General features: G+C 40.2%; 15 protein-coding genes and 1 long non-coding RNA gene across 30 annotated transcripts; 12 read left to right on the top strand and 4 right to left on the bottom strand.

Moving 5' to 3' along the window:
- Positions 1-9429: 9429 nt before the first annotated feature.
- slc39a3 (solute carrier family 39 member 3) lies at positions 9430-13901 on the bottom strand. The gene is made up of 4 exons (XM_065270595.2): positions 13627-13901; positions 13159-13367; positions 12953-13086; positions 9430-11011 (listed from the first exon to the last, which is right to left on the bottom strand). Exons 2-4 carry the CDS (start codon positions 13337-13339, stop codon positions 10304-10306), a joined length of 1023 nt encoding a protein of 340 aa, XP_065126667.1. The 5' UTR covers positions 13340-13367; positions 13627-13901; the 3' UTR covers positions 9430-10303.
- A 1639-nt stretch (positions 13902-15540) lies between these two features.
- creb3l4 (cAMP responsive element binding protein 3-like 4) lies at positions 15541-22155 on the top strand. Its single transcript, XM_065270594.2, has 10 exons — positions 15541-15700; positions 17022-17132; positions 17229-17454; positions 17588-17703; positions 17804-17893; positions 17977-18083; positions 19420-19488; positions 20725-20809; positions 20895-20985; positions 21122-22155. The coding sequence occupies exons 1-10, from the start codon at positions 15653-15655 to the stop codon at positions 21436-21438; spliced, it is 1260 nt and encodes a 419-aa protein (XP_065126666.1). The 5' UTR covers positions 15541-15652; the 3' UTR covers positions 21439-22155.
- Positions 22156-26895: 4740 nt separating this feature from the next.
- On the top strand, positions 26896-33066 carry clk2b (CDC-like kinase 2b). Of its 4 annotated transcripts, none has more exons than XM_065270557.2 (11): positions 26905-27110; positions 28236-28326; positions 28685-28751; positions 28854-28991; positions 29190-29356; positions 29484-29578; positions 30364-30493; positions 30859-30941; positions 31108-31187; positions 31272-31362; positions 31687-33066. In XM_065270557.2, exons 1-11 carry the CDS (start codon positions 27042-27044, stop codon positions 31840-31842), a joined length of 1167 nt encoding a protein of 388 aa, XP_065126629.1. In that variant the 5' UTR covers positions 26905-27041; the 3' UTR covers positions 31843-33066. The 4 variants fall into 4 exon arrangements, with proteins under 4 accessions (XP_065126631.1, XP_065126632.1, XP_065126629.1 ...); XM_065270558.1 differs by having other exon boundaries at positions 26909-27110; positions 28854-28970; XM_065270559.2 differs by lacking the exon at positions 29484-29578 and having other exon boundaries at positions 26896-27110; positions 29190-29316.
- A 2789-nt stretch (positions 33067-35855) lies between these two features.
- LOC135752179 (complexin-3-like) lies at positions 35856-39283 on the top strand. 2 transcript variants are annotated; one of them, XM_065270583.2, is made up of 5 exons: positions 35856-36358; positions 36480-36530; positions 36666-36895; positions 37302-37389; positions 37611-39283. In XM_065270583.2, the coding sequence occupies exons 3-5, from the start codon at positions 36693-36695 to the stop codon at positions 37827-37829; spliced, it is 510 nt and encodes a 169-aa protein (XP_065126655.1). In that variant the 5' UTR covers positions 35856-36358; positions 36480-36530; positions 36666-36692; the 3' UTR covers positions 37830-39283. The 2 variants fall into 2 exon arrangements, with proteins under 2 accessions (XP_065126655.1, XP_065126654.1); XM_065270582.2 differs by having other exon boundaries at positions 35856-36366.
- Positions 39284-39336: 53 nt separating this feature from the next.
- On the top strand, positions 39337-45804 carry cyp11c1 (cytochrome P450, family 11, subfamily C, polypeptide 1). Its single transcript, XM_065270581.2, has 9 exons — positions 39337-39774; positions 40075-40230; positions 40389-40603; positions 43082-43279; positions 43353-43528; positions 43631-43797; positions 44463-44541; positions 44870-45103; positions 45582-45804. Exons 1-9 carry the CDS (start codon positions 39533-39535, stop codon positions 45708-45710), a joined length of 1596 nt encoding a protein of 531 aa, XP_065126653.1. The 5' UTR covers positions 39337-39532; the 3' UTR covers positions 45711-45804.
- Positions 45805-47764: 1960 nt separating this feature from the next.
- Positions 47765-54015, top strand: pklr (pyruvate kinase L/R). 2 transcript variants are annotated; one of them, XM_065270603.2, is made up of 11 exons: positions 47765-47922; positions 50954-51118; positions 51275-51366; positions 51504-51635; positions 51753-51939; positions 52013-52286; positions 52392-52542; positions 52628-52780; positions 52860-53026; positions 53277-53458; positions 53538-54015. In XM_065270603.2, the coding sequence occupies exons 2-11, from the start codon at positions 50980-50982 to the stop codon at positions 53642-53644; spliced, it is 1584 nt and encodes a 527-aa protein (XP_065126675.1). In that variant the 5' UTR covers positions 47765-47922; positions 50954-50979; the 3' UTR covers positions 53645-54015. The 2 variants fall into 2 exon arrangements, with proteins under 2 accessions (XP_065126675.1, XP_065126674.1); XM_065270602.2 differs by lacking the exon at positions 47765-47922 and adding an exon at positions 48934-49084.
- Positions 54016-55052: 1037 nt separating this feature from the next.
- Positions 55053-74019, top strand: LOC135752196 (uncharacterized). Its single transcript, XM_065270600.2, has 9 exons — positions 55053-57682; positions 60962-61280; positions 61358-61468; positions 61562-61723; positions 65420-65638; positions 65853-65999; positions 66412-66652; positions 66868-67032; positions 68574-74019. Exons 1-9 carry the CDS (start codon positions 57063-57065, stop codon positions 71168-71170), a joined length of 4581 nt encoding a protein of 1526 aa, XP_065126672.1. The 5' UTR covers positions 55053-57062; the 3' UTR covers positions 71171-74019.
- A 323-nt stretch (positions 74020-74342) lies between these two features.
- On the top strand, positions 74343-98684 carry zbtb7b (zinc finger and BTB domain containing 7B). 2 transcript variants are annotated; one of them, XM_065270538.2, is made up of 4 exons: positions 74343-74812; positions 80078-80134; positions 95060-96012; positions 96243-98684. In XM_065270538.2, the coding sequence occupies exons 3-4, from the start codon at positions 95066-95068 to the stop codon at positions 96766-96768; spliced, it is 1473 nt and encodes a 490-aa protein (XP_065126610.1). In that variant the 5' UTR covers positions 74343-74812; positions 80078-80134; positions 95060-95065; the 3' UTR covers positions 96769-98684. The 2 variants fall into 2 exon arrangements, with proteins under 2 accessions (XP_065126610.1, XP_065126609.1); XM_065270537.2 differs by lacking the exons at positions 74343-74812; positions 80078-80134 and adding an exon at positions 91431-91636.
- Positions 98685-99020: 336 nt separating this feature from the next.
- Positions 99021-105031, top strand: khdc4 (KH domain containing 4, pre-mRNA splicing factor). 2 transcript variants are annotated; one of them, XM_065270589.1, is made up of 14 exons: positions 99021-99180; positions 99382-99559; positions 99641-99757; positions 99838-99917; positions 100744-100796; positions 100924-101084; positions 101423-101634; positions 101717-101777; positions 101855-101912; positions 102125-102327; positions 102418-102561; positions 103218-103327; positions 103410-103504; positions 104517-105031. In XM_065270589.1, exons 1-14 carry the CDS (start codon positions 99164-99166, stop codon positions 104738-104740), a joined length of 1713 nt encoding a protein of 570 aa, XP_065126661.1. In that variant the 5' UTR covers positions 99021-99163; the 3' UTR covers positions 104741-105031. The 2 variants fall into 2 exon arrangements, with proteins under 2 accessions (XP_065126661.1, XP_065126660.1); XM_065270588.1 differs by having other exon boundaries at positions 102122-102327.
- Positions 105032-105697: 666 nt separating this feature from the next.
- malsu1 (mitochondrial assembly of ribosomal large subunit 1) lies at positions 105698-107784 on the top strand. The gene is made up of 4 exons (XM_065270590.1): positions 105698-106170; positions 106272-106447; positions 107385-107466; positions 107554-107784. Exons 1-4 carry the CDS (start codon positions 105945-105947, stop codon positions 107712-107714), a joined length of 645 nt encoding a protein of 214 aa, XP_065126662.1. The 5' UTR covers positions 105698-105944; the 3' UTR covers positions 107715-107784.
- Positions 107785-107893: 109 nt separating this feature from the next.
- On the bottom strand, positions 107894-114716 carry spag1b (sperm associated antigen 1b). The gene is made up of 14 exons (XM_065270587.1): positions 114578-114716; positions 113796-113955; positions 113478-113582; positions 113336-113400; positions 113131-113243; positions 112677-112782; positions 112465-112595; positions 112210-112316; positions 111786-112131; positions 109953-110076; positions 109730-109856; positions 109487-109639; positions 109075-109380; positions 107894-108145 (listed from the first exon to the last, which is right to left on the bottom strand). Exons 1-14 carry the CDS (start codon positions 114712-114714, stop codon positions 108017-108019), a joined length of 2109 nt encoding a protein of 702 aa, XP_065126659.1. The 5' UTR covers positions 114715-114716; the 3' UTR covers positions 107894-108016.
- Positions 109560-113097, top strand: LOC135752186 (uncharacterized). The gene is made up of 3 exons (XR_010533123.1): positions 109560-109633; positions 112487-112578; positions 112752-113097. It is a non-coding gene; the product is annotated as an uncharacterized lncRNA (long non-coding RNA).
- A 3556-nt stretch (positions 114717-118272) lies between the features above and the next one.
- Positions 118273-122524, top strand: fbxo43 (F-box protein 43). Of its 2 annotated transcripts, none has more exons than XM_065270566.1 (5): positions 118273-118352; positions 118959-120261; positions 120348-120450; positions 121824-121958; positions 122157-122524. In XM_065270566.1, exons 2-5 carry the CDS (start codon positions 119012-119014, stop codon positions 122403-122405), a joined length of 1737 nt encoding a protein of 578 aa, XP_065126638.1. In that variant the 5' UTR covers positions 118273-118352; positions 118959-119011; the 3' UTR covers positions 122406-122524. The 2 variants fall into 2 exon arrangements, with proteins under 2 accessions (XP_065126638.1, XP_065126637.1); XM_065270565.1 differs by having other exon boundaries at positions 121824-121988.
- A 248-nt stretch (positions 122525-122772) lies between these two features.
- Positions 122773-134550, top strand: LOC135752157 (regulator of G-protein signaling 22). Of its 2 annotated transcripts, none has more exons than XM_065270549.2 (25): positions 122773-122884; positions 122971-122999; positions 123097-123159; positions 124342-124521; positions 124617-124702; positions 125044-125113; positions 125190-125247; positions 125343-125586; positions 125807-125968; positions 126076-126238; positions 126324-126422; positions 126646-126747; positions 126822-127016; positions 127110-127205; positions 127630-127787; positions 127878-128040; positions 128173-128325; positions 128509-128574; positions 128861-129019; positions 130024-130203; positions 130309-130464; positions 131775-131837; positions 132612-132696; positions 134280-134327; positions 134416-134550. In XM_065270549.2, the coding sequence occupies exons 1-25, from the start codon at positions 122866-122868 to the stop codon at positions 134526-134528; spliced, it is 2910 nt and encodes a 969-aa protein (XP_065126621.1). In that variant the 5' UTR covers positions 122773-122865; the 3' UTR covers positions 134529-134550. The 2 variants fall into 2 exon arrangements, with proteins under 2 accessions (XP_065126621.1, XP_065126620.1); XM_065270548.2 differs by having other exon boundaries at positions 128858-129019.
- Positions 134520-218843, bottom strand: LOC135752156 (intermembrane lipid transfer protein VPS13B-like). 4 transcript variants are annotated; one of them, XM_065270545.2, is made up of 61 exons: positions 218307-218835; positions 217451-217594; positions 212626-212743; positions 211238-211405; positions 210474-210655; positions 210228-210390; positions 209682-209935; positions 209472-209567; positions 209271-209393; positions 209049-209186; positions 207647-207734; positions 206647-206838; positions 204111-204277; positions 203830-204024; positions 202148-202272; positions 199159-199343; positions 197720-197854; positions 196687-196863; positions 182800-182912; positions 182606-182732; positions 182114-182241; positions 176049-176283; positions 175346-175557; positions 174264-174479; positions 173134-173296; positions 171047-171161; positions 170850-170907; positions 165767-166175; positions 165552-165660; positions 164030-164233; positions 162804-162930; positions 162400-162543; positions 156745-157399; positions 156428-156565; positions 154063-154404; positions 151460-151665; positions 150703-150907; positions 150423-150607; positions 149767-149960; positions 149506-149687; positions 148691-149043; positions 148343-148504; positions 145189-145344; positions 143981-144238; positions 143678-143761; positions 143265-143440; positions 142926-143096; positions 141877-142084; positions 141042-141230; positions 140809-140955; positions 140467-140729; positions 138554-138681; positions 138093-138334; positions 137824-137939; positions 136959-137743; positions 136708-136884; positions 136214-136384; positions 135949-136125; positions 135762-135864; positions 135383-135632; positions 134520-135035 (listed from the first exon to the last, which is right to left on the bottom strand). In XM_065270545.2, exons 1-61 carry the CDS (start codon positions 218451-218453, stop codon positions 134787-134789), a joined length of 11829 nt encoding a protein of 3942 aa, XP_065126617.1. In that variant the 5' UTR covers positions 218454-218835; the 3' UTR covers positions 134520-134786. The 4 variants fall into 4 exon arrangements, with proteins under 4 accessions (XP_065126617.1, XP_065126616.1, XP_065126618.1 ...); XM_065270544.2 differs by lacking the exon at positions 170850-170907 and adding an exon at positions 170251-170380; XM_065270546.2 differs by lacking the exons at positions 134520-135035; positions 135383-135632; positions 135762-135864; ... (29 more) ...; positions 165552-165660; positions 170850-170907 and having other exon boundaries at positions 165957-166175; positions 218307-218843.
- Positions 218844-220436: 1593 nt separating this feature from the next.
- osr2 (odd-skipped related transciption factor 2) lies at positions 220437-225890 on the bottom strand. Of its 3 annotated transcripts, none has more exons than XM_065270539.2 (4): positions 225741-225890; positions 221631-222248; positions 221348-221447; positions 220437-221094 (listed from the first exon to the last, which is right to left on the bottom strand). In XM_065270539.2, exons 1-4 carry the CDS (start codon positions 225884-225886, stop codon positions 220912-220914), a joined length of 1047 nt encoding a protein of 348 aa, XP_065126611.2. In that variant the 5' UTR covers positions 225887-225890; the 3' UTR covers positions 220437-220911. The 3 variants fall into 3 exon arrangements, with proteins under 3 accessions (XP_065126611.2, XP_073667814.1, XP_065126612.1); XM_073811713.1 differs by having other exon boundaries at positions 220437-221012; XM_065270540.2 differs by lacking the exon at positions 225741-225890 and adding an exon at positions 223030-223339.
- Positions 225891-246005: the final 20115 nt, after the last annotated feature.

Raw genomic sequence — 246005 nt, 5'->3', positions numbered from 1 at the left:
TGAACATAATGACCAAGAACTTTAGATAAATGAGGGGTGATTTTTTTTTTACAGTGGCTTGGAAATCGTCTATTTTTGTTTTGCTCCCGCATAACAATGTAAACTGTTTTTATAATAGCCTATTGAACATAGATGCCGTCAGCTCTCGTTCAGATTTTTATTGAGCACGAGGTGACAAAATCGCTGGACAAAGATAAACTTATCAGGGAATTCTCAGCACCCAAACACAGAAAGGTGGATTTCTAATAAGGTTTAGGTGAAATCTACGCTCGCCGCCAGGTGAGCTGTCTACGGTGCTGAAAAAACGCGGAGCCCATCCTTATTTATAAGTTCGGTTCAGTGTCAGTCAGACACTTGTCTTGTTTGCTTTTGTTAAATAATTCAAGTTGAGGGGATGTTTGAGATGTTTTTTTTTTTAAAGTCAGCCCAGACAGCTGAAAATATACTGCGCAAATCAATTAAGCAGAGAATTTAGCGTCCATGAAAGGGCGAGGCAACTATAATTGTATAGTTGTAATTAAATAAGGTTGGATCATTTCTTTTGAGCTGTCTAAGCTAAAAGTGCACGTAATAAAATAATATACCATTGATGCAAACCAACAGGAATCCTTGCTTTTTGCTCTATTATGCTTATGTTTTATGTGGGTAGGGCCTCCTATTAGTTATTGAAACGGGCCACCAGATGCTTAAGGCCGGCTCTGCATTTACTTCCATAGTAGAAAAAAAGAAAACCATAGAAGTGAGGATGGGGTTCATGAAAGGCTTGATTACAAACATTCCTCAAAATATCTTCATTTGTGTTGATCAGAACAAAGACATTTATACAGGTTTGTTACGGCTTCCAATAAGCTGTAACGTTGGGGAATGTAGAAGGCTTTTGACGCGTGATTAAAAGGTCCATGCAGTCAGGAATAAGATTAAAGACAGCTCTTTATTGCTTCATCCAAAACATTCTTCATGAACAGCAATGTATAATCCATATCTTCAAAAACGCCATATCATCAAAGACAAACAAAGTCACTTATCTCCCCGCACGCTACCAGTTGTCACGGTAAAAAACCGTATGCTTCCTCCCCAACTACACACCTGTCAGTCATTAGACTTGTGCTTAATTATATGTCACCAAGTGCCACCTAGTGGACATCAACAAAATGGCTCCTACACACCGGCCCCTTAATTAATTATGGAAGCATAACATAATAATTACAAACTCACATAAAGGAGACATTTTAATTATGAATTACTTTCAAATTCATGACCTTTTACAAAAACAGTATATGGCTACACACCATTCAAATCAGTCATTAGAATCTAAAAGAAGACACAGTTTTCTTATAGGCCTTTCTAGAACACTGCTCTTGGTTTTAATCTTAACTGTACGCACAAGTCCCTTTTCGTCTGGAAAAGTTTCCAGTACTCTGCCAAGTGGCCATGAACCACGTGGGGCAGCTTGGTCCAGTAAAAGTACAATGTCCCCAGGCTTAAGACTTGGTCTTTCCTTTGTCCACTTTTGACGCCCTTGTAGAAGAGGTAGATACTCACGCAGCCATCTTTTCCAAAAAAGATCAGCTATATATTGTACCTGCTTCCATCTTCTTTTTACGTACATGTCTGCCTTTTCAAACAGACCAGGTGGTAAAGCAGGCTTGCCTTTCATGAGTAGAAGATGGTTCGGAGTTAAAGCTTCAAGATCGTTGGGGTCGTCAGATAACTTTGTAATAGGACGGTCATTTAAAATAGATTCCACTTCACACAGAATAGTATGGAAGGATTCATCATCCAAAGTCTGCTGGCGAAGTACAGAACATAGAATATTCCTGACCATACGAATAATGCGCTCCCATGCGCCTCCAAAATGGGAACCTGATGGTGGATTAAAATTCCACTGAACTCCTGCTTGAAGTAATTCCCTTTCAATTCGGTGAATATTCCATGCAGAGATAGCTTCCTTTAGTTCTCTGTTGGCACCAATAAAATTAGTCCCATTGTCTGATCTGATGTGTACAACTTGACCTCTTCGAGAAATGAATCTCCTTAAAGCATTTATACATCCATCAGTGTCTAGTGAATAAGCCACCTCGAGGTGCACTGCTCTACTTGCCATACATGTAAAGATGACTCCGTAGCGTTTTACATTAGTACGACCTCTTTTGACTTCGATGGGGCCAAAATAATCTACTCCAACATTTGTGAATGGTGGATGATCAGGAGTTATTCGTTCAAGGGGAAGATCAGCCATCTTTTGCTCACTTGCCATTCCTCTGAAACGCTTGCAGACTACACATTTAGAAATTACCTTTCTAGCAGCCGCATTAGCATTTGTAATCCAGTAGTTTTGTCTCAGTTTAGACAGCATATGATTTCTCCCACAATGACCTAGTTGTTCATGAATATGACGAAGTAGAAGACGTGAAATGTGCTGATCTTTGTGTAGTATGATGGGATGTTTAGTTTGAACAGGCATAGCTGCCTTACGGAGTCTCCCTCCAACTCGTAGGATGTCATTATCCAGGACAGGGTCTAACCTATATAGACTGCTCCCTTTTCTGACTCCACTTGATCCACATTTTAATGCTTCAATCTCTTCTTGGAATTTTTGTTGTTGACTAAAACAAACAATAGCCATTTCAGCTTCTAAGAGATTTTCCAATGACAATGACTGTTTATCCAGAGTTGTTTTGAACATGTTCATTTGTGCATCCATGGAGGATTTAGAAGTGCCAAGTGCAGTGCCATTTGTAGTCAATAACTCCTTCCTTTTGAGACATAACTTCCTTAATAGCTTCTTCAACTTAAGAATCCAAGCAATTGCAACTTTAAGTCTCTTCCAATCTGAAAAATAAGAGATGAACTGGCTAGTGGCATTTTGTTTGTCCTGCAGGATGACAGCATTTACCTTAATATCTTGTTTGACTTCTGGATCATCTGATGGAATTATGCTTTCCTCTATTGGAGACATCTGATAGTCGTCTGTTCTCCAAAGGAAACTGGGACCCTCAATCCATCTTTTGCTGTGTATAAAGGTGTTGATCTGCATTCCACGGGAAGCATCATCTGCAGGATTTTCCTTTGTGGAAACATATCTCCATTGCTGAAGCAGTGTTCTCTCTCTTACATATGACACTCTATTAGCAACAAAAGTCTTAAAACGTTTATCCTCATTCTTGATGTACTTGAGCACAGTCATGCTATCGGTCCAAAAGACAGAGTTGTCTAACTGAATTTTTAACTCCTTCTTCAACATTTCATCTACCTTAACAGCAAGCACAGCAGCTGTTAATTCCAGACGGGGAATGGTCACTTGCTTGAGGGGTGCTACCCTGGCTTTACCAAGAAGAAATGACACATGCACTTTATCTCTGTTCTTCATTTTGAGGTAAGTAACTGTGCCATATCCCTTCTCACAGGCATCTGAAAAATGATGTAAGCAGGCATCAGTTATCTCTCCAAAATCTGGAGGCTTGAAACATCGATTTACTTGAAAGTGTGCCATCTTGTTCAATTCAGAAATCCAATGGGTCCACTGACTCTGAAGTCCCGGAGGTATTTGTTCATCCCAACTCAACCTCTGCCTACACATCTCCTGTAGAAGTAGTTTGGCAGGCAATGTTAAAGGAGCGATAAATCCCATAGGATCATATACTGAGCTCACAACTGACAAGATTCCCCTTCTTGTACATTGTTGGGATTTCAACTGCATCCTGAATTGAAATGTATCATTTTCTGCATCCCACTGAAGACCCAAAGTTCTTTCCACTGGTAATTTGTCTCGGTCAAGATCCAAGCACCGAATGTCTTTGCTTCGGTGTTCTTCTGGAATAGATTGCAACACTTTACGATCATTACTGATCCATTTAGTCAGGCAGAAACCACCCTTCTGACATAAGGCAATAAGATCCTTTATCAAAACAATAGCTTCACCCTCAGAAGAGATGCTCTTTAAACAATCATCCACATAGAAACAATCAAAGACTGTTTCAACTACTTGAGATGGAAAAAATGATTGATTATCTTCAGCAGTTCGCCTTAATGCAAAACAAGCACAGCTTGGAGAAGACACAGCTCCAAATGGATGAACTATCATCCTGCAAGTAGTGAGTTCTTGATTCAGGTTTCCGTCAGACCACCACAGAAATCGAAGGAAATCTACATCCTCTTCTGCCACCCTGACCTGGTGAAACATAGCTTGAATGTCAGCCATCAAGGCTATGGGCTCCTGTCTAAATCGTAGCAAAACTCCTAGAAGTGAATTTGTAAAGTTGGGACCTTGCAATAGTTGATTGTTCAATGATGTTCCTTTGAATGTTGCCCCACAATCAAATACCACTCTTAGGGTTCCTTTCTTTGAATGGAATACTCCATGGTGAGGAACATACCAGACTTTTCCATCATCACGCTTCAACTGGTCTGGTGGCACCATTTCTGCATAACCTTTCTCCAGAACATCAGCAATGAACTTTGTGTATTCTTCATGAAGTTTTTCATTCCTTTCCAACTTCCTCTTCAAACCACTACAGCGCTGTTTGGCAACACACAAATTGTCAGGTAACTTGACATCATTACGAAATGGTAGCTTCAAACTATAGTGACCATGCTGTAATTTGACAGAGTCCTTCATTATTTTCATAAACTGTAGATCTTCTCTAGACATCTCATTCTTATCCACAAGATTTTCACTGAAGTCCTGGTTATACTGATTGTGAAGCAAGTGCTCAAGCTTTCCGATTGAAATCCTGTTGACTGTAACAGAAGGTGAACCAATTTCATCCCCACAGTCATTACTCCTTTCAGAAAGTCCACTGACTACCCATCCTACTAGGGTTCTAAAAGCATATGGTCCATTACCATGGCTATTAATTATTTCCCAAGGTTCCATTACTTGAGATGCATTAGCTCCAATCAGTAAATCAACATCAGCTTCAATGTGTGGAATTTTCACTCTGTCCAGATATGGCCAATTGGATAACTCCTTTTGAGTAACAATATTGTCAGAATTGACAGGCATGTCCCTTTGTGTGTATACTTCAGGAAGGGCAAAGAAATTATTACTGCCTATACCACTTATCTCCAAGTTTGTCACAGCATTACAAGACACAGATTGCTCTTGACCCATAGTGCGCAGAAAAATTTTAACCTTTTTTCCTCTGATGTTCAGGTCATTCATCAGCTTCTCAGAACAGAATGTGGCTGAACTCCCTGGGTCCAAGAATGCATACGTTTGAATCAATTTGTCGCCTTTGACTGATTTCACTTGAACTGGAACGATTGGCATTAAGCATTTATCGTTACCGGCCCCTGTTTGTCCACAAGTTTGAGCAGAAACTTGGTTGCTTCTCCTTTCAGCATCTTCTTTAGATGGATTTACAGCTGGTGCATTTTGATGTATGTGTAAAACTGTAGGATGCATTTGCTCACACACTTCACAAACAAGGCGGTTTTTACATTCTTTACTTACGTGTCCTATCATCAAACAACCAAAACAAATGCCTTTTGCTTTCAAGAATTCAATCCTTTCTCGTTGTGACTTCTTCTTTAAAGCATAACACCTTTCAAGGACATGATTTCCCAGACAGAACAAGCAAGTTCTCTTAGCATTCGTCTTAGGTACAAATTGATTTCCCTGTTGCTGTACATTTTTTGTTGGAATTTGAGCAACAACATTTGCAGCAAAGCTGTTTCCCCTTGGTGTCTTAGTAGCAGGTGTCTTCACTACAGACTGATGTTTATCCTGAATGCATCCAAATATAGGATCAGACACCATTTTTACCTGACGTTCAGTAAACTCTACAATATCAGAGAATTTGGCCCTGCAGTTCTTCAATTCCATTATTTCACATGCTCTTTCTCTCCATCGTTCTCTCAATTTGAAAGGTAGTTTCATAACCACAGTTCTCATGTTGCTTGGCATGTTTAGCTCTTGCATATATGAGACATCATCAATAATGTTGCAACATGCACGTAGAAATAATGAATATGCATTTAAACCTTGTGCATCTTCCGTTCTGATTGATGGCCATCCCAATGCTTTCTCCATATAAGCAGTAGCTACCTTATATTCATCACCAAATTGCTCCTTCAGAAGACGTTTCGCTAAAGAGTAACCTGTTTCCGGTGCTAAATGTTGGCAACTACGAACCAGTTCTTTTGGTTGTCCTGTGGTGAACTGTTCAAGAAAATATAAACAATCTCTTTCGTTGGAAGTCTTCTCTTCCACTCCATGTTCAAATGCTCTTATAAAAGAAACATAATGAAGAGGATTACCATCAAAAATTGGGATTTCTCTCTTAGGAAGAGTATTAGGTTGAACTTGGTGTACCAAATATTCAGTCAACTCTTCCTGTTTCTTCAGAATTTCATACAGAGGTTGATTTTGTAATATCAAATGACTTGTGGCTTGAGCTGTTACCATGTTGCTGCTTGATGGTTGTGCAAAATGATGAATGTCATGGTGTTGAAAGACATTGTGTTGTTGCTGAGTATTGGTTCCTTGCTGTTGCTGCATTAATGTTGACTGAGATGGTGGTAATGTAACACTGCAGATAACTCCAGCTGTATTTGTTGGTATTTGACTTACTGGCACATATTCAGTAGCTTGTGGGTTTAGCACCTTTGGTCGTGTTGAATCAATAATTCCACATTCAGTTGCATTCCTTGAAGTTTGATCCTTTGCTCTCCATCTCCCTTTTGAGTGTGAGCTAGCAGAATGTGAACATTTGCTATGACCATCAACTGTACTCAGAACAGCAATTTTTGCATTTGAGGCAGCAATCTCAGCATCTAATTCCAGTTGTTCAATTCTTTTCCTTAGATCCTCCTGTTGTGCTTCAATAGCATGTTTGGCTCTTAAAGCAGCAGCACGTGCCACAAGTGCAGCTCTTTCTGCTTCTGCCTGTACCCTGGCTGATACAGTAGAAGAGCTGCTTTTTGAACTGCGCTTACTACAAGCAGTGACAACCTTTGACACATTTGATACACTGTCTTCTGGAACAACATCATCATCATTGTTTACATCTATAACCCCTTCAGATGGTTCTTTCTGACACAATACAGGTTTAGACAACCATACATTCACATATTCAATAAATTCATTGATTGCAATCATTTTTGCTTTAAACCATACCTCATGTTTCTCACTTTCATCATCAGGTAACAAAATCAACAAAGACTCATGTGCTTCACGTGCCTGTAAACATACCTCATTAAAGCTTTCAAAAACATTTCGTACTTCAGACTCATATTCTTTGTCATCATGCATTAACCTTTTCATTGTCTCTATTATTCTGTGTGCTTTGTTCAATTTAGCCTTTCTCAGACTTTGCAATGAATCAAGCCTTTCAGCCAAAGCCTTTGGAGTTAACTTAATTGTCCTTTTTTGCATTTCAGGCTCGTTTTCATTAGAACACTTGTTTGTTAAAGCAGATTCCACTGCGTTCGAACACTGTTCATCCATCGTTACAAAGTACACAAAATGTTCATAACAAGAAATATGAAAAGTCAATTTGCTACCAATGCATTGGAATTACGCATATATTTTGTGTGCAGACCATGTACATTGTCATTATGTTGCAACAATTTAGGTACCTTTTAATCCAACGCAAATCGACTGTCCCTCTGTTGTAGCGATCTACCCGATGACTTGAATCCAAAGGGAACAGCCAACTTTATCCACAATGTTGCACACAATCACGTATCCACGAACAGCTGACTTGTTTGCAATAAATCCGTAGCATTGAAAATGTTCCAGGCTCCGTTTCAATAAAGTGGCGTCTTCGTGATCACAAATCATGAAAAGCAGGTTTTTTACTTAATGTTACGGCTTCCAATAAGCTGTAACGTTGGGGAATGTAGAAGGCTTTTGACGCGTGATTAAAAGGTCCATGCAGTCAGGAATAAGATTAAAGACAGCTCTTTATTGCTTCATCCAAAACATTCTTCATGAACAGCAATGTATAATCCATATCTTCAAAAACGCCATATCATCAAAGACAAACAAAGTCACTTATCTCCCCGCACGCTACCAGTTGTCACGGTAAAAAACCGTATGCTTCCTCCCCAACTACACACCTGTCAGTCATTAGACTTGTGCTTAATTATATGTCACCAAGTGCCACCTAGTGGACATCAACAAAATGGCTCCTACACAGGTTTATAACAACATAAGGGAGTGTAAATAATGACAGAATTTAAGGGTGAACTATTCCTTTAAGAACATCTTGGTGTATTTAAATCTGTGCTATTTTGAGACACCATGAATATGAACTAAAATGTGCTAAGAATTACCACTTGTAGTAAACTGTGTTAACTAAATATTTTTTTTTTAATCCAGAGATAGTATGTTAAAAGCACTTTTAGTTATATTCATTGCGTCTCAAAACAACACATATAAGTACACTTAAATGTTCTTAATCTTAAGAACATCTTAAAAAGTACTAAAGAAGAATTTTTAGTATATTAAGTACAAATTTAATGTGTGATAATAAAGCACTTTAAGTACATTATGGAAGTGTACTAGAGTACTTTATCAGGCACACACAGTAACGTACCACACATTTATTGACATGACAATGCTAAAACAATGTGACTTTTATACAGATGAGCAGTGTGTATCTATAAACAAAAAGAACAGGAACACAATACAATGAAACTTTTGATTGTATCTTTTTTATATGTGTGTTATAAACTGTATTGCTCTGTTAATGATGAACACAGTGATTTACCTATGGCTGGTAAGGACAGAACAGACAGTTCAGACTGCAGCAAAAATGTTAAAAATTCCCAAAAGTTCTCAAACTTTCTGATATATGAGCAACAGTAAACAATGAATTGAAATGATGACATTAGTAAAGGATTGCAAAGAAAATTTTTCATATTAAAATGACAATTAAACCAACTGTGCAGGAACTACATTATAAAGCCTTATGCATGAAATATTTGATACGCTTGAATATAAGAATGCACGTAAAGGAAATGCACGGATCAAGTCATCAAATAATTTAATTTGCCGAACATTCGGTGCATCCCTACTTGAGTCCATATATATGCAGATATGCTGATATTCAGGCTGTTCTCTTGTGAATGAATAATTCCAGAAGGGCAAAAAAGAAGGAAAACAGATTACAGGACAGTTCTAATGTGACAAACCTGTTCACTGTAAAGCATCATAGACCAACTACAGACCTCCCCTTACATGTCAGAACTCTAACAGTACAATAATTATAATTAGGAATGCACCGATCTGGATTTTTTAGCCGATACAAACTACTGATTTCTTGTCGTCAATGCCCGATACTGATTCTTCAAGCTGATATGTGCGCTCTTTGATGATTGTTACTGTTAACCTTTTTTCCATGTTGCCTTTGTTATATTATTTGCAGAAATCAGGTATATTATAGTTTTAATAAAGAATCAAATAAAAAATCACAACAAATATTTATTCCACAAAAAGCAATTTAATATGCCTATAAAAAGGCTTATGTGTTTAAAAAAATAAAACACTGCACAGTCTTCAGGGTATGAATTAAATATACATGCATTATTATAAAGTAAAACAGTTCTTCAGTCAAAAGCAGATAATGATTTTCTCTTTAATATTATTAATAAATGAATTAGGTTACTGTATCTTTAAGACATTAGAAAGATCCTTGCTTTGTACTCGTGATGAATGACAGGCTGTGCCTGTGCATTGAGTGTACGCACCACAGACAAGAGCAGCTATAAGGTAAATTGAAAGTTTAAACTGTCAAAACACATGCAAATAATAAACTTTAGGCATGAAGATGTAATGTCCGCTATTTGATTGGTATGTGAAGAGGTGTCGCGCGGTAAGGACTGCAGCGCCCTCCTAGAAAATATACAGTTCTCTTTAAAGGCAGAGAGAGAAATCCAAATGTGCACACGAGCAACAGGTTGAAAAAATGCTCACGCTGCCTGTCTCAAATTACGGCTACATTCAGGAGCTCTATGATGATAAAAGTAAATAGAAAGATCGGTTCATGAGATCGACAAATTTAACCGATTGAGTAATTTAATGCGATGATCATCCGATACCAATCTTCTAATGATGCGTTAACCGTTTGAGGACTGTGTTTCCATACCCAGAGAGTACGTCCCATATGTGGGATTTTAGATTGTACAGTGATGTCCCCCTACTGCCAGAGTCAAATCGACAAAGAGGGGAACGCGCTGAATAAATGACTGTCATTCATTAATAGAAATAGCTATTCAAAGCACAATACAGGAACAACCTCACGGTTCAGTTGGTTAGTGTTGGTCTTTAAGCCCCAGCTACTATAACAAATAAGCCTTATGTTTTCAAGAACAAAACACCGGTAATGACTGCAAAGCCTGTAAGGAGAAATGCTACTTTATGGATACGATGCTTTGGAGAACCCAGATCCTGCCAAACCAATCCCATGACTGTGATATTGATGAAGATCCCCAACGTCAGACCCTCTACTGCATAGCGGACGAGCTGGAGCTTAGGACTCGGCTTCATCTCAGTCAGGACGACGGTAAGCCCGATCCCAGCTGGACACATGACGGAGAAGAGAAACAGACAGGCGGTCACCACTGTACGACGGAGATCGTAACGAGTCAGTTGGAAACCTAGGCTGACGGCAACGATTCCCTCGTGGAGAGCCAAAGCCAAGAGGATCTCCAGATGAGGCTCCCTGCCCAGCTGCTCTGCTACGGTCAGCCCCTTAAAGACGGCGTGCGGACACAGACTGAACAACAGAAGAAAGATTCGCAGACCTGTGTGTGATCTCGCATCCTCTGGAAAACGGAATCCGTCCATCCCTGATGGTCGTCTCCTGCAGGAGACCTTGCCTGGAGGTTGGTAGAGATGTTTAGGAGCATCTGGTTCCCAACGCTGAAGACCAGAGTCGAGCAGAGCTTCCTTCTCATAAGACAGATCGCACGGTTGGTCTCTGAAAGCCAGCAAAATTTGTTCGACCACAAAGGCGACCAGGAACCCCATGGCCAGAATGAACTCAGGTAAGGGGAAATGAAGCTGTTTAGACAAAAACATTAACTATAGATAAATAATGAGCTCAAACCAAAACAGTGGAATCATCATTAACCTGAAGCCTTTGTGCAAAACAGTAAAGCATTTTAGAAAGTTAGCCATGTTTCCATTACCATGATTTTATGTGCATTTTGAAGTATCGCATCAAAAACAAGTGATAAAAATCCCTTCATTCACAAAAAAAGTTGAGGTGGGTAAACGTTGTGGTGGTCTTTGACTAGTGTGATAAAGAGTAAATGCAAATAATAAGAGATGGAAATGCATTTGCAGAAACATTCTGACGTAGCGAACATTAAACCCACATGACTTAAATACCACAGTCTTTGCTTGAACAACTTGTTGGAAACGCATCTTATTCGCATTTGTTTGTTTTTCCATTCGCTTCACATTTGAATGAAACCCAGCTAATTAAGCTTTTGCTAATATAGATTTTTTTACATAAATATAATTACACTATAATTGCAAATAAATACCATCATTTACACTCTAATGAATATTACATGGTCATCTATCTGTTATGTGTGATAAGCAGGATGATATTACATTAAGCACAAGTGATTTACAGGTTAAAGGCGCTCTAAGAAAATCTGTGTGACGTCACTTCTTGTTGACGTTCGAAATGTTGTCAAACAAAACGGAGCGTAGCCAACTCCTCCTCCTCTCTTCTGTGCTTTCTGAATGAGTCATGAACGTGACCAATCCCCACTCCCACATCCTTCTTGTCGTTTATTGGCTGGAACACGTTTGTTATGTTTCCTGGTGGTAGGTTGGACCACTTTGTTTTTGTTGCAGTTTGCGGAGCCAGGGCTGTCTACAGAGACCGCGTTTTTTACAGTGTGTTCAGGGGACATGCAGCTAGCAGAAACTGAGGAGATGTTTACTGTATGAAACATAAAATGTTTTATGGCCTAAAACGCATGAACTCGCTTAGAGCACTTGTAAGTCAATGCAAAGACACGATAATCAGGAGCTTGCTCCAGTAGCGACGTGATTACGATGTAGCGAGCTGAGGCAGAAATACAAAACAACAATGGAGGACAAAATCATTGTCGCTGTATGTGGACACCTGGAGCTGTGCAACACTTCGTAAACAGGAATAAAAAGAACCTTGCTTGAAAGAAAGTGACTCAGGAGGTTGGACAATCTGGTAAGTTGTAAATAAATGCTCTTTACTCAATTTGAGCAATATACAAGCTAGCTAAAGCCAGCAAAGTGAGCATATTCACGTCTGAATTTCACAAATGAAGCGAGTTAACTCAAAATGTTCAAGCGTTCCAACTATGCACCGATGGCGCGATTTTTCCATGTCTGGTGTGAACGCACATTGAGAGGCCGATGACACCAAACGCTTTTATGGCAGTTGCAGGGGCCTGTTTTAAATGATTTTCTGTGGGCAGTGAGCATTTTGTGGGCTGTTTATGTTCGCTGAACACCTTGCGTTTCTGCCGCCTGCTGCAGAGCACTTTTTAAAGGAGCAACCAAGGCGGAAAAGCACACAACATCATTTGCGTTTTTCCTTTGTCCAATCGAATGAGGGGAAAGGCGAGCTTTCCGTTGTGGTGACAGAAGTTTACAGTTGTTTGGATCAACCGGACTGCAGTCACTCGCTCACCGTCTTCTGTGTGTTTGTTCACCTCTCACCCTCCATCAAGGTCAGCGCAAGCCTCCTCTTTTAAAGTTTCTGCTAATATGACCGTTAAAAGCAAAAGAGCGCTCACGCTTCTATATTTGATTGACAGGACAGCTGCCTCTGTGGTTGCCTACCAATATAAAAATCTGTGCCACAAAAAGGCACTCCTTGCGTTCTCAAGCGTTTGGTGTGAATGGCCCCTAAGGATGTTTTCTGTTCAGTAATGCAAAAAACTGACTATAATTATAACCTGTAATATTCCAGTATAACAACAAAACAAACTTGTTCAGACTCACCGTTACCCCAAAATGACTGAATGTCTGGGTCATGTCGTCCAGGTAGCCGGGAAGCCTCTCCAACAGTGCAGACGCCAGAAAAACCCCACAGGCAAAGCTGGACATCAGACTCAAGACTCTGTGCCGACGAGAACCTTTAACACAGAAACACACGGATGAGAATCCCATACAGCCTCGCTGCTGAAGAAATCCTAACCATACTGTACCTGGATCTGAGGTGAAGCGCAGTGCTCGTCTCATGACCCAGAGCGGACTGAACCCACATAATAGACTCACACAGAACAACACTGTAAGAGCAGACAGCCTGATATAGGGCTCAGGTACAAAAGCACGAGAGACCTGCACACCTCCATCCAAACCTGCGGAGATCTGATCTGAGTCCATCATCAGACTCACACTGATGTCTCCATCACACCTGAGAGACACATGAAAATATCATCACCTACATACACTTAAATGGTCATTCAATCCATTCATCCATCTACTATTCACCCATCTATCCTCAATGTTGTTTATTATGTGTGTGGTCGTGAGCCTCGTGACAGTCGTCTATAAAATAACAAACTCTTTCACAAAACTTCTAAAATAACATACAAACAAAACATAACATACTTCGGGAGATAATGTGAGACTTAAAACAGTGGTCAGTCAACATTATTACTTTAGGTACTTACCAATGAACAGTTAAGTTTAGTTCGTTGTCCTCTGGACTCGTCTAATACAGACTGCTTCAAAGAGCTTTTCAAAGAAAACTCAACGAGACTAAATCATCAATGCACACAACTGACGGCGAATATCAGTAAAAATCTGTATTTACATGACATAAATATTTTTTATTTACATTCGGACTTTAGTCGACGCTTTTCGTTGAGGTTTGTTCCAGTAACTTATTGGGCTCGAGTTCAATTCCTGTTTTCGGGAAGCGGTGACTCACTGCTCTGAATCTGATTCATTTCGGCGAGTGATTCAGTTGTCCGAGTGTTTAGATTTAGGACGTTACTCAATCAAAAGGCTGGAGCCTACAGAGGTCGCATTTCTAGGCTGCATACGTCATCAAGCCTGGTTTATTATTTTAAGTTAACTGTGAATTACATTCGCAATTCATAAGCATATTACACAATTTACGATTAACTAAATATAATAGTAAACTTTATCATTGTTAATGTACTGAAATAAGGCAGCCTTGATGACGTATGCAGCCTAGAAAGAAATGCGACATCTGCTGGCTGCAGCCTTCTGATTGAGAAACGACCAAACTGTGATAAGTTGAATTCAACCGATTCATCAAAAGATTCGACTCGCTGTTGAATCAGAGAATTTGTCCAAACTATCCAGACATAACAGTTTGAAATATAGCTGCACTGTGAAAATTCCTTGTTGCGTTTAAATGTGTAACTTTAATTAATTGCAATTCATTTCTATTTTCTTGACAGTTAGGAGTTGAATAAAGTTAAAATAACTAAAGTTAAGCTAAGCTTCATTTTTATAATTTATAGCAACTCATCACTAAGAAAGTACTTTCAAATTGGTTAAACTTGTATTAAAGTGCAACATAGAATTATTTTACTGTGTGCTAACCAGTCAGGCTAACATTACAGCGCATCCCCGCACGGTGGCGCTCATAAACGGCTTCACAGTCTAGAATAGATCGATGAGAACTTGAATATACCAAGTTTTATAAACGTGTTTGATATATAATAGTTTATATTTCACGTTAAGGGTGCGCTAAAGAGGCTTATTAAAATTTATATAATATAGAAAATTTAATTTTGTTACTGTATACGTTACGTCGCAAGCGTGTGCCTTGCTTTTAGCATTACCGTGCACAAAATGGTACTTTTGGAAACTTTATTGCTGCAGATTAAGCTCTTTGTGGTTGATAACTACAGAACATAAACCGCGAATGTTATTTTCGTGATCCAGAGAAAGGTGTGATTTTGTAGGCCCAAATCACACCTTATAGGATTTTTGTAAACAACCCTGAAATTTTAAGCCAGACGTCACTGAATTGTCCATTTTCGTCAGCAACAAAAAAAGTAACAAATAGCACGTGACCCCTACATGCAGTTTCAGCAGTACTAGATAATAATTTACACCTAAATATAGATTCTGGATAAAATAACAGCTGTAAAAAATTAATATACAGTGAAAATAAAAAAAAAACATAATAATAACGCAAATCATTACTTTTATTCATGGTACACGATTTAAAGAGATAGTTCACCCCAAAAAAATCTGTCATCATTTTCCGATTCTCATGTTGTTACAAACCTGTGTAAATGTATTTGTTCTAATGAACACGAAGACAGATATTTTGAGGAATGTTTGTAACCAAACTATTCATGAGCACAGTTCACTTCCATAGTATTCTTTTATTGTACAATGGAAGTGAATGGGGCTGATGATTGGTTTGTTTACAAACATTTCTCAAAATATCTTCCTTCGTGTACATCAGAACAAATACATTTATACAGGTTCGTAACAACATAAAAGTGAGTAAATGATGACAGATTTTTAATTTTGGGGTGAACTATCCCTTTAAGGAGAGTCGGAGTGCTATTGGCCAGTGTCGTTTATAAGCTCCGCCCAAACGCCAAACGCGGATGTGAATCAATAAATCCAGAAGATCCGGGTCTGATGAGGAAAATCCGTGATCTTATTTAAATATCACAGTTTAAAGCAAACACGCGTGAGTTAAGGATGCGAGACGCCGATATCGTGTCCGGGAACATCGCATCTACCGAGAGAGTAAGTTAAGTAAAATTCTGTAGGAAAACAACACGAGCAGCTCGTGTCAGACAGACAGATACATTCGTCTTTAATGTCATTTAATGATTATATGTCTGCACTCGGTTTCTTCTGCATGTTGGTGTTGTGTGCTTTCTGTAATCCTTTATCTGTGGTGAAAGACTTCAACGGATGCAAATTCTGTTATTACATTAGTTTAGTTGTCATTGTGCCAAAATCCCTACATTTATTATTTTAGAAATCAGAACAAGGATATAGATTTGGTTTAACAGTGTAAGAATTTTAAATCAGACACCCTGCCATGGATTCCTCAGTGTTTCCTTTCAGTATTTATATCTGTGGTTTACTCTGAGGAAGTTTCTGATTTCGTTAAATTTGCATTTTATTGTATTCATTCATTTGGCACAAATTTGACTAAAAGTGAAAGATTGTCAAGTATGTTAACCTATACTCAAAATGTGACCTCTTCATTTAAAGGTGCTGTAATGTGTTCGTTGATATGATGAAACATGCTTAGTTCATATACCTGTTTCTCCAAAAATACTATAGCCAGTCATTCTGGTTTTTATTCTTTGTCTGTTTTTGTTTTGGTCCATCTTATCCCACCCACTGACAATTTACCCAGTAGATTATCTCTTGACAGCCCGGTTGCTAGTTTGCAACATCCACAGTATATTGCACTCATATGAAAGCAAGCAAATAATCTGGGTCAGAGAGGTGACACCCTTCCCAAAAACCCTACAGTAGGGTAGGCATTCATCTAAAAGACCTCTTGATAAGAAGTATATACTGTTTTATTACACCAAGATTGAGAAAGCCAGATTGAGTTGTTAAAAAACAAACAAGCTGATTTTAAATGGCAACGATAAAATCATTGGAAACATATAAATTATTAGCTAGTTAATTGTCAATTGCACTCGTGTAAGTGTCTGGCAAACCTGGTAGACTGGTAACAAGTACAACAAATAGCTGTCAGTATGACATACAGCATCTTTAACTCATCCAGCGAGTAGTCGACTCTTAAACCATTGGGCCACGACCGCCTTCTGAAAACAATAACACAGTGACAGCCCATCAGAGGAGATGAATACACCTTAATATGTATATAATACACACGTGTGTGTGTGTGTGTGTGTGTGTGTGTATAAGTATATATATAATAATTATATATAATAATAAATAAATAAGTGTGTGTGTGTGTATATATATATATATATATATATATATATATATATATATTTATATATTTATATATTTATATATTTATGTGTGGGTGTTAAGATTTGTGTCAATGCAATCTTATATTTTGTTGACATTGTAGGATGGAGGAGAGATCTTAGAAGGATCTCATGTGTTTGTGGATGATTCATGCTCAGGTTTGCTGTATTCTGGGTTGGAGAATCGCACTGTGTGGAACACTGAACAACACTGCGTGAGTCCTCCTGTGTTCGTATAACTAATGATTCACTGAACTGTTGTATAGCACATCTTTATTTGATCCTAAATGTCACTCTTTAATGCCTTACAGAGTCTGAATGACAGCGAATCTGAGGAGGTTTTGAATGCCATAAATCCAAATGATGTTTACCCATCAGCACCTGTGCAGGAGTCTTTATCAGAGAGCAACATCAGTCTGTCTGAAGATCTGTGTTCCCATGAAGATGCGTCTGCAGTTTATCAGGTGGTTTATGACATCAGCAGTCTGGGTGCCGTTATCACCGAGCCGCGCATGGACGTGATCTCCATAGAGCTGGGTGAGTATAGTGATCTCTGTGAGTCTTAAAGGAGCCATGTGACCGTTCTCCAGTCAGGAGATGTTTGGAGCTGTCATGACTTAATGAAATTATGTTGAGCAAGTGTAATAATCTTGTCTGATTGGTTCTTCAGACGAGTGGAGCTCTCAGATGTTGTTGTCAGATTCGTGCGTGGTCAATGAGCTGGTGTCACCTGTCAAAACAGAGGATGATGACGCACAACAAACCCACAACTCGTACAGCTCTTTGGTAGTGTTTTTCAGATGACAGATCAGTATGTTTGTGTATGTTGTACGAGCTTGAGAATGTTCTCCTGAAGACGTGCTGTTGATTCAGATCTTCTCTTCAGGTTTATCCTGAACTTCAGCTGACAGACGAGGAACAGACGCTTCTGAATCAGGAGGGAATCTCACTGCCCAATAATCTGCCGCTAACTAAGGTCACGTGTGCATATATAAATAAATATGTGTGTGTGTGTGTGCATGAATAAAGCACTGACCAAATACTGTTCAAATCTCACAGGCCGAAGAGAGAATTCTGAAGAAAGTAAGAAGAAAAATTCGTAACAAACTGTCTGCTCAGGACAGTCGGAGGAGGAGGAAAGAGTATATAGACGGTCTGGAGAGCAGGTGAGATGGCGTCTTATAGCAGTTATTATTAATACCTCTTATATTTTGTGTCATTAAACGTAGAGGTCTCCTTGGGTCCAAAGAAAGGTACCCGACCCGAAATGACCCGAATCACTTTTTACTCAACCCGACATGCATACATTTTTTTGACACGGCCCTAGACAAACCTGAGAAAATTAGACCTGAGTCCAACCCCCACCACGTGGCAATCTTTATGGACCTGAATGTAAACGGCACCGACATGTGCAGTCTGCAGCCCGCACGCACCAAAAATAAATCCTGGTGGCCTCACATCCAATTTGGCCTGACGCTTAATTTATTTTCATTTATACTACGTGTCCGTTGAATGCTTGAATCTGATTGGCTGATGAATGTTCTGAGGTGTGCAATTATTTTCTGGGAAGCGCATGGCGAACATAGTTCCAGGCAGCTCTCTTGACCGCATTAAGAGGAAGCCTCATTCACATAATCTCTCTCTCTCTCTGTGTGTCTCTGTCGCTCTCGCTCTCTTTCTAATAACTGCATTATAATGCTATCAATGACTCAAGCCTCCATTGCCAGCTTTAACGTTTTAGAACAAGCAAAAGAGCCGTTTGATGAGATGCAGAAGAAATAGTCCTACTTACAATAATGATTTAAGTACAAAAACTGGAGGAATCCCTTTAAATATATTATGTGATCAATGTCTTGAGGTGTGGTAACAAAATAATTGACTCCGGGCCGTTGAATTATTGAAATATAATGCACACAAAAGGAGACATGGCCACTCAATTATTCCTTACTTGATTTGATGACAACACCAAGGTAACGGCTAAAATGTGCATCCAAAATTGATTGACAGGTCTGCCTCAATGAAAATTAACCTATCGCCAGCCACACAATGCCACAAAAGCTCTTGGTTAACAGAGGAGGGTTGGAAAAGGACTTGATGCACACACATAAGGTAGTTTGAGTCGTCTCACGTCCGTTCTATGAAAAACACATTCATTATAAATGACCTGAGACCCGATGCTGTTATTATACCTGACCCGTGTCCGAGGCACACGTGAAACTTTTAGACCCGAACCCGCTCTGGTCGAACCTTGTGTTTTCAGATCCAAGTGGACCTGTGAAGACCTCTAATTAAACGTGTGTGTGTGTGTGTGTGTGTGTGTGTTTTCATCTGATATACACGTGTGTGTGTGTGTGTGTGTGTGTGTGTGTGTGTGTGTGTGTGTGTGTGTGTGTGTGTGTGTGTGTGTGTGTGTGTGTGTGTGTGTGTGTGTGTGTGTGTGTGTGTGTGTGTGTGTGTGTGTGTGTGTGTCATCTGGTAAACACGTGTGTGTTTGTGTGTTAGGGTGGCTGCGTGTTCAGTTCAAAACACTGAGTTACAGAGAACCGTAGAGCAGCTGGAGAAACACAACATGTAAGTCAGATAGACGTTGCTTTCAATAAGGAGACAATGTTTTACATTTGGATTTTGTTGAGATTAAAGCTGGGGACACACCTAATGATTTTACACAGATTATGAAAGTAAGTTGATCATAACACCTGATCATGACAAGTCTTCGTTTACAATAAAAGATAAAAATCATTTATGCAAGCAACAGTCTTTAACACTACCAGAATACTAGAACTACTACAACTGACAATAGCATTCAAAGCTTCTACGGTCATGTTTTATTAAAAATATGGGTTAATTTCAGCATACATATGATATTTTTTATGATATAATTGTGTTAAAGCTACACACCGCACATGAAAATGCGTGCCTCAATTTACTTTCCTCAATTTGCATCCAGCAAGTGAGAGAAAAAAGTTTTTCAAGTCTAAATGCAAACAAATATGGATTGAAGCAGAATATTTTGTTAGATAAAAGCAAAACGTAAAGTTTGGAAAATATTACATCTTTATTCAATACATTTCGCTCTGGCGTTATTGGAAATGTTTGGACCACACGAATCAGAAACAATCTTATGCAGCCTTCAATGAAATCCAGAATAAAAAAAACTAGTTGTTATGTTAGGACAGCTAATAAACATCATGACACAAAAATGAAATTTCAATCAATATCAAATGTATTAGTTTATCAACCTGCTACTGTAGCTAATTACAGATACAACTTCGAGGTTGATCAGTATTCTGTTAATTCTTTTATAAAATAAAATAAAATAAATTTGATGTTACCATAGGCAACAGTTGCGCATCTTCAATGGTGGGAAAAGCGCTGAGGAGATCCAACACCTGTAATGTGTATGGTCAATTTGACCACTATGGCCATTCAAGGTAGAAATACTCTGTTATATTTGTTTTTCATCAAAATAATAAATGTTGGAATAAAATTCACATACATTAAGAAAAGTCAGAATTTATATGATTTATATAGGATTTATATGAGCTTTATTTCAACAAAGTTAAGACATTGCAAGTTTTAAAAAGGGTCAAAATGACTGCATTGGTAGTTCTGTTAAGTGTGTTGAGTCCAATGTTAAAATGTTTCAGCAAGTTGTTAGGTGTGTCTCCAGCATATCTTTCAGCTTCTGATGTTTGTAAATAACATTAAAGCAGTACTTGTAATATCATAGTTTATCTGTACTCTTGATTGATGTTATTGATCTTCTCTCAGTGTACTGTAATAACAGTGACGTGTTTTTGATGGCAGGTCTCTGGTCGCTCAGCTGAATAAACTCCAGGCTTTGATTAAGCGAACGGCCACAAAAGCTGCGCAGACGAGCACGTGCATCATGGTCAGATCAGATCTCATTAACATCAGACACATATTTTCTTTTCAGCATTAACTTAAGTGTGTGTGTGTGTGTGTTCTCTTCACAGATCATCATCTTTTCTTTGGGTCTGATCATATTCCCAAGCTATAGTCCGTTCAGATGGCGATCGGCAGAGGACAGCTACACTCCATCCGCCGGTGAGACTGAGTCAAATTACAATGACTGTAAATTTAATAATGAACTCGACGTGAACGTTTTCTTCTGTAACAAGGAAATGAAGTCAGTAACTGGAGTCTGTGTGTTTTAATGCTGTTATTGTTTCTCTTTCTGCAGTGATGTCCAGAAATATCCTGAATGATGTCGCTTCTCTCCCACTGGCGGAGGACGTGGGGGGAGATGAGCCGATGATTTCCGACCCGCTCTCATTGGACGGAGATCATAGACAATCAGACACGATGGACAATCTGATATCAAAAACTCTGCAGGTGACAGAAGATGGATCAGTACCACAGGGGTCAATGCCAGAGAATGAGACCGCTGTGATTAAAGAAAACAAAGAAAAGGTTCCTGCCGTCAGTTTCATTGCTCCCGTAAGTGCAGGAAATGCAGCGTCAGACGCAGGCAAACCTCCGCACGCAGATGAAATGTGAAGAATCCTTCAGGTAAAGGGCAGTTTGCTGTTTAATGCCGCCACACAACCTGTTTACCCGGCGAGAGTCCTGACTCTGGGTGTGGCCGCTTCTTTTGTACTGACGCAGGTTTGAAAGAAAGCCAACATGTAAATAAAAGGCCGTCAGTCAGGTGGACGTTTTTTTTTTATTATTATTCTTACTGATGTTGAAATTCTGAAGACAGTTAAAGGTGTGTTTCCCATAAACTACTGCCTACTGTTACCGTGTTTATTTAGTTGTCTTTGTTTTCATCATTGCATCATGATAATGTGATCTGTTTATTATCATTATGTGCTTCAGTTCAGCTGATGGGTGCACAGGCAATCCTTCATGTAAATAATTGAGTGAATGGGACGGGTTATAACACTTTATAATGGAGGAGAAGATGCAAAGATTTGGTAAAGGAGAAATGACTTACCAATGCACACACACACACACAGAGACAGACACACACAAACACAGACACACACACACACATAGTGTTTCGTGCTGTGAGAATCTGTAAAAGTTTTTAAATGACACTTCAGCTGTTGTTTCTCCTGATGACATTATTTTGTGTGTTGTCTGGCCTACAGTTCATGCTAATAAGAATAAATATCAATGTTTTATTTAATTTCAATTAAAGCTTTTTATTGTACAGTTTTGATTTAAGATTGTCTAAGGATGAAGTCAATAATAAAAAGTCTTTGATGAATATTTTCATTTGAATATTAATATTAATTGTAGTTTGATGATTGAGGTAGATATCAGAGATGGATATAACTTTATCTAACGTTCTTGATTGTGATGTCTGCTCCATGAGTTCATTTTCCTGTACTATAACTCTGGGGTTATCAAACTGCGAGTCGGTTCACACAGTTGGATCAGGTGGGTTGCACAAAGTCACTTGGTTGTTGTAGTGAATGACACAAAAACAGTTTTGTCCTATTAATGACACAAAAAAATTTGTAATTCATACAATGACAATTGATATGAAGATGTAATCTGTTTTAGTTGTTGGGTAAATACAATAAAACCACACTGGCAACTACACAATATAACCCTAAGTCATACTACTATACAATGCCACATTAAGACTAATTAATATCTTGCACAATGTGTGGTTTCCCGGACAGGGATTAGATTAAACCAGGACTAGGCCTTAGTTTAATTAATAAATATAACTAGCAGACAGATAGTAGATTTCCATTTTTGAATTAATGTGACAACATGAATGTGTTTTGGTCAGTAATGTTAAACAGTTAGCAGAGACTTTTAACGTGTTTGTCTGTGCAGAAATTGCATTTTAATCTACAGTAACTCAACAGTAAATTATTCTTCATAACTGAACTTCTTTAATTAATTGTTTATGTGTTTATAAATGATTATCAAGAAACTATCTTTTTTTTGGTATAATTCTTAGTTTGCTTTTGTTAAAAAAAATGAAATTATTTTATGTGTTTTTTTTTTTTTTTAATGACGAAACCACTGTAAACTTAAGGTGGAAATTTCATTAAACCTGAGATGTAGGCTATATGTGTGACGGATTTTACATGCTTACTTACATTGTTAAATATTACACCACAGGCCTGTTGACTGCTTTATTCTGATTGGTTGAGAAATGTTCCACAGGTATGCAATATTTTTTAATAACCGCACACCTGACCTGTCAAAACGTCTTCAAATAATCATCAGAGCAATGTCTGTGGTAACTGTGGTACGTAAGGAATAATTGACGACGGGCTGTTGAATTATAAGAAAATAATGCACACCCAAGGTGGTAATGCGGAGTTACGCGTGTGTTGTGCATTATTATTTTCTAATAATTCAAAGGATCGAAGTACCACAGTTACCACAGACATATTGCTCTGGTGGTTATTTGAAGACATTTGACAGGTGTTTGCCGTTTACAGAAAATAATCAACACTAATGGAACATTTCTCAGCCAATCAGAATCAAGCATTCAACAGACCTGCGGTATAATGCTGCGTTCTAGGCAGGCTTTTGAACACGTAAATTACGACTTCAAAACCACGACTTACGACTCTGAACTGGGAGTATGCGTTCCAGGCAGCCTGTAACCCGTGTTTTTACAACCTTCTACCTGTGAAAGTGCACTGGAACGGCAGTCAAACCCGTGACTTCCCACCCGTGAACTCGTACTAGATCGATGTACTCGTGAGTCGTGGTTTTGAAGTCGTGATTTACGAGTTACAGGTTGCATAAAACGCAGCATAAAAGTGGAATAATTGATAATTGGTCTATTAAATTATTTGAATTTTTTTTATTCAACCGCCCGACGTCAATTACTCATTACGTAGCTAATAATCATTTTGGTCATTTTAATGATTGGCTACTTTTAAGGATCATTTTTTCATTTTATTTGTGGCCTCGTGCACGCGCTTTGATGCGTCACAACGGGAGAAATGACGAGTGCGCTACGCGCTCCGCGGCGGAAGCACTGCAGTGCACGCGCATTTCTCAGCGGTGGGCACGCGGGGGTTCATCAGTAAACTCATCTTCAGCGTCAATGCTAAAGCGGTAAATATGCGAATATTTCTGACACTTCTGTTATAACACCTGAGAAAAATCAACCCCAGGAAATTAACAAAACACCGACGTGACACAACCATGTTTTGTTTGATAGCTGGACATTCAGGATTTGCGAAAAAATACCTCAAACAAATTATATCACTTGAATAGTTTGAAATATAATGAAGTTATTAGAGGAAAATAAAAAAGTGACACCATAGGATTTTATGACGCCCTGGGTTCATTGAAGTATTGACATCACTAGAGATAACAGCCTTCTTCTGTATCAAGTTTTGTCATGCACCATGGGTTTTTAATTTCCACCATTGGACTTCATTAACACCATCAAACCTTTTCTGATCCAATAAATCAATGATAAAGTGTCAGAGAATCACTGTACACTGTTGAGGTAATGATTCTCATCTCATCAGGGCTGCAAAACTCCAGGAATATTCAAGGCTGGAAACTTGCCATGGGAATAATCTGGGAATTTGAAAAAAAATGCTGCCTAGGAATTTGATGATGTAGTAACAAACCCTGCATCATAATTTTGCTTAAAACAACAAGATTTAATGCAGTTTTACTTCAATTTCTCCCCTGCACATTTTTCAGTCACATCTGAAGAAAATCTCCATCTTTATTCATGTAAATTACATTAATTTGTTTAAAACTTCCTTGTGCTGTGTGTTCATATTAGAATGATTTCTGAAGGGTTTTTGATCAAATAATGATGTGTAAGTATCAGGATCCTTCAAAATCTGTATTACCTTGCATGCCTGTCTGCTTTTAAAGGGGCCATGGCAAAAGACTTTTTTAAGATGTCAAATAAATCTTTGGTGTCCCCAGAGCACATATGTGAAGTTTTAGCTCAAAATACCATATAAATAATTTATTATAGCATGTTAAAATTGCCACTTTATAGGTGTGTTAAAAAATGTGCTGTTTTGGGTGTGTCCTTTAAAATGCAAAATGAGCTGAAGAAATTCAAACACTGATCACAATGATGGTGGTTTGTTGCAATTAAAACTCAATTGTGCTTTTCTCTGCACTAAATGGCAGTGGTGTGGTCGGATAGTGCAGATTAAGGGGTGGTATTACAGTTTTTCTGAATTGCTAAAACACATTTTTTGAAACCATCACACATTTTCTCAAAACCTTAAACACAAATCCCAATTTTAAACAAAACTCACAGAACCCCTGACTCTTCTAGCAAAATCAAACAATTGCTTCAAAACCATTTCACTTGTACTCAAAATCAAACTAAGCTTTCAAATCATACACACATAAGTCTATAATATAAAACACTACAAGCATCCATTAGACACTACCTTAAAAAATGGAAAACACAACATCCAGGAGATCTGCTTACAGAAAAATACATGTTTATTGTACATAACAACACACTTGACAAATACTGTTAAAAATCTCTATTACTGTAATCACACAAGTTTAGTTCAGTGAATAGTCAATACTTTACTGTAAGTACTGCAAGTAATATTAACTTTTCAATATTACTGTAAGCAGCACTTGTATTTTGTAAAAAGTCAGCAATCCAACTGCAAATTTTGCCAATTGCATTGTCTCTGGTGTCCTTTTCTTCCTCATACTCTTCATCTGCCTCTCAGACTGTTTCCAATTCACACAATTGGTAAAAAATACCATTAGATAAAAGTGTGTAGAATTTTGAGTTGTTGTGTTTACTCGATGATAACAGTGTTTTAGTTGTGTTCAACTCTTGCCTGCCTGTGTTTAGCATTTATAAAACAAGTGCATTGCAGTGTGAAATGTGTGTTTTAGTGAGAAGTTTGTGTTTAGAATTTTGCAAAAAGAGTGCATGATTTGACAAATGGGTTAAGGCCACTATAAATTTGGTTCAGAGATTGGGGTTTAGTGTTTTAGCAATTCAGAAAAACTGTATTATAATAAGAGCTCCTTATGACATCATAAGGAGAGCCAAATTTCAACGACCTATTTTTTCATGTGCTTGTAGAGAATGGTTTATCAAAACTAAGTTACTGGGTTGATGTTTTTAAAATTTTCTAGGTTGATAGAAGCACTGGGGACCCAATCATAGCACTTAAACATGGAAAAAGTCAGATTTTCATGCCATGGCCCCTTTAATTTATGTTGGTATATGCTATAGTTTATATAAATGTCCCTAAATTTCAAAATATTTCCATTGTGTTTCCAATTTGAAATATTTTTACAATTCCCCGGATTAAGTTCCAATGGAAAGTTTCCACCCCTTTGCAACCCTACTTTTACACACTGACTTTTACTCGACATGTGTAAGCTCATATAAGTAACTGAAGACATCTTAATGTTTTGTCAGAAAGAGTTGACATTAGTTCATCATCACATGCAGATTGATTGCTGAATATCACTTTCATTCATTCATCCACACACTCACAGATTCTCCTGAACTTCTTCTTAGCTGTTACTGCTGTCTGCTGGTTATTATTTGACTTTACAGTTCTGTCACAAACACTCACCATTTACTCTGGGTTAAGGACATACGTGTGTGTGTGTGTGTGTGTGTGTGTGTGTGTGTGTGTGTGTGTGTGTGTGTGTGTGTGTGTGTGTGTGTGTGTGTGTGTGTGTGTGTGTGTGTGTGTGTGTTTGTTTGTTTGTTTTTAGGGTAATGACCTGTGTGTGTGTGTGTGTGTGTGTGTGTGTGTGTGTGTGTGTGTGTGTGTGTTTGTTTGTTTGTTTGTTTGTTTGTTTTTAGGGTAATGACGTGTGTGTGTGTGTGTGTGTGTGTGTTTGTTTGTTTGTTTGTTTTTAGGGTAATGACGTGTGTGTGTGTGTGTGTGTGTGTGTGTGTGTGTGTGTGTGTGTGTGTGTGTGTGTGTGTGTGTGTGTGTGTGTGTGTGTGTGTGTGTGTAATGAAATCTCCGTCTTGGCTCTTCAGACTTTTTGATGGGTGTCTCATTGGTGTTTCAGGACGTTCCCAAGGGGCTCGTGAGGAGGGTTTATAATTAGCTTGCGTCTAATCTCTCTCCCTCTCTCTTTCACACTCACTCACTCACACTTTCTCTCTCTGCTGTTAATGTGAGTGTTTTACTGTAGTAATGATGGGTAAAACTGAGTTACACTCTGTATTTAAGAACATCCTGGATTGTTTCTGCCTCTGTCTGTCTGTAAGTACTTCACTCTGTCTGTCTGTCTGTCTGTCTGTCTGTCTGTCTGTCTGTCTGTCTGTCTCTCTGTCTGTAAGTACTTCACTCTGTCTGTCTGTCTGTCTGTCTGTCTGTCTGTCTGTCTGTCTGTCTGTCTGTCTGTCTGTCTGTCTGTCTGTCTGTCTGTCTGTACTTGTTTTCAGTAATCATTCTGTAACTGTAATAAAGAAACATTAACTTAATGAGATCAAATAAAATAAAAAGCTTTTGAGGGATTTACAGAAGCTTTAGTGAAGAACAGACTAGGTGAGAGCTGGAGATGTTAGTACTAGGACAATTCATTAGTACAGGATAATTCAAAGGACCAGAGTCAATTATTCCGCTTATACCACGGTTACCACAAAGATTGCTCTGGTGTCTATTTTTAAGACATTTGACAAGTTTGGTGTGCGGTTATCAAAAAATAATGCATACCCATGGAACATTTATCAACCAATCAGAATAAAGCATTCAACAGACACGTGAAATAAATTTATTTACTAAATGTCCTAAAGACAGCTACAGAGTCAACAGTTTGTGTCATAACCGTCAAATCATTCCACAGTTGTTTCTATGCATTGCTCCATAATAGACGGATGGTTAGATGAAGAATGATGTATGGATGAATGTGTTGATATCTATCTATTATAGGCAGATATAGAAACAATAGACAGAATTTGATTTGAATTATTTGTTTAAACTAAATTTTCTAATAGGTGTTACAACAAACCCTCTGTTTGTTACAATGAAGCCCACCTATGGGGTAAGGCTTGCACTCCTGTCACTTTCTGTGTAATTGTATGATAACGGTAGGACCCACAAACAAACTTTAAGTGTTCATTTGTAGCAGAGATGTGTGTAATGATTGTGTAAAAATAATGATTCATCTAACTTAAATATTTTTTGAATGATAGAGACAAAGTCAAAAGTGTTAGTTTGTGTATCGCTCTCCCCTACAGTTTGTGAAGTGTAAAGTAGAATAATTACAAAGAGAGGGAATTTACTCAACTCTTGGTCACTGAGTTTTAGATGTTTCCAGAATGTGTACTTTTATGATAAGTGGGGATTTGTCTAATTCTCTCTCTCTCTGTGTGTTTGCCTGGTTAGAGATGTAACGGTCGTGTGAGGTCGTGGACTGTTAAAGACGATGAGGAGAGTCATCTGATCTATCGGCCGGGTGATGTGCTGCTGGACAGATGTGTGTGTCTCTCTACAGTACATACTGTACTACACAATATGCATACTACACAATATGCATACTACACAATATGCATACTACACAATATACATACTACACACTGTACATACTACACACTGTACATACTACACACTGTACATACTACACAATATACATACTACACAATATACATACTACGCAATAAACATACTACACAATATACATACAATGTACATACTACACAATGTACATACTACACACCATACATACTACACACTATACATACTACACACTATACTGTACTACACACTATGCGTAAAACACTTCTTCACCCTGCAGAGATTCAGCATGCTTTCTCTATTTGTGTTTTTGTGTTCAGATGAGATTTTGGAAACACTTGGAGAGGGAACGTTTGGGAAAGTGGTGGAGTGTATAGACCATCAGAGGTTAATCTAACACACAGACACATGCTTTTATTTGTATTCGTATGTTTATTTGTGATGGTCTCACTCAGGTGTTTGTTTGTGTTCTTATGCCGCGTGTTTTAGGGGAGGATCTCACATCGCTCTGAAGATCATTAAGAATGTGGAGAAATACAGAGAAGCTGCTCGTCTGGAGATCAATGTTCTGGAGAACATCAAACAGAAAGATCCCGATCATAAGACATATGTGTCAGTGTTAGTGAAGTATGTTTTTATATTATTATGACTAGTGCGCTTCAGATTTACGTCCTGACACATTGACATGTCTGTTATGTCTTATTTTCCATTGAAATACATAAGTGATCCTGTAGTTTTTTTTCTAGAATATATTCATGAGTCCTATAGTCATCACAGCATGCTCAAGATCATTGTTGTATGTTTGTGTGTCTGTTTGTCTGTCAGTTTGTGTGTGCAGATGTTCGACTGGTTCGACTATCACGGCCACACGTGCATCAGTTTTGAGTTGCTGGCCGTCAGCACGTTTGACTTCATGAAGCAGAATCATTACGAGCCGTACACCATCAGTCAGGTCAGACACATGGCCTATCAGATCTGCCTCGCCGTCAACTGTGAGCACACGTGTGTCTTTACTGCAGCGTCGCATGATTTCATCAATACTGTGTCTGTCTTCCCCCTGTGCTGTGATCACCTGTGGCGTGATGTCGTGATTATCTTTTGGTTGTTTTGGTTTTTTAGTTCTTCACAACAACCAGCTGACGCACACGGACCTCAAACCTGAGAACATCTTGTTTGTGGATCCTGAATACACGGTCACATATAACTTAAAGAAGGTCAGATGATTGCAGTTTATTGGTCAGCTGCCTACCTGGTCATTGCTGTTGAACAAATAGTTTAGACTTTCTTTCAGAAAAACACATTTGGAGTTATATTAAATCATATCCTGACTCTTCCCAGCTGTCTAATGCCATTAAATACTGGCTGTTGTTTGAATGTAAACATATCTGGATCAAAAATGGCAGCATGCCGGCTTCACTGTGGTTTGTTGGTTGTCGTGTCTCTTGTGATTAGTCGTCATATGTGTCGTGATGACACGCGCAGTCAGTCACAAGAACCAGTGAGCATCTTACAAACCAACATGATGCCGGTGTGCCGCCATTTTACATCTAGGTGCATTTATGTTGAAACGTGATGTATTGATACCTAAATACAGGAATTCTTTCCTCTCATTTCGCTTCATAAGACATCTTTAATAATAAATCACAAGAGTCAAAATATCTTTTCTGGGGATGGATGGACTTTGATTATTTTTATATATTATTTAATATAACGTGTCCTGCCAAAGAAAGGAAGTCATCTACACCTATAGGATGGCATTTTGGCCTAATTTTCACTTTTGGGTAAACTATTTTTATATCAATAAGCATTTAGACGTTTTGCCAACTACTTCAAACGCATCTGTAATGTTGCAGTCATGTTGTCACATCCATGTGTTTGTGAGCAGTGTAGTCAATCCGTCTGAAGTGTTTGACTTAACATAATATTGTGCTCATAGTTACCCACAACAATATTAGCGCATGAGAAACTAGTTTGTGTGTCGGGTGTGTATATGTTTCAGAAGAGAGATGAGCGATGTGTCAGGAACACTGATGTGAGGGTGGTGGACTTTGGCAGTGCCACGTTTGACCACGAGCATCACAGCACTGTTGTTTCCACCCGACATTACAGAGCACCAGAGGTCATTCTGGGTAAGAGAAGATCTCTGTGGTTGTATACAGGTTTAGTTCATATCTATACTACACAAATATAATATACTCAATGTGTGCATACTGGAAATCTGGCTGCATATTGAAGAAAAATGAAGTGTGTAACTTGGCTAAAAATGCGATATGTGATATTATAATGCTTTAATTTTGTAATATCAAAATATTTCCTTTCTTAAAAAATTTCCAAAAATGTATAAGCAACTATTCACATTTATTTTGGGAAAAACTAAGCTCTGTGTGTGTGTGTGTGTGTGTGTGTGTGTGTGTGTGTGTGTGTGTGTGTGTGTGTGTGTGTGTGTGTGTCTGTGTGTCTGTGTGTCTGTGTGTCTGTCTGTGTGTGTGTGTAGAGCTGGGCTGGAGTCAGCCGTGTGATGTCTGGAGTATCGGCTGTATTCTGTTTGAATACTACAGTGGATATCCACTCTTTCAGGTGTGTCTCTTATACAGATCTATATGTTCTGTACTCCTGTCACTGTCATGATGATGATGATGATGATGATGATGATGATGATGATGAAGATGATGTGACTGTGTCTCTTGCAGGACAACTGTTAGCTGCATAACGTCTGTAGATAATGATTCATGTGTTTGTTTAGACTCATGATAACAGAGAGCATCTGGCAATGATGGAGAGAGTACACGGACCAATTCCTTCTAGAATGATTCAGAAAACAAGGTCAGTAAACACTCTGAAGATTGATTGATTGATTGATTGATTGATTGATGTCAGTGTAAGTTTAATATTGACCTTTGACCTCAGGAAGCAGAAATACTTTAATAGAGGTCGATTACACTGGAGTGATGATACATCAGCTGCACGTTATGTGAGAGAAAACTGCAGACCCCTCAGAGTGAGTACACACACACACACACACACACACACACACACACACACACACACACACACACACACACACACACACACACACACACACACACACACACACACACACACACACACACACACACACGAAACAGCAGAGCAAAGAGTCTGTCTCACTTCTGTGTCTTTCTTTCTGTCTCTGTGTGTGTGTGTGTGTGTGTGTGTGTGTGTGTGTGTGTGTGTGTGTGTGTGTGTGTGTGTGTGTGTGTGTGTGTGTGTGTGTGTGTGTGTGTGTGTGTGTGTGTGTGTGTGTGTGTGTGTGTGTGTGTGTGTGTGTGTGTGCGTTTGTCAGAGGTGTGTGTTGTGTGATTCAGAAGATCATCATCAGTTCTTTGATTTATTGGAGGGTTTATTTGAATATGAACCGGAGCGTCGTCTGTCTCTCTCTGCTGCACTCCATCATAAGTTCTTCAGACCCTTCAGCAGTTACAGATACATGAGCTGTTGACCTCTGAACTCAAGCATCTGAACTGAACCTCATAAATGTCTGACAATCAGTCAAAGATGGAGGTGAAGTAATGAAGATTGGATTCTCTGATGATTGTTGAATTCAACTGGCTTTTTTTATTTTGACCAACAGCTTCACAGCGTCACGTGGTGCAGTTTTAGCAAAGTTGTGAAAATGTTTAGCACACTTAGGGTCAGATTAACTAACAGCTTGCGTCAGTGTAAAGCATCATTTTGTCGTTAAATAACAACTGTCAGGATTTACTAAAGTGGATTATTAGCGCTGTAAAGGTGTGATGTAGTTATTTTTGCGACTGATCTTATTGCTTATGCATTTCTACAAGTTTCCCTTTCAGACGCAAAATTTATGGGAGGAGATTATTTACACAACACAATTTATAATGTTTGCGCGTGTCATATTACTGTATTTGCGCCATTATTTAATGCCGTCTTAAATCATTTTGTGCTTGAAATGTCTGCAATTGTTGCTGATAGCAGAGGCCAGCGTTGATGCCAGTGTTTATAGGTCAAACCGATATCTGATAATGGGAAAATGCTTAAATATCAGGGAAAATATCTGGAAACAGATATACTGGTCGATCTCTAGTATGAGTTTATTTGTAATGCGAGAGGAATATATTATTCAAAAATTATGCTTGCCAAGTGATGTTATTTTTTATTTGCTAGAGGAAATAAAAGAGGAGAAGTCACACAATAACAGGTGTTTCAAAACTTCTCCTAAACCTTCATCTTTTTGTCCTCCAGTTCTTTTCAGTGTCTCTAGTCTTGGCTTTGTTGGCTGTGATGTCTGTGGTGCTGAGCTCAAGCTCATCAGGTGTTAGTAGATCACCTGCACCTCATCAGCTTAGCTTATTTGTAACCCTGAACTAATTTGCGCTGCTCTTAGTAGATTGTCTTGGTCATAATGAAAATCAGCTGTTGCACCTGCGTTATTTAGTTTGCACTTTTTTACTAAATAACCGGCAGATATTACCACTTGCATCAGTGCTTTTTTGGAATAGCGCTCTTGTGCTAATTTGCGTTTAGTAAATCTGGCCCTAGGTGTTTTAACCCAGCAGAACTCTGTTTATTTTATTTTGTTTATTTGTATATTTTGGTTGTTTCTACAATTTTAAATATGGCACATGTTTATGAGTTTTGTTTGAAATGAATATAGTTGTAACTACTGTAAATGTTTTGTAAAATAAAATATGCTTTATATCACGTACTGAAAAATGAATATCTGTGTGTGTGTGTAACAGGAGTACTTTGTAAGGTTACTGTTTATAACTCTGCACAATAACACTCCACACAAATTGTAGACCTACAACACTCACCTCCAGGTTAGTGCCATCAGATTGTGTGTGTGTGTGTGAGGGGGGGTGATCATTTGATTAGGTAAAACTTATCTTTGAGGGTTATAACAGCATATATATTAAAGTTTTACCTGTGACAGTAATTTCTTTGTTTAAAACAGCTTGATTTTATCTCCACACCCTTGCCTCGGTATACATGGATCTATGAATATGCAAATTAGTCCTGCCTCCACTTATTTGCACCACCTCACAAATAGATATATATGTAAATAGATGCTACAGCAGTTTCAGACACATAACTGCTAAGTTCGCTGCAGATACTCACCAGACAAAGAAATACAAAAATGTGTTGCCAAAACTTACAACACAAACAAATATAGAAACAAAAGTGTTGCAGGGGGGTCACAAAAAGTCATGCATTAGTGTGAAATTTATTAAAAAAAACTGAAGAAAAACTAATTAAATTAATTTTAAACTCTGTGTATGTTTTGATCATCGTTCTGAATCTGATCTTTAACAAAATACCTTTAAAAAAATGAATTTATTTTCAGCTTTTTGCTCAAAGTTTTCTATTTATATATTATAATTTGTACATATATTTGTATTTTTGTATATTTATAGAAGAACATTTTCCTGGAAAGCATTTTATGAAACTTTTGTGAAAATCACAAAAAATGCTGGCTGGCAACTTAAAAAAAGGCTGAGTATACAATATATCAAATGAAAGAACAGACCCCAAAAAACTGTTTCCTCCTACATTCATTTGGTCTCTTTTTATCACCTATCAAATATGGCTTTTTTCTCTTTTTAAGCAAAAACCTGAAATATTTGCGTTTTTGTGAAGGAATTTTGATAGAGATCAAATTCAGAGCGATCCTCAAAACATACAAAGAGTTTGAACTGTTTGCCATAAGGGAATACTTCCAGGTTTTATAGGTTGGGTAAGAGTTCAGATTGAAAAACTCGTCATCGGCAAGGAAGCGTTTTCTCTTAATTGAAGAGTTAACTTCCAATAAGGGGTAAAGAGTTAAAGACTGTCTAACCCTTTCTGGAATGCAATGCTCGGTTAACTGAAATAAATCAGTCTTGATGAAGAATGCAGCATGCAAATGCGACCTCCGGAGGATGCAGCCTTCCATTTGAAAAATGGCTGTTTTCAGTTCTCTTATCATTCATCCGTGGAGTTTGCTTAAGGGTGCAGTGTGTAATTTTTAGAAGGATCTCTTGACAGAAATGCTAAATAATATACAAAACTATATTATCAGGGGTGTATAAAGACCTTTTTATAATGACCCGTTATGTTTTTATTACCTTAGAATGAGACGTTTTTATCTACATACACAGAGGGTCCCCTTACGTGGAATGCTATTTTGTGCCACCATGTTTCTACAGACGCCCTTAATGGACAAACTTTTTTTACTAAGTTGTCTCCTTCAATTACATGTTTTTCCAATGGCGGCTACCGTAGCTTCTCTATGCGTTTCAAAATAAGGGGTGAGCAGTGGACTGAGCCGTTGGTTGCAATTCGCAACCTCACCACTGGATGCTGCTAAAATTTACACACTGCACCTTTAAAGCTAAAACGTTTTATCTATACGTAAACTCCACAGAAGAATGATAAGTAAACTGAGGTTGTTTCTCAATCGGAAGGCTGCAGCCTCCAGATGTCGCATTTGTAGGCTGCATATGTGACCCGTCACGGAAACCAGTGACGCAAGTCGGCAGCACAAGTTTCGAGAAAATGAGAAACAACGTTTTTTTTCAAAATTTGTGATTTTCGTTTCATTGCAGAATCTGTTAGTTGAGATCACGAATAAGCCTCTCCATGTTTGAGATAGCAGTTTTTGTATATTTAAAAGCGTACATTTTGCGGTTGAAATTGGCTTGTTTTTCCGGAGATTCTAGCGTGCAGCGGGGGGCGTCATTGTCTTTGTGTATATTTACATACTGTATAAGCTTGTGTTTTCGCCTCCGCCCCCACAGGGAACAGCATGACTCCTGAATAAGTATAGTTCGCCCAAAACTGAAAATAATGTAATTAATGACTTATGTCGTTCTAAACTCGGAAGACCTCCGTTCATCTTCGGAAAACAGTTTAAGATGTTTTAACGTTAGATTTATTCCAAGCGCTTTCTGTCCCCTTCATTAAAAATCTATGTACGGTATCCATGTCCAGAAAGGTAATAAAAACATCATCAAAGTAGTCCATGTGACATCAGTGGGTCAGTAAGATTGTGGTGAAGCATCGAAAATACAGTTTGGTCCAAAAATAGCAAGAATTAAGACTTCATTCAGCATTGTCTTATTTTCCGGCTCGAGCGTGAAGTCACGTGACTGTAGTGACGCGGCTGCCCTGTTCCTCAGACATGTTTGCCAAGTTTTTTTTTTTCAAACTTATAGCGTGCGTCTCCCCAGACTGTAAAGCTCGGGTGCACAAAACAAAATAAAAATAAAAGAAGCTTAAAAAATAAAAGAAGGTTTGGCCTTTAGTTTAATCCCATTAAAGTCTTTGAGCTGGTTTGTGAATTGAGGGAAAATAATTCTCTAATTTGTGTATAATGATGCTCTCTCTCTCTCTCTCTCTCTCTCTCTCTCTCTCTCTCTCTCTCTCTCTCTCTCTCTCTCTCTCTCTCTCTTTGTCTGTCTGTCTGTCTGTCTGTTACTGTCTGTGTCTTCACATGTGGTCAGTGATCTTCTCTCAATCCTTTAAGCTGCTCAGATGTTCACACACAGTTAGTATGTAGACACACAGCAGACTGAGACACTGCTGGCTGGCTGTGTTGTGTAGATTTGTGTGTTTAATTAATTGTGTCCTCTCCTGTCAGTTGATGAAGGACACATCAGGGTCACTGATAACAGTTCCTCTTCTCTCTCTCTGTTCTCTCATTCATTCATTCAACTCTTCTTCATTATGGAAACTGAACTGTCACGCTCACATCACACACAATAGTAGACAATTGTGTGTGTGTCAGGTTGCACGTGCATCTGCTCCTGTGAACACTAATCAGATTCCCTGTCATTAAAGTCTTGAGTGTAATAATCTGGATCCTCACAAACGTGACAAACCTGAGATCTGCACAGATAAACCAGAGGACGACAGAGTCAAAGGATCTGATGTAGATTCAGAGGAAAACTGGAAGATTAGAGGAACATTACTGGACAGGAACACAAGGATCCACCTGTCTTTCTCTCGGAATGCAGGTAGACAGGTGTGTGTCTGTGTGTGTTTTACCATAGCGGCTGTATTGATTAGCGACAACAACTAACTGTTTAAAAATGAATCCTTAGTTGTGTGTGTGTGTGTGTGTCCTTGCCCTTGTAGATTTTAAGCTGTGAGTCACTCAATCTTTCTGCTCTGTATCTGTAAAATCAGGTCAGTGTTTCTCCTAGAGTACATACACACACACACACACACACACACACACACACACACACACACACACACACACACACACACACACACACACACACATCCTCAAGCTAACATAAGAATGATGTGTTCACACAGGTTTCACACTGACACACATCCGATCTTATGATGGAGTCTGGACTGAAGAAATCTCTGCTGGCTCCCATTAAAACTCTCACATACTGTGTAACCGGAGAAAAGACACAACCCAACTGGACCAAGCAGAAGTCCAAACCAGGGTCAAAGGTCAGGAGCGCCACACATCGTCTAGCTGGAACAAAGGACGCACATCTGCTGAGATCTTATCAGGCCGAACTGGAGAGAGAGAGGTGAGATTTTCATGTCATCATGTTGAAATGTTTTTCTCTTCCTGATGTTTATCTGTCAAAATGTCACAAATCAAGAAAGCAATGCAATAAAAGTAAATGAAAGATGACATTTTTGAGGGCATTGCTCAAACGACTCTGACTTTGTTAATTGACGTTGTCTCATCTCCACCATAATGTGATTAATCTGAAAACTGTTAATGCAGAACATTTTTAATCCAATACTTAAATGTGTTGTTTTAGCTTTGACCGGTGGCTCTCTCATATAATAATCTTACTGCATTTCTTCAACAAAATATTTCTTATTAAAGACCAAGGACACAAAGCAACATTTGAGCTGTCTGTTAGGTTTAAAACAATAAGAAAAGTGTTGTGTTTGGGATGTTAAAGTTTCCTATGACATCTTCAGAAAGCTGCGGGACGCAGTCAATGCTCAGAAGAATGCAGAGCGAGCTGCGATGAGGACACACTTCAGGAGAAAATATCATCTGAGCGAGGTCACACACATCACTTTATCTCTCTGATGATTGCTCAAATCTCTCTTTCTGCTTTCTCTTAAGTTTATACAATGTTACAAACACTTTTTGGCACAAGTGTTAATGTCACATAAACTAAATTTGGGAACCTCAAAGAAACTTGAATATTTTTGGTTGAGTCAGTTTGAATGAAGAGTGTTTGGATGTGATGATGATGATAAATCATTTGTGTTTCTCTTCAGAATGTCAAGGACAGCGAGCACTTGAGATCTGTCAGAGGTAAAGCGTCTCTCCCACGAGATCTGGCCAAGATGATTTATCCTGAAACTCCTGCTAAAGACGGCGACTTTGGTCTGCTCAGCACATTTCAAAGTCTCGGTTTCAGCCGGGGGATTTTCACCGGCAACAAACAAACCCAAACACCTGTGACAGTAAACACAGAGTCGTGTAAACTCATGTGAACTCATGAGGAGGGACTAAATGACTCCATCACTCTTTCTTATTGTTTTAGAAATGCACAAATGTTACACAATGACACTTAAATATGCAATGTTTTACACCAACACTTATTATAATTAACACTGATATCAGGAACCTTTCTTCACAGATCATCTTATGTGTCTGTCTGTCTGTCTCAGTCTCTCACTTAAAGTTTAATGACCATTATTGGTGTGACTGTTTAGTATCACATCATTGCCAAAGCCTGTCTCTCTCTCTCTGACTCTTTATATGTCTGTCTGTCTCTCTCTCTCCCTGACTCTTTATATGTCTGTTTGTGTCTCTCAATCTCTGTATGTCTGTCTCTCTCACTCTTTATATGTCTGTCTGTCTTGCTCACTCTATATACCTGTCTAAGGCCCTGTTTACACCTGGTATTAAGATGCGATTAGATTTTTTGTCAATCGGATCACAAGTAGACGAGAGATACACATGTCCATTCACACCTGGTGTTTTAATCCATTTCTTTTGTCCACTTTAAATCGCTTCTGTCCTGATTATTTTGAAGGGATGGTCTGTGGGCGAATCATTAAAACACGAGCGGGAGAAATGACGGGTTTATATTGACGTGTCAGAGTCCAAGTTGTATATTTATTTATAAATCTAGTTATAGTAAATATTTATATAAGTAGATATTTCAGAACAATTGATGAAATAAGCTTGTGCTTATAAAAAAAATCAAAGAGCACATTTGAGAACATCAGCGTCTACACCACAAAAGCAATCCAGCATTTTTGACTACCTCTGAATGTGGATGAAAGCAGACAAGCTCAAAACATTTCCAACCCCATTTACACCTGTGTCGTCCAATCCCATCTTAATCCCAGGTGTATATATGCAACGTGATCTCACAAAGTTCAGTGGGATAGTCACAGAATTTTTGGCTAATTTTTCTGTGGCATTCTCACGGATTGGTTACTCAACTGCTTTTTACTATTTTTAAACCATTTTCGCTTCGGTTTAGGGTTAGATTTGGTGTTTTCTTTATTATGTCACTTAAACTATTGGTTTATACTGTTTTTTTCTGATTTATTCTTTTATATTTTCTAAACTTTAAACAATTGTCGCCTGGCATTGGGGTTAGAGTTGGGTTTGGGCAAGGATGTCATTTTATGTAAATCTAACCCTAAACCGAAGTGACAATGGTAAGAAAATAGGACAAAACAGTTGAGGAACCAATCCGTGAGAATGCCACGGAAAAATTTGCAAAAAATTCTGTGACTATCCCACGGAAATTCGTGAGATCAGGCTATATATGGCCTGACTATCCGTCTGTCGCTCTTAGTATGTCTCTGTCTGTCTGTCTGTCTGTCTGTCTGTCTGTCTGTCTGTCTCTCACTCCATTTATCTCCCTTGCTCTCTTTTCAAATGTAATGAGAGATTTTGTAGATGTGATATTAAAGTCAGCCAGTGAACATTTGGTGTCTTTGAGCTTGTGTGTGTGTGTGTGTGTGTGTGTGTGTGTGTGTGTGTGTGTTTGGACTCTGTCGACCCTGTGATTTCTCGAAAGAAGTGATGTGGTGTTTTTCTCTTGAACTTTGACCTGATGTGACAGTAACTCATTGGTTTGGTGATGTGTGAGAGGAGGACGTGATACAGGAATGGGGGCTGATGCTCTGAAGGAAAACTCATATGGTTGCATTAAAGAGACTCGATCGAGTCAGACATGCTTGTCTCATCTGTGCTCGCCGCTGCATCTTCTGCCATCGCTCGATCTCTGTGTAAACGTCCAGCAGTGATGCAGAAGAGGAGTATCAGCGCTGCTGGAGGACTGCGACGCTTTCAGGACATCCCTCACACCGGCAGTAACGGCTGGATCAATCTGCTGCGATTCTGGAAAGAAGGAAGATTCAGTCAGCTCCACAAACACATGGACAACACTTTCAAACAACTCGGACCCATTTACAGGTACATACGCTCACATAAAGTCTCAGTCCACTAGTTTTCTTATTTTTATAACCAAAGTTTAAGAATGATTGTAAACTTTGAAGGTTTTAAATGCATCAGATTTTGATCATAAGTCATGCAACACTGTTAAAAAAGTCATAGCAGAATGATGTGTTTCTCTAAACCTGAGACAGAATGAAATGTTTTATAATCTCTATGTTAATCTCTAACTATAGGTGCATGAGTGCTAGCAACACCAGGTTCATGGGTTTAACTCCTTCATGAATGAATGAAATGTATCATGACTGTTTGTGTTTTTAGAGAATATTTGGGCTCTCAGAGCACTGTGAACATCATGTTGCCGATGGACATCGGTGAGTTGTTTCGTTCGGAGGGTTTACACCCGCGTCGCATGACTCTACAGCCCTGGGCGACACACAGAGAGACACGCAAACACAGCAAAGGCGTCTTCCTCAAGTCAGTTACTGTAATATACACTCATGACAAATAAACCTCTTCAATTATTTCAGCTTTACATCTGTTATTTTGCATTTTATTGTTTTGGTCAAGAGTTTAGCTTGTGGATGTTTTTTGTTGCTGTGATTTATCTTTGAATGTAATGTGTGTTTGTGTAGGAACGGTACAGAGTGGCGTGCTGACAGATTGCTGTTGAACAAAGAAGTGATGGTCAGTTCAGCCGTGCGGCGCTTTCTGCCTCTTCTGGATGATGTAGCGCAGGATTTCTGTCGTTCGCTGAGACAGCGGGTGGAGATGGAAGGTGTGGGTGAGACGGGTCAGCGCAGTATGACCCTTGACCCCAGCCCTGATCTCTTTCGCTTCGCTCTGGAAGGTCAGAGGTCATTCTGAGTTCTTTAAAACTTTTCATAATAGCATCAATATGTAAAGGTGTTTAAGCAATTTTGTAAAGATTAACCGTGCTTAACAAATATATTAATGCCTTCAGGGGTTAAATACAGCCAATGGAAACACATCCATCTCTATTGTTTCCATCAACTGTAATGGAAACACAACTTGTGTTGCCCCTTAGAGTAAAGCAGCTTCTGTTATTTTTCACAAATCCAGTGGCTTGTAATATATTCATAAAAAATTGAACAAATAAATAACTAAGCTATTGCCCCAACCCCTGATACTGTCATATATCAGTGACCTCACAGGCTGATGATCTCACTATGCGCCTATACACTAACACAAACTAATGTTATTTGAGAGTTCCACTGTTTGTGTTGTTATTAAACATGATGCACAATGTTCTGTACATGTATGTGCTTTCTCAGATATCTGCCCAAATGAAAGAGGCGGAGAGGCGTTTCAGTTTTATCAATGAAAGCCTAAAGATCGCACTGAACACCATGTGTTCACTACTAGAAATCAGGACCGTTGAAAAAACATTGTGCTCAGTAAGCGGTCTTATGTGGCTATTCAAACACATTCAACACCAGGGGTCTCCAACCTTTTTGAGCAAGGGCTACCAAATGGATAAAACAATCTGGAGGCATTCCTTTTTGAAGAACTTTTATTTTACTTGTTGATATGTTTTATCATTGTTTATACCACAGGTCTGTTGAATGCTTTTTTGATTGATTGAGAAATGTTCCACAGGTATGCATTATTTTTCGATAAATGCACACCTGACCTGTCAAATGTCTTAATCTTGGAGAACCCAAGAACCCTTCTCTTAGCATTAATTAACATTGGCCAAATTTGACCCGTTGGTTCTCCATGGTTAAAATAACCACCAGAGCAATGAATAATTGACTCCACCCTGCTGAAAAAAACAGCATCAAACCAGCATGGACCAGCATGGGAATCATGCTGGTCTATGCTGGTTTAGCTGGTGGTCCTAGCATACCAGCACCAAAACACAACATATGCTGGTATGACCAGCATGGGATGCTGGTGCTAATGCTGGTTTAGCTGGTGCTAATGCTGGTTTGGTGCTGGTTTAGCTGGTGCTAATGCTGGTTTAGCTGGTGCTAATGCTGGTTCTGATGCTGGTTTGATGCTGGTTTAGCTGGTGTTCACTAGCAAACTAGCACCAAAACACAACATTTGCTGGTCTTGCTGGTATGCTGTTTTTTTCATTTTCCCTTTAAATTATTAGAAAATATTGCACACCCTGCGGTGGAATGGCATGACACGAAACGGAGTGACGCATTATCACCGTGGGTGTGCATTATTTAATAGAAATAATATTATTATTATAATTCAACGGCCCATCCTCAATTATTCCTTCCATAAAAGAAGCCAAGCTAATATAAAAATATGTCATAAATAAATATTGTCAGGTGTTTGAGAGATCTGTATACATGGATATCAGCTGACGTCACTCACTTGTCTACCGCCATTTTAAGGACTTGAAGTGGTCGCAAAAGAACTAGAAGCTATGCCTTCAATATGCTGTGAGCATCAAAATCGCTATTTTAACAACACTAAGAAGGCTCAACACAACATGATATTTTGCTCGAAGTATCGCCTATGTCTCTACGCGTGAACTCGAGCATTGAGAACATTGTTTGTGAACAGAGAGTTTACTAAAAAGAAGGTTTTGAACAACTGACTTTGGATGATTTGGCGTCCGCTCGCCGCCTTCTTCCCAGTCAAGATGTATCGATCTCCAATTGCGACGTAAGGAGGGAGAATTGTAAAGATTGATATCTCCTAAAGCATAGTTCCATAAAAATGCACGGATAAGTTGTTGTTTTGCCGCAAGTGAAAAACAATATTGACCTTCAGGTTGAAAAAGGAGCCTCATATGATATTCATTCATTCCCCTTCGGAAATCGATTATTTACGTCTGGCAGAGATGACAAGCGGACACCATAACAGCCAAAGTCAGTTGTACAAAACCTTTATTTTTAGTAAACTCTGTGTACACAAACAATGTTCTCAATGCTCGCGTTCATGTGTAGAGATCCAGGTGATACTTCGAGCAAAGTTTCATGTTGTGTCACGCCTTCTTATGTTGTAAAATAGTGGTAGTTCGGTTGCAGCGGACAGCGGCTGGAAGAACGCATCAGGGATCGAGAAGGCATCACACCCTAACCAAGATATATTTTTTTAAAGTAGCGTTTATTTTCATGACAGTCGAGATGCGACATGTTGTCTTTCGTAGCCCTTTACTGTATCCGTAAGAATCATAGACAGTAAAAGATAAGAAAATCCGTAAATCGTAGCAAGGTAGCCAATGCTTGTCAATAGCCTACTGGTACTCGGTAGGTCCTAAAGATGGCGGCATGATGTAAAAGGTCACGTGACTGAAATCCATCTATAGATGGTGTTATATGATGTCACGTGTGTTTCTCCTCAGCGAGCTGTCATGTTCTGTATGGTGAACGGATCGGTCTGTTCTCCTCGACACCATCACAAGAGTCTGAACGCTTTATTTGGGCTGTTGAGCGCATGTTGGCAACGACCCCTCCGCTCCTCTATCTGCCCCGCCGTCTGCTCCGGCACGCGCCTCTGTGGACTCAACACGCCACTGCATGGGACAACATCTTCAGTCACGGTCAGTGTGTGTGTGTGTGCGCATCAACCTGATCTGAGTTCAGATGGTGAATGTAAATGTTGTGTTTCTTCAGCGGAGACTCGCATTCAGAGGGGCTATCAGCGGCTGCAGACACGTGTCTCAGGGACAGCAGGAGGATCAGAGGGGAAGTTTTTGGGTGTGCTGGGGCAGTTAATAGAAGCAGGGCAGTTATCACTGGAGCTGATTAGAGCTAACATCACAGAACTCATGGCCGGTGGTGTTGATACGGTATGAGCTCTTATCTATTATTGCACTTAACTAACCTTCCTGTTTATCCTGTTAGTAGGTGAATGTTGAAATAATCCAAATAAGTCTCTGTCTCTCTCTCAGACCGCCGTCCCGCTGCAGTTCGCTCTCTTTGAGTTGGCGCGTAACCCTGATGTGCAGGAGCAGGTACGCGCCCAGGTGATGTCATCATGGGAACGAGCAGCAGGAGATCCTCAGAAGGCCCTGCAGGGAGCGCCGCTTCTGAAGGGAACGGTGAAGGAGACCCTGAGGTGAGGACCAGAGCCTAAAGTATGACATCTTCAAATGCATACAGGCTTTAAAACAGCATTGAGAACTGTGTCCGTGTTCCACATCTTCTCCTGTCATACTGGGTGAGGAGGACAGACCGCAGTTCAAGTTCAAATTATTCATTTTAAAGAGGACATATTATGAAAACCAGACTTTATTCATGTTTAAATGCTATAATTGGGTCTCCAGTGCTTTTATCTAACTAAAAAATGTGCAAAAGATCAACCCAGTAACTTAGTTCCATTCTTAAACCATTCTCTGCAAGCATGTGAAAAATTAGCTCATTGAAATTTGGCTCCCCTGTGATGTCAGAAGGGGATCTTATTATAATAATACCACCCCTTAATCTGCACTATCCAACCACGGCACTACCATTTATTTCAGAGATCAGCTCATTAGCATTTTAAAGGATACACACAAAACGGCACATTTTTGCTCACATCTACAAAGTGTCAATTTTAAGATCTTATAATAAATTATCTGTGGAGTATTTTGAGCTAAAACCTCACATACATACTCTGAGAACAACAAAGATTTATTTGACATCTTACAATGTCCCCTTTAAGTGTGTTGAGTCATTCATTTGTTCGTACTGTAAATAATGAGGTCAACAGGATTAAATATTGAGTGTGTTTGACATTTCCAGACTCTATCCTGTGGGCATCACAATCCAGAGATATCCTGTTAAAGACATCGTCCTCCAGAACTATCACATACCAGCAGGGGTAAGAGATCCACACGTGCTGTCAGCTCATTACAGTTTAACACCGGTCACAGTCAACAGGTTTGTGGAAAATTGGAGCAAAGAGAGTTGCAGAAATGTTTACAAGGATAACCCAGCGTGTGAAACTCCATCTTATCTATGTCAGTGGTTCTTAATCCTGATCCTGGAGTCCCACTGCTCTCTCTTATTTAACACAAATGATTCAAATCATCAGCTCGATAGCAGAGATCTCATTGAATTGAAGTGAATCTGTCAGATAAGAGAGATAAAATGTGCAGAGCAATCGGGTCCCAGGATTTATAACCACTGGTTTATGTTTAACCATTTAGGAGTTAGTTCAGGTGTGTTTATATCCTCTGGGACGGAGTCATGAAGTCTTTCAGAATCCTCAGCGCTTCGACCCCAGCCGCTGGAGAGGAGCTGACAGAGGGCGCGACAGTGAGAATGTGACCATGGAGACGGGTTCTGGTGGGGGGTTTCGCTCGCTGGCGTTTGGGTTTGGGTCGAGACAGTGTGTGGGCCGCAGAATAGCAGAAAATGAAATGCAGCTGCTGTTGCTACACGTAAGTGAATCAGTGACACATTAAATCAGTGAATCAGTGAATCAGTGAAACATTAAATCAGTGAGTCAGTGAATCAGTGACACAGTTGATCGGTGACACGTGAGTCAGTGAATCAGTGATACATTGAGTCAGTGAACCATTAAATCAATGAGTCAGTGAATCAGTGACATAGTGAACCAGTGAGTTAGTGAATCATTGACAAATTAAATCAATGAATCACTGAGTCAGTGACACATTAAATCAATGAGTCAGTGAATCAGTGACACAGTTGATCGGTGACACGTGAGTCAGTGAATCAGTGACACATTGAGTCAGTGAAATGAGTGACACAGTAAACCAGTGACACATTAATCAACAAGTCAGTGAATCAGTGAGTCAGTGACACATTAAATCAACAAGTCAGTGAATCATTGACACATTAAATCAGTGAGTCAGTGAATCATTGACACAGTTGATCAGTGTCTGTGTGTGTTTTTAGATCCTGAGGAATTTCCGACTGACTGTTTCTTCTAGAGAAGATTTGAACACTAAATACACCCTAATACTGATGCCAGAATCTCCACCCAGAATCACCTTCAGTACTCTATGTGATCATGTGCCTGTATAGAGCTGAGAGCTGCAGGTGTTTTACTGTGATCTAATGACCTCACAGACATCATCATCATCATCATCATCATCATCTACTGTACAGTTGTATTATATCAACCGGTTGTAACACATTCATGTCAGATTTACAGTTATTCAATAAAACTTTTATATTTTGTGTCTGAATTCTTGTTTTACATGCACATACTTGCATTTAACAGCAAAGTCTAATGCTCTCTAAAGGTCCCATAAGGTCCCTGTTCATCTCATGTTAATCTTGAGTAGTTTTAGAGTAGTAATAAATCCTTTATATCTCTGAAGAGTCTTTAGTTTTATCAGATTTTTAAAAGAAAGTTTGCTCTAAAGATTCTTTCCCGGAAAAAGCCGAGCCCCTGGTTGTGTACCGTGGGCGGAGTAAGTCACGAACAAGCAAAATACAAAACATTATCCCACACTATCTCTGGATAACTTATGATTCACTTCATGTTTGTGTTGTTTACATTATATGCACAAACACGCCGACTGCCAACAAAACAACTGCCTGCGACCCATGACCCGGTTGGGACCGCCCTATTTGATTTTTTGATACTTTGCATTTGTTTAGCATGAGGAATTAAACTCTTAAACTGTGTTTATAAGTCAGATTGTATGAAATAGCTTTAAGTCCCCCCCATTTATTATGAAGGTTGTATATGATTCACAGGTGGGTTTAGTTAATTGTGACTAAGGAAAACATTTAGGGGCAGTTTCCCGGACAGGGATTAGACTAGTCCTAGAATAAATGTAAATAAATGTAAGAGCTGTCCAAACTAAAAACAACTTGCACTGACATATCTTAAAATACATCAGTGCCCTTTTTTTAGTAAGGCATATTTGTTAAAGCTAGTCATATTTCCTAATTGTCTAAACTGACTCAATTTAATTTCGAGGAGACTGCGCTAGTTTGGTTTCAATCCTACTTGTCCAATACAAGACAATCTGTGAGTGTTAAGCCACCTTTCCCCTGCACACGACATACGGAAACGACAGTCGGAGTTTGCCCCCTAGTGGCAATCGTAATGACGTTTCAATTTAATCGTATATGTGAGAGAAGCTCATTCCAGCTCAAGAGGCTTCATTCTAATATGTTTACCATGGTGGCATAAATCAATGAATGCAAATGAATGAAACAATAAACAGTTAGGCATATATTACAAAGATTGCCAATATTTTTTGGAGAAAACGTATTAAGACACGATTAAAATAAACATACACAAATTAAATTAATAATGTATTACTTATCAGGAATCAAAGGTTTTTTTAAGGATTCAAGTGTTACTAATAAAGTTAAACAAAAAGGACTGATCATTTTCACCTCACACACAGTTTATGATTGGTATACAATGAAATACATCACTTCCGGTCGGCATATCGCATATGCGCTTTAGTCACACAAGTTCAAATTTTTTAACGGATCCAACGCTCAAAACGGATCCGATATTTACGCATCCGCAGATGGTCGGCACCTCACGCAGCCTCTTTGCGACTCTCCATAGGAAATGAATGACATCCAGCTTATCGCCTGTCGTTTGTCGTGTGCAGTGGAAAGGCAGCTTTAGTGGCACTAAGTCGTCCTACCTTGAATGTTCAGCAGGGGTCCCACAAGGCTCTATTTTGGGACCAATATTGTTCTCCGTCTAAATAAATGATTTGCCAAATGTTTATCAGAAAGTCCATTTTCAAATGTATGCTGATGATGCGGTCACTTTTACACCTGCTAAAAGCACACAGGAAGCGTCATCTATCCTTACATCAGAACTGAAGAATATACAGCATTGGCTGTCTAAATCCTGCCTATTATTGAATAAAAAGAAAACTGGTGTTATGATTTTTCACTTTTCTGTTTGGATCTTTCCAGCGATCATCTCATCTACAGCAGAAATTAAAGATCTCTCACACTTCTGTCTTACACAATTATCTAAAAACCCACAATGTTTAGCTGTTAATGGTAATACTTTGTGCTTGATATATTTAAGTGACAGTTTGTGTGGGTTGTGTGTATGCGCTGTGTGTATATATTGGGTGTGTCTGTGTGTTGAGTGTGTCTGTGTGTTGTGTGCGTGTGTTGAGTGTTGAGTGTGTATGTGTTTGTGTGTAGGTGTGATGTCAGCAGTTCTTCAGGTTGTGCTGGAGAACATCATTGTATCTTCAGGTGTCTAAAGTCGCAGATTTCTTCAAGAACAGGACATCTTTAGGTAAGAGGTCTGACTGTGTGTGTTTGTGTGTTTAATCTTGGCTTATTTATGCCATGTTGTTTATTTTGATGGTCTTATGATGACAGTGACTGACGGTGTGTTTATCTGTCTGAAGTTCAGAGTTATTTTTCTTGAACTAACGCTTTTATTTTATTATTCAGTGGTTATTATTTTGTGTATTTTGCACATTGTGTATTCAGAGAAAGAGTTTGTTTTGTATTTAATATTTTTAATATATATTTTCTTATTGTCTATTTTATGAGTGACTCTTTATGCACAAAGGTCTGTTTGCTGTTTGTCCTTTAGCTACTGATTTACTTCCTGAGATAATCACTGTGAGCATAGGTGTGTGTGTGTGCATGCGTGTGTGTGTGTGTGTGTGTGTGTGTGTGTGTGTGTGTGTGTGTGTGTGTGTGTGTGTGTGTGTGCGCGTGTGCGTGCGCACGGTGTGTGTGTGTGTGTGTGTGCGTGCGTGCGCGTGCGTGTGCGCGCGTGTGTGTGTGTGTGTGTGTGTACCTGGTAATTATTACGTTGTGGGGACCAATTGTCCCCACAAAGATAGGAATACCAGTGGTGACCTTGTGCGGACAATTTGATGTCCCCATGAGGAAACGAGCTTATAAATCAAACAAAAAGGGGGTCTGTGATGGTCCGGGTTAGGGACTAGGGTTGGTCGGGGGAATAAATTAAAATAAATAAAAAATTAAAATTAAATTAAAACTATCTGCTAATAATAATAGTTGTCCTCTCTCACATCTGCTAAATGAATAAACGTAAAGCAAACGTAAATAAATCATCTCAAAGGTAATAATAATAAACTTTATTTTCTGTAGCGCCTTTAAATGTAAGTCTAAAAGATTGATGTGTCCGTCATAGCAGGTCATGAATACATGTGGGTTTCCTGGATATCTTTAGTAAGGACAAAGTCTGGATGGCTGTTTTTAGCAGCAGATTTCATATGCAAACAAAAACTAAAGAAAAAGGTCAAATCTGAATGTTACAAATGTCAGGTCAGTAAATCTGTGTGAGAGAGACAGAGAGACAGAGAGAGAGATAGAAAGAGCTGTGCTGTGCTGTAGAGTCAGAAGTTTAAGGTGTGGATTAAAGCAAGCAGTTGTTGTTCTTCTCCGATCAGAAACTGGATCAAATCTCAGGATGGGCGGTGAGTATGAACACAGATAAGAGCTGAAAAATCACTGCACATCTTTGTGTTAATGTGTAGACATTAGATTTTGTATAGAAATATAAATGAGTCATTCTGTAGTCAGCTAATAAAACATTGTTGATAAGACCACAACATATGAAATGTCATCTATGAATGCGGTATTTAGTGAGTCTCCGAAATCTGATTATTGGCTGTACTTTACTCTTTATACAGTGAGGAAAATAAGTATTTGAACACCTGTCTATCAGCTAGAGTTCTGACCCTCAAAGACCTGTTAGTCTGTCTTTAAAATGTCCACCTCCACTCCATTTATTATCCTAAATTAGATGCACCTGTTTGAGGTCATTAGCTGCATAAAGACACCTGTCCACCCCATACAATCAGTAAGAATCCAACTACTAACATGGCCAAGACCAAAGAGCTGTCCAAAGACACTAGAGACAAAATTGTACACCTCCACAAGGCTGGAAAGGGCTATGGGGAAATTGCCAAACACCTTGGAGAAAAAGGTCCACTGTTGGAGCAATCATTAGAAAATGGAACACCACATTGGTGGTGGTTGAGGAGATTCCCCCATTCATATGTAAAGCGCTTTGAGCACTGGAAAAGCGCTATATAAATGTAACTAATTATTATTATTATTATTATTAATTATTATGACTGTCAATCTCCCTCGGACTGGGGCTCCATGCAAGATCTCACCTCGTGGGGTCTCAATGATCTTAAGAAAGGTGAGAAATCAGCCCAGAACTACATGGGAGGAGCTGGTCAATGACCTGAAAAGAGCTGGGACCACTGTTTCCAAGGTTACTCATGGTAATACACTAAGACATCATGGTTTGAAATCATGCATGGCACGGAAGGTTCCCCTGCTTAAACCAGCACATGTACAGGGCCGTCTTAAGTTTGCCAATTACCATTTGGAAGATCCAGAGGATTCATGGGAGAAAGTCATGTGGTCAGATGAGACCAAAATAGAACTTTTTGGTCATGATTTCACTAAACGTGTTTGGAGGAAGAAGAATGATGAGTACCATGTCAGATATCTTTAATACTTTCTAGGTTACATGTGTACAAACTTTGGGGAATAATAACACACAAAAAGTGCTTATTGAACTGTCACCAATGGCATTTCATGTCCCATAGACGGCTAAAGTCTACTAACCCATCTACCCATGTCAAAATAAAATCATGATGCTACATCTTTTTCTCATGTTTCACCTTCTGTAATTCGGCTCCAAATGTTGAGTGTAAATTGTTGGGTCATTCTGACCCTCTTGACAAAAAAATACTGTGTAAAATAATAATAGACAAAATCATACATTTCAGTCAGGGCAATCTTCCCAAATTGGGTGGATTTGATGTGGAAAGACTCAAGTTGCTCTTACAAAACTAAAATGTAAAGGATTAAGCGTACGAGACTTCAGCAACTGAAGAAAACCTCAATCCTGTTTAAAGGTGTTTTAGGATTAGGTGAGAACGAAAGTGATGAGATTCTTAGGGGTGGTTTCCTAGACAGGGATTAGTTTAAACCAGGACTAGGCCTTAGTTTAATTATGAAATATAACTAGTTTTAACAAACATCCTTACTTACTTGTGTGCATTTTGAGGTAAAACAAAGGGTACTGATGTATTTTAAGGTATGACAGTGCAAGTTGTTTTCAGTTTGGACAGCTCTTTTAGTCTAGGACTAGTCTAATCCCTGTCTGGAAAACCACCCCTAAGTGTGTTTAGGGTTTGTTCGTCATTCTTATCAACCCATAGTTATTTTTGATTAGAGAGGTGGGTTATGGTTATAGTTTTTGATTCAGGAACACACTGACCAGAGGCAGAGATAAATAACATCTGTCTGTCTGTCTGTCTCAGCTCGTATCAGACGCTACTCTGATGTGATGGCTCTATCAGACTCATTTATACAGAAGCAGCTTTTGGACGCATCAATGGCCGACACCTTCCTGGAGCATTTGTGTCTACTGGACATCGATCAGGAACCAATCACAGCTCGCAACACCAGCATCATCTGCACCATCGGTCAGTTAAAGGGAGGGATTATGGGTAGATGTGAACCATAGCCTAGGATCAGTGTCTTTCCTATTGAATCTCTTCAAACTTTCTTTCTTCATTTGTGTTCTTGTGCACGTCTCACTCTCAGCACCTGTCTGTCTCTCCACGTGATGTCATTTTCAGGCCCCGCCTCCAGATCAGTCACAAAACTGCAGGAGATGGTCAGGGCTGGAATGAACATCGCCCGGCTGAACTTCTCTCATGGTTCTCATGAGGTGAGTATTGTGTGTGTGTTCATGTTTCTTATGTAGCTACTGTTTGTGTTCAAATGCATTTAATTTAAAGATGCTTTGCTATAAAATACTAGAGACATAAATTTGAATTGTACACATACTGTATCTATCTCTCTCAGTATCATGGAGAGACGATCCGTAACATCCGTGAGGCTGTGGAGACGTTGACCTCTGACCCACTGTACTACAGGCCAGTGGCCATCGCCCTGGACACTAAAGGTCCAGAGATTCGCACAGGACTCGTTCAAGGGGTACAAGTTTTATGTTTATATGTTTATACATTTGACAGACAATTTTATCCAACCGAGCATTACAAGCTATACATTTGATTTGTTTAATGGCCGTGTGTGTGCGTGTCGGTCTGACAGCGTGCAGATGCTGAGGTCACACTGGAGCGGGGGGCTTCAGTCCGGATTGTAACGGAAGATTGTGAGCGCGATAAGACGGACGGATCGGTTATATGGATGGATTACAGCAGCCTGCCCCAGGTGTTGAAGCGAGGAAGCAGAATATATATTGATGATGGTCTGCTCGCTCTTAAAGTCCTGGAGATAGGTAAAATAAACACACGCTCACATGTGAAAGAGCATTCATTGTTTACGTCAACTCTAAACCTATTCTCTTTAAGGGGACACATGGGTAGAGACTCGTGTTGAGAACGGAGGAATTCTGGGTAGTCGTAAGGGTGTCAATCTGCCAGGGTCTGAGCTGGTGAACCTGCCTGCCGTCAGCGAGCGAGATCGTTCCGATCTGCTGTTCGGTGTGGAACAGGGCGTCGATATCGTCTTCGCCTCCTTCATTCGTTCGGCAGAGGACGTGCGGGCCGTGAGGCAGGCGCTGGGACTCAAAGGCAAAAATATTCAAGTCATCAGCAAAGTGGAGAGTAGACAGGGTGTACAGAAGTAAGACGTCAACAAACACACACACACACACACACACACACACACACACACCCATCATCTCACAGACAGTCTTAACATGCACTAATGTCTGCCGTTCCTCCGAAGCTTCGATGAGATTTTGAAGGAAAGTGATGGCATTATGGTCGCCCGAGGTGACCTTGGCATTGAGATTCCTGCAGAGAAAGTCTTCATTGCGCAGAAGATGATGATCGGACGCTGTAACTCAGCAGGAAAACCGGTCATCTGTGCTACACAGGTGATTTCATCTGGTCCATGCTGGTGGATGTTTTCGGTTGTGAGAGCTATTAAAAATGTTAAACTAATCTCGGTCCGTCTGTCAGATGTTGGAGAGTATGATACATCACCCGCGTCCCACCCGTGCAGAAAGCAGCGACGTTGCTAATGCTGTGTTGGATGGAGCAGATTGTGTCATGCTGTCTGGAGAAACAGCTAAAGGACTCTTCCCTGTCAAAGCCGTTGCCATGATGCACTCGGTGTGTTTATCCGTCTAAACATCCACGTGTTAGCGTTTCTGTGCGTCACATTTACTCTCTCTCTCTCTCTGTCTGTCAGATCTGTCGTGAGGCGGAGGCTGCCATCTTTCACCAGCAGCTGTTTGAAGAACTGCGGCGTTTGACTCCTCTGAGCTCCGACCCTACAGAAGTGACGGCCATCGGAGCCGTAGAGTCCTCATTTAAATGCTGCGCTGGAGCCATCATTGTCATTACCACATCTGGCAGGTGCGCACACACACAAACCCATTCACTAAATAAAGATGAAGCAAATAAATCTGAGAAAAATATAAAACATATCAGATCGTTGTTTACAGAAGTGATTGTGAGTGAGAAGAGGTTAAAGTATATCTGAGAGAAGCAAAGCTCTTCAATATGAAGATCATTTTTCAACAAAGAGAAACATTTTGTGTGTTTCTGATGAGAGTTTATTAATATTTATATTTCACTGCTGTTCATATTTTCTTCTTTCTGACAGATCAGCTCATTTATTATCTCGATATCGTCCTCGCTGCCCCATCATCGCCGTCACTCGCAATGCTCAGGTTGCCCGCCAGTCACAGCTACTCCGTGGTGTTTTCCCCGCCGTTTTCTCAGCTCCGCCCACTGATGTCTGGGCTGATGACGTAGACAACCGAGTGACGTTTGCTATGGACATCGGTGAATTTAAGTTTGTTGTATTTGTGTGTTTCTTTATATCTGCATGGCTTCTAATGTTTCTGTGTCTTTGTCTTGGCAGGTAAAGCTCGGGCCTTCTTTAAACCCGGTGATTTGGTCATAGTGGTGACCGGATGGAGTCCTGGGTCAGGGCACACCAACATCATGAGGGCGGTTAGAGTGCCCTGAATCGCTGCCTCTGATTGGTCAAAGTGTCTTACTGACAGTCCCAGTGGTTGTCCATCCTGGTCCTGGAGCCCCCTGCACATTTTTCTCTTATCTGACGGCGATCTTCTCTGCTAATGATTTAAATCAGTTGTGTTAAATAAGACGGACATACAAGAGCAGTGGGGCTCCAGGACCAGGACTGAGAAACACTGACATAGACGACTTAATTGATTTGTGAGTGATCTGTTAATGAATCCACAGCTAAGTTTAGCTTCAGGAACACTGTGAGTATCTCTGAGACGTACGTGAGAACACTTACATGTTGATTCTGTGTCGGTATTGACTTCAGTCCATCACATCTGATCCTTTCAATAAAATGAAATCTGTCACAATGTGCTGTCTGTTATTTTACATTGATGATGAACTGATTTATATTACCAGACATTATTTCACCCATCTGTTCTGACACACACGTCTCACCAATAACAGCGTGTGCCGCCACAATCCTAAAATACAATAACATCCCTACAGGTCTCAGTGTAAAGAGAAGCCTGTAAATCCTGCATGAATAGTTATATAATTAAATCTGTGATAATAACAGTAGGTCAGATACCCTTTGATGTCTGTCTGGTTTTCTAATCTTTCTTTTATTATAGATTCTAATTGGTTTTGTCTGTTCTGTGTCAACTTAAATGAGCCGAATATCAGAGAAACAAACACCAGCAGTCATAGACAAACATCTCTCTGTCTGCTGCTTTCTTGTCTGTGTTTGATTATGGAGATGTATTTTATCAATTTGCTTCATCTTCACTTCTTTCCTCTCTGGATGCCGTTTATCATGATGTGCTGTAAGCCTTTAACTCATCATGGCCGCACGCTGTATAATAATGGTTGGCTGGCCTTCATCAATGAGAAGAAAAATGCATTGGTATTTAATCCTTTATAAATCTATTTTAGGGTTGTTGCCTTCATATCTTTTAAAGTTTTTAACCCAATGGAAACATGTTGGGTATTCTCTTCAATCTCATGACTCTTTTACTCTCTCTGTTCCATCTGCCAGAACCAATGGGAAAAAAGCCTTCTCGTATGGTATGTAACTCAATCTAAATGGAACTTTCTGCAGTCAAGAATTACAAAATTGTGTGTCCTTTTAAGTGCCTTTGGTGTGTTGAACCTGTTGTGTTGTCTATTTGAGTTTTAAACTTTGTTACGCTGCTTATATTGGCCAGGATTTTTTAACTCTGTGGGGTCTTCCTGGTTAAATAAATTACAAAAAAATACAGTTTACTAAAACCGTATGTCATTATAAAAACAAAAGCTTTTTTGACCTGGTATTAAAGCATAATGTAGTTTGAAATGAGGGGGGGATTGGGAGACTGAGTCGGAGGAGAGGATTTCAAGCTGGCTAAAATTTTGGAAATGGTGAAATAGAAAAGGATTTAATAGCATTTAAAATGTAGTTATTTTATAATGCATCATCAGACTTGTCACATAACACTTCACAGTCACAGTGGCACTTTAAGATTTTTCCTTAGATTTTCACACTATACAAAATTGTTCTTAAATTGTTAAAACTTTCACTGGCACTGCACCAGCATACTTACACACATTCATACACCCCATCCAGAACCTTACGTTCAGCAAATGAATGCCGCCTTGTGTTCCTTTCACAAAAGGGCACTAAATCACGTTCCTGATCATTTTCCTTCAATTCTCCCTGCTGCTGGAATGATCTTTTCCTAATGCAATCCAGTCCGCCACATCTCTTGCAACATTTAAAAACCCATCTTGCAGAAATACTTGACATATTGACCGCATTTCTATCTCTATTCTCTTTTTGGTTGGTAAACTTGTATGTTGTTATAAGCATCTTTTGTACTATGGCCTTCCTATGACACATCACTTTATTCATTCTAAATTCTCCTGGGTTGATTTTAACCCAATGCTGGGTAATATTATTGGGTTAATAAATAAACCTGCGTTCTGTCCAATATTTACCCAACATTGAGTTAAAAATAGCAGAATTTAAAGTGTTGTTTCCTCTTTGTAAGTCACTTTGAATAAAATGCCTAATTGTAAAAGTTTGTGTGATTTAAATACTCTAGAAAACATACTGAGGAGGAAAAAAAATCATGTCATGTTATTTAAAACCCATCTAAGAAAGTCAAAGTCATCTAAACCCCCCAACTATAGCCCCCAGCCACTGAATTAATGCCATTTCCAGCCCTGAACATAACGTAGGCTATAGGTACACTTAAAGAAAAATATATCATTTATATTTGTTTGTTATTTTACAGATGGTCTCTCTGGCTATTGTTCGTGTTTTCTATCAGAAGTGCTTTTATTCAGCTGGTTTATGTTTTTTCTTTCTTCTTAAGTGTATTTCTATACTCGTGCTCGCACACAAAATTGATGATTTATTTCTCTCCTCCCATCTGCGTGTCGTTATGATGACGCGCCTTGATACCTGAGCAGCAGTCAGAACTGTGGAGCCGCGGACGCGCACGGATGCTGCTGCCATGACAACAGACTTTCACGTGCTCAGACACTGATTTAATATTTATTTAATATCTCTTTCGTCCTTTCCGTCACGAGAGGTCCAAGGATCCGAGTCTGTGAGCTCAACAGGTCGAGTCTGATGATGAACGCGATGTAAACTGTGGTGATGGGATGGATGGGATGGTGTTCGTGAAGGCACGAGGAATAAAGCGCATGTGACCCGAAGACGGACGCGCGTCCTGAGTTCCGGCTCATTTCTCCGGCAATTTTGGGTCTGTTTCTCCTGTTGCGCATCTTCATGTGTGTCTGATTATGATGACGCGCCCTCAAGCGTCTGATCATTGACCGATGTGCACGCGTGTGTTTGTCCTTGTCATTGATGATGAACGTCCTGTAAGTGCCGCGTCTCTCCTTCACATACCGTCTTATATAACAGCATATGTCGGACTGAGAGAGCGTGGCGTCACCGTGACAACCGGATGCGGGAATCCCTGGATCAAGAAATCTGTGACGGCTCGTCGGCGGTGTCGGTTTCGGTGATGAAGGCGCGGTTCGGAGAGGCTGGGCCTCAAGGGCGCGCGTGAGGCAAAATCATGCGAAATGATGGACGGGCGCGTCAAGGGCGAAGGGAGCGTCATCAACGCGCGTTTATTCGGCGGCTCAAGGGCGTTTAAACATGATGAGGACGCGTCGGAGGACAGCGCGGCGTGGAGAGGCGTCCTCTGGAGGAAGCGTAAAGAACTATCCGTCGTTTTACCGACTTTAAGGTCAAACGAACGTCAACTCGTTCTTCTTTTTCTTTACAGGCCGTAATGAACGATCTCACACAGATCAGACCTGCTGCGTTTATCTGACAGAAGTTTAACAGTCATCAGAGAAAGAGTGCGGGCGGGCGGGCGCGCGCTGCTTTCCGATCTGACACCCGCCTGTCATTATCGGTATGGACGGGGCTGCAAATGTCACTGCGGGTACCGCCGGTTCTGCCGCCGGGGACTCTCGAACCGTCCGCAACGGCGACTCCAAAAGGCGCAGTAAAAGCAGCCTGCCGTCTCCCGGCTACCGACTCTCACAGGCGTCCCTGGAGGGCGATCGGGGTGAGTCGCTGCCAGGGCGACGCCGCCCGTCTATCATGAGCTCGACGCGCGACGGCGGGCCCTACCGCCCGTCAACGGCGGCGGGAACCCCGACCACCCCGCTGCCCCTCCCTCTCACGGGCTCGGCCCCGCCCACCGTTCAGCGTTCCGTGGGTTTCGCCGCCTACCGGGCCGCTCTGGCGTCCACCTCCTCCACGGGCACCGGGATGGTCGTGGTGGCCGCCGGACCCGAGACCACCACCACCACGGCGGCCGGGACCCCAGAGGCCTGTCCGGGCCTGGACGGAGAAGATTACAGCTACTCGAACCAGTCCACCTTCATCCAGCGCCAGTTTGGGGCGATGCTGCAGCCGGGCGTCAACAAGTTCTCACTGCGCATGTTCGGCAGTCACAAGGCCGTGGCGCTGGAGCAGGAGAGGCTAAAATCAGCTGGAACCTGGATCATACACCCATACAGCGACTTCAGGTAGAAAGAGAGAGAGAGAATGCTATTCTTTTTTTATTTCTATAACTTATTTTTTCACTTCCCACTTTTTTACTTTATTTTCACTGTTTGTTGGCAGCTCAACTGCAAATGCTTTGGCACTACAGATGTACAGTTTTTGTCATGCCAATAAAGCACATTTAAATTGACAAATTTTGTAAGTCTTGGAATAGTTTTTTTTTTTTTTAAGTTTACTAGTTTGTCTTTCATAGTATTTGGTTGACAGGTAAGTGGGCGGGGCGTCATTACCACACTACAAATTAAGAGCTCAAATGCAATAGCCACTAAACGCCCCCTCCAAAAAAATGAGATAATAATATTGTCTGAATGCTCTCCGCACATATTATATGTTTATCAAATACCTTCACTTCAAATCCACTTAATCCTGGCCTAGCACCACTTTTTTTATCAGAATCCACTAAATGCCACTTCACATTCAAACTTGAGTCCCCTTGTGAGTACTTGGACCTGAATACAAACTGTTGCAGTCACCTGGACCACAGCGCCACCTAACGTGTGCTTGAGTTTCTTCATTTTTACACTTTGACTTTCATTATTTCCAATGTTTCTAGTTACATCTTAGTGATTTTGCAACTGTTAAAGGAATAGTCTACTCATTTTCAATATTAAAATATGTTATTACCTTAACTAAGAACTGTTGAATCATCCCTCTATCATCTGTGTGTGTGCACGTAAGCGCTGGAGCGCGCTGCGACGCTACGATAGCATTTAGCTTAGCCCCATTCATTCAATGGTACCATTTAGAGATAAAGTTAGAAGTGACCAAACACATCAACGTTTTTCCTATTTAAGACGAGTAGTTATACGAGCAAGTTTGGTGGTACAAAATAAAACGTAGCGCTTTTCTAAGCGGATTTAAAAGAGGAACTATATTTTATGGTGTAATAGCACTTTTGGGAGTACTTCGACTCGCCTGAAAAGTCCGCTCCCCTTCTTACTCTCATAATGGGAGAGGGAGGGTGTTACTGCGCCAAGTCGAAGTACTCCCAAAAGTGCTATTACGCCATAAAATATAGTTCCTCTTTTAAATCCGCTTAGAAAAGCGCTATGTTTTATTTTGTACCACCAAACTTGCTCGTATAACTACTCGTCTTAAATAGGAAAAACGTTGATGTGTTTGGTCACTTCTAACTTTATCTCTAAATGGTACCATTGAATGAATGGGGCTAAGCTAAATGCTATCGTAGCGTCGCAGCGCGCTCCAGCGCTTACGTGCACACACACAGATGATAGAGGGATGATTCAACAGTTCTTAGTTAAGGTAATAACATATTTTAATATTGAAAATGAGTAGACTATTCCTTTAACTACAATGAAGTGGAAGTGGAAGTGATTTTCCCATGCAACTAAAGACAGTCAAATTTGTTAAATAAATGACAATGAAATGACAAAAGTGATATATGTAAAAAATAAAGCATTTCAGTTACTAACTTGATGCCTTTTCATTGGCATTAAAGTGAAATTACTAAACTAAACAGCCTGATAAGAAATGCATGTCAGACACACTTAGAGGGTTTTGCATCTGAAGTCTTCAAATGTAATTGGATATTTTCCACTGTAGTTTGTGTGACACGCATTTACCCACGTAAGCAATATACTGATGTTTAAACTCATAGATGTGTACAGACAGACACAGATTTAAATAAACTCACTGAAGTGAATAGATTTCATATTTTCACTACCTAGCATAGAACCTGTTATACTTTTACTGGCTTGGACCTGAACCGTTCAGTGAGCTGATTGGTTGCTGCTCTTGTGTAAATTAATTGAAATGCTGGGTTGTTTAAGTCGATGGTTTGGTCAGATATGGACATTTTGTAGGTTAATTTAATTTGATGTGATGAATTTCTTGTCTTAGAGTGAAGTGAAGTTTTATAGCATCCTAGTATGAACGTGAGCACCATTCGTCTGTATGCTGTCAGAAATGAATATAAATTAAATATTCATAATGTGCTGAATTATTCATTCAGTTTATTCATAATACATTATTCAATCTGTTAAGCATTTAATTATTTTAAACTGGAGCTATGAATAAAGAAATGAGAGAGAGAGGATTGGGGAAAGGGTGGGCTAGGAACTCTTCCCTACCCTTTAATGGCAGAAAAACTTTGAGAAAGTTACACACAGTTCATTTTTGTTTTACAATTATAGAGGGGTATAAGAGTTTGCAAAAGTATTTCACTGTCAGTGTGTCCCACAGATTCTGTCTCACACGTGTAAGTGTTTGCATTGGAACAGTCAAAAGATGAAACCAAAAATTAGGAATGAGCCAAAAGATTGTTAAAAATGAAGTCTAATTCAATATCTGTTATTCCTCAGAAATAATTGTTCTTGATGTTCGTTGTGTGCTGATACACTTGTTGCTATTTTTTATTAGAGTATTGAATCAGTAAGAGGGTTGCAAAGGGGCCAAAGGAAAATATTCCACATTGGAAACTTAACAGGGATTTATGGGAAATTTTTGGGAAATTTATATAAACTTTATCATATACAAACATAAATACAAATTTTAAACATAAGCAGACATGCCTGCAAAATAATTCAAATATTTGAAGAATCCTGATACTTATGCTCATGAAGCCGTGGCTTTATTTGATCAAAACCGCTTCAGAACTAATAAATGAATTGATGAGCATAAAAACATGAATAATGTGTCCAAACTTTTGAGTGATATAGTATGTCTGTATGATAACAGAAAACTGGCTTGCAGAATGTAGAAGAAATGATCTGTGCATGTTATGGATGAATGCAAGTACATGCAGGGGGTGTGGCCTCAGTGCCCTTCAGTAAGCAGTGTGCATGTGATGAAGAAGGGTAGGAATTCACTAAAATTGCATTAAATCTTCTTGTTTTAAACAAAATGATGCTGCAAGTTTTTTTAACTACATTTAAGTTCCCTGTTAATTGCCATGGAAAGTTTCCAGCCTTGAAAATTCCAGAAATTTTGCAACCCTAGTCAGTAGCTGATGTAGAGCGGTGCAGATGAGTTCATTATGTGGATGATGTTGCCTATGTAGACAGCAGACATCAAGGAAGCTCACTATGGTTGAGTCGGTGTGTTCGTGCTCAGCTGGATTGTCGTGTTATCGCTCCATGCAGCTCTGCATCTCTCATATGGAAATGATCAATGCTATTGATCTCCTAACCACAGACAGAGATAATCAGACTGTTACAGAGAGACATGAGGAGATGATTCAGTGAGCAATCTTAATGTCTGTCTGTCTGTCTGTTTGTCTGCAGGTTTTATTGGGACCTCCTCATGCTTCTGCTTATGGTGGGAAACCTCATCATTCTTCCTGTGGGCATCACGTTCTTCAAGGATGAGAACACGCCTCCGTGGATCATTTTTAACGTGGTGTCAGATACTCTCTTTCTTGTGGATTTGGTGCTAAACTTTCGGACCGGTATCGTGAAGGAGGACAGCACCGAGATCCTACTGGACCCCAAAGCCATCCGTCAGCGTTACCTGAAGAGCTGGTTTCTCGTGGACTTTGTGTCTTCGATCCCAGTGGATTACATCTTCCTGATGGTGGACCTGGAAGCTCGGCTGGACTCCGAGGTAGAACGACAGTCTGAGTTTCAGGCGATCGGGTGAGTTTGTGTGAATTGGATTTGATCCTTTACTCTTTCCCGCAGGTTTATCGGACCGCCCGAGCGCTGCGGATTGTTCGATTCACAAAGATTCTGAGCTTGCTGCGATTACTGCGCCTGTCTCGACTCATACGATACATCCACCAGTGGGAAGAGGTGAGACAGACAGACAGACAGACAGACGATTAAATGACTCTGGATGGGCATGTGTCTGATGCTCAGATTGCGATGGGTTTGTCTTCCTCACAGATCTTCCACATGACCTATGACTTGGCCAGTGCGATGGTGAGGATCGTCAATCTGATTGGCATGATGCTTCTGCTGTGTCACTGGGACGGCTGTCTGCAGTTTCTGGTGCCCATGCTGCAGGACTTCCCATCTGACTGCTGGGTCTCTAAAAACAGTATGGTGGTGAGTGAGTTGCTGCTCCGCCCTCTCATCTGTCATTGGTCAGAAAAACAAAGTCACAGTCATTCCAGTGGTCTTATCAGAGGTTGGCATGACCAGCTGTGTGAGTATTGCTTAGTGTGTGTGTACCTGGTAATTATCACGTTGTGGGGACCAATTGTCCCCACAAAGATAGGAATACCAGTATTTTTGTGACCTTGTGGGGACATTTTGATGTCCCCATGAGGAAACAAGCTTATAAATCAAACAGAATGATGTTTCTTGAAAATGTGAAGTAGGAAAAGGGTTTCTGTGATGGTTGGGGTTAGGGAATGGGGTAGGTAAGGGGAATAGGATATACAGTTTGTACGGTATAAAATGCATTACGTCTATGGAATGTCCCCACAAAACATGGAAACCAGAATGTGTGTGTGTGTGTGTGTGTGTGTGTGTGTGTGTGTGTGTGTGTGTGTGTGTGTACCTGGTAATTATCACGTTGTGGGGACCAATTGTCCAGTAGCAGTTTTAACATAAAGTGGCATGGCATCTTACGCACAGAAGCCACTGGCACGTGCCACTATGTTTTGTGGCACTTCCGGGTTCCATTGGCTCGTACCAGTGGCTCGTCGAGTGGCACTTCCGCTGTCCAGTGGCTCATACCACTCCGTTTGGTTGCTCGTACACTGACACATGTCAGTAAAACTTAGGTCTGTTGGATTGAGGCATGTGGCACTGATAGTCACTGATCGATCATTACAGATTCGAGCGTAACTTACGCGTGCTGCTGCTATGTTCATTTAATTGTGACACAATGATTTTGTGTGTCCTTTTTGACTCTGATGTTTCAGGTAACCGAATGCGTAAATTGAGTCGAGAGCTAAATATATCATCTTGACGCTCGTTCATAAAGGAATTGTATGATCACAATATTTAAAATGGAAATGCATAATATTTTGAGTGTTTTCATTTAATAAAGCACAGTATTTGTCTGAGCCATGGTCGTGTGAACATTGTGCCTTTTCTTAATATTTAATCAGTTTTTGTAAATCTTTTTTTTTTTAAGTAGTATGCCTAATTTAGGTGAGTCTACTAGATACCCTTTAAATGAAAGACGAGATCGAAGAAAAAAACTGACCCCTTCTTAAAGCACACTGTAGGAAAAACTGTGTTTGATTTAATCATTTGTAAAGTGTTTTGCTAAGTGTTTTGTAAATCTGTTTTGCTTTGAAATAATCCAACAATTTATTTAAAATAATTACTATCTCATAAATGTTGTGAAATAATAATTTGTTCAAACCCTTATTTCTTATAGACAACAATCTATATAGACTGTATAAAATGTAATTTTGAAGGGCACGTGACGTATCTGCACTGTCAACACCGTGTAAATATCAAGTTGTAAAAAAATTAAATAAATATCAAGTTGTAAAATATGTAATAGGACATTGTTTTTAAACATAAACATGGTTAGACTGACACCTACTGTTTTGGTGTGCATGTGTGTAAATGCGGTACTTGCAGAAAAAAATATTATAATATTCTGCGAGATTCTTATAAATGACACTTTTTATTAAATACAACACATTGGCACTGGTTACAAATAAAAACATGCCACTCACAGACTACATTTTCACAAATAATGCAATTAGAAAATTTATATTAAAAACTAACAGTATTATGCAATATAGCTCAGGCATGTTGTGCTTTATTAAATATATAAAATATTTGCCTTCCCATTTTAAATATTTACATTTTTAATACTTAAATTGTGAATTATGATCATACAATTGTTGAACGATCATCAAGATGTCCTATTTAGCTCTCGATGCATTTCACGCATTCGGTTACCTGAAACACCAGACAGTCAAAAAGGACACACAAAATCATTGTGTCACAATTAAATGAACATAGCAGCAGCACGCGTAAGTTACTCTCGGATCTGTAATGATCGATCGGTGACTTCAGTGCCACATGCCTCAATCCAACAGACCTAAGTTTTACTGACATGTGTCAGTAGACAACCCACAAACGGAATGGTATGAGCCACTGGACATCGGAAGTGCCACTCGACGAGCCACCACTAAACAGTGACATGAGCCACTGGACAGCGGAAGTGCCACTCGACGAGCCACTGGTACGAGCCAATTGAAACCGGAAGTGCCACAAAACGTAGTGGCACGTGCCACTGGCTTCTGTGCGTAAGATGCCATGCCACTTAATGTTAAAACCCCTTCTCCAATTGTCCCCACAAAGATAGGAATACCAGTGTTTTTGTGACCTTGTGGGGACATTTTGATGTCCCCATGAGGAAACAAGCTAATAAATCAAACAAAATGATGTTTCTTAAAAATCTTAGTTATCAGAAAGGTTTCTGTGATGGTTGGGGTTAGGGAATGGGGCAGGTAAGGGGAATAGAATATACAGTTTGTATGGTATAAAATGCATTACGTCTATGGAATGTCTCCACAAAACATGGAAACCAGAATGTGTGTGTGTGTGTGTGTGTGGTTCTCAAACTCATGTTTTAATGTTGCCTCCATATTCTGATAAGACAAGCAGAAGCATGCAGTAACATCACACACATTTTGTCCCCATACTGTAGGGATTACCAGGACCACACACACACACACACACACACACACACACACACACACACACACACACATCTCTTTCTCTCTCTCTCTCTCTCTCTCTCTCTCTCTCTCTCTAATACACACACAGCTGACAGGTTTCTACCTCTGTTGTCGTGGTGATGGTTGCTGGGCAGCTGATGCTATGAGTTCTCAGTAGAGCAGTGGATCTGAGATGAGTTTAGTCTTAAGAAGATGATAAACAAAAGCTGTGTCCCAATTTGAAGGCTGGGACCTTTAAAGGACTCGACCTCAGAAGATAAGCACTCTGTCTGTGAAAGTGGCAGCCTCCGAAGTCCACATAGAGAACTGAAATGAGACGGTCTAACCTGTCAGCGGGACACAGCAGAGACGTTTCTGACTTATTAAAATAAATATTGAACCAGAAATGTTTTTATTTTATTTTAGAAAATATCACACGTTGATGTAGATTAAACTAACCAACAGTATATCAAATTAATCAACCTAAGAAATATACACAACATACACAGAATAATATTACAGTTTTTCTGAATTGCTAAAACACTAAACCCCGTTCTCTGACAGTCACCAGCATACCAGCACCAAAACACAACATATGATGGTCTTGCTGGTATGCTGTTTTTTTCAGCAGGGTTATCTTATTGTTTCTATAAGTTTGCTCAATGATGATATTGTTTCATAATCATGTTTTTATGTTTAAATATTTGTGCATGTTATTCCTGTACAGCAGTGCACATTAGGAAAAGAGCTATGGGAATGAAATTGAAGTTTAGATACTTGAGCTTTATCTGAACAGCATTGTTTGAAAGCAACTTTAGTGTCAGGCTGAAATCTCAAGTGAACACAGTGCCAGAGAAAATCTCCATGACGTGTTTGGAAGATTTCTCAGGAGGAACCAAGAGAGATCCATCACATCTGGTCATCAAACAAGCAGTCCCAACAACAATAAAGACATCAGTAAATTATCTTAAAGAATATCAGATCAGACAGCAAGCAAAAAACAGAAAAAGCAGCTGCACCCAATGAATAAATGGTTAGAGAGGACAGCAGCACGCGGCAGAAGCAGATGGGTTTGAATCTCTGTGTGTTTGTGTGTTTTTTGTCTCAGAATGACACGTGGGGCGTGCAGTACTCCTACGCTCTGTTCAAGGCCATGAGTCACATGCTCTGCATCGGCTACGGCGCTCAGGCCCCTGAGGGCATGACGGATGTTTGGTTAACCATGCTGAGCATGATCGTGGGTGCCACCTGCTATGCCATGTTTATCGGGCACGCGACGGCCCTCATCCAGTCGCTGGACTCTTCTCGGCGACAGTATCAAGAGAAGGTGAAACAGCCACAGAGAAACCCATCTGTCTGATCACATCCTCCTATGTTCAGCATTTTTACACATTTACTAAAACTATTTGGTTTTGCTGTGACTTCATTTTACAGTGTACTGAATATTCTTCTTTATAAATGCAATGGTTTCAGGATGTTTATATTTCTGTGAATGATGATGAATAACAGGACTAAGAGTATGTGTTTCTCTTGTGTTGTAGTATAAGCAGGTGGAGCAGTACATGTCATTTCATAAACTACCAGCAGATGTCAGACAGAAGATCCATGAGTATTATGAACATCGATACCAGGGCAAGATGTTTGATGAGGAGAACATTCTGGGAGAGTTGAGCGAGCCGTTAAAAGAGGTCTGTATACAATATACACTCAGAACTGCCTTAGATTTATTTTTATTTTTTCAAGTTAAATGACAAAGTAGTTTTAGGGTGACTACAATTTTATGAGTGAATACAAAGACAAATTAAAGATCTCATTAAAAATTAGGGTTATTACATAAAATTTCTGACATTTTCCTACAATACATGTAAAAACATTAGCATTTTATTATTGAGAAATGCATTTAAACTAGTTCTCTCTGCAGTATTCAAGATCATAAAACACTGCATTTTTGTTATTTTGGCCATGTTTTTCCTATTTCAGTTTTCAGTAAATAAATGCAAATTAAAACATTTTTATTAGGGACTTGGCAGAATGAATCAAAAAAGATGACTTTACTCAAACACATACCTAATTAATGTTGGTATTGTGTGTCTTGAACAGGAAATCGTGAGCTTCAACTGCCGCAGTCTGGTGGCTAACATGCCACTTTTTGCTAACGCCGATCCGAACTTCGTAACGGCAGTTCTCACAAAACTGAAATTCGAAGTGTTCCAGCCCAACGACTTCATCATTCGCGAGGGAACCGTCGGCCGCAAAATGTATTTCATCCAGCACGGTCGGGTCAGCGTGCTGACGCGCGGCAACAGAGAGACCAAACTCAGTGATGGCTCATATTTTGGAGGTGAGTTTCAGTGCGCGAGGTCCTGCAGAGTTTATCTCAAACACAAATATAATCGTGGTTTGCTTAAAAAAAAAACAGACAGTGTTTGTTTTGGGATCACAGCTGGACCTCAACTCTTCAGGAGCACTTTGACACAACTGAACCGCATTATTGGATGTAAATGGCTCATATTTCTATCTTTGCTTTCTGTTGTGATGTCTCTGTCTGTCTTACAGAGATCTGTCTGTTGACTCGTGGCAGAAGGACAGCAAGCGTCCGAGCAGACACGTACTGTCGTCTTTACTCTTTGAGTGTGGACAGTTTCAATGAGGTTTTGGAGGAGCATCCCATGATGAGACGGGCTTTCGAGACCGTGGCAGCTGACAGACTTGATCGGATTGGTAGTAACTTTATACTCGTAATCCCTCTAACTGTTTATGTTGAGCAAAAGATAATTGTACTAGGCAGAGCCCGTTTATAACTTTAGTCTATATAACTTTATTCAGAGTTTTCCGGAGTCGAACATGATCATTCACACACACATTGTAGCTTAAATTGATTTCAATTCATTTATAATGAATATAGCCCCTACAAATACATAGACTATAGGAATTGTTTTAATTTAATTTTGATTGTTTAGGTATCTGGAGCTTTTTTATATCTAACTTATACAAATCTTAGAATAGAACAGATTTTACACCGGATGAAAACTGATCGCTTGGTTTTTAATTCATGGAATTTGAAGTTTTTCATGATTTTACATGTATATATCATTCTGTCAAATAAAGAAGAGCTGAGATGCAAAAGCCGCTTAACCCCACGCCTTGGCACGTATCATACAGCCGCGCAAAAAATTAAGAGACCGTTTCAATGGACCCTTTCAGTTTTTCTAGATGTACTATTTATGTGTTTAAGTAAAAAGATCATTTTTGTATCATTCTGTCAACTACCGACAACATTTCTGCCATAAAAGTAATGTTTTAATATGCATTTATTTACATGGTCAAAATAGCAACTGCAGAGAAGACAAGTTCAAATTCATTTCTCAACAGCAAAATTAAAAAAAGTTTAGGTTTTTTAGCCACATCTTTCATGAGTCTTGTCATGCTCTCAGTCTTTAACATTTGTTGTTGGGTGACTTTATGTTTGCTTTTGTTGAAATTGAACAGACAGTACATCTAGAAATGATGATTAAAGTCAAACTGGAGTGTCCGCAGCTGTATGTTTATTAATTACTCTCGTTTCAGATCTGCTTAATCTCGGCCTCAGGTCATTTAGCAATACAGCTTTGTTGCTACGTCACGACACAAGTGTTTTGCCCAGGCTAAGGAGGTTTATCGAATGTTAAAGGATATTGACCAAATGTTTGAGCATTTTACCTTTGTTCAGAGAGGACATTGTTTAAATACCAATAAAATTACAAAAGTGACAACAAGGTCTTTCAATTACTGACGATTTCATTGCAATGAAAGTGAAATTATTGAACCTAAACATAAAAGCCAGATGCACTTAGAGGGCTTTTGCATTAAATAGGTTATGGCAAATCTCATATTACACGTCTCTGGTCTAAATCTAGCGCTATAAAATAATGGTAAAACATACAGTGCAGAAGGCCTTCACAATATTTTTTAACTGTTATCAAAATTTTGTTTATAAAGAGAGGAAAAAATAATGAATATTAACTTGAGTATGTTATGAACATGGAAATAGATACTAATAAACTATTTATTTTGAGTCTAACATATGTGTCAAAATACCACAGTAAAAATGTGATCGAATTAATAAGGTGCAGTTTCAAGTTTGCACAGTGTCTTTTTTTTTGCTCATCAGTGTGCTCATCAAGTATTTCAGTTGTTTATTTGAAATTGTCCTTGCAGTGCAATGGGCCTTTTTGGGACAGTTTTTCTTACATTTTCCCCCTTCTTTCCTTTTGGTCTCACAGGTAAGAAGAACTCTATTTTGTTGCGCAAGACCTCTCAGGGAGGATCTGTGGCAGGTAGCAGTTTGGGACGGGGCGGAGGCAGCCGCGGCGGGGGAGCAGGCGGTGCCGGCTTGGGTTCCTGTGACAGCATGTTGGTTCAACAGATAGTTAAGCATGACAGCATGCCCGCCATGCAGGACCTTTCTGTTGGCAACCGTGGCAGCAGCGGAGGCACAGTCTCACCTCGCCCTCATCCGGTGATCTGGGCGCCTCTGGTCCATGCACCTCTCCAGACCGCGGCTGCCACAACCAACGTGGCCATTGCCTTGATGCATCAGCAGCAGCAACAGCAGCAGTTACAGCAGCAGCTACAGCAGCAACATGCCCTAGGAGCCCCCATTTTCCTTCCCTCCACTCTTCCTATTTCGCCCTCTCCCTTGCCCTGCCCTCTTTCACCTCCCCGTCCACCCATGCTGCACCCTAGGCAGTCATTTAGCTCCCTAATAGGATTAATGGGTGGACTGCCCTCCAGAGGAGTTCCATCTTCTGTAACTCCCACGCCCTCCGCGATGGGGCCGACTGCTATGGGAGTGGCTACTGCAGCAGTTGGAGGTGTTGTTGGTGTCACAAAAACTCCACCTACACCTGCATCTGCAGTTTCTGCCCCCCTGCAAGCAGGCAAAACTCTTCATCACAATTCCCGCTTTCACATAGAACCCACAAAAGGGAGTCAGACATCACCTCTCAATAAAGCTGTGCCTCCCTCTTCAGCCGTTGCAGCGGTGTCCAGTGAAGGACGAAATCTGGGTTCTAGTCAGCAGGGGGCTAAAGAGGCATTACTGCGTCATGTTGGAGGAGGCAGCACCCAGGGTCTCCCAATGATAGGTCGGCTTACTCAGGAGGCCAGATTGCTCTCTGCCTCCCAACCAACCCTGCCTCATCGTGGATGGGCGGCTGTACAGCCTCACCCGCCGCTTCATCGTAAAGCCTCTGGAGGAAACTTGCTGCCAGCACCCTTCCTTATGTCCTCAGGACTTGCTAGAGGAGGAAGTGCAGGTGTTCTGAGCTCAAATGTTCCACACCCCGGTGTAGCACAAACACCCATTCACACACCTCTGATGTTGCCCTCTCAGCTGGTACATGCACCTCCACTCCCAGCAGTTTTAGGGTCCACTCTATCACCTCTTGCCCCCTTCACCTCCTCAAAACAGCCCCCTCTTTGTTCCACCAACCCCCCTTCAGCCTTTACATCCTCTGCTCTAGGTGTCTCTCAAATCCCGCGCCCCAAACCTGGCTCTGCGATATTGACTCCTCCCTCAACATCTCCTCCTCCCTCACTCTGCCCTCTTTCTACCTCTCAGTTGATCTCCAGTTCTCCAGCTTCTTCCTCTGGCCCCTCTTTGACACAGCACTCGCGCACCAAACTCTCTCAGACACCTCCACCTCCTTCACCGTTGTCTTGCACCACCAACTCAACACCCACTGTAACTCCTTCTCAAACTCCCATTCAAACCCCTACCCATACCAGGACCCCAACCCCAATTCAAACTCCGATTCAAACTCCCACCCAAACTAGAATACCAACCTCTGTTCAAGACCTGATTAAGACATCTTCCCAAACTCAAGCATCAACTGTCACCCAGTCTAAAACAACAGCTGTCATTCAAACCCAGTCCCAAGCTAGATGTCCAACTTCTGTCCAGATCCTTACAGCTACACAAACTCAAATTCAGTCTAATTCTTCAGTTCAGAGTCCAGTTTATGTCCAACCCCAAGCATCCATGCAAACTACCACTAAAACTCTAAGCTCAACTTTGAGCCAGAGTACTGCATTCCAGACCGCAGCTGCTGTCCCGGTTCTTGGGCCTCCTTCAGCACATTCACCAGGATCCAGTCAAAGCCAGACTTCCACTCCCATCAATAGCCCCGCTCAGAGCAGATCTTCAACTCCTGTTATAACTCCTTCCCAGACACCTGTACAAACTCCTACCACTCAAACCTTAAATACATCTCAAGTTTCAGTTCCTAACCAAACCCATGCCCTTAAACAAACTCAATCTGTAATAGCCCCTGATACTGCATCTTCTACTGTGTCACAGACTCTTGCAATCAGTCCTTCCCTTGCTGTTCAACCTTCAACTGCATCACATTTTTCTGCACTCAGTCCATCTCCTGCATCTTCTACTGCATCAAATTCCCCTGCACTCAGTCCATCCCCTGCCACTGCACCTTATACTGCATCACGTTCTCCTGCACTTAGTCCATCTCCTGCATCTTCAACTGCATCACGTTCTCCTGCCCTCAGTCCATCTCCTGCATCTTCAACTGCATCACGTTCTCCTGCCCTCAGTCCATCTCCTGCATCTTCAACTGCATCACGTTCTCCTGCCCTCAGTCCATCTCCTGCATCTTCTACTGCATCACATTGTCCTGCACTCAGTCCATCCCCTACCACTTCATTCAATCCTACTGTAAATTCGTCTCCCATTTCCACCTCTACTGGCCTCCAGACCTCCTCCACTATCACTTCACCAAAAGAAGAAAGTAAAATCTTGGATGTGCCTCAGAAACAGAGAGACTCTGAGACAAAAAGACAGAACTCTTCTGCTAACATATGATGAGTAGGTGGACACTGAGGCAAATATCTGGTCCGGGCCTCATGTTGTTCAATGGCAGCGTTTAGGAGCTGAATTACATGCAAGAACATATCAGTTATATCAATGCAGACTCTGAAGGTTTCATGAGCATGCTGTGCTGGTCTGATCTTGGGAAAAACGTGTTTTCTCCCACGTATCAAGATCCAATGAAACAGCTGCAAGTCTTCAATTCAGTAGTTGAGTCTGATTTAGTGTGTCTTATTTGTTGTCCACTATCCAATAGCTGATGTAGCTACATGAAGGAGTAAATTAAATGAAACAAAAAAACAGTTTGTGATCCTGAAAACATTTTACCAAACACTAGAGGTAGTTGGTCTAATGAGTGTTGGATGCCCTTTTAGACCTTAATACTGTTCATCTGATAGATGAAAGATTTTAATTTTTGATAGTATAGATACTATTTCTGTCATTTGCCAAAAAATGTTGCTGATAATCTTAAAGCGAATGTAGTTACAGAAGACTGAGCTGTATCTCTGCCACTACTGTCTATTGTTATTGTGAGGAAGTACAATCAGCAGTAGTTTTTTTAATAGAGCACATCTACCACTTTATCTAACATCAGGAGTTTAGCCTTAAATCAGCTTTAAATGGCCATTATGAATTCATCTCCAGATTTTTACTGGGATCAACATGGCACTGAAACCTTGAAAAAACAAACATCATTTTCTGGTCAGTAAAGAGGTCCACTGCCTGTAGAATGAGCTATTAGATAACGCGTTTCACATTGTTGCCCTCATTCATGTGTGTAGAAATCTTTATGAAGACCACCAGCTGGGGAGTTTTCAAACATATTAGCTGTGTCCCAATTCAAGGGCTGCAACCTTATAAGCATGCAACCTTAAAAGGTGAGCACTCAGTCTTTCAAGGTGGAAGCCTCAGAAGTTCGCGAAGAGAACTAAAATGAGACTGTCTAACCTTTGGATGACCCATAACTGGCGTCACCTGCTGCACGCGCCTGTCAGCAGGACACAGCTGAGACGTTTCTGACTTAATAAAATAAATATGAAATCCAAAAAATATAAATTTATTTTAGAAATATGACACGTTGATGTATATTAAACTATTCAACAGTATACCAAATTAATCAACCTTATAAATATACACAACATAAAAAGAATAATATTAACACAAAACATAACTTATAATACTAAAACAGTGACAAGAAAAAATGTTTTCTGATAAATACACTTTTATTTAATAAAGGTTTTAATTGTTTATTTTAGAATATCCACCCATTATATGCAGACGCGCAATGACTCTTGGGATATCCTCGGCTGTTAAGGATGCATTCGTTCTATCCTTAACAGTGCGGAGAAATGAGGACGCATTTTGAGGCTTCATTCTAAGCATCCTTTGAATTGGGACGGCCTTACTAGCCTCAAGTTGCGCTGCTGTGACGCAATTGGTCTTAAAATACGTCATTAGAAGGTTGCAGCCTTTGAATTGGGACACAGCCATTCTGTCATTAGAGACTGAATGTCACAAGAGTAGAATCACAGTAGAAAAAAGTTTTTCAAAAGCAAATCATTTCTTTTAAAATACATTTATAATGTAATGTGTTCAAGTGTTCTCAGGCGGCACCATATTGAAAAGATGTTTCGATGAAGTTAACGTAGATTTCACTGCCTATAAACCTCTGGTGCACTGTATAGTAAGTTCTGTGGAAAATATATTTCTGCAAAACAAAACCAATTCATTATGCTCTCTTTTGTGCACTTCCATTTATTAAAATATTAACAAGCGATCACCTGTCAGTATAAATTTAAATCAAATTTGAAAATGATGTAATATCACTGTAATGGCAAACCTTTAAGCATTTTAGCTGTTTAGGTCACTTTTCTTTAAGACTTGATTGTGGAAATATAAAAAAACCTGCACAGTAAAAAAACAATGAAGGAATGTTTGATCGATGCCATCACTTCATTCATTTTCTTTTCAATCATTATGCAGCATAAGACAATTTTTAAAGAAGATGCACAGACTCTTTAACTTTAAATGTGATTGGGTAAAGAAAGTGCACAGTTTGATTTTAGATGAATGTTATTGCAGCCGCTTATGTTTTCTTATGCAATAAAATAAAAACAAACTTTAATCGATGGCCAATGTGACATGCTCTGCAGCAGCATTTCATATCATACAATTCAGTGTCTAGAAGTGTAACACTTGATATCAAACGTTATTGTTTAATGTTCAATGAAATGTCAGATTTGCCATTATATAACTTCTAATTTGTGACTTAATGAAAGAAGACTTATTAAAAGCTCTCATATATATTTTATCTTTTGATAAAACATGAAGCAATTTATTAGTAGTTTTTTTTTGTCTCAGGTGTTTGATGTTAGTTTTGGACTATATGACTATTAAGTTAATATGCTAATTAACTACTGTAAGTGACATTGTGTTTGTTTTAATCGTGTGTTACAGTAAATTTGCTCCTTCTTACCTGCACAGCGGTGCTTTAGCTTCAGCTAGACAGATTCTGTCAATATCACTGCCTCTGTATGTCTGTCAGTACCCCATAATACTGTACACACATCTGATGTCTTAAGCTTTCTCTCAGTGCTGTTGTACTGTAGTTGCTCAAACACACACACAGTCAGTATGAATCTCTATCTTGTTGTGCTCAGTGCTGTTCTTAAGTGTTTTGTGCCGATAGTGAGATTTTCTCCTCTAATACCATGTTGCCTAGATTGCACATTTAAGGACCAAATGTTAATTTTTATTTGTCGTCACAGCTTTTGAGAAAAATAAATAATAAAAATACCTGCTAAAATATATAAGATAAACAATGATGAACGATTGAAAATGTTTTTTGCCAAATCACAATAAAGTGAATTCAGAATCAATTTTCTGTGTAAGAATCTATTAACACAAACACGCACACTCACTCTCACACACACAAAATAAACAGTGTGTAAACAGACACAACCACTTTTAACATTCATTTATATTTAAATCCTGACAGTCTCCAGTCAGTCTTCCATTGACTTTATATTTCTAAAAGTCCAAATAAGAGACACTGAGTGACATCTACAGGACAGATCTCAGATCAGATATCTCTCTCTCTCGCTCTCTCCTCCACTGACATTATTTGACATGCAAATTTAGAGTTTGTCACTCGAGTCATTTTCAGAAGCAGAAGTGGAAACGCGTGAAAAAGGAAGAGACAAGTTAAATATGACTGACTGACTCGAGTTATGTGTGAATGATGCCCACTCTGATCACCTCAAACACCTGCTGCTGCGCAGCGACTGACGCCCGTTCCGCCCTCTCGCGCCGCGTCCGACCCCCCATCCCCCCACCCCTGCGCCCTCCGTCGCCCGCAGAGCCAATCACCCGCGGCTGCTGGAAGTAGGACAAACCGCTTCCTGGTTGCGGGTTTAAGGAGGAGCGGCAGGAGTTCGTCAGGAGCGGGTCAGAACCGGCGCACAAGCGGATCGAACCAGTGACAGCACTAACCCGACAAAGATCAGGCGCTACCGGAGACCGAACCGCGGAGCCGGTGCGCGCGAGGTCGACGCGCGTCACATTCAGGAAGTAGGAGAGCACCGGCCGTCAGGTGGGACGCGACGCGGCGGGGAAACTCAGGTGACACCGGCTCAGGTAAAGCCCTTCTGGTTCGTACGCCTCGAAATGTATCAAATGTTCTTCCTTAATCGTAGTTTAAGTGTATTTCTTTCTATATTTCACCCTTATTTGCTTTATTGATTCTTATCCCCTCAGCCGGGGTCACGAGAGGACTAATACGTCATGGGTACTCGGTAACTCCCGTGTGACGTGTGCAAGATATGTTTTTTCGTTACTGTCAAACTCTGTCGTTCTTTAATAACGATTATCGGTGGTTTGATTTCATTCGTTCAGTGTTTATTGTCGCGCAGAGGGGTTTTTTACCTCACAGGTGAGGCGACACTATAAATAGCTCGTGACACCCAAAACCCGCTGCTGTCAGTCAGGTTCTGATCCGAGCTCAGGTGAGAGTTCGGTTCTGACAATAGTTTGTTTTCTTTGCATGTTTAGCTGCAGTTGTGAGGCGGATTTATCTCCTCACACAGTCTCGCGCGTGTGGACGGACCGGCTGAACTCGTCGATCCGGATCCGCTAATCATCACGAGCATGAAATAACCCATTGAACTCCGAAGCGCTTTAAGAGACTTTAACTCTTTATAAACGCCTCATTGTGGTTGTTTGCAATAGTTTAACGTTATGCGAATAATCGCTTGTGTAGATTTATTACTTTCTTACCTGTCAGTCCGCCGCCCCCCTCCGGACGTTGTCATAGTAACTTCATTACTTCAGTCACTTGTAGCTATGACGCGCTTCCTCCGGACTGAGGGTCGTTCAGATACTCTGATATATTGATGAATGTAAGTAGGTATGATGACAAAATTTTCAAAAACCCCAAAGCTCAAAATTGATCACGTGACTAGACAGAGCAGACTTTCCAAAGATACCTGGATTGTAAAAATCCGTTGAGGGGGGAGAAACTTATGAAATTTTTAATATTAGAAATCAAAGGAAAAAGTTATATTTCTATTGAAGGTGTGTGACCGAAAATTTGCTTATTCACATGTTTTTGCTTGTAACTTTCCCATTTTATCAGATATTTGCATGAAATTTGAACAGAATGTAGAATTTTGTTAGTTCTTTCAAATGAAATCATGAACATTTACTGTTTTAGTTAATGGGCATCAGACCCATGGTAACCATGGTTTTTAGAACGATGCCTGCAGTTCTGATGTTCTGACAGGAAGTTCACTGTAGTCTATTACTAGAAATGTGACTACCAAATTTCTGTGATTTATTTAAATACCTTCTTCTCCACAGATTTAGATTATCATGTTTCAGTACCAAGATAAAAGATATATATTTTGGTCCACCTACCTTTCATTAGTGTCCAGAGTTTAGTGGAGGCGCACCAACACACATTTTCAAACAGTTGCTATGAACTAAAAACACCTCTGGATTGAAAGCTCAAAATATAAAACGCTACCGGTGTTTATTCTTCACATATTAATTGCCATTTTTAGTAAAAACATAACATACTACAACCATGCGGCGAGAAGTGGATATTGCTTGACACACATTGTAACAGGGCCATGTTAGTGAAAAAAAATTTGCCTCAAAATTTCGATGTGCGTGCATGCGATGTCAGCATTGCTAATGTAAGGTACTTCTTATATAACTGATAATTAATTAATTTCAAGAACTCATGTTACTAGTGAAGAACCACACCTTAAATATCTTCTGTAGTATGCTAATCATGTGGTATAATAATGGAGCTCCAATGCTGATTGGATGGATAATTCAATTTTATTTATATAGGATTTTTTACAACTGTTTTATTTTTCCAAAGCAGCTTTATATTAATAAAAACAAAAGAAAACAGAAAAGTATAGGACAACAAAGTAGCAAAGTACAGCGGTTTAAACCAAAGAGACTAAACCAAACTAGTGAGCGGAGTAATAATGTAATGTATATGTAATGTAATGTAGTTAAGTTAAGCTAATGCCGCGTTTCTCAAAGAGTGGGGAACATTACATTAAATATGAACATTACAAGTGGGGCATGAATAACGGGTGAAAAAACACATTTCAATGTAAGCCTAACTAAGCCAGACTGTGAAGAAAATTTCACGCTGAATCATAGCCAGTTTCAGCAGTAACAACATAAACAAACGCCTTTCATGGATCAAACGTAACTTCAATAACAGAAGTCCTAATAGAGTAGTTTATTTCTGATAACAAGCAAAAGAAACAACAAGTAGATTACCTTAGTTCATTAGCTAAAGCGTATCAAAAACTACACTGAGCTAACGTTACTGTGTAAAATGTGTACTATATAATGTATGCAATATTAACTACATGCCAAACCTCCCATCAAATAGCGCTGATCCATGATCGCCGTCTGCCCTCGTCTTTAGGAAACCAAAACATTTGCTATTTTTGACAAAGTATTTGATCCAGAGTTCAGTTTAGCAACAAGTCAGACCATTAAACAAACAGAGACCGGAGGTTAAGTTCCGCTCAGACGCTTAATCGCGTCACCGCATGTGCGTCCAATAAAAACGTCTATACAAGAATGAATTTGCGTCATATTTATAATTGAAACGGAACAAAAACTGTAATTTGGAAAGGCAGTATAGGCAGTAGCCGGTATAAAAGTTAACAGTGGGCACGTTTATGACACAGAATGAAAAGAAAACTGGAAATTCTGCACCAGCAGAGAAAACCAAGACAGAGAGTGGACCTAATCAACCAAAAAGACATCCGAAAAGAAAGTACAATGGCTTTTATCAGAGACAAAACGGCTGCATTATTATTATTAACAAAGTCTTATTTCATGCAAAGTGATAATATAGTTGCACATGTATTTTCTCTATTGAAAGTGTTTGATGCTGTTATGTTTTAAAATATGATGTGAATAAGTACATTTCAACAGTTAAATTTAAAGCCTAATTCATTACTATTTTGTTTGGGGCGATTGGGGACAGGTGGGGCTGGGAACTCTTCTCTACTTCCAAAGTGGGGAATGGCAGAAAAAGTTTGAGAAACACTGAGCTAATATCAGCTGACTCCCAAGGGGTTGGAAAAAAACTCCTAGGAGAAAAACCCTGTGGAAATTTCCTGGGGAGAAAAAACCCTAAAACAGAGCTAGACATTGCTGATCCTATAGAAGATATACTATATATTAAATACTATATTCTAAAAATTTATGTGAATGAAAAGTAGGGATGCACCGATACCGATACTGGTATCGGGCTCGATACCACATTTTCTAAAGTACTCGTACTCGTTAAAAGTCCCCCGATACCTGGCATCGATACCGCGGTCTGAGAAATGTCTATGTTTGAGCGGCGTGTAAGGGGTTAATGGCTCTTGTGTTGTCTAAAGAGGCAGAGTTTACAACAAACTGGAAAACTAGTCATTTGTTTTTTTGTTAAGTTATATGACTAAAGCTGTTACCTGTAAATTTAAATCATGTTTTTTTATTAAGTACTCGGTATCGGTATCGGCAAGTACTGAAATGCAAGTACTCGTACTCGTACTCGTATTCCAAAAAAGTGGTATCGGTGCATCCCTAATGAAAAGTTTTAATTATTTTTACATGAAAAGTTTAAAAAAGCAGGTGGTTGTCGCTGGGTGATCAGTTAAAAAATTATATACTTTAAGATTTGGTAAGAATTAAAAATTTTGAAATAAAGCTTTAATGGTGATTTGACAAATGATTGGAAGCTGTGATGCTGATCAGTGATTATGGTGCATTATCGCTGTAAATTAATGATGTCTAACATGATATATTACAGGCACAACATGTTAGATTTTTGCATAAAAATACTCAAAACTATAAAAACAGTGTTATATATATATTTATATATTTCCATGTAGTTTCGTATGCCAAATGTTTTTTCCACAATTTTTGAATCCATAAAATTCTCAATTTTAACCTGTTTTCAACCCTGTGGGTTGCTTGGTAATGTTGTCATGTCCACATTATCTTCGGTTTCTGCTTTTGCTGCCATAGAAGCTATAGATTTGACTGTGTCACTGCGCAGATCGATCGGCGTATGACAATCACAATATTGATTTGAAAGCAGTACTCTTGCAATAGTTACAATAGTCATAACCCTATCAGTCCGGGCAGTGCCGCATGCAGAAGGACTATCATCTAGCACTTGTTGCATCTGTCTAGTCACACTGTGGCCTTACATTATAATGTAACCGTTATGAAACTTTATCATTACTTCATCCATGAACATATTTTGTAAGTCCTGTCAGATTGATTCCTATTGCAACTCCCTCCCTGCTCTCTTTTGCATCATCATCACGTAATTGTTATGAATTACTGAAAAGGGGACCTTAAATTATTAAAAAGGGACCTTATGGGGACCATCTACAAACTATGCCAGTCTTAAGTTGCTACTGTTTACTTTATAAAAGCTTTTAAGATTAAAATGTACAAAAGTATTTATTTTGAGTCAAAATGTAATTTAAATAAAATTGCATTTCAGGATAAAAACATAAGTGGAATGAACATGATTCAAGCTGAACTGCGTCTGAACTGAATCAGTAAAAGAGTATTCAGGTTGAAAAAACAGAGGGCAAATTGTTGTAAGCATATATGCTTAATAACTTCTTTATAATTATAATGGGGTCTTTGAAAAAATTTCTCCTCTGTAAGGGGTGTTTCACCCCAAATAGTTTGAGGAACCCCTTATTTAAATGTAAAAATAATCATTTTAACTTTAATCATGTTTAAATTCATTTTTAGTGCGTTGCTTTGTTGTTGAAAGTTTACTTTGGAGAGGTTATGGGGCCTGTAGCTGTAGGAAGGGTTTCATGTAGGTGTACTCTATTATCTCAGAAGTTTTGATGTCTTGTACTCTTGTGGGTGGAGAGATGAAAAGCCTGTGTTGATGATGGATCACTGTTCGGCATGTTTTGCTTCTCAATCTGGTATTGTTATGGACCCCAAGTGCTTGGGTTAAAGGAAAATGTTCAAAAGTTCAATGTAAATAAAGTGTGTGGTTTTCTTCTGTGTATTTCTGGTGGTTCTGAAGCATCTTTGAGACGTGTCATCTATGTGTTTTTAAGATCACTGGACTCTTAACCGGCGTATATCTCATATTAATAAATGTGAATACGGAGAGTACGGAGTCTTCCCGAGAAACTACGCGCTATGCGCCGTGTTTTTGGAGTACAGCGAGATTTTGTGTTTTTTTTTATGTCACATCTCTGTTTCATATTTCAGTCTCAGTGCGTGACACGCAGGCGTCTGTATCGACAAGAAGCTGATGAATCTGATGATTGACGAGAAAATCGTGTGTCATTATTGAACGCTTAGATGTTTCTTTCTGTTTTTGGCCTTCAGAACTGATCGCGAGGAACAGACGTGTAAAGTGGACATCTGTACGTTTATGGACTGGAGGTAAGATGATTTCTTTTATCTGTGGGTGTGAGAATAGTTTGGCAGAGGTCATATGACAGAACTGTGACTGCTCACATATGGATTTCCCTCTTTCTCTAAAAGACCCTCAGATGAAACACTCCCACACAAACACACACACACACACACACACACACACACTAACTGTTCCTGTAAATGCTTATTTCAGGGCAGTGTGGACCCATGTCAGAATTTCCCCGTATCGCACTTACGGTTTTCGCTTTCATGCAGTCACAAGAGAGAGCGAGGTGGGGTTAGACAGACAGAAAAGGGGGAAGAGAGAGAGAGAAATGGAGTGAGAGGCGTCTGTGTGGTCATATATGCATTTAGTTTGTGTGTCACTATAGTGAACGTGTTGCTCTTCAACTCTTTTAGGAAGTAGAATCATTAGCATTTCCTTTTTTTGAGTTTTACACAGACATGCACACTCACACAGACACACACACAGAGACACACACACCCCTACACACACACACACGCACACACACAGACATAGACACACAGTGACATCCTACAGCATTTATGTAGTAGACTAGTTATGTAAAACAAGTATATAAACAAATATTTGCATTTAAATATCTTCTGTACTGTTCATTGCATTATGTCGTATAATAATGGTGGAGCCCTGATGCTGATTAGAGAGAGAGAGAGAGAGAGAGAGAGAGAGAGAGAGAGAGAGAGAGAGAGAGAGAGAGCGAGAGAGAGGGGAAACAGGAAATAGATGACGATCAGTTAGTTTTGCAACATCATCTTTATACACAGACACACGCAGACAGACAGACAGACAGACAGACAGACACACACACACACACACACACACACACACACACACACACACACACACACACAAGCTCTTGACTGCTTTTAAATGCTCCTTACTGGAGTGAAACACAGACACATCATCCCAACATCACACAACTCCCCTGACTTCCCATACAGAAACTTGATGGTCGACATGAAACTGCTGACCAAACACACACACACACGCACCCACACATACAACACACACACAACAAAAGACAACACACACACAAATGTAGCCATTTCACACACATTTGTTTAAGTTTTCAATTTATTCATAACAGTAAAATGTTTCCAGGGTTGTTTTGTTACATTGTCATTTGTCGATTCTCTGGTTAGATGACAGTCAGAGGTTCACAAGAAACACACAACTGAATAAAGACAAATCATGTATGCCGTGGAAATCTCTTAGTATAAAATATGCATGTAAATGTGGTGTTTATTTTCTTAAATGTTTGTCGAGTGTTAAATAATTGTTGGACTGTGAAAAAAGATGAAAGTTGTGTTTTTCACACATTTTGTTACAGTTTGAAGTTTTCTTTACTTTCGTATGTATTAATACTTTTTCTGCAACAAATAGCAAGAAAATATAAAGTGCAGAAATGCTGAAATCAGTCAGTCAGTCATTTATTTCATGCTGCAGGTGAAGTGAATGAAGTCTCAGTGCACACTTTAAAAAAAAAACACCACAATTTTTTCAATATTTTACTATGTTCTTACCTCAACTTAGATGAATTCATACATCCCTACCTTTTTTCAATGCATGCACTTCATCTTTCCACAGCGCGTTGTGAATATGTTAGCATTTAGCCTAGCCCCATTCATTCCTTAGGATCCAAACAGGGATGAATTTAGAAGCCACCAAACACTTCCATGTTTTCCCTATTTAACCCTCAAACGCTCCTTGTTTTCTATTTACACTTCTGGCCCTTGGGGTCTATATGACCCCAAAATTGAAAGCATAATTGTAAGAAAAATATACATTTTCTATAGAGGGTTTGCACCGACGTCACGTTCTGGGCGGTAACCCGGATGCGCGGCCATTGTGGAGGCACTCGGTGTAAAGAACTGAACGGAGTACAATGGAATATTATGCGCTTTGGATACTTTAAGTGAATGTAGACATGTCTAAAAAACAGAAAACGCATCCAAGATGCAAAGGCATATAGGGAAGGACTTGGACCACAAGAAAAGGCACGATATTTCGAGAAATTACAATTTATAGGCGGTGCAGATCCCTACGAGCTCCCTCTTCTAGGATCCGTGACGACCCGGCGATTCTTCCTTCAGTTGCATATCCCGATATAAGTTAGTGAACTACCTAGTTTTCATGCAGAGCCCATATGTCAATGTCAGCTTTATTTATATAGCAAATTTAAAATAGCCAGTGTCCTACCAAAGTTCTTGACTGTAAAATAAGCACAGTAAAAAATAAAAGCAATAATTGTTTTTACCATTTACTATTAAACATATTATTATCATTACAATAGAAAATTTGTTATGAGCAATTAAGCACACTGGCATTAAGGCATTGCAGCGCAAATTTTATTTGTGTTTAAGTACATTTTGTGCATACACTAAAGTACATATTAAATACTCTTTAAATAAAGCACAACAAGTAGAAGCATAATTGTTTTATACTTTATGTACTTCAATCATATTTCTAATACAATACTACTCTTTTTCCTGAGCTTTACCAACCACAAGCGCCGCTCCTCTGATTATTTCTTGCATTCCTTTCACTGGTTTTTAATAACTTTTGGAAGTCGATAATAATCCAAATGTTTTTCTCAATATGTACTGTTGGTACCATCTCAAACACGGCAATAATTAACCATTTTCCTTGACGACGTTCGGCATATACATCAGTGTCTGCTCTGTTGTAATGCGGAGTGCCTCCAATATGGCGTCTTCCGCTCTGATGACGCGCCGTGAAAACCCTCTATAATACAAATAATATATATATTTTTTGTTTACTTCTCATCTATACAATAAGGATGTGTTTTGAGAGATTTGAAGTACCTTTGTACCTGTTAACCACTAAATTCCTCAACTACACCATTGGCTTGCCTGAATAATATCAAATTTCAAATATCAAAAATAACCCTAACCCTAAAATATCAAATTTTTGTGAGACGGAGAAAGAAAGAGCGTGTGTGTGTGTGTGTGTGTGTGTGTGTGTGTGTGTGTGTGTGTGTGTGTGTGTGTGTGTGTGTGTGTACCTGGTAATTATCACGTTGTGGGGACCAATTGTCCCCACAAAGATAGGAATACCAGTGTTTTTGTGACCTTGTGGGGACATTTTGATGTCCCCATGAGGAAACAAGCTTATAAATCAAACAAGATGATGTTTATTGAAAATCTAAGGTACAAGAAAGGTTTTTGTGATGGTTGGGGTTAGGGAATGGGGCAGGTAAGGGGAATAGAATATACAGTTTGTACAGAATAAAATGCATTACGTCTATGGAATGTCCCCACAAAACATGGAAACCAGAATGTGTGTGTGTGTGTGTGTGTGTGTGTGTGTGTGTGTGTGTGTGTGTGTGTGTGTGTGTGTTTGTGTGAGCATGTGTTTTTTGCATTGCATTTGTACCAGAAGTAACAGGCCTTCATTTCTGTGTCAAAATGTTCAGATTTATGCTGGATTTATTGATATTTATTTTTTGACAAATGGAAAAAATAAAAAAGGGGCATTTCCCATTCACTTTTAATTGGGGTCATATTAATATGTAAAAAATGTATACATACCTTTAGAACAACCAAATCAAGCCCAGTTTTTTTGTGTATGTAAAGATAGATTATTTAGGAAAAGTCACAAAGTTTTATATCTCTGAGTCTGAGATGAAGGGAACCTTTTTTTAACCAATGAAATGTCGTTTGGGGTCACCCCAAGGACCGTTTGAGGGTTAAAGACTGTTACATGAGTAGTCACACGAGTAAGTATGGTGGCACAAAAAAAGAACAAAAAAAAAGCAATTTTTTTAAGCAGATAAAAATGAAAACTATATTGTATGGCGGAAGAGCACTTAGTTTGCAGCGTGCAATAACATCATTACTCCTGTGAACTCCCCCTCTTGCTCAAATTTTCCTAAATATTACTGCACCCGAGGTCGAAGTGCTGCAAACTAACTGCTCTTCTGCCATACAATATAGTTCTAATTTTTTATGTTTTATTTTGTGCCACCATACTTACTCGTGTAACTCCTCATGTAAGAGTCTTTAAATATGGAAAACATGGAAGTGTTTGCTGGCTTCTAATTTCATCCCTGTTTGGTTCCTAAGTAATGAGTGGGACTAGGCTAAATGCTAACACATTCACGACGCGCTGTACAAAGATTAATTTCCCACATTAAAAAAGATAGGTATGTGTTCATTCATCTAAGCTGAGGTAAGAACATAGTAAAATATTGAAAAATTTTGTGTTTTCCTTGAAATAAAAAGGAAACTTTAGTCTGCATATATATGCATATTTAATGTGTGTGCATAGTTAATTAATCTAATTGCATAGTCACATATTGTTAGTAACAGAAATAAGCAGGGCTGAGAAGAGTTTGTGGTTCAAGCGGGATGAATGTTTGCATGTTGAACATCAGTCAAAAACAGTTTGTTGCAGATCCGCAGCAGTGTTGTGATGTGCAGGACGTCCTCTTTGCTGTAAAGCTTTTCAATGTAGTGTTTGAGGCACATCTCACATAGGCAGAACCTTCTGAAGAACCTTGATGCACTTTCGGTTGTCTGTCTGTAGCCCCATCATAAGACAATACTGAAATATGTATCGAAAGTTCTTTTTAAAGCAATCTAGAGGTTCTCCAAACGTCTTGTTTAACATCTACAAGCATCAACCCCACACTATAAAATAAATAGAAAACATTACACATTTTTTGGCCTGAGCGTGGCATCATATATTTTTTACAGTAATTGCGTTTGACGTTTATATAAATGGCAACCAGAGGTTGGAATCTAACATAATGCCACAGTCAAGAATGAAGTAAAATAGAAAAACAAAACTGCACCAAACAGCATATGATCACATTAGATAATAAAATACACTGCCATCCAAAGTTCGGGGTGGAGGTCTGAGCACCTATAATCATCTCTCTTTTTACATTTTAAAATAATAGTCAATCAAAATAATAATACAATCATGATGTTTTTAAACTCTCTTATTTGAGCATCCTCAGTGAAGTCACACTTTGCCTAAAATGTGGTGTTATTTATGTTCCTATAGCTCAAATGATGGAGCATTGCGTTAGCAGTGTTTGATTTAAAAAAGTCATACAAATACTGATGAAAACCTTCAATACAGTTTAAGTTCCTTTGGATTAAAAGTGTCTGCATTCCAAATCCATCAGTTTCTTGACGTTTTACCTTGAGATGATTAATTTTGGTTGCCTTTTTTTCATTATTAAATTCAAGTCATGCTTTAAAAAAAAATGTATCAATAAAATGTATTTGGACATTGTTGTTTTTTTGTCAATATTTTTTATAATTTTATATAATAGTTTTATGATCATGAAGTGACACTAAACTGGTAGTGTGTTGCATATTTGAGATACTCTTGATGTCAAACGATTGAAGTAATTCATTTGCAGAAATAAACAGACCTTAAAAAAATAATTTTTCCACAAGCAGTAGTGTTTGTTGAGCAGACAGATGTTGTTGTTGGACTTTTAAGAGGTTTTGCGTATCATTCTGCTGAATAGACAAAGAGACTTAAACGCACACACACACGCACATATATACACACTTCCTGTGTCGTTATCTTTCTTTCTCCCACTCTCACCCCATTTCTGCTTCTGTTTACACCCCCTCCCTCTCTTCTTTCATTCTCTATGTCTCTCTTCCTCTGGTTTGGCCTGTATGACACATCACACCTCCTCGTCACTCAATCCGTAACCCTGATTTGATGCTTTTATTTGAGTTGTTCGATATGATCTTCCTCTTGTTTCCCCTCGGTCTCTCTGGAGCGGCACACACACATACTCACAGCCTTTCTTGTGTGTTTTCGAAGAATTCATCTGTATTTAGACGGATAAAAGCCACCTGTTTTCTTTTTTTAGTTTGTGGGGCTTCTCAAATCTCAGACTCCAGATTTTTCCTCTCTGGGTTTTTTATAGTTTGTTTGCTGCTGCTTAAGATGGAAACATTGTCTGTTTCAAGAACGCAAACACTCTGAAAAAAGTTTGAAATGGTAAAAAAAACATTAAAATGCATTAAATTGTTTGAAAGAAGCAGAATTTTACATTGCAACCCAACGCAAAGCGTGCATAAATGAATATAAACATATATGTACTGTAATGTTCAATTAAAATTGAGAACAGAAGTAATTCAGAGTCATTCAGTCCGCACATCCACATTACTAATATAGTTACAGAAATTACAAACTTACTGTAAAAGGATATTTTAATTATTTATTTATTTATAGATTTATATGGTTTGACTAAATCACAGAGATTCAGTTACGTGTCACTTTATGAATCACACATAATAAAAAAACAATATTAATAACTCCTAACTCATTTCTCTTTTAAAGCATGATGTGTGTCAAGCCAGTTTAGTTTTGGCCTTAACCAGCAAGCACAATAATTATTTTGTTAATATTATTTTGCTTTGTACCAAGAGTAATATATAAATAAATGAAAAGCATTATTTTAAAAGGGGAAATGACCAAATAATATAGAAACTAAGGGAAAAAAATAAGTATTTCTTCAATTTTAAGAAAAATATGCTTAGTATTTATTTGACACTTTATTCACTTTTAAATTAAGTATCAGTAAAAACTCTCACATAAAGAATATAATATCACATTAAACGTAATGTAATCCTAGACCACAAAACCATTAAATCATTTGATTTTTGTTAACCAAAATTTTGATTTAATAAATCAGATTTCATTGATGTATGGTTGTTAGGATAGACAATATTTGTCTGAGATACAACTATTTGAAAATCTGTAATCTTCAGGTTACAAAAAAAAAATCGCCTTTTAAGTTTTATGTTGTTAGTAGCAACACATCTCCACAATTATTTTAAAACTAAAGGTTCTTCTATATGAGATACTATAGTAATGTCTGTTAAGTCTTTTTATTTATTGTGTTGTTATAGTGTTTGTTACTCTTAGAGCTCAGACCAAAAAATCCACTCGTACTTTTTGTGCTTCTGCAAATGACAAGGAAAACTTCTAACTTCTATTTCTTCTATTTCAAATTTCTAATGTTGCATTGAACGTCATATTGAAATGACAGTCATTACGAGATTCTTGTTGAAAGCACCCATGTGTTTGTAGTAATTGTAAATACAACTTGTAAACTTGGACAGAACATTGTGTTAACAGCACAAATGTCCATGGGTTTGATTGGAATACACAGACAAAGATCAAAAATATAGTTTGAATATAAGTCACTTTGGTTAGAAATGTCTGGAAATGCATTGATGTAAAGTAGTCATCACAAAATATTTCTGTTTAGTAATTCAGTATTATGTGAACATAAAAGACATGAACAGACAATCTTAAGACTGTGTGCGTGTGTGTGTGTGTGTGCGCGTGTGTTTGTGTGTGTGTGTGTGTGTGTGTGTGTGTGTGTGTGTACCTGGTAATTATCACGTTGTTTGGACCAATTGTCCCCACAAAGATAGGAATAGCCGTAAATTTGTGACCTTGTGGGGACATTTTGAGGTTACGTCTATGGTCCCCACAAAACATGGAAACCTGTGTGTGTGTGTGTGTGTGTGTGCGTGCGTGCGTGCGTGCGTGCGTGTGTGTTTGGAGGTGCAGTAGTGTTTAATCTCTTTTTTGTTTTTAGAGGTTGTGTTTTGCATGTGGTTTAATTGTTGCTGATTATCAAACAGGTTTTTTATAGTTTCTGTTTGTTTGTTTGTTTGTTTCTAAGAACATTTGAGATTTTCCTTTGGTTGTGTTTTCTGTCCATATTCAGAGTTGAAGCATCTTTAAAAGTCATTTATTTACTGTACCATGGAATGGTGTTTAAAACGTCGTGAAACACTTTGATCAGGGTGTTTGTGTCCCTGCTTTAATTGTAGATTTTCCCCTTCAGTTCATTATCTGCTGATGTCATGTGTGTGTGTGTGTGTGTGTGTGTGTGTGTGTGTGTTCGTGTGTGTGTGTGTGTTCGTGTGTGTGTGTGTAATATTGCCGTATTATGATAGGGGAAGAACAGCAGTTGAGTTTTCATAGCAGCAGTGGGTTGTGAGAATCCGCTGTGACACAGACAGAAACAAAGCTTTTAACTTAAATCAAGTAAAAACGTGTCCTGACATTCATATGCTCAGCGTTTAGTTTTCTCTGAATCAAATTATAAAATCTTCAATAATTTCACTAAAATAATTAGATATTAAATGCAGTAGCGCCGGAGAACATTCAATAGAAAAGAAATCCAGAGAGACGTACATAAGAAGTAGACGAGGAAGGATGATTTTAAGACTATAATGGCTGTTGGTTTGCGTTTTATTTAGATTCAGTCGCGGTGTTTCATGTGTTTGAGCTGCTGATTTAGACCACAAACTCTCGGATCTCAACTTACAGTAAAAACTACAAATGCACATTTCCTACCCTGTTGTCGTCATTGTATTAGTTTAATTATTTGGGCAGAAATGCAGACAAATGTTTGGTGACCTAAAAAAATCATTTTGCCTTTATAACAGAATTCTTTTCTTTCTAAGAAACGTCTTCATTTACTAATAGACATCATCAATAGTAGCGGTTTAGACAGACCTGACTGAATTTATCATAATTTTCTCAAACTTTCTGAGCCTGAAGGCTTGAATTTAGTTTTATAGACAAATGGAGTCTTGTTATTTACGTTCAAAAATTAATTATAAAATCCATTATAGGAATTTGAACATGTTTTAAAATGGTTTTGGAGCACATACAGTACGGTAGAGATTGAAGAGCAGGCACACGTGAGAAATTCATCATTTCAGTTTAAATCATCAAGGTCATGCAAACAAAGACACACAAATATATGATATGAAGTCTCTGCTGTATGGTTTCAATGACATTTTTATCATTATTTATATCTTAAACACTAGCCTATTAAAGATGAAGTTCTAAATCTTTATCTGCTGATCAATAGAGGATCATGAAGTGCTCCTGCTTCAGACCTCGCACTAATGCATCACTTTGTTATACATTGTTAAGCTGATATAGTTTGTTACATGTGTGTATATTAGTCAAAGTATTTGGAAACTTTTCTGGTGCTCTCACACAAACAAATTTAAATGAGTTTTAAAGACGTTTCCAAGTAAATCAATAAAGTTTCTGTGGGTTTCTCTGCTACATGTTTCCTTTTTACAATGGTGAAGTCTGTTTGTAGTAACTTTATTTAACTAAACAAAATGTAGATATTATCTTCAGTGTTTATGACGTATGATGCATGTGTGATTTCAGTAGAAATTAATGTTTTCTACCGACTGTTGGTAAAAACATTTCCATATGTATCGGCCTCTTTCAGCCGTACTGATCCACACAGAAGTGACCTGGTTCATGGTAGGGCTGCACGACTTTTTTTTGTTTTTACCAAAATGTGAATCACAATTTTTCTTAATGGGAAATGAGATAACGATTCTCTCACACGATTCAGTTTTTTTTTTCAACAAAAACATTTATTGAAAAAATGTGCTACACTTAAAAGTCTCTTTTCCTTATTTTGGAACCCTTTGTTTGAGTAATTTAAAATGTGTCAACTGTTAAACATAAACAATGTTGACATTAATAAATAAAAATTATTTAATTTGAATAAATAGCACCTGTGCTTTTGTACACCCAAACTGGCCAACCTTTAAACTTTAAAAACATGAAACCTTTAAAAGACTAAACAATCAACATTATGAGGCATCAGGGAGAAACACAGACATGTTACAATGTTCACCTCGTGCTAAAAACTCTTTCTGATGGGGAAGTTGTGGCGGTGATACAGAGGCCGTTTCTCAATTTGAAGGCTGAAGCATACGCCATCAAGACTCAGAATGTTAACTAATAATAAGTTGACTATTATTCTTAGTTAATCATAAATTGTAGTATGTTTATTACTTGCAAATGTAATGCTTAGTTAACTTAAATAAACCAGGCTTGATGAAGATGGCATATGTGACCTCCGGAGTTTTCAGCCTTCAGAAATCTCCATTGTTGCATCGTCCCTCTCTCCGTGGCCACCAGGATTTTTCCTTTCTTTTGTGTGAAAATTGTCTCTCCAAATCCACCAAGTAAACCGACTGTGTTTAGGTCTGCTGCCTTACGCTTCATGATGGGGTTTGATTGGTGAATCAATATAGGTTTGGTTTAACACTGTGTGAGTGTGAGCAAGTTTGACTGGATTGTTGTGATGTAAATACGTAACCATCTGAATACAAGGAAATACTGTATGCAAGGGAATCACCATCATTTAGATTGCATTTATTTATGAATGGAGATTGTGATTCTTTTTGCGATTATTCGTGCAGCCCTAGTTCATGGTTAGGGTTATGTGCTATACAGTGATAAAGCACAATATACAAATCTTATTAAATCACCATTCATTTAAATCCTGATTTAATATCAACTTTCCCTTTTACTTACCCAGGATTTCCTTTCATTGACATCTTTATAAGCACCATCGTTTCTTAAGGAAATTGTGCAGAACAAGTGTGAAGATCTGGAGGAGTGTGAGTGTTTTCATCGGGATGTTTTTAGCTCAACATTGAGAGAAATAAACAGCTGTAACTTTAGACCTGAGATTCTTCACCGAGCTTTGAAATCTTTGAAAGCGTGAGATAAAACAGCAGCTTACCGCACGGTGATGTGGAGGTGGTTGACATGCAGAAGTTCCTGTGATGTTAAGATCCATTTACCTGCTGTTTCTTCTCTCTTCTACTCTTTTCTTTCTGTCCTGATGTACGTTTAGCTTCTCTCTGCTCTCTGATGATCTTCTAAACATTTCATATCCACACAATTATGGCAGATTTGAAAACTAAATCCAGTTTTGAGTTTTGAAGGTCACAGAGACTAAAACCACTTTTTCAGTAGGTGCGTGATTTACACATGATGTGTTAAAAAAGATTTATTTATATAAAGGTGCCTGTATTTGTGTTTGGTGTTACCCTAACCGTGGATTTGATTCTTTTGGTTTGCGCCACACTTTCAGACTGCAGAAGTTTGCGTACTTCGACTGAGTTTTCATCTGTCTGCGCTTGCCAAACTTGCTCGCTACGAGACGAGATTGATGAAATGGATTCATTTGATGGAAAATTGTGATTCACAGACGCAGCGCAGTAAACACGGCGTTTAGGCGACAGGGCCGGAATCAGACGAGCGACGGTCCTTCCTGTTTGCTGTAGCTGTCGATCCGAACGCACGTCGAGGTGGAGGCCGAGGGATTTTGTTTTTTCGGAAACTTGCGATCGTTTCGAAACGAGATGATGCGATGGGAGCGAGGGGCCGTGTGGGCGAGGGGGGGAGGGGTGTTAACACCTTTATGAGAAGACAGGAAGACAAATGAGAGAGAAGAAAGAGAGGAAGAAAAGGTCGAGATCCCCACAGGAGCACACGTCGAACCCCAAAGTTTTCGAGAGAACGCGGCAGACATCTGGATCTGGTGTTAGACGGATACGAAGAGAAAAAGACACACGGATGCTATGACACAGATGTCGGTACGGCTGCTGTCCCCTTCGTCCATAAAGAGCAGAACGGTAGGCATCGCTCGGCTCCGGATCGACGGCAGAAACTCGCTCGTGTCCGGGATGACGTAGACGCCATTTCCTAGTGGTTTGAACCGTGGGTTAGGGTTAGAACAGAAAAGGGTGAATGTTTGAATTTGTGAAGGGTCTGTGTGTGGATAAAACTGACGTGAAATGGGCCTTGTGCCTTCATAAGTGACTAATCTGCTCCGTCTCACATGTGTAACTTAACCAGAAGCTTTAAGACGCCACACCTGTTGCAGGGAAATCTTGTTCCTCGTGTCTGTCTTTGTGCGTCTGTGTGTGTTTTGGATCAGGTTAATCAGGTGTTGGAGATCATTGTTGTTTAGCAGCAGGCAGTATTATGGGCTGCAGAGTCGCATGTTGTTAAGGGAAGTGAAGAAGTCATTGATTTGTTGGTGGAAAGTTTCGGGCTCAGGTGTTTGTGTCTGCGTGTGTGTGTCTGCGTGTGTGTGTGTCTGTGTGTTCATGGTCGGAGGGGAATATGGGATTTACATTTAAATTTCTCATGTTGTGATTATAAAGAGAATGCTAAAACCTTTTCAAAAAATGACTAAAGCAATACACCATTGAAATTATATTTATTTGACCTTGACTAAATTATATAAAAAAAAATTGTAATGTAGTCTAGTTAATTGTCTAATCTAATTGTCTGACAGACTGTGATGTCTCAACTGGAAAATTAACGTAAAATGTGTCCCTGTTCTTTTGTGAGTCCCTTAGTGTTTACCCCACCCACACCGCAGGCACACACACACACACATTCATATGGAGGTGCACACACATGTAGACACAAACATGCAGAAATACACAAACAGGCACACACACAGATGCACGCATGCAGACACACACATGCACATACATATGTGCAGGTTAAAGTAGGGTAAATGTACCCATTAAGCCCACCAAAATCGAAGTTTAGGTGTTTATCATAGATAATGAGATGGTTTATTAGTTATTTGTGAAAATGCAAGATTTGTCTCTCATTTGAAAATGTGTTCAATAGAAAATAGTTGATGTATATTTTAGAATCTAAAATGACAATTTTATGAATGAAGTCAAAAGTCTTTTAAACTGAGTGGAGCTTGGTGAAATAGGGTGGACCTCAATGCCTATTCTTAAATTACATCATTATATAATATAGTGATCAAATGGATCGGATCGGGGATAATTGGATAATTTTCGGATTAGCACAAAAATAGATATAAAGAAAGTAAAATAAGAATTAATCAATAAGAAATTATAAACATATGGAAATAGGAAAAGAACAAAGTTACAAATAAAGTCTAACAGTAGGAACAGAAATATAATCAAATGAATATTAACGCTGTCTTCTTCATTCGATAAATGAAATATAATTCATCTTTTTAAAACTACAGAAGTGATTTTTTTCTTTTGTCTTCTGATTAACATAATGACACAAACATATTTTCATAAGCTTGAGGGTAAACTGCCACTTTAAGACCGGATAAGCACGAATTCATGTACCGTTTGCGTTCACTTTAACACATAACACACAGTTTTTTCATGATAAAACTTAATCTGACTGTGGTTTTTCTAAATAATTTGGGATGTATGTGTCGCGCGTCTCTGTGCATGCGCGTATGAGTGTGCGTGCGTCTTTGCGCACAGAAACAGCTCACTTTAACATCTTGAATGTTAACATTTGTAAGGCAAATGATAAACTTTCTATAGTTATTTATTTCTGAATAATGCGTATTTGAGCGATTATTATTAAAGAGATTATTATCATTTATGCATGATTTCTTCTGCTTTTATTTTGTGTCTCTTCTGATTGGGTGGGCCAGCCGTCAATATGAGTGGATCAGTGTCATCCTGGTCCTTATGTTGCCTCGCCACAGGTCTGTAGTGGGCATCATTTAAACTTTAGCACCATTTAAGCCCACATATGCTTCAAAGAAGCCCACATCATGATTGATTTATATAAAATAAAAATATATTTATTTTTAAAGTAGTGAAACATCAATATATATATATTCAGTGACAGGGACAAATCATTTTCTTGTTTGCTAGCGTTTATCACCTGAAGAACTAACTTTAACCAGGTCTCCAATTCCTAATGAACATCAACTCTTTACTTTTAAAGTCTTTTACCTCAAAGACTTTCTGTCCTCTCCAAACTGGAGTTTTTTCTTTTTTATTTTCTTGCTGAAAACAAATGATACATGACAATAGCAAACCTCTGTTATACAATGATGTAAATGAAGGTAGTAAGTAAGGTTAGGTAAAAGGTTAGTAAGGTGAAAGCACACAAAGATCTGTTATCATTAAACACTTTCACAAGACAATGGGTCTCATTCATGAAGCATGCGTACACACAAATTTGTGCATGAGATGTGCGTACGGATGTTTTCACTAACAAATCGTGATTCAACAAAAACGTTCATATCAAAATGTCTTCTAAATGTACGCAAAAATTCAAGAAAACCTGAAACCACTCGTACGCAATAATCACATACATTACACCATAATCAAATACAAGGCTATAATTATACTGTTTATAATAATGTTGATGTATAAAATTAACAAGATTATAATATATATTATTATTTTTTTGTATTATATATTATACATGATCTATATTATTATTATATACATTATCATAGCCTACTTATTTTTTCTACACATATAAAGAAGATGCACATAATGACAAATCTTCACGCTATCCTTCCTCACTTTTTAAATCTTTTACGAGAGCGTCTGCTTAATGCCTAATGTAAACCTCATTTAAATGAGATGAGAAGTTCAAACGTCAATCACTTGATCTCCTGTCTGTTTTATTTTAAATACTGATGCGTGTCTCTGTCATATTAATTAAATGTCATATTTGTTAACACATCCAATATTTCTTTAATGTAGTTCACTGAAAAGCCAGGCAGTCTTGCATTCATAATTGCAGGCGATTCATCCACGATTATGTATGCGATATTTCCGTGCTTGCCGGTGAACTACAGCTTTGTGTAGTAAATGCTGCTCCTTCTGAAAGCAGCTGATGGCGATTTACTACTAATCAAGGAACCGGCTTTACTGACGAGATGTGCGTGACAATTGCTTGCCATTTATCGTGCAGCCCTAATGTATGAGAACTTGAGTTATTCCTCTATATATATATATATATATATATGAAATCCGTTGTTAAGGGTGAAGTAAAGCGTTTTGTGCACCTGCCTGTGTGAATTTAAAGTGGAGTTCAGTAACTGATGCTTTTTGTGAGAAATTAAATGATTTAGTTATTCAGTTGTTTTATTTGTTGAATGTTTGTTAGTTGTAGGACAGGAAGTCTTCTTTAAGATCAACACACTGTACAAAATGCATTCAACACGATTTTCACAGGCGCACGATTTCTCCCGTCGTGCTTTACAGATTTTAACGGTTTATCTTATGTGTCTGCAGGTGGCGATGTCTCCAGGAGAGGACGGTCTAATCGGGATTCCCTTCCCGGAGCACAGCAACGAGCTCCTGTCCCGTCTCAATGCTCAGCGGCGGACGGGGCTGCTCTGTGACCTCACGCTGACCTCGCGCGGCACCCGATACCCGACACACCGCTCCGTCATGGCCGCCGTCAGTCTGTACTTCCGCCGTCTGTTCGGGGCAGAGGAGGGCGAGGACGGAGGCGAGGGGGTCGGCGACAGCTGTAGCGTGTGCCAGTTAGACTGCGTGTCTCCCGACGCGCTGGCAGCGCTGCTGGAGTTCGCCTACACCGCCACACTGACCATCCGCAGCTCGTGCATGCGGGAAGTCCTGAAGGGGGCGCAGCTGTTGGGCATTCAGTGCGTGGCGGACGCCTGCAGGGACATTTTGGGCGAGTCGGGCGAGGATCCGACAGACCCCGTGGGAGAGGCGGAACGGCTACCGTCCCGTCGTAAACAGCACCGATGTTCTGTGGTCAGAGCGTCGTCCCCCGTGCGACCGGCTTGGAGAAATTCCCAGCAGGATGCACCACTCGTATCTGAGTACAGCCTGCTTCCCACGCAAGGGCGAGAAGGACACCCGCCTGCTGCCATCGGGCAAGACGGAGCGACGCACCGGGGCGCACTGATGAACGGAGGTTCTCGCTGGCCACAGGAGTCGACCCTGATCCCGCACCGACCCGAAGACCCGCCGTCAGATGAAGACGAGTCGGGCCTGCAAGGACGGGCTACGCCCCACACCAACCAATCGCCAGGGGAAGGAGGAAAGGGCGGAGTAATGGTGGTAGGTGGCAGGAAGAGGAAGTCTCAGACGCCACAGCAGTGTCCGGTCTGTCAGAAGATCATCCACGGAGCAGGAAAGTTGCCACGTCACATGAGAACGCACACGGGAGAGAAACCCTTTCAGTGCACGGCCTGTGGCGTCCGTTTCACACGGTATGTTACTTTCTGATTGGGTCATGTGACACAGCTAAATCTACTTCTGTACATTTTAACATTCTGTGAAAATATCCTCTTGTTTAAGGTCATGATTGAAATCAAACTTTGATGCTCCTCATCTATGAGATATTAGATGAGACTTTATCTTGGATATCACATACAACTACAGTCCCCAGTGAATTTAGAATGAAGAATAATTTCATTGTACTGTTTTTCATTTACTTTAGGAACGACAAGCTGAAGATTCACATGAGGAAACACACGGGCGAGAGGCCGTATCCCTGCACCAGCTGCCCGGCTCGCTTCCTGCACTCCTACGACCTGAAGAACCATCTGTCGTTACACAGCGGGGATCGGCCTTTCGAGTGCCCACTCTGCCACAAGGCCTTCGCCCGTGAGGACCATCTGCAGCGCCACAGAAAGGGCCACAGCTGTTTGGAGCTGCGCACCCGTCGCCCGCGTCGTGGTAACGGCCAGGACCCCGCCGCCTCTCCGACGTCCGATTCGTACGATCTCGAGCGTGCGAGCGCGCTGGCAGCCGCCCGACACCTGTACCAGCAAGACGGCCACAGCGTGCCGATTCAGTTACTGGGGCCTGGCGGGATACCCATCCCTGAGTTGATGTGGAGGGCGATCGGTACACCCCTGGGGGAAACGTTGAAAAAAGGAGGGGGGAACTCGTCTCCACACAGTAGTACATCAGTTACGCATAAAAAATGGGAGGAGGATGAAGATGAGGAAGACAAGGTTTAAAAGATGGAGAAAGAGTGAAAACGCTTGTCTGTGTGTGTGTCTTGTGTGTGTGTGTGTGTGTGTGTGTGTGTGTGTGTGTGTGTGTGTGTGTGTGTGTGTGTGTGTGTGTGTGTTATCATCTTCTTCTTCCTTCATACAATTCAAACTTTCTTCTTTCATACAAAGACCTAATGGGTTAAACAGGGTTTGAAACTATATAAACTTTATTTTGAGTTAATGTTTGCATTTAGATTTACAGAAGATTCGTAAGTGTGTGGAGATTAATATTGTTCACACTATGCAAAGATAAAAGAGTGTTTGAACAAATGTGGTAAAAAAGAAGAATTAAAAGCAGCGTGTGGATGTGTAATAATGATGATATATCGCCACCTGCAGACAGTGAAGTAGTAAAGCTCAGGGGTTTTTTTCTATCGGCTCTGAAATTTCCTTTCATTCCAAATGAATGATGATTTTTCTAAACCAAAGACTGAGGTACCTTTGAAAGAATTATTTTTAGATAGGAGCATGCCTCAAATCTCTCACACTTATAAAGGGCTTCGTTGAAAATGAGCCTGTGGGCCTTTTATGTTTTTTTTCTCACTTAAAGAGCTTTAATGAATTTAATAGTAGAAAAGTGATTTATAATAAATAATAATAATAAGTGGAGGATGAAACTCTTTTGTAAACAGTTGTATTTATTTATTGGTTGGTTTATTATTTATTGTGGCGTTTGGGTTATTCTGCATCTCTTCACATCTTTCTGTCAGTCTGAAGTTATTCCTCTTTGTGCTGAGACCTCAGTTAAATTCTTGGGTCTGATCTGAGATCAGCTTTGCCTTTTTTCTCGTAATGGCCTCAGGTAGATGCAGTGTGATGTCTGATCTCCGATCAGTGCCGTGCTTACGTCTGCTGCACGTAAAGTTATTTTGCATGTGTACAAGCTCAGGTGCTGTAGAAAACCGCAAAGATTTCTGGGATTCCTCTGCAGTCTCTTCTGTTTGCAAAGTTTTGCACATAAAATGTCTAAATAAAATCATCTCTAGTGACCGGTACACAACAGAGAATAAAATAATAAAGACATCATGCCTTTCTGAAGCAAATACATATCTGAGATGTTTAAAAAACATAAGATAATAAATGATTTGTATTGTATAAAAAATTTGTCAACTTTAACTTTAGTTGCCTTCAGAGCTAGGGAGGGGTTTTTTTTTGGGGGGGGGGGGCAACTCTTAAATATTAAAGCATATATTTATAATCTATATAAGAGAGAATGGGAAACATGTCAGAATGCATTCTGGGTAATGGAGTCTGGTGTGTGTGTTACTGTACTGTTGAACATAGGGGGAAAATACCCAAAGTGGTTTATTTGCACTAAAATGGGATCTTTGTGCTTTGAAATATTTTCTTATATTCTTCATATTCATTAGCAATTTATGATTGTAAATCCTTAAATTTCTTGAAAAAAAATCTGGTCATAAATACTTCTCAGAAGTTGTGATGTAATAAGGTTGTGCTGCCTTGGTATAACTTTTTGTTTTCTTTTTTTGCAAATATTCTCAGGAAATCTTGAGCCATGCACTAAGTGGTTATGCAGATGTTTGATAAAATATTAATTTATTGTATATATTTGTGTTCAGCAATATGAACAGACCAGTTAGAAAGTAAAGTTTCGTTTACTTGCATCTGTCATTTAAAAAAGAAAGAATATTAGTTATTGATTAGGAATTTTCTTTTATGAGAAACGATAAGTGATTGATTGTTTGTTTGTGTTGTGTTATTGTATGAATCGGTGCTGGTTTGGGTGAAGGGACTGCTGGTTAAAGCCTCTGATTCAGGGATAAATTTCTGTTCATAGAGTTAACTCTTTCTCACTGATGGCAAATATTGTCTCATGTTGTACAAATAAAGAGCAAATAAACAAAGATTTATGCACAAACACACTATGTTACTCTCTGATGCTTCATTTCCTTGTTATGAATGACTCTCACATATTTCAAATGTATTTATATTACACTTTTTACAAATGTTGCATTAACCTCATTCATTGTTTAAATTAAATGAATAGAATAGAATAGAATAGAATAGAATAGAATAGAATAGAATAGAAGGTCTTAATGAAAGACGTATTCTCATAATCAAACGATTGTAATCTATTATAATGTATATATATATATTTACTTAAACTATACCACATTTAGTAGTAAATTAATATGATAGACGACCAGTATCATATTACGCCAAACATGACTTTCCAGCTTAAGGATTCTTATCGCGCATGCGCCAGAAGAGCGGAAGTGACGCAGCTGATGGGTCGTTTCCGCTAGCTTGTGTATGGTATGTACGAGCGTTAAACGCTGTGTGGTTCGGTTCTGTCCACGTTTGGTTATAATCAAAAGCTCAAATCCAAACACATCAGATGTCAAACACGAGCGGGTAAGTGTGTGCACGCGCGTTTACGCGCTCGGTTTGTGTGTCGTTTAAAGTCTGTTATGAAGCGCGATAATGGCGGATGTTATATAACAAAACCGAACCCGCAGATATCAGATGTGGTTCTCTTCGGGTCTTTACTGTTTACAGCAGCACTAAAGTATCGGGGTAAATTAAAACATGTCTGTCTGTCTGTCTGTCTGTCAGGCGTCGTAGTAAATGGGATCAGCCCGCGCCGGTGTCGTCCGCTGATGGGGAGGGAGGTTCTGCCCCCACAGGAGCCCTGGACGCTGCCGCCGCTGTGGCTGCTAAAATTAACGCCATGCTGGTGGCCAAAGGCAAACTAAAGCCATCGCAGATCAACACCGTCACACCTGCAGATAAAGTAAGTTTGTCAACGCTTATTACCAGTAATAAACTCTACGAAATAATGGTTACTGACGTGTGTGTGTGTGTGTGTGTGTAGGTTGTTGGTGTTACTGGGAATAAGGTAAAGGATGAACTGGTGGTCGCCGAGGTTGAAATTAATGATGTTCCCCTTACCTGTCGGAACCTGCTGACACGTGGACAAACTCAAGATGAGGTCAGAGCTTGTGATGGTATCTTGTCACGTGATCTTGTTGTTTTGGACTCACTGACCCCTCTGTCCGCCTCACCCAACAGATCAGCAGAGTGAGCGGAGCTGCTGTCTCCACCAGAGGACGCTATATGTCAACAGAGGAGAAGAGCAAAGCTCTGCCCGGGTGAGACAACAACCACAGCACTCCACATGATTCACATGTCTGCTTTTGGTCGTCATGTGATGTTAAAGCAGTGGTTCTCAAACTTTTTCGACGTGCGCTCCTCCTTGTGTTTGATGGATTTCTTTGTGGCCATCCAAAGAAAAATTTTGACAAAAGAATCTAAAACTTAAAAGGGGACATATCCTGAAAATCTGACTTTTCTATGTTTAAGTGCTATAATTGGGTCCTCAGTGCTTCTATCAACCTAGAAAATGTGAAAAAGATGTGCAGAGAGAAGATAATTGACAGCACAATTGAGTTTCAATTTTAACAAACTACCATTATGGTGATCAGTGTTTGCATTTCATCTGCTAAAGGACACATCCAAGAATTGTGTAACAGTTTTCACATGTTATGATAAATGATCTGTGAGGTATTTTGAGCTAAAACTTCACATATGTATGGGGACACCAAAATATCTGACATCTTAAAGTCTTGAGAAATGTGCCCTTTAGTAATTTAAAAGAAATCAAACATATTAAATGATACAATGTAGTGATGATGATGTTTTTTTAAGGTTTAATTACACAGAATTTATTATAAGATAAATGATTGTATTTGATAAAATGTCTTAAAACGCAGTCTTCAGTTTGAGAAACACTGTGTTAAGAGTATCGCAGACAATCCCAAATGATTCACATACTGCTTGTTTACTGAAGAGTTTTTAATGACACTTTTTATTATTGCAGATTTACTTTATTTGACTTAATAAAAAACTAAAAGGAAACAATGAGATGCATTTATATTCTCACCAGCACAAATCATAACAATCAATGTGTTTTTATAGTGAGCGTCCTCTCTACCTTCATGTTCAAGGACAAACCAGAGAGTTAGTGGACAGTGAGTGACTTTTTACAAATATTTTATTATGCAAATCTTTACATCTGTGCTGTGAGGTCAGTGTTTAACATCTCTCTCTCTCTCTCTCTCTCTCTCTCTCTCTCTGTGTGTGTGTGTGTGTGATTAGAGGCGGTTAACAGAATTAAGGAGATCATAACTAACGGTGTGGTGAAAGCAGCGACCGGCTCCACCTACAGCCCCGCTACAGTCACCGTTTACCAGCAGTCTGGACCTTCAGCTCCACCTGCAGCACCTATCGCTGGACACAAACTGCATTATCCTGGAGGGGTGAGAGAACACTGCACAAACACACGTTACACCCTGCCCTTTTCGACGGATAAATAACATCACCTCATTATTTACAATCAAATGGCATATAATTCACGTGGTTTCTGGCAGATCTGGATTCAGGCAGAATTACTGAGGAAAATCTTGTGTGTATGACAGCAGTTTATTAAATTACTGCAGAAAACTTTCATTTGATTTTCACTGTGGTCCAGCATCAGAAAGTCTCTGTCTGTAGTTCTGCTTCTGTTACACCGCACTACCTGTGCATATGATTTAAGCATGAGTTGTGAAACAGCTCTTTCTCTATGACTGTGTCTGATTAGATTTGTATGTTTTAGATGCATTATGTACAGGACAAGGTGTTTGTGGGTCTGGATCAGGCCGTTCAGGGTTTCTGTGTGAAAGAGCGAGTGGAGGGCCCGGGCTGCTCGTACCTGCAGCACATTCAATCAGAAACAGGAGCCAAAGTCTTCCTGCGAGGGAAAGGATCAGGCTGTCTGGAGCCAGCGTCCGGACGAGAAGCATTTGAACCCATGTACATTTATATCAGGTGTGCATGAAGTCCAAATGAACAAACACACATACACAAACGTACACACAAAGATTTGACTCCTTACGGGTTTATCTTCTAGCCACCCGAAACCGGAAGGTCTTGCAGCAGCCAAAACCCTGTGTGAAAATCTTCTGCAGACTGTAAGTTTAAATGTCTGCCTGTCTGTCTGTCTGTCTGTCTCTAGCTGTGATGTAATGCTTGTTTTGTTGTTTAACAGGTTCATGCGGAGTATTCTCGCTTTCTGAATCAGATGAACAGTGTGATTCCCACACAGGGTATAACGTGCACACTATTTCACAACACACAGAATTTACATTGACTTGTACACCAAACATTTTCTATCTAGTTATACACAACTGAGCTAAAATGACAAAGTTCCTTATTTCAATCATTAAAATGATGTGACGAGGTATTAAATCTGTCTTAAACACACCCAACATCTGTCATGAACTGAGTGTAAAGAGATCTTAACTCTGTGTGTCAGCAGGTTTCATTCAGCCTCCCCCTGTTAACGGGATGCCCTCACAGCCCCATTATTACGCACCTACAGGATTTCAGCCCTCTTACGTCGCCCCCGTCCCGCCCCCTCAGCCCGTGGCTCCTCCGTATTCTGTTCCACCTGCAGCACCAGTGCCACCCCCGAGTGCTCAGTACCCAATCCCACCTGCCCCTACCAGTATACCAGCACAGGTAACACGCTCGCTCGCTCGCACGCACACACCTGTCTGTCACATTCACAACCTCTCTATGATTCAAATCTCTCTCTCACACGTGCTTTAGACTCTCCCTCCCGCACCGTTTCCCCCTGCTGCAATGGCTCCGCCCAAAGCCACACCCCCTGCAGCTTTACCCAACCCTCCACAGAAACGCCGCTTTACTGAGGAGGTGCCGGATGAAACGGACAACGGCCTTCTGGGATATCAGGTGAATTATCTGCACGCAAACTTCATCTTACACCAGTTACTTGATTTTTACTCTGTCTCCACAGACTGAAATCTGATGCATCTGATATCAAGGTCCTGTTTCCATGGTAACAGTGATGCTGTTCTGTGGGTGGCATTTATAATGAAGTGATACTTGGGGTTTGTCTTGTCGTTTTACAGCTTAATTATTTGTAATGAATGAGAAACTCGATGACAAACTCTAGTGAGGTGCTTGTTAAGAAGGAGGTTTTAGTTCTCATTAAGACCGTGGGAAAGCGTCATTATTCAACTTCTTGTGACTAAAATGTAAGGTTGCATTCCAAGTATTTTTTACAATCCCAGAATGCATTGCATTTAGTGATTAAGACATAATACCTGAAACAATTGAAATAGTTGACTGATGCGCCTCGCCCAGAGCATTAGTTCGTTCTGTCATTCATTTCTCCAGTTCACTTTAAATGCAGCCGTCTATGAGTTAAGAACGAGTCATGTGTCAGTAGTACAGATTGAAGTCTTTCTTGATTTGTTGTCATGTTTTAACTTTTGATGTGCATGTCATTCTTTCTCTCTTTGATTAAGTTATGATGTCATCTGTGAGTGTGACAGACTGTGTGCGTGTGTGTGTGTGTTAATGCTGTTGTGTTTTTCTGCTCATAGCATGGACCCATTCATATGACTAATTTAGGTGCAGGCATGTCTGTGGGCAGCTCCGAGGCATCGGGACCTCCGTCTGCTGGTTCCTCTGGGTCTGAGAGATTGAGGAGCAGGTCAGTCACTCTTCTGATAATGGCTGCTGTCATTGTGACGCTTACACATGAGACACTAATGTGTGTGTGTGTTTGTGTGTAGTAGACCGTTAATGCCACCTCCAGTTACACCAGCACCACTGAGTGGAGCGAGACCACAGAAACCAGAGGAAAAAAAACCAGTAGCAACACACCTGGGTAAGCCACACCCCCTCACATCAGACTGACTGATGAATCCCCTTCATTATAATCATGCTAATTGCATTTTTGCATGCAGATATGAACCAGCACTGGACACGTTTCTACGTCGTTTAATGATAAATTGGCCATGTCATTTCTGCGTCACTAGCAGCAACAAACGTTAAATAAAATCTATCGTCCGATGATCTTGCTATGCTGCTTAATGAATAACGGTGAAATGTCGCTACATCTAAAAGCCAGAGGGCGCTCTCTATATGTATAATGATTAAATGTTTGACGAGTGTTGCTTTTTTAAATGCATGTTATAAACGACTCAAACTAACAATTACATCAGATTGATAAGGGTTTACTTATCAAAAGCCATAGTACATGATATAGCTGTGAATAATATCGGCGGTGTGATTCAGAATAGTTATTGGCCAAGTATTATTAGTGTTTATCTGTGCACCCCTAAATTTTTCGTTACCATCATCTGTTGTTTGTCAGGTGACCAAGTAGCCCCACCCCAAACTCACACGAGTGAGTAAACCAAGCGATCGCAGTTCTGCTGGTGGCGTATAAATGATGCGCAGAAACGATTTTAAACAATTTCTTGACGTCCAGTCAGACTTCTGCTCGACGGTAGTAAAGTGTTTGAATGAGAAGGCTTCTTTCCCTGAGTGGCTGATGGCATCAGGCTGCTGCCGTCCCTCTCTGATGACATCATCAGAACGACCGCGCGTCTGCCCTGTCGTTTAACCCGACACTAACGGCTCTCTCTCTTGTGTTTTTGTGTTCTCTCTCTTTCTCTGTGTTTTTATCTCTCTTTCATGTCCCTCGGGGGGATGCTGGATCCGCTGGTGGGGCGGGCGACGTTCCCTTCCGATCGGACGATTTTAAACTTCACCCCCATTGACCTTCCAATGACATCTGGTGGTCATCCCTTGATGTATTTGATTAACTTGCTGTTTCTCTTTGTCATTCTGCGGTCGTGTTGGGTTTCTCTCTGTGTTTATCGTTTGTTCATCAGAGCCGCAGGTGAAGCGCGTCAGGACCGGCCTGGTGGCGTATTCAGGCGATTCCTCCGATGAAGAGGACGATCACGGACCTTCTAAAGTAGATGGGGCAGGTAACACGGGTGTAGGCGCCTCATCGGTGGGGTGGATGTATCGCCCTCCATCATCACCTCCCACCCGTCCTAAAACACAGCAGCAGCAGCAACAACAACCTATGCCGTTCTGGATGGCGCTGTGACACGCGCGCACACACACACACACACACACACACACACACACAGGTAGTATCATGAAGTCATGGTTCTGCTGAAGGAAAAGACTCATCCAGTCGTAAAGACTCTGAGGATTATGGGTGACTGGAGCTCAGAGACTCGTATCAGTCCAGATATAACAGCACTGCTCACTTTGTTTTAAGGTCGCTCTGGTCTTTTGTGTCAACTCGCTCGTATTTTTAAATTTTTTTTTGGACCAGATTCATGATTTATTATTTCTGTGAACTTCTCTTGAGAAATAAATCAAATTGTGTTTTTTCTGAGTCATTTATTTGTCTGTCTCCATCTAGTCAGCCTGCCGGTTTTTATTAAACTTAATTAATTAACATCATCTGATACTCATCATCTCGCCACAACAATACTGATAAACTTAACCAAATGATAACACAAATCAAACTAATTTACAACACTCAAACCCAACAACAAAGTAAAATGTAATGTTATTTGACCCTGAAGAGAGACAGAGGCACCAGCTTCTACTTTTAAGAATAAAATTGTAAAAAATTATCAGATTAAATTGTTGCTAGTGAATTATTAGCTATCATAACTAGCTGCTCTACAGTGGATTGAAGAAGTTCAAGCAGAAAGAGATGTGTAGTTGTAATTCAGTTAATCAATAAGTGCTAAATCTGAAGGCAAGACTTAGTATTTGAAGTTTTACAAAGTCTGTTTAGAATAAGGTGGGTAAGGATGGAGGTACATTTGCTTTGGGTACCTGTGGATGGAAACAAAGTAGTAGATTTGCTATCAGCATTAAATTTTGCTAAAGCATTAAATCATCCACAAATAAAAAAAGTTAGCTTTGAGTAAAGCGATCGAGAGTACATGAATTATTATTTAAAACACAGGAACAATCGATAGAATCTTGGTTTCTCTTTCAAATGTTTACTTCACACTCCAGTACAATATGTGGGGGTAATGCGCATTTTCGCTGGTTTGCCAAACCGCCATAAAACCCCAGAAGAAGAAGAGGCGCCTATTTTCAAAACACATCCACACCAACAGGGGGCGCGCGTGGTCGACGCTGAACACTGACGCGGGTCAAACCGCTGTGGCAGAGTGAAACCAAACACACATTCATCCAGAATGTCTGCTGAAGGAGAAAATAGTGTGTGTGAATGATTTCATATTATCTTATATTGTTCACATATTAGTACTCGATCACACAAAATGATCGCGGCGCGTTGCCTCGCGTCTAACGCGCGTCACAGGATGATCAAAGCGGCGCATCTGAGTTGCTGTCAGAAGGTCAGTGTTATAAATGACGCCAGTAAACCACGAACTCCCAGAGTAACATCACTAAAATACACAACCACAATACAAAACTGCACAACTACAAACATCGCGACAGTTCGACACGAACCCGCAGAAGATCCTGAAACGCGCGAGAGACGCAGTGAGTCCAATTAAACTTTTAATCATCTGTCCAGCATAATACAGCCTGTTTCATTACAGTGTGAGGAAAGATTACACGAGTGTTTGTGTGATTGTGTTTAGGTTCTGTGGAGAAGTTTGACATCAGTCTGGTGGTGTCTGTTTTGAGACAGGAGAACGCAACAGACATCTGTGTGATTAAAGTCTCACAAGAGCTCAAATACACAGATTACATCATCACAGTCACTGGAGCATCACCACGACATCTCACTGCAATGGCTGAGTTTCTACTTAAAGTGGTAAAGACAACACAAACACAAATACACACACACACACACACATTCTGGTTTCCATGTTTCGTGGGGACATTCCATAGACGTAATGCATTTTATACTGTACAAACTGTATATTCTATTCCCCTTACCTACCCCATTCCCTAACCCCAACCATCACAGAAACCCTTCTCCTACTTCACATTTTCAATAAACATCATTCTGTTCACAAAAATACTGGTATTCCTATATTTGTGGGGACAATTGGTCCCCACAACGTGATAATTACCAGGTACGCACGCACGCACGCACGCACACACGCACGCACGCACGCACACACACACACACACACACAGTCATTATTAAAGAGCACCAATTATCTGATTCACGTTTTTAAATTTCCTTTGGTGTGTAAGTGTGTATTAGTTCATGTTAACGATATGCAAAAGATACAAACCCCAAAGTAAACAGTGACACAAGTTCGTAAATCTCTTTTCTTGGACTACAACAAACACACGGATTATAGGCAACAGTTTACTTCCTGGGATTGGTGATGTAGTTAAGACCGCCATTATCATAATTCCTCCCGCTTCTGACTCAGAGCGTGTAAGTTAACTCCTGTTAGCAACTGAATCTTTCAAACATGGTAAGGAGCGTCACATTTCCGGCTGACGTTAGAGGCATACAGGCCAATCACAAGGTACAGATGAGCTGGCCAATCTGGGACACAGAGCTTTGCAGATTGATGAGTTTTGTACAAAATCAATGCGTTTCAGGAAGAGAGGAAAATCTGGAGCATCAAAAATGTTTTTTAGCAATGAAATACAAGCACTTTAATAAGATAAAATGTTATACCTAATGATTGAACTGATGAATTTTTCTGACAATATAAAGAGAAGTGGTTTCTGCTTTAGTTTTTAATCTTAAAGAGGTCACTCAATATTTTTCATGCTTTATATTTCAGTTTAAGTTTCTGCGGCGGGACTGCAATGCTCACGTCAGACTGGAGGGAAGAGATTGTGATGACTGGAAATGCATTGACTTTGGTTTGTATAGAGTTTGAGGTCTCCGCTCAGAATGATACTCGTGATTGATGGGTCTGATGGTGTGCTGATGGGTCTTCTGTTGTACAGGATCACTGGTTATTCATCTCATGCTTCAGGAGACCAGAGAAACGTATGAGCTGGAGAAACTCTGGACACTGCGCTCGTACGATGAGCAACTTATGAGAATCCCACCAGAGAAACTCCCTACAGACTTCATATATGAAGATACAAACCAGACAAGTGTGTAAATATTAATAACAGTAATTGAAGTTTTTAACTTCTCTGTTTCTAAAAAAATTAAAGCTTTGTGAGAAAGTTTGTTGAGTGTCTTTTCCACTGCTTTAAACCTGACGGGTTTGTGATCTGATACTAAAAACAGAATATTAATGGTGCTCTGAAAAACATCAATGATGACAAACATTACTCAAGATGTGATTAATCACTGAGACCAGACGCAGAACATGTGTGGAAGAACTTTAATGTAATAACTGGTGGTATTTATACAGAAGCTAGACATCCATGAGAGAAAAGTGTCTAGAAGAAAGGAGCATCAGATGTATTTGTTGGCCAAATCTTTGACATCATTTTTGGAAAAGGCTTCAGTCTGCACAACGCTCAGCTTCTCAAAGATCTCCATCAGTTGTCTGTGATCCTGTGAGTCCAGGAGCATTAACACCATCTACACACACAGACAGATAGTAATGAGCCATCTCCAAAAAAAGTTTCTGTGGATTTCCCCCTTATAAAGGTGTAATGTGTTTTTAGTGGCATCTAGCAGTGAAATTGAGCTTGCAACTATCCTCACTTTCAAAATGCAATAAGAAGCTCCAGTGGCTGCCGCAGGACAAACATGTTGTCGTCTGAGACAATGTAAAGATGAAACGCGCTCTGTAGATCAGTTTGTCTGTTTAGGGCCTCAGGGTTCCTCATATCCTAACCCTGGAGAGTTTAGCATCAACACTGATCAAACACACCTGAGCAAGATAATCAATGTCTTCATGATCACTAGAAGATCACAGGTAGATGTGTTTGATCAGGGTTGATGCTAAACTCTCCAGGTTTAGGATGTGAGGAAACCTGGTTTAGGGCTACTGTAGAAACATGACTCAGTGTATGGAGAAAAAACATCTCATTCTAAGATAATAAAAACAATGCAGTTCATTATGTAAGGTCTTTATACACCACTGATAATAAAGTTATGTAGATTAGATTGCATTTCTGTCAAGAGATTCTTCTACAAGTTACACCTTTAATATCAGGAAACACTGCTTGACTTACTGCTAGATCTGAACCACATTAGATTAACATTTTATGCATTTGGCAGACACTTTTAGCAGACCCTCTGCTTTCAAACAAAAAACTTTTCATTTGTTCTCTTTTTATCACCTCTCAAATATGGGTAGGTTTCTTTAAAAATACAAAATTTTGAACATAAAGCTGAGATAATTGCATTTTTGTGAAGGACTGTTGTTAGAGATCAAATTCAGAGCAATGATCAAGTCAGTGTTTGTCGTATCAGTGTGAATAATACTTCACAGTTGATGACAAAGTAGACATAAACACGTTAGAAGAGCGCCAATGAAAGACGTAAGGAAGTTTTATTCTCACCGAGAATCTGTGAGCCGTGTGCAGGTGTTTCAGGTGTTGATAAACCAGGTGAGGGTGCGAGCGCAGCAGGTGTACGTTCAGTGTTTGGATGATGAAGCTGATGGTGCGTCCGTCCAGCTGCGTGCTGATGTACTGCGGGAGAAGCTCTGATGCGACGTTACGCAGGAGCTCGGCGCAGGTTAACAGATCGCTGTTAGCTCGTGCAGCGTTCAGAGCCTGACCAAACTCGAATGCATTCGAGGGCTGCAGGCTGATCCATGACCTGTTATCAGCACCGTCCTGATCTTCATCGTCAGCATCCTCAACCTGCATACAGAGCTGATCTCAGACCTGTGCTTCAATCAGACTGTGTGTGTGTGTGTGTGTGTGTGTGTGTGTGTGTGTGTGTGTGTGTGTGTGTGTGTGGGCTGACCTCAGTGATGGGAACTCTCCTGCGAGGTTCAGATGATGAATTTTTCCTCTTCTTTATCAGAAGTGTGACCTCTGCCAACAGCTTTTCAGCTTCCACAGCACTCGCATCCAAACACAACACTTGTTGCAGGTCTGCGCTACATGCCAGGTAATCCTAAACACACACACACACACACACACACGCATAAGTGAATATTTGATATATCACTCCAGCCGAACATCTGAATGAAGGAGACATTCTCACCCTCAGGCCCTTATTGGCCACTGCACGTCTATAGAAAGCTTTCTTATTGGTGGGTTCAAGCTGTAGGGCAGATTCACAGTCTTGCTTTGCTTCAGCGAAGCGCTGCAGTTTGATGTAACAGAGCGCTCTGAAACACACAGACACACAACAGCTTATCAGCATATTGTGTTTATTTGTGTGTTTTGTACGGTCATATCTATGTTTTGTGATGTTTTGGTTGTACCTGTTGGTGTAAATCACAGATTGTTGTGGTTGGAGTTGAAGACATTGAGTGTATTTATCTGCTGCCGCCTCATAGCAGCCATTCAGGATTAAATCTCTGCCCTCCGTCTTCAGGAGCTCAAACTCTGAAACACAAACTTCACATCACTGTTCTGAAATCTCATTGAATCAGGTATAAAGTCAACATTAAATCAAATTTCACCATCAAATTTAAGTGAATTTATTCTTTAAACAAGCGAAGAAATCTGCCAATGGGGTAAAATAAAAAATCTTGACTTTTTTATTAAAGGTCCCAAAGAATGCATTGTAATAATCAGCAGGCACAACTTTGTTTTCAGCATTGTAACAACATTGTAATTAATTTAATGTTGGACGTACATCTGGACTGTAACGTCACCGTTGGTCTTATGTTGAGATTGGTCGGTCTTTTCACTGCAAAAAATAAATGTCTTACTGAGTATTTTTGTCTTGTTTTCCAGTATAAATATCTAAGAATTCTTAAATTGAGATACATTTACCTGATAAGCAAAGTGGCTTAAGATTTTAAGTCTTGTTTATTTAAATAAATTACAAAAATCAATAGGTAAATTGTAAAAAGTAAAAATGTCTGCAAATATGTTAAGAAAAATAAACTTAAATTGAGTTTTTTAAATTACATGTAAACTGGAATAAAGTTTATTTTTCTTACCCCATTGGCAGATTTTTTTTGTTGTTGCATTTTGCTTATCAAAAAATGCATCTTGATTTAGGAATTTTTAGATATTTGTACTGAAAACAATACAAAAATTCTCTTTAAGAATGTTTTTTTTTTTTTTGCAGTGTAAATTTTAAGTGCAGATTTTGAATGCAGTCTCAGACATTTTCCCCTGGTTTCACAGACAAGGTTTAAGGTTAGTCCTTGAGTAAAACACATGTTTAAGGTGTCTCAAGTGAAAATAACTTTCACGTACAGATCCTAAAATAAGCCAGTGCATTGATTTGTCTCAAGATACACACCAGTGATATCTTTTTCTAAGGCATTTTTATAAAAGATACTTAAACATCTTGATTTATCTAAGGTCTAGTCCTGGCTTAAGCTGTGAAAACAGCCTTTAGACTCTTAAGGCCACTTCACACTGGTCAGACGCGTCTGTTGGAGTCTGTCTGACCCATAGACTGTAAAAAAAGATGGACGACGCCTGTTCACTCTCTTCCATTGGTGAAAAGTGAAGCCGCAAGTGTCCCGATATGGCGCTGACATCTTGGGTCTTGAGTCTGCGCACTAGCGATTTCGGGACCAGTCATGCGCAGTAGTGAGCAGGAAGGGAAGCCGCGAAGTCAAAACCCCGCCCTCGCTCTCGTAGAATGCGCATATCACACGATATCACAGCTGTCAATCATGACGTGACACCACCGTTTTTATATCATTAAATAACTAACTAAACACAAACCTATTTTAAAAACAAACATTTGAATTTACATCAGCGTGATAAAAACTACAGTAAATGACAGAAACCAGCTTCGGAAAAAAGATAATTGAAGTGTAATTAATTTTTTTAGTTGGTCCCAAGTCCCATTGAATAACATGGGGAGGCGGGGTTTATGACCTATACTGGGACCAGTCACTGGGGGGCGATCGAGACGTTTTGGCTTCACTTTTCAGGGCTTGTGCGGCACGCTTGGTCTGACCAGTGTGAAACCCCTGTTGGCAGTTATTGGATCAAAGTCAATGAGACTTTAGAATGTGGTTGTCTGTTGCGATCTGTTGGTGTCTGTTGGAGTTGGTAGTTGTCTGACCATTGTGAACTGGCCTTTAGACATTTAATACACTGTACTGTAGTGTGTGTGTGTGTACCTGCTGTTGTGTTTTCACACTGTGTGTCTTTCGTTTTAAACAGCACATTTCCCTCAGGTTCTTTAATGCAGGTGAGTTCAGGGGGCGGAGCTTCCGTGGGGGCGTTCACCTGTCTGTCTGTCTGAATGGTGTCCTCAGATTGCCTGCTGTGGTTTTGAGCGGCTTTGCTTTTTGGACTCTTGTGTGTATTTCTCGTAACTTCACAATCCCACATCACTCCTGACGCTGTGTCTCCACCTTCATCCTCCTCATCTTCCTCCTCCACCTCCTGAATGAGGAGCTTCTTCCCTGCTTTGGATTTCTGTTGGTTTTCTGTGATTGTCTTGGAGTTCTCCATCAGGAGTTTCTGTGGGTCAATACAGACGTTACCACAAGAGTTCACGTCTTCAGTTTGTCTCTATGTGAATGAAAGTGAATTTCTAACCTGTGCCGTAACGTTGTGTGGCTCCACCAGCAGAACGGCTCGCAGGTCATCGTGGGATTCCTGCGAGTGGCCCAGATGTTTGTGCGCGGTGGCACGACGCAACAGCGCTAAACACACACAAACAAACATAGACACACACAACTCAATAACACCTTAATATATACACAAACACAAATACTGGGTACACTTTCAATCATTTCATCTACAAATATATTTATAGACCTATAGATCTATGGACCAGCGAGCGTTTCTCACCTTTGACATTCTCTGGTTCCAGCTGTAAAACCGTCTGACAGTCGACGAGAGCCGCGTGCCAGCGCTGAAGTTTGATGTGAGCCTGTGCACGATTATTGTAAGCAGCCGCTGAAGGTACGAGAGACAAACTCCTAGAAACAAACACAATATGTAGTGTATGTTACTAAAGCCCAGCCGCTCCTGAACGTCCTCACAGATGTTTCTCTTTATACCTCGTGTAATAAACCACAGCCTCTTCATAATCTCCACTTCTGAAAGATTCGTTGCCTTTGTTTTTCTCACGGCAGGCGAGAGCGGCTTTCTCCTGATCCGTCAGGGCTGAAAAACCAACACGCATTAAAGAGATGATGAAAATCATCAAAACTCATCCTTCAGTTTTAATCAGTAAAATATTCTGTTCCACATCTTTATGTCAAATGTAAATGTTCATGACATGAATATTGGATTTGACTTTTTATATTGGACTGTTTTTTAAGTTTATTATTCAAGTAATTTAAGTGATTCTCTGATGTTTGGCTGTATTTTCACAACATTGTGTATCTTTCTTGTGTGCTTATTAGTATCCTTGCTTTCAAGAAAAATGACTTTTAATAATGTAAAGTAATGAAACAAAAATACTGCTGATCAAAACATGATGTGTAGGCACTTTGCTGAAAAACATTTCACCTGTGTGGTTTATTGTGTGTTTGATGGTCGTGAGGGCTGGACGGGTGATGACCTCAGGGGAATCTTTGACCTCACTCTCATCTATTTTAGCGCATTCTGTCTCCACATCAAATCTGACGCAAGGAAACATCAGTGAGCCACACAAATAGGACAAACACACACACACATACACACACACAGACCATTGATGACAGTAGAGACTGACCTGTCCCAGTCTCTGTACGGACGAGGAACGCTCTTCTGATTCCTAACCTCAGTCCTGATGGTTTCCTGTTAAAATGTTTCATCTGTTAATCTTGTGAATCTGAGGGATCAGGTGAATATTTTCTGAAGGGACTCTGTGATACCTGAACTGTGTTTGAACAGCGAACTGCCGGCATATCGTCGACAACAGCGAATATTGGGCTGCGATTCAGTCTTGACTCATTTATTCTGATGTTCTCCTCCCACTGCTGTGACATGAGAATAAACAAACATAAAACCTCCAAAGAAATCAGAATCACACTGAATGAAATCAACAAAACACACAGAAATTCTTCATTCTCTGAGAACATGCTTTAATTTTTTTGCTTCTCATGCTGTAATTATGAAGTGCATTCAGTGTATGTACACTAAAGCATTGAACAACATTTCCTTCAAACATCTCGAAGAGTTGATCGCTGTACCTGCAGCTCTTTCTCCATCACACTCCATTCCTCTGTGGAGAAACAGGCAGCTGTGGCGGGTGGGTTCTCCTTCCTGAGGAAACGACACGTTGGGTCGAGTTTCTCTATGTGCTTCTCACAGAACTCAATCAGATGAGGATAAAAACCCTCCTGTCCTGACCTGAGGAACACCAGCACAGGTGAGTGACATATGAAGACAGACACACACACAGACAGAGAGACAGACAGACAGACAGACACACACAGACAGACACACACACAGACAGAGAGACAGACAGACACACACACAGACAGACAGACACACACACACACAGACAGACAGACAGACACACACACACACAGACAGAGAGACAGACAGACAGACAGACACACAGACAGACACACACACAGACAGAGAGACAGACAGACACACACACAGACAGACAGACACACACACACACAGACACACAGACAGACAGACAAACACACATACAGACAGACACACACACACACAGACAGACAGACAGACACACACACAGACAGAGAGACAGACAGACAGACAGACACACAGACAGACACACACACAGACAGAGAGACAGACAGACACACACACAGACAGACAGACACACACACACACACACAGACACACAGACAGACAGACAAACACACATACAGACAGACACACACACAGACAGACAGACAGACAGACACACACACAGACAGACAGACACACACACACAGACAGACACACACACACACACACACACAGACAGACACACACAGACAGACAGGTCTCATCTCACCGCAGAACTTTCAGGATTTGCTCCAGATATTTCAGATCTGAGCAGTTCTGGATGAAGTTGTAGTCTAGATGCTCCACAGGAACTGAGCTGCAGCTCAAACCCGGAGACAACAGAGACGACACAGTCTGAACACTCATGACACCTAACAACACAAACATCACACAGTAACACAAACATCGCATACCGCATTAACACAAACATCAAAGTTTTCTGATGGCAAATTTACATGTACGGCACTTCTCAGGTTATTTCACTCCTTTGACAGATCCCGTGCTGTTTTAACTCACTATGGATAAAAGCGTCTGCTAAATGTAAATGTACTTAAATCTTTCAGTTCATTAAGTTTTTACTTACCAAATCACAATAAGTATCCGACAGGACCAAAAGATTTTTCCAGTTATGAAAATATTTCTGCTGTTAGATCACAGGAGTGAAGCGTCTGCGCCAGAGTCGTATAATAACAGAGTTACGAAACGCTTTGATCTCGCCGCCGCGCGGTCACGTGATTCAGGTAACGTTCTACAGTTCCAAACCAAGCAGGGCTGTCAATCTGTTTGCATAGGTTTTCAGCTATTTTAGGTAAATATTAGCTTGTAATGGGAATTGATCACTATACTTACTGTGTTTATAACGTTTTTTTTTACTAGGGAGTGATGGAAATACAGTAAATCAGTTAATAAAGATAAACAGTTAATTGTGACCCAAATATAACTGTGGTTATCTATACCAACTACAGCAACACAGTTTATCTTTTATTTTTGTACCAAAATATGGCTATATAAATGGCTATCAATCTGCTAAAAACATAATTCCTACACTTTTACTATATTAAAATCACAAAAAAGATCGCCAACGCGGTTATTTGTAACAGTGAAGCATAACAGAAACACACTAAATTCATATTTAATTGTATTTATAGTACACATTAAATGTTAATATAATTATACATGATTTTCGAGGATACATCACTCGTATTACTTAGCAGCATTGTGGAGCAGTGTGACTTTCTTATAAGGCATTTAGCTTGTCGCTGTTGCCCCCTAGTGTTACTCATAATATATAAAAAAGATAAGTATAAAGTAGATGGCCACCAGTAATAAAATATTAAACCATTAAATCTATATTATTCACACATTATACACAACTCATTAAAATATAAAATTTTTACTAGTTATTATTAACGATAATCATTACCTACAGCAGAGTTCATAAAATATCACTGTTGACTATATTAATGAAATGTCCGAAAATGTAAAGAGAAACGGTAATTTCATCAATTTACCAGCAGGTGCCATTGAAATGAATGGGCTTCAGTGCTGCGTTTGGAACTATGCGTCACTACCGGTCACTACATGAAACGCTGTTACTTCCGCATTCCATTCTTACAACGGACGTCTATGTGAGTGTCGTAACTCTATTATTATACGACTCTGGTCTGCGCAGTAAGCGCCGTTCCCGTTCACGCGTCCCGTTTCTATGGCAACACGTTCAACAGTGGGCGGTGCTTATCGGCCCAGAAGTTATAATAAGTTTAACAACAACAACTTTTTTAACTTTCATCGTAAATCTTTAATTGCGATTAAAATTGGTCAGTAACATTGGTCATTACTGACCCTGACCATTAATACATTTCTAATTTTACATCCTATATGGCAAAAATGTATTCTTTGCAAAAATATATTAGTATAAGTTAATTGTATAAAGTATATTTTTGAAGTTGAAAATACATTTAATTTTAACCTTTAAAAACGGTTATGTTTACAGGTTCGTAGCATAAACAAAGTTTTTTTTCAATGCAACGTGAATATATTTCCTTAAATTAAAATATATAGGTGAATATATTGTTTAATGCTTTATTTTTTTTTACAAATTCATATTAAAAATGGCCAAAAAAATATAGCAGTGAAAATACATTTTTATAAACATATTCCAAAATATATTTTCGGCAATGTTTTGTATATTTTGTAATATATTTTGAAATGTATTTTAAAATATTTTTTTGCCGTATGGGTTTCCCCGCTTTTAAGTTTTTACACTTTGATATTATTTACAAGTATAGTTTAACATGCATTTTAAAATGTTCAAAGATTAAATTTTTTATTCCAATTTACTTTAAGGGGCAATAATATAATTAAATACAAACCTTATATTATTACCACCATTATATGAACAACATCTTAGCATAGCATCAAAATTAACAAAAGTTTTTTCTTGTAAGTAATTATTTCCAAAATAATTGTCTTAAAAGAACATTTACAAAATAAGTGATTGTCTCAGGGGGAATTTAGCAAAAGCACAAGACAAAGAGGTGTACAAGTGCGTTTTTTTTTTTTTTTTGAAAAATATAAAGAATATACATAAATTCAGGGAAATAGAAAACAAGTTACAGACAGAGTTTAACTTGCAGAAAATTGAATAATAATACAAGAAAAAAGAAAAAAAAAAAAACAAACAAACAAACAAATCAGTAATTGGTTTGCATAAGGTTAAACTGTATTACAGTTATAAACTCAACATCGAAGTAAGAAAAGTGCATAATTTAAATTAAATCTTTGAATAAATCATCATAACATTTCAAAAAAGTGTACATTTTTTGTTTTTTATAAGTTTAAGAGATGTAACAATGGATATTATTTCAGTAAGAAAAAGTGGAAAATACAAAGGGGATTTAAGCCATTTTTGTTTGTGAATGAAGAATTTACCATATAAAATAAAAAAGTTAACAGTGTTTTCAAGGAAAAACATCTTGGGATATTCATAATAGAAGATAATATCTGATAGTGAAGCTATGGGTCATATTTACAGGGTTGAAAAGATAGACACTTAAATCAATCCAAAATTGACTGGTTAAATCACATTCAAAAAATAGATGGGGAACAGTTTCATTCTCAGAACCACAAAAGGAACAGGTGCGTTCGACTTTATGTGGTGAGGCACGATGACATCAAAGTACCGCGAGACCATTCGAAAGCAGACTTCTCCGTGTTATTTCCTCGAATCGCTCTCGCGATACTTTTATGTCATGATCCACCTGTCAGTTCTTGTAAGTTCTGCAATAAAATATACACCTATATATATACCACAAACGAGTAATAAGTAGCACGGGTGTATTTGTACCAATGGCTAAAAAATAAATTAAAAAAAAATATTACAAAACATTATTAGGACATATGTGTCCCGAAGGACTTCATTTGGACAACTGCAAAGGCAATTTTCTAAAAAAATAAAAATAAAAATTGTGCACCCTCAGAATCAATTTTTTTAAAAATAGTTCTGTCTCTGGCAAATTAATTTTTTCCCATCCTAACAAACGATACATCATTGGAAAGCGTATTCATTCAGCTTTTCAGATCAACCAATTTCATTAAACTGACCCTTATGACTGGTTTTGTGGTCCAGGGTCACAAATAAGTTTTGTAGTTTGTATTGTGATGCTGACATTTTCTTTGTTAGTGCTGTGATGTTTGGTGGTCGCAGAAAAAGAGCACATCAGCAGGCATTTTTATATAAACTTTTCTTTAGTAAATTATTTAAGATTTATTTTGCTTACGTACAAACTGAAAACAATATTGCATTCTGAAACATGTTTAACTGCTGAAAAAATGTTTGGGCACTATTAATAATTGGGTGTCTCTTTAAATCCGCATCCAATCAGGAACATGGGCTCGAAATTTGAAAGGTGGAGCCTCATTGAGCTGCTGATGAGCGTTTCTCTCTCTCTCTCTCTCTCTCACCCTGAGCAGCGGTAGCAGCATGAAACTCTGATAACACGCGAGTGAGTACAGCATTCATTCACGAACTATTAAACCTTTGTTTCTCGTTAAACGTGTCAGAGTCGAGGTACATCACTTCCGGTGTGTTTTATGTAGGTATTGAGTGTTGAGACGCAGCTGATGTCAGTCAGTGTGTGTGTTTGTTTTTGTATTGATTGATGTTTCTAGTCTTAAAATCTCATTTTTTAACTCTGTCAGCATTTAGGCGACGCGCGTGCTTTTCTAGACGTATTAATGGACAATGTGTTTCATATAAACTCTTATTACTGTACTGCTTGTGACCCGGCGTGTGCGCGCTCAGACACTGTGTCGTGCACTAGCGTTTAAATCCGCGCTAAATTTAAATCTAAAGGAGGGAAAGCTCTCAGCGTGTCACCATAGCAACAGTAACCGTCACCTGTCGCTTTATTAGTGAGAACATAACAGTGATGAACAAGACTTTATTTCTAATACCTGACAGAATTTGTTTTCAATCTCATATTATAGTTTTATATGTAGCTGAATGAATTTCCAGCAACACTACTAACTGGTAACCCATGAGCAGATTTAAACACCTTTAGCTGTGAAATGATCAACCAGAGATTAACTGTGATTTACTCTGTTTATAGGTTGACAGCGGTTTTGGGCCCATTAAGTGTTTGATAAAGACCTGCTGGAGATAATGGAGAGCACACAGGTGATGTCTGATCCTTTTCAGGGTGTAAAATATCAGAGCTGTGGTTACGGTACGGGCCGGCACTACACGCCCAGAAAAGACGCCCAGCCGGGCCGTTTCAGCAGCACCAAAGAAAACCGTGAGGTGTGCTCTTCCCACAGAAAAGACCAGAGACGGTCGAAGGACATGAAAGATTCACAGAGGGAACCACCTGTCCAAACGGGCTGGTGTGAGACTCCCAAGATCAAAAAAAAGGACGCGTCACTCCGCCGACGCCTGCTCATGTCCCGGTCGGGCTCTGCTGATGGGAGTGACTGCGGCGTCGCTGCAACGCCTGGAGAAACCTCCAGAGATCTCGTGAACTGTAGAGACGAGAGCTTTGACTCTCTAGACATCAGCCCGACCGGACCTTTGACCTACAGCACTTTAAAACCCGACGATCTGGATTTCTCCTGTCGAAAGCGCCGTCTTCTGTTTTCTGAAGCGATTACTTCAACCCTTGACAATGGCAAGTGTGGAAGTCACATGAACCCAATGCTGGTTCAGAATTCCATAAATGAGCCAGATCTCAATGAAAGCATCATAGCTGGTCTCGCTGCTTCTCCGCCAGTGAATGACTTAATGCAGGTTGCAGGTGACCCCTTTCAGTCCCCTCTGAGGTCAGAAAAGCAGAAGCTGAGCGTCCTGGAGACGCCCTCCCTGACCTCAGAGGACAGCGGATTCAGTTCTCTGGGTCTGGATAAATCGTATGACGACTCTATTGATCACGACGGGTCTTTCCAGGAGCTGGTGCTGCCGTTGTCCTCAGGCAGCAAAGAGAGGAGACGCTCACGACTGGAGAGACAGCGAAGGCTGTCCACTCTACGAGAGGGAGGTTCGCAGTCAGAGGACGTACCCGGAGACCAGCGGCGTGAGTCGGACGCCCACGTGAGTAAGGACAGTGTGTTTTTAGACAGAACCCCGCTGGGTGCCGCCACACAGAAGATGCACGACCTGTCTTTGACTCCGGCGCTGCAGGTCGTGCACGCCATTAGTTGTCGCAGCACACGTGGGCTACAGCAGCAAACCAGTTTAGAGGAGCTGCTCCGTGTGTCAGATGAAGACGGACCCAGCGGAGGCGGCTTGCCTCTCTCGGGGCTCATTGGCCGGAAAATGGGCCTGGACAAGGTAGACATCGTTGTGGAACTGAAGATGCGAAACCTGAGACACATACTAGCAGTTATTCTGAGTCTTCTGTCAGCAGCTGACATCTTCAGGTGATTGAACCCAAGTTCAGCTTGTTCCTTGTTTGATTGGTTATTATTACGGAGAAGATGAATATAAAATTGTTTTTTGCTTACAGATTTGGTCAAGTTTCTGAAGACTGGAATGACGTCATCTCTGAAGACAGAAAAGCCTCCTATAGAAGGAAATGTCACATCAAAGAGTTAAAAGTTGCAATAGAGGTGAGATACTAATGGGAGGGAATACGTAAAGAATAATTGATGATGGGCCGTTGAATTATTTGAAAATAATGCACATCCAAGGTCAGTGCTTCTATCAACCTAGAAAACGTGAAAAAGATCAACCCAGTAACTTAGTTTTGGTAAACCTTTCTCTGTAAGCATGTGAAAAAAGAGCTCATTGATATTGGCCCCCCTTGTGATGTCAGAAGGGGATTTTATCATAATAATACCACATCTTAATCTGCACTATCCAACACAGCACTGCCATTTAGTGCAGAGAAAAGCACAATTGAGTTTTAATTGCAACAAACCATTATCGTTGTGATCAGTGTTTGCATTTCATCAGCTCATTTGCATTTAAGGACGCACACAAAAACAGCACATTTTTGCTTGCACCTACAATGTGGCAATTTTAACATCTTATAATAAGGGTATTTTGAGCTAAAACTTCACACATGTACTCTGGGGACACCAAATATTTATTTGACATCTTAAAGGGGACATTTCTCAATACTTTTTTTAAGACATTTGACAGGTCAGGGGTTTGTTTTATAATTAACACCTATGGAACATTTCTCAGCCAATCATTTAACAGATCCATAATATAATGTCTTGTATAGATGGTTTCAGCAGTAACAACATAAACAAATGTAAATTCCGTTAAACTTCTACAAAGAATCAATAACAAAGAGTCCCTTTACAATAGTTTATTTTTGATTACAAGCAAAATATACAAGTAGATAATCTTAGTTCAAATTGTAGCTACAGTGTATAAAAAAACTACACTGAGCTAATGTTGCTGTGTAAAATGTTTACTATGTAATCCATACAATCTTAACTACAGATCAACTGTCAAACCTCCCTTCACATAGCACTGATCCATGATCGACGTCTCCCCTCAACTTTAGGAAACTGATTTTTTGACGAGATATTTGTTCCAGAGTTCAGTTAAGCCACTAGTCAGACCATTAAACAAACAGAGAGCGGAAGTTAAGTTCAGTCCAGTTGCATTACTGCAACAAGGCGCATGCGTCCGATGAAACGTCTATAGATATGATCTTGAAAATAATGTTGCCATTTTATCTTAACTCTGTAGTTGTGTCCAGTTCATTCTTTACACTAGTAATCGATTGCTGCATTATGAGCTACAGTAGTTTTCAGTGTCAACTGTGTACAGCACATTTTGGGAAATGTGATTTGAAAATTCACAGACATCGTTTGCATGCTACAGAAATATGTGATGTATGGCGTTGTGGACATTCGTGGGCTGATGCATTTTCTCGTTGGGTATGCATGAGTCTGCTGGTATTTGACTGTGTGTCTGTCTGTCTGTCTCTCTGTCTGTTTGTCTGTCTGTCTGTTTCTGGCCGTAGGCTGGTAGACTGGCGCATGTTTCGGATGCTGACACCAGGCTAACGCTGAGCTGTAGATCGGCTCTGAGCAGCGTTCAGGCTCAGGCCAGAACCCCACACACACCCCAGACCCCGACCCAAAACACAGAGCGTCAGGTCAGCACCAAACGCATCGAGTTCCTTCAGGTGTGTGTGAGAGAAGTTCTCTTGAGAAACTATTGCACAAATAAAAGTAATTGTTATTATATGTAAATAAAAACAAGAATGCAGATGTAACAACATAATTTAACCTTTTATCCAACTTTGAGTTTGTATATGAACTGTGAGCTAATAATGCCTCTATCTCTACATCAGGTGGCCAAAACTCTTTTCAGTGATGAATATTTAAAGCCGTGTCCACGCTGTCAACATGCAGCTCGCTGTCACTCATTGCGAGCCGAGGGTCTGTGCAGCTGGGCCGACTGCAGGTTTCGGTTCTGTACGTTGTGTTTGTGTGAGTTTCATGGATCCAGAGACTGCACTCATCTGTCCGGCAGACGCAGGAGTCGTAGGGATCTTCTGCCCGGCAGCGCTCAGAGCAAACGTAATGTTAAGAGACTCTGACTGTCTGTCTATCTGTCTGTCTGTGTTTTTTTTTAATGATGAATTACCTCAGAGTTTTGCACTTGTGTACAGAAATCATTTTTGCTCTTTACATGGATGTTTTTATACATTGTTTTAAATAAAACCTTTTTTATCTTTATACTCTTGTTGGTTTTGTTTCTCTTTATTCTGAGAGAACACCGTCAACTGTTGAAAGTGGTCACTTCAGAGAAATTAAACTGCTTTATTCATCATATAAATATATCTGTTTTAAAAGAAACAATTGAAGTCCTTAATTGTTGTGATAGAGGTTTTTATAACTGTTTTTGTTTTTTCATTTACATTCATTTCTTGTATTGAGTTTGTTGTGTTCTACAAACTTGAAAATCTGAAGCCGAATTTTGCGTTTCATCACCATGACAACGCGATCTGACGCGCGTGACTCCCGCGGCTCTGAATCCGAGCAGCTGAACTCTTCGCGATGTATCGAGCGATTCCCGGTGAGTTTCGATCTTTATTTAGATTATATCGGTTCGGTGTTGTTATTATTCCCGTGTGTGTGACGCAGTTTTGCGTTTGTTTTCAGATTTACCGGAGATAACGAGCGACAACTTCGTAAGTACAGACCGATGTCGCAATGTTTCTGTATGTGTGTGATGATGATGATGATGTGTAACTTTACTGAAGTGAAAAATCATCTGTTTTTGAACAGGAGGAACATCTGACATCTGATCAGACCTTCGTCGACTTCTTTAACGACTTTCTGTTGCTGCCAGTGAGAATCAATCATTTTACTTTAGTTAACATGCAGATAAACTGCTGTGTTAGTAGCAAAAAACACTCGAGTAAAAGCAATAAAGTTTCCACTGTTAGTTACATTGTTTAATAAAAATTGATTCAGATATTTTTTCATAGACAGGCTATGTAAGTATGAGCGTTAATTCAAAGGCTAAAGTCCTATCTACTTGAATGGGGTCAGACAGATATCCCTAAAACCAAATATAATAATTGGTGACCAACAATTACATCTGACATCAACTGTACCATAACTGGTTTCTTAACCTCATATTGCTCATTCCTAGAGAGTCATCAGTCTTTATGGATTAATGATTGGCTCTTTTAACTGGAAGGCAAGATTTCAGTCACCAGATCGGCCATATGAAGCGTTAAATGTCTTCTTATTTATAGTAGTGTTTAATCTAGTTAGATCCAATATCTCTCTCTGATAATTGTAGTGATTAAACACAGGCTGTTTGTTCGAAATAAGACCTCATAAGTCAAGATGAAGCTTGAGGAAAAATGAGGGACAACATGGCATTGTTTCAATATATTGAGCAAAACATTAAATCAACGTGAGGTTGAATCAAAATACTTCTTTCTCTCTGATTCAGTTATAAAAACAATAAAAAAAAACAAAAGAAGAAAAAAAGCGGTGGTAAACATGCTCCACAAGTCAAATATACTACGATATATTCTTGCTACATATATAAACCAGTATAAAAATTATTAAGATTTAGTGCATTGAAAGTAGAAACCGCATACTAAAACTTTTCAAATATTTAAAAAAAAAAGGGGCACCTGTATAAAGCAAGCATGTATTTTGACATGACACATGATGCACATAAGTTTACATAACGCATCAAACACACATTTTGACATGACGAGCCACACACATGACCGCTTAATAAATGTTGTGACGAGCTTCGCATCGTGCACCCTCAAAGAAGTCACCGGCCACCACTGAGTTTCAATAACACTCAAGTTGAAATTCCCCTAAACTTGTATTTATACAACCCTTTACACACTTTAATGCAGCTGGATGTTAATGAACATCATGAAAATAAGAATAAAGAATAATCACAACTACAGCGTCCTTACTGTACTGTGTAATGATGACGTTGAGTCGCTCACACTCATAAAGCACACCTCTGTGTGTTTGTGTGTGTTTGTGTTTCAGGTGTTTGGTGTAGCTGTCAGATATGATCAGATCTCTGCAGGCTTTGAGCTGCTTAATCAGACAGCTGAAGATCTGTCCTGTCGAATCAGATCTTCTCTACATGAACTCCAGTCAAAAACGCTCTCCGATCCAAACTGGCTCCCACCAGAACCGGTTCAAGACAACCGTTACACGGTCACTGTATGTGTTTAGATGCACTGGATGGATGCCGTCCTGAGGTGTTTGATGCTGTCATGTGTTCAGACAGATGAAATGAAATGTGTTTTCTTTTGTAGTGTTTAGACCGAGATCAGACCATCCAGTGGCTGAAAAGAGACAGACTCTCGCTCTTTCTACAGAGTGACACTTACTTTGAGTACAGGTGAGATCAGACAGTATGTGGATGTTTATTGTAATCTTTATAGATCAATAGATATATGTGTGTTAAATGTCCTGTATGAGAAATAAGATTGCGTTAGCATTAAAAACAATAAATACAGGACTTGAGAGAAGGTGCATGTTATAAACAAGATAAACAATTTACAAAGTAAAACATCACAAATAAGTAAACATTGCATAACATTATGTACATTGTTTAGAAAAAAGCATCAAGTATTTGTATATAATATATGTTGCACTTGTTTTATTTTATAATGCAACTGTAAACACTTGTAAAGCCAGATGATTTTCTTCTGTCTTTTGCTCTGTGGGCTTTTTACACAGGCTGGCTAAATGTCTGTCTCAGCTCAGTGGTCCAGAGAGACCAGAACATCACATACAGCTGTGTGAGGAGGTACATAAAACCCTAAATGAATGCGTTTACCAGAGTAAATACTGTAAAATGAAATCTGTTCTCTGTGTGTGAGCAGTTCTGCAGCTCTTCAGAGATTCATCGGCATGAGACGCTTCATCAGTGCACAGCTCAGGGTAGACAGATGCACTGCAAAGAAATCATTGACATTATAATGACAGGAGGGATGTAAAGAAACAGACACTAAACCCTAACTCTGTTTTGTGCACAGGTCGAGTTAAGACTGACAAACACAACCCAACTCAGCTGAACCTCACACAGAGACAAACACCTCATTCTCATACCCGAGCCCCGGACACCAGAGAGAGCGCCTTGATGTCGTCTGGTGTCCATGGTGCCAGTGAGAGATTTTTGGATTTTAAAAGGTCTCTGGTCGGTGGGCAGGGAGAGAAGATTCTGGGTCTGTGGATGGATGTTGAAAGACTGAAGACACTCAACACGCAGACAAAGAGCAGGTGCTTGAGTAATGCTCTCCAAATAAAACTCTCTGTGTGTGTGTGAAGCTCACCCAATGACACTCACAGTTGCAAACATAGTTTACTGTTTGACGTTTCTGCATATTAAGCTGAGATACGCTAGAAGTTCTTATAAATGCAAACGTGATTTCTGTGACCTCTTAAGTATGTTCAGAGAAACCTGTGTTTAGTAATGTGTCTGTTCTGTGTTTGTGTACAGGTATTTAGTGTGGATGAAGAGTCAGTATGTGTACAGCAGCAGCTCGACAGCCCTGAATGTTGAGCTTCTCTCTAGACTGAGATTAAACCACAGCATCAGCTGGCAGTTCAACACACTCATTCATGTTCAGTCCAGACTGCTGGAAACCTTGATTCTCTACTGGTAAACACACACACACACACACACACACACACACACACACACACACACACACACACACACACATCATATTTGTACTGCACATTTACTGAAATATGTGTGTGTTTCAGGGGTCAGCGTTTTACATGCTGTCTGTCTGATCACTGGCCCGTATCACAGCTCATGTTGAGTCCTGTGTGTATGAGCACCTCACACCTGTCTGCGGCTGCGCATGTGCCATTTTCAGTCTGCGCAGACACAGCAGTGCAGCGGGCCACCTGCACTGTAAAGAAGGTAACTGCACAACCTCTCGTGTGTGTGTGTGTGTGTGTGTGTGTGTTGGGGTGTGTGTTTGATCTGTGTTATACTCTGTGTTTAGGTGGACAGCAGCGAAATGGCTTCATTGATGGATGTTCTACTCACTGAACCCAGATCAGGCTTCACTTTCACACATTTCTGTCAGAATTCAGGGATTCGGGTATAAACTTGAAAGTGAATTTGTTTGATGTTTAGCTGTCTGTTAGAGATGAATATTCTGGTCAGTGGTTATTTTAAGACATTTAACAGGTCAGGTGTGTATTTATAGAAAAATAATGCATACCTGTGGAACATTTCTCAACCAATGAGGAGAAAGCCTTCACCATGTCTGTGGTATAAATATATTTCCACTGTCTGTCTAAAGTCAGTGTGTGTTTGTTTAGGTGTGGGAGAACGCCGTTCATTTCTGCTCAGAACTGTTGCAGTACATTCAGCTCTTCTCTATGACTACATTTGATCCTTACAGAGTACAGCACACAGCTCAGGTGAACACACGCACATGCACATGGGCACACGCACACATGCACACTCTCAAACAACACTTTTTCTTTCATCTCAGCTCTTGTACAGCTCGTACCTTTGCAGTGGAGCTCAGATGAGCATTGGGTTGAGTGAGGAGAACAGAAAAGGTGTTCTGGCCCATTTGAGTCCAGCATTTGAGGATCTATTTGATCAGGCGGAAGAACATGCACTCACCATCCTGCTGGAGCCGTGGACGCTCTTCTCAGCGCAGCTGACAGAATCACTGAAACAGGTCAGTACCACCACCACCACCATCATCATCATCACATTCTGTTAACAGTACAAGGTCAGAGTATTGAGCAAAGATCGTCTCTGTGGTCTGCAGGTGGCACTGAGGGATGAAGTGCGTTATGCGGAGACTGAACTCTACCAGATGCTGCAAAATCTATACACGCATGCCCAGACAAAAAACCTGCAGCAGGTAGCACACATACGCAGTTACATAACACATTGCATTGTGGGATTCAGTACCCAAACAGTGTGCTCTGTTATTTTGATGCATTCTAACACAACACGGGTCTTGACGTTGACATCTAGAGAAGACCTAGAATTTACCTCTAGTTTTACTTCACCCAGTGAACACACGCACGCACGCACACACACACACACACACACACACACGCGCACACACACACACACACAGTGGTCAATCATTTATTGCATTGACCAGAGCATCTTCCTTTGGGTTACAAGCCCGACTCTCTAAGCTACAAACTTGAGTTCAGTTTTATTTGTGTAGTGCTGTTCCCAGTGCAGTTGAACAGACAGCATTTGATTTTAGTTTAATGTCTTTATTAAGCAGAAATAGTTTGAGTTGGGTGATGTTGTGCTGGTTTGTCTTACAGGCGCTCAGAGCTTCTTCTGCACCAGCAGAGGTCACCAGAGCTCCAGATCTTTGGTCAAAGGTTCCTCTTCAGTTCCGTGGGCTCCGCCTTCATTCTTTCATCCAGAATCATTCAGAACTTCAGCTTTTCCTCTCTTTCCTCGAGAAGAATTCAGCCAGGTCAGGTGCTGCCACATTGTAGATGAACATAAAATACTTTATTATCGAGGTATATTTAATTACCTGCATCCTGTGTGTGTGTGTGTGTAGTATGGATTTGCAGTACTGGTTGGATGTGGAGCAGCTAAAGAAAACTCCTGCCAGTGATGAAGGACTTCTGGAGGAGAGACACTCAAACATCAGAGCCAAATATTTCAATAACAGTTTTCTGTTTGGACCCAGCAGCCCTGCTAGTGAAGAACAACAGATGAGGGTACACACAATCACGCACGCACGCACGCACGCACGCACGCACGCACGCACGCACGCACGCACACACACACACACACACACACACACACACACACACACACAACACTCACTCATTCAGTGTATTTGTGTGTAGTTGCTGCAGATGTCTGCTGGTCTTGTGTGTATCAGTGTCTCTGTGTCTCTTCTGACTGAGCTGCAGTTTGTGGTTCAGAAGCGTTTAGAAGATCATTGGCTGCCGCTGTTTCTCTCAAACTCACACGAGTTCAGCACACATCACAAACTCAAGGTGAGATCCTCATCCTCACAGTTAAAGTCATGTGATATAATCACCACAGACACATTTATGTCTCTCGCTTATTCTCTCTCCCAATTTCTCTTCTACATTAAATATTGGTGGATAAATAACACAACAAACCTGACAATCACAATTTTGTGGTGTGTGTGTGTGTGTGTGTGTGTGTCTGTTCAGTCTTCAGGTGTAATGTGTGAACAGCAGCCTGTCATCCATCACAGGAGAAGGCGACAGTTTTATAAGGTGACTTATGACCTGCAGTAATGTTTCTCATTAGATTAGATTTTGTCATCAGTATCCAAACACTGTCATAATGTGTTTGAGATGATTTATTAATGTGCATGACAATGTTTACTAGGTTAATTGATAATAGAGTAGTCAACTGTGATTTAAAAGCAGTATGTTGGTAGTAGAGAAGAATTCTTATAAACACTTTGTATATAATGAGAGAAAGAGTTCATCTGTCTGTCTGTCTGCCTGTGTCTGTCTGTCTGTGTGTCTGTCTCTCCGTCTTTGTGGCTGTCAGCAGGTTAATGGAGGTGTGATGGCTTCGTCTCAGGTGTCTGTCTCTCTGCGTAAGGCTCTGTTAAACCCTCTCACCTGTCTGCAGTTCCAGAAGTTTCTGTCAGTCTGTGGTGATCTGCTGGAAAATGATCTCCTCTTCTGGCTGGAGGTTCAGAGATATAAGGTGAACATTTAGAGATAAGAGGAACATCTGTCAGATGCTTTTATCCAAAGTGACATACAGTATCCATCTTATTTGCGAATGCATAAGTAAGTGATGTGACGTCCGTTTCAATAGCTGGCCGGTAGAAAACAGTGTTGTGGGAGCACATATAAAACATGATTTAAACCATTATGGTAAATATTTACTACACCTGCCATGTATGAACCAGTGTGAGGATGAAATGAAGAAGTGCCCTGATATATCATATCATATATATGTAGTTCAGGGATGGGCAACTTCAGTCCTGGAGGGCCGGTGTCCTGCAGAGTTTAGCTCCAACTTCCCTCAGCACACCTGCCTAAAAGTTTCTAGTATGCCTAGTAAGACCTTAATTGGCTGCTTCTGGTGTGTTTAATTATGGTTGGAGCTAAACTCTGCAGGACACCGGCCCTCCAGGAACGAAGTTGCCCATTCCTGATGTAGTTCTAAACGTAGGTTCGGGAGGAGCCTAAACATTCAGGCCTGTCAATCATCATTATGAGCGTATATAAGGCAGCCTTCAGGCCTCCGGGTCCAGCTGCAATTGTTCCGGCATTCCTCCTCCTCCTCCTCCCCATCTCCTCCTTTACTTTCTCTTTCTTCCTCTATGCAGTTTCTGTTGCAGGGGGGTTGAACTTGGGGCTCGAGCCCTGGCCACAGTCAGCAGCATCTTTCTCATTCAACACATTGTAAGTCATTTGAACATAATAAACATATTTGGATTTCATAATAAACATTGAAAATCCACTCGTGTCCCTTGCAATTCGACTACATTAGCTGTAGTGGCTCACTCGAAGTCTTACACAAAGGAGCGCAAAGATGACGCAGAACAAAAATACATCAAAAATAAGGTGGATAGTTGTGTGTTTACTGGTGATCAAACTTCTGACCTTAACACACTACTGACACAATGATCTACCAGTTGAACTCTGTTTGTGTGTGTAAGGGTTAAAGTTGTTCAGATATATTTTCTGTGTATGAATCAGGATCTGTGTCATTCTCACTGTGATGATGTCACGGTTCAGAGGAAGATCTCCATCATCATCAGTTGTTTCATCAGTTCTTCTGCCCATCCCACACTGCAGATCCACATCCCTCCTGAGCTGGCAGAGCGCATCACCAATCAGCGGCGAACCCTCGGGCCATATGTGTTCAGAGAGGCACAGGTCTGACCAATCACACAACAGAGCTGATAAATGACTGATACAACACAACATTTAAACCCTGTGTGTGTGTGTGTGTGTGTGTGTGTGTGTGTGTGTGTGTGTCAGATGTGTGTGTTTAACCAGCTGCTCACACACTGGCCTGATTTCGTGGCGTTACGCACAGCTGTGGGTGAGAAGGAGGTTCTCCGAGTACTGGAAGAGAACCAGTGGAGAGAGAGAGACAGAAGAGAGACGGGCGAGCAGGACGACAGGCTGTCTGAGGTACATCACGTGACATCATCACATCTGTGATTCCTATATCATGAAGGCCAGTATCACTACTGTGCTGGACTTAAAGGCACAATATGTAAGATTTAAAAAATATCCAAAAACTACTAGCACAGTTTTGTGTATTTTGTTCACATGTGTTCTTACATTATCCCAAATGTATTCAACAATGTTCAAATTAATACAGTGTTACATAAAGTGTTCAGCCCCTCTTCATGTCCACTTTCTTTAGGTTCTGCTTTTACTTAAACTCTTTTAACACGTTAAAATCTTGTAATAATCTTTGTAATAATCTTTGTAGAGCTCATCATTACAGCTTATAGAGACAGACACTGAGAGTTTTCTGAGAGCTACAGCTTGTATTGTGTCATGAACGTCCAGATGCACTTTGTGTTCTGTGATATTCAGCAGAAGCATTCAGATGTAATTTATAATTTAGTATTTTGCAGTATTTACTGTGATAATAATCTTTTATGTGGATTGATTTAGCTGTGGCTATAGAAACAGATCATACCCAGATGGCTAAAGTCTAAACAACAGTGCTCACATGAATAGTCTTTAAATGATTGATCACTTGCTCATATTATCTTTTGTATTTTATTTTGCTCTTTATATTGAAAAGGCTTGCATTTCTTTGATTTCTTTGCCTGTGATTTGTTTTTTTTGTTTTTTCTTCCCTTTCGCTCTCTTTGTCGTCTTTTTTGGTATTTTAATTGCTCTATCTTTTAAAAGTCGCCTATGGACAAGTGTTGCGAATTAGCACTTGTGCTAAAACACTTAAACAATGCATCTGGTTTGTCCAATGTAATTGCTATGTCCATATCAAATAAATTGTTATTCATTCATTCATTGTCGTGTCGTCACCCGCAGGTGGATTTGTGCCGAGGTTTTATTGTCTTAATGTTTTTATCAAACCACTCTGTTAACTTACATTATAACATAACCAAAAGAAAACTTATAAATCATGTTTGTGTATGATGTCATGAAATGAGTCCTGTCAGACTGATTTCTAATTTCACTCCCATCGTTCCACGCTCCTTCAAAGCATCCTCAAGCTTGTTTTAGTTTGGGGACCTCTAGCAGTGAACATGACATATTGTGCCTTTTAACCATGTAAAGGTTTTTGTTGTCATATTTTTAGTTCTAGTTTGAGTATTTTGTTAAATTCCAGTTCATTATTTAGAGTTCATGTAAAAAAAAACTCCCAGCAGACCTACAGCTTCACCATTAGTTTAAACACTGAAGATGTTTTTATACTGAATGCAGTTTGTCACCGGTCGTCTGTGTGTGTTTGTGATGAACAGGATGATGAGCTGCATGATGAAGGTCTGATGGAGGATTCAGGAATAAAAGAGGTCACCTATAAGGTCAGAGGTCACATTCACACATCATATATCACCAAAAACATAAATAAATCTGACAGTCCAGAAGTGTCATGTTAGTTTTCTCCAGAGGTGGACCTGTTGTCATGATTTCTTTAAGACAACACTTCCCAACAGACCCTTTACAAAACAAACGATCAGTTTAATCTGTACATGTTTAATGAACTTAAAATTGTACGTCAAAAAGTTACATGAACTAAGATTTTTAATTTATGGGTCTAAAAAGCTTTAAATATTATCTACAGATTCTTACAAAGATTTTTGATTTCTGTAGACTACAATCTTATGGATCTCTGTGGGGAATGAATCGGTTTAAACCTTTTAGAGGTCAGGGTTTCCCAAATCTTCCCCTGGAGGGCCGAGCACTACAGAGTTTAGGTCCAACCCTAATCAAACTTACCCACCTGTGATCTTCAAGTGATCATGAAGACCTTGCTCAGGTGTGTTTGATCAGGGTTGGAGCTAAACTCTGTAGTTCTCGGTTCTCCAGGGTAAGATTTGGGGAACCCTGCTTTAGGTTAACATATTAAATCTGAAATCTGGTGCTGGTTTATGACGTGGTGCCTGTATGAACCCTGTTGTGACATCATCAAGTAGTGATTTTTTTTTATTACACACCTGAAATATGACTTTTACATTTGATTTGTTTCTTTGGGAATCAAACCCAAGACCATTAATAGTGTGATACTCCAGCGATTAAGCTGTATAAAAGCCATGGTTTACATTTGTTGATGGTGAATTGCGTTGTTTTGTCATCAGATCTCGTGGTGCTACTCAAAGCACATGGCAGCACTGGAACATGAGACAACTCGGAGGGAGGAAGTGATGTCATCGTGTGGGACAGGTACGCACACAATTCAAATGCAGATTTAAAGCATGATCTATTTTTGATCTATCATTTAATTTAAAGGAAAAAGAGACTATAAGTCTCAATATGATTTCTCCTGGTTAAATAAAGTTTGCAAAGGAGTCATATGACTTGATTTCATGTTTTCCTTTGTTTAATGATGAAGTGTTAAATGATGTCTGTGCACATAAAAGATCTGTAAAGTTGCAAAAATTAATTTGCATAAACCGCCCTAATGTACACGCAAAGAGTAGAGAGAGTCTCTAACTTTACAAGTCTGGATGGACACAAAGGCTTCGTCTAAAGCAGGGCTATTCAAATCTTTCTGAGCACTGCATAGTAGGGATGTGCATCGATGCATCTCGTTCCCATTGAAAAGACCTGTCTAAAAATTGATTCTGAATCGTAAGGCTCCGATTCAGTGTTTCATGCACAGCTTGTGCGTGTACTACGGCTCTGTGATCAGTAGGAAGTCCTTATCAATCTAAAATCACTACAAGTTTGACTCGTTTATAACGAGTATTTAAAAAAGCAACACTCGTCAAACACAATCATGCAAAATATTCTCTATTATCATGAAAATACCTGAAACAATCTGAAGAACAGCGATATCAATATTCCTGTAGACATTTCCTGGAATAGTGTTTGTAATGATACTACTTCTGTGGCACAAATGGAGTTTCTGCACGAAAACGCCCCTGGCTTTTGAATGTGGCGGCATTTCACCGTAATTCATTCAAATTCATTCATTGAGAAAACGCGCATTTGCCCGGTTAATTGTCACAACCCCACTGCATAGTTTATCTCCAACCCTAATCAAATATTCCCACCTGTGATTTTCTAGTGATCATGAAGACCTTGATTATCTTGCTCAGGTGTGTTTGATCAGGGTTGGAGCTAAACTATGCAGTGCTCCGGCCCTCCAGGGTAAGATTTGAATAGCCCTGGTCTAAAGGTTTCCTGTAAGTAGCCGATGTTTCCGTATTTAATGAATTTCCTACCGATGATTTAAACGCAAGTTTTGAGCGCTTTTCTCGTTGTTTCAAAGATCACAAATGCAGTAATGTTTTTTTGGGTTTTGTTTTAGTATCCTTAACTTACCAATCTATTACGTTTCACTCATATCACGCTGGTAAAGTTGATCGATCAGCTTAGTCATCTGTGTTTTCTGGGTCAGATTCAGGCTCGTATTGATAAGGTAGTAAATACCATAGTATCTCCTGGCTTTCACTATTACTTTGGGAGCTCATCTTTCAAAACATTGGAAGGAGGCTTTCTCAGAACAATGAGCTTACAGATGGGCAAGACTTAGAGGTGCTACAAAAATGTACTGTATGTGGAAAATAATGTATTTTTTAACCATAAACCACCCGAACATATTGTATTACACCAAATACACAAAGTAATGAGCTTTTAGCCATGAAATATGGGCCCTTTAAATTGACGTGAATCACTAAATTTGTGAGGATGTTTACAAAAATATGATTTCCAAAAATCCAGTTATCCAGTCTTGTTTTGGGTTAGGGTTACCTAAAATCATTAAATTTGATCTCCTCACGATGATGATGTTTTCTGTACAGACAGAAGGTCAGGATCCAGTCTGAGACTCACAAACACATCAGCTACAGGTCAGATGATAAAGACGCTCACCTCCTCTTCATCAGCTTTACTCCTCATTATCAGCTCTATAGAAATCATTGTGTTTGTGTGTCACAGGTCAACAGAAGCACAGAAACAACCGCTGGCGTCCGTCTGCGTCCAAACATACAGACAGAGCTAAAGCGCACAACAGGACAACATGTGAAAAATTATACAAAAAATCGTTATAATTTATAAAATTTATTAATCAACATTTATTTTAAAGCGATTCTTTAGCTCAGAATAGAGGAGGGACTATTAAAATAAAAACCATCATCTTTTGTGGATTGCTTATAAAAATACAGATGAAAGGCCTTATATTGGTTTTCAGCATCACAGACAAACAAACATTGTTCATATAAATACAACAAAACTCTTAATATTTATAAAGTCGAGCATTTCTCGTGGGTTAAAGTCTTTGAACAAATAATCGTCTGCCACGAAGACTGTTAGTGGAAGCCGATGCGAAGGGCTTTATTTTTCACCATGGTAAACTTGCAGATAAACACGTGTGCAAAGGCCGGGTCAGCCTGGTAATGGTAGGTTTTAGTTGTAGTCGATGGCGGTTCAGCAGGAGTGACGACCGTCGGCTGATTGAGGGACGCCGTGGACGGTGAGAGATATTGAGACGCTCCTGTGACGAAATCCACCAGACGATTATACTGCAGCTCAGAGAGACACTCACGACCTCCATCAGCCTGAGAGAGAGACAGACAGACGGACGAGAAAGAGACTAAATGTTTGTATTTAGCGGTAGGATGAATTTTTTTTTACAAAACATTTAACTGATTTTATACCTGCCACTGATCTTTATTATAAAAACTCTTCAAACAACTTAAAAGAGACACAACTGCATTCATTTGCCATTTTGTATCATTTGTGATAAATATTTGTTAGTCATGCATCATATACAGACCAATCTTACTGTGAAATCTCACTGATAGATTTGTGTATTCCTCAGTTTCATTTTGAGGGCCTATTGTCAGATTTTACAATCATGAAAGGGAAAGACATCAACAAAATTCAATCTAAACGAAGTGTGTACCTCAGTGTCTCCAGAGACTCGATGCTGCTGAAGTGTGAGTGTGATGTGTCCAGGTTTGTGTGCGTCATGTTCACACTGAATCTCTGTGATAGGAAACGCCTGCTGTTGTGCGTCCTCACACACACTGACAACAAACAAAACCTCTCCACTGAGCAACAAACAGCCCGAGTGTTCCTGACCGGACCCGCTCACCATACACACCTCCAGAGCCATGTGTAGCGCCGGGCGACCCAGAGACTGTAACATCTTCCTATACGACACACACGTAATACACAGCAGAAGTAACAGTGAGATTGTGTGTTTGTGTTGAGCTGCATCACACAAGTTTCACCGTCCACATTATCTTGACGTATAAGAAGAGCAGAACGTTTATGTTTACCAGACGTATTTGACGTGGCTGTTGACAGCGTCTGCTGATTTTCTGTCTGTCGGGAGACACAGCTGCTGAGGATGCTGGGAAAGTCCTGCACCGTGCAAGAGACCTGAAAACACAAACATACACAACGATCACATTTGCAGAAAATGATGTCACACACACATGTATGATGTCTAACTGCTGAATGTACCATAACCCGTCTGTGACACAAGTTCAGCTGCTCCTCCTATTGGTTTGGTGAAAACTCCCACAATGCCTTTCCCCACTCCAGAGATGACGCCACGCGCTGCACTGCTCGCTGAATCAGGCATCTCAAGAGTGCGTGTGAATGTCTGCATGGGCTGATCCACAATACCTGCGATGGCACCTGTATACACACACAAACACAACAAGCATTACAGACTGACATACAGCGAAAGAGAGAGAGAGACTGTGTGCGTGTCTGTGTCTCTCACCCAGTAGACTGATGCCCAGTCTCGACAGTCCTTGTCTCAGTCCGTCTCCCAGAGTCTCAGGCAGATGTCTCCGCCACTCCTCCTGTCTCATGTAATGCTCATCATCCAGTGACAGACGGTCCATGTTACGTGCAAGACTCGTTGCCAAATTAGTGATGGACGTCAGAGTCCCTGCAGAGACCCCACAACCAGAATCTCATGTAAATGATCGTTGCCTATCCTTCTCTGATTCCCCTATCATAAAACCATTATTCTAGCAAAAGCACAACATATATACCAGCAAAATATATTTGAATTTGGGATATTTTAATGTAAACATTTTCCTTTAATGAGAAACACTTAATCTAAAGCTAAACACGTAGACAATATGTGTGTGTTTCTTGGAAATCAAACCCATCATCACGGCGTTGCTAACAGCACGCTCTAAACCTATAGTTTATAAATGGGTTATTATCAATGTGAAGTCAGTGGAGGTTTAGTGTTTGCGTTGTCACCTTTAGAAATGTGTTTGATGAATGAGTTTGTTCCTCTGGAGACGCCACTGATAAAAGCTCCTGGTCCACGAGTCAAACCCTCATACGGTAACCTGAAGAAATCTGACACTCCATTCCCGATACTTCGTACCAGATTGGCGGGACTGCCCAGGATTTCCAATGAACCGACCACCCATCCTAAACAACACAGATTCTGAATGGTCTGAATCGAACAGATATTTGTTTTGTGGGAACGTGAGCGAGAGACTCACCCGCTCTGAAGAGGGCGCCTGCGGCGTAATGCATTGCGAGCGCGTGCACGAGCTGTCGCGGGGTCGTGCAGATCGGTCCGCGTTCGAACGTGGAGAATGACAGCGGCGTGTGATCGGACGCGATGTAGAGCTTCAGAGAGGCGTGGATGCTCACGAGCAGATGAACGGCTTCGATGGACAGCTTCTGCAGATGCACCGGCTTTTCCAGCGCTCGCATGGACTCCAGGACCTCGCTTGGAACCGCCGGCCATTCGCCTTCTCTCCGCCCCGACTCCCTCTCGCCCAGCACGGACTCTGGGATGTAGGTGCGGAAGAGCGTTTTCATGTAATAAATGAAGGTGTCTTCCAAATAGATGCGTGCAGGTTTGATGCGGAAGGCGAGTCGGTCCAGCTGCCAGTCTGCGGAGACGCACACGGTCACAGACAGGAAACACGCTTCACAGAACTCCTCCGGGCGATGCGTGGTGAGCGTCAGGCCGGGGTCGCACGTACACACGCCCGGCTCCGTCTGCGGCTCTTGGCAAACGATCACTGGGAAGTGGAAGCTGGCGCGATCGTACAGCTGATTGTCCACCTGCAGGCTGCCGCAGTGCACCCGGACCGTGTGGATGGGCAGAGCGGCGATGTCATCGATCGACAAATCGCATGGTGGCAGATGAAGCAGCAGTTTGGAAACGGTGAGACGTAACAGCTCCACGGATCTGGACGGGGTGGTGATGTCATCACAGAGCGCCACACTCACCTCATTCGACAGGATCCTGAACGAGAGCTTCTGATTGGACAACCTGTCACCAAAACACACCCACACTAAATAAAGCCCTCTGGTGGAGTTACGCAGAACATCAACATGAAGAACAGTTTGTACCTGTAAGGTGCCATCAGGTCTTCGGTGCTGCTCTCGGGTGCGAGGGTCAGTGTTATGGTGCCACTCTGGTGAAGCACATCAATGTACAAACAGCCAAAACCAGGCAGGAAAACAACCTGCAAATCACACAACACACTAATTATTTTAACCAATCGGTGCCCTTTCATTTTCTGATCTCCTTTAGCTGGAGCCTGATGCATGTACTGATGAGACCACATTTCTGCTGGTCTAAAGTCACAGATGTTGTGTATCTGTGAGTGTAGCGTCACCTGTGTTCCAGGGTTGCTGATATCGATGGAATCCGTCCAACCTGTTGTGTTGGGCGTGTCTGTGGGATTGATGGGTGTGGTTATGGGATCAGTAGGCGTGTCAGTGACAACACGGAGCAGCAGAGTGGGCAGCGTCTCTTTCTGTTTGCACTCAGGAAAGTTGGAGGCGTGATGAAACAACTCATGATGAACAGAGGAGACCGCCGGCAAAACCTTGCAAAACACTTCATCTCGTGGACACTCTGAAACACACGCACAACACGACTGTAACACACGCACAACATGCGTGAAACACACGCACAACACGACTGTAACACACGCACAACATTATACTGACATTTCACAGTAATCTAATATAATCTAACACATATGCACACAATGCACCAATACTGAAACATGCACATAACATGTGATGCTGGTTAAATTGTGTGCGTTTATCAGTGTTTGTGTGTTTTTGTTACCCTTGAGGTTTTCCTTTAGTAACAGCTTCATTGGGCAGCGGTTGTGAATCAGCATCCGTGGACAAAGATCTTCACTTACAGTAAGATATGTGATGCCTAGATGCTCCTGACAGGTCAGAACCAGAGCCCTGATAAACACACACAGACACACAAACACACACACAAGTAAAACACACACACAAGTAAAACACAGCACAGTCAATTACTGACCACAATTCACCACAACCCTCAACTCACACTAATGTGTCATTTATTAAAGAGAGATTTATGTTTACAGTTACTGTCAGTTTAATGCTACACAAATTAGTTGCTTTTGGACCGTTAAAGTGTCATTTATAGTTGTGTCGTAGGTCATGCGTAGTCTGTAGCCTGATGTGCACCACACCAAAAATAAAACAAAGCATCTGTTGTATGTGGATCACAAGTGCTGTGATTGGTCCACTAGAACCCCTCACGTCAGGTTAAATAATCTGCGTCGCATTTCTTTATGGGAATTTCCATCTCCAACAGTAAAAACAAAGATGGGTCAAGTTGAGGAGTGATTTAACTCAACCAATGTCGCTGTCTATTTACCTCCATCACAGCTAATCTTCTCAGATCATAGACAACAAGCTGCTTCTCTTCTTCTGGGTTTGTGGATTAACTGGCCAAGCTTCTTCTTCTTTGGTTGTTGCGCTGCTACTGTGGTTACACATGTGGATACTGCCTGCTAGTGGTCTACATGTGTAAGTGCACATTGACGCGGACGACAACCCAGAAGTATTTATGAAAACTGAGGTGTAGCCTATGCTGATCTGCTGAACTTTCGCACAACTATAATGATTATTACTATTTTTATTATTAATATAATGAGCACTTTAGTTCTGGTACTAATCTATAGGATTAAGTACTGGTGTGATTAGTTGTGAACTAAATGTTACCAAGTACCATTGGCACTGTGATTAGTGACTCTGGTCATTTCAGTATGATGATGCGTCACCTCAAAAAACCACAGCATTCATGCAGTGATGGGCAGAACAGAAAACAACCAGACAACAATCTGCCCCAAATAATAACACACACACACATTCATCAGATACCTGCATACTGTCACCACATCATCACCACAGAAACATGCAGTACTGGATTACAGGCTGAACATAACAACACAAGTTAATAACGACTTAACGATAACAACTGTTTGCTGATCATTTTACATTGCGCTGCGTGCATACTTTGTTGGAAAATGATGATGATGGATGACGACAATCCATGTAAATGATCGAGGATTTGTCAATATTTCATCTATGTATTGGGTCTGTGGGCTAAAAGTACACACGGATGTTATTATCATAAACACCTGTCATGGACGAGAAGCACGAGCCTGTCTGGATTAATGACTGACGCTCAGTTTCATAATAAAGTGCTGTTATGAATGTGATGAAACCCTTCACAATAAGATTACTGTTAACAGAGCGATAACTTCATGATTTAGTGCTTAGATATCAGATTAGGTCACGATCAGAGCCGTGCTGTTGTTTTTGTGCAAAAAGGAGGATTAAGAGATTAAATGACCTATGATAGTTTTATATATCAGCGAGTTATTGTGTTTTGTAACATGTTGGTAGAGGAAATATAACCTTTATCTTTACAAGGCTTTTTTAAAGATGTCACTGCTAGTGTTTTGTATGCTAGGCTTTTGGCCAATAAACACTCTTATATCACAGATAATGAAGAAGGAGCTAAATTAGTTGGTGGTCCGGTATTAAAATAAACCCCAGCTCCTGCGTTGATAACAAATAGTGGAGGTACTATGAAAATGCAGCTATTTAAAAAAGATCTCCATTTAAATGAGGTGGATTGCATCTTCAGTGATGCAAATGAAACGTCTTTAACAGGACCTCGCTTGCACGCGTGTTGTTTTTCAGACGTACCTCGTGTTGAAATGGTTTTGTCCTGTTGCCTCCACTGGTACACAAACACTCTGTCTGGGGAAATCTGATCGCACAAACGCTGGAAGACTCCAGAGATCACCCTGAACATCACAACTGAACAGCAGATGTTTGGATGACAGCGGGGTATTCAGTTCTGACAGTTCAGACGCAGGACGCACAACATCCCAGCAGGCCACAGGACAAGACACCTGATCTCCAGCGTGACCCACACTAAACACAGATGACTCGGGGACCTGATAGACCTGAGTGACAGACAGCAAATATATTTAATATCAATCAACATTAACAAAGAGCAATGACGTGTGTGTGTTTGTGTTGTACCTGGTCATGTGTTGTAGTCATGTGTTGTGATATCACAGCTTTGCACTTGATTGTGTTTGTTGTGTTGTTTAGCAGGATGGTTTTATCCTCAATCTGTAAAACTTGAATCCCGTATTTCACTGAAGATGACACACACAACTGACAGAGCTGACAGACAGACAGAGAGAGAGACAGACAGTTTAGCTGAAGACAGATCATCAAATCAGATCAAACACAAACAGACAGACAGACACCTTCAGTTTTCCTGGCTGAGTTCCGAGTGTGATGTCTGTGTGTATGTATCCCTCCTCATCCAATAGCAGGACATCGGCTCCGCCCCCTTCTGGCCACCGTGGGGATGACACCTCATGGACCAATCGCACAGCAGGAGATTTGTGCACTGTGTTAGTTTGTGGCCAATAAATGCCAATCTGAAACGCATCCTGTCACACACACACACGAAAGAAGATTTAATGTAACCTAACCCAAAAACTCATCATCATGACATCAAGTTGAAGTTTATGAGTCAAGTGTACAGATGTATAAACTACAGCAGTAGTAGGCTATATATGTAGTAGTGTGTGTTCCCGGGATGGCAGTATGGGTTTAACATTTACTTCCCTTTCATTGATTTTACTACTGTTCTGGACCAGGATTGGTTGACAGTGAGGTGCATTGCAATTAACCAGATACTCCTCCGAAAGTTCTTGATCATATCTCTGGTTTTGCTAACACGCTATCATCAACACCACCTTCATCTGTGTAAGCGTTTGTGTTGAGGCGCAGTAGTGAACATGATCATGACCGCAGTGCCCGCTGGATAAACCCTCAAATTTATACTGCATCATAGTGCAGGCATGCCACAGAAAACCCCTGGCACACAGACGCTGCCAAAACTACTGTGGCAGAACAACTAATAAATACTGCAGCTCCACGGAGACCGAGCTCTGTTTGTTTCACTTTTACAGTCCATTTGAAACTCATGGATCTGATTCGACTTAAAGTTCTCCTCTCTGATTCATCATGCCAAAGAGAGAGAGAGAGACAGAGATATAATGAGAGACAAGACAGTAAGAGAGAGAGAGAGACCTTGAAGTTCGGTGGTACGAGAGTTTTTCCAGCTGGTATCTGAATGACGATGTTTTCAGCTTCAAACAGCCAGAGGTCCCAGTGTGAGTTATTGACCAGAAGAGCCCACGGCAGAAGCTCCACCATCAGTGTGTTGAGACCGGACCTCCACGCGCTTAACCTCACCTGCATGGGACTGTCCCACTGCGCCACAGACTCCACTACAGACCTACAAACACACAATCATTTATCTCTATTACAATACAAGCAGAAAATAGAGTAATATAAAAAACAATACAATGATCAATAAAAGTCTTCAGTATTTAGTGTCATCTCCTCTTGACAAGAGTTCAAGAAAAATGTATATGCCAAGAGAGGTCAACATTCAATACAAACTTTTACCAGATGATGACATTTTGTTCTGAAATGTGTGTTTTGTGTACATATTTTCTGTAATTAGACTGGAAATTTAATGAGAGGGGCATATATTTTCATTTATACCACGGGCCTGTTGAATGCTTTATTCTGATTGGTTGATGATGTATATACATGATTTTTCCATAACCACACACCTGACCTGTCAAATGTCTGTGGTATAAGAGGAATTGACTCAATAATTGACTCTGGTTCTTAATTACTTGAAAATAATTCTGAATAAATCTGAATGCCCCCTCCCCTGTTCTCTATGTTCTGGCGACAGTTTTGGGTTTATGCCAGCATGATAAAGTTTGGCTCTCGTAAGGGGATTTTTTTCTGATCCCGCCCTGAGTCTAAATGATTTTGACACACCCGGATATATGAGATGCTAAAAGTCATTAAAACACTCGTATAAGCTTATATAAGATATGCGTGTGTGTGTGTCAGCTGTACTCAAGGGACGTTTATGTGTTGATAAAAGAGTTACATCAGGATGTTGAGGACATTAAATCATCTCAGTTTAAATGATTTGAATAAGACACACACACACACACACAAAAATTATTTGTAGGTTTGTCTATAGTCATTATTAAGACTCTTATATCCCAATAGCTATGAGAAATATGTGTGTGTGTGTGTGTGTGTTTGTGTACCTGTCTTTCTCTCTGCTGCTGTAGGGCCAGGCTGAACTCTTGGATGTTTTCTCTTCATAAAAGTAATCTAGAAGATTCTGATGATTCTGATCTGATGCTGATCTGCTGATGATCTGCTTAATGACAGCAGTGGACACAGGAACAGCAGAGTCTGATGCATCGTCTTCCTCACTGAAACACACATTTATACACACACACACACACGCACACCACGTACACACACACGCACACACTTTAATTAGTAGTGTGATTTCACTGATTCTTGTGTGTTAATACAGTATGAAAGTTCAAGTAATATCATTTCTGTATGTGTGTGTGTGTGCGTGCGTGCGTGCTTACCTGGCCTGAAATGTAAGGTGGTGTATCAGATCTGTCTCTACGTTCAGTAGCGCCTCCTGGTGGCCGCGGCCATGAATAAGCTGCGTGTGTTTGTGGCCCAGACTTCTTTTCTCAACATGAACCAGAACAGCATCAGGCAGATGACTCCACATCATAAAGAGAGGACTAAACACAATCTAAACACACAACACCACAACACAACTTCTTCATTCACACATCATACAGTACAAGCGTTGAACACCACAATACTCACAACTTTTAATCAAAACACTCAAATGTCTTCACTTTCCTTTGCATTCTTACTTACAAAAACTTGCAGTTTAATTCAAACTAACATGAATGTGTGTGTGTGTGTGTGTGTGTGTGTGTGCGTGTGTGTATGTGTGTGTGTGTGCGTGTGTGTCTGTACTCACCAGTCTCTGTTGAATGTGTGTGTTTGCCTCCAGTAGTATTATTGTGCACCAAAAATGAAGCAGTGACCCATCAGAACATGGCACCTAAAAACACACACACACAAACACACAACGCAAACTGTCAGTCAATTTGTTTCAATCTTAATCAGCCACTGTGACTTAAAGTGTAAATCAAATAAAAGTGACCATCACAGTGGGTGAAATATGACAGCTAAACATATCAGATATATTTTATAGTTTGATTGAGTTCTTCTTAATCTTTATATGGAGATGAAGCAGATATTTCACTCTTATGTAGTCTACCTGTACCACAGCGCTGTTGTTATTTTGCTCCAGACAGACGTCTTGTGACCACGCATCATCACCGCAGGCTCGCACACACAGCTGCGTGACTTCTGCTTCCTCCAGGACAAATGAAGGCAGTTTGCTGTCGGGCTCCAGACGTGTGACACGCTCACGTAACGCAGCTTCACCATCATGAGCGCTGTGATGCTGAACGAGTCTCAGCTCTATAGACTGACTGAGAAAACTGCACATCACCTGCCTGCCACAAATAATCACCTGACAGAGACAAACATCTTAGCATTAAAGGCACAATATGTATTTTTGTAAAATCTCTTATGTTATAATGTAAGTCAACAGAGTGGTTTGATAAAAACAACAATACAGTGAAGATTTAGACGTTTAAATAAAACTTCTGCATGAGGTGCAGCACAGATCGACATACAGAGAGTGACTCGATCGTACTGCTTTTGAATCGCTTTCATGATTCTGTGAAGTCATAAGTTGATCGTTTGCGCAGCGCTGCATGAAGTCAAACAAATCTATGATTTTTACCACAGTAAAGCAGAAACTGATTTACATGGACACCATTAATGGATAAACTTATGAAGAGGTGCACAACATTTCTGAAAAAAGGTGAATTCTGAATTCAAACATATTGAAAACATTTAGGCGTATAAATGTGAACACAATATATAACAATGTGCCAGAGGTTTTTATATATTTTAATGCAAACATCTTTCATATTGTGACTTTAACTCTTTCCTCACCATTGATGAGTTATCTCGTCAATTAAGAGAAGTTTTTATGGCAATCTATATTTCCGCTATTATCCGACTTATAAAACACTGAAGTATCCACTGATCCAAAAACAGAGGAAACCCTGAATGTTTTGATGATCGTTCTGAATCTGATCTCTTAAAAAAGTCCTTTACAAAAATATAATTATTAAAAGTGAACAAATGAAGCTCGGATAAAACGTAGGATAAAGGTAGAATTTTCGTTTGTTTGAAAGCAGAGGTTCTGTTTTTTGTTAGATATTTTGTATGTTTATACATTTATAGAAGAACATTTTCTGGAAGGCATTAAAATTTTGTGAAAATCATAAAAAATGCTGGCACTGGTTGGCAACTTTTTTTTTTAAACGCGGGTGAGGAAAGAGTTAACAGTGAACATACACAGTATGCCATCTGTGTTCTTCAATTATTTTGATGGTGTGTGATTCGTACTTGTTTCTGGACTCCACTGAGCTGTTTGACTCTGATGATGAGCGATGCTGTTTGGCCTTTATGTTGGATGGTGCGAAGGAGAGTCCCCACATCATCTACACTGAAGGGCTCTGCCCAGCGCCAGTTACCCCAACCCTCCATACAGATGTGAAGCAGCTGTTCACACACACACACACGCACACACAGGATTATACATGATAAATAACGATATGAGAGTCATCACTTTTCATTCCCATTCATAATCTCTTTACATTTAAAGTAAATTACATTTGACATATTTTACATATGAAGTAAAGTTAAATCCAGTATGTTTAATGTATCTGTATCAAGGCGTAACCTTCCGGTCTCTATCGTGAAGCCAACACAGAAGTGAATTAAACAGCAATTCATCGACGGGCCGCTAGAGGCTCTAAGAGTCAATCCCCATAGACCTCCATGTTAAAATGCCCAACTTTACAGCAGAAAATAATATCTTTACAGCCTGGTACAAAAAGTGTTTTTGGTCTGTATAGTTCATTTTGCCCTTCATGACAACTGTGAGGTGGTTTATATTTTTATAACCCATCTGTTTAAATAATATGAAGCCTTAAACTTCTGCATAATTAAGGGTGTGGCCACTTGAGTGACGGGAGAACAGCCACTGCTGAGACTTAAGTTGAGCTAGGGGGGCGTGGTTTCTGTAACCAGCCACTTCAGCTTCACCCACGTCCCGCCTCTTTACCTATTTACAGTTATCCATGAGTGATGCGTGGTGACGCGATGCAAAGATGGTGACGGGAAGCCCTGCCAACTATTGGCTTCAAAAAAGCCCTTCACAAACCTATAGGTGACATCACAGACGCTACGTACAGATTTTTATCAGTCTACGATCTGTAACCAATGGATAACCATCACAATGTATTCAAAATACTTTCACATTAGTAAAATGTTCACTGTCTGACATTACTGCACATCTTCAGAGTACTGCAGAATAAACAACAGAAATGAAGCCAAACTCCAGGAAGAGCATTCAGTGTTCATTTAAACAGAAATGTGATGATTATAAACATCTTTACAGACAATTTTAATCAATGCATTCATTAAAAGCATCAATAACATAAGATGTCTGTCATTACAGTATATACTGCAGTCACTTTATACACAAAGAAATCCTCTGTACAGAGCCTGATAATAAAACATGACTCATCTGTATTAAGGATGTTTGTAAATATCACAGTTCATTGAAGATGTGACTAATGTCAACTGGCTCATAAGTGAGGAATTTTGGAAAAGTTTCGTGAGCTATGCTGAAATGTGCTAACCCGTAAATGGAAACATGAAGGTGAGGGTCAGAGCGAGAATCGACCCGGCTCAGATCCGTTTGAAGGCAGATTTTCTTACTTAAACACGCCCAATCAAAGGCTGAAGTCAATTTAAAGAGATTTAGTTTCTCCAGAGGGCTGCTGTGTGGAAATGACATAATTTCTGAGACCTCAGCGGTGTATTATTCACCAGGAAGCGACGGGTGGGTGTAAACGCTGAGGCGAGCACATCGACCCCCGTTTATTTTTACAACAGCACATTTTCTAGCGCCTATGGCCGAGTTTGACCTTCACTAAGAATCCATAACAGCGGCTCTCATCTCACATCAAACGGCTGACCGGCCCACAGGTTCGGTCATGAGCTGCACAGCTGGACGATTACAAAACATGACCAATATCCATCGGCCCGTGAGCCGTCTCGTCCCCTGCCCGTGTGTCACTTTCAGCCCGGGACCAGACCCGGTTCTGACACAAACAGCTGCAGTTCTGGATGAGGATAAGTGTTGGGTTTCATACACACACATACTATATGTGTATGTGTTTGTGTGTGCGTGTTTTTAGGAGTTTGGCAGCAGCTACTGAATGATGAACACAAACCCCCCCCCCCCAATCTCCACCCAGAGGAACATACAGGAAACTGAATATCCACCCAAATTCCATCCAGATTGATGCTAATGGTCTCCATACTGAACGCGTCCACAGCCCTGAAGTCATTCACATGCCACACGAATCCCAGCGGAGAGACGCGACTCACCACCGCACCGCACCGCTCAGTGGTTAAAGAGCCAGAATGTTCTTGATAAACAGAGCTGAAGACACCGGTGTAATGAAAACCATCTCTCAAAAACAAAAAATCTGACAAAAGCAGCCTAGGACAAAAGACCAGACGATGCGCCATCCACTCGAACCCGAGAGATCGGCAACAAACGGACAGACCGGATAAACACCCTCATCGTTCTGAACCGCACGCCCGCCGTACGAGACACTGATCTGTCTCACCACAGAGAGGACGACAGTCAGGACAGTGAGAACCTGCAGCCGCAGTTACACAGACAGATAGAGAGAGAGACAGACAGACAGACAGACAGACAGGCAGACAGACGGGGTTCTTGTGGTCAGTCACACAGTATTAGTGCACAGTGCATTAAAGACTGCAGACGCAGCCATAGTAAAAACTCTTTATATGCACCCGCTGCCATCATCTACAGCAGATCATGACATGCGTATCAACTTCATACAGATACAACACACTAACTCATGATACATGTGTGTCTGCAGGGGCTGTTATTCCTGCAAATGTTATTGTCTTAATAAATAGATTATAATCTAATGAAATGGTGTAAACTTTTATGGGCTATCAAACATGAAGTCAATTAATATATATGATGAAGAACAGGTGTCGTATTAAACTAGACTTGCATGGAAATGGAAAAATGACATAAGAGCAAGAGTTTAAACAAAAACTGAAACAGTAACGTCTTAAGAGCCAGACATTACAAGATTACCAGATGAACAAAACTTTCAAAACCAGAATGAAACAAAACTATCAAGAATCTGTTCACGTGTTTCCAGGAACCACAACACAAGACGTTATGAACAACTTGATGCTGACACTGTTACGATAATACTGTATGAACGTGGAAGAGACAAATATACCAACAATAAGAAATAACATGAGGACAAATAAATAATGACCCCAATCTTCACTTCCTGTTTAACCTCTGAAACACTTCAGCAAACTCATCTGTTCACTTCATGGGTCTGTCTGATCTTCAACACAATCACAGCAGCTTAACTGAACCTTCATCTGACTGACTGACAGACAGACACAAACAGACAGACAGTAAAGATACCTGAGGTGATTTATGGGTTCTCCAGCTGTACTGGTGACTTTGGTTACTCTGTAGGAGGATGTTCTCATCTGTGTCCACCTGGCCAAACCGCAGAACTTCCTGTGTGTCATTACAGATGACATAATGACTGAAAACCAACTCTTCAGCTTCAGCAACCCGGTTCTAAAATACATGAAAAAAAAAGATTCACTACAGAAGATCTGCACGTCTAGACAAATTTACTGTTGTAGGTGATGATGTCTGACAAACACACAGAGACACACACAGAGACACACACAGACACACGCACGCTCAGGGATCCACACAGAGAGTGTTGTGTGTGTGTGTGTGTGTGTGTTGTTGTGTTACCTGTCTCCAAGCCTGCAGAGCTCTGTCCAGAGTGTGTATGGCGTATTGTCCGACATTGGCGTGCAGCGGCTGTAGTGTGGTACTGCAGTGAAGTGTGTGTTGTGAGCGTGTGAGCGTGTGTGTGGCGTATCCCTGCAGACTGACCGGCTGAATGACAGACAGCTGTGTGAGGTTTCTATACTCCAGCAGTCTGCAGCTCAGCGTGGATGAGAACTTCAGCTCATGACAACACTGAGTGACGTCGCTCCACTGACGCACATACACACACGGCTCACGCACGCACAAAACTGCAAACTCCTGGTCCTGAGGCAACTTCCTGTCTGGGAGGAAGGGGCGGAGCCTCTTGCATGGCACTGCAACATGTTAACATTAGAGAACAGAATCAGTAAACGCACACAAGGAACTCTCTGAATGTTTACGGACAGGGCATGATGACGTTTATAGGAATCATTCTTCATCTCCATCAAGATCAGACACGCAGGCAGTGGGAGTCTACTGCCAAACACATTTTTTGTTTTTGTTGAATCAACTTGTTCTTATAAATTTATATGAATAAAACACTCAGTAAAGATGCATGATCCAAAAGCCCATTTATGTTTGAATATTGCAAAACCAAATCACAGCACAACGACAGACAGAACGTTTGTTCATTCAGATGCAGTAACGTTAAGTTATATTAAAATGGATCGCTTTTTGAAAAGATAATCTAGACAGGGTTAGGTTATCTTGTTTTTAAACAATCATTGATGGGCATAAGATGCAAAAATTTTTTTTAAATGTGCTGCTCAGAGCGTTGTGTCACAACGTAAACACACCTGTGCCCAGCTGATCCAGGCTGTGGCAGAATCTCAGCTCCAGGTACGCCAATCGTACAGAGACACCCACTGATGACACGAACCACGGAGCGAAACACGAATCCACACGCGTACATGCGGCAAGAGCGGTCGGACAAACCAGCTGATCACAGGGCACCTGAGAACCTGATTCACTGTCCGAACTACACACACACAGAAACAATGAATACATCTTAAACACACACAAACACACACACACGGTCCTGTAAAACACACACTGACCTCTCATCTCCACCTTCACTGGAGCTGTTGAGCACTACCCTCCAGAGGTCAGAGGTCACCAGGTCAGTCTGGTGTGTGTTAGGGGTCAGGCTGGGCAGCGTCAGCTCACACACAGAGCTCTCTGACAGACTGAATTCTCTATAGGGCACAAACGCCCGCTGCAGCTCATCCCAATACTCCAGACTACAGGGAACCTACAGACACAAACAAACAAGAGAAAACACACACAAACACACGCACACACGCAAATTTAAAGTCCAATCTCTTTTTCTTTCAGTGTTTTATAGGCTTGATGAATTTTTATGTTTGCAGTGTAAAACACTCCACATACAGTATCAACATAAACATATCAGAATATAAAGTATAGAGTTTGTGATGGGTTCATATGAGTTTTTGGTGATCTGATCCCAAAATGCTTTGGACCCCATTTGTACATTTGCATCCATGCATTTGTCAGACTCTTCTCATCTAAATCAACAGTGCTCTTCATAGATTTCATCAGGGGATCAAACCCATGACCTCTGCACTGTTAAAGCATCGCTCTATTAACTGAATTACAGGAACACCTGTATTTAATATTTAATGCACATACGGGTAGGGCCCGAGACCCTCGCTCATCCATCACACACCAGCAGCCCATCAGTATGAAGGCTCACCTGCAGAACATCGCCCAGGTCAGCCGTGCTGATGTCCGGGTCATCTGTGGTGTTGAAGGGAACGGGTGTGATTCTGAGGAACGTAATGATGCGCGGTTCAGGATATCGCCACAGCATCACGCCTGAGGAATCCTCTGTTTCTTTCCAGAACACGACCTCATGAGCTGAAGGCAACTTTTGACCCGCTGACAGACAGACAGAACATCTCACATTACACCCTTTTAATGTGATATCTGTAGACGTGTATGTGTGTGTGTCTGTTTGTGTGTGTGTGTGTTACCAGAGTCCTGTATGTACTGGAAAAGGCCCGTACGCAGGTCATCAGAGGAGTGCTCTGACTGGGTGGGATAAGAGGCGGGCATCGCAGGAGAAAGGAGGGGCTTCTCATTAGACTCCGCCTCCACTCTAGTCATCTGACTGCAGTAATTCTGTAGATGCTCTTGAATGTGAGACAAACAGTTAAATTGCAGCTGACCCCAGAACACCTGAGATTAAGAGAGAGAGAGAGAGACAGGTTAGGGTTAGCCTAACAGTCTTTCATAAGGTTCTTTCAAGCTTATTTGCTTGAATTTCACTCAGTAAGACACTGAAACGAAAGTTTTACATTTATGAATTTTATTCAACACGATCATGGAGGAATATTTTATTTTATTTATGTGTTCTCTGGGATTGAACTTTATGAACTTCATGCTGCTAACATTCATGCTCTTATCAAGGAAACAGAAAAACTCCTAGAAAAGCACACGGTGAAAGAGATTACATATATAAATGTTCAAATAAATAATCCCTTCTACACACACACACACATTATCTTATTGTGATTATTTCTACACACACTGCTCATGATGAATAAAATCATTTTGGCCACATTTTATATGAACTGGTTCAATATAAATGAAGGATTCTTCAGTTTGTGTGTGTTTGGCTTCAGGCAGCTGGAATCTTTGACTCACAATGATTCATGATGTATACACAAAAACACACACAAAAACGCACGCACACACATAGACGCACACAGTTGTGATTGACATGTGTACCTGTAGCAAACCGCCTTTCAAATCTATCAACACTCTTGGTGGAGCAGGTGAGTTGGGGGTGGAGCTTCCGCTGTGTCTGCACCAATAAGCCTCCAGATGTGCAGTGCAGGAGAATGGACCCAAAAACACAACACTTCTGTCCTTCAGACCAGTTTGCACCAACACATCATCACACTGAAGTGATACACAAACCTCCTTAAAGCCATCTAGATAGATAGATAGAGCAAGGGGGAGAGAGAAAAAGAGAGAGGCGTTGAGATTACATTGTGTGAAAAAATAAATCAAGTCTGCTGACAGGACAGTTAGGGTTGATTAATAAAACTCTCTAACAATTCACATTAAATTAATAGGTACCAAATTTCAGAACGTGAGAATGCATCTGTGTCCATGCAAGACTAAGCTATGAAAGGTAAATAGAGAAAAAGACCCTGTGACATGATGCACAGCTATTTGAGGAGTTTGGTGTGTGCACAGAGAAGTGCATCCCTGTAAAGCTGCATCTCAAAGCTTCAGAGTGACAGCACACAAATACAAACCGAGTTCATGTATTCTTCTGCTTAAACTGAGATATTTACACAAAACTATCTAAAAATGCAGTGATTATCATAAACACAGACTGTTATGCTAAACCTGAAGTGAATAGAAGCAGCTGAGAGATACAATTTCTCAAAAACATTGGGTAAATTTCAACCAAAAAGCAAAATGTCAAAATAGAGAGTTTTAGACTTATTTTTTTTCACAGAAATAAACATTTTTGTTTTTACACAGAGAATATACAAAAAAAGGGTACTGCTGGGTACCGTTACTGAATTTCAGGTACCGATACTGGTACTGGTTAAAATGTAAACCATACTCAACCTTAACCCTAACCCTAAACCTAACCCTTAATCATGTGAGAGGAAAAACCATAATGTTACATTTACACGTCAGCCAATCAATAATGGCAATGACATCATCCATTAAAAAAATTGTCACTGTATAAAATATAATTGAAACTTAACTGTTGAATTTTTAAAGCCATAGTACAAAAACAGAGATTTGATTTAGTACAATCTTAATCATTATTTTTACATGTATTAAGCAGTCATATTAGATGTTATAATTTAAATCAAATATACTTGTGACGCTGAAGGAATAAATCATTTTAGATTTTCAGTAAACAAAATACAATATAATACAATGAATTTATTCTCTCTTTATTCCATAAAATGCATAAAGGAATGTGTCATAGTCAGATATAACTCTAATCTAATATAGTTAAGCTAAAGGTGCTCTGTACTATAATGAGCACGATCAGCAGAAACAGGACATGAATCCCTGTATCTCTCACAGACCCTCGACTCTGGGGTCTGTGGCCACATCTTTGTTTCATTAAGTGACAAGAGAGATTTAAGAGCTTGTGGTTTTTCGGTCTGGCATCAGCAAGACCTTCGTAATTAACGGCCACAAGAGTCTCGTAACAGACCCGAGCGGAGAACCACAGTCTCGCGGCCACACACGACCCTCGTGTCCCATGATACACGTCTGAAGAACGTCACAATCCACAAACATTAATGACCGTTCATCATCACTTATTATATATCATCATGTCAAGTAAAAGTTAAGCTGAATGTCAGATTAAAAGACCAATAAATGTAATGGAGGCTGACAAAAGTTAACCATCACTATCTGTCTATCCGTCCATCCACCTATCTATTATTTTTCTTATCATGTTAAATCACATTACTTTTTATTTCAGGAAAAGTAAATCACATTCAGAGGAGCTAAAAATTAGTGATGTGATTCTTTCCTTTTAATGTTTTTACTGCAACACATTTATTAGACAATGGCTACGAAACCTTGTACACTCACCTGTCATTTATCATGTTTAGTTGGATGATGGTTTATTAAAGTCACACTGCAGGCAGAGCGAGTCTGGCCCGCACCCGGCCGCATGTCTCATGCTGCAGTTATGTGCCCAATACAGTAAACAAGTGCAAATTGTTGAGGTTTTAATTAAAATTTTCAAGAAACATTAAGAAACTCTTTATAAAGGCATCTGCTATACAGATGGGTGGTATCACACACACACACACACACACACACACACACAAAGACACACAAACATACAGTTACACACTCACACAAATGCGCTTACAACCGACACACACACACACACACACACACACTGGGCTCTTTTGACGCATACACCCACAAGCCAACACTGTAAATATGGAGTTAGTTGTTGAATTCAGGACTGAAACCTGATGCTGTATGAGCTGTATGTCGTTCTGTGGTTTCCTCTGATCTGCTCGTGCCCTGCAGGCTGGAGATGCTGACAAACACCAGCACACACAAGACGCTTACTGACTTCCTCTTTAGATGGGTTGTGGTCTGCTTTAGAGATTCACTCTCGGCTCTCTTAAAGGCTCAGAGAGATTAAGCGGATTTCCGGTCAATCGAAATAAAACAAATGCTCTGATTTTCTGCCGCGGTGCATTGTGGGTAACAGGAACTAAGGCCTGAGCCGGATTAAAGGACTCAATCAGGAGCGGCACACAGAACACACGAATGACTGAGGCCAGCAGGTAATTATTACAGGAAATGAGCTGCACTTGACTAACCTGAAGACTTGAGGGCGTCGCTCTTCAGGGTCAACGCGCCCGTCACGCCCGACACGGACAACGTCAGACTGGGCCGCGCGGCGTGAGACTCCATTTCCAAAGCCGCCGCCATCTGCACCGTGCGCAGCGAGATCTTGTGGAAGGGTACGACCGTCTGCAATGAACCCAGCAGCAGCTCGGGAGTCTGAAGGGGGGCGTCGCCGTCGCAGCAGTGGGTGGAGCCCGAGGGCGACCGATCCATCTCTCTCTCAGGAAAGATTCTCTTCCAAAAGTCTTTGGCCTGTTCAATCTTAGCCAGTGTGGGGCTGACCCTCAACGGGCGACTGATGTCAACCTTCAACTCTGAAACAAACAGCAGAAAATCAGATTTAATTTCCTAGATGCATAATGTAGAGGTAATCCTTAGAAAAAATAATAATCCTGATATCTTTACATTATTCACCTAGATCAGTTCCTCAACATTTCAATACAGCATTAGCTTGACCAGAACTGAACTCACACATTCATTGATCCGTATGCCTGTAACATTTCCCGCTAATATCAACTTGTTTTGTCACAGAGGATACTGGAGATCGACAGATTCCTTATACAGAAATACAGATCTGGTTAGGCATGATATTCATCACAGTTTCTGACCGATGCTCCTCCTTGTGATGCTGAACTGATGACTACAATCCATAGCTTGGCCATTGCATGGGTCACCCACACCAATATTAGATGGACGTCTTTATTAATAACATCTCCACATTCTGCTTACTTTACCAGCTTATATGCCTGGTTGTCTCCCAGTAAACTTACAGCCCAGTTAGATTATACAAAGCAATATCAACGGTGTGATGTGAAAGCTACAATCACTAACATTATGCCTCTTTCACCATCTTTCTTTAAAACATTACTCGACCGCTTGACATCTGCCTCAAACCAATACATAATTATAACTGCTACTCATTACTTTACTACGCCTTTATTTAACCAAACGTAGACGTCCCCTATCACCATCTCTGCTTGATAAACGCTATTATAAGCTTTCATTTTAACCAAAAGTTACAGGGTGAAGCTGTAGCGGTGTCATCTAAGATCTGACCCTCCAGGCTTTCTCACAAGAGTTTTTATCCACAACTTAAGTTTTGGTTTCTTACTGCTGTTGTCGTGTCTGCTTACTTACTGAAAGACTGCTGACATTAACTTAACTTACTGGTTTGTAAATACAGTTATACATACAGGTTATCTTGTAATGGTCTGAAACAGTGACATCTTTAAGATGTGACCGGGCTACACGTCCATAAGATGTTTCTATGTAAATAAACCATTGCCTCTTTGTTTCTACATTTAAGAAATTCTGGCAATACTTTCGTTCTTTTAATAATTTCTTTATTTTATTTTATTTATAAATCAATCTGGGTTATCTGATTTATGTATTTGGCTTGTGTTTTGTTTCCGTGCACTTGAGGCATTTTCTTGTGATTTAATATTATGGTCGGTGTTCACTTTCAAATGATAGCAAAGAGACTCCTTAAATAAATTAAATAAGAATCATCAGATGTTTCTGTACCTAAAGAGATGATCAAAGTCAAAGCAAGCAAACAGGTATTTCTGTGCTAAATAATAACGCGTGGTGTCTATAAAATCATTAATTTCAGTGTTTTTCTTGTTATAAATTAACGTTTAATGAGTTGTATATAAAGATTCGTTTTTATCATTTACAGTAAAAATCACAAATTGTCATTTCTCATTTGTCGTTTTTTTTTGGTCATGACTGCTTTGATGGCTAAATCTACAAATTAAAGAAAAACAATGAATTGTAACTGGGGTTTCCAAGGATCACCTTTGTTAATTTTAGTTATCAAAATGTTTTTTGTGTGATGTTCTGTAGATCGTGGCTTTAAAATGTTATGAGGAATAATTAAACAAATGTTGCCTTACATTTTACCTTAAAATATATATATATAAATGCATCGTCAGTTTTGTCTTCGTTCATCACTTGAAAGACAGTTTTGGTCACTTTATCAGAAAGTTCTTTATGTGTGCTGCTGGTGAAAGAAAATAAAAGTTACCACTTTGTACCTGGTCTGGCCCCCTCCCAACCCATGCACACACACATAGATGATTCGACTATCGGTCGACTATGGAAAGATTAAACAATTCTGATTCGAATATGTAAATGCTAAGTCGAGGACACCCCTACCTCTATGGTTGATGGGACTGCACAGATCCAGCTACAGTATAAACGCTCCACCCATTGTCATTGTGCTCACAGTCATTGATAAGTCATTTATTCACTACTGGCACCTCTGAGAGATAGACTACAACTCTTCCCAACACTGCTGGTGTGTGTGTGTGTCTATGTGCGTGCGTTTGTGTTTACCTGGTCCAGTGAGAAAGTCTCTGATGATGACAGACAGCAGTGGCGGTGGGATGCCAGTCCGACTGTCTGCCTCTCCTGCTAATGTCTGCAGCCAAAACACACTGTAGTCTAAAACCTCTGGCAGAGACTTTCCTGCATCTGAGAGAGAGAGAGAGAGAGAGAGAGAGAGAGAGAGAGAGAGAGAGAGAGAGAGAGAGAGAGAGAGAGAGAGAGAGAGAGAGAGAGAGAGAGAGAGAGAGAGAGAGAGAGAGAGAGAGAGTCAGAGTTCTGATTATCAATGATGTCATCTTTTGTCACGTATGAAGAGCATCACTCACCGAGACATTTGTAATCGCTGGCGACTCCTTTTAGCGTGAGGTCAAAGAGCGAGAGCTCCAGCCTCTGTTTGCGATGGTGGCAGTTTATTAACACCGACGGCTGCGTCACCTGCAGGAATAACAGCGGCTCCAGGCTGCAGTCTTTGTCTCCTCTGCGGCCCGGCTGCCTCACCACCGTCACACCCAAAGCCTGCCGCGCCGACACCCGGTTGGGTGCCAAAACGCTGCCCGGAATTCCTGCCGATCCCACGCCGGCATTGCCGTCGAGCAGATCGTCTGCCGTCACAGAGGACAAACCGCCCTCTGAAGAGAGATCGGCATCATCCTCCGGCACGTCGAGCGTGCTCTTTTCCGGACGTGAGGCGTCGGTGGGAGGTTTGCTCACGGCCGCGGTGGCATACGTCATGAGAGAGATGCGTCCGGCGGTGAGGAAAACATCAAAGGGGACAAAGCTGAGGTTCTTAGTGATGATGGACTGGTGTGAGGTTCGCGCAAGGCGGCGCTGACCCATGCCGCTTTGGCGGTCGAGTCGAACCATTCGCAGACGGGCGCTGTCGCTGCCGAACCCGCTGTCCTGCCCGCAGGGAGCGCCGCTACCGCACAAACTGTCCACAGGGTCTGAACCCGCAGCAGCCGGCAGATGATGACCTCGCATCTACAACACAGACAAAAGTGAAGGAAACTCAAGTTCAGATGTTTGGTCAGCGATGGCACCTGTTGCACGTCAGACGTTTCACTCTCTACAACATCTGCCTTTCATTCAGAAATCAGTCGGTCTCATTCTTCACCTGTTTTGAATTACAGCTGCACTGGCAGAACATTACACAGAAATCTTCACTTATTAGACACCACGCAACACACACAACACACACACACACAACACAACGCAACAAACACACAACACACACACCCCACAAAACACACAGAAGCCCACCCACATTTAACACCTCATGAAAGGTCAGGTTCAGTTTAGAAACTTTAAGAGAACTCTGAGAAACCTCATATGCTTTAAGCTCACGGCCTGAGAATGTTCGCCTCAAATCTGAGACTCCCTTTGAAGAAAACAAAAGCACTTAAAAGTGTGTACCATAAAGCAGCGCCGCCGCCTCGTTCTGCAGGGTGGAACGATTCCTGTGAAGTCACATTCATTACGAGACGTGACGACCGCATGTGCATCAAAGCCAAGAGACCCCGAACACACGACTGCTCAGTACTGCTGCTTAACCACAACAAAGACACGAGCGGGTCGCGACCTGACGCAGTAACGCTGAGAGTTCAGCTGCCTGAGAAATCCCTGTGGTCCGTCCGCTCGGACAGTCTGGCAACAGAGGCCAGAATGTGGGATCCCGTTTTGGGAACGATTGAGGAAAGATATTTTCCTCAGTCCCCCAGTTCGGTTCCGCTGTTCAGATTCAACAAACAGACCTGCAGCGAGGCCGGTGAGTCATTATTTCCCGTTCGGCTGGCAAAAACACCCACAGCGTTCATTCTGGTACGAGCCTTGATGGGTCTGAACTCTCACTTATACACCAGCATAAAAGAAAAGAGAAAGCGTACCATCTGGACTACTATCTGAGTCCTTTAAAAACAGTCAGGGGTCAGAGGTCAGCAGCACTGAACCACAGTAAGCATCAGACACATTCAACACATAAAAGGTTTGGTCATCCAAAAATGAAGAATCTGTCATCATTCACTTGACCTCATGTCGTTCCAAACAAATACAACTTTAATTCTGCGGTTTAACACAACAGAAGATCACATAGTTTAGTGAATATGATAACTTGGGTCTGTTTGGCACACAAAGTTATTTTAGGAGTCGTTTGGAAAATAAGATCCCTTCATTTCCGTGTACATTCATGGAAAGAGCAAGAACTTTCTGAACATTCTGAATCTATTATCCTCAGACAAATATAGTCATGGTGGATTTTCAAGGTATTAAGTAAACATAATTAAACAATTTATCTATGAAAGTTCATTCCCATCAGAAATACTCAGTTAGGTGAGCAGGATGTTAACCCTCTACAGATCTCACTGTATGTTTGGACCGAACATTGACGAGACTTCAGATTAAATTGTGCCGAGTGTCTCTCAGTGACCTGAACTTCAAACACTTGTGTCTCCATAAGATCACAGAGTCGCTCTTTGGCTTTTGTTTTGATTACACCAACCAGAAACAGCAACCAGAGTAAATCCAGGGTAAGCGAGGGGTGAACGAGGCCCATCGCTGCTGTGGGGGGGGGGGCAGTCAGACAGTCGAGTTGTTTTCTGTCCATTTACAGAGAGATGAGCTGCTCTCGTTTATCACCATCAGACCCAGAACACAGAAAGAGACGCATGAAGCCAGAACAAAACATCGTTACTATAAAAAACACATTCATTCACATCATCAGCACCACCAGCAGAAACAATCTGCACGTTCTGCAAAGATCACATCACCTCTCTCTCAATATTTTTAAATGTGTAATCTTGATTATACAGGTGATGGGAACAGGTCAGCCTAACCAAACATTTCTCTCAGCCCAGCTTCAGGTTAACCCTCTTTACCCTCCAATAACCGCTTCCCTAAACGCATGACCCCGCTCGGGCCCGGGCAGAGAGCAGACGAGGGCACCGCTCTCCCTCACCTGAGCTGAAACCAGAGTCTCGGGTCAGACGGCCTCCGCAGCTTCACCTCAAAGACCATATTTGTTTCTCTTTAATGTAATTTTGCGCTTGACGATTTTATCTGGAGTTTCACGCCAATTTTGACAAACTGTTATGACCGAAAGCCTCAGCTGCTACTGATCTCCAATAGATCGGGTTTCTGAGGTGAATTGGAGAATGTGCCGGGCCGCTGCGCTGAGAGAGGTTCTGGATAAAGCGTCTGAAGTGTTTTGACTGCCTGTCAATTATCGGTCGATTCTGGTACGAGGGGTCACTGAGCACTGAGAGAAAAAGAAGATCTGGTTTCATAACATAGTCTAGAAGGCCAAGTACATGAACTTTGAAAGCGTAAAAGCATCTGAGATAAGCTGTGGCGAGCCTCCTACTTAGCAGATGTTTAGTAGCCAAACGCAGCCAGACCAACCGAAGGATAAACCTCAGTTACTTCTGCTCCGACAGAGAAAGAAAACACAGACGACCTTCCCAGCAAGGCAAGCGCATGTTAAGTGCGAAGTCTTGTAGACGCAGAGTTCACAGGTCATCGCCAAATAAGACCTGAACCCTCAAAAACATTCATCTGAGCTTCAGAGCTAACAAACGGCAGTCCGCTGACCTTCAACTAACCGCTCGTGGGGCCGCAAAGCAAATGAACACACGGGCCACCGTCCCTGAGGGAATCTCTGCACTTCAGCAATCAAAACAACTCACAGCAGAGAGATTTTCATTCAAAACAAGTGATGGCATGGTTAGGTTTGTTTCACTGAGCTCTGCAGAGACTCAACTGAACTGAAGAGACTGAGCTCTCAAGCCTGTAGTCATGTAATGAAAGAGTCCTTGAACGAGGATTAGTTACCGATTAAGAGAAGTGCTGTTACTTCACCATAACCTGTAAGAGAAACCAATGATGATCATATACAAAAAAAATTAGGCTGAGGACATTGATGAAGTACAAACAAACAAACAAACAAACACACACACACACACACACACACACACACACACACACACACACACACACACAAACACGCACACAGACACACACACACACGCAGACAGACACAAACTTTTCAGAGTGCTCTGCCTTTGTGTACGGTGCATCCCTTCACCGCCCCATTAAAGAAAATGTATGACATAAAACAATCCCAAACTTAAAATTTCAATTAAACAAAACAAAACAAAACATGTTAAATGAAAGAATGTAGTTCTGTTGGTTAGGATATATATATTTTTCTGTGGTTTCTGAGGTAAATCTCATAAATCTGGGCACCCCTGGAACCACTGTGTTAATGTTTGTAGTCACTGGATGTCAGGTGACAGCAGATGAGTTGTTCATGTCCTGAATCTGTGAACGGTGATTCTGTAGAGATGAATCACACATGTGATGTGTTGTGTTTCCCAGTGTAGAGTTTAGTGTGTGTGTGTGTGTTTCACTGGTCTGTGTCCAACAGCTGTCTAATGTTTATTTGGTTATCTATCAATCTGTATCAGCATTCACTTCTCTTCACAGCCCTGACTCTGTGTTTATGAGAAAGCCATATGTGTTGTTTACTGAGTGAGGAATGTGTGTGTGTGTGTGTGTGTGTGTGTGTGTATGTGTATGTGTGTGTGTGTGTGTGTGTGTGCGCGTCTGCGTGTGTGTGTGTGTGTGTGTGTGTGTGTGTGTGTGCGCGCGTGCGTGCGCGTGCGCGCGTGCGTGTGCGCGTGCGTGTATGTGTGTGTGTCTGTGTGTGCGTGCGTGTCTGTGTGTGTGTGTGTGTGTGTGTGTGTGTGTGTGTGTGTGTGTGTGTGTGGCTGTCTGTATGTGAGTGGTTACATGTTAACAGTACTGTTCAATGAGACGCTCATAACATTAATAGCCATTTAACACTGAGACAGACAGAGAGAGAGACACAGACAGACAAATAGAGACAAACCGTCAGACAGACAGACAGACAGACGGACGGAGAGACAAACAGAGACACACAGACAGAGACAGAAAGACAGACAGGCACACACACAGGCACAGACAGACAGGAAGGCAGATAGACAGACAGACAGACAGACAGAGAGAGACAGACAGGCAGACAGACAGACTGAGACTGATGAGACAGACAGGCAGACAGACAGAGAGAGACAGACAGGCAGACAGACAGAGAGAAAGAGACAGACAGACAGACAGGCAGGCAGACAGAGACAGGCCGACAGACAGACTGAGACTGATGAGACAGACAGGCAGATAGACAGACAGACAGACAGACAGACAGATAGACAGACAGACAGATTGAGACTGATGAGACAGACAGACAGACCAACAGAGACAGACAGACAGGTAGGCAGACAGACAGGTAAATAGGTAGACAGAAAGACAGACACAGGCAGCCTTAGAAGCTTTTTAAAAACCTCTCTCAGAAAGCTTTATTAGGGTGGGGGATTTTAATTGTGTGGTTTTGCACATATTTGGGGCCCTTCAGGCTTAACTGGCAACCTCATTATGAAATGCAAGCAGTTGATGCTGATTGGCTCCCTTTGCTGCCACACAAAAGAATGTCAACTTTGCCATCTTCTGAACACAGACACACCAAAATTTTACAGATAGAAGATCACACCTCAGAACGCGACTCGCCATTTCGCCTTGAACTTCGCGAACACTGCTGCAATTTACGAGAGGTCAGATGTATGCAAATTATTTTGAAGGCGAGGGAATTGAATGAGAGTGGGGGGGGGGGGGGGGGGGTGAGATGCATTTTAAGTTACATGTATCCGTTGTTCAGATTGGTCCATTTTCTGGCAAACACTTCTAAAGGAGGAATGTCTATGAAACGGAGATGTTCAGAATGTCTAGCAATTTTCGTATGTTTGTGAATACGTGTAGATAACCGTTATTCAACTAAGACAAGGTAAAGACGTTTTTTCATTCTCTGTCACCTTTAAGTTTTAAAGCAACAGTTGTTTTTACTTTAATTTGGGGCTGAGGTTGTGATATTTTTGAGCTTGTGTGCAGTGTGATTGTTATTTGTGTTTGTGTTGCCGTACATCTCTAGGAGTTTCATTGATATCTGTCAGTCCCACGTTAGCCTGTAGAAGTTGTTGAAGTAACTGCATCTGAGAGATACTGAGGAAGAGCTCCAGACTCGATGTCACATTTATCTCCAAACTGTGACCGCACACCACCACATCCTACAGAAAAACAACACAGATTCATATTAGGATTATAAAACCATTTCTTCCAGTCCTTATTAATATTAAAACACAGCTATGACCACTGTACTCATAATGTATGTGAAACATAGTTTAAGTCTGCTTTATTGACAAAAAACTCTACACTTGTATTGCCAAAGCATTTGCAACTGGGCAGGGTACAAATAAAAATACAAATAAAACATTAGTTTAGCTTTAAGGTAACACACATTCTGATAAGTTCTTGAATCTCTGACTACCTCTGTTGCTCCGTGCACTGCTGCCAGAGGCCTCCGGTAAATGATAGCAGGTGCAGCTGTTACCCGCACAGAGAAATCTGTGATGATCGGTGACAATATGACTCTCTTCTCCTGCTGTCTGCGAATACTGCAAAGAGAGAGAAAGAGAGAGAAATAAACACACAGAGAGAGGAAAAGGAGTCTTTACATGTTTCAACTGAACCGAATCGGTCCAAACTAAATATCTCTGACTACAAGTTGCCCATAGATGGCTGCACTGTGGTGTTGTCTTCCACAGTCAAGATCTTAGGTGTGATGTTTGACAGCAATCTATCAGCTGAAATTGGCTTAACTTAGCATCCTCTTCTATAAGTTATATTATTACTACACTCACAAGTATGGTTTAATCTTAGCCGCTTTTATTCTGCTGCTTATGTTGTCCATCAATTTTATTGTGATTTCTCCTGCATCTAGTAATCTAAAGCTGCTTTGAAACAATTAAACAATTGTAGAAAGTGCTATATACATAACATTTAATTGAAATTTGAGTGTTTGTGGTATGTCACGTTGCAATTGCAATAAACACACACAGACACATGTGCGCGCGCACAAAGCAGAGCTCAAATATTCATATCTTAACTCCCACGCTTTGACTCCCACATCTGAACGTTTTCTCTTTCTCTGATCCGATCTCACTGAACATTTGTGGGCAGTAAAACAAACACTCCGTGCTTTATAACGTGCTGTTAATTGCCACATCTGCTACTATTAAAACAATCATACAGTGAAAGCGCTAATATTTATGAGAGTCAGTGGATTAGACAGCAGGAACCGCAGGATTACTGCCAGCACACGATTGGACCGTACCCATTAAAGATCCAGTTACCTGAACAGGTGCCAGAGATCTCGCGTGACCTCACAGGGCGACGGCTTTAACTTAACAACATTTACTGAGAGAATAAATACTCAACGACTACAACAAAAAGACTAAAAGTGTCTGGTGGGCCGGGGTGGATATTCTGCTGCCAGGTGATCATGTGATTTTCAGTGAAAAATGACACTGGGCCAAATGATAATCCCAGAAGAGACACACACACACACACACACACACACACACACACACACACACACACACAGATATAAGATACACAACAACTATAGACACAATCAAACACTCAGCAGAGTCTATGTTTGTGTGTGTGTCTGTTTGTGCTTGTCTGTGTGTGTTGGATACAGGAGTGACAGACCTGCTGGCCATGTTCCACTCCAGTGCAGGATTCTGGGAATTTCTCTCTATGTCTGAAGGACAGCCACTCGCTGAGCTCTCCCGCTCGGGCCTCAGATCATCCCACTGAGCTGTACCCATGTTGATGCTCTGGAGATCGATTTGATACTGACGATCTTCAACCTCTGACCCCGGGTCACGCAACACTCCCAGATTTAATGCCCGTCTGGAGAGAGAGAGAAAGAGAGATTACAGCGTGTTTCTCTCTACCACAGTATGCACTAATTTTCATTTAACTTCTTTTACTGTATGTATAACATCTTCATGACTTCATATGGTCTCATTTAGTTTGAATTTAACTACACTGTATGTTGCTTCAAACCTTCATCTGTCAGATTCTCATAAACATTTCTTTGATGGGACAATCATTTATCAGTTTCACAGACAAGGCTTCAGTCCAATACATCAGTGCATCAGTGCCGTTGTTTTGTCTCAAGATGAACACCAGAAATGTTTTTCTAAGCCACATTTATAAAAGCTACTTAAATGTTTAGACTTAATCCTGGCTTAATCTAAGTCGTGTCTGTGTTCACACGCCACCTGTATCAATGACATCATGAGACACATGAGCTGTGCTTCATCTCACTGACCGCATGCTCAGCGTTTATTGACCAACTCTATTTCAACTGTGTTTCATTTGCATCTGAAATTACTGCAATTAGTGGTGTGTGTGAGAGAGAGATAAAAAGAGAGAGACTCTCATTCACTGTGCTAAATATAAAGAGATGAGAGAAAAGCAGAGTTTTTAAGAAGAAGATCATACACAGATGTTAAAGGAAAACAATCAGCCATCAACCGCTGACCTTCAAAAAGCACAACTACTGCCTTCATCACTAAATGTAATCCATCACAGTCATGTTAAAAGTCTGTTTTTATATTTATTTGATTTTTTTATTTGACTTTATATCCTTTAGGTAATATCACCTTACTGTTTATTGTTATTGTGATAATTTAAACAAGTATTTCATTACTGTAAGTAAACACAATAAAGTACTGAAGTAAATAAAATGAAGGATGGCTGTGTTGTGGTCAGGTGTGATATATGGAGGAGGAGGAGGAGGAGGAAGATTGTAGGTGTGACTCTGTTCTCACACTCAGCTCAGAGTTTAGGGTGTGTTTGACATTCAGCCTTCCCTCCAGGCCAAACATACACTCATAAATACACCATACGCCTGTTAAACATCACCCTAATAAAAGTTAAATATCCTCATACACACATCATCATCATCATCATCATCTGTAAATCATTGCACACTGACAGTAAGAAGGGCTGATTACAAATCACTGCTATACACTGAAACTCAGTGTGTCTGCACTCGCATTTCAATGTTGTGTTAATTACTCAAGTCATTTATCTCATGTGTAGTTTACATGTCACAATAATCACTGTAAACACACCATACAGTACCAGCTATCTGCTCAAGACAAAGAGAAAGAGAGACAGACATGAAAACACACACGCACGCACGCACACACATACTCACTGGTAGAGGTCTTTGCGTAAAACAGACCGAGGCAGTGGATTATCAGCCTGTGGAGCAACACTAACAGATCCAATTTTCAGCACAACAGTGTCTTCCTTTATCTGTGAATCTAAACACACACACACATTTATCATCATCATCATCATCATTTTCTTCATCCTCAAGCAAACCCCGGAGATGTCTGCATTTTTACGAGACTGATCAATTTTGCTTACATTTGCTGCTTGGCACATCCTCTAGGGGGCAGAAAACACGAATCACGCTAGTGTTGACATAGATGAGCGGCAGATTGCCGGACGAGAGCGAGTTGCCTCTCATTGGCTGTCCTGGAGTGAGGTGCTCTCTGACTGGGTGGCGGAAATGAGGGGGCGGGGTAACGTGGAAAACGCGCATCACCGTCACCAGCAGAGGGCAGGAGAGCACGAGGTCGAAGGGCTGAGCCGTGAGCAGGATCTCGTGAAGGTACTGCGGCGAGCCGTCTACACCTTCCTCGCATAACCTCTGAGACGTGCGTTCCTGACGGGCCGTCAGCTTGTGTCGGACGTTTCGGGTCACGGCCTGCGTGTAGGTGATGGACAGGAAACCGTGTTGCTGGTGAGAGACCTCCAGAGCTTTCGCTGCTGTCTGTCAGAACACAAAAGAGTAAAGGTGAAGTCTCTGGTGAACACACGTACACCGAACCGGCTGAGATCAGAAACACACGTCAGGCACATAATCAGCTTAGTTATCAGAGAAAAAGCCTTGTTCAGCAGCAGTTTATTTGACTGCAAACATTCAGGAATTTATTCTTTGGTCACTGATATGGGTTATTATTGAAGAGATCAGTTACATTTATGCAATATATGCATGTATTTTATGGAACCTTCTCACTTTAAATACTTTGGTAAGTTAATAAGAATAATGGTAACAAACTACTAGTGTAGTTTACAATTCTCACTATTAACTGGTTGGTTATTAGCATTATTGAGATTATTAGAGAAATTGGCTGTTTATTAGTACTTAAAAAGCACATATTAATGCCTGATTCTGCAAAACCTTATTCTACAGTGAGGAAAGTAGGTATTTGAACACCCGGCTATTTGGAAAGTTCTCCCACTTAGAAATCATGGAGGGGTCACACAGAGTTTGAGCTCCCTCCAAAGATTCTCTATTGGGTTTAGGTCTGGAGACTGGTTAGGCCACGCCAGAACCTTGATATGCTTCTTACAGAGCCACTCCTTGGTTATCCTGGCTGTGTGCTTTGGGTCATTGTCATGTTGGAAGACCCAGCCTCGACCCATCTTCATTGCTCTAACTGAGGGAAGGAGGTTGTTCCCCAAAATCACGCAATACATGGCCCCGGTCATCCTCTCCTTAATACAGTGCAGCCGCCCTGTCCCATGTGCAGACAAACACCGCCAAATCATGATGATACCACCCCCATGCTTCACAGTAGGGATGGTGTTTTCTTGGGATGGTACTCATCATTCTTCTTTCTCCAAACACGTTTAGTGGAATAATGGTAAATGGATTGCATTTATATAGCGCTTTTATAGACCCATGGCCATCCAAAGCGCCTTACAATTTGCCTCACATTCACCCATTCACTCACACATTCATACACCGACGGCGGTGTCAGCCATGCAAGACGCCTTCCAGCTCGTCGGGAGCAGCTGGGGTTAGGTGTCTTGCTCAAGGACACCTCGACATTTGGTCAGGTGGAGCCGGGGATTGAACCACCAACCTTCCGATTTGTAGACAACCAACATGAACCACTGAGCCACTGCCGCCCCAAAACGTTCTATTTTGGTCTCATCTGACCACATGACTTTCTCCCATGACTACTTAAGACGGCCCTGGACATGTGCTGGTTTAAGCAGGGGAACCTTCTGTGCCATGCATGATTTCAAAACATGACGTCTTAGTGTATTACTAACAGTAACCTTGGAAACGGTGGTCCCAGCTCTTGTGTAGTTCTGGGGCTGATTTCTCACCTGTTTTAGGATCATTGAGACCCCATGAGGTGAGATCTTGCATGGAGCCACAGTCCGAGGGAGATTGACAGTCATGTTTAGCTTCTTCCATTTTCTAATGATTGCTCCAACAGTGGACCTTTTTTCACCAAGCTGCTTGCCAATTTCCCATTAGGCCTTTCCAGCCTTGTGGAGGTGTACAGTTTTATCTCTTGTGTCTTTGGACAGCTCTTTGGTCTTGGCCATGTTAGTAGTTGGATTCTTACTGATTGTATGGGGTGGACAGGTGTCTTTATGCAGATAACGACCTCAAACAGGTGAATCTAATTTAGGATAATAAATGGAGTGGAGGTGGACATTTTAAAGGCAGACTAACTGGTCTTTGAGGGTCAGAACTCTAGCTGATAGACAGGTGTTCAAATACTTATTTGCTGCTATATCATACAAATAAATAGTTAAAAAATCATTCATACATTGTTATTTCTGGATGTTTTTCTCTCACAGTGGACATGCACCTACGATGACAGACCCCTTCATGATTTCTAAGTGGGAGAACTTGCAAAACAGCAGGGTGTTCAAATAATTACTTTCCTCACTGTACATTAGGGTTAGGGTTAATCCTAACCAATATTTAAACTTAACAACTACTTTACTAAGTATTTGGTTAGGATATTAATAAGCAGTAATTAGGACTATATTGAGGCAAAAGTAGGTAATAGAGAATTTGACCTGTGTGTGAAAAGTGTGAGCAAAATAATTGATGTACTTTTATATGATTTATTTGAGCCGTTTCAAGCCTATCTTTGTATCATTTAATAAATAGAAAGTAGTTTAGTATAAATAATAAATACTTTTTGAAGAGAGTAACTTGTACAGTAATCTAATTACTGATTAAAGATGTAATTAGTAACTAGTAATAAATTACTTTTTTTCCAAAACTTACCCAACACTGACTGTGACCTGTTAGCAGAGCCACAAAAATCCCAAAGAAATGTGTATCGAATGTTTCTTCATCAACGTTTTGAAAATACTCGTTTTGGAAATGTCCCGCCCCTTAACCTAACCGTGAGTTTCTCAGGTTTAAAAGGTAACAACATTGTTAGTTTTGCCTTTGACAGAAGTTAGTGAGTGTGTGAAAGTAATGCAGCGTCTTAACCTCTCTCCTTGTTTTGAAATTAGGGCTGTCAACTTAAGTCGTTTAGTCAACTAATCGGTCGATGCTGTCTTTGTCGACTGACATTTTCATTGGTCGACCAGTTGCATAATTAATTTATTTTAGGCAATAAGTAAATTGCAGATTAAGTTTTGTTTTTGAAAATCCTCAGACATTATTTTTACCACTTAATTAAGTTTTGCTTCATAGAAAGCATTTATTTAAAGTGAATTTCGTTTTGTATAAATTGTATCTTAATTTTAATACATGTTTCATCAACCAACTGCATGTATTTAATAAATAAAAAGCAAATATAGCAGACAATATAATAACCGCGCATGGAGGCGACGGCACGGCACGTTCACTTGCATTGCATTGTTAACTAGAACGCACTTCATCATAAATTAATAAAACTCAGCGTATGCGTATGCCTATACGCCTCATACATTAGCATTAAATATCTTTGCTGCATTCGTTCCAGAAGATGACAAGGGCTGGCACACAGTGAGTTAGACCCGCCTTGGCCGGTGTGTCTTTTACGCATTTTATCCAATCGTTTTATCGTGTTGCAGTCTATTCGGCATTCGACGGGCTTATATTTGGAAATATATTACATCTACATTTCAGTGGTAACAGATAATGATGATCATCTTCTTTCTTTATGTTAGCACTTCCTCAGTCTAAAGCGGAGTTTCTTCGGAGCTGTCATTTTCTTAAATGAGCTGCGGCAATGTTTTAAATGAGCTTCTAACGCTAGACAAACGACCTTTATTTTCAACACGATCACCTTGTACCCAAACCATTTCGAAACTGAAGAGCCATTTGTCCTCTGATTCATATCCTCCGAATAATGTAACAAAACGAAAATAAACCTATAGGCCGTCCTACTATACAGCCTATTATTATTAGGATTGTTTTAAGGCTATTTTTGTGTGTGTTTGTGTGTCTGTTTGTTTTAAAACGCCTATATCGGCTGGACAAAAGTCAACCCATAGCTTTAAATTAAAGAAGAATATACAGTCTGTATATCCGAGAGCTTTTAGGAGTTTTCATTATTTGGCAGTTTTAGCAGTTATATTTTTTGTAGCGTGCGGGTGTGGTCAGGTGCGCGATTGTGACTGTCACTATAGACCTAGGACAGAGCTCCTCACTTTGCAGTTAAAAAATCACTTAATTTTCAAAGAATTGTATTATAATTATAGTTTTATGTATTATTATTGATGTTTTTTCGTTCTTGTTTTATAAATTCTCTATGACAATTGTTTAAAAATGTTCAATCAAAATGCAAAACATTGCATCTTTTTATAATTTTTAGTCGACTAATCGATGCGCAGGACAGGACTTTGGTCGAATAAGAATTTCTTTGGTTGACTACAGCCCTATTTGTAATCATGAATTTCAGCTGTGATGTTATAAAACATTCAGATATTTGGTTCACTGGAGAGAAATTTGGCCACTGTTGCTTTTAAAAGTGCATAAAAAACCTCTAATTAAAGAGGCTTGATCACGTAACGGTTACGATTTGTGTTGAAACAATGAAATAAGCTTTAGCAGAATTGATATTTGCAGAGGAAACAGAGTCAGAAAGTCTTACAGGAGGAAAGAAGGTGAAATGGCTGTGAGGGTCCTGCCTGCCGAGCGGTCGCAGTAGAACCGTGCGTCTGTTGAGCCTGTCAGTGCAAGAGAGGACGACCCCAGCACACGACGACGCTCTCTCTTCAGCACTGCCACACACAGACACGCAAACACAAAGAGAAACAGAAGAGAAAGATTCTGGCTTCAGTCATCTGATTGCTTTGCTGCTTGATTAGAAGCAGGTGAAAAGGATTCTGGGAGCAGAGAGAAGAGAAATCACACACACACACACACACACACACACACACACACACACACACACACACACACACACACAATGTGTCCAACAGCAGACCATACACTGACAGATCACTATACATTATTATCTCAGCTTGATCTCAGCATAAGATTTGATTTATTTGAGTGACAACATCAAAATCATTTGTGCAGTTTCAGTTTAATGAGATCTTGTTTTGTAGAAGAGGGTTCTGCTGTTAAACACAGGAGCAGTTGCATATGAGCATTGATACACACACACACACACACACACACACGCACACACACACACACACAGAGCTCTTTTAGATGAACGGGGTGTTTCACGTTTCGAGTTCTCACCACAGGCATCTCCTTACACTGCAGAATCACTCCATCATAGAGGAAACCTTCAGCAGGCCTACAACAACACACAAGCTCTGGGTGAAGATACTCGGCCATCTCGCTTTCTCTCTCACGCTGGATCAGCTCGTGTGTGGAACGAAACCTGAACCTCTCTCTGCCCCCAAACTCAATAACACACAAAACACTTTTCTCACCTGCTTCTGTAGTGATCTATGTGGAAACTGCCCACTTTACATTTCACCTTGGTGTAAACGTCCTGGACATCCACTGATGCGCTCATGTCCTCCATCTCCGCCACCACACAGACCTCTGGGAAACAAACACAAACACACACTAATGAAGATATGGCAACACACACACACACACACACACACACACCTGCAGATGTTGACCTGTAAGTGAGATACACAGGAGAGCGTTTGAAAGCTCAAGTTCACTGAAACTCCATTAGCAAGAGGTCAGAGTTCAGCGGAGACACATGAACACCCGACCGGGGACTCGTGTCATTCTCTGTCAATCTCTGCTTGTTCTGCCGTTTAGGCAGCTGTGCTCTCGCCGGGCTCTGGAGCTCAGAGCTGCTTCCTGTTTCCTGTTTTATAGAGTAACGTGTCCAATCAGCACCCGACGGTCAAAAAAAAAAAAACAACAACAAACAACAGCGGCACATGTGTAAAGGGCGGAGACGCTTCTCAGGGGCCCGTCATCAAACAAACTTCCTTTCCACACACACACACACACACACACACACACACACACACACACACACACACACACACACACACACACACACACACACACACACACACACACACACACACACACACACACATACACACACACAGCTGCAGATCACAGAACTGTTACAGGAGGTCCAGGATCAGTAAAGTTGCTGTCTGTGTGTTTCTGAAGTGTTTTAGTGATGTAACCTCAGCTCTGACCTCTGTTCCTTCCTCAAGCCTCTTTTATCTCATCACTGATGTTGTCCTAAATATACTCAGCACAATGCCATCTCTCATCCTGGGCTTCACATTAAAACAACATTTAAAGAATTTAACCTTATAAGATTATTACACATTTCACAACAGTGAAGTGTTGGCGTTCTGTCAGTGTTTGCGTGTGAATATATGAACACCTCTCTGTCTGTATCAGTGGACAGCATGAGATCAGATCTTATGTAAAATAAAATAAATCAGAGTTTAGGATGTGTGCGGTGATGGGAATAACGGCGTTATAAATAAACGGTGTTACTTTTTCAGTAATGAGTAATCAAATAAATGACTGTTTTCCCCGTTATAACACCGTTACTGGCATTAAAATGTTGCTCTTTACTGTAATTAATCTCACTGAAGTGATTTCAAGTAGTTTCTCTCTCTCAGCCAGACAGGCAATGTTTTTCTCTTGTGTGTGTGTGTGTGTGTGTGTGTGTTGGGGGGTGTGAGACACATAACTGATGATGATGATGATTAGTGTGTGTTTGTGTGTTATACCTTGTTCACACCGTCAGTCCATATCTGATTTTGGTGCATATCCGATTTGACAAACCGACTGTCCATATTGTGCATCACAACTGTTCAGATCTGATCTGTGTGTTCTGTCGTGTTCCGGATTATCTGCACTGTTTCTATGGCAATGACGTCGCGCTGGCATGACAATCTGCCTCGACCTCTGACGTTGTAGAAACTATATTACCCAATACATGGACTTTTCTCAAACCCTCCTATCATTTTGTCAGAAATGGACTGTTTCAAAGATAACGCTGGGGTTGCGTTTGTGATGTGACAGCATGACGTAACCAAAAAGCTACACAAATGTGATCAGAGCAGTCAGACTTAAATGATTTCTGGACTTGAAAAGGACTTCAAACCACCTCTGGATGAAGCCTGAAACGAATTAGTTTCATGCAGTTTTTGGCCGTTCTAAATGTGATTGGATTCCAATCTGATATGCACCAAAATCAGATTTGGACTGACAGTGTGAACGCGGTCTTAGAGGAGGTGAGACAAACACAAAACTGATGATGATTGGCTTAATTTCCATTGTTAGCCAACCAGAGGCAGAGTTCACACACAAGTAAATGACACAGTCAAATATATCTGATCTAATGAAGCATCTCACATCACATCAATTTCGTTCATTTAACAGATTTAATATTGGGGGCATCAAAGTTATGTGAAAATTTTAGTAATAACTATTTGTGAGAATTAACTAGTAACAATAACTAATAACTTTTTTAGAGTAACGTTCCCAACACTGGATGTGTGTGAGATGGTGTGATGAGTACCGTTGTCTCTGTGCTCAGAAGAAAAGAGTTTAAGTGTAAGTTTGGGCAACATCCACTGCATCCAAACGCTGAGTTTTCCACTCGCACCGCTGAAGCTGCAGGTCTTCTGTTCAAGAGTCATCGTCTCACACTGCACCGGATCCTCGGTGTGCACTGAATCACCCTACACAAACAAACACACAACACATTACACTACAACTCTGTGTGAAACATGACACAACTGAGAACATTCAAAACATGAAACCCATTCAGAGTAATAAAAACAGCAATGAATGTTTGCGTGATTCTCAACATACACAAACACACTCTCACTGAGGACATTTTGCAGGATCAACTTTTCTGTTTGTTGACTGTCATCAGCAAGTTTAAAACACACACACACACACACACATATATATGAGATGCACAGATCGATCAGCCAGAGACTGGAAGTGGCTGATTATACACATGATCAGATGTACCGGTAACCGGCTGGTCAGTATCACGACATTCTGATTCTGAGCCGGTCCTTTTGTTGCCAGTGGCTCAAGCAATAACATCACAGCCACACGCACACTCACAGTAGAAGCAGCATCCAACAGCAGCATTAACTTCATTCTGTACATGGGAACGTGATCTGTTTGACAAAGACCGCCACTCGAACCGCCCCATAATTACACCATGGTTTCAAAAGGACACAGTGATATTTGGCTTCACTTTGATTAGTGCAAAATGTACAGCGCTATTACAAGTTTAATGCATTATCATCTCATATTTAAACATCAAATGTCAAGAGATACCAGAGAGCCATACAAGCATAACATCTGGACTGAGAAGAGGTGCGAGGACAACACAGCTAATCGCTAAAATCAGAGCAAAAGACTTAAAGCCGCTTATGCAATGTTTCATAATTTATTTTAGGATGAAAATAAAGTTTTTTATTAAAGAAAAGTAGATTTTAGTTTGTAGCCTATATGCTGTCAATTATGATCTTAGAAAGAAAATCAGAATCTTAAGGTCACACATTGGAAATCTGTGCATGTCTAATATATATACACATCTACTCTACAATACTGGTTACATCGCTGATGTGTGTGTGTGTGTGTACAGTTGTGTTTCGGCAGGTGTGTGTGTGTGTGTGTGTATTTGACCTCTGTTGGAGAGCCCAGGTCAGCTGATGGACTATAGGTACTGGTATCTGGTGGGATGGTGCCAGCACTGCTGTGGACGGGTGAGAAAGGACCAGCGGGCGGCGCTGTAGAGTCTGGAAATCCTGCTGATTGTCTTTGGGTTCCTCTGTTCTTCATCTGGTCAAGTACGATGAGAATCTGACTCCATCTACACCATAAACCATACAGCAGCTGAACCTGAGAGAGACACAGGGAGTGAGCGACAGAGTAACATTACACACAGACCAATACAAACCTATGAGTCCCTCATGCCAATAAAGCACAAAATAAAAAATAAACATTGGAGTAATACAGATACAGAGTCACCTAATCTAACAACAGTGAAGTAACACAAAGCTCTGTTAAAGTTAGTAGATTTAATCAAAGCCCAGATTAGTGGTGGGCTGCAGACAGCAATGACTGTCTCTGTGTCTCTCTTCTCCATATATCTCGCTGCGGTTCTGCATCCAATCAGCATGCAGCGATCAAGAGCGATTCTAGATCTGTGCTCAGACACATCAATATAAATTTTATGTTCACTAAAACAAAAGATGCTCTATAAAACAGCAGAGATCAGTGCTGGCGTTCTCCCATCAAATAAAACAAACATCTCACGGTCTCACATTTCCACATTTAACACTCAGATCAGTTTGTGTTTGTGTGCAGATAAACATCATGGCGAGTAAGAGCACAACACGGCCAAAGTTATATTCACTGTTTCCACAAACCGAAGAAAGCCACAACATCTGACTGTGTGTGTGTGTGTGTGTGTGTGTGTGTGTGTGTGTGTGTGTGTGTTTGTGTGTTTGTGTTTGTGATCTCACACCAGCATGACTGACAGCTCAGTTTATGTCAACTCACACAAAGCTCAGCACGACATATGAGGACATATCAGACTCATTTAGGCATATAAAGAATAATGATTATTACTACAGACTAATACTTTCTTTACTGTAAGAATAAAGATTTTTTTTGGCACTTCTGGAGACAAATTTTTGCCCCAAAGGATCATCCAAACATGCGCGTACACACACACACAAAAACATACAGAAAGTCAGCTGTACCTGAGGATTTGAGCATTTTAGGTGCACAGGCTGAAGGTCCACATGCAAACATATGATGAAAGCGTGTTTAGTGTCTGGCTGTAGTTTTGGTCCAGTGAGCGCCAGGGTGGATGTGCAGCCCATGGGATCAAGAACACTCAGAGAACGCTGGTGTCCCAGGAGAGAGTACACACTTAACTGATTTACACACACTGTCCACGGGAATGCATCACCTGAGGAAGACACAAACACACACACACACACACACACACACACACACACACACACACACACATTCTGGTTTCCATGTTTTGTGGGGACATTCCATAGACGTCATGCATTTTATACCATACAAACTGTATATTCTATTCCCCTTACCTACCCCAGTCCCTAACCCCAACCATCACAAAAACCCTTCTCCTACTTCACATTTTCATGAAACATCATTCTGTTTGATTTATAAGCTTGTTTCCTCATGGGGACCTCAAAATGTCTCCACAAGGTCACAAAAACACTGGTATTCCTATCTTTGTGGGGACAATTGGTCCCCACAACGTGATAATTACCAGGTACACACACACACAGAGAGACACGCAAACACAGAATAGTTAGTGTTGTAATAGTAAAGCACGTGTGCATGTTCAAGTGGGGCTGTGTTAAAGTCTACAGCATATACACTGACTGTAACTACACAAACTAGTAGAAACTATGTGAGCGGTCGTACCCTCCTCCAGCACAGGTCTGTGAACAGTGAACGGTAAGTCCTGCAGCGGTTCCATGCGTCTGTGACCAGCGCTCATCACGCTGACCTGCGGCAGACACAACACCAGCGTCGCAGGCATGCACGTCTGACTGTGATACCAGCTGCGTACCGTGCCTGGAATATCACCACACACCAGCGTACTGGGTGACGGCAAACTGTCCGACGGCAGAAACACGCAAAGCGACTGAAACTCAACCTAGACAAAAAAAAAACACACAGAGAAAATCTTACAACACCCAGTATGTGTCACGTGTCACGTGCATGTATGTGCGTGAGCTGAGTGTGTGTGTACGTGTGTGTGAGATGAGGTTTTAAGAATGCCCTCACAAACATTTAAACTTGACAGGGCTTACAATTTTTCTGAATAATAAATCTAAAAGCTCATATACATCTCATCTTCATGCTTTTAATTCTCATCTTTCATTAATGTAAAATAAATGCAACATCAAACCTGACAAATAATGAACATTAAATGACACAGATCACACAGACACAGGAAGTGACCTTGCTGTGTGGAACATGTGATTGGCTCCCAGCAGATGAAACACAGAGCTTCAGGCACAGCTGTGGGACACACACGGGATGAAACGCACGCCTGTGTTTTTACAATCCGCTCCAAAATGCTCTGCAGTTCACAACCGAAACATTGTCCACAGTCGCACCCACACACGACATCATTCCTGTTCATGATTGGTCATCTGTCCTCACAGAGAATGTTAACATAAAAGAGCGATGACCTCTGACCCTACAGGAGAATCAGTGATAGGCAGGGCTGGCCAGTTTAGTTGAGTTGAGTTATGATGGTGCAAATATTTTACTACTAAACTCAAACACCACTGGCGTAGCCACAGGTGTGCCGGTGCCACCCACAGTGGGAGCAAAAAATGGCTGCAGAATAATGTCTTTATAGTCTCAATAAAAATGTTTACTAAACATGGGCTATCGTTGTTTCCTTAGAATATATATATATTAGGGCTGCCAAAATAAAGCGTTAAAAAATAACGCAGATTAATCCATTCCATATAGACCTGGAAACGTTCTAGCCACCATTCGACTGTAAAATGAAGGAGGGAGACAAGAACGCGCTGGCTGTGACTGGATCATTGGAGCTGTTTACACTAGAATATATATACATATAGAATAATACAGTGCACAGCATAAATGAGTACATCCCCTTTAAAAATTAAGATTTTTTTCCATTTGTTAGTAAATATGAGACCAATGTCCTTTCTTTTTTACAAAATAGTTTTATTAAACATTTATTTTTATTAACAAAAGAGTGAAAGTCACTGACAATCTTTAGGATACAAAAAATAACTCATTTAAGTCAAATGAGGTGATGCAAAAATGAGTACACCCCAATGAATGTGTTAGCAAAAAAATTAAATAAAGTGTAATTAACAGGAATTCACTAGGAAATGCTGAATATAATGAATGATCACACAGGTGGACACAGGATAACTGGCCATTGAGAGTGGTATTTAAAAAATCCACTCTCATGTAATGGTGACAGAATAGCACCACATTGTAAAAAAAATGTCTCAAAACATGAGAAATAAAGATAATTTCTTTGCACAAAATGCTCAAGGTTTCAAGATAATTAGTTAAGCATTGCTAATAAGTTTGAATACTGTCACGAAAGGGATCCAAAAATTAAAAAAGGATGGATTTGTGGGAAGCTCTCTGCGATGTCCCAGACGTCCACTGAAGTTAACACCTCATCAAGAGTGTTTTGTGATGAGAGATGTTGAAAAAAATCATCATGCAAGTTCAGCACAGTTGGCTAAATCATTAGAAAGTCAATCTGGGGTGTTTGCTGTGACACCACACGACAGAGGTATAGTGCAAAGTAAAGGCATGCATGGCTGTCATCCACAGAAAAAGCCACTGGGAAAGCCAATGCACAAAAAGCCTTTTGCTAGAGCTCATATTGAGAAAGGTAAAGACTATTGGGTCTCTATACTGTGGAGTAATGAGACAAAGATTAATCTTTGTGGCTCTGAGATGTTTCAAACTGTATGGTGTGGTAAGAGTGAGGAGTACAATGAAAAATGCATAGTACCAAAATTAAAGCAGGATGGTGGCAGTGCTCTTCTGTGGTCTTGTATGATACTGCAGGTGTTGGAGAGTTGAATTTTATAGACGGCATCAAGGATACACTGTATGTACTGTGAAATACTTGAAGAGAAGATGCTACCATCACTCTGTCCTCTTGATCAACAGGCAATCTTTTAACATGACTGTGACCCAAAACACACATCTAAGGTCACCAATTCATTTTAGAAGAAGCACAAAGTGAATCAGACCCCATCCCCAGGTTGAGTTATGGGGAGTTCTGAAAAGACAAGCAGAATTTATTCTCCATCCAGCATCTAGGATCTGAAAGAGGTCATTGTTCAAGAATGGAGAATAAAAGATGTAACTGTATATTGTCAACATGTTTATTCAATGTCTAGAAGACTTAGTGCGGTTTTTAAAAAAATAATGGAGGCCATACAAAAAATTAGATAGGTTTTTTTAAAGAATCTTTGTAGGGTTTACTCATTTTTGCATAACCTCATTTGATTTAAATGTGTTATTTTTTGTATCCTTTAGATGGTAAGTGACTTTCACTCTTATGTTAAGAAACATAAATGTTTATAAAACTGCTGTGTAAAAATACAGCACATTGGTCTCTTATTTACTAACAAATGTAGAAAAATCTTAATTTTCAAAAGGGGTGTACTCATTTATGCAATTATATTTTAACTGACCCCTTGTGTCCATGACGACACATCATGATTGTCACGTGACACACCGCAGCCACAATAACTAACAGATGTATGCTATTCGTTTGACTTGCTTAATGTGTGTGTCACCTGCAGTGTGAGGTGTTTAATGTCTGTGTGTCACCTGCAGTGTGAGGTGTTTAATGTGTTTCTGTGTGTCACCTGCAGTGTGAGGTGTTTAATGTGTTTCTGTGTGTGTCACCTGCAGTGTGAGGTGTTTAATGTCTGTGTGTCACCTGCAGTGTGAGGTGTTTAATGTGTTTCTGTGTGTGTCACCTGCAGTGTGAGGTGTTTAATGTGTTTCTGTGTGTGTCACCTGCAGTGTGAGGTGTTTAATGTCTGTGTGTCACCTGCAGTGTGAGGTGTTTAATGTCTGTGTGTCACCTGCAGTGTGAGGTGTTTAATGTCTGTGTGTCACCTGCAGTGTGAGGTGTTTAATGTCTGTGTGTCACCTGCAGTGTGAGGTGTTTAATGTGTTTCTGTGTGTCACCTGCAGTGTGAGGTGTTTAATGTGTTTCTGTGTGTGTCACCTGCAGTGTGAGGTGTTTAATGTCTGTGTGTCACCTGCAGTGTGAGGTGTTTAATGTGTTTCTGTGTGTGTCACCTGCAGTGTGAGGTGTTTAATGTGTTTCTGTGTGTGTCACCTGCAGTGTGAGGTGTTTAATGTCTGTGTGTCACCTGCAGTGTGAGGTGTTTAATGTCTGTGTGTCACCTGCAGTGTGAGGTGTTTAATGTCTGTGTGTCACCTGCAGTGTGAGGTGTTTAATGTGTTTCTGTGTGTGTCACCTGCAGTGTGAGGTGTTTAATGTGTTTCTGTGTGTGTCACCTGCAGTGTGAGGTGTTTAATGTCTGTGTGTCACCTGCAGTGTGAGGTGCTTAATGTCTGTGTGTCACCTGCAGTGTGAGGTGTTTAATGTCTGTGTGTGTCACCTGCAGTGTGAGGTGTTTAATGTGTTTCTGTGTGTGTCACCTGCAGTGTGAGGTGTTTAATGTCTGTGTGTCAGCTGCAGTGTGAGGTGTTTAATGTCGGTGTGTCAGCTGCAGTGTGAGGTGTTTAATGTGTTTCTGTGTGTGTCACCTGCAGTGTGAGGTGTTTAATGTGTTTCTGTGTGTGTCACCTGCAGTGTGAGGTGTTTAATGTCTGTGTGTCACCTGCAGTGTGAGGTGTTTAATGTCTGTGTGTCACCTGCAGTGTGAGGTGTTTAATGTGTTTCTGTGTGTGTCACCTGCAGTGTGAGGTGTTTAATGTGTTTCTGTGTGTGTCACCTGCAGTGTGAGGTGTTTAATGTCTGTGTGTCACCTGCAGTGTGAGGTGTTTAATGTCGGTGTGTCAGCTGCAGTGTGAGGTGTTTAATGTCTGTGTGTCACCTGCAGTGTGAGGTGTTTAATGTGTTTCTGTGTGTGTCACCTGCAGTGTGAGGTGTTTAATGTCTGTGTGTCACCTGCAGTGTGAGGTGTTTAATGTCTGTCTGTGTCGCCTGCAGTGTGAGGTGTTTAATGTCTGTGTGTCACCTGCAGTGTGAGGTGTTTAATGTGTTTCTGTGTGTGTCACCTGCAGTGTGAGGTGTTTAATGTCTGTGTGTCACCTGCAGTGTGAGGTGTTTAATGTCTGTCTGTGTCACCTGCAGTGTGAGGTGTTTAATGTCTGTGTGTCACCTGCAGTGTGAGGTGTTTAATGTCTGTGTGTGTCACCTGCAGTGTGAGGTGTTTAATGTCTGTGTGTCACCTGCAGTGTGAGGTGTTTAATGTCTGTGTGTCACCTGCAGTGTGAGGTGTTTAATGTCTGTGTGTCACCTGCAGTGTGAGGTGTTTAATGTGTTTCTGTGTGTGTCACCTGCAGTGTGAGGTGTTTAATGTGTTTCTGTGTGTGTCACCTGCAGTGTGAGGTGTTTAATGTGTTTCTGTGTGTGTCACCTGCAGTGTGAGGTGTTTAATGTCTGTGTGTCACCTGCAGTGTGAGGTGTTTAATGTCGGTGTGTCAGCTGCAGTGTGAGGTGTTTAATGTCGGTGTGTCAGCTGCAGTGTGAGGTGTTTAATGTGTTTCTGTGTGTGTCACCTGCAGTGTGAGGTGTTTAATGTATGTGTGTCACCTGCAGTGTGAGGTGTTTAATGTCTGTCTGTGTCACCTGCAGTGTGAGGTGTTTAATGTGTTTCTGTGTGTGTCACCTGCAGTGTGAGGTGTTTAATGTGTTTCTGTGTGTGTCACCTGCAGTGTGAGGTGTTTAATGTGTTTCTGTGTGTGTCACCTGCAGTGTGAGGTGTTTAATGTCTGTGTGTCACCTGCAGTGTGAGGTGTTTAATGTCTGTCTGTGTCACCTGCAGTGTGAGGTGTTTAATGTCTGTCTGTGTCACCTGCAGTGTGAGGTGTTTAATGTGTTTCTGTGTGTGTCACCTGCAGTGTGAGGTGTTTAATGTCTGTGTGTCACCTGCAGTGTGAGGTGTTTAATGTCTGTCTGTGTCACCTGCAGTGTGAGGTGTTTAATGTCTGTGTGTCAGCTGCAGTGTGAGGTGTTTAATGTGTTTCTGTGTGTGTCACCTGCAGTGTGAGGTGTTTAATGTCTGTGTGTCACCTGCAGTGTGAGGTGTTTAATGTCTGTCTGTGTCACCTGCAGTGTGAGGTGTTTAATGTCTGTCTGTGTCACCTGCAGTGTGAGGTGTTTAATGTCTGTCTGTGTCACCTGCAGTGTGAGGTGTTTAATGTCTGTGTGTCAGCTGCAGTGTGAGGTGTTTAATGTGTTTCTGTGTGTGTCACCTGCAGTGTGAGGTGTTTAATGTCTGTGTGTCACCTGCAGTGTGAGGTGTTTAATGTCTGTCTGTGTCACCTGCAGTGTGAGGTGTTTAATGTCTGTGTGTCAGCTGCAGTGTGAGGTGTTTAATGTGTTTCTGTGAGTGTCACCTGCAGTGTGAGGTGTTTAATGTCTGTGTGTCACCTGCAGTGTGAGGTGTTTAATGCGTTTCTGTGTGTGTCACCTGCAGTGTGATGTGTTTAATGTCTTTGTGTCACCTGCAGTGTGAGGTGTTTAATGTCTGTCTGTGTCACCTGCAGTGTGAGGTGTTTAATGTCTGTCTGTGTCACCTGCAGTGTGAGGTGTTTAATGTCTGTGTGTCAGCTGCAGTTTGAGGTGTTTAATGTGTTTCTGTGTGTGTCACCTGCAGTGTGAGGTGTTTAATGTCTGTGTGTCACCTGCAGTGTGAGGTGTTTAATGTCTGTGTGTCAGCTGCAGTGTGAGGTGTTTAATGTGTGCCTGTGTGTGTCACCTGTAGTGTGAGGTGTTTGACAGCGTTCCAAGTTTGTGTTATCAGGTTCTTCATCCGCTCCTCTGAACTTAAGTGTCGCTCTTCAAATGTAGGAAAGATTTTCACTGGGACAGACAGAGGCCTTGACTCTACACACACAAATATAAACAGTCAGAGAGAGCGTCACATTCAAGAGTAATGTTACTGTCTCACACAGTAGCACTGGTTTCAGTTCTGAGCTTCAGGTGCTGCTGGATCAGTCTGTGTGTGTGTGTGTGTGTGTGTGTGTGTGTGTGTGTACAGATTGGTGTATTGTTTGTGCTAATGAAAACCACACTTCTGTAATGACTTAACTCTGGCAGGATTATTACACTCATCCCACAAACACCTCCTCCTAAAGCTGTCTGCTATAACACCAAATCAAACACTCTTAAAAACTCTACTCATGAATCTGCTTGATTTATTCCAGTCATTAAATGAAACCTGATAAAAGCATTGAGAATGTGTGCGCACCTGTCTGTGTCTTAGTTTTCACAGGACTGCTGGTGTAGTCTGAGGCCGGATTGCTGGGTTGTTTGGTCAATGGAGTGCTGCCAACAGATGCTTCATCTTCCCTCCTCTTCTTCATCACCATAGGGACCTGCAAACCCCAGAATTAGCAACTGTATTTCATAACACACATAACAGTAGCAGACATGGAGATGTACCTGTTGAGGAGGTCTGGTGCCACTGGACCTCTGAGGTTGAAACAGAAGCCAGGAGAACAGAACTGGATCCACGTTAACAGCGATGCCTTGAACGCTCACCAGCAGCACTGCACCTACATCACACACACACAAACACGCACGGACACAAAATACATTTAGACTTTATATTTGGTGGAAGCCTAAAATCTGGTTCACGATGCCCTGGGCATGACATTCTTCTCCAACAATTTTTTCTAAGTTCATTCATCTGGCATTAAGATGTAGCTGCTTACTTCTAACAACTTGATTTGTAGTATTTATAGTCATTTCACCTGTGCTGATGGGGTTGCTAACAAATGCAACAAACCTGTTAGTTTGTATCACTGCATCAAACACACACACAAACCTGTACAGTTATATACCGGGCTGTTCTGAAAAACCCATCTTGGCTTAAACACAGCACCTCAAATCATCTTAAACGCAGCCAAAAATAACATTTTCCTTTATTAAATGTCCAAGAAAGTTCAGGCGCTCTGGTTCTTAAATAATCATCTTTACCCACAGTTCAGTGCTGAGGTCATTCTTCATGAGCGTGCACATAATGGCTCCCATGCCTTTGGGATTTAGTGGGAATTCACTGGCGTAAATCAGAACGCCTCAATCATCCGATAAGAGCGCCGATGAGCTCCACGACTTCCAGAACGGCTTTGGAACGGTTCAGAATCTTGTATATCAGGCCCGCGGGGGAACTCACCGAGAGACAATTAGCATCCGCCATCACAAATGATTAAATGCAAGAGGAAGAAAATGCAAGTAGACAAGCGTACAAACAAAAATGTACATAAACACTCACACAAGCAGATGTGTGTCAAAACATCTAAGCACTGTGTGTTGTATTGTGTGTGACATTTGAAACATCCTTTTGAATTCAACAGTAAGATTTGCTCTTGATGTTCCAGTGGATCTTCTCATTCTTTAAAAGCTATATTAAAGAAACTTAATAGGCCTTTTAAGAGTCTCTCTCTCTCTCTCTCTCTCTCTCTCTCTCTCTGATAACAACACACGCCGGGCCACCTGCAGTCTAAAAGTTGTCTTCCAATCATGGCTCGGGCCCAACTCGACGGCTCTGCTATGATAAACACACGAGGCACATCAAAGTCTCCGGCAGTCATTGAAGACGCAGCCGTATGGGGGACGAGCTCTTTGATCTAACAGATATGAACAGCGGCGAGGACATTTTCCTGTCAGAATAACATCTGTAATTTCAGGAGTCATTTGTACTGACCCAGCGACAGTAAACAAACAGCAGAGGAGTTTCATTTAGTCTAAAGTCAATGTCACACACCTGCGGTGGTCTATGCTGGTATCAGGACACATACCAAACTCTACATTAGCGCAGAATGTCTGAAAGCTTTCAGTTCAACTGTACGCTAGGATATTTATAGAGGAAAACAAAGTGTGTAAGAAAAACAAGTGCATCAGTCGTGAAGTTTCTAACCCCGTATCTGGCCTTTCAACTGTCTAATGTTATGACAATACACAGAGCAGCCAATCATGGAACTCTCTCACAGCCTCATACTACGCTGTGATTGGTGGATTCAGTATCAGACCGAGCACCTGCACATGTGACATAATGACTGCATGTTGAGTGAGTATTTAATAAAGCTGTCCTGTCCTCATCCTTTGCACCAACACAAGACACTGACATCAGAACAGCTGATGCTGAACAACAACAACAACACAGAGAGAGAAGATCAAGCAATGAGTGACACTTAGATACACACAACTGTGAGTGACCCTGAGAAACTGAGAACACAAACTGAATGATACAAACCAATTGCAAAGCCAGAAATTTTAAAAGGAATGGACATCGCTAAAATAGGGTGAACCTCAATGCCTACTCTTAAATTACATAATTATACAAACATATTATTAGTTCAACTGATTACATTACGTTTTTTGAGTCTTGGATTGAAGAATTTTAGGACCAGCAAAAAAAAGTGTTGGTGGAAAATGATTTTTTTATGAGAATAGTTGCCAGAACTCTGGTATTGCCAAATCATTTTGTGTCCTGTCACCGCAGAGAGATTCTGTGTTTGTGTGCTTTTTGAAATGAGCATCTGAAGTGTGTGACCATTTGAGTTTGTGTGTGCGTCTGTGTGCACAGAAAACAGCTCACTTTAACATCATCTTGCGCTCAAATTGTTTAAAATCGCTTGAATGTTAACATCTGCAAGGTTTGGAAACCTTTATGCAAATGCTAAACTTTCTATATGAATAGTTATTTATTTGTAAATGATGCATGTTTGAGGGATTATTATTTAAAGGTATAGCGGAAGATTTTCTTTTTCCGGGTGGATCATCAAGACTATTGGTCATCCCAGTTGTCAATCATTCTGGTGATATGTTTACGTAAGGCCATCGTACGTGCTCGTCCCTAGGTTCATTTCTGTGCATGCTCACTTTCAGATGTATATGTGTGGTGGAATTAATTCATTGAAGCTCGCATTCTTACCGTATTTTTAAAAAATGTCTGAGAGTCACAAGAGAAAAAGTGTTTATGAATTGTATGACAAGAAGAGAAAAGCCTCTGAAGAAAGAAACAAGACCAGAGTGTTTTTGGGAGACTATTTCACACAGGTTGGGCTTCCCACTGATGCCTCAGCAAAGTTTCTACTCGACAGGTAAAGTTTGTCATGCTATTTGAAGAAATCCATTTAAAATCACTGCTAGTAAAAGTTGATGTAAGCTATGATTAGCGCTTCTAGCCCTGGCACAAGTCACGAACCGCGCAGACACGGTAAACATCTCAATATATGAGCCATGCCGACAGCAACTAGTAAACAGAGTCATGAAAAGAACTAGGCTGGTGTATGCTCTCTCGTGCACACATTATTAGGCATTTCCTCTCGGGAGGAGGTAGAGTGTTGCGCATGTGCATTTTTTTAAAAGCGGAGGGGCAGTTCTTTTCAAAAATTGGGGAAAATCTTCGGCTATACCTTTAAGGAAATAACAATCACTTTTGATGCATAATTTCTTCTGCTTTCCCACAAAAATATTTCGTTTCTTCTAAGTGGGTGGGCCAGCCGTCAATCTGAGTGGGTCAGTGCCACCCTGGCCCTGATGTAGCCTCGCCACTGATACAAACTGTGAAGGACTCTCAATGCACTTCCAAAGCGTCCAATCAATCGCTTTGCTAACAATTAGAAAATATTAGTCAAATAACTGTATAACTTATTATTTATTGTAACAGTAACTTGGTAATTTGTTACTCTCTTATGTATAGGGCACAGAGTGTGTAAGTTGCAGGTGTAGGGCACTAATGTGTATTCAAGCGCTGGATTATTTTGATTGGAGGTAAAAGAGAGCGGTGAAATATGCATCACTGTGAATAACACCGAGTCCAGTCACTTCCTCCTCATGTTAAGTGCAATCACTGTTCAAATAAACTTCAGCATCTAGTGTGCATGAGACTCCACCAGACATCTGATGAACAGTGTTGTATTCATACCATCTGTTTCTTACTGCAGGTGTGAGTGGAAAAGCCAAACCTCCGCTGACGTTTTCATGTGAAGGATTCTGATCATACACAAGACTAAAGCAAACACAGCACTGCAGGTAATGCAAAACAAGTGCACAATATCAGTGCGTGTTACAGACAAACCTACAAACAGCTCAAAGACAAACAGACAAATCAAAGACAGCTAGAGACAGACAGACAGACAGACAGACAAGCAGTATGTTCAGACAGACATATTTACAAAGCGGACAGACATGAAGACAGATCTACACACAAATATACAGACAGCCAAAATCAGTCAAATCTCACCGTCAATCACAGAGTTATGTCACGCGCATTCAATCACTTCCCAACAACTCATTTCATGGGTTCAAATCTAAGACGAGATGTTTCAGTCAAAGTATGAAATACTGTCGCAATTCTAAAGGTTACACACAGGAGAGATTATGCAAAATACGAATGATACATGCGTCACTGACAAAGTCAATTGCGCTGAGTGCAAGATAGGGCCCATAAAGTTACATACATACAACACAGATACATGAATTACACGTAAACTCAAAGACAACAACAGAAGAGTCAAATATTTCTGGCCAGCACAGATCACATGAGACAAAACACTGAGAATGCATGAACCTCACCTCACTTTAAACGGTTTCATCGGACGCATGCACCTTGTTGCGGTTACGCATCTGGACTAAACTTAACTTCCGGTCTGTGTTTGTTTAATGGTCTGACTAGTGGCTAAACTGAACTATGGAACAAATATCAAAAAAATTTGGTTTCCTAAAGATGAAAGGAGATGTCGTTCATGGATCAGTGCTATGTGAAGGGAGGTTTGACAGCTGATCTGTAGTTAAGATTGCATACATTATATAAGACACATTTTACACAGCAATGTTAGCTCAGTGTAGTTTTTTTATACACTGTAGCTATGATTTAAACTAAGGTCATCTACTTGTTTATTAGAAATAAACTACTCTAAAAGGACACTTGTTATTAGGTGTGTTCGAGTTCATTCAGCGCTGCGCAGACCAATCGGCGAGGTTTGTTGCTTACAGTCGAAGGAGGAGTTGAAGACGGAGTCGTCAAGCCGGACACCTGCTGCTTGCCGTAGTGACGTGTGCGCTGTGTTTTCTTTTTTTATGCAAATGAGCTAAATTAGATTGTGAATTAGTCCAAAAAAAAAAAAAATTATATTGAGTATTTTAATTGCTGCTCATACTGTATGCCCCAAAATAACAGGAAACAAGCCTACATTATTAAAATAGCAATAGAGCTTCTTTCATTTTTAGTTCATTACATGACACAATATAACATATTATGGTTACATTAGGGATTTTACCTCTTATAAAAACATGAATTTATAAATGTTTATTAGTGGAACTAAAGGTTGGATCAAACATAAAAAATGCATGTGATCATTGTCATCAGTGAGGCGACCAATCACAAAGAGCTGTGTCGTCATCAGAACACCGTGCTGCCGCTGTGCAGGCGGCTGCTCTCGAAACGCTCTCGCGGTCCTTTAAAACCACACGTCACAGTCACATGTCTTCAGCGCCAGCTCAAATCAGACAAAATGTCTAACAGGCATGCACTGCTTCAAGTCAGCCGTCGATCGGTCTGCGCAGTGCTGCATAAAGTCAACACTATTGATTCTTTGTGAAAGTTATGTTTGTTCCACGTAAGCAGTTTATGTTATTACTGCTGAATGCGTCTACAGAAAGATAATTTTGTTTTTCACCGGTAAAGACTACATCACTTTTATGACATAAACTACACTGTTTTGTTGATTTAAGTGTACAAGTGTTTGACATGACAATAAAGCACATTAAAACTGATTGAGAGAGAGAGAAAGACAGAAAAAGTGAGACAGAAAGAGTGAGACAGTTCTCTTGAGGTTTATTTGGGTAGAAAACGTTCCTCTGTGTGTTTGACGTATCCATTCGATAGGCTTTGGTAATTATTTATTTGTAGAGCAGAGAGCTGCACGAGCGTTTACACTGAGCCCATTAAAGCTGGAGAAGAGAAGAACCGCCTGCGCCACAGGTTTCCATGCGACAGAGCGTTCAGAAGGACCACTGCTGTGTTTCTAAGATGGTCATGAGCCAAAAACAGATCAAGATTAAAGTGTAACACACACACACACATGCATTTATCTCAAGTATTCTCCGAGTAGGAACATTTAGCTTGCTGAACACAGAGCATCTCTTTCTAATAGTCCTATTAGGTCTTATCATCTTAACTGAATGCAGGAATCAGCATGAAATGATAAACATCTGACTGATAAAGGCCACTGTGCAGTGGGATCATCCACAGGGGGGCAGTGATGTTATGAGTAAATGTGAGAGGTCACAGAGGCCTGCAGTGCATGATGGGAACTCACACACAGCTGTAAGTGCAGCAGGAAATAACAGCGCAAATTAAGGCCAGAGAGTGTCAAACAAACCACTTTAAAAATGAGCAGGAGAGAGTGGCACTGCGGACCACCCACAACTACCGTTTACCAACCAACTAACCCACCGACCGATCAAACCCCACACCTCATCACGCCTCTCTCTCCCTCTCTTTTTTCTAAATAAAATTAGATGCAGGTCTCTCAGCTGAGTCCTACTGAATACACCCAGTGCAAACACACACACACGCACGCACACACGCACACACACACACACACACACACACACACACACACACACACACACGCGCACACACACATCTGTGTTTATGCTGTCATCAACATTCTTTAGTGAAAGTATGTAAGTACACAACAGTATTGGAATTTCATAACAGTAATATACTACAATACAAGCAGTACACAAAACCAGCCTGACGTATTGTACGTGCTTTAACCAGTGTGATCCATCTGAAAGAACTGCAATCATACAATACATGACATGGTTTTCATTTACTTCCTAAGTAGACCATTTACATTTTCTTGACTGTAGTAGAGGAAACAAACGGATACTGGGAATGCAGCTAATACGTCATCTCTTCAACGTTCCTACTGGTTGATTTCATTCATTTCACACTGTGAGAATTCCCTTTCTCCTCCAACGCTCCACCTGAACTCAAGTCTGATGACAGGCCTGTAATGAGCTGAATTAATGACAGATTAACCCACTACTGCGCTTGCTAATGTTTATCTGTCGTCAAAAACTCCCTCCCTCCCTCCCTCCTCGACGAGCAGACCGGTAAGGTCCACGTCACTTCACCTTCAGCGAGCACAACTCTGGATGAGGGATCATGGGAAAGGGTCGCCTCTCAGCCCTCCTACACACCTTGTGTTTGGATAGCTTCACTGGACCGCGGAGACTCCAATTCGTTCCGCCACCGGCACAGAAAACTACCTGCCGTTGTCTGTGAGCGCATGTGACCTGCAGTTATCAGTTAGCCAGAATCACAAACTACAGCATGACTATAAAAGCAAAACAATTCCCTTTAGGAGACATGCGTGAGGTTGATCACTCATTGCGGTTTCAGTTTGCCTGTGCCAAACTCACTGGCGTCCTGCTAGTGCATTGTGTGTAATTTCAAGTGTGCTGCCGTACTGCTGCTTGGGTTTGCTGAGAGATTTTCAGCACAGTCCCTCCTTTAAAGGGGTCATGTTTTATTAATTTATTATGAGGTGTATTTATAATATTACTCTTTCCTCGTCCCTCAAAGTTAATTAATTTACAATCATTTTCCACCCTGTTTTTCAGCCTCTGATTGTCTGATTTGTGCATTTTCACTTTAAGAGCATTTGTCCCGGCGTCCCGCCCACTTCTATGATTGACAGCCTACATGCTGCGGCTACTATGCAATTTCACTACACATACAGCTTCTCAATCTTTCTCAGTCTTTTTAAGGGCATTGTGTGTTTATTTGTGTCGCAGACAGCCAAAACAATCTCACAAGCATGACATTAAAAGTTTGCACTACTAAAGGAAGCATAGAAATGAATTCTTAGCGAACACAGACATATCGTTCTCAGCTAAGTGTGTACAAACACTGCACCATGAATAATGCACTTATTGCCAGCAGAGATTATCGATACATTATTATTATATCGTGTTATCAGATCTTTCGTCTTGCGTTATATATTTCAAAACTATGGATCATTGACGGTTGCAAAACAAGGTAATTAAACAAAAGTATTTAAATGAAATACGTAACTTAGAGTTTGCTGGATTCTTGTTAAGTCAAAACAGTTGACACATAAGTAAGTGCTGATATGAGAGTACATCCAAATATAACCAAAATAACCAAATCCATTTCTCTCTGACATCAGGGTCCTTCAGAAGCCTTGCAAAGACGCATGTTTTCCACAGCCAGCAACAGCATTATATTTGTCTGATAACACAATCTCACTTTAATAACAATCTGATCACGATTGTGAACAACTACTTCTTCAGATCCGTTTACATCGCTCCATTGAATGAAGTTTAGTCACTGAAAGCCAGTGAACGAAGCCAAGAATACGATGATGTGCTGTGTCTTTATCCAGGCAGAGAAGAGGGAGACTGCAGACCTCGGCATTCGTTTTTTTTTCTGGAGAATGACTCCAAAAATGCTTTCATTATTGAGAAAGAGGGGGTTTTAAGTTATTAAACTTCCCCCTTTTTTTGGTCTGTCAGATAAAAATGGTTAATGTGATCACTCACAATGGAATTTTCTGAGAATGGTGACACTTGATTTAACAAATCACATCAGACTAACGTGAAACACATCCACCTCCATGATCTCACAAACACCTTCATGCTGCTCACAATGTACCACAGACAGGAATCATTTCACATTGGTGAGACATAAATACCATTGAAATACAGATAACGGCTAGAAAAACAACTTGATGGCAGGTCGACGGTAGTTTTAACAAAAAGTGTAATTATCCATGATAATAAAAGCAAGTAAAAAAAGGGGGAAAATAAACCAGTTAAGAAATGAGCAGACAAAACAAGTACTCATGAACATTGTGTATTTGCAATCATACACACCTCAGGAATCTTAAACAACATAAAAATACCCTTAAAAAGTGAAATATATAAAATCAGTTGATGGAAACTGAACACTGAAATGAAACCAATGCAGATTCCCTTCTGCACTTCACCAACCCAAACCAACCACATACAGCTTAACAAACTGTGGTCTAAAATCGTCCATTTCAGATTACCAGAAGAATTTACCCAGGGTAGACACTATCTGACAAAACACTGAAACACGTTTACGCCCCTGAACCGAAGTGAACGTCCGGTCTGTATTTATTTATGGTCTGGCTAGTGATCTCTGAAACAAATACCTTCTTGACAATAAAATGTTTAGGTTTGCTAAAGATGAGGGGAGATGATGAGCATGGATCACAACTGTGTGTGATCAGAGGTTTGGCAGCCAGGCAAGAATTCAAAGACATGTAGTTAACATTGTATACATTCATTTTACACCGTTAGCTCCGTGTAATAGTTGACAGCGTTAGATATGAACAAAGATATTTACTTGTCATTTATTTCCCTTGTTATCAGAAATAAACAACGGCAAAAGGACGTAGTTGTTGAAAGTCTACCGGAAGTTGAGTTTAGTCAACGAAAGCTGTTTGTTTATGTTTTTACTGCTGAAATCGTATATAAACTAACCTTACCAAAATATCAGACTCTATACATACATTTACACTTTACAGGTGAACAAGCAGATTAACCTAAAAACAAAACAAAACAAAACCTGCCTCTGTTTGAGAGAATTGAGAAAATTGAAAATGAATCAGTTGATCAGATGATAATCATTTAAATACACTTAATGAATTACCTTTCTGAATACACAAAACACCAGCAGCACATCAGACCTCTAAAAGACAAAGAACGACCAGAGAGGCACAAAAAGTGTTACATCAAATCAAAATCATTCAGAAGAAAAATGACTGAAACACTGAACAGAAGAAAACAGCTAAACCACGTGGAGCCATCTGTTCATCAATAGAGAATAAAAATGGAGTAAATAATAAAGTGAGAGCTCAAAGCTACTGTAAAAATGAAAAGTACAAGCAGTCAGAAGCCCATTCTCAATACTCTCATATAAATGAATAACAGTAGATATAAACAACTGTACAGTGTGTTAAACTGACAAAAATGATGTGGAAAACATATGGCCTTTAAACCTTTAAAATAAGCCAAAGTTTCTTACACTTTCCCAAATCTTTTCTTTATTTATGGGATGATGGGTTTTGAGAGACAGCAGCCAGCGTGCAGTGAATCGAGTGACTTTATATGAGAAGATGTTAATGAACAGCCGGGTCAGAGTTTAATGATCCTCAGCTCATCCTCACCCTCAAATCTCAATCTGATGTGATGAATCTCCTGACCAACATCTCGCAGCTCTGTGATCTAAAACACATTCACAACCAAACTATTCAAGTAATGAGCCGTATTCAGACTCCACCATGGCCATCCTTAAAAGTGAGATCAAACCAAACTTTATATCCAACTGCATTTGCTCATAGACGTGCAAATCTCACACCTTTTGTAGAACTAAAAATAAATCACTCTAGTGAAAAAACGTCCAAAAATTAAACATGCAATGCTTAAAGCAGCGTCTCTAGGGTTTAACGAGAATCTGGATGTCTCAAGTTGTGTTGAAGAGAGAAACGCACGTGTAACTAAAGTAACGCTACCCAGATGAAGCGTTCGGTTCAGACTGTGATGTCTGTATGCAGGCATCGCTCATTGTTGGACCGGAGATGACGCATCAACTTACATCATATTCTGCCTGACTGCAGCCAACACACACAGTAGATGAACACAACATCAAAAAACACAACAACAAGACAGATGAATGTCTTAACACGCTCAAAAGACATTACTCCTGTGACCCAGTGCTGAAGGAATCTCAGAAGTGAGCCACATTTCTTATGACTTGAGACTCGAATGATGATGTAACAAACCGCATAACCTGCACCGAAACCAACACACGCCACTATTAAACTCTGTGTGTCTGTAAGCCATCACTGCTGTTAATGCCAGACATAAAGTAACATGTGTGACGTCAAAGATCGCACAAGCATGAGTACGTATGTCAGACCGGCTGTGATCTCGGTGCCATAACAGCACCATTGTGAGTCAGCACCAATAGTCCAATAGAATGAATATATGAGGAACTAAACAGATTCGTTCAAAAAAACATGCGGTTTATAAACGAGTCGAATTCGCAGCAAGACTGAGGTGTTGTTATTTAGTTAAAATGTGCTGAAGAGAAGACTCAGATCGAGCGCGTGTGCATGTGTGCGTTTTGTAATAAATGGCACACAGACTCTGAGAGCTGTTAATAGATATGAGAGCTAACAGACTCACACGGGTCCTGAAGCCCCACACAACCGTCAAGCGGGAGATCCGGTTTCAGGTCAGAGTGTTGGGGGATCAAAGCAGCACCAGACCCGATCCACCTGCTGTCATTATTCTACTGCCTCACACACAATCCAGCAAAGTCCAGCTGGATAGAGAACTCACATCATCTCCGCACACAAACACAGACATGCGTGCGCGAACGCACACACACACACACACACACACACACACACACACACACCTCAGCTGACGGGTAGAAAGGTGCTGTCAGTCAGGTAGATGCTGTGCAGCTTTTAATCAATCTGTCTGTTAACTAGCCGCATGTCTGCAGATTCACTAACATGTTTTAAAGTTCCAGACACCGCACAATGTACAAATGTCTCATAATCTCAGTAAATCTGTTGAAGTGAACATTAAAGACGTCTTTGTTCTGCTGTTCCCACAGCACAAACTCTGAACATCCAATGCATCGGGTGACTTCGGCCCCCTGCGTTTGATTAAATGTAGCATTTTAAAATGGTGGAGTTCTGAGACAGACATAAATCACACTCTCACAGCTGCACGAACACATGCGGCCCCCGCGATCCGCTCCGTCTTGAGCTCTTTTTCAATGATCATAAAGCTCAACTCGCCTTGCGGGTCCCCGGGGACGAACAGAGAGAGCGCGAGAGAGAGAGAGAGAGAGCAAGAGCTAGAGCAAGAGAGAGAGAGAGAGAAAGAAATAGAGCGACACACCTGCAGTCTAGGGCAACACTCAAACTTAATACTGCACACCCATAAAACACCCCACTGCCACCCTGTAGATTCATACTTCACCTGCAAAATCATTAACATAATGAGATCATACGCTGTAGCACACTACTGTTTGATGCACTCCATGTTTATACTGTTAATGCAGTTAGCACTACACTAGTAGACTATTAAACACACACACACACACACACACACATACACAATGACTGCATCCATTCAGCGTCCAGCGGAGGGTTAACCTAACGCTGAGCAGAAAATCACTATATGTTCATAAAAGAGGTTTCAAAGACATGCGGTTGGGTTTCTTTTGTGTTAATCCAACGCCTTTAAGTGCATTTAATTTATTAGTGTGCCACAACCTCAGGCTCATTAAACGGAAACATATTTGGTCTGCGACTACGGGAGTTTAGCGGGTACAGAACGGCCATTTTCTAAGTAAATTGGAATTTCTTTTTAATTCAGTGGTAAACAATTGAATGGAAAGCAGATGTAGATGAGCGAACGGCCCATCTTCATGTTGACTCTGTGAGCCAGAGATCAGGATCAGCCTGGGAATTATTTAAATGTCATTTCAAGGTAATTAAACGTTAAGTTTGAAGAAAGCTTTGAGGTTAACGCGCTCAGGAAAAGGGAGATAAAGCGAGCGAGAACAAACGCATGTAAGAACGGGAACGCTTCCAAGTGTATGTGGCTCTTCTGGACCGAGCGAGATTGTGAAAGAGATTATTATGGAATTCATAAAGTGCACGACAGACGTTTAGAAATATTTTGGGCCAAATTAAAGGCTAACACGGCTACACAAAGTCATAAAACATCGCTTGAAAACTGCATTGTATTAAACAAAAACATGAGCGAGTGAGCTCGGAGAGAGACCGCATTGTTAAACTACACTAACAACATTCAGAATCAGATTTTAGTTATTGGATTAGCAGCATTACAGTAAAACCTGAAAAACAAATTCAGCGAGACAGGAGTGGGTTTTTTCGTAATGTATGAACAACAGAGCTTCATACAATACTCCATCAGAACTCAAAAGTGAACTAAAACTTCAAAGTCTAAAAGTTCACTCGGTGCTAATCAGTTATCTATACTTTAACTTGCGAATTTGCAGTTTAGCAACTTTGTTGTGTTAACGGACATCGGGGTACCGCCGAAGTCCCTTTAGTGAAGTCAGCCATGTTTTTAACGCCTCTGGGGAGTTTTTTCAGTCATGCAAAACTAAAGTCCTTTCTTTTCTACATGAATGGAAAAAACTGATCTCTTTACAATTGCGTGGTAAAATCAAATTAAACAACATATTTCTGAACAACAATTAAACCTGACATCAACTGTATCAAAACTTTTGTTTCACAGCTTTTTATACTTGTACACATAAACCCAGTGTGTGTGAATAATCATGTTTCATGCGTTTACTGTCGTGTGTAGTGTGGATGGGGATCTTTTCTGAAACACTAAAGACAGAGATTGTTTTCCTTTTAAAAACACAGTGTTAAAGGAACAGTATGTAAGAAATTTATATCAATGAATCATAAAATGGCCCTGATATGTCACTAGACATTAAGAAATAATTTTCATTTCAAATACTTATATCAGAGTTGCAGCCCTCAACTAATGTTTATGTTGTCATGTAGTGTATTGGCCACCAAATGTGTTATTGCAGTACCAGTTTTAGCCACGAGTTTTGTGATTGCAATACCAATTTTGGCCACAATCCTACATACTGTTCCTTTAAAATAAAACGCTTGAATGTAAACATAGCCCAAAACATTCAACACTGCAAATAATGACTTTTTTACTTTGTATTTTTGTCTTGTTTTTAGTACAAATATCTAAACATTCTTAAACCAAGATGGATTTCCTTGACGAGCAAAATGACAAAAAAAAAAAGTCTAGTTTTTAGACAAAAAAAACACCATGAAATTTAAGTGAATTTGTGCTTAAAACAAGCAAAAACATTTGCCAATTGGGTAAGAAAAAATTTCTTGAATGTTTATTGAATTAAGTATTTAAGAAAAAGTTTTTTTCTTACCCCATTGGCAGATTTTTTTGCTTGTTTTAGGCACAAATTCACTTAAATTTCATATTTTATGTTTAAAAACTAGATTTATTTTCTTAGGTCATTTTGCTCACCAAGAAAATACATTGTGATTTAATTTTTTTTATATTTCTACTGAAAACAAGACCAAAATACAAAGTAAAAGTCATTTTCATGACTTTGAGACCTGAGTCCCAGGTTAATATTGTATTTTATGATCAAACTCTTGGTGCCATGACACTTGCGAGTGGATGAACTGATGAGTGTTTTGTGTGTCAATCACATCTTACCGGGATTCGGCATGCGCTCCTGCTGTGGAAGCTGTAGAGAGATCTGGATGAGATCAGGAGAGAGGAGAGACGCCGGTTTACGACTCCCACTCAACCAACGGCTGGTGTGAAGATCTGTGGTATCAGACGGACCCTGAACCAGAGGAACCAGCTGCTCTTTCTGTCCCTCACAAACACCTGCACACACACACACACACAAAATAACCATTTAACACACACAGACATTCCTGTTGCAAAAAAAAAACAGGGGTTCAACTTCCAGGGAACCCCCATACGGATGAATTTATATCCTGAATAAATATAAATCTGACACACACACACACAAACAGACACCCACGCAGACACACAGTACAAAACACATAGCCTATTCTAAACTGAAGTGAAAAAACATGCTAATAGGGATTCTGTTTTTTTACAATCCTGTCATATAAAACTTGGAGTGTTCATCTTTAAAATATTAAATATTATTTCACCTATAATATATAAATTACTAAAATTATTAATATATTACTAATAATAAAATATTAATATTGATAACAGAATAAACTAAATGTAATATAAATGCAGTTAAAGACTTTGACGAGTTACACTCCCTTAAAATTTCAAAGGATTGAAAAAACTAACTTACTTTAAAAGTAAAAGAAAATTGTTCAGTACATATATTTTGGTGATAATATGGCCATTATTTTTACTCTAGGTAACAAATTAACGTAAAAATGCATAAATTAATTTTTGTTTTTAAGATTTACCCTCGTTTAAACATTTTGCAAAAACTTTTATCCAAAGTTACCTACAGTGGATGTAATCAGTGTACTGTATGTGTTGACTGAGTTAAGCTAAACTTAATGCTCTACCAGTTAAGCTACAGAAACATGATTTGTTTTTGCATTACACTGTAAACAGAACTAAATGAAGTAAAGTCATGGACACTCACAAACCATCATCAATACAAATAATACACAAATCCTGAATTTAGATGAAGGTGTAAGAGAGAACTCGTGTTAAAGAAACAGATGTGCACAGCTGCTCTTACCCGGCATCCTGGCACAAACTTTAACAGCTCCCAGAGTTCCAGAAACACACAGCAGTGACGGACGCTCACACACCTTTAACTCAACACGCTGAATACACAACTCCAGAACAGGAGCAGAGACCACTGACTTTACACCTGTGAAAACACACACACAGACACACATCAACCAACATATAAACACAGTAATGTGCATGTTTAACACGTCTGATCATTGTCCACAGATTATTCTACAGAATGGGTTTTGTTTATCTAATAATCTGCTGACAACACAATCACAATACAAAATCCACATGAAAAAAGATTACATTTCACATCAGAAAAGTCATCTATACAGTATGTGTGTGTGCGTGTGTGTGTGTGTTACAGGTGCAGAGGTGCATAAGCAAACAGCTTATGGTCACTGGGGTCACTCACCCCATCAAACACCCTAAGGGCAAAGCCAACACACATCTGTTTGTATCTATAAGACCACATAAACATATAGACTTCTATTGTTTTATACACTGCAGGTTACAAATCTATAACCTAACTGTAACTCACACTCTAACCCTTACATTAACAGAAAACTTTCTATATTTTCACAATGATATACATAAATCTACTAGATTTTTATTAAATATTTATCATATATTTTGTTTTTAGAAATAATGATGTTCCCAAAAGGAGGGTTTTGCCAAGTTCCGCTCATTTCTGGATACAAATTTGTCCCCAGAATAAAGATAAGTAGAAACACACACACACACACACACACACACACACACACACACACATACAAACCACACACACTACACACACCACACACACACACTAACTGGACAATCTCATATCAGACAGGTGTCATGGACAGTGGACACACACATCTCCACACAAGGGCAATCCACTTAATCAACACAAGGACACACACACACACACACACACACACACACACACACACACACACACACACACACACACCTCACAACTAGAGTAAAGGAGTGTGTGCTACTGTCATGCAGACGCATGTGGATGTGGAACATCAAGGCAAGGCAAGGCAAGTTTATTTGTATAGCACATTTCATACACAGAGGTCATTCAAAGTGCTTTACACAGAAATGAGAAAACAATATATAAAAAAGAAAAAGAAAAAGTAAAAATAAGATTTACACGATAAGATCACAATAAAGACAAAGATACATGAGAATTTAAAATAACAATTAAAGAGAATAAATGTGATTTTAATAAAACAGTTTAAAATGTTAAAAAGAATAAAACAGGAGTAAAAAGTGACTTGAGTTAAAGGTGCAGTCAGTGTGAAGCAGCACAGTGCTCATTCAGTAAATGCAGAGTTAAACAGATGTGTTTTTAATCTAGATTTAAAAGTGTTTACTGTTGAAGCACATCTGATCTCTTCTGGAAGTTGCATGGAAACACAAAAACACACAAGTGTGAACTGTAGGTACCTGGGGGTCTGTAGGCGTGGTTAATGAGAGAGTCGCTGATGCCGCTGCAGGCTCCGCCTTCCACAGCATACATCCAGCTGTGATACATACACTGAAGAAGCATCACCTGAGCACGAGTGAGCTGAACACACACCTGCGGGAGCTCAAACATGAACTCATACAGCGCAACTGATGACTGTCTCCCCCTGAAAAAACAACAACAACAACAACAACAACAACAACAGAGAGATGTTAACTAACAACATCATCACAGTCAGGCAACAGACAGATTACAAAACAATTTCTCCCAAGAGCACATCAGTCCTCCACTGCAGCCCTCCACCGATCCGAACTTCTCCTCAGTGCATAACACATGAAAGCACACTTGGAGTTTGGAAAAATGGAGAAACTTCCTTCATAAAGCCCAGATGTCCACACAGGATCTATGGAGCTCAGTCAGAGTGACTACTGGGTTTTTGGTCTCCTCTTTTATCAAAGCCCTTCTCCCTCGATTGTTTAGTTTGGAAGAGTCTGGTTATGCCAAACTTCCTCAATTTGAAAATTCTGGAGACCACGTTGCTTTTGGGAACCTTCAATGCAGCAGAAATGTTTTGTAGTCTCCCCCCGATCTGTGCCTAACAACAATCGCTATAAAGACAGTTACTTTGACCTCATGACTGCTAAAGAGTATTCACACTCATCACGTACTACAGCACTTCAATAAAGTAGCCATCCAGCAATTAAAAAGTTCCTGTTGCAAACAGGTGAGTGAGGGAGAGCGAGAGAAAGATTGTAGTTGGACCATTATTAAAGAGGGACATATAATGAATATTTCCATATTTAAGTGTCAGTGCTTCTATCACCCTAGAAAATGTGATAAAGATCAACCCAGTAACTTAGTTTTGGTAAACCATCCCTGCAAGCATATGAAAAAATTGCTCATTGACATTTGATTCCCCTTGTGATGTCAGAAGGGGATCTTATTATAATAATACCGCCCCATAATCCCACCACAGCACTGCCAAAAGGACACACAGTGGCAACTTTAACATCTTATAATAAATGATCTATGGGGTATTTTGGGCTACAACAACAAATATTTATTTTACATCTTAAAAAAGGCTTGTGAAATGTCCTCTTTAAAAGTGATATCAGCAATGTATAGAAGAACCCTAAATCGAATGATGTCAGCAATCTGTCAATCAAGCAACCAAAACTCCATTGATGTGTAAGTGGAGAAGACCTGAGAGAAAGCAAACTCAAGCGAGGCGATCGCTTCTTTCCTAGCACATTAACGTAACACTGCCACAACTAGAGGATTAAAACTGCTTGTAGAAGTGAAGTGAGCTGTGAACCTGAGCACTCTTTGACTAATGGCAGCAGGTCTCTGATCAGCACTGACAGAGAGAGAGAGAGAGAGAGAGAGAGAGAGAGAGAGAGAGAGAGAAAGAGAGACGCTCTTCTCATCACAGAACCTCTGTAACCACTTAACTGCTGTTCTCGCAACGCTCTCATCCTGGCTTTGTAGTGCTTCTGGGTGGTTTGGCGCGTAACGCCTGACAGCGGGTGGCTGACGTACTGCAGGGATGGCAGTCTCGGCAGATGAGGACGGGGTGAGAGGTCAGGGGTAGATGGGACTGCTGCTCAAGGACATGTCTGTGTGATCGTGTTGGTGCGCAAGCCTCGCTTTGAAAGGAGGTGCGATTTGCTTTATTTTTTGGGACTGGGAGGATTCAGCAAACACTGCACCTCTGTTTTTAATAAATACAATTCTCAAGCTTGCAAACATCAGTGATCATCATGCTCACACTCCTTATCTCACAACCCATCAATCCACAGCAGCATGATTCATATCCCAGAACTAACGAGTGAGAGAGAAAGAGAGAGAGAGAGCGAGCGAGCGCAGTAGACACTCAGCAGTAGTAATGACTTCTGCATAATTGGGCTCAAGTTTCATAGCACTGAAATCTGAGTCATTTGTGTGTGTGTGTGTGTGTGTGTGTGTGTGTGTGTGTGTGTGTGTGTGTGTCTGTGTGTGTGTGTGTATGTCTGTGTGTGCGTGTCTGTGTTCATGTGTGTGTGTGTGTCTGTGTGTGCATGTCTGTGTTCATGTGTGTGTCTGTGTGTGCGCGCATGTGTGTGTGTCTGTATTTGTACAGCACTGGCTGTACTCAAAAAGGCCTTAAAGTTTTTCAAACTGTCCTCAGAAATACAGTGAAACTTCACTCACTTTGAGTTACAGATGTGTTGTTTTTGTTCTTTGCAGATTTAAGGTAATGTATGAAAATCTTCTATCAACAGTGATAAAGTCACTCCATTGTGTGTTGTCTGAATTTCTACTGGTCTTTTTAATGCAGACTGAATTGTGATTGGTCTTTATTCCTTGCATGTATGAAATCACCTCTGCACAGTGTCTGTGTTGATGCAGCACTACGTTCACACCTGGGGCTTTAACGCTGTTCTCATATTGTCTTGCACACAGCGACCTGAAAATCCTGTTCACTTCAAAAGTTTCTGAAGTTATCTAAGAGATCAGTGGAGAAACTGAAATGAACAGCAGCAGCAGCAGTGTGTATGTGATGTGGCCTTGATCAGTGATGGTGGTGGAGTTCTGCTCCCCTCATGTGAGCGCTGTAACAGGTTTAGCAGACTGCACTGCTGCGTCTCATTACAGCGTCTCACACACACTTAAAGCAGCTGATGGAATGAGCCGCCCGACCCGACAGACTCCAGGGACTTCTTTAAACGTAGGGTGATCGGTACCGTGTGAGACGCCTCACCTCCGGCCAACAACACACACACACACACACACACACACACACACACAGACACACACACATGCACGCAGACGCACACACAGACACACACACACACACACACACATACACACACACACACACACACACACATTAATGGCTCTCATTCACACACTCAGGCTAATAACAGGATATTTATTACCCTCCACTGATGCACTCATCTAAACTCTTTACCCACAAGAAAAGTCTCTCACCAGTATCCAGGCAAACAGAGCTGCTTCCCATAGAGAGCCGTACTGAAAGAAGGAATTATGGGAAGGAGCGGATGGACTACCCCCTCTGAGTCAATTACAGTCAGACCAGCCTGAAGCTCAAAGACCTGAAACACAGAGAGACAGACGAACAAATGAAGAGACAGTCAAACCTGTATAGACAGAGAGTCCGACAGACAAACAAAACCAGAACAGACAGAGAACATGCGAGTTCATTCAGACAGGTACACAGACGGATTCAGACCCACGGAGAAACACAGACAGAAAACATGAATTCATTCATATAGGCAGCAATTGAGCCTTCACCGACTGGAGGTTTTATTAACAGGCAGCCTTGATATTATTTTGAACCTAAAAAAATCTTTAACTTGATTATTCTCAGAATTGACTTTGCTGACTTTATCAACTTCAAAATTGTAGCTCTGTCATTTTTGTCAAACAAATCATACATCACTGATAATTTGCTCATTCCAACTCAATTTGCCAGCATGGGTCTCATATATTAATTTATGTCAGTGTAAGATGTTTTTAAATAAAGCCAGCTCAAACATGCAGGACTAGTCTGTCTGGGAAACCACTCTGTAGTGATGTAAGATAGTCCTTCATGATGTCACACTGTATGAACATGACCCCGGCCACAATCCAAACCTTTACAAGTTACACTAGAGAGATCTGAATAATCACAACAGAACTTAAGTTTTTTATGACACATTATCATGTCATGTTTGAATGACGGCATTGTAATTTCACTGTACAGTGGCTTACATTTCACTGCTTTGAATTCTGCTTTGAGTTTTAAAGTGTACGTCACTTTAATGAAACGCTAAATACATATATAATGTAAAAAGATACAGTCTGAGTCTGCTGTGTAAGAGGGGTTTTACACAATCACTGTTGGTGCACACCCATCAGAGTTTGATTCGTCTGGATGTTATCTCATCTTGGGTGCGCACCCGCGAATCGCACTAAAGTCCGCCTGAAAGCGAGGTCTGGGGTACGGTTCGCTACTGAAATGAACGCAATCGTACTTAATAACGCCCGCTATTAATTATGCACATGCGCGTGTATGTGCATATTTACATTGATGACACCAACCAATGATTGTGACTCAATGTCAATACTTTCTTAATAAGGGTTCATTTTATAATCAGGTGCCAAAAAGACAAGCCAAAAAATATCAATAAAATATGACATTACATGAACAGTTTTCACAGTTGGGATTACTATGTACATCTATTTTATAATATTACCATATTTGTCCATACTTTTTGTACTAAAGGGTTCCCACACCTTAGTTAACTTCAAATTCAAGGACCTTTCAAGGACTTTCCAGGTCAATACCCTCAAATTCAAGGACTAAATTTGGGGACACATTTAAAGTGAACAGTTTAGCACGTGTGCTTAAAAAGTCTAGAATTTTTATGATATCATCCTACACTACACAGGGAATAATATGGTTTTCCAGAAAACGTCTTGCATAAAATAGATTCAAGCACTTTTAATGAACTGTATCTATGTATGTATATTTTCAAAAACTTCCCAGGGCCTTGAATTATTTCCCCCAGATTCACAAACTTTCAAGGATCAAGGACCCGTGGGAACCCTGGTACTAAGATGTTTTTACTGTAAAGACGATTTATGTGTGTGTGTGTGTGTGTGTGTACCTTCAGGTAGCAGTGTGTGTAGCAGTTGTGTAGAAGTGTTTCTGATGGCTGGTTCAGGCTGCTGGCCGTGCGGTTCACTTCCTCTTCATACATGGGAGCAGAATGTTCAAATGTGACGCGCTCACACTGCAGCTGCAACGCAGGCAGAGGACGCAAGAGCTGAAACCGAGACGCAGACGTCTGTGCAGTCGACACCTAGACGAAACACACTTATTAAACACACACACGCACACAGGTGGAGCGTGACAAACATTAGTTTTTGTGTGTGCCCGTGTTTGTACCTTCTGTCCCAGTAAAGCAGGCAATATGACATGCAGTAGATTGTATTCAGCCGCAGGAATTGTGATTCGAGCACTCATCAGCGTGACACTCGTCTGACGGGTGGGAATGAATTCCTCTAGAGCTGAAACCGTCTCTGGCCCGACACTCACATGCTCCACTACATCATCTGCAAGAGAGACGGACACTTGAGTCTAACAAAAAAATATTGATGTGAAGACAAGAGGTACAAAGGGAAATCTTTAGATCATTAATTTACCATATGTACAGATTATACAGTATATATATATATTCTACATGTTCTGTCATCTCACAGACTCTTAGTGCTCTCCTTTATTGACCTTCACAGTTTCTTCCTGTCTGACAGATGTTTTTTGTCTTTCTTGATTTTCCTTGTGCAAAATCAAGCTGAAATATAGCTGCAAGCAGCAATTGCGGGGCCAAGCACCTTCAGCGCAATGAGCACCCAAAGCACAGCAAAAACCACACGACGCAGCAAATGCGCAAAGCGCAGAAAGCGCGCAATACAGAGGCCGAACCCGAAGCAAAGCAAATGCAGAGCAGAACCACTGCAGTGCGGAGCAACAACAGTAAAGATGGCAAAAATATAACACGTGTGGAAAACCAGACAGGTCGAGAAGAACGTGTTAAAGTGAACACAAAAGGAAATCTCAATAAGTGAAAGTAAGAGCTGGGATTCAAACCCATGACCTCAGGTTCCCAAAGCACAGCAGTTACCGCATGCGCCACTGAGTGAACGATTAAACCGCTGAGTTGGTGTGTCCAAGCTATAGAATAGAGATTTAGAGCTGTAAACATTGATATCCAGCAATTACCAAAAGTGCAGAAATTACAACAGAGAGCACAAATAACTGAAATACAATGTATAGTATGAGATTCACAAAACTTAAGTGAGAAAAAAGTTAAGACAAAATATCACTGCACATGGGATTCGAACCCATGACCTCAGAATCTCATGGCATGTGGTTAACCAGATGCACAACTTAGTTAACACAGCTCAAAGGGCAGCAAAAAAACAGCTTAGGTGCTGCAAGGATTGATATGTGCCAATCAACACAGATGCAGAACTGACAGTGCAGAGCAGAACTAACAGAAATACAATGTATATGAGAATCAAAAAGCTCAAGTGAGATTGAAGACAAGAAGATCATTCTGTATAGTAATGCTATACAATGTAATATACAGTCACATTAATTTACTATGACAAATAGACAATGTCACAGGCACGGTCAACTTTGGAGTGGTATTTCTAAGAAAGAGAACAGAATATCAAAAATCTGTTCGGTCATTTCTGTGTGGATTGCTCCAAACATTATACGAGCAGTACCTGGCATAAAATAAACAAAATTTGTAAAAGGAGTAGCGAAAAAATCATCTACCATATGCTTTACAATAACACATGAACAGAATGTTGGAAAATGACAAACGAGGTATCGTTGCAATCGGCATAAACCAGTGAATACAATTTCACAAAGAAATTAATATCAGACAAAGTATTCAGAAGTTATAAGCAGTTCCATAAGAACTGTTATAGTTTATAACCCCTAGGTGGCGCTGTACTCTGACTTCCCAGGTACCTTCAGGACATCATGTCGAAGCTCCTTACTAATTTTTGCGCGGATATGTCCAATAGTTCAAAAAATATAACAAATTATGTGAAATTTCAAAATGGCGGACAGGCGGTTCGGTCAAACCCGGCATAATACACATCGACAGATGCGGCATGAGGTAAGCAATCCATAGACATCAAGATCATAATTTTCTGACAAACAGTTCAGAAGTTATGGGCAAAAATAGCCTATTTTCATATCTCATGACCCATAGGTGGCGCTGTCACCAAATTTGGCATGAACTCCAAGTTCATGGTACACATGAAGTGTACCAAATTTCATTTCAATTGATCAAAGAATGGCCGAGCTACAGCTTCAGAACCATTTTTGCGTCAACCTCGTTAAGTTTGCGCATTTATTACTTTTGAAAAAAGATAAATATCAAAATTCTGTTCGGTCATTTCTGTGCGGCTCACTCCAAAGTTCACCTGTGCCAAATTTCATAACAATTGAACCAAATTTGAAGGAGGAGTAGCGAATAAACGGAATACTGTACATTTCAAAATGGCCGCTACTGTAATGGGTGGAGTTTTACTTTAAGGTATTAAAAACAACAAGCATGAGGAGAGCAATCACGTGTACTAAGTAGAATTTTCATAGATCAAGCGGATCAGCAGTTATAACCATTTGAACATTGAATTTTTGCACTGCTGGTGGCGCTATAGAGTTAGGACTAGAGACCCCATTTTTGGTCACATGACTTTTTAAGACCACCACTACAACTGTGCCAAATTTCATCATTTTCCTACGTACGGTTCATAGGGCTGCCATAGACTCCCATTGGGGAAGATGAAGAATAATAATACTGACAGTTCCAATAGGTGCCTCAGCACCTTCGGTGCTTGGCCCCTAATGAATCTCAAACACTGGTGGGATCTATAACAACCGTGTACGTGTGTATGTTTACCAGGCTGCGGTTTGCAATAAGGTTGGTACTCATGGTCAAGAGTGCACGCAGCCATCTTTAAAATGCGATGGACGGCACTGCTGTGAAGCTGCACGTCTAATGGACCGATCACAATCCTCTTCTGCGATGTTTCCTGCATCCGAGGCGGATCGTCCTTACGCAGCGCAGCAAAGTCCTGCGGTCCCACGCACACTGAAATACAACAGCAAACGCTAATATGAATTGTGCTCACTAACGCATGCATTTTCCTATGCACGCGCACACATCCTTGCAGAAACACTGCACACACACACACACACACACACACACACACACACATACATAGACACACATGCACACACACACGCACACAGACACACAAAACTGTGTGTTTAATAAAAGTGGATTTCTGGGTGGAATGCTGGAGTCTCATTACTATGGATGGAGAAACAGAGAAAAGTGGAAAAAAAAGGAAGAGTTTATGGGCTGCTCAAATTCCCCCCTGATTTGTGGAGATTAAAAGTGCAGTGAGTGATGTCACTTCCTCTTCCCATTTAGGCTGGGCTGGATTAAGCCTAATATCAAACATCTGGAAGCTCATAGCGCTGCTGAAGAACGCGGGGGGGGGGGGAAATGAGCCGGATTTGAAGCATTAGAGGAGATCCGCACCTCAGCGCAGCGACTATTATGACAGACGACACGCCACAGGTCTGAATTTCGTTTATGTAGCGCTGACGCTGATTCTGCAGCGCTCTGATGTGGACTGGGGTCGTGGGTTCGAGTCTCCGAGGGGAGATGCGCTTTGACTCATAAGACATTCCGATCTGAAAGTGTCATTTTAGATTCACTTAAAGAGCAACACTTCCACGCCTGAGAAATGGGTCTGAGTGCAAAAGCTAACAGTATCAATGTTTACTTTACATTTAGATAATTATCAGCAGTTGACACAGAGACAGACAGACAGACAGACAGACAGACAGACAGACAGACAGGAGAGTGAGACAGATTAAGACTGCATTACCTCTATTGCTGTTGTTCTCCATCGTGTACAGATAATCCATGTAAAATGCGCCGTATCGCTGCAGACCTGCAGACTCTGTGTACGTCTCCTATGAACACAAAACACACAGACACACAAATGGCATCAACTGAACTGAACTGCTTCTGTAGCTCAGTTGGTAGATTGTTGCATTAGCAGCACAAAGGCAATAGGTTTGATCTCAGGATCAAACACACATACTGAAAAAGTGTACAATTTGAATGCATTGTAATTCACTTTGAACAAAAGCATCTGCCAAATGCTGAAATGTAAATAATATGTCAAACCAAACAATGTACGGGACAGTATGACACTGTAGCTGTGTCCCAATACAAATGCTCCTTAAAATGAAGCCTCAAAATGCGTCCTTATTTCTTCGCATTGTTAAGGATCAAACAAATGGATCCTTCACAGCCGAGGCTTTCCCAAGATTCAATGCATGCCTGTAAAAGCTAAATTTAATGGTTGGATATTTTAAAATGAACAAATAAAACCTTTATTAAATAAAAGTGTGTATTAAGCAGAAAAAAGCTTTAGTATTGTATAGTAAAGTTGTGTTTTGTATTAATATATTATTTTGTGTATGTTGCATATATTTCTAAGGTTGATTAATTTGATATACTGTTGAATAGTTTCATCTACATCAATCTGTCATATTTTCTTAAATAAATTGAGCGCGGGTGCGTACAGCAGGTGATGCAAATTATGAGTCCTCCGAAGATAAGACCGTCTCATTTCAGTTCTCTTCATGGACTTCAGAGGCTGCCACCTTCAAAGACCGAGTGAGTGCCCTTTGAGGTCGTGTCCTTAGAAGGTCGCAGCCCTTGAATGATATAAGGCACCTAACCCTAACTACAATATAAGGCATCTTTTCCATGTTAATAAGAGTTTTTTGTCCTAACCAGACGCGATGAACGACAGTGGACTCTATTTCAGAAATGGTTTCTGACAGCTCTGCCTACACAGAGATCTCATGGATATTAATCAGCAAACATAGGAGAAATTGATTGAGTTTTTGCTCATTTTATTTTTTTGACTGTCAACATCTAACACAATGTGCTATCATTAAGTGCAAGGTACTTACTTGTGTTGTGAGTTTGTAAACAGACTTTAAATAGACAAAAATATACTGAACAATGGCCCATCACTAAAATCATATTGTGTGGCGTCTAGTTAGGACAACAGTGTCATGAAGTGTTTTAAGGTCTGAGTTCAGACAAGTCTGAAGGAGATAAACAGAGGTCTCTACTTGGGTGAGGAGCGCATGTCTGTCAGCAGGTGTCTCCATTCTGACCAACGAATAACTAAACATCGGGGTACATTCCACAAACATACATCAAAACCTTCAGACTGACCGTTGCGATCAAGACAGCGTGCCTCATACCTTATGAATGTTTCCATCCAAGATAAATTCTGCTCGAACTCCATTGTTTTCAGGGCTGCGGTAGTCAAAGAGCGAGTTGGTCAGGTAGGTCAAGCCCTTCACGCTCAGAGTCTCCCCACAGCGGAAGAACACAGCGTCCTACAGAGACAACAATATCATTGTTAAGAGTACTTAAGTCTGAGGAGATATACGGTGTGTCATAAGTCATATTGTTTGTATAACCTCCTCTTTTCTGTTCATATTCTCTTCAAAATCTCGTACTCCCATTATGCCCTTCAGACAAACAGCACGGCAACCGACGACTCCCACTTGACAGTCAAAGAAGGGCTCGCCCATCATAAGAGCCTGAAGGAGAGACACAGAGAAGATGAGAAGAGGAGAAAGAGCTGCGTGATGAGAGCATTAGATGATCTGACCTCTGACCTCCACTGTAATGCCCTCCTGCTCTACACACAACACCTCACGTGACTTCACCTTCTGTGGACTGTAGTAACTGCTCTCAGAACAGCTCTCTGTTAGCTATGGAGAGGACAGCATAGGTATATTATTATTGGCTAGCAGTAGTAGCTCTGGATAAATAAACCAGCATGAGAAACGGTTTCTCAAAACAGCAAAATGTCACCATGTTTTCACCTTAAAGGTGACAGAAGCTTTGGTGCAGTAAAACCCGACGGACACCACAGGGTCCTTGTAGGAGTGCTGCAGAGGTCGTGCCGCTCCGCCCTCGTGGGATTCTGTGTACTCGTCGGACTCCCCTTCGTTCTCTTCTCCTGTGCTCACAATGGCCGGGACGAACGACCAGGCCCACGACACCCAGCCTTCATCTTCGACCTCATTCTGAAAGTACTGACCCGCGAGAGACGGATCTGAGCCGTCCACCGTGAGACCTGCAGGAGAGAAGAGGAGGTGATGTCACCGTGTTGGAATGTCTAATCGTCTCTGTAGGAAAACAGTGTTCTCTGTGAGCTTCGGTTTCAAGATCTCCACGGCGGCTCAGCATGTGAATATTATGACATAGATTTTAATTAAATAGGCCTCACATCTTTCTTTCCCAAGTTAATCCTTAAGATTTCCACATTTAAAAACACACAACAGATTTCAATGTGTATGAATAAAGAGAGATGGAAAGGCCAGCAAAAAATCTAGCAAACATAAATGAATCAAATGTGTGTCGCTTACTGGGGACGCTCTCTCGAAGCGAGCTGCTCTCTTCCACGTCGCCGTCTCGATGGATTCCCATCTCGCCGTAATACAGCGCCATGCCCAACTCCATGAGACGAATGAACATGGGCAACTGCTGATCTGTCAGAGACAACTTCAAACTCTCCACCATTGTGTGAACCTCCACACACAAACACACAACATTAACACAATGGTCTGTAGGTTCACATATGCTAAAAAGTCTAAAGACGCTTTCTCTCTTACTTTAATGACGGCAGGGATTTTGGCATTAATGTTGTCATAGGTGAAGTGAAGACGAGTCCTGAAGGAACATTTGTAGAGCAGCGGGTCCTGATAAAACTCAATCTTTCCACTCGCATTCCGCTTATCCAAGCACACCGTGCAGTCGGAAAAATTGATGACCTTCCTCAGGACAAGTTCAGGAGCTAATGAGAGAGATAAAGACAATTAAGAACATATATGAGATTTTACAAATTATTAAACCAAAGGCATTTTCATCTCGTTTAAATGCATCTAAAAGCATGTTAACCCCTTCATACAACACCTCAACTTGTACACATCCCAGGCTTTCACTTGACCTGAGGTCTAAAACCCTAAAACCCGACAGCCAACGCCACCAACACGACCATTTCAATCCGACCCAGGTTAACCTTCTCGTCTCATTGTGTACAACACGGACATGGATTTCTGACTAAGTTCAGATGACTGGATCTTTGGGCCTGGAGGTAACATACACATGACAGGCTGTTATTAAACAAAGAGGCCAGATTTACTCTGATGTCCTGACGTCACCGTCAAGAAGAAATGCCTCTTTAGATCTTTCCGACTCTGCTGACTTGTTTGGGCTCTGATGTTTACATGCTGATTATTCTTCTGTCTTTTGCTCGCTTCACATCATCTGTCACAGATCGTATTAGTTCTGCTTTCCTTCACGATGGGTTACTCTCATTACAAGCACATTGTCGTTTCCACAAACCCTAAATCTCAAAGAGAAGATGTGAACTCACAGATGATGTCCATGAACGCTCGGTCCCACAGGTCGTCCACCGTGTAGCTCTCAGCAGACGTGATGTTGACCGACAGCACAATGTCATCTTCCACGTACTTCAAAATCAAATTATTTACAACAATATTTACATTATTCACTACTCGACGAATAAGACTCTGGACGTATCCTGCAAAAGAAAGAAACAAGCGTCATTTTATTCAGCAGCTATAGCTGTAAACATGTGGTTTAAACGAGTACTGACAGTAAAAAAGCAACTCTATCATTCTCAATGTTTGTGTGTGTGTGTGTGTGTCTGTGTTTGTTAACTGAGCTGCTCAGGACCAGAAGTTCCAGGTGAACAGCAAACATGGTAAGGTCATTATTGAAAAAAGCATCTAAGTACTGAAAATATTGCAAACTAGAGACTTTCAGAAATAAAATCTTAAAACATAAAGCAATAAATCCTCATAACCTCAAGACCAATGGCTGAGCCCTGTTGAACAGTCGCGGTGCCACTTTAACTATAATGCTTCTGCCTTGTTGTCCAACCTAAATGTTTGTCTTCCTGTGCGAGTGACGCTGTGCGTTGTTCATGATCTCTGGGGCGCAACTTAACATAATTTGACAATCTCATTACATGTGCACATGCAGGTGTAAAATGCATAAATGTTTAATAACACCACCGAGGGCTTATGCCGCACAGTTGCTGTATGATGACAGATTTCTCAATGTTATATCTGTAAAGCAAAAGTTTGCCTGCCTATGCCACTCACGTGTCAAAGATTCTGGGGTGTGTGTGTGTGCGTTCACACTTAAAATCAGTCGCTGTTAGTGCTCTCTGGATCTAATTTAGCCAGCTGAGCTGCTACACTTTCCCTCCTTCAGCCCTTCATCTTACTCTCTATAAACTATTGCTTCAGCTGCACCTGTGCCGCGGCCCACCGGGACAAAAAACTCCAGCCATAAAAGAGCTGGAAAAACCAACTGCTTTATGTGCTACACCAGCCAAGAGCTGCACCGGCCCACAGAAGGCATCAGCAGCGATCCGTTCAAGAGAAATACCCCATATTTAAAATAAAATGAGTCTGTCACTGTGAAGAATAATACACTGCATATATTTTCCTGCCAATTTTACATTTGTGGCATTAAGATGAATCTTACGTCTTGAAACGTTCCTCATCTGAATGAAAGAAGAAATGGTAACATGCATTTAATGCAGATCATTTTCCTCAAGTGAAAAAATATAAAAAAGGCAGACATCTATTACTGAGTGTGTGTTTGTGTAAGTGTGTGTGCGCACGCCCCAATAACAACAAACATTGTGCTCTGATGGAGGTCTTTAAGAGAGGACTTCCAGATAAGAGCTATTACTCAAGGAGGGGCTGCGGCCTTCAGAACATCACTCACCTGGGGGCAGGTCAGGGTCACTTTGGGCTTGTTGTACCCGTCGAGGTTTAGAGGCACTCTTCAAGCTCTCAGTGGTACTTTGATTGGTCGAGCTGGACGTACAACTTTCATTATCCTCCTGAACAAAGAACACACAGAAAAATACCATCACAACCTCACAAACACCATCTGCCATCATAGAGGAGACGTTTGCACATTTCACAGCAACTTCTGAGTTGAATTAATAAACTGAAAGTTGAGTGTAAAGGCAGTTTAGTGTGTGTGTGTGTGTGTGTGTGTGTGTGTGTGTGTGTGTGTGTGTGTTTGTGTGTGCGTGCATTGCTGAAGGTACTGCACAGATGCACTGGGGAATAAACAGCTCGAAAGGTTTGTTTCTCATTTATTGCACCAGCCTGTCGAGTGTTTGTGATGAAACACACGGTGAAGACACGGACGAAACAATCAAACGAGCACAGCGTCGAGGTCAAGAACAAACATTCTGTCCAGAGATCAGTTTAACCCACACAACGCTTTCACAGAGCTTTATAGAGCCATCACTGATAACAGCCACTGATTTACTAGAGAGAATTCACTTTATTACATCAGTAACGGCCCGTTTCACAACAAACACCACCCAGTACGGCTCTTATATTAGACTTCACTTCAGGAGCCATCGTGACCTTTAACATTAGACTGACATCACATACGCTGAGAGTTAAACACATTTACACAGTAAGTTAACTTATTGTGCAGCATAGACATCTTTCCTGATTATAAACATTTCAACTATCCGGCATAGACAGGCAGTAAACTTGTGCTCATTATTATTATTATTTTATTTATTATTATTATTATTATTATTATTGAGTCATGAAGCCCACCTGTGTTGTATCCTTGTGTTCAAACAGACATGAGAGGATAAAATGAGAGGAAGGGAGAGATTTTGTATTCAAAATCAGATATCTATACAAACACTCATGAGTGATTCTCGTGAAATTAGACTTATGAGGTGTCATGAAAGATTTTGATAAAAAAAGTAAATGCAATGTAAGAGTATCAAAATAAGAAGCATACAGTTACAAACATCTCTTCATGATTTCAAATGACATCATACAAACCTATTTTTTTTTCACATTTAAGGGGAAATGTTTCATTACCGCAATGTGTCCATAACAGGATTTTGGTTCTTTGACATGGAAATATTTATAATTCAAAAAATCTAAAAAATAAAGCGCTTCAGTGCATGTTATACTATAAACATTTACAGTAAAGAAACATGAGGTATTTGGTGATCATTGGTAAATGTATAGACAATATTAAGGAACATAAATGTGTCCAAGAAAAAATTTTTCATCCTCCGCAACAATTTTCAATCATTGTTTAAGCCCTCAAGGAACTAACATTTTAAAAAAAAAATGTTGGAAGGGACATAACTGACTGTGACACTCAAGATGGCTACCAGGTAAGCAGTTCTTATTTTTTCTCTCCAGATAAGAGTTACAATATTGTTTGTCATAGTACCTAGACAACTTTTTAGTTCTCATTAGCGAAACATGAGTTTGTAATTGCATATATTTAATGTAATATCATGTTGCGGTAATGATAATTTTTGATAATGATAATTTAAAACATTTTTATAATTCTATAGGAAATATGTTTTAAATTCTCAGACCTCTAAAAAATAATGGTTATAGTAAGTTCAGACCTTAATCTTATATACAAAAAAAATTATATACAAAACAAAAATTGGCTTCAAGGGCTTTTTAAAAAAATCTGATGCTGGACACCTTCTAAGTCTGGATTTCGTGAGAATCACCCTCATACAGTATAACACTTAAACATTAGACAGTAAATGTTTAAACACACACACACACACACACACACACACACACAGGTATTCACATTAAAATCAATGAATTTAAAAGGGTGTGAGAATGTTTGCACACTGTCCTATTCAGCTAACCAGTGTGTGCCCATAAACATCTAAGCAGACACAACTTCATTCTGAGCTACAAATGCAACCACAGAACACAGATCAGATACAGCACATACACAAACACACAACATAATCTCACACGGTGAACACATGAATATACACATGTACGTGTCACACACAAACAGAGAGAGAAAGAGATGGGTACTCCGGTTCTCCCATGTGTTTCTGCATCTGGTTTAAGGTTATTCTAGTCCGAGATTTACCAGCGTATAATTTGTTTAAACATCATTTGTCATTTTCCAAAACTTCTTTCTGAACTAGCTGTGACGTCGTGAAAGCCATCCGCGACAAATACGTGCTTGGGGTTTTAATGTCCATCGTGACCACCCGTACGAGCACAACATACGCTACCATTTCCAGCGTCAGAAACACGCAGACGTGCGGTAGCTGCAGCACTGGGTGACATTACCGCAGTGAAACCACCATGTGTTACAAATCTATTCTGCAGAAGCCAACATAACCGGCTCTAATTGACTTCCCTTCAAAATGTGTTTGTAAGTGGCCAGCTGGTCTCTGAAACTTCAGAACGACTCCTCCGCCGCTTCAGATCATATAAACATGATGGAATGCATGAATGTCTAAACACCTTTATCTGACTTACATACAAATCTCTATGAACTCCATCTGGCACAGACGACAATATTTTTCTCATTTGGTCCCTCAGTTTGTAGAAATGTGTAAACAGCAAATATACGAACAATGAAAGTTTAATAGTGACTGCACCACAGGCTTTTAAAGTTTTTAAAGTCTGTACTTTCGCTAAAACATGAAAATTCTTCATTCAGTGAGCTGAAAATGCTAAAGCTGCTCTTTCTTCCTATGGGGCTTTCACACTTGAAATAGGTTACCCCGGGTTAATCTAAACCCCAGGTTAACAAAATCCTGGGTTATGTGTTTCACGTTGTTCATACTTAACCAGAGAATAGCCCTGGGTATTCTTAATCTGATGTTTCACACTGCCCATTCCTAAACCATAGCCTAATGTTTTCATTCGCATATTTGCTGTGTCAACAGTCTAGATTGGATAAAAGCGACGTCAAATTGACTAAATTAAAATAGTAGGCTGACGCTTTAAACAAAACATTTGTTTCGCGCTTTCACATCAGTGACAAAATAGGTCGCAACATAAATCTCTCTTGTTTTTTTACTCTAATTGAGGTGGTTTTAGTACACAGATGGTGATATAAAGTATGTGCTCTTCAGTGTCTGATTGGCTGTCTGGTGCTAAGCATCGAGTCATAACATTATAACCTTGCAATGTTTCACACTGCATGTGTTGGGCACCGCAATGTGGAGTTAACCCCAGACGAGCAGGGTTTCATAACCCTGGGTTAATTTCAGGGATAACCCTGCTTGTTATTTACAAGTTTAAAAACGCTCCTTAACCAAGGATTAAAAGCAGGGTTTAGAAGGAAGATAACCCAGGGTTAAGTGTGTGTGAAAAGCCCTAAAGTGTTGTTTGCTCCATACAAATATTGCTTTAAGAGACTTACGGAAGGGCGTTTCTGTGCCGTTGATGTTAATTAAATTATGATTGTGTTTTACTCATAGACTGTAAAAAAATACGACGTAGTGTCCATGACATCACCCATTGGTTTGTGAAGATTGTTTTTGAAGCTTAAAGTAGGCGTTGCCTGCCGTCGCCGTCTTGGCTGCGCATCACTCGCGGATATCCAAAAATGACTAAAGAGGCGGGACATGGGTGAAGTCGAGGTGGCTGGTTGCTGAAACCACGCCCGCCTTGCTCAACTTTATTGACAGCAGTGGCTGTTAAACCGTCACCCTTAATTATGCAGAAGTTTAAGGCTTCATATAATTTAAACGGATAAGTTACAAAAAATTCACCCCCCTAACAGTTGTCATGAAGGGCAAAATTAGCTATATAGACCAAAAACACTTTTTGTATCAGGCTGTAAACATATTATTTTCTAATGTAAATTTGGGCATTTTTAAAATGGGGGTCTATGGGAATGTACTCCCTTTTGGAGCCTCAGGCGGCCAGTTAATAAATTGCAGTTTAAGTCACTTCCGTATTGGCTTCATCAGAGAGATCGGAAGGTTGCCCCTCGCTTTTACTCTGCATAGATGCTGTAGTGTAGCATTACTAAATATTATTTGGGTTTGGGATGCACCGATAGGATTTTTTTGGGCCGATACCGATTTAAACAGACAACTTCTGGCCGATACCGATGCCGATACCGATATTAAACACTTGTATACAATACTCTACAGTTGGTCTATTAGCTAGTTTATTTCTGCATCAAATTATTTTTACTGAACATGGATTTGATCTAATAAACATTCAACTGACCAACATAATAAGAGAGGCACAAATTAAGCTAAAACAAATATAATAAGACAGCATGACAACCTTCAACGGTGGTTTTTGCTATTCAGCATTTATTTTATTATTTTAACAACATTAACTCATTTTTACATATAATGGATTTCTGTATGCAATTGCCGATATGCCGATGGTTTCAAATTCATAAAAAAATCGGCCGATAAATATCGGCGGCCGATACATCGGTGCATCACTAATTTGGAGTCCCAGGAAAGCCTGATTATCCTCAATCTCGTGCTGTCATTGAGATACAGGCGTGACCGCACGATGGCTGAACGGAACTGAAGTTGCCTCAATGCGAAATCAGTGAGTCAATGGTTCAAAGGCCAGTTTTATGACTGAAGGCCCCTAATAATGATAAATGGTTTCACAAAAGGTTTCAAAGCACCATAAGATTCACGTCTAAAATTTAATTAAAACAAAGTCATTGTTTTAGTAAATGAGCCGGACCTTTTTTTCTTAGCTAATACAGGTGAACATCACATATAAATCACCGTGTGACTGACCGTGGCTGCGTCTCTGAGTTTAAGGATGCACTCCATGGTGTTGATGGTGATGACGACGGCCTCCGAGCTCAATTTGGTCCAGGGCACGTGGATGCGCAGCTCGTGAATGTGACCGCTGAGAAATGTGAAGGGCAGCTTGAGTTCCTGCAAACACAAACAATCTGTCAGTTGAACAAAAGACGACAGCAACTTGAAAAAGATGAACAGCAAACGCCGGTTGGATTGTCTGTGTCCAGGAAACTTTCATATGTTGTTATATTTTCATCCCTAAAACTATTAAACAAAGTTCAAACAAAAAATCTAATAAATGAAAACTCTGCCAGACCGTTTTTGACCAACTAACTTTAATAGAAGATTACTAAATAACTTAACTTCCTCAATAAATACGTACTTACAATTTAATTTTTCTATTATTCTTTTTCCTATCCCTTTTCTCGGTTATACTTAATAACACCACAATTAAATAGGAATTCACAAAATATTTAATAAACTGTATTTACACAAGTGATGCTATTCAAAACCCATGATTCCTACTGTATAGCTTTATAGATATTCAGTGACTCTTTGTATGTGCAAAAACCAAAATATATATTCTTCAAAATGCTTGTAAAAGTTTGTCCAGTGCTGCAGAATCGTTTCAGAATAATGACAGTGTATCTGTAAACGTATCTACCTCAACATGATGATGAAACTCAATAATAATACGAGTAACTAAAACAGACACGAGAACAAACACAAGTGTGTTTTATACAAGGATGTTCACTGGACAGATTTATAACTCACATCTTCAGAAACATGAGCATCTATTGATCTCGGATATGTTGATATTGTTCATTGATTGTCATGTCTGTCTCACCTGCTCCAGAACGTCCAGTCTCAGGTCCAGTTTGCTCAGCACCACGTCGCCGCCCCATAATGACAGCTGCAGGTCCGACGGCTTCAGGTTCTTTATGTATCGGTTCACATAACTCATCAACAGAGGAGTAACATACGACTCCAACATCTTGACGTGTCTTCACAAACTGCGTTAACTCTCAGTCCGTCCGTCATACAACTGCAGTACCTTCGTCAGAACTCCTCACCTGGGTCATGACTGATTGGCACAACACTGAACCCAGAACAGGTGAATAACACAGAACGGTTGACGTTAATCTGAAAGATTTCAGACTGTAGAAACTCTCAAGAAACAGCCGACTGGACTGTGCTGTTAAATTACCGGAGAATATACTGCTGCTCCTGAAACTAAGCTGCTGAAAAGTTTCTCTAAATATTACACGTATCGCACAATGACACACAAAATCACACACAGCTTCATAATACGCGTCGCTCTGCTGCAAACACAAAATCACAAACAGTCGCCATTACTTCCGCATACACAACAGCACTTCCGCCTGCGCGGGACACGTCACTACCGGCGGCGAGCTGTCAAGAAGTTGCTCTAAGCGAGCGTTAACGCACCAACACTGGATTTCCGATAGTGCTTTATCTGACAGCACTGATCTGGAAGCTGCTCTAAAATTAATTAAATGATCGATAGTTTATTAAACCGCTGAACAGTCTAACAAATGGACAAGTACATTAATAAAACACACTGATCATCATAATAATGATCAATCACAATAGGCCTATATACGAGTACGATATCTTAAACAACGATATTATTTGTCTAACAATTACAAAATACTGACAACTAATATAAAACTTATCGTATTTCAAAATACACAAATGGAAGCCTTAACGTCATTAAACATTGACAATGCACTAAAATTGTATTAAAGACTGACTGTACACTTATCATTTTTATATAACTAGTATTTAAATATTTAATAATATTATAAAACTAAAACTAAATATTATTAAACACACCAATGATAGCATAATCTTCACTGATCATATAAAAACAGCTGTCGGAGATTGTAGAAGTATTCATAAAATACATTTATTTGTAGCAGAGTGTCAACCCCACAAAAAGTTTTTTTCCACGGTGGAATTTCTGAATTACGCAATATTTATGTGTTTATTTTCCTGACTGTCAGGTGCGCGTTTGCTGCACAATGCACAAAAATTTTATCTTTCTGTTCGTGTGTGTATGTGTGTGTGTTTGTGTGTGTGTTGGAGGTTTTGCGCAGTGCACGTGCTAAAGTCTAATATTGTTTGTTCTACTTTTGTAAGATTTGACTTTTTTGAATAATAAAGTATTTTCATTTGAATCATGTCCATTTTGACCAATCGGTTTCGTGGTTATTGCATATATAATTGAGCTGTGTCCATTATAAAACAGAATTAAAACGCATTAAATAATAAACTAAACGTGGAAGATTTTGTCTCATTTAAAAAATAATAATTTGACAAAATAATGTAGTTATGTTTATATTTCAGTGTGCGTGTGTGCATTTTAATGTTCACAGTTTAGATCAATTTAGGAAAAACCTCAGGGCTATTTTAACATTATTATGATCGTAATTATTGTAATTTATTACTATTATTATTAGGCTATTGTTGTTGTTGTTTTAATAATTTTTCAGTAAAGCTGTAGACAATCTTACCGTTTTTAAGAATTCCTGAGCAGGTAAATAGTTCAAATCGTCTGTTTAAATAAATTCACATTTAAAAAAATAAATTTTTACATGATTACACATTTTATTGCTTAGGTTACGTGTACATTTATATGTAAACTTACTAAACCGAATTTCAGTCAGTAATTTAAAAACAACTAGCCTATACGTTCTTCGTTTTATTTCAAATAATAATGGCGTCAAGAAATGTTTTATGTTTTACTAAACGTGTTTAAAAAAAGACCTCCACATAGTTTTTCCTTATTAAATAATCACCTTGTCCAAATGTAGTTTATAATTTACATTGAGCGCCGCCTAAATACGCCCTTTACCACACTCATATTAGTATTAGGCTAATTATAGCAATAAAATAAACTAAATAAAAAATCATAAAATAAACTAAATAAAAAATCAATCATATAACTGTAATATTAAAGGGAGTAATATATTTATTTACGTTTGCAGCAGCTTAATGTGAGGATTCAAAATAGAAGAAAAAAATATTAAATAAAAACCGAAGGAAAATGTTGGCAACAAAACTCCAGTCACGTGTACTTACACAGTTTTATTACAGATGTTGACCACTTCACCTCACTTATCGGTTTCGGGTGCAACATAGTTTATTAATAATGTTCTCATTTCGAGGCTGTGAGGAGATCAGCCCAATCTGTTTTATTTAGCCTATACACTTCATTTTTCAAGAGGTGAACACAGATGTTTGGAACGACTCTGAGTTCAAATGCAACAAACAAACAAACAAACAAAAATGACAATAAAGACATTATATACATTCATAGAGTTCATAGAGTCTGTTTGTGTGCAATCTTGTCCCTTTTGTTGACGACTCCTTATTTCTTGCCCATGAAACGTAGTCATGTATAAGAGGGTTTGCTGTGTGTTTGTTTATTAGAAGTCCTGTTGCGGTGTGTGTGTCAAACTGTGGCGTCGCAGGTCACAGTTGCGTCGAAACACCTTGCCGCAGCGGCCGCAGGAGAAAGGCTTGAGGTCTGTATGGGTGAGAAGGTGAGTTTTCAGGTTACTTCTTTGATTAAAGGTTCTTCCGCATGTGGGACATTTGTGAGGAGATTCCTGTTTAGATTTAAAGCAAGCAAATGATTATTACCTTCAGTTTTACATCAAATATATATATATATATATATTTACTGTAACTTAATCTGTAGGCTAACGATTCTGAGGCCCAGTGGGAGCGCAAATGAAAGCGTTCTGGATCTAAATACAGTAGCCCAATTAACCACAAGTCACGTGCATAAACTCCAACAGCCACGGCACGAATATCACAATAAGAAATGTTTGCGTGTGTTTAACGAAGAAAAATACAAACCTGCATATGCAACGTTTTATGAACAGCCAGCGTTCGCGACTGACAAAATCCCTTGCCGCACTCTTGACATTTGAAGGGTTTCTCCTTGGAGTGAATGTATCTGGAAAACACACGATAATGAATGATGTTAGATGCCAGTTATGTCTCATCATCGTCATAATAATCCGTCTAATTAAAAGTCTCATCAAAAAGTATCAGAAAGGCGCGCAAACTTGAACAAGACGCGGCGGCACATGTAATGACTGACATGACGCGGTGTGGTATTAAAGGGATGTAAAGTCACCTGTGGTCTCTCAGGTGGTCTTGTCTCCTGAAGGCCTTCTGACAGATGTCGCAGGTGTACGGCCGCTCGTCCGTGTGCGTGCGCTCGTGGATCAACAGATTGTAGGACTTGGTGAAGTGTCTCCCACAAAACTTGCAAATAAATTCCTTTTTGGTTTTGGACGGGAGTCTCCCGCGCGTGGGCTTCCTGTCCGGAGAGAGTTTGCTCAGCTCGGCGCTCAGTTTGGAGATCTCACCGGGTTTCGGCGGATCTTCCTGCGTCGCCGCGACCGCGAGGTTGGCGAAGTCAAATCTGGGTCTGTCCTTGTGAAGCGCGGGAATGACGCGCGCCACGGATCCGTGTTTGGGGTGGAAAAGGTGCGCGGCGAAAGGAAGAGCCGCGGGAAACGGAAAGCGGGGGTCCACGAGGCCTTGAACGTGAGGGTAACCCACAGTCCAGGGGTTCAAGTGCATGGTTTGAACCGAACCAATCCCGTACAGTCCCTGCAGATGATCCACGGCCGCGGGGAAAGCGTTGACCGCCTGCAGAAACGAGTAGTTGAGCTGCAGGGACGGGTGAAGTGGAACCGGGGCCGGTAGCGCTTTACTGCCCATATCTGAACCAAACACCAGCAGAACCCTGTGAAAACACAGCAGTTTGAAACACTCGGAACTCAAACAAACGATTTTTACTTGTTTAACTCATAATAGGCTACGCTTTATTTTAATTATAAAAAGAAAACTGTATCAATCATTGGCCTTTTAGACTTTAGAAAAAATATAAGAGATAGAAATAAGCTATTTTTCTCTTTTTAACTTATGCTTTTTATTTAGTCGACATGTAAAAAATGTTTAGTTGAAATAATATCTGTACACAAAAACGAAAAACGACGTTTTTTAAGCAGACCGTGGCTGAATGAATGAATCTGAAGCAAATCGTTTGCGTTTCACCGGTGGCTTCATGATTGTTTTTAAAACAGGCCAAATATTAAACTTCGTTTTAGTCTCTGAAGGACACGGAGATGTCCAGCCTTTAATGAAAGACTGACTCTTTTTAGAGTAGCAAAAAAAAGTTTGACACTTTCACAGAAATTTTGTCAATATTATAAACACTTTAATTAATAAAATGTAGCAAGATCATTTTTTCTAAACAATACAGTTTTTGTCAAATATTAAATTTTTTGCACACTGCAGAAAAACTCAATGGCACTTCGCAAAGCGCAAGAATAAATAGCCTACTGCATGTAATCCGATTGTTATTTTCTCTTTGCTCTTAAATTAATTGTTTAGCATAACCGTCTACATAATTGTTAGCACTTTAACATTTAAAATGTTAACTCTGTTTAGTCTTTGACTTGTATCATCACTGAGACGAATGTCCTGCAAGAGTTTAATGACATTAAATCAAGTGAATCTCTCACCCCAGAAACACGATGCCAAAGGTCGCAGTTTAACCGTAAATCCACAAAGAACGTCAAACTTCAGCAGAAATTCATATGTCACAGTTTAAACACGGTAAAGTTAATCAAGCAGGGTCAGGTTTGTACTTCAGAGTCCGCGGATCAAAATTGGACCTTCACATGGAAAAGTTCTTGTTCTTGTTCGGTCGGCGGAGCTTCACACAGCTCGACCCGCCCCGCCCCTCCACATCACCCTCTCAATCTGTGTTTATTTGTGTTTGACGGCACACTTACACTTACATTACTGCACTCACTCAGCTCTCTTCTGGAAACACACTTCATTGATCAGAACAAAATGCATTTGGAATCGAAATGCTTTTGAGGAGCCATTATAATTTAGCACATAACGTCATGTGTTTCACATTAATCTACTGACGTGTGTCATATCAGTTCAACTCACTTAAACCTGCACTTAAAAAAACTTTGAAATCAAAATCTTTTAATTCGCTTTAAAACACTTAAACTTTAAAGGCTACTCAATATGTTTTATATCAAATACGGCCACAATCGCGTCGTATAATTATAATAATTTTCTACACGTTTATAAATAAAACATTGGGGAAAATCCACTAAAGTTTATATAAACCTATCTATCTACTCATTATTTTTCTGATATATAGGCTACATATATTAAAGTTGAAATTATAATGACGTTCTTTACTGTAGAAATTAACACTAATATTAACTTTAACCTGTTTTTTTGAGTACAGGATCAGTATCTCGAGTTTGTTAAGGACAGGGAAGAAGTTATGAAGAATAAAGTACATATCAGTAAACATTATTATTAATTAATGCCTCTGATTATTGATGAAATGCAATAACTTGACGTTGTTTATCTGAGCTTTATTCATTCATCTGTTGTTTCAGCGCTGACTGTGTATTTTGAATGAGTGAAGTGCGCCGTCTATCGGTGGAGCACAGCAACGTCAGCGGCTCTAATAAAGGCTGCAGCCTCTGGAGGTCGCATATGCAGGCTGCATACGCCATCAAGACTGGTTTATTTAAGTTAACTGAGCATTACATTCGCAAAACAATTTACGATTTACTGAGAATAATAGTCAACTTTATAATTGTTAATGTTCTAAAATTTATGAAATATGCATCCTATAAATGCGACCTCCGGAGGCTGCCGCCTTCCGATTAAGAAACGGGCTATAACCCTATCTGTGTCTAATCCTGCTCCTGAAAGGTCACTGTCCTGCTCCAACACTTATATTTAACACACCTGATCCAGCTAACCAAGATCTTTCTTTAGGTATTGAAACTTCCTAGTGTTGAGTCAAGTTTGAGCTACAGTGGCCCTCCAGGCCTGAGTTTGGACACCTCTGCTTTAACCATACATTATAATAAACCATACATACACTTAAACAAAATGTGCTCTTGTGTATCTCAGTGGTGCATTGGGTTAGAAGTGAAAAAGTCATGGGTTCAAACCCAGGGAACACCTAACCCTCACTTTGCATCTGCCAAAATGCTACAAAAAAAAAACCCTGATGAATGTAATCCTATAACTCTACACTATATCTCAACAACCTTATTATAACCTTTTACCAAAACCCTAAAAACACATGACAGAACTGAAGGGATGTCCAAGAAACGCAAACATGCATTTGTTTTCATTATGTGATGTCAGGTAAAGAGTTTATAGTCATTATGAAGAGTTCTTAGACATCTGAAGATGTTTAAATCCTAAGAATTCATCAAAGCTTGTTCAACTTGATCTAGGTAGAGGATAAAATAAGACAAATGAAACAAAAACACAAATGCACAATTACTTAAAATCAAAAAGTCTCATTTACTGTAAAAAGATTCAGTGTTATATCAATTTAAAGCTTTTATTTAAATTTTAAATATATAAAAAATGAGACCCACAGTTTTATTTCTGATATTTAAAAGGTTTAATGGGATTATGTTGTAATTGGAGTGCATGTTGTAATCTCACAAATAAATTAATAAAGGGAAATCAAATTAATAATCACCACAAAATATATACCACAAAACCTCAAGAATTGCACAAACCACATGTTTACAAATGGATAACACCATCGTTTCTGCTTGAATAAAATCTGTTTTGTGTGTGAATGTATTTATTCATTAAAATAATAATAAAATAATCAAGGGAAAAAGCAAAACTAAAACGAGGCTACAGTGCGAAAACTTTTTTTTTTACTTCAGATATTGTAGCTGACTTTAATTTTAGAAGTCTAATGCATATCGAGTTGTGTCAGCTGTCCTCTGATCAGTAATTCCCACTAATTGGTCTGTCATGAGTGCAGATATCTGTGTGTCTGGACACACTTATAATAACCTCTCTTACACAAACACACACACACATATACTGTAATGGCCGCCCCAAACAATTACACACAAGTTATGCACGCAGCCCCACAACCAGACACGACGGTCAGCCGAGCAGCTGTTCACACACACACAAACCCCCCCCCCCACACACACACAGAAATGGGACTGTTGATCCTGCCACTGAGTTGTTGTACTTTATTGATATCTAAATCTGTCTTGGGATTTTAAGCATGAGGAAGTGCTAAAGAACTCTGATGTCCTCTGAGAACGACAGCTTGTTCAAAAAGCCCGGATGAGATACAGATTTGATCGGTTTACTTGACCGACGTAGCAGTCGGATACAAGACTAAACAATAGAAGTTCATATTTACCTGCAGAGAAGAATGTGGAGGTGTAGAGCAGCAGCTTTTCCTCGAGGTTGAGTGAGATGGAGCCGTACGGTAAGACAGGATGTCAGTCGTGATGGTGGTACGTTCAGTGTATCTGCTGTGGTTACGCAGCCCCCCTTTGCTCTCATCCTGCCCCTGTGCTCAAAAACACCCCAAATGTGACATTTAAGGTACACCGAAAGTACTGTTGACAGGAACGTCTACCAAATCCTTTAATTCAAGAGACATCTGATCCGACAACATTTCCTAAAGCTTTCGCTAGTTTCGAACATCTTTCAACAATCACTAACAGCCCTAAACCAAGAATCTTTGATCATATAGCTCATGTTAGAATCAACATTTATCAACTTAATCATCTAAGAAGTATTTCATCCTAAACTTTTCTTCTGTCCTGTTCTTAAAATGATTTTTGAAGTTATTCTCTGAATGTGGATTGTGAGGTTTAGCATGTAAATGCTGATATGAATGAATCCGGCAACATCACGAGTGAATGAATAAAGGCATCTCTGCATTCATCTGCTGCTGATGTTTGAAGCGTTTCACCTCACTTTAGTTCTGCAGACTGCAGGGAACATGAGAGCGCTTTTGATGTGTCTGCGCAGTCATATATATTTGATGCAGAGGAGGGGAGATCTTGTGGTGAAAATCAAGTTTTTATTGTTGTTTTTTATTCAAAACAAATCATGTGATGTGAAACCGTCATGATGCCTCTTTGGCAGAGACCACTGTAAAACTTCAGCTGCTACAGCAAAGATACAGCAATGGCCGACTCACTCACGTCTATCTCTATGCGAATATGATTGTAACCACCGCTGGGCGGGGCTTTCTCCACCGATGACAACATCAAGAGCAGAATCTCACAATCCGCCTGTTTCAACACACTAGTTCTGAATTATGCAAATTATTTCAAGAGTAGTGAGCTGTGGACACATACTGGTCTTCCAACACATTATAAAATTTGATAATAGGACCCCTTTAACATCATTGCTGCTAATTTAAAAAAAAAATAGAGTTGTCCAAAGACATACTGAAAACCGTGTTTGAAATCACCTCGGTTTCCTACGTCACAAACATACTAATCACATCAACATAGTTGAGCGAGTGGATCATTAGTTTGAGTGATAGACATTGTGTATGAATACTGCTGCTTCAGCTCTACTTCTGTTACACATGCAGTGTGAATGCTATAACCTGTTTACATCAGCGCAACTCACGTATGCATTCAGCTACGTGTATGGAACGGCCTAATGCGGATTCCACGTACATTTATATATATATATATAAAGTTACTGGGTAGTAACGGATTACATGTAATCTGGATTACATAATCAGATTCAGACTTGAGAGTGTGCTTTTGTTTTATTCAGTGTGTTACTATAAGTTGACACTAATAGCCAGGGGCGCTGCTAAGGATTTTGGGCCCCATGAAAACAATCTTGACAGGGCCCCCAACACAGCTGAGACTTTTTTCATATTAATTTGCACTTTTATGGTATTTTGACTATCATTCTCATATATTTAAGTCAATCAGACAATTGAACTCCATCCCATGTCCACACCCGTAATTTGTCCTCTGTAATACTGCACTACTTCAGTACTGTATAATGTATATACTGTGCATAGCTGTACATGTGTCATAGGGTATTCACATATATTTATATTTGTATGTTTGTACTGTACATATCTGACTTTCAGTTGCTGCTGCTGGTTCATTTGACCCTGTTTGGAAAGAGACATGATTTTGACAGTGCGTTTGACTGCATTCCCTGCAAAAAATAACTTTCTTACTTAGTATTTTTGTCTTGTTTTCAGTAGAAATATCTAAAAATTCTTAAATCAAGATGTATTTTCTTGATGAGCAAAATGACCTAAGAAAATAAGTCTAGTTTTTAGACAATAAATATACAATTTAAGTGAATTTGTGCTTAAAATAAGCAAAAATATCTGCCAATTACGTTACCAACGATGTGTAATCTAAGAGATTATATTACTGACTACAAATTTTGTCATGTAATTTGTAATCAGTAACTGATTAGAATTCATAAGTAATCTACCCAGCACTGTTTATTTATATATATATAGTCCGACCTGGTACTAATTCACATAATTATAGATCTGCGTATACCAGGGGTGCCGGTCCTGCTGTGCCGATATCCTCCAGAGCTTAGCTCCAACTTGCCTCAGTACACCTGCTTGAGAGTTTCTAGTATGCTTATTAAGATCTTAAGTACCTGCTTCAGGTGTGTTTGATTAGGGTTGGAGCAAAACTCTACAGGACACCGGCCATCCAGGACGGATCTGGCTAGAGGGGATACAGCTATGGCCAAATCTTGATGGGTTAAGAGTTTGGGGGTAGGATTAGGATAAAAACAATGCTTATCCGGCGATATTTCATGAGATGTTGGCAGTAGGTGCATCCCTTTTAGCCACAAGCCTCCAGGACAGAGTTTGGGTACTCCTGGCATATACTTAATGAGACAAGGGTGTAGAGTTATCATCACAGGAAAAACCTTTACATATACTGTTTTGATGCTCAAAGATGACTACAGGGCACTTTATGACTTTATGATGGATTCAGTGGCAGGAGTTTGTTATGTCACCTGTACAGTAGAGCTGTATGACAGCCGGAAAAGTGCCATCAAATTTTCTTAAAATATAATCTAGATTCACACCAGATTCTCAACACATGCTCCACATTCACTGTTACACGCACGCACACTCACAGCATCCATACAGAACACACGCGCGCTTCCCACAGCAAGTACGTAAACGACAGTACGAGGTGATTTATGGGGCTTTAGGATGTACCAGGGTTTTATTAAACACCTTCTCGTGGCCTGACAGCAGATGTCTTCTTTAAGACTTTTCAGGAGGTTATTCAGATCTTACTTTGACATGTGGCCAGGCAATTAAAAGAAGGCTAAAGCCGGAATATGATATAGATGCGGTGCTGTGGCTCTCCTTCAGCAGGACTTTGCAAAGAACCTACATTTTCTGCCAATATGTTCTCCATCTGACGGCGCAAGCTTATAAAGACTGCCTGGGATTGATTTCACATGTGCCGGAGAGAAACGCCACGGTGGGAGAGATTCTTTGAGAGTGACCTCGCTCGGACGGGATGTGCCGCGCTTTTCCGTGCGGATCGCGCAGCTCTGCTCAGTTACAGCTGGCTGTAAAAGCCCCACATTCACAATTACTCTGACTTCTAGATTTATAAATGTCGCCACGGACGCATTACAGCTCTAAACGGTAAAATTGATTGCTTGCCCTCCCTTTAATGGCACACTTGATGATAATAAATGAAATCGTAAAGAAGGCCGCTGGACTTTTACAGATTTTGGCACAGTAGACGTAGTAGTTCTGCTCGACCCACCTATAGGTCAACGTTTAACAGATTGCTGCCGCGGAGCGTAGCGTCTGCTCCATCATCATTTTCTCTGTCACAGAAAACGGCAGCACATCAGAAACACATAGTTATGAGTTACCTTGATTTGAACGTCCTAACTGAAGGTTATTGTGTCTGGAGCAATTCAAACAAAACAACAAACAAACAAGCTCACTAGTTTTGCAGCTGTTAACCAGCCACACATATCAGTGTCACAGAAATCTTTCCTCTTCAAACTCTAAACATAAATTCATGTCGAAAACATTAGCATACAGAAATGATCGTTGCAATTTCTTCATCAGACATTGAAATCACAATTTGCACCATGCAAATATGACAACAATGAATCCAAATAAGGTCGTGTTTAAATTCTATAAGTACAAAGTTTAATGAGAAAGAGGTCTCAGATCAGATCTGCTGAGGTTTGAAGTTTTCACTGGAGTCATAAGATAACACAGCAGGTTCACATTTGATGACATCATCAGAAAAGATTTTGTGACTTACATCAGAAACAAGATAGTCAGTCAAAATGAATACATTAAACCGTTTGCCTCTTTGTTTCACAAAGCGTGGCCTATAATACTTGTGAATTCATCAATTTCATGTGACGTCACACAGTGGTGCGGGCGCCGTTTAGTGAGCCTGTTGCCTAGGATGGCATAATTGTGACTGATTTCCTGCTCCTTTAAATCAATTTATTCATTTATTTACATATACTATGTCCTGTATTTGGACCTATTCAACTTTCACTATTAAATCACCTAACAATCTTAACTAGATATTAAAGTTTGAAGACAAACTTTATGTTGGCTTGAAAAAGCGTAGCCTGAACGTTTAAAACGGTTTGACAGAAGTTTAGTTTAGTAGGCTGTCTGGCAGTTAGTATGTTTAAGTATAAAGGTAGCATGATTAGCATGAAGCTAGCATGATGTTAGCATGATTAGCATGAAGCTAGCATGATGCTAGCATGATTAGCATGAAGCTAGCATGATGCTAGCATGATTAGCATGAAGCTAGCATGATGCTAGCATGATTAGCATGAAGCTAGCATGATGTTGGCATGATTAGCATGAAGCTAGCATGATGCTAGCATGATTAGCATGAAGCTAGCATGATGCTAGCATGATTAGCATGAAACTAGCATGATGCTAGCATGATTAGCATGAAGCTAGCATGATTAGCATGAAGCTAGCATGATGCTAACATGATTAGCATGAAGCTAGCATGATGCTAGCATGATTAGCATGAAGCTAGCATGATGCTAGCATGATTAGCATGAAGCTAGCATGATGTTAGCATGATTAGCATGAAGCTAGCATGATGCTAGCATGATTAGCATGAAGCTAGCATGATGCTAGCATGATTAGCATGAAGCTAGCATGATGTTGGCATGATTAGCATGAAGCTAGCATGATGCTAGCATGATTAGCATGAAGCTAGCATGATGCTAGCATGATTAGCATGAAGCTAGCATGATTAGCATGAAGCTAGCATGATGCTAACATGATTAGCATGAAGCTAGCATGATGCTAGCATGATTAGCATGAAGCTAGCATGATGCTAGCATGATTAGCATGAAGCTAGCATGATGTTAGCATGATTAGCCTGAAGCTAGCATAATGTTAGCATGATTAGCATGAAGTTAGCATGATGCTAGCATGATTAACATGAAGCTAGCATGATGTTAGCATGATTAGCATGAAGCTAGCATGATTAGCATGAATCTAACATGATTAGCATGAATCTAACATGATGGTAGCATGATTAGCATGAAGCTAGCATGATGCTAGCATGATTAGCATGAAGCTAGCATGATGCTAGCATGATTAGCATGAAGCTAGCATGATGCTAGCATGATTAGCATGAAGCTAGCAGGATGCTAGCATGATTAGCATGAAGCTAACATGATGCTAGCATGATTAGCATGAAGCTAGCATGATGTTAGCATGATTAGCATGAAGCTAGCATGATGTTAGCATGATTAGCATGAAGCTAGCATGATGCTAACATGATTAGCATGAAGTTAGCATGATGTTAGCATGATTAGCATGAAGGTAGCATGATGCTAACATGATTAGCATGAAGCTAGCATGATGTTAGCATGATTAGCATGAAGCTAGCATGATGCTAACATGATTAGCATGAAATTAGCATAATGCTAGCATGATTAGCATGAAGCTAGCATGATGTTAGCATGATTAGCATGAAGCTAGCATGATGCTAACATGATTAGCATGATGCTAGCATGATTAGCATGAAGCTAGCATGAAGCTAGCATGATTAGCATGAAGCTAGCATGATGCTAGCATGATTAGCATGATGCTAGCATGATGCTAGCATGATTAGCATGAAGCTAGCATGATGTTAGCATGATTAACATGAAGCTAGCATGATGCTAACATGATTAGCATGATGTTAGCATGATGTTAGCATGATTAGCATGAAGCTAGCATGAGGCTAGCATGATTAGCATGAAGTAAACATGAGCTTAGCATGATTAGCGTGAAGCTAACACGATTTAACGTGAAGTTAACATGATTAGCATGATGCTAGCATGATTAGCATGAAGCTAGCACTATTTAACGTGAAGCTAACAAGATTTAACATGAAGGTAGCATGATTTAGCATGAAGTAAGCAAGCTATATTATGAAATTAGCATAAAGCTAGCATGAAACTAGCATGAAGCTAGTATGACTTAGCATGGAGCTAGCTTGAAGCTAACATGACCCAAAGAACCAACCCCCATGTCTCTATGATGTTCAGACCAAGAGATATAAGGCTTTGTTTATTATGTTGTTAGGGTGCTCAAATTTGGTTGCTAGGGGCGTGGCTTAATGCCTCAATAAGAATCCTATTAAGACTGATTGGATGCCTGAGTAAAATGAGCCCACCCCTATGTCTCTGTGACACTCTGGTGTAAAGATATCCATCTGGGCTTTTTATAATGGTAGTCTATGGGAGATGTTGCTAGGGTACCCAAAATTGTTGCTAGGGGCGTGGCTAAATAGCTTTGGGGCGATCCTAAGAGACTGATTGGATGACTGAGTAAAATGAGCCCACCCCCATGTCTCTACGACACTCTAAAGTAAAGATATTCCATCTGGGACGCTTTTATTCCCTTATATGGGCATGTTCCCTGCCCCATTATAAGTCAATGGGAAATTTTGGGGGCCTCTTACACCCCAGGGGTATAGCTTACACCCCATTGTGATGTATGTTCTTACAGAGCCTATCAGCCACCTTAAATGTGGTAAGCCACAAGTTTCTACAAGTTTCTCACTCACAGCTATGACCCGTCAAAGTTTGTCTCAATGTTAAGTCAATGGAAATTTTGGGGTGTTCGAGCCCCCCGTTTAGGAATTCGGAAGGTCCCATCAGTTAGAAAAGATATAGCACACTAAGTCAGACCAGTCTGAAGGTCTGTGAAAAATTTGGTGCATGTAGCTTGAAAGCCCTAGGACGAGTTAGTGTTTATAATTTTGGGGGGATAAGAAAGAATAATAATAATAACTAGATATTAAAGTTTGAAGACAAACTTTATGTTGGCTTGAAAAAGCGTAGCCTGAACGTTTAAAACAGATTGACAGAAGTTTAGTTTAGTAGGCTATCTGGCAGTTAGTATGTTTAAGTATGAAGCTAACATGATTAGCATGAAGCTAGCATGAAGCTAACATGATTAGCATGAAGCTAGCATGATGCTAGCATGATTAGCATGAAGCTAGCATGATGCTAGCATGATTAGCATGAAGCTAGCATGATGCTAGCATGATTAGCATGATGCTAACATGATGCTAGCATGATTAGCATGAAGCTAGCATGATGCTAGCATGAAGCTAGCATAATTAGCATGAAGCTAGCATGAAGCTAGCATGATGCTAGCATGATTAGCATGAAGCTAGCATGATGCTAGCATGATTAGCATGTAGCTAGCATGATGTTAGCATGATTAGCATGTAGCTAAGCATGATGCTAGCATGATTAGCATGAAGCTAGCATGATTAGCACGTTGCTAGCATGATGCTAGCATGATTAGCATGTAGCTAGCATGAAGCTAGCATGATGCTAGCATGATTAGCATGAAGCTAGCATGATGCTAGCATGATTAGCATGAAGCTAGCATGATGCTAGCATGATTAGCATGAAGCTAGCATGAAGCTAGCATGATGCTAGCATGATTAGCATGAAGCTAGCATGATGCTAGCATGATTAGCATGAAGCTAGCATGATGCTAGCATGATTAGCATGAAGCTAGCATGATGTTAGCATGATTAGCATGTAGCTAGCATGAAGCTAGCATGAAGCTAGCATGATGCTAGCATGATTAGCATGAAGCTAGCATGATGCTAGCATGATTAGCATGAAGCTAGCATGATGCTAGCATGATTAGCATGAAGCTAGCATGAAGCTAGCATGATGCTAGCATGATTAGCATGAAGCTAGCATGATGCTAGCATGATTAGCATGAATCTAGCATGATGCTAGCATGATTAGCATGAAGCTGGCATGATGTTAGCATGATTAGCATGTAGCTAGCATGAAGCTAGCATGAAGCTAGCCTTATGCTAGCATGATTAGCATGAAGCTAGCATGATGCTAGCATGATTAGCATGAAGCTAGCATGATTAGCATGAAGCTAGCATGATGCTAGCATGATTAGCATGAAGCTAGCATGATGCTAGCATGATTAGCATGAAGCTAGCATGATTAGCATGAAGCTAGCATGATGCTAGCATGATTAGCATGAAGCTAGCATGATGCTAGCATGATTAGCATGAAGCTAGCATGATTAGCATGAAGCTAGCATGATGCTAGCATGATTAGCATGTAGCTAGCATGAAGCTAACATGAAGCTAGCATGATGCTAGCATGATTAGCATGAAGCTAGCATGATGCTAGCATGATTAGCATGTAGCTAGCATGATTAGCATGTAGCTAGCATGATTAGCATGAAGCTAGCATGATGCTAGCATGATTAGCATGAAGCTAGCATGATGCTAGCATGAATAGCATGAAGCTAGCATAAAGCTAGCATGATTAGCATGAAACTAGCATGATTCTAGCATGATTAGCATGAAGCTAGCATGATGCTAGCATGATTAGCATGAAGCTAGCATGAAACTAGCAAGATTAGCATGAAGCTAGCATGAAGCTAGCACGAGGCTTGCATGATTAACATGAAGTTAGCATGAGAATAGCATGATTAGCATGAAGCTAGCATGATTTAACGTGAAGCTGGCATGATTAGCATGATGCTAGCATGATTAGCATTAAGCTAGCACTATTTAGCGTGCAGCTAACAAGATTTAACATGAAGTTAGCATGATTTAGCATGAAGTTAGCAAGATTTATTATGAAATTAGCATAAAGCTAGCATGAAACTAGCATGAAGCTAGTATGACTTAGCATGGAGCTAGCATGAAGCTAACATGACCCAAAGACCCAACCCCCATGTCTCTATGATGTTCAGATCCAGAGATATAAGGCTTTGTTTATTATGTTGCTAGGGTGCTCAAATTGGTTGCTAGGGGCGTGGTTTAATACCTCAGTAGGAATCCTAAGAGACTGATTGGATGCCTGAGTAAAATGAGCCCACCCCTATGTCTCTATGACACTCTGGTGTAAAGATATCCATCTGGGCTTTTTATAATGGTAGTCTATGGGAGATGTTGCTAGGGTACCCAAAATTGTTGCTAGGGGCGTGGCTAAATAGCTTTGGGGAGATCCTAAGAGACTGATTGGATGACTGAGTAAAATGAGCCCACCCCCATGTCTCTACGACACTCTAAAGTAAAGATATTCCATCTGGGACGCTTTTATTCCCTTATATGGGCATGTTTCCTGCCCCATTATAAGTCAATGGGAAATTTTGGGGGCCTCTTACACCCCAGTGGTATAGCTTACACCCCATTGTGATGTATGTTCTTACAGAGCCTGTCAGCCACCTTAAATGTGGTAAGCCACAAGTTTCTACAAGTTTCTCACTCACAGCTATGACCCGTCAAAGTTTGTCTCAATGTTAAGTCAATGGAAAGTTTGGGGTGTTCGAGACCCCCGTTTAGGAATTCGGATGGTCCCATCAGTTAGAAAAGATATAGCACACTAAGTCAGACCAGTCTGAAGGTCTGTGGAAAATTTGGTGCATGTAGCTTGAAAGCCCTAGGACGAGTTAGTTGCCGAAATTTTGGGGGGAGAAAAAGAATAATAATAATAATAATAAGTTTAATAGCAATAACAATATATTGGCTTTTTCAAAGCCAACATAATAAGCCTGATAATCATGAATTAACTCTGTTACCTCTCTTACCTAATCTTAAGCCAATTATTTCAGTGCACAAATGAAAAATGGCGCATTGGAATTCAGCGACATTAATGACGTTCCCCTTGGTTGATGTTCAGCCTGCAAGAAACATTCGTTCCTTAAATTCAAATCACACAAGCTAGTAATGTTGTTGTCGCTGTCATTATCATCATCATGGACACAAAAGCGAACCTCGAAGATAAATCCAACTTTATGAACATCAGGACTGCCGTCGTCCGGCTAACAACTCCAGTGACTGAAATCGAAGCTTAAACTAAATTTAAAAACTCAAACATAATTAATATAACCTAACATTGAATAAACGTAACATTAAGGCCAACTAAAAAAATAATAAAATGACAAAACCAGTAAAGATATTATTTAAAACCCCCAGTATTTACTGAGTGATGTAAATATCTAGGCTATAGTTTACAGTGCAAGCCCTCGTCTAGTCATACAAAACTGACCCAGACGTACAGATAGAAAACCACTTCATCACTTGTTCAGATTGATCAGCGATGACAGAGTAATATTGATATCCGCCAGATCACATAAATGCTTCTTGTGTGTGGTTTTCATCAAAGCAATTTGCTGCTCTTTTCTTTTCTGTCTGAATGGTGTGCTCTGCCTTTGGTAAGTTAATTTGCCAAATCAACAAGAAATATCAGGAGTTGTAATGAAAAGCAGTGTGCTGCCAAAGGAACGACACGCGAGCATTCAGGCCACTTTAATGTGGTCATTGCACGCTTGATGTTTCCATAAAAAACCCCACAAGCCTTTCCGCTGTGTTTTTAGCTCTTACTACTATTTCCTCTCGAAGGTTAGATATCAGACTGTAATTCTGCACACACAAACACACACACACACACACACACACACACACACACACACACACACCTATGCTCAGTTTACATGTTTTACGCTTTAATAGATGTGGGAATGCATTCTGGCAGAGATTCAAAGCCTTTAATTCAGGAGGAGGATGTTTTCTGCTCTGCTGCACTTATATTTCATGCCTGTATTACATGACAAGACACAGAATTTAGTTTTCTGAATTTTGGACACTACATTTATGTTTCTTATTATCTGAAATCTTTTGATGTACATGATTCTACTTAAATAAGTTTGCATTAAATTCTGCAACACCTCGACAGTTAGGCACTTATGCTAGGATGCTGGGCTTGTTGACTTCAGTTCAGTCTTCAACATCATATTTCCAGCCATCCTTCTGTCCAAACTAACTCAACTGTCTATCTGTCAGTGGATAACTAAAGTCCCGACTGACATGCGTTAGCAAGTGAAGCTGGGAAAATTAACATTCAGCACCTGCACAATCAAACTGTAATGATAAGTCTACTGTATAATCCCACCCACTTTGAAACGATACTGAACTGCAGTGAAAACGCAAACCGAGGCAAAGTAAATCGAGCCTAAGCTCTTTCAGTCTTTCAATGCAATTGAAAAATGCCTACGTATACTAGAACGGTGACATCTTGTTAATCTTTTGTTGTACTTCTTTTAACAGCTAAAGAAGTTTAATCTGTCACAGGAGAAGTAAGTGCATATCATATAAACATCACAAAAGTAAATCTATGAATGAGATGAGCTATTGTGTGTGTGTGTTGCATGCTCGTGACTCTTTAGCTCGGCTCACGGTACGCCTCCAGGAGCTCGACTGTTTTTGAAAATAATTAAACTGTTCGGCTGTATCTTTCTTTTTAAATCTTATCAAACTAAAAATACGAAGGACGCAATACTACTCTATACACAAGAGAAACTGTGTGTATTGCTGTATGTCACCTTTAAATAAAGTTAAATCTTATAATAAAAATTATAATCCTTTCATTTAATTTTTGACTTGTTTTATTTCTTTTCAGTCAGCTTTATGATCATGTACTGTAAAACCTGTTAATCACTGCTTCAATTTGTGTGAATCATAAGTTCTTGTTTTTCAACAGAGAAATACGCACCCCTACTTTATCAATATTGAACACTATCGGATGTTTCTCATCATCCTTTAATCTGTACACGTCTGAAGAGTAATCACTGACTTAGGGTTTAAACTTGAACTGATAAAGTTGGTAACCAGCACCATTAAACCCAAACTAACCCGGGTTGGATTTGTCAATTGGCTTCATGCAGCAGGCCACCGGCCCGCTCTCCGTCATGTGCACATGTGCTGCTCTCTAAATCTCTCATTGGAATTCTGGTAGCAGTCTGTAAGTGTTTCCCTTCAGACAGGATCTGACTGGGATAACATGGTTAGCAATACGGAACTTCCAAAACAAGGTTTCAATTACCTGCTAATAACGCTCAATCTACCAGCGCAGGAAATGCAAAACATGCTGCAGTTGATGGTCGGTTTTTCTTGCTTTGATTAATCACTCTGAAAAACTGCATTGCGAGCAAGCAAAACACTCTGCAAAAGCCCCAAATTCTCTTCCCATTTCAGTTTTGGGTCACACAGGCATTTGTCGATTCATTCTTAAGGCATTAAATCAAAACCACTCTGTACGCAACAATGCAGTTTTACATGATAATGAACGTGACACATTGTGACACTGATATCATTCATACACCTCATATACCAGATACTTATGGTTCTGTTTAAAAGACAACGAAAACACAGAGAGAATCAAAACCTGTTCGATTAAACTGCAATACAAATAAAACTAAACATAGACAAATAAATGACAGTTTTAATCTTTAAAATATCTAAACCCTGTAGGATGCTTTCCTTGATATGACTTTAAGCACTCGATTTTGTACAAAGAAATAGAGATGTCAGTAGAGACATAAACAATTTTGGGTTTTGTGGACAAAACTTAACTTCCGGTAGACTTCTGCAAAGAATCAATAAAAAAAAACAAGTCGCTCTAGAGGAAATTATTTCTAATAACAAGCCAATAACAAGTAGATTACTTTAGTTTAAATCATAGCTGAAGTGTATCAACCATCACACAATGAGCTAACGCTACTGAGTAAAATGAATGAATACAATTTGAACTACAGATCCTTAAAATCTTGCCTGGCTGCCAAATCCTCTTTCATCAGCATGTTTTGCTCACTGTCTCCCCTCGTCCTTTGGAAACCGACATTTTTTTCTCTCAAAAGGTTTTTGTTGTAGAGATCAGTTTAGTCGCTAGCCAGACCGATAAACAAGCACAGACCGGAAGTTAACTTCAGGCCAGTCGCATAACCGCGGCAGCGTGTGCGTCCCATGAAACTGTCTAAAACACACACACACGCACGCACGCACGCACGCACGCACGCACGCACACACACACACACACACACACACACACACACACACACACACACACACACACACACACACACACACACACACATTCTGGTTTCCATGTTTTGTGGGGACATTCCATAGACGTAATGTATTTTATACCATACAAACTGTATATTCTGTTCCCCTTTCCTACCCCATTCCCTAACCCCAACCATCACAAAAACCTTTCTTGTACCTTAGATTTTCAATAAACATCATTCTGTTTGATTTATAAGCTTGTTTCCTCATGGGGACATCAAAATGTCCCCACAAGGTCACAAAAACACTGGTATTCCTATCTTTGTGGGGACAATTGGTCCCCACAACGTGATAATTACCAGGTACACACACACACACACACACACACACACACACACACACACACACACACACACACACACGCACACACAGACACACACACACGTCGTCTTGTCTCTATAAAGACCAGTGGCAGGCAGCTGTTTGCTCTTTAGTTCAATAACATTTGCATTAGATTTTTAACAGGCTGCTTATAAAAGAGTTTGAGAACAGTCACAGATATACACGGTCAGTCATAAACACACCTCGCTTTATGACAATAAAACAGTAGTTTATGACACACTGCTTGGGTAACAGCCTAAGGGTGTTACAACACACACATTACTCCAATACACAAAATACAGAGAGGAATACAGACTTGTTAGTTTTGCATGATCACACTTTTGCACAAACTCTTCTACACTTTGCTGTTAATTCTGACAGGAGTCTCTAACTGAGACGGAGGGCTACTGAATACCCAAAAATAACACAGCAAAAAAATGAAGCATGAAATCATGCACTTAAAGGCGAAGTGCACGATATCTGAAAAACGCTTTGGAAAAGAGTTTCGGGCCGACTACCAAAACACACTTGTAGCCAATCAGAATTAGGGGGCGTGTCTACTAAACAACATCATTATCTGGGTTGTGTACGTGGGGGGCGGGTCTATCAAATGAAGGTCCAGATTCTATTGGGGTAGGGGCGTGTTTGTTTAAGTGATTTTAAATATCAACATTGGCTTTCAGAGATCATGAACCCTGCCTTTAACCTTGTATATATCAGTGCAGACATATTTTGTTATGGCTTTTATCTGCAACAATACTTGAAATGTATTTTGAATGGATTTTTATTCATTCGTAGAAATTGAGTCTTCATTCAAATGCCTTTTTAACTCTCTTACAGTAAAACGATGTCCATTTCTGCTCCTCATCTTCCTCCTCAGTGAAGTTTGGATAGAAACACCAATTTCTCTCTCTCACTTCTTACCTTCCCTGTCGTCTCACTTTAAACTTTACACCCCTTCTGTCACTGACCGCTGATCCATAATAGTGTTCAAAGGTGTGTCTTTACAAATGATAACAGTTTACAGTAGTTAATTGGTGATTAAATGCCAAGATGCCCCTGTAAAATCCTGCTACCAGTGCATTAAAAGCATTTCTTAAAACATAACAGTCAGATGCTAAAAATTCAAAAGCCAGAAGTGGATGAACACACACCTGTGACCCAGCGCTTCATATTACTGCAGCTCAAATTTCTGCATCCATACAGTTCCCTAAATGTCATTCCTGAGAGCCAGATTCAGAATCTAGGGTTAGGTGTGAGTTAAATATGTTGACTCAGGAACGTGCCTACTTGCCGAAATCAGCGCACACAGTAGCTAGACTGAGATTAATGAACTTATTGCACATGTGCACACACACACACACACACACACACACACACACACACACACACACACACACACACACACACACACACACACACACACACACACACACACACACACACACACACACACACACACACACACACACACACACACACACACACACACACACACACACACACACACAACAACAAGATTTCCTTTTGCATTTGTATTGGCTCTCTCTTTGAAATATTATTATTTGTTCTATCATTCTGTAAATTGCCAGAACGTGAAAAACTCAACATTTTGTTATTGTTATGTTAAAATAATTTTTACAGCTCAGGTTATGCACAACTTGCACGAATGCAATCAGATAAGCAGAACGACATCAGATGTCCGTCCGTCACTGACGCTGAGATCTTAATATTTATGTTGAGTCTCAGAATGTGTGAAGATCAGAACAGAAGATCCCCCTCATTATCTCTCGCTGCCTTTCGGTCAAATATTTATGACTGATGGGAGATAAGATAGAGGAAGATGGACCTCCCTGTGCCAGCAGCTGTGTGGACCTTTGCTCATAATAAAGATTCCCAGTGGGGTGGAGTTGTTTTATTTAAAACACATTATGGGACTGAGGCCACACGCTGCTGTTGCATGCTCTTCCATCAAAAGAAAAAGAAATCAAGTCTACTGTACGTACAGTACGATCCTGACTTATATGACATGACATACTGTATGAATCAGCTCTATATTGATGAACTAAAGTTATTATCATGAGTCAAGAATTATACAAGTAACACATTATAAAATAGTTGGCATTCATTTCACATCGTCTATGTTTTATTGCTCAAATATTGCTCTTTATTTAGCTCCAATAAACAATCTTCAGATTTTCTGTTATATTTCATTCAAGTATTAATGTTTCTCATAACACTCTATCACATTATGTTGTAAAAGTAAACACAGATCATTTGATCTTGTCTGTGGAGAATGAGATGAGAAATGTTTCACATCAATAACTTTCATTTTTCATTACACACTTCAAGATTTTAACAAATCTTTAAAACACTGCAACACATAGATCACCTTTAAAAATCCGTGAAGCTTGCAATGTCTGCAAAAGTCCAAATGTAATCTTATTGCTGTCTGGGTGAATGAATGCAAATATTGTACAGTCTTTTCTCATCTGTCACAAAATCTCTAAAAAATCAATGCAGGGTTTTGGAGAAACACACAAAATAAATATAAATGTGTCTTTTAATAACATATATGACTTTATATTTACTAATAATTAAACCAAATAATGTTCAGTCAGCAGGTTGTTATTGCAAAATAATTTCTGTGACAACAATCTGTTGCCTATTATTGCCTATACATTATCATTTACTTGGCTCTCTCCAATCTTTCTGTTTTGTGCATTTTTGTTCGAAGACTCATCGACTGTGTTATTCCTGTTCGTCTTTCTGCCTTTGGAATTATTTTTTCTCCTCTTATTCGTTTACTTTACCAGAAGACAGGAAAGGCCGTGCACATTTAGTGATATTTTTACATTTAAACTGAACTCTGTAACTCAACTCTGTAAACACTGAAATGGTTACATTGACATGTTTCTAGTATCTTTTTTTTTTGCCTCTGCAGGATTAATGTTTTCTATGTGAGTGTTGTTATTTGTTTTTATGTGTACTTAGTTTATGATACCTGCCAAGGGACATGGCTCGGGATGAAAATAAGCCATTGGCTAAATTCGGTACAATGCATGAAATGAAAAATGGAAATGTACATCATGGTCCCTTTTAAAGAAATGTTCAAATTCATAGTGGCCTGAACTCTTTTTGGAAAACTCTAAACACAAACTTCTCACTAAAACACACATTTCACACTGCAGTGCACTTGTTTGATAAATGCTAAACACAGGCAGGCAAAAGTTGAACACAACTAAAACACCGTTATCATCGAGTAAACACAACAACTCAAAATTCTACACACTTTTATCTAATGGTATTTGTTACCAATTGTGTGGATTGGAAAGACAATGAGACAATGCAATTGACAAAATTTGCAGTTGGATTGCTGACTTTTTACAAAATACAAGTGCTGTTCACAGTACTATTGAACACTTTATATTACTTGCAGTACTTAGGTATTCATTATATTCACTGAAATTAACTTGTGATTACAGTAATAGAGATTTAAAAGTATTTTCAAATGTGTGTTGTTATAAACATGTACTGTAAGCAGATGTTGGAGGTTGTGTTTTCTAATTTTAATGTAGTGTCTAATGGATGCTCTCTAGTGTTTTATATTATAGACTTATGTGTGTATGATTTGATTTTGAGTACAGGTGAAATGTTTTTAAAGGAATCTTTCAATTTTGCTGGAGTCTGGAGTTCTGTGAATTTAGTTTGACAATTTGGCTTTGTGTTTAAGGTATTGAGAAAATTAGTGCTGGTTTCAAAAAATGTGTTTTAGCAATTCAGAAAAACTAAAGTCATTTCGTCATTTTTCTCTCTTGAATGTAGATGAAAGAATTGTACACAAGCAGTTTGGTGCCCTCTATTGAGAAGGTTTTTAAATTACACAATTTATACAATAACTTCTACACACACACACACAGAGAGAGAGAGAGAGAGAGAGAGAGAGAGAGAGAGAGAGAGAGAGAGAGAGAGAGAGAGAGACAGAGAGAGAGAGAGAGAGAGAGAGAGAGAGAGAGAGAGAGAGAGAGAGAGAGAGAGAGAGAGAGAGAAGAGAAGAGAGAGAGAGAGAGAAGAGAGAGAGAGAGAGAGAGAGAGAGAGAGAGAGAGAGAGAGAGAAAGAGAGAGAAAGAGAGAGAAAGAGAGAGAGAGAGAGAGAAAGAGAGAGAGAGAGAGAGAGAGATTAAGAGGCACATTATCCAGTAGAATAAAACTCATCTTATCATTCTCCTGCTGTGCTGATCACACAGATAAGATAACAACACATCACATATCACAAACTCTATCAGTGCTGGACATGAGCTCGCACATCACCACTGGCGTCACAATGGCTAACCGAGGACACAAAACACACAACACATAAACACACAACTCTCTCTCTCAGCATTTCCAAGCTACTAGCCTAAGATTGATAACATTTATATAATAAGACAGAAATTAATAAAATAAGTGACAGTTGTTATTCATAAGAACTAACAGTGGGACACAGACTAGTTGAACTAAACAAGTTAACTAAGTTTAACTTCCTCTGTGCTTAATGTTATGTCACCAGCAGCACTAGCCAGCAGATCTTTAGTTGTTAACTGTAAAGAGATCTGCTTTGACCTTTAATAAACCAATGAGCAGCTTTGTGCTGAAAAGCCACATTTGAGTTTGATCTTGTTATAATTACTAACTTATTTGTGTCTCACGTAACTGTCAACACTAGTAAACAGTGATACAAATCATTTAATTTAAAACATAATCACACGAAAGTTTGTTTCATCTACATGGGTTATTAAAGTGCAGAGTATTTTTGCATGGTTCTGATAACAAACTTTCATTCACATGTTATTTAAATTAACCTCTTTACCTAAATCACTGAATTAGACTGTGAGCACATGTTATGTGTTATGATGTGTGCACATTAATGTCAAATATAAAAACACAGATGTAAGTTTTCCTGTCAGTCTCTTATCAGTGCAGATAATAGAGCGACTGTCTCTCTCTGCTAATGTCTTTATAATGCAGACACTTCAAGCAGTCTGTAAAATCAAACCAACCGAATACACACGCAAAGACAAGTCATAAAGACGCAATAAGATCTTCATTACACATACAGAGACATTAATGCTTCCTAACATACAGAGACATTCTCTCAACATCTATAGCAACATCAATTTCACAGACACACACCACATCAGTAATGTAATTTTCTGTATTGGGGAGTGTTTGTGTAGCTGTTGGGTTCATTCCATTTGAGATTAACTAGTCTGATCCCTTAATCAGACACACAGAAATGCACATTCACTGTCTCGCACTGTGACCTCTGATATAACACCAAAGTGTTGCTATGCGGTTGCCAAGGTGTTCTGTGTGTTTTATTAATATATTGCTGCATGGTTTCTAGGTACAACATGCGGTTACGCAGTGATTGACTCGATGATACTCAAGGCTCAGGTCCGTCCTTCAGTGGTATTACAGCCAAAGTCACGATGAGAGTTTCTCACATTCACTGCTGCCAGAAACTGCAGTCATGTCCTGTGTGTGATGAACAGATCTGAATTAAAGGAATAGTTCACCGCAGACTGAATATTACATGGGGGAATATTTCACCACAGGCCGAGACTGCGTGTTTCATCACAACTCATATGACGACACGAGACTCACGAGAACCAGTGATCATCTTATATACCAATGTGGAGCAGGCTGCCTCCATTTGAGATCTAGATGTTTTTACTTTCAAAAGTGAAGATATGATCTCTAAATACAAATAGTTTTCTCTCACAAATATATTGTTTCGCTTTAGAAGTGGAATGGATTCCTTTCTCTGCTGATTGAAAAGCTTCAAATAAGCCACTATTTAATGACATTACAAAGCTAAGAAGAGTCAGGATATGATTTAATATAACTCTAAAAGTCCATTAAATCTAGGATAGCATTAAGGTGTGTAAAAGTTTTAATCTGGGGTGAACTTTTCCTTTAAGACAGCAGATGTGTCATTCACACACGCACGCACGCACGCACACACACACACACACACACACACACACACACACACACACATTCCATTGTGGGGACATTCCATAGACGTAATGTATTTTATACCATACAAACTGTATATTCTATTCCCCTTACCTACCCCATTCCCTAACCCCAACCATTACAGAAAACTTTATTGTAGCTTAGATTTTCAATAAACATCATTCTGTTTGATTTATAAGCTTGTTTCCTCATGGGGACATCAAAATGTCCCCACAAGGTCACAAAAATACTGGTATTCCTATCTTTGTGGGGACAATTGGTCCCCACAACGTGATAATTACCAGGTACACACACACACACACACACACACACACACACACACACACACACACACACACACACACACACACACACACACACACACACACACACACACACACACACACACACACACACACACACACACACACACACACACACACACACACACACACACACACACACACACACACACACTACTGATTATTGTGGTTCAAGGCAGACATGATTCGTTCAGAGTTCAGATGAGTGTGTGATGTGGTCATCTATTTTTCATCAGTAATTGAGTTTGCAGGTCACACACACACACACACACACACACACACACACACACACACACACACACACACACACACACACACACACACGCACACACACACACCTGCTTTCCATCGACCAGCTGCGTCTGTTTTCCAGCAGAGCCTCATGGCGGAGCTGCATCAGGGGACCCTTCCAGTCCTGCACCACTCTGCACATTCACTCTCCATCTAGGGGCAAAGCATTGTGTGTGTGTGTTTAGGTTTGGCAAGAGGTGTTAGGGCCACACTTTTGAAAATGTTCACCCAAATATAGTGAAACTACTTTTAAAGGTAAAAAAACTGGCCTACATCATGGTTTGCTATGAATATTTTATTGTCAAC

The sequence above is a fragment of the Paramisgurnus dabryanus genome, chromosome 13 (genome assembly GCF_030506205.2).
Source record: "Paramisgurnus dabryanus chromosome 13, PD_genome_1.1, whole genome shotgun sequence".
Lineage (NCBI taxonomy): Eukaryota > Metazoa > Chordata > Actinopteri > Cypriniformes > Cobitidae > Paramisgurnus > Paramisgurnus dabryanus.
This window is presented reverse-complemented; position numbering and strand designations above follow the sequence as displayed.

What these genes read in the sequence shown, in the direction of transcription:
- malsu1 (XM_065270590.1), top strand. Translation starts at nt 105,945, where the DNA reads ATGATCGCGGCGCGTTGCCTCGCGTCTAACGCGCGTCACAGGATGATC. An exon ending in TGAAACGCGCGAGAGACGCA is followed by an intron (nt 106,171 to 106,271) that starts GTGAGTCCAATT and finishes GATTGTGTTTAG; the next exon opens with GTTCTGTGGAGAAGTTTGAC. An exon ending in CTGGAAATGCATTGACTTTG is followed by an intron (nt 107,467 to 107,553) that starts GTTTGTATAGAG and finishes TCTGTTGTACAG; the next exon opens with GATCACTGGTTATTCATCTC.
- clk2b (XM_065270557.2), top strand. Translation starts at nt 27,042, where the DNA reads ATGATGGGTAAAACTGAGTTACACTCTGTATTTAAGAACATCCTGGAT. An exon ending in GATCTGCCTCGCCGTCAACT is followed by an intron (nt 29,357 to 29,483) that starts GTGAGCACACGT and finishes TTGGTTTTTTAG; the next exon opens with TTCTTCACAACAACCAGCTG. An exon ending in AGCACCAGAGGTCATTCTGG is followed by an intron (nt 30,494 to 30,858) that starts GTAAGAGAAGAT and finishes GTGTGTGTGTAG; the next exon opens with AGCTGGGCTGGAGTCAGCCG.
- LOC135752196 (XM_065270600.2), top strand. Translation starts at nt 57,063, where the DNA reads ATGGACGGGGCTGCAAATGTCACTGCGGGTACCGCCGGTTCTGCCGCC. An exon ending in TCTCTAAAAACAGTATGGTG is followed by an intron (nt 61,724 to 65,419) that starts GTGAGTGAGTTG and finishes TTTTTGTCTCAG; the next exon opens with AATGACACGTGGGGCGTGCA. An exon ending in GGCGACAGTATCAAGAGAAG is followed by an intron (nt 65,639 to 65,852) that starts GTGAAACAGCCA and finishes CTTGTGTTGTAG; the next exon opens with TATAAGCAGGTGGAGCAGTA.
- spag1b (XM_065270587.1), bottom strand. Translation starts at nt 114,714, where the DNA reads ATGAGTGTTCAGACTGTGTCGTCTCTGTTGTCTCCGGGTTTGAGCTGC. An exon ending in CAAATCCTGAAAGTTCTGCG is followed by an intron (nt 113,956 to 114,577) that starts GTGAGATGAGAC and finishes GGTGTTCCTCAG; the next exon opens with GTCAGGACAGGAGGGTTTTT. An exon ending in TGATGGAGAAAGAGCTGCAG is followed by an intron (nt 113,583 to 113,795) that starts GTACAGCGATCA and finishes CTCATGTCACAG; the next exon opens with CAGTGGGAGGAGAACATCAG.
- pklr (XM_065270602.2), top strand. An exon ending in CAGCATCATCTGCACCATCG is followed by an intron (nt 51,119 to 51,274) that starts GTCAGTTAAAGG and finishes TGTCATTTTCAG; the next exon opens with GCCCCGCCTCCAGATCAGTC. An exon ending in AGTAGACAGGGTGTACAGAA is followed by an intron (nt 52,287 to 52,391) that starts GTAAGACGTCAA and finishes GTTCCTCCGAAG; the next exon opens with CTTCGATGAGATTTTGAAGG.
- khdc4 (XM_065270588.1), top strand. An exon ending in GTGGACAAACTCAAGATGAG is followed by an intron (nt 99,758 to 99,837) that starts GTCAGAGCTTGT and finishes CTCACCCAACAG; the next exon opens with ATCAGCAGAGTGAGCGGAGC. An exon ending in CTACCAGTATACCAGCACAG is followed by an intron (nt 102,328 to 102,417) that starts GTAACACGCTCG and finishes CACGTGCTTTAG; the next exon opens with ACTCTCCCTCCCGCACCGTT.
- creb3l4 (XM_065270594.2), top strand. Translation starts at nt 15,653, where the DNA reads ATGCGAGACGCCGATATCGTGTCCGGGAACATCGCATCTACCGAGAGA. An exon ending in ACATCGCATCTACCGAGAGA is followed by an intron (nt 15,701 to 17,021) that starts GTAAGTTAAGTA and finishes TTGACATTGTAG; the next exon opens with GATGGAGGAGAGATCTTAGA. An exon ending in ACAACTCGTACAGCTCTTTG is followed by an intron (nt 17,704 to 17,803) that starts GTAGTGTTTTTC and finishes TCTTCTCTTCAG; the next exon opens with GTTTATCCTGAACTTCAGCT.
- LOC135752157 (XM_065270548.2), top strand. An exon ending in CCACCTGCACTGTAAAGAAG is followed by an intron (nt 126,239 to 126,323) that starts GTAACTGCACAA and finishes CTCTGTGTTTAG; the next exon opens with GTGGACAGCAGCGAAATGGC. An exon ending in GTGAAGAACAACAGATGAGG is followed by an intron (nt 128,041 to 128,172) that starts GTACACACAATC and finishes ATTTGTGTGTAG; the next exon opens with TTGCTGCAGATGTCTGCTGG.
- osr2 (XM_065270539.2), bottom strand. Translation starts at nt 225,886, where the DNA reads ATGAGAGCAAAGGGGGGCTGCGTAACCACAGCAGATACACTGAACGTA. An exon ending in CTCCACATTCTTCTCTGCAG is followed by an intron (nt 222,249 to 225,740) that starts GTAAATATGAAC and finishes GTGTTTTCACAG; the next exon opens with GGTTCTGCTGGTGTTTGGTT. An exon ending in GACCACCTGAGAGACCACAG is followed by an intron (nt 221,448 to 221,630) that starts GTGACTTTACAT and finishes TGTGTTTTCCAG; the next exon opens with ATACATTCACTCCAAGGAGA.
- fbxo43 (XM_065270565.1), top strand. Translation starts at nt 119,012, where the DNA reads ATGGAGAGCACACAGGTGATGTCTGATCCTTTTCAGGGTGTAAAATAT. An exon ending in AGTTAAAAGTTGCAATAGAG is followed by an intron (nt 120,451 to 121,823) that starts GTGAGATACTAA and finishes TTCTGGCCGTAG; the next exon opens with GCTGGTAGACTGGCGCATGT. An exon ending in AACGCATCGAGTTCCTTCAG is followed by an intron (nt 121,989 to 122,156) that starts GTGTGTGTGAGA and finishes TCTCTACATCAG; the next exon opens with GTGGCCAAAACTCTTTTCAG.
- slc39a3 (XM_065270595.2), bottom strand. Translation starts at nt 13,339, where the DNA reads ATGATGGACTCAGATCAGATCTCCGCAGGTTTGGATGGAGGTGTGCAG. An exon ending in GCGCTTCACCTCAGATCCAG is followed by an intron (nt 13,087 to 13,158) that starts GTACAGTATGGT and finishes TCTGTGTTAAAG; the next exon opens with GTTCTCGTCGGCACAGAGTC. An exon ending in TCAGTCATTTTGGGGTAACG is followed by an intron (nt 11,012 to 12,952) that starts GTGAGTCTGAAC and finishes TTGTCTAAACAG; the next exon opens with CTTCATTTCCCCTTACCTGA.
- LOC135752179 (XM_065270583.2), top strand. Translation starts at nt 36,693, where the DNA reads ATGATGGAGTCTGGACTGAAGAAATCTCTGCTGGCTCCCATTAAAACT. An exon ending in GCCGAACTGGAGAGAGAGAG is followed by an intron (nt 36,896 to 37,301) that starts GTGAGATTTTCA and finishes TGACATCTTCAG; the next exon opens with AAAGCTGCGGGACGCAGTCA. An exon ending in GAAAATATCATCTGAGCGAG is followed by an intron (nt 37,390 to 37,610) that starts GTCACACACATC and finishes GTTTCTCTTCAG; the next exon opens with AATGTCAAGGACAGCGAGCA.
- cyp11c1 (XM_065270581.2), top strand. Translation starts at nt 39,533, where the DNA reads ATGCTTGTCTCATCTGTGCTCGCCGCTGCATCTTCTGCCATCGCTCGA. An exon ending in CTTTCGCTTCGCTCTGGAAG is followed by an intron (nt 40,604 to 43,081) that starts GTCAGAGGTCAT and finishes GTTTCTCCTCAG; the next exon opens with CGAGCTGTCATGTTCTGTAT. An exon ending in ACGGTGAAGGAGACCCTGAG is followed by an intron (nt 43,798 to 44,462) that starts GTGAGGACCAGA and finishes TGACATTTCCAG; the next exon opens with ACTCTATCCTGTGGGCATCA.
- zbtb7b (XM_065270537.2), top strand. Translation starts at nt 91,583, where the DNA reads ATGACACAGATGTCGGTACGGCTGCTGTCCCCTTCGTCCATAAAGAGC. An exon ending in CGTCCATAAAGAGCAGAACG is followed by an intron (nt 91,637 to 95,059) that starts GTAGGCATCGCT and finishes ATGTGTCTGCAG; the next exon opens with GTGGCGATGTCTCCAGGAGA. An exon ending in TGTGGCGTCCGTTTCACACG is followed by an intron (nt 96,013 to 96,242) that starts GTATGTTACTTT and finishes CATTTACTTTAG; the next exon opens with GAACGACAAGCTGAAGATTC.
- LOC135752156 (XM_065270544.2), bottom strand. Translation starts at nt 218,453, where the DNA reads ATGTTGGAGTCGTATGTTACTCCTCTGTTGATGAGTTATGTGAACCGA. An exon ending in AACTCAGAGACGCAGCCACG is followed by an intron (nt 212,744 to 217,450) that starts GTCAGTCACACG and finishes TTCTTTGTTCAG; the next exon opens with GAGGATAATGAAAGTTGTAC. An exon ending in CTCAGCCAGGAAAACTGAAG is followed by an intron (nt 140,956 to 141,041) that starts GTGTCTGTCTGT and finishes TCTGTCTGTCAG; the next exon opens with CTCTGTCAGTTGTGTGTGTC.